The sequence below is a fragment of the Strix aluco genome, chromosome 6, assembly GCF_031877795.1.
Source record: "Strix aluco isolate bStrAlu1 chromosome 6, bStrAlu1.hap1, whole genome shotgun sequence".
Classification (NCBI taxonomy): Eukaryota; Metazoa; Chordata; class Aves; order Strigiformes; family Strigidae; genus Strix; species Strix aluco.
The window spans coordinates 27,666,273-27,954,630 of NC_133936.1; the positions used below are offsets into that span (position 1 = coordinate 27,666,273).

At 39.7% G+C, this 288,358-nt stretch overlaps 4 protein-coding genes across 6 annotated transcripts in view; 2 read left to right on the top strand and 2 right to left on the bottom strand.

The window, feature by feature from the left end:
* Nucleotides 1-65,063: 65,063 nt before the first annotated feature.
* On the top strand, nt 65,064-103,827 carry ITGA4 (integrin subunit alpha 4). Of its 2 annotated transcripts, XM_074829272.1 has the most exons (28): nt 65,064-65,312; nt 65,420-65,541; nt 72,574-72,680; nt 72,779-72,908; nt 74,248-74,315; nt 75,017-75,146; nt 78,185-78,270; nt 78,605-78,664; nt 78,757-78,894; nt 79,888-79,999; nt 82,997-83,091; nt 83,466-83,556; nt 84,883-84,928; nt 85,306-85,460; nt 86,961-87,115; nt 90,327-90,476; nt 91,742-91,818; nt 94,539-94,689; nt 95,401-95,499; nt 95,931-96,010; nt 96,357-96,443; nt 96,991-97,081; nt 97,780-97,887; nt 98,161-98,280; nt 99,692-99,811; nt 100,315-100,413; nt 100,630-100,749; nt 101,586-103,827. In XM_074829272.1, exons 1-28 carry the CDS (start codon nt 65,122-65,124, stop codon nt 101,676-101,678), a joined length of 3,081 nt encoding a protein of 1,026 aa, XP_074685373.1. In that variant the 5' UTR covers nt 65,064-65,121; the 3' UTR covers nt 101,679-103,827. The 2 variants fall into 2 exon arrangements, with proteins under 2 accessions (XP_074685373.1, XP_074685374.1); XM_074829273.1 differs by lacking the exons at nt 91,742-91,818; nt 94,539-94,689; nt 95,401-95,499; ... (7 more) ...; nt 100,630-100,749; nt 101,586-103,827 and having other exon boundaries at nt 90,310-90,469.
* A 1,137-nt stretch (nt 103,828-104,964) lies between these two features.
* Nucleotides 104,965-163,751, bottom strand: CERKL (CERK like autophagy regulator). Its single transcript, XM_074829274.1, has 13 exons — nt 163,457-163,751; nt 138,183-138,425; nt 130,375-130,506; nt 124,237-124,300; nt 119,770-119,912; nt 113,589-113,663; nt 111,958-112,135; nt 111,612-111,680; nt 111,252-111,280; nt 111,059-111,167; nt 107,946-108,042; nt 106,549-106,724; nt 104,965-105,752 (listed from the first exon to the last, which is right to left on the bottom strand). Exons 1-13 carry the CDS (start codon nt 163,749-163,751, stop codon nt 105,671-105,673), a joined length of 1,692 nt encoding a protein of 563 aa, XP_074685375.1. The 3' UTR covers nt 104,965-105,670.
* Nucleotides 163,752-174,077: 10,326 nt separating this feature from the next.
* NEUROD1 (neuronal differentiation 1) lies at nt 174,078-176,674 on the bottom strand. Its single transcript, XM_074829275.1, has 2 exons — nt 176,537-176,674; nt 174,078-175,302 (listed from the first exon to the last, which is right to left on the bottom strand). The coding sequence occupies exon 2, from the start codon at nt 175,291-175,293 to the stop codon at nt 174,202-174,204; it is 1,092 nt and encodes a 363-aa protein (XP_074685376.1). The 5' UTR covers nt 175,294-175,302; nt 176,537-176,674; the 3' UTR covers nt 174,078-174,201.
* Nucleotides 176,675-252,257: 75,583 nt separating this feature from the next.
* Nucleotides 252,258-288,358, top strand: part of ITPRID2 (ITPR interacting domain containing 2) — a 42,309-nt gene continuing 6,208 nt past the window's right edge. The window contains exons 1-17 of one of the 2 annotated variants that reach the window (XM_074829277.1): nt 252,258-252,354; nt 252,666-252,947; nt 253,093-253,141; nt 258,539-258,588; nt 259,408-259,464; nt 262,200-262,236; nt 263,511-263,609; nt 264,131-264,339; nt 265,241-265,935; nt 269,524-269,596; nt 276,129-276,220; nt 279,318-280,538; nt 283,022-283,102; nt 283,504-283,631; nt 284,675-284,825; nt 285,965-286,030; nt 286,710-287,123. In XM_074829277.1, the coding sequence (XP_074685378.1) occupies nt 252,725-252,947; nt 253,093-253,141; nt 258,539-258,588; nt 259,408-259,464; nt 262,200-262,236; nt 263,511-263,609; nt 264,131-264,339; nt 265,241-265,935; nt 269,524-269,596; nt 276,129-276,220; nt 279,318-280,538; nt 283,022-283,102; nt 283,504-283,631; nt 284,675-284,825; nt 285,965-286,030; nt 286,710-287,123 (3,645 nt within the window). In that variant the 5' untranslated portion in view covers nt 252,258-252,354; nt 252,666-252,724. Of the gene's footprint in view, nt 252,355-252,488; nt 252,948-253,092; nt 253,142-258,538; nt 258,589-259,407; nt 259,465-262,199; nt 262,237-263,510; nt 263,610-264,130; nt 264,340-265,240; nt 265,936-269,523; nt 269,597-276,128; nt 276,221-279,317; nt 280,539-283,021; nt 283,103-283,503; nt 283,632-284,674; nt 284,826-285,964; nt 286,031-286,709; nt 287,124-288,358 lie in introns of those variants that run through there. The other variant, XM_074829276.1, reaches the window with a different exon arrangement.

The following is a 288,358-nucleotide window of genomic DNA, read 5'->3' on the forward strand; positions in this document are numbered from 1 at the left end:
TTGAAAGGGCAGCTTCAGCTAGAGTATTATTGTGCCTATACATGCAAGCATAATCAACGTTTCTTCTGGTGACTTAGTAATATATTGCTTTTCTAAATGTCTTTTAAAATGGTTGATGAAATCATCTTAATTAGATGATTTGCTTTAGCATCTGCTGCTGTTGTCATTTCATTTTCAGTGTTTTCATTTGGTGAAAAGATTTTTCTTTTCCATCTTGCAAAACAACATAATATCTGTGTGCACATATGTAACTGTAGAGTGTATACATGTATTTTTAGTACACTCTGTTCCTTCAGCTGTGCTTGGGTAACCTGGTAAGCTTCAGTTCCTTGTGTCTGCATGATCATGATGCACAGCATAGGGGGACTTTCATAATGTGATAAAAGAGCTGTGAAATCTCGCATTTGCTGTTGAAATAGAAAAAAAAAATCTGTCTCAACACCAGCAAAGATTTTTTTTGTAGGCCACAAAAATTCTTTAAAATAAACACTAAGTGGGGAACAGAACCACAGTCTACTGTAAGTGTAAGGAGAGTTATTGTAAGCTTTGAGTAGATCAATGTTTAGAACTTTAAAACTGCTTCCTGTTATTCTCCTGGCTTATTTTCAACCATGTTTAGACTCAGTCAGCTGCTGAGATGTTTCCTTTGTGTGAGACTTTAGGTTTTCATTAAGAGCTTCTCACAGTCCAGCAGCATTCATTGGAAACAAGTCTAGGAGCTGAACGCCAGGGGAACAGATAGGCTGGAAGTCAAGAGGCTGAGACTTTTCTGTAAACTCAGAAAGAGCTAACCACTTTCTTCTGGGAGTAAACAGAAAATCTATGAACAAATCTATCATATATACTCTAATGAGGATCTGGATCTCACTTTCTTTACAGTAAGTGTTTGCTTCACTCCTCACCCCAATCTTCTGAGTCAATGAATAAATTAAAAACATAACAACTTACTGTATCCTGACTTGCAGAGACTATACAGAAACAAGGGGAAAACCCCCACATGATAGCATATGAATTATTCCACTTCATGTATTAGAAAACTCTACATGATGCTTCTTTACGAAAGGGAATTTTGTGTTATCTTTTTTTAATTAGAGTCTGCAGAGTATAAATTGAGTAGACCGTAACAGCGGAAACTTTACTCTTCCACTGGCTTCCTTTCAAATGTTAAACTAGATGATATATAGAGTCACTGTTAGGTGCGAATGGTAATCCTTTTAAGGGCAAAAGTTCTTCACTGACTTCAATGGCACCAGAGTCTGACTAGTGATGAAATACTCACTGGTTTCAGTAGTTACAGAGCTGCACTGGAAGACCAGTCGTGCTCAGGCAGAAATGGTATGAAGACAAATCAACTAAATCCCAAACAAAATCTTTTTAACACATTTAGACTGAGGTTCTGAGATATTACAAAATGAAAACTGCGTCTTCTTGGATGCTGCTGCTGTTTTCAAGTGAATGTGGCAGTTTGCTTCAGCTGCAGTGGCCCGTGCAAGCTTTGTGCCCAGTAATATCTCCTGTGGGGCTCCACCAGGGTGGTGGGCAGAGGGACAGCTGCTCCCATAGTCTGACCAGATGTAGGTGCAGGAGAGACTCCAGGGGAAGATGGCAGCACTTTGGGCATCTTCAGAGGCACAAGTGTCTACTGAGAACTTACTGGGGAGAAACATAAGACCTTGTGGACTTGAGTCATGTGGACTTGAGTCATAACTGGTGTGGTAGAGTGGCAGGAGCCCAATTCCTATCTTTGGTTAAAGATATTTCAGTTCTTTGCAGTTTACACTGATTTGGAGAGAACCTGTCAATACGCTTGAGGACAGAGCTGCCGTTCAGAGGGACCCAGAGAGACTAAAGGGCCAACAGCGATCTTGTGAAGTTCAAGGATAGCACAAAGTCATGCACTAGAGAAGGATGAGCCCCTTGCAACGATATGGGCTGGGGACTGGCTGGCTAGGGTGGACCTCTGCGGAAAAGGCCCTGTGAATCACAACTTTGATTGTAAACTATGCTTTAAGTAATGAAGGATAAAATTCAGCCCTTAGGAAAAATGCCTGCTCAGGAACATAGTGCAATCAATTCACCTAATATCAACCACTGCACACTGTATAATTAAAAGACAGCTATATGATCCTACTTCTACTATTTCAATAAAAGGAGAATTACATTTTCCCTGTGGGGAATGCAGAGCTTTACTCTGTTTCCGGGGAGAACTCAGACTTTCTGAAAGGAATATGCTATATTACAGGCTTGCCATTCACACTGTTTGTACCAGCAAATCTATAAAGCAGCTCAGAATCAGAGAATCACAGAATCATTCAGGTTGGAAAAGACCCTTGGGATCATCGAGTCCAACCATCAGCCCTACTCTACAAAGTTCTCCCCTACACCATATTCCCCAGCATCTCATCTAAACGACCCTTAAACACATCCAGGGATGGTGACTCTACCACTTCCCTGGGCAGCCTATTCCACTGTCTGACCACTCTTTCTGTGAAAAATTTTTTCCTAATGTCCAGTCTGAACCTCCCCTGTTGCAGTTTAAAGCCATTCCCTCTTGTTCTGTCACTCATTACCTGTGAGAAGAGACCAACACCAACCTCTCTACAATGCCCTTTCAGGTAGTTGTAGAGAGTGATGAGGTCTCCCCTTAGCATTCTCTTCCTCAAACTGAACAGTCCCAGCTCCTTCAATTGCTCCTCATAGGATTTGTTCTCCAGGCCCTTCACCAGCTTCGCTGCCCTGCTCTGCACTCATTCCAGCCCAAAACTGGACACAATACTCAAGGTGTGGCCTCACCAGTGCAGAGTACAGGGGGACTATCACCTCCCTACTTCTGCTGGTCACACTATTTCTAATACAAGCCAGGATGCCGTTGGCTTTCTTGGCCACCTGGGCACACTGCTGGCTCATGCTCAGCTGCTTGTCAGTTAGAACCCCCAGATCCTTTTCTTCCAGACAGCTCTCCAGCCACACCTCCCCAAGCCTGTAGCGATGCATGGGGTTGTTGTGGCCCAAGTGCAGGACCTGGCACTTGGCCTTGTTGAAGCTCATCCCGTTAATGTTGGCCCACTGATCCAATCTGTCCAAGTCTCTCTGTAGAGCCTCCCTATCTTCATGCAGATCGACACTCCCGCTTAACTTGGTGTCATCTGAGAACATACTGATGATACACTCAACTATGATAGAGCTCAACTATGATGATACTCAAATACTGATGATACAGCTCGACTATGAATGTTATCCCTTCCCCCTTCAACATAACTTCAAGGCAGCTCAGTATCTGTTTTCATCTTATCTGCATATAGTAGTGACTTGTAACAATGTTTAGTAGCTATGTACTAAACAAAACAAGTTTACAAACCAAAAACATTGGTTTTGTTATCTTCTCCACAGACATGTATATTACAGTGATAGATGGGGTTTTGGGTGGAGTTCAGTTTGGTTTGTTATTGCCTATGGATCACACAGATCGTAGATGAGTATGGCACTGAGTATATGACACTAATTTCCACAGAAGACTAGAGCTCCAGGTGGCTGACATAGGTGTTTCTATCTTATCATTAAACAAGCTTGCTCTATCACTGACTTAAGAGCAGTGTGGGGATCATCACAGGCAATGAAAGTCTTTTCAAGACTTTGAACACTTTCATGTTACTAAGCATGAACTTAGGAAATTTGTCCCTACTGAGCTCTGTGCTGCTCTGAATGCTGCTAGCTGCTGATCTAAATACAGCGGATCTATGTAAGCAGCAGTGCCTGGAGACACTGGACAAATAGATTGAAAGAATCCATCTTTTTTTTCACCATTTGTTTCTGCTTTTAAAAACATGCTCAGTTTCTCCAGGACCCCTCACACAACACCCTCTCTTCCCCTCTTGCAGGAAAACAACGAGGCCCTGAATATCCACTCACAGAACGGTCACAGATCTCAATCTTCCTTACTGACTAGAGATCACCATCATGATTGCCATTGCCACCTGGCGCCTGTGAAAACTTTAGCCTAAAAGTCCAGGTTGGGAGTCAGTAAAGAAGGAAAATGAGAAAACAGTCCATGCCATCTTTTGCTGTACATAACCCCCACCTCAACTGAAAAAAAGCAGAGGCAGATGTCCATCCAGTGGAAGTACATTGGGAGAGATGGAAAAGGAGAAAGACATCAGAGAAGCTCTGTGCAGCACACAGAGCTCCGCAGTACATTTCCTTTTGTATCACACATACATACATCCTACCCTTCTGCGGAGTCACAGGGTTGTGGGCCTTGGTTTGGGTTTTTTTGGGGGGGCGTGGGGGTTAGTAAACTGAATAGGTGTGGAAACATGGTTCTTTTCTGTGAAGGACTAGTTCAAATTCTTGAAACATTCAAAATATTACATTATTACTGCAAGGTTTCACAGATGAGAAAGTTGAGATTTAAGGCAAAGTATGTTTTCTTCCATCTTGGTTTGCTGAACTGACCATAAATGTGACTCCAAGCCTAATCCAAAAATTTGAGGATTTCAGGTGGTGATTGATAGATCTCCAAACTATGGTCAATCTTTAATAGAAGAAAAGGTAATCATCACATAAGTGGAGATCTTGTGAGAAAAGGAAAAAGATGCATGGGTTTAAGCAGGCTGCGAGATAGTAACAGCAAAGTGCTTTAACCAGAATGTTTAGATTAACATTCTTAGTGGGGCAGTTTCTCATTGGCTTCTCTATCAATACACAGTGTTTTGAGTAGTACTTCTACACAAGGTAGAATTACTTCTGTAATGAACAATTCCATTCCTTTATAAATGTGTGACTGAATTCTGTAACACTTGTCACTCAGTTTGTGTACAGCCTGTGTACAGGTATTGTATAATCTACTTTCACAGTCTTTTGCAAGTGAGTGTCATCCCACTGACAGTAGTTTCTTCACACTCTTTCATATAAAGACTTTCTTGATCCCTGGAGCTGTCACTGAATTGTGCCACATTACTACCAGGGAGCCACAGGAACAATAAATTAATTAGTCCCTAACATTAGACACAAAGAAAATGTTATCTGGTTTGGTATATTTCTTTATGTCAAAATCACAATGCTATGCTAGTAAAACAAACTGATCACAATAAAACATGAATCTTAATGCATTTTTTTTATGCTGGCATTTTTATTGATCATTTCAAACATTTTTTATCTGGTCTTCTTTTATAGCCCAAAGACACCTGAAGTGAAATTTTAAAATAAGTAAAATACCTAGTACCCAAAGTCAGTAACAGTCTTTCAAGCAGTAAAATGATTGTATTTTGCACTGTAGTGATTTCCTTAGAGAACATTTTGACACCTAAGTGTTAGGACCAGTAATTTGTCATGGGGGGTTTAAACTGGCATGCTAATCCTTAGCTTTGTTCTTTTGCTGTTTCCAGTCTTCACCACATAATCTCTCTCTAAACAATCTCAATTTGCCCCTATTCTGCCTATGTGTGCTGAAGAAGATTTAAACTGTGACTTAAGTTTTTAAGCATAGAAAAGCTTGTTTCTAACATGAAGGTGAAGGAAAGGTGAGCAGAGAAGTCGGATGGCTGATGTGATCTGACAGTTTGAGTAGGCATAGGGAAAGGAAAACTGTCACAGTCACAATTTAAAGAGAAGAATTAGTAGGAGGTGAGACTCAAATATGACTTTGGACAATAAGTGAGTGGCTGTGTTGGATGTGATGCCTTCTCATTTCTTAATGACAGCAGTGGACTGAGAAGTCTCTTTGAGAAGTCTGAAGCAGCGAGCACTTACTGGAACAGACAATCTGCCTCTGCTTTGCTGCAACATCAGCCCCACGCTCAGTAGTAGAAAAGTAATGAGGATAAAATGCACTGCTGCAAGTGTCACAAAGTAAGACCTTAAGCTGATGATAACACAGTCTACAGATGTAGATAGACTTTGAACTGGACCCAAAACATGTCATCTGTAAGACTTTTGAAGATGAAATCTGCTGATCATGATGCAAAAGAGAAACAAGGAAAGTATCAGTATTGTGCCAGAGTCTCTAGTGGCTAAGGGTAATGAGAAAATGGTTTTGTGGAATGCGATGGAGAAACCTTTGCTGATGAAACAAGAATGAAAATCCTTGTTTACCTAAATATTTCAGTGTTTATTGCTGGTGGTATTGGTTTTGACAGCTTGCTACAGGCAGGTAGCAGTCCTGGTTTCATCTGTGTGATCGAAAACCTGTACTCGACAATAACCACAGACTTGTCAGCACCGTGTACCTTTTACCCCCTGGCTCCACGCAACATTTTTCATTTTGCAGACAAACTATAACTCTTCTTTTCTAAAGCCTTTTAGGAAAGACAAGAGAAGTTCAGTAGTTAGGTGAAGATTTTGACTTGCCCAAGGCAGAAGAAGGGTCAGGTAGTGTTTCTGCTACTTCAGAAATGAGACAGTCATCTGCCTATTGCCTAACCATACTTCCTGTAAGGTAGCTGATGAAAGCCTGTTGTAAAGGCTTTCATGTCTAAAGCAGGTTACTAATCTTGCAAGTTATCAGAAGCCCAACCACGAAACTGAAATGGTGATGAACAGGCCAATTACATGTCCAATCACATAAGGGATAAACTGCTATGGGGGAATTGTATAGGACTATCCCTACATGTGTTTGGTACTCTAAGAAAGAAAAAATAGATTTATGGTGGTAGGTTAGTGCCTCCTCATAGGGGAATGTGATACTGACTTGCTCTACCTGATGGATAGTGGGTAAGAAGCACCACCTGCATGTACAGCAAACACCATGTTACCGGTGGTGCTGCTGTTGAGGGACCATGCAGGGTCATATGCTCAGATCATGAAGCCTGGAAAGGCCTGTGGATGGGTTCTTACCAACTATTAAGACTACTTTGAATTAATTCTTCAGACCACCTAATACCTTAAACACTATAGGATTGCTAAATAAATGTTCTACATTACTACAGGTTTGAACTTCTAATTACAAAATGAAAGGAGAAAAAAAACCCAATGCAACATATGATAATGCATCAACAAATGTAATCTAGTATTTGAGGACTCTTAGTGGCAATTGCAAATGAAATGGTCATCTCATTACTGCTGTGTATGTTTAGCTTAATACTTTACCTCAGTGGTATGAATGTTATATTTGACATCTTAAATAAAAATATAAAACACTCAACATCTTCCTTAGGAGAAATTTTTTGGCCTGAAAGTGCTTTTCCAGTGTCACTAACACAGTTCTAGTACACAGGGCACAGATTCAGCCAGTGAAAACTAGCTGGAACAAACATTGCAATTTCTATGAATTTCTCATTTTTACATCTGAATGTGATTTATATATCTCCAAGCACTGACTACACAACCTTGTGTCAAGAGATGAATCAAATGAAAAAAAAAAAGAAAAAAAAAAACTCAAATAAATTATTTTTGCTTACAAAAAGCCTGTACATTTATAAACCTAGTGCAAGAAATTCCTGTATAACTGAATGGAGCTTGTGCTAAAAAAGAGCTCCACACATCAGTGCAGTGCCACCAGGACTCCCCTGACATTTTACATGTAATTTAGCAATGTGCTTCAGTTGTACAGGGAAAGTCTTTCCAAAATGAAAAGTTTACCAAGTGGGAGAAACACGGTAGTAAGGCGAGTCCTTGCACATACAACACCCTTAATTATTCTCATGAGACATTTGGCTGATTAGTCTGATCAGTTCATACTCCACCAAATATGTGGTTAAAATATTTGGTTAGAGTCCCTTACTGTATGTTTTGTAGGTCAGTGTTTGCTGTTAGGAAGGCAAAATGAAAGCTTTCTCTGGGCTGAAAATACTGCTGCTTTTCAGGAAATACGTTGCTTTTCAGGAAATACGTTGCTACTTCTTTCTAACTCATTTCACATGTTCAACACTTCTATTATGTATGGGTGATACAGATGGATGAAAATCTATGTAACTGAGAAGATGGTGGTACTGTGGCTGCTAACAGGTCAAAAGAAAATTTCAGTGCTGTAAAAGTTTTTCCTGATGATGCCCACTTTCCACAGTAATAGGTGTAGGATTAGAAATTAGGTGTGTAATAGGATGATGTCTCAGATCTGATTGAGAGAAGTAACTTAAAAAATCTGAGCAATTTTGTAATAACTCAGAACTATAGTCCCCAAGAGAATATGAGACAATGTATGTGAAAAATTCACACAGATAATTTAGAGATGTAGAAAAGGGTGATGGGACAAACATTTTTTAAATAAATGGTTTAACGAGAATAGGGGAAATAAAACTATTATTTCACATGCTAAAGAAAAAGATGAAGGAAAGAGCTGGGATAAGACAAGCAAGGAAGCAAGGGAGAAAATTGGAAAAATTAGACAGAAAGAGAAGAACTTGCAAGAACCAATGATAAAGTAAAAGCAAGTAAAGCTTGTATAGGGAGCAAGCAGAGTAATAATTAAAGGAGAGAGGTAGAAGTCAAGACAGAAGGCTTGTCTTTTCAAAGATTTTGCCAGGACTTCTGAAAAATTAGGGAAAATTACAAAATGAGCGAGAATACAGAACCTGCTAAAGTAACAGAGGTTAAAAGGCTAACCTCTTACCATATCCTAACTCTCCTTAGAGTTTTCCGATTGCAAATCATGAGTTTGCCACAAATATTTCAGCAATCTGTATCATGCATCTTTGGGAGCAAATGTAAACAATGAAACCTTCAAACAAACACCATGAAAAACACTGTTTTCCATGTATTTGGAGATAATTTTCAGTTCTCCTCACAGAAATCTCTAAACAGAGATTGTCTATAGTCATCCTTTCTGAAAACACAACATTCAGGCTCTCAAACTAACCAAGCAACATTAACTCCTAAAATTCTGTTCTTTCCTTATTTTGAAAAATAGCCAACAGACCATATGCCCATGACAACACTGACTACTGTGCTAACTCTAAACTGTAAACCAAAATAACTTGTTGTTTCATGTTATTGATCATTTTCTGACTAAGTGGTTAATGAGATTCCTGCCATTAACACATCTGCATGCCCACTGCATCAGCTGTGCTTCTTCACCTGTTTGTGAACTCTCTTCTTTAAAGGGGAACTGTAAAATTATCAGGTTATAGCAAGTCACTTCCTTAATCAACATTTGAAAAAAAAAAACCTTTTCATAAGCTTGGGTGGCCACTTGAGCTCTGCTTGGGAAATGGGAACTTGCCCTGTTGAAGGATTTGCAATGCAAGAATGCAGCCTGGGATTCCTGAAAGGGCTGAGACTCCCTTTCAGTTCTTGCTGTCTGTGTATGCAACAGGGGCTCTGGATCCAGGTCTTAGATCCCCCACAGACTTTGTAGATTTCCTGCAAAGCATTTATTTGCTTAGTTGGATTTCTTGCTAAGTAAGTGTTCAGTAATTAGGGGATTCTAGGTACTGGATGTAAATGATGTAAATCATCCACAACTTTAAAAGATCATAATGTACATTTATCAATTTCTGTGGTGGTGATCTGCAGACCCAGCAGCATCACAACACATGTTTCAAAAACAAGTTAAGCTTGTGACAGTAAAGACAACTATCATTTACTATGACAGAAGATAGTTGTTGTGTTCTCTAGTTCAAAAGAAAATACTGTCCAGGGGAGGGGAGTCTAACCTCCAGGATCTTTGTCTCCAGACACTTCACTTAAGCAAATCTCCAACCATCCTCCCCTCAGAAAAAAAGTCCCATTACATTTGCTTGCAACTACAATAAATGACTTGGCTTAAGTATTTTTTTCTTCTTTCTTGACAGAGAGTCTCAGCATGAAGGATGACAAATCATCTCAAATAATACTTAATCTTTAGAAATTATTTACAACAAGTCAATGCCCCCAAGAATAAAAGAAAGCATTTAATGTGGCAGACCACGATGTAGGGGAAGCAATAAAAGGGAAACGCAGCTTGAACTGTAATATTGCTGGGTAACGTACATCTCCCTGCTGAAGGCAGCAGAGTTGCAGTTACCGAACGGCTAATCTGTTCTACTGTTTTTTAATCAGATGTTGGCATTATCTGCCACTAATTGCTTTTTCATTTCCACTTGTAATTATTCCATTGCATGTTTGTGGTGAGAAGCTGAAAATGAAGCAGATCACCAAGAAAGAATTAATTGTTAATGAATAATCATCAGTAGGAAGCCAATTTCATTATCTTCAAAGAGGTAGCCAGAGATTAACTACTAACTGGGGTTCTACTTTCAGTGCATGACTGTAAAGTAATCACAAATAATCACACCCTCCAACTTCATCAATTATTTTCTATTACGTGAATTGATACCCATTTTTGGTTTTGTTGTTTAATGTTAATGGTAGTATTCAAGCTGGGGAGTGCTAATTGGAAGGCGTTGTATTCAGTGAGCTTCAGCCCTAATTATTAGATCATCTTTTTCATTAGCATATGATTCTAGGAGGGATACATGGTGGTAGTTACTAAATTTACCATGTTATAAATGAATTATCTTTATCAATAAATTTTAGACAGTCGCTTAAAATAGAATGATATATGCAAAGCTACTTTCTCAGCAATGCACACCAGTAGGTCTGTTTTTAAAATGTGTCATCATTAACAGTTTATTGGGAAATTCTCAAATCAACATGTCAAGAACAAAGGCTGCTTGGGATTTAAGCAATGGGTATAATAGTGTCAAGGTCTGAAAGAAATCAAATAGAGTAAAAAACCTGTTATATACTAAGCAGAAGTTTGAAAAATATCCCATCTGCCTCATCATTATTGCATAGATTGATGGTCCAGTGAGAATTGTTGACTCTCAATTTTCCATTCTGCCTTGCTACTCGTTTTTTGTTCAGTCCTCTGTGATACCAAAAGCAACTGTAAAGAAGAGCTCTCCTAATGTTTTTAGAAGAATTCTGTAGTACAATTTTATAATTTTTATTGAACTGCTATAAAAGAAATAATGCCACCTATAGAATAGATTCAATCTCTGTGTACTACTGCACTCACTGAAGCCTCTAGTCTTCTCCATGTGTGGCTATCTGATAACAGTGGAAATACTGCCTGTATTTTTTCCAGCTTTGTACCTGTGTATGTGAAACTCCCTGAACTTTCACCAAGGGAACAGTTGTCACCTGTTAGTTGTCTTCTATTATAACTGATTTAAGACAAGCCAGCTTTTAGACACAATTTTATTTTTCCCTGGAGCAGGGGACATAAGGCAACCCCATCACCCGCATCTGAAGGAACAAATACATTAAAAGTAGTTTTGTTCATGACACTCCTCAGCAGCCTCTTTAATCCTTTAACTGGGAAGGATGACAATATACCATTGTTCTGGAAACCTAAAGAAATAGCACTGAGGAAGATGAGCTCTTTATGAATTCCAGCTTTTCTGCAAAGAGTGGAACTTTACAACAATCTTTGGCACTCCTAACAGGCTGTATCTCAGAGACACCACCAGACATGGTCAGTCATAAACAGTTTCTGAAAACCATTATAATTAATATAGAAATTTGACCTTTGCCGAGAAGTAAAATTTGGCCTAAATGGAGATTACCTACCCAACGTGACCAGCAATTTAGGAAACTGGGAAGTTCCATTCAGCTACATGCAACTTCTTTAAAAAAAGCAGGTAATAGTCACATCAAACCCCATAAAACATTGCAGAGCAGTTACAGTGATCTGTGTCAATCATATAACTAACCTGTGCCACCTCTGAAAAGTAACAATATGTTCCTTTCTCTTTGAAGATTGTATTCAATGTGTTGTGACAGAGCTTGGATCGCTGAAGTAATTTTCAGTCAAAACAGCCAAAAGCAGCAAAGATAATTTTCTCTTTAAGGCAAGATATTTTTCTCATCTATCACGACAAAGCATGATGTGCTGATGTCACTGCTGCCACAAAACATTCTTCAAATTCTGCATGTTTGCATTCAGAGTAGGGTGGCTTCTGTTATATTTCTTTTTTGGCACAGAATCTGACAATCTATTAAATAAATATTAATCCCTTGATGCCTTCAAAGCTGTCTCTGCCATATTAGGATTTTAAATATCTTCATTAATTGCTTAACTACCTTTTCCTAAATTCCCCATGGGGTCTTTTGATACTAGTCACTCTAATGTGTTATCATGTGATTCATGGCTTCACTCTGCTGTAACACAAAACGTATTTTTAGCCAATTTTGTTTTACAGATGTCTTTGGGAAAATGAAAATTCAACTTTTTCAGACACAAAAGTAAGGAGACCTAGAAAGAGCCATTATAGTACTACATTTTTGAAAAGATGGAAGAACAGTTCTGTCTCAGTTAATGATTGTGGAAAATGTTTGTGATCAAAACCATTCCATGGGTAAATACCTACAGTTTCTAAGCCACACAGAACACATTAGTATGAAACTGGCAAAAGAAGCAATAGGAAAGGTTGATTATTGAAATATCCATGATAAAATTATTGTATGAAGTGATAATTCACATGAAAACATTCTTGCTTAAAGTGAAGCTGCAATAGGATAAAAAAGGATCATAAAGAAATGTTAGATCTAAGCAATTGCTTACACCTGGTGCAGAGGATCATTTGAAGCTGAGATTTTAAATATAGTCCAAGATTTCAGTTGCCCTGCTACAAAAACTAGTAGACAACTGCTTGTATTTGTTTTCCAGTCACTGCATGTCACAAATTGAAAAGATTGATTAAAAGACAGTAACAATACACAACTTCTATGTATGTTCAGAGTGTGATGATGTTCTCTATATAGAAAAGCTCTCAAACTTAATCTAGCCACATGCCCAAGAGAATGGAGGTGAAATGTGAAAAAGTAAAATGGCAACCGGGAAAAAACAGCTGTACATTGTGATAGTCCTGGAAAGATCACAGGAGAACAGGAGAAACTTACTTTCAGTAAGATAATTTTGGCAGCTGCAAACACAGTCACAAGTACCAAAAATGTTAATTTTATGCTTTCATATTTTTGATGCAAAGGTCTGATACACTGCCCATTCATGTATCCTCCAAAACTGAATTTGCCTACCTCCTCCAGCCCCGGGTAGAGATCAAGTCATACACATTTTCCCATAGGATACTTCATGTTGAAATGACCACAATATTTTATAACTGAAGGTTGCATTACTTATTTTGTCATTGTCTCTTCTGTTTAATCATCTTGTTTAGGGGGAACAAAAGATCTGATGAAGCATCTCCTGGCTCCCCTAATTAGAGATTTGGGTTCAGTGATGAGAATACTGATCTAATTAGCTATGCATATTCTTTTGTAATTGGCCAGGACAAACTGATCTTCAAGAATATTTTAGACTTTTTTTGCTGTGTATTATTCTGTGGTATTTTTGTCATGCTACCGACTCTGAAGAGAGTGTAAGAAATAGCACTTGATTTTTCTCTAAGAAGCAGAAGTTGGGTAAGTGTTCATCTGTTGTTGGGCCTCCTCCTCTGAACTTCCCAGCTTTCGTTCCTGACCTTTCTTGCATTAAAGGAGGCATTTTAATTTTTGTTGCTAACAGCTAGCTGTCACACTTAGCCTGATGTATCATAGACACAGATAATACTGCAGGCTTGGGGTTCCCTTGTGTTTAGCCTAAATTGAAGTTTATATGAGAACACTTTGACTATAGCTCACTTTGAAATGTAGGTGATGCCTTTATACTGAGACAAGTGCTTTGAGAAAGCGACACTGGTGGCACAGTGGCAGATAATAGGTATGCCATCTTTTTGTTACAAAGATTCATAGACAAAGAGTCTTCAAGACTGGTTGTTTATATTGTTTCCAGCGAGGAAATGCTGATCACAAGATAAAGAATTCAGAGGCAGGTCCATAGTCCAATGCTAGCTAGAAGTTTTGCTGTAAGAAAATGCAGCCTTTCTTTTGGATCTGGCTCTCCACCAAACTGTGTTACTCCTTTGTCATAACCAGATTGGATTATTGCAGTGAGCCTCTACATAGCAACACACCTAACTATTCATCTCAAAATTTCAGGGAGCAGAGCATAAAGTTGTCTGCCTAGCTGGCTTATTTTTTGTAAGTGACATTTGACAGCTACTCAGAAAAATGCATTAGTATCCATTTTATCTCTGGAAATAAAAGAACATCTTAGTATAAATCACTAAGCACTGCAGAGTTTATGCCCTATTTCCAAGATGTGAAATTAAGTGGGGTACTTGAATGGTAAGCCTCCAATCTATACATCTTCTGAAAGACCCTGTAGATTTGTAACTTGAGTCAATTTTTAGGCAAATTGTAGCTGATTCCTTCATGTATGTATTAGAAGGAAGGAAACTTTTCAAATTTGGTGCATGATGTAGAGGAGGGATCTGTAGTCTGCCTATAGAATTCAATGGTAGAACACTCTTATTAAATCAATCAACTTGAAAAAACTGTGGAGCTGGAACACAAAGCATCTTTGTCTTTGCTGTTACCACCAAATAAAGGGAAAGTGCTTCCTTAAAAAGGTAAACAAAGGAGAATAAGGCTTCCATAGGAGTAATTCAGGTTTCCAAGAGCAGAGAAAGATGTCTCCTCCAACGCCTACTATAAAGAGGAATTTATGACACTTTTACTATTTCATCTTATTGTCTATTTAGCTATAAAGCTATAATATAAACATGTGAACTATTGAATCTATACACAATTAGACACCTCTTGGATCTATCATATAAATAATCATGGGTAATGTTCTAAAAGCCCATTTACCTTTGGCTTTAAGGAGAGTATTAGGCATTGAAAGTTAAGCAAAAGAGTTCATGATTTATGTGGCACATGAGGAAAACCAGTACCAACTAGTATACCATTTCTGATCAAGTATCAAGATTCTATAATCTCTGCTTTCCTTAGCTGGATTCTTCACACCACAATCAAAATGTCACCAGAACCAAGACAGAGAATTTTTACATTTATTCAGGCACACCCCAGCTCATAGATTGACACGATGGACTGTGACAGCTCTTTCAGAGGCATTCCAGTCCATCATGTCCTGTGTGGCTGTTGTTCGTGTACACAGGTCTGTGCACTAAAACTCCTTATGAAATATTTATCCCCAGAAAGGTAATGTGCATTACCAGTAACAACTTCCCCAAACAAAAATAAGTTAGTCATTTGCCATTTCCCCCCAAAGCACTAAGTGTGCATCACAGATTAATGTCTTCAAATCTTTAGATGAAAGAAAAAAAAAATATTTATAACTGCCTGAATAAACTAGGTGAAAATTTTATGCCTTTAGAACACTTTAAAAGGGCCAAACAACCAGCTGCGAAGTGGAATTTACAATTGGAAGCAGCGACACACTATACCCTACAGCACCATCAAGAGTACTTTTATATACTGTCACCTGAATACAGCATAATTTCATTTGGCAACAAAGTCCTTCTATCAGCCACTCCTGAAACACACTCAATTCAATAATGTAAAATACACAGTCATATTTTTGCATTTATTTATAGGTTTTCTTTTTTATTTCAAAACAAAATTTCAACATAGCATACATAATCCTGTCTGGTTTTAGGGGGTTTTCATTAAACTATAAGTGAATTGCCCTTCTGGCTGAAAATCTGTTTTCTTTTGCATTCCCATCCCTCCTATGTGCTACATTCCCTCTTAAATTCCACATGGATTCTATAGATTTTATTTAAGCAGGGCCAAGCTGCATGAACAGATCTGCCCTAGAGAAGTTTGCCTCTTTTAGCATGCAACCCACCACTAATGCTCCTTTTTCATTTAGGTTTTCAATTTGGATGAATTCCAAATTACCATTTATTCCAATAGAAATGCAACTAATTACACAAAGCGTCTTAATAAAGAATGGAAACAAGATTAAAAGCCCTCCTCCTTCTGGTGTTTCAATGTGTGGAATTTATAAAATGCAGAAAGGTGCTTTAATTTCAGTTGTAGTTAGGCCTTTTAAACAATCTTTTATCCAGTGTTTTAGTACTAGCCAAATAGAACGGTATTCAAGTCGAAGGCAAATTATAGTCTCTTTATATGCATTTATTACACGGGGTTTGCCTTACTCACCATGTTTTCTCATGTTTTGCAAAAAATAACAGACAAGCTCTTCACATATGATGTGTTCAGAGCACCTATTCTGCCCTGGATAATTCCCTGCCCTAAGAAAGATGTTTCTGTCTTCAAGAGCTTTTCACACTATGGAGAAATAAACAAGTATGTACTGGGAGAAAGAACAACAATAGATATTTTACAGGTCAGCTTGATTCACTGCAATCAAAATACAAATTCATACAGCCTCTGAGAGCACTGTCTAGTTGGATAAGATAGGTTTCAAACAAGGTCTTAACGGTTATACAGGTATAATTGTCCTAAGCAGAAAGAAGAACGAGGCTGGAAATCATCAAATTAGACAAGAATGATGAGAGATGGAGAAGAGTAGGGAACGTAGGTATATTTAAAGAAGATAAGTATTATGTGAGTAGCACTGATACCACTAGAGATGTGAAGATAGTGACTGAAGTCCCTGCAAGTGGGCAAGTCTGATGACAAGTTTGTAGACTTGAAATTACCCAGCAGAAAGAATGAATATACGAAGAAGGCCGAAGAATACATTTTTCCCATGTAACTATTTCCCACAGTCAAGCTATATATAATTACAGATCTGTGCTGGCAAGAACAGATTGTGAGAGTACAAAGGAAAGGAGTATTTCCTTCTGCTGCCTCCTCTGCGCCACAAAGACGCTCTGGCAGAATCCAGTCAAAACAGCCACTGTACAGTACAGTATATCACTTAAACAATGCTGAACAGTCAAGACTCCATCCCTGCATGAGGAATCTCTCTTACACCCATGATGTGATCTGTTGAACAAAATACTGTATTGGTGGTCAAGCAAACGGAAAAAAATCTGGTACAGAACTAAATGAGAGAGCTGGAACTCAGTGGAAACTTGTGGGAATACTGGAGAAAGTTAAAGCTGAAGATTAAACTGAAGAATGTACTTTAAATCAGTCAATACCTCACTCTGAACCTTAATGTTTTTAAGAATTTCCCATTGACTTGGAGGTTACTTGTGAATGGGTGTTACAGAAATTTACAGAATAGGACAGGAAAATTATCTGGCCACCCAGCAGGGCCACTGCTGCTGCTAGTCCTCCTCCTGGAATCAATGTCTGTATGTCCTCCCCAAAAAGCATGGCACACTGTTTGTTTCTTCCCTTGTCAATTATTCAGCTCATGGTTACATGCAGCTTGGTCAAAAATAGCATCTCCTGGTGCTACAGCAAGTTAGCATGTAGGAATGATTAAGAGGTCAAAAATGGGATGTTGCCAGGATTGCTTGCTTCATCCTGTGTTTAGTTTTCAAAGGGGTCACCATGGGAAACTAATGACTACACAGAAGAGATTTCCATACCTCACTGACGGAGTTAGTGAGATTGAACGGGGCCTTATACGTACATATGTACATACACACCAATAAGATTCATTATGCTGCCTGGTATACATTCACTTTAAAGCAGCAAGTATCAGAAATACCTAAGAGCTCAGGAGTACATAAGAGAAAAACAAAGCCTTCCCAATTATTTTAGTCAATCTATTGCTTTTAAACCCTTAAAGTTTCATTTACATTGTCAATACATAGGGGGAACATAGTGCAAAACAGAATTCAATTATTCTAGGGGAATTTGTCCTTCGCTCTCAGCACAAATGAAAGGATAGCACAAACCAGTGAAAAGGGTCTCTTTATCTATAGAAGGTAATAATTATTTATATCTTATCCTTCGCAAGCATCACTTCCTCAAAATTAGGGCACTGCCAGTTAGTAAACAGCTATTTACAAAACCAGTTCACTGTACTTTCTGCTACTAAATATCTGACTGGTCTTTGCAGTGCTGTTAAAGATAGGATGACTAGGAAATCCCACGATCTAACAGCATAAAGGTCAATAGCTGGGAGTGAAACACAGCAGAAATATGCCAGAGGCTACAGCCAAATGGTCAACTCATTACAGAGCCTCGGCTGTAACCTTTCAGTTCCCTCTCCCCAGCAGCTTACAGAAAGGATGGCTTTTGTTTCCACAACAGCTTCCTTGAAACCTCAGTGTGCCCACTCTCACCCCCTCTGGTGTTATCACAGTAGACAGGATATAGCTACTAATAACAACATTACATAATTTACAAAAGTGGAGAAATTTTTGTTGTAGCGTAGATTATGCTCATTGATACCAATTAATTATCTCAATATTCAGTGCTAACACAGTGCTCAGTAGTCTCACTTACGGACAATAAGGAAACACCCTAAATGCTGTGCACATCTGCTGCTGAGTACCTATTTAAGAATAGCAGTGTTATACTCACCTATATTTTTATAGTGTATAAAAGCTGTCTTCATAAAATTGGTTTGGGTTTTTTTGTAAGATCTAGGAAAATTGATTAACACCGCATCCCTCTGCTCCCCTTGGGCAGCTCTATATACCATTATATATTTTAAAGTTCTAGCCAGAATGTATAACTGAAACCTTCACCAGCCCAGTTCTGCAAGCCTTTTTGAAGTAAACTCTCACCAAGAATCTGCAGAACCAAGCACCTCCAGAGCAGGGTGCGTATTCGGACCATCAGTCTCTTACTGCAGGTTTTCATGTCAGTGGCTGTTGCAAAAGTAGCCGTTCTCCATTCTCTGCAGGATAATCAAGCTCCCAAGACACTGAGAACTGACAATAAAGTTTCAGTAGAGACATGTAAGCTGGAAATAATAAATGCTATGAAATAAGGGCAAAAGATTAACATCACTATTCTTGGATTTTGAGACATAGCAGTTTATTTTAATTTCCCAGTTATTTTCAATATTGTATCAATTGGCTACTTCTTTCATCTAGAGAGACTTTAGAAAATAGAAATTGTCGCAAGTGCTTCTGGAATTATCTAGTGTTTGATTCATATAAAGGACAATTGAACAAGAACTGACTAGTGCTAATACATTATTTTTCTATAGCAATTTCTGAGCTATTAATTTTTTTACATGAACTAATGAATGTTTCCATGATCTAATTGCATGGTAGTTCCTTATGTCCAAAAATTATTTTTAAGAAATATTTTGTCTATGTGGGAAGAAGAATCACATCTATCAACAATTACAGAAGTATGAAATTCACATCCATTTTTACTCTATTCTTGAGCAAACATCAAAACCTCATCACTTGATCCAATGTTGCAGTAGTATTTTAATGATAAATCTGCATTTTACATTGAACTTGGAATAGATTCTATTACTTTTTCAAAGCACTCGAATTTTACTTTGGTAGAACAAAAATTAAAGCGTCACATATCAAGAATATCTCTACTGAGTTCTAGCTAGTTATATAGATAAAGACTGAGTTAACTGCACGAGTTCATAAAAGCAGCCAAGATAAAAAGAAGTATAAGTATTTTGTGAGGGTAATGTTTTATGGATGATCAATACAAGTAGGAAGGTAGGAAAGTAAGACTGGGTTTTCATGCAATGTGTGTGGCAAAATTATATGATCAACAGTCACTACCTAGTTAATGAGATTTCAAAAAACAAAGAAGAAAGAAGATCCTTGGTTATTAATTATAGAAAGAGTATCTCAAGTTTGCACAGTACACCAAAGGCTTCCCAGCTGTTTTACGAACCAAGACATCTGTGAATGTGTTCAACTGTCCAAAGACAGTTCACTTATGCAGTGTTAATGTAGCAAAACCCTTATACTTGCTCTGCTTATTGCCCAAGTAGTGAGTGGAAATCCCACCTGAAGAGTTATATCAAAACAGAGAGAAAACTGCACTAAATTCTGATTTGACAATCAGGTAAATGACTTGATTAGCTTGGCAATTTTAAGAAAAATACCAATTAATACTGTCAGAAAGATTCCGAGAGCCACTGTCAGCCCTTTCCATACTGAGTGAGGGAGATGGCACATCCCTGCCTGTGGACTGGCTGACTGAGTGTCCAAAAGCTGTCAGGAAGTAAGAAGCTGGGAAAGGCACAAAGACCAAGAAGCTATGAGCCAGCATGTGTAAACTGCCTGTGTAAAGTAGCATGGATTATTTCCAGTGAACTGCTAGTTCCTGGCAGTGGGATCACAAAGAAGAAGATTATCAAAATCGTTTAAAATCTGTGAATGTAACTAGACTGCAGCTGAAGCAGTGGGCCAGGCCTGGGGGAGACAGCATGCCTCTATGTGCTCTGAGGGAAGATAAGAACACCAGCAGCATCCCAAATATTTTTGGGACATCACTGCATGGCACAGCTCCCTGAGAAGGATGCTCAGAGGAAATATGAGTAGTGGAGCTGGCAATTAAAGGTACAAATATTATAGAAAGAAGAGGAAAAGGCAGCAACAAGGAAGCACGGTCACTCCTCAGAAGTGACCATTTTATGACCTAACAACTGTATCTCTAGTTGTTTCTGTTCACTCTGTCACCTATGCATGAGTAATGTAAAATAACATTGGGTTATTAAAGTTTCTTCCCCTACTAACTTTGTACTAAGAGGTAACTCCTGTTCTTCACTTGCTCACATGAAGAAGAGCCGAAATGTCCTCTCTTCCCATATCGATTGGGGATACCTTGAAGACTGGGATCACTGGTCAACATGACGAACAGCCTGATGGAAGGGGTTGAGGAAGCGAGAGCCTTCCCCTCATCCCCTCTGAAATGAAACTGTTAATGCAGAGGTCCTTTGGAGATGTCAGACCTAATCTTCTTTTCCCTAGCCACTGGGCCTCCAGGTAAAAGTGGAAAAAAACTAACCACAAAAGCTGCTGTTGATATCAGCTAATGACCATACAGCAGGAGCAGAGGATGAACAGCTGCAGCAGGTACCTTCTCCAGTTGTTGCCAAGAAGAATGACTTTTGCATGCTTGTCAAGTAGCTGTGCTCAGTGCTTTTCCAAACCCTTCGATACCACCACTTTATTCTGCCTTCACCTTCCTGTTCATGTCCCCTTTCTCTTGTTTCCCCTCTCTGTATCCCTTTGTCTCCCCAAAAAACCCCATCTCTTTGAACTTTATAAAGGTACAAATGGAAGTTATTATGTGACACCTCAAAATGTCACTATTTTGTCTTCTTTATCCCTTCCTGCCCAAATCCTCTCTCTGCCTTGCCTGTTCAAATGTAAGTTCTCCCAGATGGGAAGTCCCTATATCTTGTCTGTCACAGAGTAGTGTCATTCTCAGCTGAAATCCCTAAGCACCACTATAAATATTAATGTTAATAAAATTATTATCTTGGACTTCGCTGAGTGTAAATGTGAATAAGAACATAACAGCAATCAACTCTTTTAATAACAAAGTTTGTCACTCCCTCTCCTTTTTTCCTTCCTGCTCATTACTTAAAAATATTCTATCAAAAATAGCCAATTAAGTTATTTGTCTCCAAATACTGAAGAGTCTGGAGATGTAACTTTCTGCAGGACTTTCTTTCATCTTTTTCTATATGTCTTCATCCTAAGTTTTTGCCTGCCTTTAATGCATATATAACTTACTTTCTCAGATGGAAGCTGCTGTCACGTGCATTTCAAAGCACTTGACTGAGTCCTGGAGAATTCACACATAGCTATGATCCACAATACTTCCTCACCAGTGACTGATGGCAGAATAATAAATGTAAGAGATGCCAGAGGAGAGTCACTGGCACTGAGGAAGGACCCAAGCTCTGTCTAAGGATTTCCAGCCTTCTGAGCTTGCAAGCAATGCACCTAAAAGGTGCCACAGTGAATTTATCAGTCACATCACTGACTTATTGCCTCTCGTCTCCCATCAGAGGACCAAGACTCTGCCAGAGCGTTGCCAAGCAACCCTGTCTTGGGCTAAACACAAAAATAGGTGCTACGAAGGCTTTATGATTGACTGAAGTCCCTTTTCTTCCCACTGGCAATCCTGCCTTCAGTTACCATGCAGCTCTCTGTGGCCTCAAAAACTTTGCTGCCACTAAGCTCTGAATGGGACGTATAGGGGCAGATCACTGGCTGCAGTGAGCTGCAACTAACTGCTGCAGTGGTATAAACAAAAGGTCTTTACCTAGCCGTTCTCCTTCAGCACGAATGCTAAACCCAGAGAATGTTCTTGATGCTGCTGCCATTTGCTAAGCATACAACCAGCAGAAGATCATCACTAGTCTTTTGGCTCCCATGCTGCATATAATAAGATTGTAGTAAGATCCATCATCTAAGAGTCACGGACTCAGTCTATGCCACACAGCAGCAATGCTAAATAGGCGTTTGCATTCATTTGTTTATTTGCAGCTGTCTGATAAAACCAGTTCCTTTCCAATGCCAGTCCTTAAGCACTGTTTTGAAAACACCGTAAATGAAAATTAAAGTCTATATTTTGTAAGGCAGAGGTTAATAAAATATTCAGCTTTTATATCCCTATTTATTACTTAGAGCTTAGGTAATTCTATTTATTTAAGTGATACTGCTCTTGGTAGTACTTCATTTTTTAATGTTACTGACTGGTTGTCCATTTTTAACCAAAGTATTCACAAGGGTGTTTTGTTTAAAAATGCACAAAGGTATCTTATTAAATAATGTCACAAACATGAAGTTCATTATTATGCAAATGCCATCCTCAGAACAGATTTGTTAATTGCAACTCATTTGCATAATTAATGAACTCTCAAATGAATAATGCCTTTGCAGATTTGTGCAGCATTGTTTTAAAATAAATTATAAAATACATGTCAAATGAAGAGTGCTTCTTAGATTCCCATAGCATTGTTTGAAAATTAATTACCAAACGCTTGTCAAATTAAAATGAGTTTATAGTTTTTACAATGTTATTTTAAAATTAATCACAAAATAAAATGTCACTATACTAAAGTAAATAACTTGTTCTTTTTTTCAAAAAAGAAATGCAGAAAAATATGTTTAAACTTCAGTTACATTGTTATACTGATCCTGAGTTTTAGTCATTTTGTCATAGCATTACTATTTAACAAACTAGTGTTTTAGTAAATTGAGATTAATTTAATTATATTGTGGTGGATCTCTAATAGTACTAATGATTAATGATAGTGCATGTGAAAATGTTGTGTGGGCAAGGTCATGATATATTAGTAATAAAAAAGCTTGGACTTCCAATGACTGTAGATTCATGCCTGCTTTCCTAAAGGGTTATGTATCTTTAAAACTCATCGGGTTTCTGGATTTTTTTCAACAGTGCCTTGAACCAGGACTCTTCTTTCTTGACATATAACTTATATTTCCATTTTTCACAGAGAAAAACAACCTAAAAGTTCAGGAAAGTCAAAACTCTCCTGCATTCATAACCACACAGCCTAAATGAAGTCTCAGGAATTCAGCACTACAGCTTGATATCCCTTAACTGTCTGATATTTTAAAACCCAGATTATGGACAATCTTCCACTCTGAGACACAAAACCTTAGACAGATTCTCTGCTTTCTGTAAATTAGTGTTCACTGGCTCTGCAGGAGGAAAAACCCTTTATGTCCTGAGTACCTGAGCATCTCTGTAAATGATGGAGGATTCAAATACCCTGTTAGATGCAGAAAAAAAGGAGGCACTTTACCAATTCTTTGAAGATTAGCCTTGCTAGGTAAAGAGAGAGCTTCCAACCATTCCACAATCCTCTGAGTTATGTTAAGATTCATCCCACACAATTAATAAGGTCAATAGCCTTTTTTTAAGCATCCTGGAGGAAGAACAGTTCCTTCGTTCACTTTTACATTGCCCATAGCTCTTAAGAACAGTTCTATCTTGTAGACACTCTTATTTATGGTTTTACTCAGTCCCAAGCAGTGTCTTGGCAATGCATACATAGATATATATATGTGTGTGTGTGTGCCTGTGCATGTATATTTGTGTGTGTGTGAAGAAGCATCATTTGAACTCCAGAAGTTAAGTATTAAGGGAAATTTCATATATAAAAAAGAGAAAAAAATTTTTTAAAAATTCCAGTTCCTGGAATTTACTCTGGGATACTTAAGGTTGTTGATGACTGTGGAGCGAAGAGAGAAAACATAAACATGCAAACCAGATTGACCTATTTCAGAGACTTCTTCAAACTGACGATCCCACAGACTATATCCTTGGGGTATAGTAATAGGCTAAATAGAGATCAGGTATGTGACGTGTTCAGAGGGAATCATCTTTTCTGCCCTTCCAATGCAGCAGCTTTGGGATTCACGCTTCTAAGAAGCAATAGGGATTACCAATAAAATAGGACAAGCCTTCTCTTGGGTTACGTTGGTATAAAGTTGAGGCAATGAGATTTGTTTTCATATTCTGTAAAACAGACTAAAAGCACACAAAGTACACAAGAGATTTTAATAAATTATATCAAATGAAGGAACACCTTGTCAGAGACATATTAAATATTAAATATTGTAAGATATAATGGAGGGCACATGATAACCAAGTAAGTGGTACAGTAATACCCATACACATTTGGTCATGCAGATAGTAGGATTTTGTTCTGTGCCTTCAGCTGACCATGGATGCCACAGAGATACTGCTACTAAGGGAGAACAACCTGTAAAACACCACAAAACTAGTGTTGCTGCAGAATATGCTTCTCCAGACATTTTGCAGGGGGGGTGTGTGGTTTCTGGCCATGGCTGACCAATGGCATTTACTGGGGACAGTGATCAGAGTTGACATAACTCTGGGGTGATACAGATTACAGTCAAGAAATCATTAAGTCCTTGAATTTAGGTGTCATTAAGTCAGTTGCAGGTGTGAGTGAGAGCTTCTAATGGAGAAGACTATAGTTACTGTCATTTAAAAGTTTATTTCACTTGATTACTCAGGGGCTAAGTAGTTGTGTATGAATCATCCATCACCATGACTGTTGCCCTGGAGATTTAAAATGCTTAATGTGGTGTTGCTGTATTGTGTTGCTGAGCTTACTGATGTAGTGAGGAAGTTAAGTTCTGTCTCTGCACAGAGAGAGTCCATGTAGAGAACACTGGTGAGATTAAATTCCTATTGCTTGCCCTTCAGACTAGTCCCAGCACCTTAACACCAGGAGGAAATATTTCCTCTGATGATACAAAGCCTGTTTGATTACTGTGGAAGACTGTTCTGCATTAAGCAGCCTGGAAAGAAACATTGGTTTTAGAAACTTCACTAGATTAGACAAGGAAATGTTTCCTCTTCAGAATGTCATGGATAATAGTGGACTCAGGATTACTTTTTATTAGAAGATGAGTTTACATTCTACATTCCTTGTTTATAAAATCTTTGCTTAGACAAAAGAAAGAAGCAATTTAACTTAACTTTACATCAGTGTCTTCTTTCTTCCTCTGTGCATCTGTGAAAAAGCTACAGAATTTCTGGAGCACAGGGTGTAAAGTTTCTGGACATCCAGAAGGATATATTCTACAAATTCTCCAAATGATTGAGAAAACAAATGTTTAAGCTAACATATGCTGGTGCAGGTCAAATTGTATTACTATTAATGCATACTGCCAACAATGTTATGTTGAAATGTATGCTGTCCAGATCATAGGCAATACCCTATGTGGATTAAAATCTTTCATAAGAAAACCACCTCTTTTGCAAAAATACCATATATTGAAACAGAAATGAAAAGTAAGAGAGATTAATATAATACACTTTATATGTACACACATATACTGATTAATCACAAAATAGCCTGCAAAAATAATGAAGCACTGTAATCTTAATTATTAGTTAGAGAAACTAGAGAATAAAATAGTCAAGGATCTTACATGGAATATTACAGATGATTAAAGAAATAAGAATAGAATCAAGATCTTAATCTACATCATGCATGTTTTGTTGTGATTCTACATAACTACAATGAGAAGAATTTTAACAAAGTTTCTTCTCAGTTGTAATTTTCTAAATTCACCATTGTTTCTATGTGCATTATTATGAGACGTAGACATTTTTGTCTAGTAATTATGTTGCTGACTTTTCTGTTAGTGCAACAATTTTCATTAATCTATACAAATTTTTTTAATACACAATTATAGTTAAAAGAGTTTTGGCGGTTAATCACTCTGACTTTAGCTTCAATGCAATCAGTACTCACCTGTTAAGAATGAGATCTGGCCCTGCTGTACTGGTGTTTTACAAAGACTCCTATTACTCTTTCTTAACTTCTTTAAGGAACGCCAGTTTTTATTGCATTACTGAAAGCTTCTCTTCATCCAATAAAATTCAATGAGAATACCATTAATAAATCAATGATTTATTTTTTCTGAATTCTATAAGAGTGAAAGACCAGATTTACTGCCATCCAGCAGGCTGGAGAACAAGTCTGTGGAAAAGGCCCTGGGACCTGGGGGCAGCAAGCTAAGCACGGGCCAGCAGTGTGTCCTGACAGCAAACACAGCCAACAGCATCCCATCCAACCCACCCAACCTGGTGGGGATTTTTTTTGAATGACTATTGAAAATCAAAGCTAGACATGCAAAAGATTTAATTCTAATAACTTATTCTTTTAACTTGCTTAGGAAAAGAAATGCAGGGAAAAGAAATTTCTTTGTTTTTAAAAATAAAAAAGTACTCAACCCTCTTAATAATAATCAAGGTACAGATTTCTCTCTGAGTTATACACAAAGCGGAAAAGGATTTTTTAAATCCTATAAAAACTGCAGTGAACTAGTTATATAAGACAGTCCAATGCTCTGGAAAATACAAGTCACTGAATGAATTAAATTCTAATAGACCTGCCTTTAGAAAGTCACACATCCAATGTCAACTATAGAAGGATTACAGAGGACTTATTCTGTAGTAATCTTCAATTTATAATCACTTAGCTTCTTTTGGATTAGATCCAGTCCATTTCATTAACCTGTAGTAAGGTTTTTCCTTTCTTGCATTTTAATCCACTCTAGCCTGATTTACAAAGATTAACTTCAGATTGAAGTTCTTGAGATCCACATCCCCAAATCAGAATATTTGACTTGGAAACACATATATCATAAAATCTGTCTCAAACAATGACCCTTTTCAATTTTACTCATTAAAAATATACCAGTCTGAAAATGATTGATCAACAAGTTTGTAGGGACACCAACCTTCTCAGACATTTCAAAACCTACTGTTGAACCAAAAACAAACACCAAATTTAAATATGCCTTTAGTGACCTTGAGGATAAAAATTATCCATTCTGATCTAATGAAATAAATAAAATGAAGAAAGCTATATCAGAAATAAATGGGAATTAGAAAGAGAGATGAAGAGCAAGAAAGACAGTTCCTGTTCAGTAATAAAGCCTGAAAGAGAACTTAGTTTGCTTTGCTTACCATTCATGAGTTTGAGGAAGAAGTATATAACTGTGTATTGAGACAATCTAATTCAATTACCATGGTGTAAATTCAGTCAAACATTACAGAATCGCAGTAGATTGAAGCTGAATACTTGAGAGTACCTGATCTCATATATTTTAAATATTAAAATATACCTGAAAAGAGGATGTGGATAGCTGTATTTTGAAAAAGTAAAAAGAGTTCTGATACTTATTATAGGTGTATATAATTATTCCTACAGATGGTGACTATGAATCAATCAATATACCAGTTCCAGATGTTATAATACATCTTCATTTGTGAAATAAGAAAATCAAAAGGTTAGGATGCTGTTGTGTTAAAACACTGCACATTCATTATAACTGGGCTGTATACAACGTAACCTTGATATTTCAGCTTTTCTGTTTTGTTTTCAATGATGGATACTTCCTGCCAAATTATTTCCATTTCACAGTAGTATTTGGATTTCTAAGTATTTTCATACAAAATAATAAAGAAATCATAAGCCTTTAAGCCTTCTCCAAATATGATTGACATTTTTTCAATCCAACCTGCATTTTTATTCTGAAAGTCCTGTACTAGAATTTAAATAGATTACCAGTTTACTCAATGTATTTTGTTAACTGAGATCATTAAGAGTTACAAAAAGCTGAACTCATGAATTGTCAGTCTACACTGTTGACAGAGACAATCATTTTAGGGTTCAGTGCGTATTTTTCTCTGAATCATTCATATCTTTATCTAGAATGACGTGAAATACAGCAGGATTGCATTACAGAGCAGGGACATGAGTTTAAAATCACATAAATAAAAAATAAGAAAAGGACTTGAAGCAGAAAAAGTCCTTGATATTTCTCATTTTAGACTTGATTTTGGTTCTGCCCTCATCTGTCTCCAAAGAGGATGATCCCCTCTATGTGGCCACAGAAATATCATGATCCACTCTCCAATGCCAGGGGTTGCTGTGGGTAGCCCTTGCTCAGTTGTTGCTCTCAGTTTCTTTCACATCCAACCATCATCCTCTCACTTTGGAGGCAGGTGTCAAAGAAATGCCTGAGTCCTAGGAAGGCTGTAGAGAATCAGCTGACCTACTTATTAATGGGGGATCTGTGAGTGCCCTTCAGTCAGCTCTTTGCCCAGGGGATGAATATCACACAGCCCTGCTAACGGTCAAGATCCCCTTCACCTCTTCTCTCTGAATCAGACAACAGAATAGCCTGAAACACAGTGGTCCCTTTTCGGACCTCTCTGCTCAAGGGATTCTTCTTATTTTTCCTCCATCATATGCTGTAAGTCCTTTGACTATTTACTGAATTTAGTAGACATGCTGCCTATGGTTATCCTGGGGTGGGGGTCTCCATCCCTGCGGAGAGTGACCCATCATGCACTGAACTCTGTCACACAACCTCCCAGCAAGTGTTTGCTGAATCCAGCCACGGCATGTACATCAATACCATTAGGATTGTACAGGTCATATTCTGACTGCTTTAGCAACAGCTTGATGCAAGGTGCATGGGGATGTGCATTAGCTTACAGTTCATATTGTAAGATCTGGAAAGATAAGGCTGATGTAATTGATCAAACAAAATAAGAGTTTAACATCACCATGGATGAATTGTATGAGGTTTGTATCTATGAGGTTTTTGTATGAGTCTGCATCAGTCCAACAGCCTCTGTGTGAAAAGTGGCTCATATTAACATTAATGTATGGTCAGTTGAGTCCAGGCCATGCCGTTTAAACTAATTTTAAGCAAGTAACATTCTATTTAAAAGTATTTCTTCAATTAAATATTAAGTCTTTTTTTCAAAATATTACAGTTATGGCATATTTCATTCTTCTTTATATGGAGAGACATTATAGCAAATGATATAAATATGAATCTGTCATTACACATGGAAAAACATAATTAAAACACATGTCTACCAAGAGTTGAATTCAATTCAAAATATTTTTCTGAAAATTGCTACAAACTTTCTTTCACTCATTATTTTTCCAGAGAAGTAGCTTTATATCCAAACTCTATACTACCAGTAATAATAGCTTTTTCAAAGCTGGGATAAACTGTATTTTTCATTTGGGGATAAAAGGTGTAAACTAAAAATACTGATTTTTCAAGCAAGAATGAAAATAAAATATTCAGAAAAGCCTCAAAACCAAAATGTTGTGTTCAGTTTATATTTTTCATGCGAATTAACCAAATAATTCTCTTCTAATTTTCCTCTACAAGATTAAAGTCAAATAAAAAAACTTTAAGAACAAGGGCTCAATATTTTTTATTCTAAAGGAACATCAAATGCTTCACAGTATTTTTTTCTAAAATAGTACTATCAAAGTTGCTATATTTTTGCACATTTTGACTTCGACAAATTCATGTTCAAGGTAATTTACTTACAAAAGAAAAAACTGTTGTCTGAGAAAACTCCTGACCCACCTGAACTCCTGTGAGCTCTGGGATCAGATGTTACTTTGTCAAATGTCTTAACCACTACTCTAGTGTAGGTTGAGTTGCTTGGGGGTTGGGGTTGTTTTGTGGGAGTTTTTTTGAACTTCTGGAATCATATCCTGTAAATTACCAGGGTATCTTTGACAAAACACTTTTTCCATAGTGAAGATATTTCAGTATTGGAATTTCCTCAGCTTCAGGGTAAGTTTTATTGCTAACGTAAGAAAGAAAACAATCTGGAGAGCCAGGATTCCTGATATATTGGATTCCCAAACTCATCAGTAATATGACAGGCCTTACTTGCTTAGAGAAGATAGAGATTTCAACATGAGCCCCTACATCCTAGATGAACATATTGGCCACTTGGCTATTTGGATAGTACTCACATTGTTTAATTTTTAAAATTTGAAAGCTCAAGGTTGTGGGTTGTTTTCTTTTTTCCCAATGTAGAACGAAGGCCAAATGCTTGAAATCATTTGCAAAACAGAATTCTTGTTTTACAGCCAATCTCACAGCTGACTTCACTGGAGCTATTTACGTGAATAAGGGAAGCAGATTTTGACCACAGTAGCTTGTGTCTAGACTAGTAGATTTAAGAGTGCCAGGGAAGCGCTTCCAGGCACTGGAATTTGATTGCCTACACTGTTAAATTGTTAAAAGAGTCCCTGGCACACTCCTGCTTTTCCCAGCTAGAGCAGTTCCAAACAATTCACAAGGACCTTTCCCTATAGGTAGCATGAACACAAACACCCTTTGGACAGTGAGACAGTTTCATAGCATGGATGTGGGCCAGTCTGCACCACATGCCAGAGAACAGACACGAAGAAGTTTAATTTACTGGTATAGAAATAATCAGTGTGGATCAAAAAAGTAAATCAAAATCTTGACTTTCTCTTCATGGAAGGGAATAAAGGTGGGGAGAAAGGGGAAGGGGGGAAAACAACAATTATCTAATTTTAACAATCAGATTTTTTAAAATGGAATATCCCCTTCTTTCATCTTCTAGATGCTAGGAAAACCTGATATTCCTTCTGTCTGTGTCCATACTGGTTTATTTTAATTGCACTTCTCCATGGTAGTAACATATCAATAAACTGACAAAGAAAAAACACATGGGTTTAACTTATCAGTAAATTTCACAACAAAAAGTGTACCTATATTAATTCTGAGCAGGCCTTTGTCCAACCTAAGTATTCTACTGAAGTTTCTGTTCTGAAGAGCAAAAAGGGCGCTGTTCAAATCCTTCTCCTCTGAAAAAAGTACAGTCAAAAGAAAAGATGCTTTTGAATAACAAGGATCAGCTCAGTTGGGGAACTAAAAGCTAAATTGTGTTTGTGTCTTTGCAGAGATACAAGGGCAGAAGGGCACCTTCTTCAGGCATTCAGTCTCTGCACAGGGTCCAGCACAATGGCAGTAATTGTACTCATGGAATGACAGGACTCTGCAGGGCTAAAGCCCCTAGAAATTATGTGTGAGAAAGGGTTTGCCCTCTCACCCGCTTTGCTGCACCACGGATATGGCTAGAATTGGGAAGCAGAGTCTTCTGGCTCCTATGTACTCGTTTTGCCTCTACTGATTATGTTCACCTTTAGGACTCCTAGGGCTGCGTTGACTGAGGCACTGTGGAATGTCTGTGAACTCTCCACTGCTGCTGCTGTGGTTCAGGTTCTTGTCAAGGACCCTTCCGGAAATGGCACTGTGTGCTATCCTGTTAGAAACTGATTCATTGAGGTGGGAAGGTCTGCTAAATTCAGTTTGAAGTGGTTCACAGAATCAAGATCAAGGACCTGTTTTATTTTTCTTCTAATTGGAATGAGGCAGCACCCCAAGTAAAAGCCCATTGCTAGTTCCCCCTCTATGCACTGCTATTCATCCCACAGAACTGATTTCTGCCGTAGTTTGGAGATGAAAAATAATAGACTGGTTAGTATCTATCTTTTTTGAGAGTACAGTACTGTACAGTCTAAGTATAAAGGCTGTCTTAAAGAAAGAAAGGTAACATCAGTTAGTTGATTTGAGGACTTCTCTAGCATTTCAGAGGGAATTTATTTCAAACCATGTATATTAATAAAGCAAAGCCCATGGTGTTTCTAAGCATGCTTGGTGACATGTGCAGAACTGCCAAATGGTCCATTATTTCTAAAAATTATGTGTCCCAAGGCAGTAGCAAACTTGTTTTCCAGACTGTGGGCATCAGTTTATGTGATACATTTAGCATGTCCCTTTTTCTTGTGTTTTCCAAGATGTTTGTTTTTAAAAAAACTATTCTTAGGTTAACATTTCTTTTTTTCAGAATACATCCTAAAATGCTTGCTTATTCTGTGTTGTCCACTAAGCTTTAGCACTGTTCAAGACAGAAAATGAAAAAAGAAAAGTATGAAAATTAAAGATCTGGAATGTAATGGCTGTGTTATAGCAGCACATAAGGTCTATATAGTAGTCAAAAATAAGATATTGCTGCACTTTTATATGCCCTCTCTATTTTATCATGTTAATTATCTGTTCATTAATACTGGTGAGAGCACTTATTTTCTTCAGGGGTATAGTATTCTGTATAAATCATGACGCCTGAGGATTTTGAGAGGTTTGGTTTTGGTTTTGGCATCTACTGGATTATTTCATACTGTAGTGACAATAAGAAATTCAGAGATAATATTTCAGACCATCTACTTATAGGAAAACAGAATTTGTTTGCATAAGAAAAAGCTTTTAAGGAAGAACATAGTATTTAATTCAGTGAAAGCTTCTGGTAATGGTATCCTGCTAAAGATTAAAATATAGTTTATTTTTATTTATACATGCTCATCCGGATTTTAGATTGTATACAAAAGGAGGAAAAAAACAAGCACTGTAATGCAACAGGGCAAATTCACTCTTCTTTACAGATCCAGGGGCTACCTCTGAGCATGTCACTCATGTTAGGTACCTAATTCAGCAACTAAAATATATGCATTTTCAATTTTAATAGGCCTGCACTTTGGTCCAGCAGACCTCTACCAGGTCAGCCCAATTATTAAGCATTTTCCCCAAAGACATAGTGTCACTGAGAATTTTGGATTCACGAGGAATCATGAAACAGATCTCAGCTGTCCCCTTAGCCTATAAAAGAGAATTCAGGGGAAGGGTGATTTTGGAGACGTGAGAGAATTGATCAAATAGCTACATTGTTCTTGGCACAGTGTGATCCTTCCAGCTTTTAAATAGGTGAGTGTACAGTCTTACAGAGCACTGCCTGGCGTAGCAAAGATATCCCTGGTTTAATATCTGACTTCAGGGATTCAGCCTCTCTTGTGTTGTCATGGACATGAACACATAGACATAGTCTCTGCCTCAGTTTCTCCACTTTATAGACACTTTAATAGTCTATAAGTCTATCTTTACAGATAATGCTAATAAACTCTGCAAAGTTCTTTGAAAACTGCTGATGTGAAAGAGTATGTATAAGTAAAGTGCTACTCATACAACTGACACCCCTTTTCCCTTTCCTGAGATTCAAGTGCCTTAGAAAGTAAAGAAAAATAAAACTTTTATATTCATAAAACAATCAGTCTGTAGTAGAAGGATGAATGTTTGATCAGTTCTGCCCTCACCAGCAGAGCTGATAATAATCAGTCACTTATGTGCTATTTCACAGCTGATACCTCCTCCAAAAAAAAAAAATTAATTGCAAAAGTTTCACAGATGTCTGCAGCAGTTGACCAGAGCTCTTGGGTTATTGCTTGTCAGACTATTAATGGGTTTGGCTAACCATGACAGTCATTACTTTCCCCCTCCTGTGAGCTACTTTCTGTGTAATTTATGCATAGGTTTTGCCAAGATTTGACAACTTTCAGGATATTAACATAAAATTAGACTGCAGAGCTGAACAATGGGTGGCATTAAAATTAGCAGCAGTGGAAACCAATCAAAGAGAATTGGTTTCTCTCCTGCTTTGCTTTTAAGTTAATATTTTTTATTTATTTTATCTTATTTCATTATCATTATAGAAGAAGGGGTAAAAGAGTAAATGATAAATACAGTTTTGTTTTGCTGGGTACCTTAGGAACCTTCAGAATGGTGAAGAAATTTCAATTAGACAAAATGCCTGACAGCATCTTAAACAACAGCTATCCTGAAATCAATCACAGAGGAAGAAAAGTTAGAAGTGGGTTTTTTTGATAAAGGGACTTTAAACAGAGCAGGGTCTGCTCCACACAGATTGTTTAGTGAATGCCATTACAGAATGCGATGTGTGTGTTAATAAGTAAGGACATCTGGTAACCAGCTTTTTTCTGATTCATTAACTGACTCTGCTTCTGTGGCCACAGGGCTTGATAGGGAAGGCTGCAAGACTTTTGCTCCCAGAAAATGGGACTTTGATGTATGCTTCATTTCTTTGACCCAACCATATCCTTTAAATTTCCTCTTACGACTCCATTATAAATATTTAAGTTTGAAATCTTGCTGGAAACACTTCAAAGCTTAGAAGAATACATCCTCCTATTTAATTGTACGTAGCAAGAAGTCATATTTAAGATTCCTTCATTGATCTTCCTCAATAATTCACCTCATCAACACACATCAGTAAGTGATGTTCTCTACTTGCTAGCATTTACCATGGCTACATTTAAATATTAAGTTTTTCTCCTGTTTCTCAATGTTTACACTCTTTCAAACATGATTCATGACAATGGATGGACTGTTTCTGAAAAAGGATTTCGAACTGATTCCTTTTTTGGAAAACTACAAGTTGTGCCAAACCAGTAGGATTTTTTTTTTTAAACCCTCCATGAGATTAATGAGCTTGGACAAAGTAAAAGCATCACACTGCTCATATCAAGTGCTGTTTTTCTTCATATAATACAAGTGAAACAGCTCCAAATGCTCTAGAGAGAATGATTGAGCAAAAGATATCTAACTTGATAGTACATGTTGAGGGATGAAATGGACAATGAAGTTTCCATATGTTGTTTTTACGCAGTAATTAGAAACTGTCACACACCGTTTCATTTTTTAGTTTCCTTGGGCTTATTTGCATGTATGAGGCTTTCCTTAGAGCAGAATTGCAAGCATCAAACTGGCAGCCAGTTGAAATTCAAGGCAGTGACACGTGGGCTTCTTCCACCTCATGGACAAGAAGCCAGCGGCAGGTACTGTGACGGCCCAGAGCACAGCTCAGCAGCAGCCAGCTGCAGCCTCGCTTAACTCTCTGCCTCTGCTGAATTTTGTTTTCCAGGTTGAAGCAGTGGCTACTCCTGTGGTGTCAGTCTGTCCATTCTTGGGTATGTGGACTAGCTTTTGTTTCCAACAGCTGCAAGGAATTTAACATAATAACCTGCATGTACATTCCATGGGAGTTTGGCTCCTCATTCCCTTAGGTTCCTTTGAAAATCCTTGCACAGTTTCTCAGGGGCAAGACAGGCAAACATTGCTCCGGTTCTCAGTTTTTCTCATGGATACAGAAAATTGCCCACATGATTTTGAAAAATTTTCCAGTTCTTTGCTACTGATTCCTTTCTATACCCTGATAAACAGCTGGTTCACTTAAAACATCTGAATTTGGCCTTCAGAATTGCACCAGAGCAGAATGACCAATAAAACTATTTGGCTTTTATCTTTATTATCCTGATGGTAATGATGACTGAGGACTTGGTCATATTGACCTTTTTTTTTCTAAAATAAGGGACTTATTGTCAGCTAAGAAACTAAGTCAGTGTGTGTGTGTTGTGTAACTGCGTTGATGTTTTCTGTCTCTCAACTGTTTTCCAAGCCTTTGTAAAATACCAGAAAGCTGGATGCATATCTCTCTTGACCATGCAAGATAGATTAGCTCTCTGGATTGCTGTTAAATCCCAACTCTTAAAAGACCTATAATCCCAACAAGCAGGCCTCTGAAAAACATCAAAGGATATTGATTACATTCACAGTTACATCTGAGAGGCAGAATTCAAAGATCTACAATTAAACTACTATTTTTCTAAACACTAGGCCAGATCGTTGATGTTACTGATACTCTTTTGTTCATTCCTGACTAAGACAACATTGGGTTTGTTTAAAAAAGGCCTGAATAAACTTTTACTGTAATCAGTAATTATTTGTACTGTAATAGCACTGAAACGCTCCCCTCTGCCAGCTACTATACAGCTTCCCAGGCATCCTCATCTTCACACTCGATCCAGAGATGGCTCTAACATAAACCTAATTCATCCATGCCAATGAACCTCTGAGAACAGGTTGTGCTTACTCAATAGTCACTGAAAATACATAACATAGATCTTTGCTTTTATGTGTACTTTACTAAATATTTTTAGTTGTTATTTATAATATATCAAACTATAATTAGAACTTTTTTTCTTAACATGGAGGCAAACCCTCAGGAAGCTATGAAGATAAGCTGTTGAGTTAAACCAGCAAAAAATGTGGATATTATACTTTACAGAAACTTTTGAAGGCACTTACAGTATCTTGCTTTATTTTTACAATTGGAAATATAATGAAAAAATGAAGAAAGGAAAATGCTCATATGGAAAATGACGTAAAGCTAGTGAGAGATAGTGGAGTTATTGGTCAACACAGTGGAAGGCATGTCACTGGTTATAGCACAGCTGCTGGAGGTGACTGTGTTGGTATCTGTAGCATGTTGATGTGTGAAGTGCAAAAATGAATCTTATTCCTCAGGAGAGTCCTGCATATGTCACGTATATTGTCTCATTAAGCCAATCCATTTATCAACCCACTGAATGCCAATTAAATTGCACAGGATGGTGCAGGTATATGGTGGGCTGATGGTGCCAAACTTTATTACAGCTGAGCTTTTCTGGCTCAGTACATTCCTGCATAGCAAAATGGCAGACATATCAAAGCCAAATTAAATGTTCTTGAAATAATGCCTTTAAGGAGGAAGAAATGCCACAGTCTGGCACAAAAGAGTATGAAATGTAATGTCACTTCTTAGTGTACTTTTAGTTCCAATGAAGATGTCACGGCTCAGATACAGCCAGTGCCAAATGTCTTCACAGCGTGCAAATTAGATCAGTGTAATTTCATCAGGATGATGATCAGACTCTATTGTAGTTATATGGCTTCATACACAGCTTCTGCTGACTGCTGCAGTCAGACTGGCACAGCTGAGCTAATGCTGCCATCCTCAGAAAGAGACAGAAGTTGATTTTATAGCATTCTCCTGATGCCAGAATCCAAAGGATATTCCTACATCCTGGGAATATGTTGATTTAGTATTTACTCTGAGTGTCAACTCAAAGAACTCCCCTTTTTATCTCCAACAGTTCCCTTTTTATCTCCAACAGTAACACAAACAGCTTTATTCAATATATTCTTGTTACACATTATCAGATGATCTGATTTTGAGTGAAGGTTTTTCAACTGTTAAAATGTGAGCAACAATAACCTAGCAAAGAAATCCATTCTGCCCCTCTCCTCCAAGAAACTGACTGGTATCAGACAGCAGAAGAGACCTACTGCCTTGGCTAGTTTGGTCTAAAGCCTATCATATGAACACAAACTTATCCTCTTTGGCAGTATTCATTAAGGGTACTGACAGATGTACTCTGTTGGATTTAGTATCAGTCACTTAAACATTATTGCTCCGGCTGTCCACCTCACTCCTTTGCTGGAGGTTACGGCCTGCATAGCAGGGCTGGGAGAAGTGAATGTTTCCCAGCTCCTCCAGTTCACAATTCACAATTCACCACATTAGTTTGACTCACTACTGCTCAACTCAGTGTATCTGATCTGCTGGATTTTAGGATATCAAACCCTCTCCTAGAGTGGTTGGTGCATGAGCACACATTTTGTTCTGCTGATGGAGTGTGGGGCTGGTCGCCCCCAGCACCAGGGAAAGAGAGGGGTGGGAAAAGTATTGCCTTAAAAAGGCTCAGCCTGCCTGCTGCCTATGCCAAGTCTGCAGGTACGCAAGATGGGCCTGATTCTTCTCAGAAATACCGCTGTTGTATGGCAAGAATAAATCCACTAAGGCAATGATTTGCTGATAAATGCTTTCAGAAGCAGAAACACGATACTTGGTGCTAGATAACAGTACCAGGGCCAAGGCATACCTTACATATATTGAAGGTTTGGTTTCGCTTTAGCTTTTTGCATTGAGGATTTTATATGTTAAATTGTTAGATTTGGTGATTTTTTTTCTCCCTAAAGCATTCGGTAAAGAGCAATTACTTACACATATAACAGCTAAAATCCCCAAACACCATGGCACACAGCCATTTGAGGCAAGTTGCCAAGTCTGTAGCTTCAATTAACCTTCATATATACCCCCCAAACTTGGAACACTATCAGAAGGCTATTATGTTCAAGCCTTACTCATGTGGTGAGCACTTAGACACTGAAGTTGAAATCAATAGCACTGGTGGATATATGATTGCTCATGTATTCAGGTTTGCACAAGCAGACTCAAATCTGTGGCAATTTCATTCAGACTGAAGTAGGGAGATGCAGAAGCTTGCAGACACGCTGCCATTTCAAGATTTTGTCACAGGGAGCAAGCCCATTGGCCCTTGTATAGCATCTGTCCATCACTGAACCTATTTGGGCTCAGATAGTAGCTTCTGAAGGTGGGCTGGAGTTAAGCGGAAAGGAGCACAGCAAGATTCGGACATCCATTAAGCCTGCGAAGTAGCCACTGCTTCCAGTAATAGCTATATGTTCATCAGAGGTACCATGCAAATGGGTTGCTCTACCTGGAGACTGAAACAGAGACTATATGCCTCTCAGACAGCAGTTTATTCACCCTTCCCTGTATACATTTAATTCTCAAGATGCATGGAGATGGAGCAGAAATGGGAAATGAAATAAAAAGTTTTGGCTCTAAAATGAAAATGTTACTTATGATCACATGGAAAATGTAAAGCTTCAATAAAAGCAGATAAACACAGTTTTTATGTGGGGGCAGACAAAGGGCTAGATGCCCAGCTGGTATAAACTGGCATAGCTTCACACTGAAGTTGATTAAGCATAGTGCAGTTTGTGCCAGCTGAAGATCTGGCTTACAGTTACTGCTCAGTATCCCTATTGTGTGCGTGAAATCCTATCTGTCTAGGACAGAATATGGCATCCAGTGATGGATATCTCAAGTGCAAAGGCTACAGGAATCTCATAAGATTCAGTCTGAAAACTTCCACAGTTTTTAAACCTTGTGAATGCCACTACAAATTACTAGAAATTGAGAAAAAGTACTACACAGAGCCTGAAAGCCGGGGGGGGGGGGGGGGGGGAGGGGAAAAAAAAAAAAAAAGTGCTTCTATCAATAGAAGAAAAGGAAACTATATTTAATAGATGTACACAATTTTTATATTTAGTGAGAAATATTTACTCTGTGATGCTTTTACTCAAACATTTCACATTTACAGTCTAAGGATCTGCAGTCGGAAGAAAATTAGATCTTTCAGCTGAGACAAGAAGCAATTCACCCGGCCTTTCTGTTTGTGCACCTACCCCAATGAGGGGGGTGGCACCCCCGGCCGTTCCCGGGGCATGCCAGGACCCAGATGCCAAGCTTGGGAAGGCTCTAGCAGCAACATCTGGCTGCGCGGTGAGGTCTAAAGGCAGTTGTGCTAACAGATCTGGAATAGCCTCTGGGTCTGGGCTCGCTCGCGCTCTCCTAGGACACATTTTCCTTCTGCTCACCTTTGTTTTGTCAAATGTGTGGGGTTTTCATTTATTACACACTAGAATAATATGGAAAGTCTTTCTATCTGATCAGCAAGGATGTTTCCTATACAGTACCTTTATTCTCCTGCAAATCTTTGCCTCAGTAACCGCAGCCTATACAAGTTCATGCCACTTGATTTTTGTCTCCTTCATTTTATCATGAAACTGTGTAAGATCTAATTGCTGACTGGAAACTCATGACATGAATTTGTCATCTCGTTTCTAAACAAAAAAACGTGTTTTAAATCAGCTTGTTAAATCTGAAAAATATCAGACATACCAGTATCTTTTGATTACACTTACATTTTTGTACAGTTAGAGGTAGAATTAAGCAAGACTGATTGAAATTGCTCTCAAATTTGCTCAAGTTGCTTCTGGTAATACAAAAATACCAAAAAAGGACATGAAGCTATGAAAGTCACTACCGCATTTAAGAAGTACACCCTTTCATACTAGTCTTAAGTCTTTAAGCCTTTGCTGTGTATTGTATATGCAATGAAAAACTTATGACAAGAGAGATCCTTGCATCATTAATGCTGAATGAAAAAGTTAAGGACTTCTGAATTTATGGTAAACATTGTTCCTGTAATTGCTTGAAATGTGCACATATGACCTATTGAAAAATTGTTCAAAGACCGTGAATTCTGTTGCACCAACACCTGCATGCTTCCAAAAATTGAGAGGTTTCTATGTCCCTTATTTTAAAACAAAAATTGCATAAACATGGCAAAACATTTTAAAATAATATCAATTTCGCTTAAATGGATCATGGCTTAGGAACTCACTAGGTAAGCTAAATAGTGTCTTGCAAATAGGACACTAGATTTTGGCCCTGAGCTAGCAAGAAATATGTCACTGCACATCTAACATTCACTAACATTTAATAAATGGATGTTTACAGTATGCAATTTTTTCCATGAACAGAGTACAAAAAGAAATACTACAGGATGGGATGTGCTAGTTGTAATGTTCTGTGCACTGCTAAAGGTGTTCAACAAATTTTAATACAAACTGAAATTTGGTTTTATAATTCTCTACATAGCAAATAAAGAAATATATGGTAGAAAAATAATGTTCCAAGCATTCCAGGTGTCCAATGGCAAAAATGTATTTTTTCCTTTAGCTTTGTGGGAAATAACTAAGACAGTTATAATTTTGTGAAACTAAGGAGAATCGTATTCTTCAGGGATTAAAAAACCCCCAACATTCAAGAAAGGATAAATCCAGAAAACATAATCCAAGAGAATCAAAAAGGACATGTGGATTAATATGGAGAAAAATTAATTGGAGCATTAAATGTTAAAGAAAGCATGAACTGAATAAATGAGAGATCTCTAATTTATGATGTTGCATAGGGATTTATGTGCAGCTCTGCTTAACTACAGGCCAATTCATGGGTTTAGGCTTGTTTTTTCTTGAGTTTAGAGTTAATCTTATGGTACATTTAAGAATCCATACTAGGGTTACAGCAAATGTGTCAGAGAGCTGGGTGAAACAGTACATTTAAAGAAGTGTGGAGTTGGGAATAGCGATGGTGTGGTGGTAGCCATTGCCATGATATTAGACTGTATTTGAAACTGTCTCATGGAAACTGAGTTGACCATGACAAGCTCACTTATACAGATTTGTGATTGAGATAATTAATAATCATAAATTATCACTAAAACTAACTCGAGAAAGAGTGTAAAAGAGTTGCTGATAGTCTGTAAACTATATTTACACACATGAATTGGAATCTTGGGAAGGTATGTACAAATAACCCAGTTAGTACAGACCCCCAACTATTGTTCCCTTGCATCACAAGAAGGAATGTAGCCTGCTGTTCACAATCTCCTAGTACATCATATACTAAGCTCTTCTGGTTTTTGCATGCATCTGTGGGTGGGTAGATGACTGAGAGAAGCCATTCCTTCTAAATTAATTCAAAATGACTGAAGTTAACTTCATAGGGAAATGAACTGTGGAAAAGAATTTTGGCACCAAAAAAATGGTAAAATATGTGCGACAGATTTTTCTTTAATGTCCAAGCACAGCTGAACTATAATAGGGTGAGCGATTAACTATAATTAAGAGGTGATGTCAATTTTTTTAGCATATAGGAAAAAACACATTTACCCAATGTAAAGGAATTTATAATTGACTGATTGTTAGAGTCTTGCCTGTCCTCTGCTGCACAAAAAACATTGAAATAACTCCAGAAGAGGAAGAATAATGATCAACGCTTTACCCTGAAGGAGATTTCACACCATTTTCCCTTGACGACAGGACGGAAAGCTTACCCTCATCATGTAACTTGCTTCTCTTCCAGAAAAAACAATGAAAGCCATTAGCCTAATGTCCTTTCTGTGACATACTGGAGAAGCAGGGCACTATCCCCAGAGGGCATGGGGGCCAGTCCTAGGGAGACAAGAAGAGGCAGCTGCATGCCCTTATGGATCAGCTAAGAGTGGTTAAATCTGCCTCTTGACATCAGTGGCATCATCTAGATGATAATGTATTTCCTAATCCTTGTCTAGGTTTATTTATAGTTGTTCTGCTCGTCTCACCCCTCTTCTCCCATTACTCCAAACAGCAGAATGCAGCCTGGTTTTTTTAAGTTAAAAGAGTTTCAGCAGATCACAACACTATTGAAGACATGAACAAAGCCTGTCCAACTTTGCAAGCATGGATACAACATTTCTAGCCTAGGCACACCTCAGATTTACATGGCTGGAGCTAGGAGTATGCCATTCAGGCCTCTGATGTGACTGCTCAGGGTGTCAACTGAGAGCACAATCCAGACAACTTTCACAGAATCTTTCTTCTTTCCTGGCCACACATTTTCCTGAAAGTTACAGGGTTCTCAGGTTTTGTGATTTCTATTCTTCTAACAAATAAAATAGTTAAGCTTCTCCTAAAACAGCAGGCTATAACATTTGCAGTAGAGCTTTCTTCTTTCTAATTAATGCATATGACAAATTAATATGGTCCATTGACTGACATGCACCTTCAGATAACAAATCCCTTATTTACAGTGTTGCATCTGCTAACAAGAGTGGCCTCATCAATGCATCTGGCTCTTTATTATTGTTTTGTTACATGAATACTATTCAAACTGCAAATTACTATGGAATGTTACATCATGGTCATCTTTTCTAAATTAACATCCTTCAGTATGCCTCTTTGGTTAATGCAAGGAAGGCACGGATTACAGTCTTTCCCATTGGGTATAACAAGGGGAATTCTCTGTCATAAAATACCAGTCTGGAATGTATTTGGCAGATTTATGGCAATGACTTTGGAAAATGCTGGTTTAGAAAAGTAATTTCTAGCATTCTTTTCAATTCAAGCAACTTGGCAGCTCTTGGGAATTTCCTCTTGTAAGTACCAATCTTGACTATAGTAACTAACGGGAATTCAGAGCAAATACTTGGATGTGCAAAAATAAGCTTTCACAAAGGCCATATAGAACAAGCCATTGCCACTTTATGATTGTAAGTAACAGCATCAGATTTGATATTTATTAAATATGCTAGATCCAGGGGAACTTTACGTAAAACATCCCTGTGGAGGGATAAGAGCTATGGGATGGCTCTGCTCTGTCACGACCCTGAGGTTGATTTACACAGGCTCTGTCCATGCCGCAATTTATCTAACTTGATGGTGAAGATCAGTACTGAGACAGCAATAACATAGCTATCATTGCTAAATGCTTTTTTTCCTTGGGCACTCCAGCCTGGGTGGTTGAGGAAACTTGACAAGAAATGATGACTTCTTGACTTTCCAGTTTCTTGGGTCCAGGTCGGGAAGGGAAACAGAGCAGGAACAACAAAAATAGTGTATCAGTGATCCTCTTAAGCAGAAAAGCCATTTAAGCCCACCCTGGGGCTGGCCTGCAGAACCAAAAGAAGCTGAATGTGCTGGAATACTGAAGAGGATTCAAGCTTATCTTTAAATGTATGATTGATACCTGAAATTGTTGAATCGTGCAAACCAAAACTATGCCATGGCTCTAACACTGCTGGAAACTGAACCCTGCCCTTGTTTGGAATTATTTAAATTACCCAAGTTGTTTCTTTAAATACATATATGTCATTTACAGAGACTTGACTGTCATATTAGGTTACTCTAAGGTTTGAGGACAACATGCAGATGCTTACCACTGTAGTTCTGTCTGGGGTTAACAGGAGTCTGCATGGTTAAATATCACTCATTGCTTTGACAGTATATAATGCCCTTAATTCTTCACACACAGATCAGATGTTGGTAGTGGAAAACATCTGTTTCTGCTCATATATTATAGAAAAAACTCCAAAGATTAGAAATTGGTAGCAGAGTTGCAAAATTCTGGTTCAGAACTTACGCAATCATAATGTTAGGAGTTCCTTCTTTCCCAGGTTGCCTGGGCCTTATATTTTTTTAATATTTTAATAGTGATCTATTGTTTCATTCTCTTTTTAAATTAAGCAGCAACAGATATTCTTGCTAATATTGAATAAATATATTTTTTAGTTGAATTGTTTGAAACTTTGAACAGGAAAATAAGGTATTTGAAGGTTCATTCAGTTCAATTTAGGAGTATCAGCTTATTTCAGTCTGTCATGGGGCATTAAGAGAGCAGCAGGAACTGAACCACATCATTCAGTGGCACAAAATTTCTAATTTCCCTACTACATAGAATGGATATTGCAGGGAGATGGCGATTTCTGTTATAAGATTTCTGTTCCACAACACGCACACACTCTGTGTGGACACACCACAGCCAAGGCCCCAGCCCACTCAAGAGAGCATGATGCTTGCTTCAGCACACAACACATCCACATCCACACTCACCCAGACTTCCGGGCATAGTACTCCCACCTCTTGCTCAGCCTTCTGCATGGGATTGGACCTCTGAAGAGGTGTGCCCCCGGTGAACCTTTTGTCTGTGATTTATTGATTTCTAAGTTGTATGGTCAAGAAAAGTCACCAATGGCCTTATTAAACCATTTGACTTCCAGGAATCCATAGAGCAAGGGCCTAAGTACAAGGTGACCCCACTGAGTGGGCCTTTGACTGTCTCAGCAGGCCACCCAGCCCTGTAGGCCTCCAGCCCTCCCACTCAGAAAGGCAGCAGCTCTGCAGTGACCAAAGTCCCCAGGACACAGGGGGACGAGCCTCCCTCAGGGCCGAGGTCCTTGTCCTTGAGGCAGCCCTGGCTCTACAGTGGCTCCTCTGCATGACCAGGCAAGGATTTACAAGTCCAAGGAATTGCATCTTTCTTTTTTATTTCCCTGGCGAAAATAATCATGAACACTAAAAATTTCAGTCTGTTTGACAGAACTAAAACTGCACTTCTCAGCAGAAAAGGATTCTGATGGAAAATTTCTGGACAGATCGACTAACTTCTACTTGTGAATGAGGGTTTTTCTTTCTAGCTTTTCCATGTGATTTCTGAATTCCTTTTTGTTATTAAGTTCTCCCTTGTATCACAGTAAAATTGCTCTCACAACACTAGTAATAGTTTCATATTACATTCTTTTCCACATGTATGTCACGGATACTTATTTACTAAATTAAGGTTTTTCAGCAGTAGCCTAGTCTCTTTTGAAACCAATGGAAAAGCTCCAGCATCTCACCTCCATCATTTATCTGGATGTTTAAACAATTTAAAATCCCATTATTACATAATATATGTTCTATTTATCACAGATGGTGGTATTTTAATTTAATACAGTAGCTACCCAGTTTGTATATTTTTATAAATATTTAACAAAGTAACTTTACAAAAATGTTCATACTGTTTGCTCTCATTAATGTCTCATTTTTACAAAACTGATAATTAACATAATAAAACAATTGTTACAGCAAGCAAGAAATTAAACATTTTATTAGAGATATCTTCTGTGAGCAAGTAAGCCAGGTATTACCTCCTAGATAATAATTTATTTGCAGTTGAAATATCTTCCTGTGTGTCCTTCATTCCTTTTCCCACCTAATATTACTGTATTGTACTTATGGGAAGAAAAAATTGCTACAGATAACTGAGGAAATACTGGATCAGCCTCAAACATTTTCTGTCATTTTTTTTCTGTATCTGATTCCTATTCAGTACTAGAGTCATATTTACAGCAGATGTCATCTGGAAATTTTTCATGTAGGATATATAGAAGGTTATCATTTAGATAACCCCAACTAGATATAATAATGCACATAACTCAAATTATTGCTTATATAACGTCTTGTCTTCAGAGAGGAAATGGATCGGTGTAGGTAACTGGGAACATCTCTTGGATAAATAAGCTGCATTCTTTTATTCTAGTTCAAAACCAAAATGGCTTGCATAGTTTTAGAATTATTTTATATACTCGGACAAGTTGATATCTCCCTACATTTTAGGGGGGCTGCTGGTACTGAAGCCATTACCTCAGACTACTTCCACCCAGTTCCATTTCTAACTCAGAGGTATGTGACATGCCCAGACCTTTGGGTTAGAAAATTGTTCCTGTTTTTTCAGATCATGTGACTTCATCCTAGTTTCTGTTGATAGCAACCATAATCATATCTAACAACAACTCTGACACAACCTCTGAACACACCAGAAAAAATACTATATACCAGAAATCCTGATCTTCTTCCTCTACCCAATTCTCCCATCCATTTTTTATTGTGTCCTTCAGAAATCAGTCCGCTTCACCACTTAGGTACAATAGTCTCTTTGTTCTTCACTGACTTCACATACAACTTTCATTTATAAGCACTTTCTCTGCTCAGTACTATCTAAAGGATTTGAAGCCTTCTTTTCCCCATAGTCAGCAGGAAATAAATTTGGTACTGATTAAGAAATATTCTCAGTATTTTTATGTTCTTACCCAAGACCAGTAAAAAGAGTATTGGTTACATTTTCTTTCCTTGCTCTGTGATAAGAGAATAATCCTTCAGATATGCTTGGTAAAACTTTCAAAAATTGTGTGTTTGCGAGCTATAAAAAAGTTTTGCTAGCAAGTACGTTACACTAGAGACATAGAAAAGAGTATATTAAATTAACCACAAGATTTTCAAAAGCACTCAAGGGATATTAGGCTGAATCTCTAAAAAGCTCACAGGAGCTAAAGATGTGGTCAAAAACAAGTCAGAAAATTTCACTTTAAATATTTAGCTAGAAAGTAATTTTTCTTATGAGTTGGAATAGAACATAGGAGAGTCTTCCGGTCATACAAAGTAAATAAATATTAGTAATAAACCATAACTTTTTTTCTGAAATGCCCTAACCCTTTCCAAAAGCCTTCCTTTCTCTGCCAGGATCCAACCAGGCATGTAAAAGGAGTCCCTTGCAAAGCTCTTTCCCATTTGGGCTTTGTTTACATCAAGCTTCCTGTTACGAGAATCTCTACGGAAAGGTCTTGTGCAAAGTATTGCTGCTGAATTGTGAAAGAGAGCTCTGCAACTGCATTAAACTGATACTGAAAACAAATATAGTGAAACAAATAAAGAGGAAAGAAGTATATCTTGAGTTTATCTACTTACATGAACTAGATCTTGTAATGAAAACATTCTTGTGATTTCAGTAAGTCTACTAAAATAAGATATGCAACTAGATTTTGTACATTTTTCAGCTCCTAGGCTCATTTGAGTTTATGTTCCTGAGAGTATCAAATTAAAACTAAAATCTAGTAAAACTATTTATTCTCTAACAAACCATCCAGATGTATTGTGGTTGCATGCAACTAAAGTCTCTCAGTTACGTCCAGGCTCCTTCAAGAAATTTTATCCCACTCCCAAGGTGTATAGGAATGAAAATGCCAGCAATCTCGGTCCTCCAAATCCTCCAGGCTTTGTGAAAAAGTGGAATGACATCTTTTCACTGGATCTTTTCAAGAAGTACTCAGCTATGCACACTATGGGGCATCACAGTTTAGAGTCTCTCAGGGCATAGTTTAAGTCAGAAAACAGTAGGAACAAAGAATTGCTAATAAGAAAGGGGAAGCATTGGTAAAACTAATCTGAAAAAAAAAGTACATTCCATCCCTTCTACTCCTTTCCCTTAGAAAATGTCACCAAAACTGGAAATAGAAATTTTTTTTCTGTTTAAATTAAAACTTTCTAAAGAAGATAGACAATTATGTTGTATTGTTTGAAACCAGCAATTCCTGTTGCATAAACATTGCTATACTCAAATAGGAGTTTTAAGTTTGGATGCTTCACAATTTCCCTTGCTTTATACAGGCTGAACAGCTGATTTGCCTGCACCTTCCTTAGTGCCTTTTATATCGTTTAGTGTCCTCTCACCTTGAAAGAAGGTGTTTGCAAGACTGGAGCCTTTGTTCTAGCACATCACTGGAAACATAAGCTAGCTAGTTTCTATGCTTATTCAAGCATGTGGGGCTTGAGGAAGTCAAATCACATCTTTTGAGAAGGCCAGAACGATCTGTCCAAATCAAAACAGTTCATTTCAGCTGCTGCGAATGCGTTTGTCCTCTCATTTCCCTCTGAGATGGTTTAAGTTCTGGCAAATTCATTTTACAAAAAGTCTAGTGAAGAAGAAATTATCTCCAGAATCTCAAATCTTTACAGCGAGCAAGCTTCATTTTTCCACAAGCCCCACAGAAAAATTGCTCTTGCTTTAAACATTTTCAGGAAGACCAAAAGAAGCATGAATATTTGGGCATTATTTCCTCCAGATGGATCTGTTTTCGCTAAACTTTACAAATAGGACTTACTAAGTGCCTAGCTTTGGTTCTGTTGCTTTAAATATACTCTGCATAATAGAAGATGAAAAAAGTATTTTAACATACCAAACAGAAGATACAAGCTCATCTTCCCTTATTCTGAGCCATCAAACTTCTGCAGTTTCTATTGTACATTGTACTTTCAGATCAAGAACTTCTTAATCTGCATTGAAAGATCATCACAAAACTGAGGACTGTTTTAGTATAAATGAATGACTGGGTAAAAAACACTTACTAGCAGAAGTTTTGCTTTTTCTTTCAGAGGAATTTTGCCAAATTCATTTGTCTTAAAATTAGTGTCTGGGTAAAATTTGCACTCGGGTATAAAAATCAGTAAAAATTCCATCATATTCTATCCCAATCACTGAGACACAACAGTGTATAGCACCCCTCCTTCACTGGAGGATAGCAGAAATCCCGTTTCTATGGGGTTGCAGTTGATGCTTCTAGAGTTGAAAGCTGTGCCTATATGCAGAAAACCTGATTCTTCATGGATATCAGAGCACACTTAACCTTGGCAGGTCATCCAGGAACAGGGTCCACAAAAGGAGCAGATAAATACCCCTACTGTCTGCTATTCCTCTAATGCAGGATGATAAAAAGGATTAAGCAAAGGTTTGTCATGCAACCAACCTTCAAAGATGGCTGAAGAAGAGCTGTGTGCTATTCAAAAGATGAAAGGGCAGACTTGTGTAATATGGAAAAAAGACAAACAACATTACTAGCTATTGGCTGAATGGTGTATTCAGTATCCATAATAATTAAACATTAACAAATAATTTATGCTACTGTACACCTCTCAGATTCTAAGACTTCCATTCTAAATTTCTGAAATCTCAGAAAGACACTACTTAAAGGATGTGAGATAATTTGGAGTGCTCTCCAGTGTACCTTGCTCGTGAAAACAAAAACCTTTAGGAGATGAAAACTGGAACCATGTGAAACTGACAGGAAAATCAAACATGAAAATATTATACATCTGGCTTTTCTGGATTAATGCTGTCACCAAAGAATGTTTTATTGTACACACAGCTAGAGTTGCTCATGTTGTAAAGGAGCACATTCCTGACTTGCTATCTATTAGTTATTTGCAGTACATAAATGAATTGCTGAAAATTAGAATAGAAACCTTGTCATCTTTTCCCCAAGAAGCCTTTTAGTAGAATTGGATGAACTGTTCAAAATTAACACTGTTTGCTACATGTCATTTTCCCTGTTAGAACTGAACCACAAACCAGTAATGATCTTGCAGAATTTGCTTGTTATTCATCACTGTTCACTGACATTTGTCCAAACAAATTACTGCCTCTGGATTATCTGAAATGTAAGGCTATTATTTGCACATAATTATATGTGATAGATCACGAAAGTCACATGTTATTTAGCTGTTAATTAGATGATCTCTGTTTCATAAAATTGAGCATACCTGAAAATCATTTACCTTTAGAATCTCTAAGTGATTAGACAGATATCTAATTCCAGGAATAATTTTGTGTGTGTGTTGCAGGGGAAATCTGACTAACTAGAGACATCTTTGCTGGTAATATATGAAGACCTCAGATTTCAAAGCTCGTTCTGGTTTGAGTGAGCCACCTAACAAAATTTTCATTTCCTTTTTCCTTGACATACAAGTCTCAAGTAATAGGGGAGACATGTGCTTGATTCTGTTCATATACACTGTCTACAGAGCCTGGTCTCACTTTGATTGCTTATATGTGTATGCAGGAATTACTATATCCTTCCTCAATAGCACACTATTTCAGACACCTGTTTCATGTTTGGCCTGAAGCCTTTGTATTAACTTGAAGAGTCATACCTAATGTTGTTCTTAATTTTGTTCATTTTCCATCTCACTACACATGCCCTGCATAAAAAAACTATACTTAGTGGTTACTGTACTAGTGGTTACTAGTTCCAATGGCTGTAGCCCAGAGTCCTGCTGGAGACCTGGGAAACCCAGACAACAGTCATACTTCTCTCTTCCCATCAGTCTTCAGGACAGAAAAAAGGGAAAACCTAGAAAAATGTTAGCTTTAAGATTCTGTCTACAACAAAATAAGATCCCAAAACATGGTTTTACTGATGAATGGCTGAAGACTTTTCAGTGCCTATGTATTTCTTCTTTTCAGCACCTAATTATTTCTACTTTTCAGCAATCACCTTGAGGATAGGATTTAACTTTGGATCTGCTGCATGGATCTGACAGGGTTACACAAGATTTGTACTTGGAGTTCCTTACACTTGGGGGACATTATATTTATTTTAAAGTTACTGTGAGCAGTCTCTTTCATCAGGCATGTCATCCTGCTTTCTCTGACCTTTGTCTATTCAGGCAAAACATTCACTTCAGTCAATGATACTTTTGTGGAAGAACTAGAAGTATGAACCCAACATGTGGCTTGATGAAGTTAGACTTCCTTACAGTATGTTACAATGTGTATCTATACTGCAGATGTAAACAAAACAGTTTTCTTTCTTTTTGATATGAAGAAAGTAGAAGCAATTTTGTAAATTCCTTCACATAAAATAATGCAGGCCAAATCCTAGCAATTGTTTAAGTGAATATGTCATTTACATCTTTCATATGGAGGGTTGATCTGATATTCCAAATCTTTCTAACATGATTTAAGTTAAAACTATTCTGATGCAAAGATTTCAATATATTTCTTTAAGTATTCTCTATGTTTAATATTTCTTCTTTGTTAAATACAAGATTCAGTAGCTACAGGCTATTGGCATTTTCTCTGATTTTTCAGAGCCATTTCCAATGCTATATGATTATTATATTTGTATGGGATAGTGATTATAGCATAAGAGATTACTGAAATACAATTATTTTTAGACTTCAGGGAGTTGTACATTGTTCCTGACTGCATCTGTTAAGATCCTGTAAAAACTGAGCCAGATGCTGCGTGGTATGCAAACACTCTGAGTTGCAGAGATCATATGTGCAAAGACTACAAAAATACTCTCTAAAAAGTAACTGTGATTATGATCAACATGACAGGCAGCTAAGATTGAATTCTGTCCATTTAAATTGCATAATCCACACAAGTTTATGGGAAAACTTCAGCTGTCACTGAAACTGGCCCTACTTGTGGCAAAATTGCTCTCAAATATTTAATGTCAGCAACCACTGCTAAACAGAGGCAAGTGGAGAGGAAAATATTTTAGAAAGACAAAAATATATATCTACTACTTAAGGAGTGATTGGAAATAATTCACCATACCAGATTCTCAGCTAATGTAAATCAGTTTAACTCCACTGACCTCTCATACGCAACCATCCCTCAGGCTTATACTATTTAGCTTTGAGACACGGAATAAAAGTCTGCACTCTGCCTAAGAAACTGTACTGCTGCATCTTAAAGTTTTTTATATATGATCTGCATGATTTCCTATGGTGTATTTCTCCACAAGTCACAGCTCATTATAAGCTCTGCTGGCTGCTACAGCCTAAGATGGCAAACAGTTATGTACTCCTACATATGCATCTATTGGAGTCAGACCCTGTGCTCAACTGATTAGATCCAGAGCTGCAATTTTGATCCAAATACGGAACTATGCATGACACTTCCTTTGTGCTTATGAATCTGTCCTTCAGATACCACCCCAGACTTAAACAGGCCTTTCCCCACTCCTAAGTAGCAGAGTGCTTGCTGCATTCTCTCTTTTCAGTGACTAGAGGTCTTGTTGAAATACAGTTTGCCATGCTGTAGATTTTAACAGATGTAGGGACCAGTTTAAACCCTTTCAGAGAACAGTATTTTCACTTTCATGAATGGATGTGTGTGTTTATATCTGTATCTATAGCTACATCTGTATTCACGTTCTACATCTATCTTCCTGTATTAAAAGGACTCATTACAGTAACAGACCCCAAAAAATTAATGATTGTAAGTGAAATGGTTTTGTTCCCATATGACATTATTTTTTTTGCTCTGAAATTTTAACACCAACACTTCTTTTTGCTTTCTCTTTTGTACAAATGAAAATGAAGGAAAAGCAACATCCCTTGTGAGCAATTACCTATTGCTTATACTTAACAGTTAGCAGGCATAAACAATGATTAACAGAAAAAACTGAAAAGTTCATTTCAGAAAGCAGTTTCTAGAAGAGCAAACCAAAAAACAAGCTTCAGCAAACACTAACATTCGCACTGAGATTTCCATCAGCCAACTTGTTCATTTAAACATGGAGACATTTGAAAAGCTGCAATTTGAAAAGCTGCAATTCTTTTCCCTTGTGGAAAGCAGCCTTCTAGTACCATTAACTTTGGGGATTGTTCTATTCTTCTCTATTCATCTACAATAAGCCTGAAGTCCAACAGTCATCTAATGATTTCAGAAACACTAGATCGCCTTTTCTATGAAAAAGTCTCACTGAGATTTCTTTAAAAATATTTAGCATTTTATGGGTATATCAAACTTAGCGACCATGAACACTGGACCCAAGTATCTTTTTTGGAGCAGAATTGTACTACTGGACTGACATGTGGCTTTCCTAATTTCAAAACACGAGGCCCCCTGGAAATACATAAAACTAGAGCTATTTGATTTCACAGTCTTCTCAAACTGCATCTAATGACATTTTCAAGATCGAAACCATGAAAGATGAACAAGCAGACAACACAATGTGAATATTCAAAAAGCTTCTGAAAAAGGAGATGACACAAGTCTAAGTTTTGGATTTTTAATTTCAAAAGTAGACATTACTGGTCTTGAAAACTAGAAGCAAATAAAAGTCTGGATCTAGACAAGAAGAAAGATGGAAAAATAATGCAGACATCTAGACATCTCTGCATGTGTGATCCAGTTGGGTTCAGAAGGCTATAACTGTATTAATGCAGAGAGATAACCCAACTCATAAGCTTTCCAGCATATAAAAATTTGGTTGATTGTCAGGTTTGCTTATGTAAACCTTATTTACCATTTCAGATAAGCTATAAATTTAAAAATGGCTAAGTGGCAAAATGGTCAAAATGATCTGGAACAGATAAAATTACCACAAGCAAATGAATCCTTTATTTTTTTAAAACCGATTTTAAACTCTATAATTTCATACATTTTATGCTTGTAAAGACCTTTACTCTTGACTTTGAAAGTCTTGCTGTCAACACATGAATCACTGGGACATGAGGGGGCATGTTTAGTGACTCGTTCCTCATAGTAATTGCTATACATTTATAGCAGAAACAAAGTTTGTTCAGAAAGAGATGTATAATATTACACTTCATTCTACTTAACAAGAAGAAAATAATGTAACTTCTTTCTACAAAACAGAATGTTGATGATACTGATACGATATAGTTTCAAAACAGAAAGATCTTGGGAAAACTCATTTAACTATTTTTCATACATTGTGCCAAGTATTTATGTAATCATATTTTAAGTAAATATGTCAGAATTTTTGTGGGGGTTTTAAATAGAAGATCAATTTTCATTGGCCAGAAAACCAAGAAAAAAAAAATCACACTGCAAAGCACATTAATCTGACTCTATCTAATGATTATGCTTCAGTCTTCACACAGTCCCAGACAAATACACAGATGGGCAAAATTGTGGCCTAGTTGAAAACAATGTAAAAACTCCATTAGCTATCAAAAGAGCTAGAATTTCAAACTGAGTCTAACCTTAAATAATGAATAGTATGGGAAAATCTCTGCTTTATTAAGTGAAATGCCAAACTGATTTTATGACTACTGAGGGGTACAGAGACATGGCCCATTGCTGAAGATGTTCAGCATTTGTTAGCTCTACATCTGAATTTTTTTGAGAAACATACAATTTTGTCTTAGCTACACAAAATACATATTCAACATCTTATTTTTACCCATCTGTGATGACACAAATTCTGTTTCACTTTTCTCTGAACTGCCTTCTGTGATCTCAGTAAGCAGAAAAAGAATTTTTTAGATAAGCAACACTCATTTCTTAAAACAGATATTATGTCTTATTATCCCACAGGCCTGTATATGATGTAAACTGCATGCTCATTTATGGTCAGTTTGTGTACATGAAATAATCTTGACTGTGAGAATAAGAAGAAAACTGTGGTTCAGATATGTCACAAGACAGAATATGGCTCCATTATTTTTTTTCTCTTCTTATGTAGTAGGTTAATACCCATACCACTTTTTATAAAAAATTTTAAGTGCTATAATCACATATGGCTTATAATGATGCTTAAATATAGGTGTGGTTTATTAGTACATATTTTCACTTGCTCTAAAATGATGACAGACCATAAAAAGATAACTGTATTCTGCCTAAAATAACAAAATCCTGTGTTCTTAAAATTATGATGCATTTTCATATCTCTAATCATTATGTAATATCTATTATGCTGTAGATGCTTCACTCACCTTATCTAAAACTGATACAAATTCACATATTTAGGACAAGATCCTCAGCCCTTTTTGAACTCTTCAACCCTCTGTACAGCCCAGGGAGGATTCTCATGGGAAATACATGGTAGGGAAGGGTTATCAGAGGCGAGATCACAAGGTATAATACTGAGCTTGTAATAGCTGTAAACCCCAGGGAGATATTTGTGTAACCAAGACTTGGATCCTTTGCTTATATGTTGTATCAAAAAAATCCACATTAGTTTAAAGTCTGGAAAAATCAAATAATGTGTGCTTTCTTATCACTTAGTTATGAAGAACTAGCTTGACTCACCTGCAGGTACTAGATCTTGATGAAGACTTCTTTCCTTATGACTCTCATGGTAAGCTGCACCAAAAAAGTAAAAAAAAAAAAGCCAAATCAAGTTTTACGAAAGAGTTAAATAGAAAACATTTACATGATATTATATAAATCCATTCACTTACACCTTGAATATTATGCTGAACATTGATTATACCTTGAATTTTACAGCCCTAGTTCCTTTACACTGAAAGCAGTATTGTAGAATTGGGAAAGGTCTGGAACTTTGTGGTGGGTTGACTTTGTCAGGCTGCCAGACACCCATCCAGCTGTGCTCTCACTCCCCCTCCTCAAACAGGACAAGGGGAGAAAGTATGATGAAAAAGCTTGTAGGTCAAGATAAAGACAGGGACCTCACTTGTAAGTTACCATCATCAGGAAAAGAAGAATTGACTTGGGGAAAAATAATTTAATGCCATTTAAAGTAGATTTGGAGAGTGACAAATTAACAAGTAACAAAGACAAATTAAAACACCACCTTCCCCACCACCACAACATTTTTTCCCCAGCTCAATTTCACTCTTTAATTCCTGGGTCCTCTACATCCCCCACCCATGCCCAAGAGGTGCAAGGGGGATGGGGAATGGGGGATTACTGTGAGTACATAACAAACCCTCTCTGTCTCTTCTTCCTCCTCACCTTTTTTCCCAGCTCCAGTGTGGGTCCTCTCCATGGGCTGCAGTTCCTCCATGGGCCTCAATTCTTGTGAGAAGAACCTGCTCCAGTGTGGCCTCCCCAGGGCCACAGTTCCTGTCAGGAGAACATGCTACATACAGCATGGGTGTACCTGTCAGGACCACTTGCTACAGTGTAGGTTCTCCAGGGCCACAGTTCCTGCCAGGGGAATCAGCTCCAGCATCAGCTCTCTGTAGGCCACAGTTTCTGTTGGGATAACTGGTCACAGCATCAGCTCTCCCTAGGCCACAGTTACTGTCAGAAAAAACTTCTCCAGCATGCGCTATCCAGGACCACAGTTTTCATCAGGAGAACCTGCTCCAGCATGGGCTCTCCGAGGCCACAGTTCCTGTCAGAAAAACCTGCTCCAGTGTGGGCTCTCTAAGCCCACAGTTTCTGTCAGGAGAACCTATTCTAGCATGGGCGCAGTTCCTGTCAGAACATGCTCCAGTGGAGGATCTCCAGGGGCCACAGTTCCTGTCAGGAAATGGCCTCCCCAGAGTCAGAATTCCTGTCAGGAGAACCAGCTCCAGTGCAGGCTTCCAGGGACACAGTTGTTGTCAGGAAAATATGCTACAGTATGGGCTCTCCATGGGCTTCAGTTTCTGTCAGAAAAACCTGCTCCAGTGTAGGCTCTCTAAGCCCACAGTTTCTGTCAGGAGAACCTATTCTAGCATGGGTGCAGTTCCTGTCAGAACATGCTCCAGTGGGGGATCTCCAGGGGCTACAGTTCCTGTCAGGAAATGGCCTCCCCAGAGCCAGAATTCCTGTCAGGAGAACCAGCTCCAGTGTGGGCTTCCAGGGACACAGTTCTTGTCAGGAAAACATGCTACAGTATGGGCTCTCCACGGGCTTTAGTTCCTGTCAGGAGAACCTGCTCCAGCGTGGGCTCTCCAGGGCCACAGTTCCTGTCAGGAAAACATGCCCTAGTGCGGGCTCTCCACAGTCTGTAGTTCCTTCAGGGCATAGCCGCTGGCTCCAGGGCGGGGTCCTCCATGAGCTTCAGCCTGGATATCTGTTATGGCCTTTTCCTCTCCCCAGGCTGCAGGGGAGTTTCTGCTCCATCACCTAAGGCACCTCCTCCCCCTCCTCCTTCCCTAACCCTGGTGTTCACAGGGCTGTTTCTCACTCTTTTCCCCTGCACTCCCCACTGCCTATGCAGCATTTTGGCCTTTGTTAGATATTTTCAGAGGCACCACCAGCTTTGCTGACAGGCCCAGTCTGCAGGGAGGCCGCTGAGGAGCTGGCGGGAACCGGCTGTGCCAGGCACAGGGCAGCCCCAGGGCCTCCCCCCACAGAGACCATCCTGCAGCTGCCCTGCTGCCAGCACCTTGCCACAGACACCCAACCGATCTTTCAGTAAGTGCTCATTAAAGGCATAATGGCTTCCATGCAAGGAGTTACAAATTAGGCCAAGCCTCTTCAGCCTGAGGAAGAGATGGGGGAGCAAAGCGCAGGGAACATGCACAGGGCCTCACTACCCCTTGAGCCTTCTGGTGCAAGAGTTGGAGAAAACAAATATAGCTGGGGGAGCCAGCTTCAAAACAAAAGCTAGCAGCTGGTACAAATTCAGTCACTAAGTTTCTAATTAAGCTATTCGTGTATGAGCTGAACTTTAAGTTCACTAAAATACAGGCCTGTGCTACAGCCGAACACATGCTTGCACAGTCCTCCACGACATGAGTGATTTTCTGAATCATTTGAGCTATTGGTGTTATTAAATAATCAGGTTCAGTGTTCATTCTGCTCCTATATAAACATTTATGCATTTGGCATAAAATAACCTATACATGTGTCTTTACAGTTCTCCCCCACAAAGAAAAAGATTAGCGTGCTTAGTTGGAGGCAAACCACAACTATGTGGAAGACAGACATATGGCCTTTCCTTGACTTTTGGAAGTTCTGTCTCATTAAAAGGAAAAGACATGGTAGATCTTACTCCTTCCTTAGGAAATCACTGATATCTTAGGATTCTATAATAATGTTTTGATAAGAAGGCTCTTTTGCCAAAGCTTTTGTTTGTTAAAGCATCTTGCTTATTGTTTTGCTGTAACACACAATTGTTTTGCAAGTGATGTATTTTAGCAACAAAGAGCTGAATATCAATATTCTTTGATAACAGGAGGAGCAATGTAGTCAAGGTATTCTCTTCTCAGTACAGACTATACTGTGGGGCACCTGCTCAGGTATGGTAAGCACTCACTGAAGAAGGAGAGTAAATTTTTCCAGACCTGATTCCTACGTATAAAGCATGTGTAAATTTTTAGAACAAGTTAACGAAAGAGTACAAGACTATGCTATGAATGCTCCCGGTCCATTTTGCAACAGAAGACATACCCATGAGAATATAAGATTAAAATACATATGTACATAGCTCAAACATGTATATTGGGTGTTGAGTCTAGAGTTTACAGGCGCACAAAAGGCTACATACTTTTCAAACACATCCAGCTATGATTACAACATTTCAGAAAGAAACTGAGAATTAGTATGTGTCAAAATCAAAACCTAAAAAAGAAAATATTAAAGCTACTACATGTAGTACTCTAAAACAGAGCCAAGACAACTCAGAGAAACTTCTCTAAGTAGGACAGCAACTCATTGCTTCATTTCAAGTTTTATAGCAATAACTTGTAACATTGTTTATGGTGCCTATTATGTAGATCACTATACAGAAAAAAAACCCCAAAACAAACAGGTAAATAGACACAGCCTACTTCAGCAAAAAACTGGAACTGGGACAACTAAGTTTACCCATAAGTGTATGAACACTTAGTAGTATATTCTCTACAGACTTCGTTTTCTGCCTAGCCTCACTACTCCTGCATTTTCCTTGAATATGAGACTGTAACTTTAAAAAAAACCTCTTGCAGACTACGCAACAATGATATTTAGATTGGTCTTGTTTCTGCAAGCCAACAAAATTTCTTTACATTTAAAATGTGAGTGTCTAAACTTTTACTGGACCCGCTTACTATGAAATCATAGATACACAGCTAGAAAATAACTACTTATGAAGGTAATGCTACTACCAAGGACATTTTAAGTCACCATTTTAACAACTAGAGCTCTGATAGCTTTCCAGAAAGCTTTTGTTTTCCCTAATTTTTAAGGAGATTAATAAATCCATGAAGACACCTTATGGGGAATGGATGTTTTTGTAATCACACTAAGAGCATCCATGGAAGGAGTGCTAGAACAATATTAATATACATACATAACAAGCTAGAACAATCTCTTTGTTTTTCATCTCCTCCAAAAAATTCCAGAAGTCTCACATTGAATATAGCTATACAAAATTACTGCATTTTCACTGCCTTCTACCATATTTCTTTCTTATGGTATTTTCCTGATTTAGCTGTGGCTTATCTTAGAATTCTTTCTGCAACTCTGTTTACATCTCAGGGCTGCCTTCTGGTTAGAGATGCTTGCTTCCATCCTCACACAGATCTGGAGTTTGTGAAGTAATCATTTTTGTGCATATCTAGGATTCCATGCTAGCATCAAAGAAATGACCAATGGAAAAGAAATATTTGTAATATACGCTCTCAGGAAGCAGAATCAGACATAATGATTACCATGCTTCATAAAGGTGGCCTGGAGTCCATATTCAGAGGTATGATCTCATTGTGATGTTGTCTGATGAAGCACAGTATCACATCCTGGAAAATGTAAGTTATGGTATCCTGAAGACAAGATTGAAATTGGACTGGCATTTCCTCCAGATGTTTCCTTTCAACAGTTCTCTTCCAAAAACTGTTTTGGTTTGGGTTTTTGGTTTTTCTTCCAAGAAATAAAGGGGTCTTATGAGTTTGTTTCCTATCTGCAGCATAGCTGTTGTCACTGCTGAAAGAACATGCTCCATACAACCAAAACCTTCATAATTCGGAGCTGTTTTCACAGTGCTCACTTTTCATATGAAGCTAAAGGCTTTCAGCCTCATCATCATTTGACTCACAGATTCTAAACTATTAATTGTCCAACTTTCACCAATCATTTGTCATGCATATTTTTTGCCACAAATTATTTTTAAAAAAAAATAAAAAGAAAAGAAAGCACAAAGAGCACCCCCACTTCTCTCAAACATTCAGTCATCGAAGTATCCTTGACCTTTGGAAAATAATGACTATTAAGGCTAGTCCCGTGTAACATAACAGCCTCATTGCATTGACATATGTACATACTCAAAGGCTGATACAAATTGAAACTATCATATGTCCAAGTGATTTTGGTCTAGTGATGGTAAGTGCTGTATAAATTCATACCTGAGTACCAAACCAATGCTTCTTGTCAGCAAAAGTAATATCTACATTGGTCTACTTTGGTTAAATAACCAAAGCTTGTGCTTTCAGCTTGTCCTCTGATTTATCTTGCCTAGCAGAAGCAACAGACCAATGTTTAATTTAAAGTTGCTTTGCAGCTAAGAAAGAAATCTAGGTAAAGTTCTTATGGATTCTGTTCCATTCCCATTGCACCCAGTATCTTCAGCAGACATGTGGAACCTATAGAAGAATAGAAATATGAAAAAACTAGAAACTCGCAATATCAACAGATGGTCAGGAATTTTTCTGTGGAGAGATTAATATGTTGAAAGAGAAATTAATTGCAGGAAAGGGTCAATTTAAAGAAATTACTCATTTTGAAAAAAATGAAAACTAAATAATTTTTAATGTTGAAATTCTCTGAACATATATATTTGCTTTTCATGTCAAAATAACTGTATCAAACCTAAAATATTTGTTTTAAAAGGTGAAATAATGAAAAATGCTACAGCTGTGGTGATACAGAGTTTTGCAATGGAAGACACAGAGATAGCACATGAAAACACTCTTTGTTTGAATTTGAGATGGGAAAGTCTCAAAAGCTCAGCAACTCCTTTGGGATGGGAAAAGAGATTATTGCCCAGCTCCACTCAAAACTAATTATTTATGGTTGGATCTGATCTTGAGACTCAAAAATCTTAGAGAAAATTCTGAGAAAGAAAAAGAATATGCAATGCATTAACCACACATACACATATATTGATTAATTTCCAGTCTTACCTATCTGTAAATCAGAATGCAGTCATTAGTTAAGCTGCTGTTAACTATAATGAACTATTGTTTGCTTCTCATAGTCAGGTTGATATTGTCTGTATGACACTATTATAAGCTTAAATATCAGAAGGCTCTTTTGGAAAGCCTGTCTGTACTTCACCAACATAAGTGTTCAAGGGAAGAAAAAACTTTGAAGTATTTCCTAAAAAGACATCATGTGAGCGTGAAGACATTATTTGTTGATTAAATGAAAAGCCTCTTCCTCTTTAACTGGTTCTAAATGAAATTCAGATCTCTAAAGAGAACATAAGCAAAACAATAAAAATTAAGACCCTTGCTAATACTGCTTTTTGGTGCCTCAGACATCTGTGCTTAATTATACTTGTCAGTGGACAATATATCCTCTTCGTGCAAGCTCACATATATCTTACAGCAGAGGGAAGATGAAGTTTCTTGAAGAGAATCTTAGGGGTAAGTGTAACAGTATATTTGCTTTCTATAGTTTCTCAGATGACAGCATATGAATAACAGACTTTTTGGCCCACTGCCATTGTTGGGGGGAGGGGGGAAAAAAGTTACAGGAAAACAAGACATAGTTCTGGTCTGACCAAAACCCTAGATTTTCTATGTTTCAGTGAATTACAAAGGTTTAGAAAATTTCAATTTGAAATACCAGTATTTAAGTACTTAGACAATTTCAGAATGAAACTTTTTCTAATTAGGAACAGGAAATCAACTGCTGATCATTTTTATTTCTAATTGAGAGTAGATTTGGAGACGCTCTTCCATAAGCAGTGGTAGGCTTATATGACAGAAAGGAGACCAAGGACAGACACAGCTGAAAGCAGGCATATGCATGAAGATTTTTAGGAACATGTGCCTTCCCTTGTATTTGCAAAACAGTGAAAGCACTCTTGTGATCAGTTACCCAACATCAGCCCATACACAGGACTTCATTTAATACAACTGCTTTCCAAGTTAGGGAATCAGAAAGGAGTGCAGGTTAGGCAGGAGAAAGCTAATGACAGACATTCAGAATGAGTTCTTACCACAGTGATTTTCTTTCCTTTCTTCTCACCATCAGTGGGATGTATTAAAGGTAAGCAATGTTGAAAGAGTGATTAAAGACCCAGACCATTGCTTTTCCCAAACTGAACAGCTATGGGGTAGACAAGTGTTTTGTTGTTTTGTTTTTTTTTTTCCTGGTGACTTCCTTTCATACCCCTTCCAAATGCAAAAAGTAACACATGAAAATTTCAGCAGTAGTTACTACCTCATAATTGCATTTGAAATATTAAATCTTGAAGGACCATATATGATCCTATATAAAACTGCATGGTCACCTCGTTCGCATGATGTTGTATGTTGACATTTATGGCACCAGTAAATGTGGTTTACTCTAATACAGCTCTTTTTAAGCTGGACCCCTCAGGACATTGGCAGAAGAGTATTTGGACCAAGATCCCTGAACTCCAGCAGGAGATCAATGCTGAGGAAATGGATTTCTACTTCCATTTTAAGGTAGATGTGTAGGCTTTAACTTTGCAGACTCTTGCCACTTCTAGAAAGCTAAGGCTTTCTATTGCCTGAGAAAGCTCCTGAAGCTGCAGCAGTGGCTTAAACCACCCTACTATTACAACCGATACAACTAGCCAGCCACACAACCTATGTTGATCTAGGTTTCGGGGTTTTGCTGAGTTATTTTTAACACAGATCACTTCTCTGATCTGGTTCACTGCTCAGACACAGAACAGTACCAGTGTGACAGAGGCAGCAGTATGATTCAAGAATGAGCAGCAAGAGATGAGGACAGTCAGATGAAGTGCACGCATCTGCTATAAAAAATGCTTGCCAAACTGTGGACTAATATACTTTCTCACTTAACAAGCTATCCCAATTTCTCCTCTGAAATTGCCTTAGATGGTGAACCATTGTCAAGCAGAAGAGCAAGTCACTGTGATATTTTGCTTCTGGTATTAATAAGTCACAGAGGACTATGAGAGATGTATTGTCCAGATTGCATCGTGGCAAGATGTTTTGGGAAGAATTTCTTTTTATTATTTCAGGATGACTTTATAAATACATATGTTCCTTGTAAATACAGGTACTTGGCTTCCAGTGTTGGTTCCAACTTTTCTGCAAGTTCTCCTAATTCCTAATAAGACTCAAGTTCTCTATTACACCATTTTGTCAGCTTTGCATTGATTTTGCTCTCTGCTTGGTTCTGCACCTGATCAGTACTAAAAACCTCAAGTATTTCTCAAAATACATATTTCTCACCCTTCAGTAGATTTATGTTCTGCTGATTTCATTGATGTCTGGTGAATCATGACCACATATGCCCTAGAACAACCTAGGAGACTGTAATTTGTCTCTGGGTACCATAAGCAGCTTGCACACATTGCCCCTTGCATATACGACACTCATTGGTAAATTCCAATGCCAAGTATGAGGAACAAGTCATCTAATCAAGGGTTAGGGAGGGGTTTCTCCCAAATGGTTAGAAATACAGCTGCAAAGAGATTGCTTAGACATAGTCACATGGTTCCTGCATGAGCTATTTGCAAAATGATAAGAGGTCTTGAGAGAGCAGAAAGAACAGAGATGTTTGGAACATAAACTTGCAAGGGAAGTCTTGGAACCTGTTCCCTTCTCTGTCATTCAAGGGATAGAGCTTTGTGTCCATTTTTGTGAATAAGAAATGAACCCAGGAATTGTAATGATCTCTTGGAGAAAAGCCTGAAAGTACCCCAAAACTGGCTAAGTACTCAGGGTGGTGATGAAACGTGTTATGATTTCCCACCAACTAAACCACAATTTAGCATTTCAGTTTTGAATCATGCTTGTTTTGCTGCTTTCAGAATGACGGTGAAAATTTCTTGACTGGTAGAAATGCAGATTCACAGCTGCTGTTGATTGTTGTAACTCCTTTGATGTCAGTAGCTGGAAGGAAGATGAATAGCAGCTGAGGAGCTGTTAAACTCCTTTACACTAACCAGTCACTGCTCCACATCAGTGTGATCCAGGGAACCCCTCTGATGGTTCTACAGATGAAGATTTTAAAAAAGATACACTGCTGACTGACTGACAAACTGTCAGATCTTGCAATGTGCTGATCTCATTCCAGGAGCTATACATCTGCATGTGCTTAGGATGACAAGATGTATTGCTCCTCTGTTGCCTCAGTGTCCTGCTCTGGTGGTTGCTCAGCTTTTTGCAGAAGTGTTAAACTTTCCACATTTCCACCAACTGAATGGAAACAAAAGGGGGTTTTAACCCAAGAAGCTTGAAATGCTGTGTTCTGAATTTCCATTAGGGGATAGTACTCTAGTATCTCTCAGTAATTTCTAATGTGTATAATATTCGATAGTTGAAGTGATACTGGATTTGTCCTCCAGATACAGTAAGTAAGCTTTGTAACCAAACATTTCATTTTGAAGAAGTGCTTATATTCTTGTTCTTCTGGCTCAAAATACTGTTATATATACATTATCTGTATACACGGATTATTATAGCAGCAGGGAAGCGACGATATTCAAGGGACTCCAGGAAGGCAAGGTTTGTAGGTAGAAGTAACAGTCTTGATTTCAGTATACACACAGTTGAGCTGAAGCAAGTCAGTGACTTCTGAAAACACACACAGTAAAGCTCCTCACTAAGATCAAGGGAGCCTTTTCAAGGCCTGCTAAATATCAGATCTCTTGCATGATGCTCAGGTTTTTCTTTGTTCCCATGCTGTCTGGAGGAATGGCTGGTAATTTTGTCAGTGACTGAAGAACTGAACAGGAATGTGAAAAAGTTACTCTAAAATGTAAAAAAAGGGATGGGGGGATTGTTCTTATTCCATCTTATGCAGCAGCGAGCAGTCTTACACAGCGTGGGTAGGCCAGACTCAGGACTCTCTGGTGCTAGGGCACTGGTTCCAGGACTCAAATACCCTCCCAAGCAGGGGGGCGAGAAGGACCTCCTGAGCGCAATGGCAGTGTGGGATGGCTTACAGCACAGGGGTACTGGGATTTTTTTCTAAATCTAAAAGGAAAACGCAAGCCTCGAACCGTTTCCCTCCCAGAAGGGGAGCGCTGGAGCTCCCCGGCCGGTGCCCAGGGGAGACGGGCTCCGGGAGGAGGAAACTGAACTAAGTGGACCCGGGCGCTTCAGGGACAGCTGGGGGGGAGGGAGTCGGCGTCGAGTCTTTGGGAAAAGGCTGCTGGCTCTCCCTTCGCCCTCTGCTACAAACCCCTCGCCACCTCCCTCAGGCCGCCCGCCGGCTCGGCACACAGGCAGCGCACCCACGCCGCCCTCCGGGCAGGTGTACCGGGGAAGGGGGGGCCGGCCCCCTCGCTGTCCCGGCGGGGGTGGGGATGGCCGCGTCCTACAGGGCCGAGCCGTGCCCTGCCCTGCCCGGGAATATGGGGTCCCGGGGGCCGTGCCCCCCTTCCGCTGCACCCCCATGGGCGCGGACGGGGCGGGGAGAAACCCGACCCCCGCCGCCCGGGAGGGGAGAGGGGCTGCCGCTGCGCGGGAGGAGGCGGCGCGGCCGAGCGAGTCCCCCATCCGGAGGGGACACCCCCAGCCCGGGCTGCGGGGAGGCCGCCCGGCCCGGCCCGGCCCGCCGGTAGCAGAGGCTGCGCAGGGCGCGGGCCGCCGCCGTCCCGTCCCGGAGCAGGGCGGGGTGGGTGGGGGCGCGGTGCTGCCCTCTCGCCGGGCGGGGGAGCGGAGCGAGGCGGGAAGCCGGCGCCGGGCGCCCGTCTGCCTCCGGCCGGCCGGAGCCATGCGGAGCTGCGGGAGGGCTAGGGGCGCTGCGGGCTGGGCCGCCCCGCTGCTCCTGCTGCTGCTGTGGCAGTGCCTGCTGACGGCGCGGCCCTACAACCTGGACACTCAGCACCCGCTGATCTTCCGGGGGGGCAACGGGACCCTCTTCGGGTACTCGGTTCTCCTGCACGGCCACGGCGAGGAGAGATGGTGAGTCCCCCCCGGCCGGGCCGCCCCTGCGGGCGCCCGTTCCGCCCGTCGCGCTTCTCCCGGCTCCGCTGGCCGCGGCCCCTCACGCTGCCGTCTCTGCCCCGCAGGCTCGTGGCGGGCGCCCCCCGGGCCAGCTGGCCCGCCAACAGCTCGGTGGCCAACCCCGGGGCCATTTTCCGGTGCCGGATCGGGAGGAACCCCCGCGGGCGGTGCGAGCAGCTCCAGCTGGGTGAGTCGGCGGCGGGGGGCGGGCGGGGAGAGCCCGGCGCTGGGCCGCCGAGGGGCGGCGGTGGGGCCCGGGCGGCGGCGGGGTGTCGGGTGTCCCCCCTCCCGGCGCCGGGACGGTCCGTGCCCGCCTGCCGTGATCGCACCGCGGCTCCTCTGCCGCCGCCTTCAAGGCGACGGGCTGCGGGCGGTTTCTCCCGGGTCCTTTCCAGATCACAGTGGCGTTTACCTCGCACTAACCGGCGAGATCAGCGCTACTGCCGAAGGGCAGCAGCGGTGCCACTTTTTTTTTTTTTTTTTTATGCAGACAGAAAGAAATGCACCAAAACTTCATTTAGAGAAGTCGCGTGTGACAGCTCCCGTTCCCACAGTTTTCGTTCGCACCCTTCAGCACCCAGTTCAAAAGCCTCCTGAGAGTTTCGGTCTGTCTCTCGTACATCTCAGCAGAAAGCTAGGCCGGCTTTCAGAGCAGGGGGTGAATGAAATTAGCTCAGAGATGGGGGGTGGAAGTATGTGCCTGAAATGTCTTTTTTCCTGCAAAGCCTTCCCTTCGTAGAAGCCACCCTAAAGTAACTCTGAACCACAGTCGTCTTGCAGATGGGGTCTCCCTGCTTGCAGATTTGTTGAAAAATTGAGTTTCAGAGGAACAAAACTATTTTTGACGGAATCGATTTTTACAGCTCCGGCGTTTAACCTAACTCCTCCCTACCTCCCCAGTCCCCATGCTTGGGAGATGCAACTGGATGCACTTACCCAATTTCCAAGTGTTTGATACTTGTTAAAAAGGACAACACTTTGCAGTGGATTACCGTGAATACGTGTGAATTGCTTTGGGCTCTATTCTTGTCCCCCTTGCATACAGTGCCCCTCATTCTATTCCTAGGCTATGCATAGAAAGCTTCCTGAACTTTCTGTCCTGCTGTGACCAAGACCATCCGATCCGTTAAAACTATGAACTTGCCGCTCAGTAAGGATAAGAAGCGCGGGAAAGGGTTTTGAAAATATTTGAAACCAATGAGAGCGATAGCACACCATAAACCGATGGGCTTTCAGGGCAGAATGCAGCATTCTGTGACAAAAATGTTAAAACAGTTACTTCTCTACACATCTGTGCATAGCGCCTAGAACTGATGGGTTCTATCCATTTTTTTTCCTACGGATAGAAATAAGAACTATTTTTTTGTAACGAAGCTATGAAAACCTAAGATACTTCAGCGGTACTTTACTTGTAGCCACATAAGGAAAAGGCAAGCAGTTGCTTGTAGAAAGAACTGCAATTAAACTTCCAGCCCAAGTAGTTCTTTTTTTTTTTTTTTTTTTTTGAGTAATTTCATTCCAATATTAAACCTATTGAACAATTATATTCAACAAAGAGCTTTTTTTCTCCAACTGCTTGTTTGTAAGACGAGGCTTGCAAAAGTCAAAGAAGTCAACTACAGTGGTGATGAAATAGCATATGCTAAGAGGCAATAAACCCCTACTCCTGGATTGGAGGTAAAAAGTCCTTCACTGCATGGGGGAAGGAAAGGAGGGACAGGTAGAAAGTTTCAGGTTCTTTGAAAACTACATACATCTGCGATACTTCTTGACTGACTCATTTAGCTAGCGGAGAAGCAAAAACTCTGACGAAGTAACTTGATGGGCTTTTCCTCAGTAGCTTAGGGGATTCTAAACAGAATGATGCAATAGATGAATGAAAGTGTTTATGTGGTTCCAAATGCTTAATTTAACACAGCTTCTATTCCTGTCTTTAGAAGCCACAGGTTACACAGTGAGGTTTACTGTCCTGTCCTGCACTTTTAAAACCAGTGATGCCACAAGAGATTTTAGCAAAATGTTTCCCTTAGTGCTAGATGACATCTTTACATCACTAAGGTACATCTACGGTATTTCTGAAGTTAGATACTGAGAAGTGCTCTATTGTAAAACAGGTCAGTGAGGTCAATGAAGAAGGCAAAGGCAGTTGTGGTGCATGGGATGTAAATGAAGTAGGATAGTATCTGAGGTTTGTTAAGCCTCTGCCATCCTGCTGAGCAGTCACAGAAATACACAAGGGAACTTGACATTGCAAAGTTGAACTTAATTATCTCTTGTCTAACTCATTCAGGCTGTCAGCAACTTTTGGACTGAATGGTTTTATCAACACTGTGTCTTTCAGTCAGTGACCTCCTCATTCTTCTGCTTGGATTCTTGCCAGTGATGAGTTTGGGTTCTGATCTCATGGAATAGGGTAATTTCCTCTGAAAAATATGCATGGATATATTGTATTGCTGGGACAGGCAAATTGAGAAAAAGCTATTTCTATGTTTCTCTTAAATACTTTTAGTAAAAGACTCTTTGGTGTAGTAAGTTTCTAGTTACGAATCATAGAAATGTCGAAGTGACAACAGGCAATAGAAGTGAGTTTTTCAGATGTTGGGCCTCTAATAAATGGATATGAATTACTTAGAAAGATAAATATGTTAAAACACTTAGTTGCTATTTTTCACGAAAGTAGCCTTGAACCTGGCATAACTAATGAAAGATTCATGCACAATTAGGAAGCCTCTGATCACACAAAACTGCTGTTGTATTTTTTATGTCACACGTTCCTATCTGCTTCCTCAGTAGAGGAAGAGTTGCTGGGAGTAGTCGTGTGCTGCAGGCATCCCAGCGTCTGGAAATAACTCATCCAGGCATGCTTTAGAGAATTTTAATGTTGTTCAGGGTATTGCAGGGACCTGGGCTGGTTTAAGAGCCAAGAGAAGCCATGAGATACACTAGAAAATCTTTGTCTTCCGAGCCCCTCACTGGCACTTTTAAATCTCTCTCTGATTGCTGAATACAGGACTAATGTTTTGAGAGTTTCTTTTCTAGTTCTAGTACTTCTGCCAATGGTGTCAAATATTCTAGAGTGCTGATTTATTTGTATTTGGAGTAATTTTAAACAATGGCTTATGTTAGTTGCCAAGGCTTGTAATCAAGCTCTAGGCACAAATACAAAATAGAATGCTTCAGGTTTGTTATTTGGAGCACTAAGTGCCCGTCTTCTACCAGTGTTCTAGTTTTTTGAATTTCAAAACCTTGCCCACGTGAGTTTGGGGTACATAGATTATTGCAAAGGAACTTGCACGAAGTTCTTTAGATGTTTTGACCTATTACATTTTGGACTTGCAAAACATTACAGAAATTTTTCAACAAAATTGCTCCCAGATTTGAAACAGAGTGATTCACTGGCTAAAAATACAGGATGCAATTTACAAAATTTGCCATCCAGTCTTAAAAAAATAAATAAATAATTAACTATGGATGTACACAGTAAATTCAGTGCATGTTGTTTAACAGAAGTCCAAAAACCTCTGCCCTCTGTTTCAGCTTTCCACCCTTCAAGTCCCTGCTACAGTTAACCTATGAACAAATTGCCCTCTAGCTCCCCCAGCTGAATCATTACAGTGGAAAAGTGAACAGTTAATGGTTTTCCCCAAAAATCTGACCTGTGTTTGTTCAACTTTGATTTCAGTAAGTTTTGCCTGTGGTAGTTCAGCTTTTTGATCTCACTTGCATTACTCACACCCTGCCTGTGATCTCCTTTGAAATAGCCATACTATTCCAAGGAAGACAGGACCTTTCTGGACCTAGGTCTCTTACAGAGTTATGGAAACAGCCGGCACTTAACTAAGATGTTTTGGGTAGAAGTGGTTTGCAGGACATAAGAGGGATAAGACCTATCAAATTGTGAAAAGAGAAAAGATTGCCCTGGATGAAAAAAAAAAAAAAAGAGTCTGATAAGGCCCTGACATCTAGGAGTAGGATATCAGAAAGGTTGTCGTCTTTGCAGTAGACTTCATAGTTTTAAGCAATTAGCAATAGGACCAGAGGCGTTCTGGGATAAGAAGGATTGTGGCAGGCTGCTGGGCATGGAAAGCACTGGAGCAAGTTACATAAAACTGGTTTCTCAGATGACATTGCAAACATCTGTATTAGAGTCCTTGAGGCCAAAGCTAGAAGTGGCTTTATAAGTTGTGACCTTATTTATATGCGATTGTGCTGTTTCTATGGATGCATGCAGCGGGGATTATAGCAGAAGTGTATCTTCCAGCTGTGTAATGTACACAGACTGGGCAATTACTTATCTCTCAGTGACTTCATGACAGCGTGTGCTCCTTTTCCCTGAGGCAACCAAGCTGCCATGTACTCTTGAGCTTATGCAGTGCTGCTCTGTTGCTAATGCAGAATATAGCATTTTTTCTTCTCATTTGATAAAGCTCTTACAATGTCATACCCTGAGCAGGGGCTCATTGGTGTCTGGGATGTCAAGTTCACCCCTCTCTTGCCTACAAAGGCCTGTGATTTTTAAGGTGGTTGAATACTTACCAGTCAGAGAAAGAGAGAAGACATAAGACATAAGGTCAGCAGAGGGCCAAAGAGAACCTGAATCAAGAACATGTGCTGGAGCCAAGGAAAAGGGGAATACAGTCCACCAAATGTGAAGGAACCATGGTGCTTTTTCTGGTTATGAACCTCTGAAATAGTCACAGGAATGAAGCACTGAGATTAGCGAAACTTTCTCTTATGTCATCATTATCTGGTCTTGTTTGATTTACCAATAGAAAGTCTCAGAGCCTCTTGAGATCTAAATTTATGACATTGATCTTCTCCCATTCTTCCATTTCCTGCAAATCTGCATACACTATAAAGCAAGTCCCAGGTAAGTCATTGTCATAAGAGGATGGAAAGCATTGCTAGAAGGGAGTTACCAGAAGTGCCTTTTGTGATTTAAGGGAGGATTAATTCTTACACATGGGAGTGTAATGGAATTTTGTTTTCTGAGGAGATTTCAATCAGATTAACGTGCTCTATAATTCATGCAAATCATGGAAATGTCTCCCTTAGGAAGTGAGGAGTACTACGTGACAACTCCAAAATTAAATTTCAAAACTAAATTCCAGACTTGTGTCTGAAAATGGTATGTATTCAATATGTGGAAGTTCATGTCACTGACATTAGCCAAGTAGGAGAATTCGGAAGCTTACCGTTTAAACCTCAGTAACTGACCCTGCAGAAAAATCAACTTCTTTTTAGTAGATTTTTAAAGTAATGCATTTTACTTCATTCTTGTCTTGTAGTAGGAGCTCACGTGTTTCTAATTATGATTCCTCAGGTGACCTACAGGAATTATTAAATTACAGTAACATAAAATCTCTTGGCCCAAAGACAATTGAATGTGATTTTACTGTGTGTGCTGAGGTTGGTTCCTGTTTACTTGGATTTTGCATACTATTTGCCTGATGTCTTTGGGAAAGGCACATAGGGGAGGAACTGGTAAAGAAGAGATGAAGGAGAGTCAGATGCTGTGACTGTTGACCATGTGAAGGGTGTTATTTTTGAAAGAAGGTAGAGTACAGTTGTACTGTGAGCAGGATGTGGTGTTCCCTCTGCAGTATGGCAAGGGGTTCCAGACTGCACTCTGGTCTCTCCATCGGAGCAGGGAGAATGATGTTTGGGAAAAGAAGTGGAGAGATAGTACAGAAGTAGAAGAAATCGAGGCTCCAGCAGTTTCTTCAGACAAATGTCATTTGCTAGGCCTGTCACAAAACAGTAGGGAACAAGCTCTGAAATAAAGATGGTTGTTGGGTTTTATTCCTACAAATGCTTCTCCTGACCTTTTCTTACCACATGATAAAGAATTGTCTCGATTCCATTAATTTGGTATTTTCTCTCAAAAAGTCCATGACATTCTAGGTATAAAATAATTGAAATCAGTGTTGGTTGTGAGAATGTATGTAGCAAAGCCTGCAGTCATTCATCTTTCTCCTGGCTACTGAATAGACTAGGTGTATCCCTTTATTCCTTATGGAAACTTATGATTAAGTTTCCATACTTAATCAATATTGTGCAGTTGTATGTCCTGTAAAAGGAATTCAACAAGTCCACTAAATTAGGAGTGTATTTACTTAAACTGTCTAATGCATTGGACAGTAATAAATTTCAGCTCTGGTGTGAGCACAGTTTGGAGCAGGGGTTGATTTATGGCATTTTTCCTGTTGGACAATGTCCCTGTCAGCACTGGCACTCTGTGACCCAAATTGGCACCCTATTCTGTGAAACTAAACCCCTTAAACCTCAAAAGTTTTGGGTTCACCAGTAACCATGTTGAATCTGGGAAAGTCTTAAAAATTGTGCAAAAGAGCTTGTTCAAATGACGTGACGTGTTTCCTTACTTTATAAGAAGTATTTTCATAAACTGTGTGATGCTGATGCATATAAAATACTGGTTCAATAATTTGATTAATGCTTATTCATACAAACATCTTACAAATTAAAAGCTTGCTTTATGTAACTTAGAATACTTTTAAATGTGTAGCTTCTCCTTACTGTGGGTACCACTACTGCTTTCTAGAAGGAAGGAAATATTTGCTATCTTGGCAATACTGTAGCCTTTTGGGGGGGTTAGAATAAATTTCACTATGTTCTCTAAGGTTTTACAAATTAACTCTCCTTAAGAACAAAAACAAAGAGCTAGTGCTGAATAAATGCAACAGTGCAAGGAGTACACAGGCCATGCATACATAGTGATCTGACATCCCCAGTAGAGACTGTAGTTATGTACCCTTTATTTGACAGCCATTTGCAGCAGAGACCATTTTAAGGTCTGCTACCAATAGATATGTAGTTGGAGAGATGTTTGCTAGAGTTTAGGTAGCACTCATGGGTATTACTTGTGTTTCTTATGAACTTTTAGGCTGAAGAACACTTGCAAAGACAGCCCTTCATCAGATTGACTGTAATGTCACTTTTTATCTTAATTTCAATAACGATGGCAAAGCCAGTCCTCACTGCCAACCTATCATGTTCAGAACCAATATGCCCTCTTTGGCCACATGCAGTTGTACTTTTGTTGAAGCAGAAAGTGAAAAGACTACACGACCTGTGTAAGACAGAGACAGAGGTCAGATCCACCAAACCTGAGTTACTGTGGTCTCCCCGTAGAGTTCTTGGGGGTTCCTGTTACCCACCATGTGGCCCTTCAGCTTGTCCCCCTGTCTTTGTGTCCTAGGCAACCCCAGTGGAGAGCGCTGTGGGAAGACTTGTTTAGAAGAGCGTGATAATCAGTGGCTGGGTGTCAGCTTATCAAGGCAGCCAAAAGAAAATGGATCTATCGTTGTATGTATTAACCGCTGGAGCTGCGTGTCTGTCTGTCAGATTGCCTTCACCTTTCTTACGCTTCTGTGTCAAATACCATGTTTGGTTTTTATCCATAGGCTTGTGGACATAGATGGAAAAATATCTTTTATGTAAAAAACGAACACAAGCTCCCATATGGTATTTGTTTTGCCGTCTCTTCTGATTTTCGAACTGAACTGAGCAGAAGAATATGCCCATGCTATATAGGTAAGCAGAATGCTTGGGTCCTTTGTAGGAAAGGGTAAGGTGCATAATTGCGTGGTGCAGAGTTTGTGAAGAGCCTGTGTTGCTTTGAGCAGGCTTTCTGCAGCCAAAGGTTTGAAGATAGAGTGCTGATGATATGAGCCCAACTCATGATGTAAATTTGTTAGCAAGATGTTTATCACTACAAAGAAAAGCCTCTCTCAACAGGCAAAAAAAAAATAGTTTAAAAAGGGCATCAGAATACTTGCTTCTTGGACTAGATCACTGAAGGATGTGTGCTTCTCAAAAATAGACTAGTAGAGGACATCCTTCCTTCCTTCACTGTGTCATTTACTTGCTCTGCTCAGGAGAGTGCCTCACACCAGAGCAGCAGTAATACCTGCAAGTGATTGTTGCCATCTGCTCCTTACCCTTTAATACAAATCTGGTGAATCCTCGACACAGTGTGTTCCTTACTTGCCTCCTGCCAAGGCCATTGCTGTAGCACGAGACCTTCAGTGGTCTTTCCTCAGAGGACTTCAGGAGCAGAATAAGAGTCAAGACCTGAAGCTATCAAACTAGTCCATCCCTGCCTTCCCTTTCATACCTACCTCCCATCCAGGAGAACAAACTCATGACCCTGCCCCTTGCCAATGCAAGGAAGAGCTGACAATCTGGCCTTTCTGTGCAGACTGATAGAGTAATGCCATCAAACATCCTGGTGCTGGCTTTGGAGACTCTTCCGAGCATTGGTGAAATCATGCTTTTGTCTTCGGAGACTTTTTAAGTGAACAAATCTATGGATGAGATGAAGGGAAACCTGATGGGAGGCAGCTAGCAAAGAAAAGCAGGAAAACAGAGCTGGGAGAGTTGGATGTAAAGACAGCTGCTAAGGATGATAGATACCAATACATCTAAGAAAGCCGTAACAAAAGCCCTTCAAAGCACTAGTGGAGTATCAGGGCAACTCCTATCAAGATATGTAAACCTGTTAATCAGATTATGCCTCAGTTATACTGAGCGAAAGAGAAGAGTCAAGCTTACCTAGCTGTACTGCTCAAACAATTTGTGCTATTTCATTCATGGAACAATTTAAAAAGGAAAGTATGGCCTTTAAAGTCACAAGATTTCAAAGGCAGCTCTGATCAAGTGATACATAGTGCTTTGAGTTTGTTACAATACTATATTGAAGCTAAAGGCTATATAGTGGAACTAGTGTTTTTAGTTTTATTAACAGAATTGAAAACCAACGTTGGTTTGGTTTGTTTTTTTTTAACTTGACCCAATTTCTGTTGAAAACCTGGTAACAAATCCTGAAACTACATGCTTCTTACCCTTTTTAATATTTCTTGCCCATTTCCAGATCATGTGCGAAAGTTTGGAGAAAATCATGGGTCATGCCAGGCTGGAATGTCTAGTTTTTACATTGAGGTGTGTATTAAATAAACCAGACTTCTCTCTCTCTATATATATATATACTTCCTTATATGTATACATGCGTAATGGTGTGTATGTAAATGCAAACATTAACAGTGTCTTTTATTGTGGGAGAGAAACCCCAGACTTTTCTCATTTCTTTTTAAATTAATCTTGATAAGACTTGCATGATAATTCCCAACTAATACGTTTACTTTTTATTCCCAACAATACTTTTACACCTTACTAAATCCAAAGTTACTTTTTGTCTGGAAAAAGAGCATGAATATAACAGAGTATGAAGCTTTATTATTCTCTTCAAAGTAATCTGTTTGGTGTAACGTTAACACTAGTAATTCTTACCTTCTTGCTTTACAGAGTAATAGTCTGTATTATTTAATCTCCATTTCACCTGAAGGTTGTGATTTCTAAAAAAACTTCTGAGAAGAGAATATCCTGTTTGTCGTTCTCAAGTTGTTCACAGCTGAAAGTTTTTATTAACTCTATTTTCAGAAAGTCTGAAAACTGGTGTGTGTGTAGCGTGTACTGTGGTAATCCCCCAGTACTGAGCCAGATGCTTCTCTAGTAGCACTTCATTGAATTCACAGGAGATCTAAAGAAAAGCATTTGACTTGTTTTGCTTATTTTCATGAATATCATATATCGTACTCATATCATCATATGAATAACATGGCTTTGTTTTATTTTTCTTTTAGGACTTAATTATAATGGGAGCACCTGGATCATTTTATTGGACTGGTTCTGTTTTTGTATACAATACAACTGCAAATACAATCCATGCTTATACAGATTCAAATAACCAAGTGAAGTTTGGCAGTTATCTAGGTACTTAAAAATATTTAATACTTTAGCTAATTCTTTGGCTTATATTTTTGTAAATAGGTGATCGAGTGCACAGAGTTTATCAGTGCTTTCTTTATTAATCCCAGAGGCCACAGTTCTAAAGATGTGCTCTGATTTTGTTTAAATATTATTTAAGACCTTCCTCTCTGTTCTTTTTACATGGAAACTTCTCAAACATTGGATTTCTGTTTTTAGCATCTCTCCACTGAGTTTCTATCATTTCTTGATTTAGAAGGTAGAGATATGCTTCTGATTAACAGTGGTGTGCACTTCACTGTCAAGTCTGAAATGCTGCCAAGGGCTTTCATAGCAAAAGACATAATGATTTCACATATAACAGAAATATGAAAAGTTTGTTACAGCACAAGCTGCAAGGAAACAAGTCTTAATTGCATTGTCAATAAGGGGAAGTATGGTATGATTTAAGAGACAAACTTGTGTCCAATTATGATGATTTTTTCTTTTTATTCCAACCATATCTTGGTCTGGATACATGAGAAGGCGAACCTTATCTACAAATGTCTGCAAAGAAAACCATGAAGCTCCTACTCATGTACTTATATCCAAGTAATGAGGTGAACTTAGTGCTAGAATTTGTAGGGGTTTATGCCAGGAACTATCAGCAGCTTCAGTTTTCTCACTACATGTAAGAAAACCTCGTCTGTCCTTCCTGAACTCCTGAGCAAGAATATTTTTGCCTGTAACCACTGGTTTTTGCATTTTCCCATTCATAAGTCTGGTTCACATGAATAAACATTTCCTGTTTCTGATTTCACTCTTTTGACGATAGGAAGCAGGCATACATCATGAAATAACTATTACCAAATACAGAGTGGCCAACACATCAGAATTCAGTACTGAGCCTTGCTTGGGCTCTGCAGGAAAGTCAAGCAAAAGAGATGCTGGATGGTAAATGTGATCAGATACCCAGATCACTATGGTTAACCAGTAACATTTCTAACCTTTCATATGACGAATGAAAAACTGCAGAGCGAGTGCTTGCTCTAGCTTTTCAGTAGCAATCAACAGAAAAATTATTGCACTTGTCTGGGGCAAAAAGCTCATTCCAGATTTCTGCTCCTATAAGCATAAGAGTGAGAATTTCTGTAATGAATGAGTCAAATCATTGATAGCCAAAAGCCAGATACAGGCAAATGAGTGAAAGCTTGCATAAGGACTGTGCTGGGAAGCGTGCAGGAAAGGCCTCCCTGCATATATGTGGTCTCTCCTAGTTCCTTTGGCCATCCAGGACCTCAGATCAGCTGGAGTTTGCTTCACAAATACTTCTCCAGTGACCTGATGCAACTGAAACAGCCAGCACACTGGCTTGGCAGAGCCATGTGTCTTCTAAACTTGCCCTTTCTACAGGAAAGTGAAGAAAGGGGCCATGAGCGCGTCTGCGTGTCTCTACAGTAGCAACTGTGATAAACCTTAAAATTGGCATTGTTACTACTTAAACCTCCACTTTGTTCTCTCATAATAATACATAGTGTAGTTGAAAGAATGTAAAGGTACCTTCCTTCCCTTACTTCAGCTTCTGTTCTGTCCCATCTTTGGCCTTATAATAAGGCCAAAATCTGTTTAGGGTTAATTCTGTTACCAAAGATTTTTATTTTTTTTTTAAGTCTGAGTTTGCTTCTCCATTAAATAATGAACAAAAATATCTTTACTGAGTGGTGGAAGTATATTGTGGCCAGGGTGTAATTCAAGCACGTGACTAGATGTTACTTACACTATCTTTCTGGCAGCAACTGAGAAGTTGGCTTCTTTGTTTACATTTTTCATTAAGCTGTCAAAGAGTATTAATTAACAAATTAATTTTAACATTTTAATACCACAATAAAAATGAGGACTGTCTGATCACTGTACTTCTTTTTGGTGTGTTTGGCTTTTTGGGGTTTTTGGGTTTTTTTTTTTAAAAAGTTCATTAGAATTACCAATGTTTATACTTCAGCAAAATGAAAATAACTAGAAAATAAAGGTCAGAGGAGGTAAATGAAGGTTCATCTGCTTAAGCTTAATTTTTTGTTGAATAAGTAAAAACTAGGTGTTGACCTTTAAATGATAAATTGCCTTGTTCACCTCTTAGCTTAAAATAAAAGAAAAAGCTGGCTTAATAAGAATTTGAATTCTAGACAGTTATCTTCATAGATGAAAGATTTAAGGCTTCTTCTCATCTGATCCAAGATGATTTTTCCATTTTCTCTGCATGCTGTGAAAATCAACAGTCATTCAGTAAATGCAAGAGTAGCAGAATATGTTAACTGTCTTTCGTGTTTCAGCTTAGCTATAATGTATTCTGGAAAGAGTACGGATGACTTGTGTAGCTACAGATTAAGGCATTAGCTTTCAGTTTGCAATTCTGTGGCTGGATGTCTACACCAAAATATGGTCCTGTTTGTTAAGAGCTGTCTCCACATATAGCAATGCTTTGTTATGTATATGCATTTACAAAAGCTGATGCAGTGTTCTCTTATTACATAATCAAGCTTTTGCTCCGGTTTGTTCCTGACATTTTCATACACGTATATCTACAGTGCTCTCTGTGTGCGTATATATATGTGCACATGTGCATAAGTAGCACTGCATTTCATTTTTCTACAGTCTAGTTGCAACAATAGTGAAAGAGTAACAATTGAATCGAGTGTTTCCATATTGCACTGTATGGACTTTTGATCATTTTTATTTGTATTACAATATGGACTCACTGAACAATTACAGAGTATGCTTTAACAGGAGGTGTTTGCCATTTATTTTATTGGCTTTTAAAGTATGGCAGATAATTGCATTCCTGGGAAGAAATGAGTGTTTCTGATACTTGTTTCTGCTTGCTGGAACTACTGTTTGTATTGACCTTTTGCTTATATATCAAAAACTTTTGTTTCCATTGCTAACTTACGTGAGGTCTGAATGTCAGACTCTCAATAATTTGTGGTGTTGACAGCTTTTATACGTCATGATCCCATTTTTTTTCTTTGTATAGTATTTCCGGTATTGAATAGTGCATTGCTAATTTACAGGATACTCTGTTGGAGCTGGACATTTTCTGACGTCAGCCAGTACAGAAGTAATTGGAGGGGCTCCCCAACAGGAGCAGACTGGTAAAGTAAGAGATTGTCTATACTACTGGTCTGAAGAATATACCCCCACATACCTACCTGCGATTTTCCAATTTAGATTAACGTATTAAAGACAAGTATCAGATAGATATGATTTCTCACGGGGAGAAAAGTCAAAGAAGGAATGAGGGAAGATAATCTTAGATAATATTGCTGTGAACTATGGTGTTAAAAAAGGTATGGATAGGAAATAGGAAATAGCTGTTCCTTGTGGTGTCATGTGTTGCTTTGCTGATTCTCTAGCACATGCTGTAGAGAAAGCACAGCGAAGTATTTCAGATTACAGTTTGCTGAACTCCACTTATTTTCTTGTCATTTTAGGCATACATTTTTAGCATTGAGAAGCAACTAAATATTCTATTTGAACTAAGGGGTAAAAAGGTAAGTCTTTCATGTAACTTTTCTGCACCTTAGAACTTCTAGAACGTCTTCCTCAAAATTCAAAAATAATGTGATTTCTTGTTTGCACACAGCTTGGTTCTTACTTTGGAGCTGCAGTTTGCGCTGTGGACCTGAATTCAGATGGCCTCTCAGACTTGCTAGTTGGTGCTCCAATGCAAAGTACCATCAGAGAAGAAGGGAGAGTTTATGTCTATATCAATTCAGGTTCTGTAAGTATTTTCTCTTAACACATGGTAACGCAGTTGTTCTAGTATAACAAGCTAAGAAGAAGCGATGTCTTCTCTCATCATACAGTATTTCAGGATATAGGAAAAACAACTCTAGAACTGTGAGGACAATCATAGTGGGAATGTGTAGCACACCTGCCGAGACTAGCTGTATAAAGTGTAACACACTGGTATTTACACTAGTGTTAGAACTGAGGACAGACTGGTTTTATTTCTTCAGATGGTGACAGTCTGCCACTGCAGCCTCTTTACAAGCTCTCCTCCATTGCCATGCTTGCCACCGAGCTGGCATGTGAAGAGCAACTTATTTAGCACTCAGAAACAAACAAGGAATGAAAAATTTGCGTGGTTGGTGGTACCAGTCAGGAAAGAGACAGTCCTCAGTTTGACAAATAAAGTAACTGGACAGATCATGCTTTACAATTAGCTTCCTTTTATTCGTTTTAAGGATCAGAAGTGAAGGTATAATCACTATTTTGTGGCTTTTGAATTTGTCTGGCTTTGTAAATTTTGTCTTCGTGTTTTATTTCCCTTCCTTTCTCTCCACACTAATATATAATTCTCTTATGCTTGCAGTTAACATTTTTTTAACAGGTTTTCTTCACAGAGAGCTAAGTCATTCCAGGATACATACAACTAACTACGGCACACACAAAGCTCTGAAGCAGCTACTGTTTAATACTTTTCAGCAAACACAGTTTTCTCAGAGCAGTAGGCCCCTGTATTCTGACAGAAGCTTGCTGTTGTTTACAGGTCTTTGCTGTGGGAACACATTGCTGTTCTGTTTCTTAAAGAACAACTTTCTTACTCTTTATTATTCTTACACTAAATACTGTTAAATAATGCTCACTTCTGTACCAAGGTGTTCAGTAGGATTATATATTGGCTTCCAAGGCAGTTTTAACATTTTTAGTAATATTCCAGGTCACCTGGAAGATGCTCTGTTAATGTGCTGTTGACTCTGTTTTCCTTCAGGAGGCAAAGATGGTAGAACTGAACATAGAGCTCAGCGGGAGGGACTCATATGCAGCCAGGTTTGGAGAGTCCATAGCCAATCTAGGAGACATAGATAATGATGGTTTTGAAGGTAAGTATCTGAAGAAAACCCCTTGGGTTTGATTCTCTCAAAGCAGTGGACTGTCACGATAAATAGGAGGCTTATGGAAGTCTGAGAAAACTTTCAGCTGGCAACTTGACCTTTCTTTTCTAGGCCACTGATTTGAAATGCAGCTGCCTCACAGTCATTGGTATGTAATACCAAGAAATTAGGTTCTGTCGCTTTAATAAAGCATAAGGTGATAACATAGTCTGTAACTTTGGGTGATGGACCTCAAGTGGAATCCCTAATCCTGTTTTAGGCATCTTGAGACAACAGTTGGGGAACAATTTGGCGATTTTGCAACATTATAAAAATTACACATTGAGTCAAGATCTGCTTCTGTGTCACCAATGGAAGTGCTAAACACATGGGGATATCGAAAACAGCCTGCAAGTGGAGAAACTGTTGCGGGACTACTTCCCAGTCAGGCCCTCAGGTGACACACAAATTGCCTAGCAGGGTCTCCCAGTGGACGGAGAACACAGGGAAGGACTTTGATGGCCATGCCCCAGTAGTGAATTCAAAATGTTAATGGGGCTTTGAGGGAGCTTTTTCTTCCTATTGGCTATACAGGAGTAACTATTTCATGCATATAAAGTTGTATGCCTAAACAGAAGCTGAAAATATTCTCCATTCTTTCCCCACCACCCAGGCTGAAACACCCTCTCTAAGTATGATATGTGCTGAAATTTCTGTTGATGTTGTTTAGGTGGAACCTCTCAGAGGGCAGACAGTCAGTCTCCAGGCTTGTGTCTAACTTCAGTAATACACATGAAAGTAGTAGACATTGAAAAGAGAATGCCATGTGAAGGTTACAGATAAAAGGTATTTTAGTTACAAAAAAACAGATGGAAGGATATAAGGTGTCTTACAACATCTAGAATGACTCTCATGGCCTTCTATTTCCCTTCTGTGTCCAGTCAGCTGCCTAAAATGTATTTGCTACAGAAAGCCCCATGGTCAACTGCTCTCACCCTCTTTCCTTCTAAGACCATTCACTAGCTCTTTAGGTAGCCTGCAGAAGCACAGCTGACTGAGAGGTCTCCAGCTAGACTGAAGATAAGCAGAGGGGGCCTGGCCCAGCGGCTTCATTCGTCTTGTCATGGTTTCAAACAGAGAGGAATGGCCAGTATTCCTGTCTGAAAGACTGGCATGCGCTTCCCCTCCAGCAGAATGGCCAGCATAAAAGACTGTGTAGGGACAGGATAAAAATACAGCAGGCGTTTTATACTGTTCAAAAATTCGTAAACAGTTTCAGTTTTTCCATCATCAGAACTTGGACTGTATGCAGGGAGCTAATATCCTTTGTGCAAAAACTGTCAGCTTTTTCTGGGCTGTGTCCTTACCAAATCCACCTCTTTTCTTCACGCTTCTGAATTACCCTTTTTATTTGCAGTTATGGTCCAGGTTTCTTCTTTCACTCTTCTGTTTGTCTTGTGTTCTTGGTCCTTTTCCTTAAAGTAGTCTTTTTTTTCTTTTTTTCCCCCCTTCTTCGGTACCTGTTCCTTGAATTTTTGTTGAATTTGATTTCTCCTGTTTTACATTACCTTTACAATTTTATACACAAGTTTCAGTTTTTGCCCCAAAAAATTTGCAAACTGCAGAGAAAAATCGTATCCAAATGTAGGGCTGGGGAACAGAGAAGTAAAATCAAATTAATGGCAGCATAGCAAAGTAGATGTATGACACAGAATATAATGTAAAATGAGCTTCCTAAAACTGCAGAGGGAGGCAGAGCAAACAAGTGGATTAGCTTTGGAAGGGAGCAAAAACATTGAAAAGAAGAAGTGGAGACAATATTGAGAGTGGCAGTAGGAAAAGAAATTTTGCAAGAAAAACAGCTGGAAGCAAAATATAAAGAGAAATTGGGTGTTAGAAGCCATTTGTCTGTAGTAAGTAATAAAAAAGCACAGCAGAGCAAACTTCTTCAATGATCTAAACCATCAGTGTCAGCCCTGTGAAGATGATGGTGTGCGTGTTGGTGTAGAATCTGACCTCCTCAAGAACATATGTGTAATTTTAATTAGTACAGCTTGGCTGTCCTGTTTTCATCTCACCAGTAGGGAGACATAATACATTTTGTGTGTTTTAGCCACCAAAGTATGGATTCAATCAATATGGATTCAGTCAGAGAACTGTTCAGTAAAATCAAATCGTCAGAGCTTTGGTTTTGGTTGGGTGGGATGTACAGTATTCCTGATTTGCAGATAGTTCAGTTTTGCTTACTTGTGAATGAAAGTTCACAATTACTAATTTATATTAGTGACTTTCAAGATGATGTAATTCATCTCCCCCTCCGTCCCTCCACTTTTTGGTTAACAACCTCTGGCTATTTGAACCATGGGGCTTTTTGGTAAGGGCTGTTGAGGGTGGATGGGTGGGTTGGCTGTCTGGTTTATGTGTTGCCACACCCCTCTGGGATTAAATCATGTAGGCATAAATCATACCCTTTGTAAAAACCAGATACCTTAATTTCCTTGTTAAATGCCTGTTCAAGCCTGTTAGCAGCTGTTAAGGACATTTCCTAGAAGAATAAAGGCTTCATTTCAGGCAGTAAGAGTACTTCTTTTGTTTCAGTGATGTAATCCATGTGGGAACAGCAGAGTGCAGGAAAATAACCATAGTTCCATGAATACAAGGCTGCTTTTTTTTTTTTTTTTTTTTTAAAGACCATGATAATTTTGGCTACTCTCCATGGTAACCTCTTAACCATCACATTCAGTATTGGTAGGAACAGGCTTTCTCTTGACCAAAACGGCTGTATTTGGCCCTTGTTTTCCAGAAACGTAGTAGTTGAGGCAGAATCAGATTACTGAGCTGGTCTATATTGTTTCCATTTGCCTTATATCCAGCTTCATCACTTTTTTTGAATTCAGTCAAGTAAAATTGGTCTGGCATGGCATGCATCATGATTTGGATTTCTTTAACTCTTCCTTGTTCATGTTTCCTAGTCAAGTGATTATTGTTAAATTGTTTTTTTCACAGATGTAGCAATTGGGGCTCCACAAGAAGATAATCTAAAAGGGGTTATTTATATATACAATGGCAGGGAAGATGGAATAACGCCATCATTTTCACAGGTATGCTTTCTCAATGAAAAATAAATCAGTCAAGAAAAACCTTAAGTTTAAATTCAAGAGGGTTTTCCCTTCATTTAACACTCAGACCACCTGAGGTACTTTAAAAGACTTCAGAAATTTTTTACATAGTCTGTGATTTCCAGTCATAACATAACCTGTAACACAAAAATAAATTGTTTTGAAGGCCTCAGACAGGGTTTATGGGATATAACATTTGCAGTAATTGAGGAATATTACTTTCAGAGGTATAATTTCACAAGTAAGCATGAAACTGCCTTCAGCAGCAGGATGGTTTTGCTAACATTTTTCATTGGAGATTGTAACTCAGAGATTAGTTTTCCAAGAATAATTTTCTCTGCTGTTTTTTTCATCAGAGAATACAAGGACATCAAGTCAGTAACTCTTTAAGCATGTTTGGACAATCCATAGCAGGTGGCATTGATGCAGATAACAATGGTTATCAAGGTAAATTAAACAATTTTATTTGTTTTTAATTTTTAAAAAAGTAGAGGTTCATAGGGAACAACCCTACAATGCTACTTGTTACTTCTAACAGAAGCAAAATCTGTTACTAAGATGACATGTCACATCTTGCATTTTGGGAAGTAAAACAAAAGCTGAGGCCAAGCAGTCAGTTTTCACAGTCATCTGTTATTTAAGGACTGAGAATGATGTAATAGTAAGATCATAGTGCATAAGAGGAGGAGAAACATAATTTTTATTTTTATGGCAGCCATCTTACCTGCTAATGTCACAGTGAGCTGGTTTGGGCACTAGAAGCATGTTTGTTGTCCAGGCTAGTGAGCTCACCTAAAAATCTTACTGATCTTCGCATAGTCTGGATTTTGCCAGGCGCCACTATGCTCCTTGACTCTCAGTGTGTGTGAACAATACAGTAACCTGACTCAGGGCTCACAGCATTGGATTAAGACTGTTGTGGAGTTCTTGTGGACATGACAGAAAAGTGCTAATTTGGTGTAAAACAACTTATCTGGTTCTGAGTATATACTCATTGCTTTATACATATTGTCAAAATATTTTGACATTTTGCAGATAAGTGTTATGTCAGGTATTGCCTGTCCTGCCCCATGGGTGTGAAAGCATAAAGTTATCATGAACTGCATGTTGTATGCTCTGGCTATGTCAAGAGAAAAGTTATCCAGGTTAATTTGTAATGCTCGGCTAAGAGGTAGTGTACAAGTAGTCTGCTGTCAGGTCACCTGTTGTTTACTGGTTTGGCAGTCATGTACTCAGACCCTTTAGACTCATCTGATGATTCACTTTTGCTACGTCATTTGAGAGGTATATATAGTGTATACTTCTTTCCTTATTGCATGAATAGTTTTCAGTTAGTTTGGAATAGTGAAATATTTTTTTTCTATCTATATGTATAATTTCATACATACAGAACTGAATTGTTTATGTATATGTGTGTGTATATAGTAATATTGAATATTTGAATTAATAACAAGGCAAGCACCTCCTGTTTAGCTGAATTGTCCTTCAGTATCAGCCACTTAAATGTGGAATAGAAATCAAATCATCACGTTACCAATATCTGCAAGTCCAGGAAATTAACATGCAGCGTTAATGGACAGTGGACAAGTATTTGAGGAATCATCCTCTAGATGGAGAACACCACTTTTGAATATAATAATGACTTCCTTCTAATAAATAAAGGGCAAATGGTGTTTTAATGCTGACCAAAAGGTGAATATGCTACAAAATGCTTGTACCCGAGAAGTAATTCCTGTTGACAAATTATGCTTACTCATCTATTTTTTTGTACAGATGTAGCAGTTGGTGCATTTCTCTCTGATTCTGCTGTGGTGCTGAGGTGAGTTTGCTACATTTCAGTGCTTTTAAAGACCATACAATTTAACTGCATTTTTTAATGCAATGTAAAATAAAACTCAGTAGTCTACTTTAACCTCATGATATTCTTCTTGGTATCTTGAACTTCAGTTATTAGGCTCTAGAATTCTCTACAGCTGAAACATTTAAGTAAACACCTTGAAGAAACAAAGTATCATTCTGAAAATTCTTGAGGCAACAAATAATGTGCATACGACTATTTGGATTCCGAAAAATGCAGATAAAAAAATTATAATTATAAAATATAAAAATAGATTGTCAGATATTGTTATATTCTTCAGAGATTTTGTAAACTATTTCTGAAGTGTTTTGTGAACATTAACACTTTTCTATTCTTAGAACAAAACCAGTGATAATTGTTGAAGCTTCTTTAAAACATCTTAATTCAATAAATCGAACTAATTTAAACTGTATGGAAAATGACCAGCCTGCCATCTGTATGAATTTGAAGATATGCTTTTCCTATACAGGACGAGAGGTACCTGGTTATATTGGTAAGCTACTTGAAAAAAATTCCAGTATATGTATTCATTTTAAATGTACCTCTTTAGAGAATAATGCTATGGGTATTTAGTTTATTATGCTTCTGAACTACATTGTAATGATGCCATTTCAGATGGTCCCTTTCATAGCATCATAACTAGATCCGTCATTTTGATAGGTTTTTGAATGAGTTAGTATGCTGTTAGGGTTCAGAAAGAAATAGAGTGCACTTACTCTGTGAACACTTTTTTTACATAGTAGCCCAGGGACCATATTCTGGTTTGCACAGGGCCCAACAGGAGTGTCTGTCAAGTTTGTCTGAACTTTCCATATGCAAATGTCTGGGCTGTTGCTTTGCAATTAAGTGGAATTAATGGTGGGTGAATGTCTTTTCTTAATGTAGAATCAAATGGATTGTTCAGCATGATATTCAGATGTCCTCTAAAAGCAGTCCTCCCAGACATGGACCAAACCACACGAGACTGCTGTAGGATGCAGTCTTCCACTTAGCAGAGAGAAAAGGCATTCCCTCCGTAAAGCAGCTCAAGTGCCTGATCATACCGTTACGGAACGTTATGTGAAAGAGAGGGAGTCCCATCAAAATTACTGAAAACATATCTTGTATTTTGTTTTATGTAATGCTTATTTTGCATTTGGCAAAAACTGGTATTGCTTGAAGCAATATCTATTGGAGGGAATATTCATGGTGAACTTATTTAAAATGATGTACTGTCTAAATTTGACTGTATTGCCTGAGTGCTTTTAACCTGCTTGTCATGTGCTATTTGTAAACTGCAAACAGCCCTGCAAATGCATAGTATACAAAATTAAATTGCTTAAATCTTCTGTATGAGAATATTCAATATCCTTTAGGAACACATTACAGAGAACATACCCAACAATGAACTGTAAAGTTTCGAGTTCAGATCTTTTGAAATTCATATTTGTTGTGAAAAATGAGCAGTCAGACTGGATTATCTTTGCTGAATTTGGACATAAGACCTTTTAACTTAAATAGGAAATTCTAGAGGAAAATCTAGATATCCTAACTTGACTTTGGGCAGAGATTAAGAAGTAATAATTAGTAATGCTCTGAAACTTATTTGCAATTTGTTATCATAGCAATTCATGCTAACTTAAATAGAAAAAACTGTGACAATATTTGTGAGTCTGTTGACTTACCTGTTTGTTGAAATTTCATGTCAGTGCTGTAAGTAACTGAAGCAGGTTTTCTTTAAATAGATTCTGGTACAAAACTATAACTTGACAAAACTATCCCTGATATAAAAGTGTGTATGAGGAATCAGTCATGATGCAGTCAATTTTCAGAGGGCTAGAAGCTTTTGTTAGGTATGGATTTATGTCAGAGAATTTTTAAGTAGAGCATTTAAAAATGGATATTATAGAACATACTTAAGGAAGTGAGTCAGAAGATGTAATTTCTATCATAAGTTCGTTAAAATTATAACACTTAAAGTTTTTATAACTTTTCTCTTGGTTTTATTTTGCAGTACTGCTTTATAATCTGAGTGTTGATGTGAACAGAAAAGTGGATACACAAGCAAGATTTTATTTTTCCTCCAATGGAACATCTGATACAATCTCAGGAAATGTAAAGATTTACAGCAAGAATATTGCCTGCAAAGATCATCCAGCGTTTATGAGGGTAATGTAATTTTCAGTATGTATTGCCCTGTAAATCCTTTGTTTTCCTTTGAAAAGCACACCTGCTGCAAAAGAACCTATTTTGTTTACACTTGCATCACATCATTTTGGAAGTAAAATATTTGTGTTCATAACTTCCACAGTTCATATATTTTAATGCTGATGCTTTCTCAGTTTTCTGTGGGAAAGTCAGTGGGTCTGCCATCTCTTATGTCGGTGAGAGTGTGCATAAGAATAGTAATCAGAGTGATGAAGTAGGACATAAGCGTTCTTGACATTTTTTCATCCTCTTTTGTGGATGACAGATCATAGATTGAGGCTAGTTTGGAGCAACCAAGAAGATGCGGTATAACATACATCTTCTGCTGAACATTGCTGATGGAACTTTCCTATGTACTCTTTAATGCAAAATCTTTAAACTTGTAATTGCACAGAGAAAATGTTTATTATGTTTTGTCATTTGTAACTATTTCAAAGAATACGTGTATGGTGTTGCTCACCTTTTTACTGGGAGTAGATGAGGTAGACTCACCTGATAATAGAACCCATTCCTGATCCATAGGAAGTGAAATGATTGCTGGAAGACAGTCTGTAGTTCGAGGTTTATAGTGTGGTCTGTTTTGTGAATTTGTTGCAAGGAGCCAAAGGCTAGCAAGGCATGAAGAACACTTGTTTGGAGTTGTTTGATATTTTCCTGTAAGGGATGCAGCACTCACCAAGGAAATACTCAGAGAATCAAGAGGTGGAAACAGGGTAGGAAGAGCACTCACGAGAGTTTCATGAAAGAATTTAGAGCTGAGCAGTATGAAGAATGTGCACCGTGCTGAAAAAGTGATCTCTCTACGCCTCTGTTCACAAAAGTGAGGCCTGCACAGATACATCCTTCTCCTGGACATACCAACCCTGAATCCAGGACCAGATTAGTAGTGAACACGGTTAAAGTTCTCTGTCTGTGAAAGTGTATAGACAACTTTGTTGTAAAAGGAATCTGCTGCTAGGAGGGCTTCAAGGAAAAGCCACAGAGGTAGAAGTGCTGCCAGGGCAAGTAGGCATTCAGCAGAAGGCTGTTGGAGACCTAAAAGGTGTCAGCTAGCCAGGGAGGCCTGTACCAAGACCAATAATAGAGATGGTACCAGCTACTCAGCAGGGGGAAGTTGGCTGTTGGTTTCTCCAGAGGTAGAGTTTGATTCAACAGCAACCATCCTTTGAAACTGAGGATGGTACTGACTTGGAAATGAGTTAGTAAGAATCTCATCAGTAAGATCCTAACCTAAGACGGCAGTAGCCTCAAAGTCATTGTTGCCCTGGAGGAAATGAACCTTTATATTCATGCTTGATGTATCCTTCTGAAGGATGAATGAGAGACCTGTCCTGAAAGTAAAAACAACTGCAGTCGGGACAAGGTTATAATATTTTTAAGTTCATTCACTGGACGAGAAATAATAAAAGTGATTTGATCTGTCAGACATCTTAGACTCTTGCCTATTCCAACAAAAATTTTGGAGAATAAATGGGAAAAACTTTTAAGTCCTAAACCACAAACAAACAATAAAAACTAGTGGACACAGAGGAACCATGTTTTATTAAACTCAAAAACCCCCCAGTTTATCTCCTGTAAGACCTTATCTAAGGGGGAAAAGAATTCTTTAAAGAAATACTAAGGACAGGGAGTATTTGAGTGTTAGGGGAAACAAGGGTAATAAAATAATGGACTAGTTTGCCTAGCCTTTTCTTTAAATTTTCTTTAAAATTCTTAAGGTAGCAATTCTGTGACCTTTTGAAACAAACATCTATTAAGATGTTTGGTGCAGTTGGTCTTGCACAGAGTCTGGGAAATAGACCTGATTTTCTACAGCTACAAAAAAACCTGCAGGGAAAAAGTCTCTTCCTTCCTTTTACTTATTTTTTGCTTGTGAGACCATTAGAAGCCAATTCTCCACGATAAAGCTTTGGGGTAGAAAGGAAAGCTTATATTATCTACTGGAAAGTTGCCCAGATGCATCTTAACTGGTAGTTGCACCTAAGTGAATGTTACTTACAGGAGCAATGGCAAATTGCCACTAAGAGTTTTAAAAGTAAGCTAAGAGAGATCTGAGTGACAGCTGACCTTGTACAGATTGCTGTACCAGCATCAGCAGGTATTTGTGTAGGAGGAAGGATATGATTTGGCTCATCAGTTCCTATAGTTTATCATTAGTATTTTTTCCTCCATATAATTCAATTTTCTTTTTAATTCTTAATTAATAGCATTATAAGCATCTCCTTCCACCCACTGAGGTTTCTGTACTTATATGAAGCTTCTAAAGTTAAGTAAGTGTGAATGTCTGTCAAGTACAGTCCTTGCAAGAGACAGTGTACGTTTTATGTATTTTGAGTAAAGCCTAATTAATAGCTAATTAGTATAATGGAAGTAATATAAAGCAGATGCAGAGAAGACCTTGTGGAAAATTATTATGAATTAGATAATATGTGATTTGGCCAAAGCAAGCTTGCAGTTAAGAATTAAAGTAGTGGCCATGTGGAGGGACAATCAATGTCTGTCTATCTCCTACACTTAGGGAATAATTTAATCAGGTTTGCTATTGTTAGTACTTGGTGCTTCAAGCTGTTCAGTTTCCACGAGTGGGTAGTTTGGGCTCTGATATGCAACATTCCTACACAGTCAAGGGTTCATGTACAAAATGGGCATTTATTGAGGAGTTTAATCTTTTTAATACAGAGTAGGAAATAGGGAGAAAAATAAAATGCAGTCATGACCTGCTTTAGTGGTAGCATGGGAGAACTTTTGATTTCATACAGAAATATCCATGGGTTTTGTCTGACATTATCCCACTGGTTAACTTTCTCCATTTTAGCCAACCTTTGCCTATTTTTCTATTTGGGGAGTACAGCATTTCATAGGTGTGTAAGGCAGTATTATTGACAGAAAGAGGTTCACTATTCAATGACTTATTTTAATATAAGAATCTTACATTCTGAAATGCCTGATGCTGTCATTGAATGAGTTATGCTTATCTGTGTTTCTGATTACCTTTTTTGTCAACAAAGATGTGTGGAAAAGTATATGAGCCATATGGCTTATGAAATTATTTTACATGTCAAAAATAAATGTTCCTGTTTAAGTTGGTTCTAGGGAACCTTACAATCTTTAAAACATAAGCATACATGTCTTGTTTTATATGATTAACTCATTAGGTTTCCAATTTTCATAGAAAGATGTAAGGGATATCTTGACTCCTGTACATGTTGAAGCAAGTTATCATCTGGGGCATCATATTCTACAGAAAAGAAATGCTCAAGAATTTTCACCACTTCAACCCGTTCTTCAACAGAGGAAAGAAAAAGATGTTATAACAAGCAAGGTTAGTGTATGAGTTCTCTTTTTTCAAATGCAGTAAGTAAATATTCACATTTTGATCTTCAGTTAAAAAAAGCTTCACACATCCATAGTATGCGAAAGAATGCGTTTTTCAGACCAGTACCTAGTTCCTTGATCTTAATTAATAAACCAACATTCTAAAAAAAAAATGCCTAATTTTTTGCTAAAACAAACCTTTGCAGAGCTGGTATACAATCTGTATTATGATTTTAAAAAAAAAAACAACCTACCTGCAGAGAACTTGCAAGAATATATAATACTATATACCTCAAAACACACAGGTATGAAATTCAGTCTTTAAAATATTCATTCTTTTTCAGCTACACAGGATGAGTCACTTTCCAGTGTAAAATTGTTCTTTATAATTAATTCTGTGTTGGTATTAATCTTGGAGTATTTCAACGATGTTGCTGAAATATTAGTTCTATGAAGGTATTGCAGGTTTTCAGACACAAAGTCTGTGGGGAAAAAAGTGTATTCTGTATTCTTAAAAGAATATGAAATTAACTTTTTTCCAAAAAAAAACTTATTAAGAATTAATAGACTTTTACTCTGACTTAAGCAAAAGTCAGGATGCTCTGAGTTTTTAACTATTAAATGGTCATAAACATATTATTACTTTTCACAAACGGTAAGCTTCGTGTAATTCAGGTACAGCTGACTACCAGAATCTCTGAGATATATAAAAGCTCCTTTTAAATGGTATGCTTTTCCTTTTCATCTTCATTCAAAATTTTGTTTTAGAAACCGCAGTTAGAGAGAAAGAGGGTGTTGTTGAATATAGTGACATAAACATGCTCTATAGCATACTGGTAACCAAGGCACGGACACATGCATGGTGTCTCTGGTCTCATCAAACCTTACTAACAGTATGATAAGTAAAATTTTGTGTAATGAAACTTTCTTGCAAAAGTTAATTTGCTGTATCATAGGAGAGACTGCAGAGACCTCGTTTCTGGACCCTTTAAAACACTGCCCTTTTTACGTATTACTTTTTAAAAAATCAGCTGAGCATACACCCACTGGTTTAACTGTGAGAGACTGAGTCTGGAACGCCTCTCTGTTGTTCTGGGTGTGCAGAATGTGTTTGGAAAATGGCAAATCATAGCCTGATTGAATTGGTTTTAGGAGCAAGAGCTATTAGCCAATTCCAGATAACAATGTGATAGGTTTCTTTCTTTGGAAATACTTTTACTCACTATAATGCATAATACCCTAAAGTGCTTCTTTAAAATTTGTCTTTTATAGTTTGTTTTTGCAAGATTTTGCTCTGAAGAAAATTGTTCTGCTGACTTGAGCGTTTCTGGAAAAGTTGCTTTTCCAAAGTAAGTATAATATGGCTTTCAGTTTTTTGAAAGAGGTTCAGTAAGATTTTATCTAAATTATTCCTTAATCTTTTGTATGTAAAGAACATTAATTTGCAAAAGCAGACTATGGACTCCCTGAGAAAATATGAGGAGTAAAGCTGTGTTTAGTTGAAGAATATTTTAAAATCTTAAATCTTCCAGGAAATGCAGCAGAAATGTATATAACTGAAGAACTGTTCTTGCATAACTAGAAGACTTTACAGCTCGTAAAATATATCTTTATAGAAGATATATTTATAGGTAAACTTACAGAAAGGTAAACTTGTATTCTACACTTCATAAATAACTGGGGTAAGATACAGTGCACAATGCATGCTCAATATGTAGACATCATAACTGCTGTTATATTGACAAGCTATCAATTCTTTCTGCTGCTTTTATGGAGATACTGTACTTGCACTGTACAAAGAAGATACTTCGGTTTTGTACTAAGACATTGTTATATTGATTATTTCAATTATAAAACAAGTGGCTTTTTTTCCTCATTTACTTAAGAATATTACATGTTCAATTTTATACTGCCGATTGAGACACCAGATGGTTGAGTATTATGTGAGGTTTAGAGTTCTTTTCTCTATGTGGAATTAGCTTGTGTTTTCCAAAATTAATTTTGTTTTCTGATTTTTTTTATTTATGTCCCTAATTTTTTTTTATATACCCTTTAGTATGTTTCATTTTTTCCCATTCGTTCCAATTAGGTATCACATTTAAATCTGTTGTTATGCAAGATAATTAATGCATTTTCAAAGTATTTAAATACAATTATTATTGTCTCACAGAATGTGTATTACACCAAGCAATACTTTGTGAGATATATTTCTATTTAGCAGCATCTTTGGAAAGTTTTAAGCCATGTACCATTGTTTCTATTCAGAATGGATTTTAATTGTTTGATTTTTAAGTTGTATTTTATCATCACCACCCTTTTCTCTATTGAATATTATACTTCAAAGGAAGAAATACGGGTTGTTGTGTTCAAAAAGAGAAATTGTACCTGTTGTGAATCTCAGCTAGATAGGTATTTTGTGTAATTTCTTGTGTAATTTATCACTTTTAAAGTTGATTCAACTTTAATCGAGATGCTAGTTTGAACAACCTAAAATGACACCAAAAGATGATGACAGTCACATAATGCTGATAAACCACACCTGTGTGACCCTGAGCATAAGCTTTTTCATCTTCATAGATTTCAGAATAAGATTAGTATCTTTCTGCCTACTTTAACACATGGCCTGTAGCATGAGTCTTAAGACCTTTCATTTGCTTAGACTTGAAAGTTATTTTATTTGAACGATCATAAACTTTTTGGAAATAAAGATCGTGCAGCATTTCCATTCGTGACATTAGCAATGCAGTTTTGTAAGTACTTCAAAGCTCTAAGAAAGGAAAACAGATCACAACATACCTGCTTGGCATTAGGTTCCAGTAACAGATTTTCAGTGTAAATAAATAGGCTAAATATCTTGCTAAGGTGTGAAGTATCACCTTAAATTACATTGTATCCCTAGAATCTCGATTAAAAACTAGTTAGCTGTGAAGCGTTAATTTATGTTGTCTAGACAGAATGCATTCATTATCTTTGAACAGCAAAGCAAACACTTTTAGTCTTAAAAGAATGAAATGAAATAGGGGTGTCAACGTAATGCTTTACTTACTGAGTTACAAGTTTTCATGTATACACTATCATGTTTTGTTTAAATTGCTTCGATTTTGGCCTGCTCTGTAAATTTCTAGTCCGCATCATGCATTTTTTAATGAAGAATGAAATATGATTACCAGGGAAAAGCTCTAGTTCAGCTTTGTTGTAGTCCCAGATGTGCACCTGGTGCTTTTGTGTACTTGTGTGTTAAGCTGGGAGGCATCTTTGTGACAGCATCTTGTTAATGAGCTTGACTTTAATGCATATAAGAGGACTGAAAGGTAAGCATATAACTAGTAAAACAACTTTAAAATTTAACCTAAACTTAATCAAGCCACTGAAATGTTAACATTGTTTTTCTTTAATTCGCTTTTGTTTTGGAACCTATCTGCTTATGCAGTGCTTTTACCTTCTGTTGCTTTTCTAAGTGCCAGCTTCTTTCCCCAAGGTGTTCAGTGACTAATGCTTTGGTTTCGAGCCAGAATATCTGATAAATGTCTATTTCTAGGCAGCCTTTCCACAAGTCTTAATTAAACTTTAATGTCAAGCTGAAGTTTACATTTAGCCCCCCCATAGGTTGTCTGTACTTGTAACATGATTATAGAACATTACATAGATCATAAGACAGGCATGTTCACTTGCCCTCTTTGTGACCTGTTTCATATTCACTCCTATACTTTGAGTACAAAGAGTGAATTTTGAAATAATGTCTGAAAATACTGTAGCGGTAGCACACTGCTGTTCTCATCTGTAAAGGAAAGGACCTATCTTGTAAAAGCCAGAAGTACAACTGGTCTGATAACCATTCTCTTTCTCTCTCATTAATAACCTCAGGCCTTAAGTACAATACTGGAGTTGACCATCATATAACTTGTGTAGTACCTTCACTTACAGAACTGAGTAAAAACCTTCCTAATGATCTCCAGCTGAGCTTTGTCAGAACCAAATGAAATTAACTAAAAGAGCAATGAAGAAAAATTTTTGCCCCTTACAAGCTGTATATAGTATTACTTTTCACTTATGATAATTATTTTTATAGGCCTCATGATAAGAAAACGTATCTTGCTGTTGGAAGTATGAAGACTTTATTGTTGGACATTTCTCTGCTGAATGGTGGAGATGATGCATATGAAACTGTCCTCCACATTCAGATCCCTAAAGGTCTTTATTTCATCCGAGTTTTAGAATCGGTAAGAACAAAAAAATCTGTCAAACACTAATCCTTTGGTATTTTTTGTATTCAGCCAGATATTTTTCAAATTATGTTAATGAATTGTTGAGTTTCTTTGGATACTGACAACCAACACACACATACCCCCCAAAAAAGCTGACAAAACTCCAGTTCTGAAGTTCTCCAATTTAATTAATATAGGTGACTTAAATCATTTCAGTAACAGGATGTGATGGTAACAACTAAAATTAAAATGTGTCTAAATGTATTTCAGGATGTTACTGCTACTTTTTGTCAGATGATCATGTTCTCAGTGATCACAAAGATCTCATTGAACCTGCTCTTTTTAAGAGATACATAGTCTTACAAAGAAGTCACAAATAAAATTGGTCTCTCTTTCTGCCTTTTTAAAATAACTGCTCTCTGTGTAGAATCCCCCTGACACCTTTCAGAGGTTGGCTTTAAACTTGAGTGGGTCTGGGTCTGATGCATGCACCTTAGCTTCAGTCCAGGCAAACAGAAGATGAAGTAACAGGATACAGTAACCAATATAAGGTTATGTTAAAGTAGTCATGAATAATATGAATGTTCTCTATATTTGCATCAGTGAAATAACAAACACTTAGTTCACGGAAATATAAATCATCAGATTTCAGTGTGTGCGTGTAATTTGAAATGTCTGAAAAAAGCAGTTTTATTTTAATCATTAATAATTTGTCCTTTATTTTAGGAAGAAAAACAGATACATTGTGAAGTATTAGATAAAGAAATTCATGCAGTGAAACTTGAGTGCAGTGTTGGTTATTTATATGTAGATCAAAAATCAAAGGTAAGCTATGTATGAAGTTCCTAGCTTTAAAAACACCCTAAATATGTTATAAGGATTTTCAGGGAGAAAAAATCCTTGCTTTTCAGAATCTCTCCATTCCCAACTAATGTCTTTTATCATGTTGGTATCTGATTCTCTCTGCTGCTTTTAAAATTAGTTGCTTAAACACTCTCTGGAATAATTCATTAAGGGACAACATTGTGTTATGCATCAACTTACTGTGCTTGGCTTCCTAGACAAGTGAGCTGACTAAGGCTATGAACAAATGTGTTAGGTCAATAGAAAGGGAACAGAAGACACAAAAAGCAAGTATTTTCTTAGGAATTTTTTTAGAGCAGGAAATTCTAAATGAGTTTAATAAAATATTTTTATTTAAACTGTGTTAAGACACACTATCATTTGCTATAAATAAAATTTTATTTGTTTTACAGCTGGATTTTAGTTTCCTCTTGGATGCAAGCTCATTTACCAGAGCAGAAGATGACCTCAGCATCATCATTAATGCTACCTGGTAAAGTCTAATAAAAATTGCTCAGTGAAAAATATTACTATCTTTGGAAAACAGAATAGGGGACAGTGGAAAGACTTAGCAAAGCACAGTTGCAAGAAAGCAGATCAGTTGCAAATCTGTAAAGGCAGGGAAATTACAGAAAAACCCCAGAGAATAGATATTTAAATAACGAGCAGGTTTCTGCCTCTGTAAAATGTTCTTTTTTTTTACTGCCTGACATGTTGTTACTAATAAAATATTTTTCTTTTAATAAGCTGAAAAGTCTGTTTAATACTTGCTTATAGAAATATGCATAGCATACGATGACGTATTCCATATTCATTTTTCTCTCATTTTGTTTTTATAGTAAAAATGAAGATGGGAACATGTTGCTGGATAACGTGCTGACTTTAGCTGTACCTCTAAAATATGAGACTGAGTTAAATGCCCATGGGTAAGTCAGCTATTGCTATACCTGCATACCAGTAGAACTGTTGTCTTGTTACTACTCTAAATTCCCAAAGCTTTTAAGCAGAAGCATGATGTAGCTGAAGAATGCTGGGAATGAGATGGCACAGCTATCCTGGGTCAGACCCATACATTTCTAAGATTTTGTTTTCATTACTGTGATATGAGACCAGTGATACCTATGGTGCTTTGAACTTGTCTCTTAGCAGACTATTATTTTTTTATAAAGTGAGGTCTTTAATAAGAGCACAGCAGATCCTCAGATTCCTTGCTTAACATGAACCATGTTCTGGGTTTGTTGTGGGGCATTCATGGAGCATAGTTTTGGGTGAGGATTTATGGCTTTTTCTGATTCATCTGCCTTTTTAAGAGGAAAGAGTACAAAGATAGAGGTACTCAGTGTTCCTAGATTTACTTAAATGCAAACTTGGTTATTTTCTTAGAACCAATTGTACTGGAGATAGCATGGAGCAGAAAGTTATGCTAATGATATATAGCAATTCTATTAATTAACAACTTCTAAACCATTGTAGATTTGTATCACCAGCTTCGTTTGTTTATGGAACAAATGAGAAAGATTCACCAGTTATGTGTATGAAGGAAAATATCAACTTCACTTTCCATGTAAGAGTTTTTCTTTGTAAACCCTATTATCCTTGTTTTGAAGGTTAATGTTTAGGTTTCCAGTGTATCTAATGACAGCCTGCACAGTCAGTAAGGGAACTTTTTAAGAGTACAAGGGCATGGTGAGCAACTTCTGTGCATTAGTGATGGGAAGTGGCTGTTAATCCCTCTTTGAACACTGTGTTTGGCCTCTTCTACTGAATGGTTAGAGAAAAAGTACTTAGCACAAGCAGGATTGAAAGTGGTAGAGCAGTTCTGACTTGCCACTTCTTCCATTGAGAAACACTGCAAAAGGAATTATCTTACCCTAAGCAAAAGGAACTAGGAGCTCCATATAAGAGGATGTATAGGTATCAGATTTGTCTCCAATGGATTAAAAGCAGGAGTTAGACACTAATCTCTTCTAGTTCCTTTTGCATATTCTCCCAGAAGGCAGTCTGTATGACCTCAGGGTAGTCATTGCAGATTAGCACTACTTACTCATTGGGTTCAGAGAAGTGAAGGGTTCAGTAAACCTACAGAATGAATTAAGCAAAATGTTACAACTCCTCGCAGAATCCACTTTCATGACAGCGTAACAATGCAAGGTGCTGCCCCATTCTGTGAAGTTTTATGCATTTATACTTTATATATATTTTTGTTACTTGAATAGCCACCATGAAGTAAATTTTTAAACGTATAACATTCTTCCCCACAAGGTTATCAATGTAGGACCAAGCATGGCTCCAAATACAAACTTAGAGATAATGATACCTAATGCTTTTCCACCCAATGACTTCAAATTATTCAACACATTGGATATCAAGGTAAGCACAGGTTACTTAATGTATTTTTATTAGCTATATGAATTCTACGAAAAAGAGAAGCAGAGCGTAGCAGAACTAGTACCGAGTATGTGTTCAGTTTGTTAGCTATGGTGAAAGAGAGTGAACAAGAATAGGTTGATCTTCTGCCCCATGTGTTTTAGAATTCTGAAAGTAAAACTTGCATTCCTTTTGAGCTTCTTGCCTTTCAGAAATCTATATTCTGATTATTATCTGATGTTTAAATTCTAACAGAGATGTTATTTTTATTTCCAGGCAACAGTTGGACAGTGCTTCTATAATAAATATCCCAGAAACTGTAGTGCAGCAGAAAAAAATGAAAACATATTAAAGGACGTTGTCACTTTCTTTTCAAAACCTGCTAAGAGACAAATGGTAAGGTCTGTCTTTTGGCATCAGTGAGAAATAAATGACTCTATGAAGGAGCCTTAAGACAGTGGTATATCTTACATAATGAGGTCACCAGAGCAGACTTCCAAGGATTTGTGGTGGGACCTGTGCTAAGTTCAGCGTAGTCTTAAGTGACTTCAGTGAAAGAGGTGAGACCTGAGATGAGAAAGTTGATTAATGACATGTCACTGAAGTCAGTGTGGATGACAGTCACCTGTGAAGAACTGCCAAAGGGTTACCTAACTGAATGAGTGGGCAAACAGAATGGCAGATGAAATTCAGCAACAAATCAAACTTGATGCATGTGGGAAAAACAGTCTTAATTTTAATTACATGAAGTATGCAGATCAAATATTCATTGCCTTTTCCACATCAAAAAAGTGCCATCAAATGTAACTCATAGGAGCCAGGTTAAAAAAACAAAACAAAAGTATTACTCATGGTGGAACTTCTTACCGAAAGGTGTTGTGAATGCTATAAATAAGTGAATTCCAAGGGATGCTATACAAGTTAATGGGACTGGAAGTCATTAAAAATTTAAAAATACATGGAAATCACTTTTGGCTGGATATTTCTTATAAAAATATTTGGAAGACTGGGAGAATATTATACATGCCTGGCCCGTTGAAGCTTATCCCTTTGTACCTGTTACAGACCCTGCTAGAGATCAGATACTGGACTATGTAGTCCAAACCAGAATTGCTATTCTAGTGTTACATTTTTGAGGGTTGGTTCTCATAGAAATCTGTGTGCTGCAACTTGTGTTTGATAGAGTACAATTTTGTTTAATGCTTTCATCTTAAAAGAAGCTGAACATTTTTAAACATGTTAATTTGGGACGTTTAAGTAAGTATGTTACAGGAAACATCAACCAATGATTGAGAGACAGACTGCACTAGAATATCAAATCAGAACTTAGGCATTGCAGTCTTGGATAAAGAATATAATCATGCACAGGCTTGCTTTTTTGTCTCTCCAAAGCTGAGTGAAGTGGTGCTAGCTGCCAGTGTACAAGTTTAAGAATCAATCAATTACACTGTTTATACTGGATATCATATAGTAATTGTCATTTATCATTCTTGATAAAAGCTAATTTAAAATAACAGTGTAATAAAATCCCATACAACCAGATTATGACAATTGTTATTTTTCAGTTGAAAAAAATTTTAATTTTTAAGAAAAATGACCTGTTGTCTTCTAAAACAATTAGGTTGGTCCCTTGCACTCTTCCTTTAGCGCCTATGGATTGACAGTGATGGATGACAACCTGGAGTTACACCCTGACTTTTCAAGAACAAACATGGATCTTTTTGTTTTACTCGATTCCTGAGTGTCTTTAGTACTAAGATGATAAAGTTGATAAACTTAAGTTTTAATCTTTACCTCCCTTCTACAGTACTGCATGAAAAATGACAGCCTTTGCTTACAAATATATTGCAAGCTTGGAAACATGGAAAGTGGAAAAGAAGCAACTGTTCAGTTGCATCTGGAGGCTACTCCTTCACTTTTAGAAATGGTAACACATTAATTTTTCATACTTGGGGGGAATATTTCAAGGCATATTTGCAGTATTCTCTGCGTATAAATTCTAGGTATTAATATGTTTTTGCAAACAGTATGATTAAATCCAAATCTTCAGATGTTAAGCTGTTTTATGTTTTCAGTGCTAAATCTCAAGGTGGTATATGAAAAAAACACTGAAAAAATATGTATTTTAGATTATGACTTTGTTTTATAGTATGTATGGCTTTGCCTAGTCTGGCTGGGTTATGGAGGATTGGGTTTTAATTTCAACTCATAATTGTACTTTTCTAAGAAAAGCACGGGGACTTAAGTAAAATCCAACTGGGCTTCATTCCAGCTTCTGGTACTAATTTGTTTTGTGATCAGAAAAAGGCACATTGTGTGTTTGTGTGAGATTCTGTTTCTGTGAGCAGCTGTGTTACCATTTTTGCTGGGTAGAAATTAATGTGTCGAAGTTATTTTTTAAAAGATAGGTTTTATTTTTTTTTTAATCAGGATGATGCATCAGCATTGAAGTTTGAAGTGAGAGCAACAGCCTCACCAGAAAAAAGTGAAAAAGTTATTGAACTACACAAGGACAAGCAAGTTGCATATGTAAGAATTCTCTTAATGAATTTGTGATAAACTTGTTAAAGTAGAAAAATGAACAGCAATTAAAATTGTTGAATTCTATACATATCTATACCCAGACAATGACTGTAGTGTTAATTACTTAAGAATGTAATTAATTTTCCTAGTTTGTTGTATTAGTATCTTCTAGGGGGGAAAAAAAAAAATCAGTTAGCACTAAACTTACTTTCTGCTTTCCAGGTCTATTTGGAAGGAGTGCACCACCAAAAGCCAAAATACCGTGTCACTGTGCTGATTATTGGAATAGGCTTAATAGTTGGTGTTACCTTGTTCTTGCTTCTTTCATTTGTATTATGGAAGGTAGGTTTTCAGTATTTCACAGTTATTCTCAAGTCAGGAGTTCACACCATTGTGGATCTTTGGATCTGCTAATGCAGGTTAAAGGATAAATAGTATTTTATTATGATCTGTCCTTTCTAAAGAAATATAATTCCTCCTGTAACTTGTGATTTTTCAAAATACTTCTCCTTTTTCCTTCATTTTATCTTCTGTGTATTCTACGTCTTCTTTATTTAACGCCACAAACCCCTTCCCATGTTTTATATGGCATGTCATGTTTACAAATAATTTATATAATTTAATGATATCAAGTGGATCATTTTTGTGAAATGGTACTCCACGTTTAACGACACGATGACTCATAGTCTACAACAGTTTCATGCCAGAATAAAATGTTTCAGATTTTAAATGGCAACACAAAAATACTGTATGTAAGTAAAAAAGAAAACTAAAGGATGCTGCTTCTCTGACAAGCGATTAAGAGATTGTTAACTTCTTCACAAACATGCAGACTTGCTCCATCCATCATTTTTCCCAGGGAAGTGTAGAAATGAAAGAAAGGTTTATTACCATTTCACATTTAAAAAAATACTGGATTCTGTGAACTGTTAATAGTTCACAAGCCCACACGTCCTTACTCCTTGCAGGAGAGTATTAGCCTCCCAGAAAGTAAAAGAAAAAGCAAACCCACTTTTTTGATTGATGAGTAACACTTGATTATTTGGTATGACAAAGCAATGGCAAATACCATCTTTCATAAACTTCGTACATATGTATTTTATTTTAGTTCATCTTTTATGGTTTGGATGTGATAACAAAGATTTGCTGACAACAGATTCCAAAATTATGTATTTCAGATTGGCTTTTTCAAAAGGCAATACAAACCCGTCCCTCAAGACAAGAACAGAAGAGACAGCTGGAGTTTTACAAGTGGGAACAAAGATGACTAAGATGGCAAATAAATGTTTGATTTTAAAATGAAGAATTTAAGATTCAGGTTAATTCACAGGAGAAACATCAGAGACAAGAAAACTGGTCTTGAGCTCCTTTGCTCTTACAAAATACACTTTATTCCCTTGAACTGTATGGAGGACTACACCTTAAAGTACTGTCATTTTTCTAACACAAAAATGATAAAACCGTTTGGTTTGAAGTCTCACAGTAATATTTGAAATGCCACATACATATATATGTATCTGGTTTCAAACAGACAGAAGAACACTAAATATAAGAAGAATTACTTACTGGAAAGAAGAATTTCTAGAAAGTAATAATGTTTGGCCAATCCTGGAAAATAAGATCTCAGGCACATTAGCATGAGTTATTCTATTCATTCTCAAGTTTCAATAATCTTCTGATTAGACATTCAAGAAGAAATCTTCCCTCATATTGCTTTGGCAGTTTTACAAGCATAAGTTAGCTTAAACCAATAGAAGACACTGTAAGCAGAGCGCACAGATGTAGAAGACAGCTATCGGAAGCTCTTTTGGGCTTCTGAAGGTAACCTCGTAAGCTTTGGCTTCACAGGCACAGCCACAACACTGCAGAGACTTAGACACCCAGGCAAGCCAGAACCACGAAGGTCAGAGGTGGGTTCAGAGCAGGGAATTCTGTGGGGTAGCCTGGAGATGCAGAACAGAATCCTCTCTCAGCTGTGGAAAGAGTAATGTATTGGAGATCATCATTTGTAGCCATCTTTAACATGGTTCTTGCAAGCATGACAGAATTAGTTTTTCTCTCTCAAATATTGCTGCCATGATGTTCTGGACTTCTCCAATTATATATTGGGGGGGGGTGTTTAAAAGTATTTATTTTTATTTATTTGAATATTTTTCTATAGTACTCAGCACAGTAGTATTAGTACTGGCATTCTGCCAGAACCTAGAAAAAAAAAGAAGACTTCACATAATGACAAAACAGAGAAACACATACCCAACAGACCCCAAATGCCAAATTTTATCTTTAGATGTGCCATGCTTTACCTGAAAGGACTTAATAAGGAAGTCATTTGGAGAGCTAGCTTGGGTTCTTGTGAAGTTTTCAGAAAAATACCATCCAAACAGGCATGCTCAGAAGCCACTCAGCGGAAAGACAAATGACTGAATAGAAACATGGTTCAAACCACTGCTCTGCTACTACAGGAAGTTTCTTCAGCTAGATAAGTTTGCACTGCCACCTAGCTTTGGTGAAATAGTACAATCCAGGGAAAAAAAAAAAAAAAGTTACTTTGCTCCCCAGTACAACTGGAGAATGTACAGCTTCTTCCATAACTGTATTGCAACAGCAGTATGCAATATGGCCTTTCTTGCCATGCCTTTGATGTCTTTCTGAACTGCAAGGAGAAATGAACGTAGTATGTACGTACGTGTTGAAGCTGCACCATCATACGGGAATTATCCTGAGACTCAAAAGCAGTACAGAGTGCCTTCAACAAGCACCTTTGCTAATAAAGTTTGGTGCCATAAAAGCCACATTGTCCACAGATTCTAAAGGTATTGGGGACCATTTTGTAATTTCACTTGATTTCATGCCAAAGATGTGGATTACTCTAAAAGTAAATTTTCTCTCTAAAAATCTTCTGCAGTGTAAGGACAAATGAATGTGCATATATTTTTTTAAAAAAACGTATGTGAAGAATTAAATATTTTCTTACAAGTCTATGAAAACGTACGCAAATGCTTATCTTCCAAATGGCTTTAGTGAATTTTTGCACTTTAACCAAAATATCTTTGAACAGAAATTAGTTTGATATTACAGCATATTGTGAAAAATATACCTCACATACTGGAAGAAGCTTTAACGTTCTTTTTAGTACAAACAATGCTAAAAGTGAAACTAAAGCATTTTATTTATCTTTGAAATACTTTACATAAGTCAGTACATGTGATAATGTTGTCTTGGAAATCATGTACTTCCTATTCAGATTTTATTATTAGCATGTAAATGTTGGCTGCCTGTTCTTAGGATATGAAGCAAAATTCAGTTAGCTTTTATAAACCAGGTTGACAAAAAAATGAATGTGCAATGTCCCAGTGGTGGCAAGGTTATAAAGTATCACTCGATTTTATTTCATTAAAAAGAACCCCAAGAAGTTAAACACATGAATGCTGTTTCTTCTGCAAGTTCAATTACTTTTTTAATTTTCAGTTAGTTATGTAATAAAAACAGTCAAATCTAGTAAATGTAGCTGGAATCTCCTTCTTAGACAACTTTAGGAAGTTTAGTTTGAATTGTCTTAACGTTATAAATATTTGATGTGATACAGTACCAATTACAGTAGTTTTAACTGGAGACTACTCACTGCGACTCAAACAAAGGGTGTAAACTGAAACGAGAGGTTCCAACTGGACATGAGGAAAAACATTTTCCTTAGGAGGACAGCCAGGCATCAGAACAGGGGTGCGGAGAGGTTGCACCATCTCCATCCTTGGAGGTTTCAAGGCTGGACAGGATGAAGCCCTGAGCAACCAGATTGATCTCAGCTGGACCCGCTCGGAGCAAGAGACTGGGCTAGAGGCCTGCAGGGGCCCTGTCCAGTCCAGAGGATGCTGTGACCCTGGTCCTACTCTGCAGCCACTGACTCAGTACAACGAGCAGAACTAGCTATAAGATTCCTATAATAATTGCCTGTGAAGCAGGCATTTGATTGTCTATGACTTTGGCCTTTACTACTGGCCAGGTTTGTCTGCAGAAACTGCATGAGATTTCCAACAAGTAACAGCTTGTTCTTAGGATACAAATAATCTGCTACAGTATTTCAGGTGCAGTACTTATTTGTCTTGTATTTTTATCACAGGTAGGAATTTTTCACAAGTATCTAAAAATCAAATCAAATATAGTAGCTATAGATGCCATGTAAAGGCTTAGGTCCTTGCTTTAACAAAATCATAAAAGGATTGGATTTCACATTATTTTGGACTGCTTACTGAAGAAAGAACTTAACTCATTCTAGCCACAAGACAATGCAGCTTTCACACCATTATATGCCATTCACCTTCTCAAAGATTCATAGAAAGTGACCAAGAAAATGTTCATTATCCCTGTGGTCCTGCAGACGGACAAACTTGTTGGTCTGCCACTCTTCATCATCCCAGAGAAAGCCAGTTCCCCAAAAGAATGTAGTCTTAATTTGCTGTCATCTCAAATAATTGTATTAAATATGTAATCAGTGAGGAAAAAAGACACTCATAAAAATTATGTTTCCTATAAGGAAGTGATAAAAATTTAAGTCAACTCTAAGTTATTTATCATAACTTTATTCTCAGCAATAACAAAAACTATGCTGAATATAATTTCAGTTCTAGGATAGATAAAATGTTTCAAATACTTATTTTGTACAAAGAGTAGTCCTTAAAATACATTTCAACAAAGAAAAGCCATTTAAGACATCAGCATATTTTGTATTAGTTTGACTAGAAACTATTTGAAAGCAAATACATTAAGGCAACATTAAAAATTATGACTAGAAGTGGAAGTACTTCATTTAAAAAAAATAATTATATGTTGCCACCATTCTTCAGCATGAGGTGGTACCCTACCTCCACTCACCAGCTCTGTTTGAACTGATGTACCTGACAACATTGATAAGCAGCAGCAGACTTAAGTATCTCATATTATATTTATTACAAAAGCTAGAATAGTTTTAAAGGGAAAAAAATATTTTATTCTATTCTCATAGACACTTCCTGAACCCCAAATTTATGAGATCAATATAATCAGTTTTCATTTTTTCTTGATCAGCCTAATAGTTTCTTTACAGTTAAATACAACCTGATAAAAATATATAACTTGATAAAAATTGAAAACCAGAAATATTACAAACATCCCCGTTAAGCTTCTGCTACAACAACTGAATTCAGTGAGTGAAAGACTGGGACCTCGGAAAGCTCTGCATAGAGGTGAGAAAAGGATTCTTCGACGCAGAACTTGTAGTGCGTCCCTTCTATATGCAATTGCATGTTGCTTGGGAAGTCTCCAGGTCATCAGTGTTCACACCATAGAGATTTATCAGTTGAGGATGCACCCTGTGAAGTGAGGAAGTCAAACTATCAGTTTCATTAACTCTTGCAATGGGTGTGCCACTTTTTGAGGTTCAGGGGGAAGAACAAATATGTATGAATTGCTGTATGGAATAAAATCAGGTGAATTACATTTTGACAGTTCCTATACGGTCATCTTCAGAAGTATGTATTACATATCCTGTAATATGATCTGCCTTTTATTTTACATACCAGACTGTTACTCCAACTCTGCGCTTTCAGCTCATCCTGTGTGTGTTGCAGAAGAATGAGCCACCGCCCATTTAATTCCCTGATAACCCTCCTATTTCCCTGTGCATTTATAGTCTCTTTCTTTCCTAGAGATGGAAACTGTTCCCAAGCAGCACTAAGTTTCCCACAATTGAACAACTACATGTTTTTATTACAGCTTACACACACTGCTTTCCAAGCAGGAATCCTCATCCCAAAAGAAGCTCCTCCCGGGAGTCACAGACTTTTATATACATCTGTTCTCCTCTAAGAAACAAAAGGGTGAAGTAACAGGTAGAAAGAAGTGGAGCCGGAAGCTGATGAAGCACTAGAAAGGAAAAGCCATGTGGGTCATAACAAACCTTTCCAAAGATGGGCACAAGGCAACAGGGCAGAGGCCCAAACAATGGCAAAAGGGCCAGGCTTTGCACTGCACAATGGCACTATTCTTACAGCATTTACAACACCCAATTTTGGTGTCATCTGTATTATATACAGATGTAATACATCTAAGATTGCAGTACTAATCTGTTACAGGTATACAGTCCATAAACATAACGCTTAGCCTTACCGAACATGAACTTCTGATGCTTCTTTCATTAAGTCTCCATCTATATTCCAAGGGTGATTTCCTTCTGCAGAAGCAGCATTCAAATACGTATCTTCATTGGCATCAAGCCCACTTTTAAGCCTTGGTTGTACTTTTACTTCTTGAACTGTATAGGTCTCAACAAAGGGAAAATTGAACTAAACCAAACACAAGACAGATATTAAATGAAGATGAAAGATATAGGTGGTAGCTTAGCAACAAACTGGATTACTTGAAATTAAAAAGCTTGCTTTTTTTTTCTGTCTTAAGTAAATGGGAACACTTAACTCGAGCTTTGACCACATGAGGCATTATATATTCTGGCTAGCATTTATAGATTAACATGCTGCTTTTATCCTAAATAGTGCCTCATCAAAAATGGTAGTGTTCCAGTTGCATTCCCATATCAGACTTGCTTAGTCTACAGGTGAGGGCGTATCTTGCACACACCAAAATGGCACGTGCTTTCAGAATATGTGCAAGTCTAAGCAGCTTTTTTCGTGTGCTCTGTTCATCATTACCAGTAATCCTGTCGTAAACAAGTCTAGTTAGGATTCTAGTAAATTGTCATCTTAAGTTTAAAGGAGGGTCCACATCTCCTTGTCTAATTTCTAATTACAAAGGCAGAGAGAAAAGCAAAGCCTTCTTCCAAAAGCATAACTGGAAAGCATAAACTATTTCCTAAATGCAGCCTTAGTGCTGTCACATGGAATTATCATCCACCTCTCCCCCAGACTCTGACTGTTGACCAATTCAAACCTAAACCTCCTTGTAAAAGTGATTTCACATAATCTTGACACATGTAAATGAGCACCAGTTTGCTGAGGCTATGCATCGGATATATAGGACAGCAATAAGGCACTGTGTCTGGATGCTTCATTTTTCTCTTTAGAGACAGAATAATGACCACAATCTTGAAATGCAGTTGTGCAAGCGTTCATTACTAGATGGAATGCATACCTGCTAAAAATCAGTGGTAATAATACCAGCACAGCATGCAGTGGTCTGCTGAAATTATGGACTTTACCTGTTTCTGACAAAGAGCTGCATGATGCCCCCCCCCCAGTCTGCATTCTTCATCTCTGTACTACACAAAAGTTAAACACAGCATGCATTGCCTTTATTGTGGTGAAAGGGCTTTACACCCATAAAACTATGGTACCGCACAAATACAATTTAAACCACAACAGATGGGCTGAAATAGGCTAATCGGTATTAGTCTAGTGATTTAAGAAAAAAAACTCAGAATAAAAGGGGGCTAATGTATTCTGACAAGAAGCTAAGTCTTCTTACAAGGATGCTAACATTAACTCTTGCAGCATGTCTACCTTTACGATTAAATGTTCTTTTTATAATCACCAGAAACAAATTAACAGTACCTGGTTTTTCATGCTGGCATATCTTTTCAGATGTTTTATAAACTCTGTTCGAGAAGTATTTTGTACAGCAATAAGAGCCATGCTTCCATTATTCAACCTGAAAAGCAGACCAATTTAGTTCCCAAAGGAAAATTCATTAATTTGGAAGTTTCATAGGCTCTTCAATAGTCTAGATTTTTTAAAAAAAAGCTAACAAGAGTACATTAACAGAATAGTCTCAATGTTGTTTTAAATCTTTTTGCCACCACCTTCCCCTAGATCAATATAAACTATGCAATTGAGGTCATTTAGTATCGATATATTTATAACATACACTGTAATAATAAAATTGTACTCCCTTATCAATATCCATAATGTATTGAACATAATACATATAATTTAAAAAAATAGCTTTTCTACTTAACAGATGGTTTTTAAACATTGGGGATCATAAATTTATCTTTTCACTTTTCTCTCTAGCAAAGTATAATGATTACCATAAATGCCATGAGGCAGAGCTTTACCAAGAAACCATTTCCATGATTTATGTAAGCACATCCCCATCACATAACCCAGTGCAGGTGGGTCATTCACCTCCACCATTAACACTCATGCTGCCCTAACAAAGATCCTGATCTTCAACGCTACCGCTATTCAAACTCTCTTAGCAGTTCTCACTGCAGTTCTACTTACATATTTCACAAAGCACATAAAAGTTAAAAAGCAATGGAATTTTGTACAAAACAGTCATATACCAGAGATTAATCAAGAAGAGACCCTACAGTGCAGATATTCAATGCTCCTAGGTATCCAGTCACCACTGATATTTTAGCATCTTTGAGAATTTGGGTCTGACAATGAGCAAGTATCAGTTCACAGATTCCTTTACGCAACTGAACCTTGCCGCAGAAGCTAACAACCTGAATCTCAATGCAGTCATGCCTAAGTCCATTAAAGTTATAGAGTATATAGAGTCTATAAAGTTATAGAAGCAAATCAATGTTCAACAAGAATATCTGATGAACATGACAATCACTGCTGAGATTGTATTCTATATAGAGATGATGTACTTCATATATCTTCTGAATATATATGTGTACATATATATGTACATGTATATTTATTTATTCAGCATGTATGCTTGGAAAATATGTTAAGAATGTTAAAAAAAAAATACTTCCAGCCTACCACCACGGATCTCTCCCCACTCATAGTTCTCTGGCTACTGAACAACTGCATCAGGAATGTTCTCAGACTACAATACAGCACAGTCTAGGAAGATAATTTTTACATAACCATTAAACAAGGCACCTGACATAGCACTACTCTGCTGATTTAGAAAACAGTGATGGTGTAATTGAAAAAGTTGCCTCCTTATCACATTTGCTGCAACAAAAGAGCACAGCAGGCTACTGGACAATGCATTTGGCACTGTGGCCTTTTATCTTCAGAGATGACTAAGAATTCTCAATAATTCTCTTGAAAGTCCCATCTGCACCAAAGCACAACACCTATGCTGTGAGAAACAAATGTCCCAAATGGCTCACACAGCGTAGACAGTTAAACATATCTTGACATGTTTCTGCAAATTTAGACTAGTATAACTAGAGTTACAGGCAGCAGTCAAACCTTTCATTCCACTTCAAATGTCTTTACATGGCAAAAACCTCTTGGGGAAAATAGGACAGAGTGAAGAAACCTAGCTGAGTTTAGCTGATGCTTCCATAATGGGTCTAGAGTCTGTAACAATTAGTGCAACATTTGTTTCCTGTATTGAAAAGCCTTACAGTTGAGAAGCTACCTGTCTGAAGAGTTTACTCTTCCTACCCTACTAGCTGATTGTACTCCTAAGATTATTTTTAAAGAGATGAAAAAAAGGATGCCCTTGTATGAAAGGATAGAGGGATCCACTGAGCAACTACACTGTGGCAGAAACAGGCTCATTCAAACCTGCAATAATTGCATGGAGTTGTCATAAAGTTCTCTGTCACTGAGAAACAGGTGCCAGAACAGATGGAAAGAGAAAGCAAATCTGAAAAAGAATAATTTTGTCATTTCTTGTCAGAGTTTTGCTACTGACTGGTATAATAACACACTAAATGCTGAACAGAGTAAGTTCCTAAGAGGAGACAGCATCAGGGCACTATCTTGAGGTATATGAATCTTAGCACGACCCCTGTAGCAAAGAAAACTTCTCAATAAGTTTCATCAAAAACATTTGTTTCTACATTGTTACCAAGAAGTCAAATTCCACCAAATCAGCCAGTGATTTTGAAGAAAAATACCTGATCAATTCTAAGGCACATCTATCTTCACCTAATGATAATCAAATGAAATAAAACAGACTCATTCCATAAACTTCCCTCAGTGCTGTTTGTTGCTTTTTTAAACAGATATACATACACACACACACATATATATATGAGTTTCTGAACTCTTTGTTGAGGGAGTGTGTTGTATTTCATGTACAAAGTTTGTACTTGCTATTCTGCTTAATTGTCAACGGGATACATCAAGTACAAATATTTATCACCTGATAACTGTTTTGATCACCACAAAGCATGCTATGACAATAAGCTAAAGGCAAAATGAGTTAATGTCATCAACCAACATACTCATTTGTTTCCCAAAATCCTACATGTAGAAGCTGCATTTCCTAAATTCAGGGGGGAAAAAGAAAGAAAAAAAAAAAAGGCAGAAGACAAGTGTGAATTTCAGTTCTTCTTAACAGAAGAAAGATTCATACTTCATTTTTGCTGGCTGTAAAGCAGAAGATGAGGGGCACCTTTATATTTGAAAAAACAAAATAAAATCCAAGAATGAAGTTTCTACATATAGCCAAATCCTATGACAGATGACTGCTCCATGACTACTACTTAATTCAGACTTGCCAACTAATTTAATCACAGCAATTATCCTCTCATTATTCTAGTTAGACTGCTTGACCTTATTTGCCTGATCTAAAACTGATTACAATTCCTGGGATTATCTAGTCTACTGCAGTCCATGCTCCCTCCCCCATTCCAGAGGGTCTAGACTACCTAAACACGGGCTCGTATTCTCAGAAAAGCCAAGGTCTTAAGGTAAGATGTCAGAATTTATAGACATGACTAATTCTCTAAACCCCTACTGACCTCGTATTAGGTGCCAAGCCTCTTGGTGCCATTGAACACAGACAAGGGATTGCCATAATGCTCACATTCAGGAAGTGACCCTGAATTTTGTGCCATTGATCCTTGCTACCTAAATATAATAGAGTAATTCTGTATTACTCCAGTTTAACCAGCCACAGTTCACTTTTAAACAATCATAAAAGCAAACACTCACCCTTTTTTTTAGTTTTCTCTTTCTTCTTTCTAAAAGGGTAGAAACATGTAGGTAAAATAATTTAAAGTAATTTTAGCACATTCAAACAACATCTACCTTAGAAAAATAAGTAAGATATCAATGGAACTGAACAAACCAATAACATTGAGTGGAAGACTGCTTTGTAACAAATCCTCTGTAGTCTACGGGGAACGTTATACAAAGTAGACAAGTTTGCAGTTGTCAAAATAAGTTTTTTAGGTTTTTTAAGACTGTTTTACCTGATGATCAAATTTGAACAAAATTAAGAATTTGTACAATTTTATCTTCAAAGACGCATATTTTTGTGGCTTTGGAATTGTTTGACTCAATTTTACTTACCTGTCATTCTCATGAGAGTCTTCCTGTGGAATTTGTAGAGGCAGAAATGATAATTCACATTCCTCTGGCCTAGAAAAGTATTGATATTTACTATCATGTAAACCAATATTCTGACTGCTAGACAGACTTTCATCTAAGTTAAGATGATTTTAATGAGATGCTGAATATACAGAATTTATCTCCTCTTTAACTTGTAAGAGGGCTATATATCACATCTGAGTTAAATCTGTCTGCAATTAAGTAGCCAAGACAGCTAAACTACTGTCTATATTTTTACTACATTAATTATTGCATTTTCTTCAAGAAAATGAGAAATACTAGAAAAATATAACAGCTCATGGCATACTTAAGTTCTGCCAGTGTTTTGATAAAAGCAAAATCCTTCCGCTGATTGGAGGGCATCCAACGGTGTTTTTCAGCCAAAGCTAGAGTCCTTGCACCAAAACCAAACATAGCTGAGAACCCAAACCTCAACAGCTTGCTTGGAGAACTGAAAGTACAGACATCTACCGGTTGAATATGTCCTAAAATTTCAAAGTTAAAGACCAGAAATTACAAATAACATCTGTATTTCAAACGGAGTACAATTTACCATTTCTTTTTCACCTAATTTAGCTGTGGGGAAAAAACTCCAGACTCTTCCCTAACTTTATGAAGTCAAGTTTTACTAATGGAAACCAGAATCAATCCAAATATAATTAGGACTTTATAAAATAGTCATTTTGGAGAACAAAGTTCATATGCTTCCAAATGTTAAAAAACTTATGGCAAAAATTCAGCTACTTCATCAGGCTGCAAAGGGTCTGACTTAATTCTAAGCAAATTTTCAACAACTACTATCAAAGAAAATGTAATATTGCTACATAAATATTTGCAACCATTTCACCAAATATTTGTAATGACTGAACATTGTACCAGAGGAGATATGGGAACTCTGAAATATCAGTTTTAAATATATTTATGTTTACAGTTATAGAATTTAGACATCTAATTTTGTTCAAGATAGGGTATATAATTTTTTTTCTGTAATAGAACCCAGGTGGTTTCCATTAGATTGAGTTTCTCTGATTAAAAAGATAGTTTTAGATTTTACCTGTAAAGGCTGGTGTATTACTATTTAAGAAATAGAGCAAAGGCTCTTCCACTGCTGACTGCAAGGTCTAGAAAATCGATACTCAAAGTGGACCTTCTCCATTATTCTCTTTTTTCATTTGGAAAAAAAAAAAATAGGGTCCTAAAGAAAAATTGCTTTGGGAGGAATACTAAAATTGCTCAACTAAGTATTTGCTATTTCCTAAGACCTGAAAATAAGGTTTGCACTAGCAACTGAGTTCTTCCTTTTAGCATAAATACATTTTCACATGCAAAAACCTATTTACTGTGCAGACCAAATGGCAAGTGATACAGTTTTTTCTACCAACAAAGCTTTCTTTTAGTATTTAAAAGAAATGCACATGGAGCTAAAAAGATGACTGACACATTCTCAGAAATACAACAATACTTTCCTGAAAAATCCAATCCTAACCACTTCCTCAGACTGAAAGTATTGTATATTTCCTATTGTCTTCAGCAGGCACATTAAAATAATCAAGTGATTAGGCAGCCAATCATGACATAATAACACACACACACACACAGAGTAACACTATTCATACAATCAAGTCTGGAAAAGGTTACTTTTTGTGTTAAAATAACATCAGCAATAGGGCATGAATGCCAAAATCAGACATTATTCCATGGCAGATTTTAGTTATCAGGAGATGAGGTCCACAACCTTTGCTACTGAACTATACTCAAAGAATCATAACCTTTCCAGTATGCTATAAATCAGGAAAAAATCATTTGGGTTTAAAAGTCTTACGACGTAGCTTACAGTAATAGAGCATAATACTATGCCTTTATTAAACAAGTGGTTATGGCAAACTCTAAATGCTGCTTTAGTATTCAAAATCTGTTAATGGATATAAAAATATTTACCCATTACAATGTGCAACGTTGCAGTCACTGCATGCTTAATACCATAGAGAGTATGGGCCAAAATATTTGTAGTACCTGTAAAGGTGAACATAAATGGTTGTAAAAATAAGAGATACAGAATAACAAGAAAAAATATATATAACATTTTCTGAATGAAGACACTGAGACATTTATTGAATTCTCAAAAAAAAGAAAGCCTCCCCACAAATTACTTACTCTTGGTAACAGCAGAAATGCTGAATAGTACAAATTCAAACCATTAAAACTTCCAGAAGTCTATAAACTCTTCTCTACAAATTCATTCATAAGTGCCGTAAAAACCAAAAGGGAGGAAAAAAAAAAAAAGCTTCACAAAAATTGCCCTTTTTTTTAAACCATCTCCTTAAAAATTCACTTCCACACCTAAGTGCTGTACTGAGGAACTGTACTAGAAGGCAGATTATCTAATAAGATATATTGGGGGAATATTTTTAAGTTGGGAAAATAATAAAATACCCAGTCAGTGTAAAACTATACATTTCCCAGACAAAATTCTACTAGATCTAGTCTAAGCTACTGTGACTCTTCAAGGCTAAATTTTAAATTCTTAGAAGCAATAGTGAGTAAAATTAAATACTGCATGTTAGCTTTAAATATAAGAACACATTAATGACTGAAAACCAGAGATAATGTAGAATTTGATGTGCATCTGACAAATTGCCGATTTGCATTCAGTGTGTTAAAATTGACCCATTTAACTTCTCTTTGTCATTTCCTGGACATTGGCAGTTGTATCACTAGCCACTGGACAGAAGAGATTAATTTATTTTGAAACAAGGCAATGAGTAGTAAATCAGCTGGTAAATACAAAACAAACAAAAAAAAAAGTGAAGAACTGCAATGTCAGCATGGAGTTGGAAGAGAGAGTGGAAAACTAGCTGTCAGTTTATTAAAGAAAGAAGTATGGTTTTGGAGGCCCATGTTTGGCAGCGATTGATATGTTGAGTCACTTTACCTGTGTAAGAAACATGGATATACATAAATTTTGCCTTTCTGCTTTAATGTATAGGACATAAAATACTGTGTATCAGCCGACTTTTAAACATCAATTTATTTTTAAAATCCTGAACAAGGAATGGTTGTGTCTTTACTAAATGGGTATTTAACAGAATTTCAAGTTGATTTTTCCCATTGATCACATCTCTGGCATTTCTTAGTCAAGCAGCAGAGGCACAGAATTCATTTCTGCAAAAATAAAGTACCAGGGTCTGTCACCAACTAGGCAGAATATTGAGCTTCTTCATATCACTGATTAAGGGATGAATAATTCGATAACAGATTAATTAAAATAACAAGAATTACAAAAGAACAATTTAGACTCTAACATTCCATAAAGGAATGAGTTCACTTAGATTTTCAAATAATTTTCTTGTTGCCTGAATTATTTAATATTTTGCAGCAGCAATAGACAATCCTGGATGCTAAATTTGCCTTAAGTTTTATGGAAGCATTTAAATTTGTCTTTCAAAAGTGGAGGAGAGAAAAGAGGAAAGGGAAAGACTAACACATTTCAAACAAGAGGGGCTCAATATTTAAATAAGCACTTTAAAACACCATGTACCAGACAGAAAAATTATGTTCATCCCAAAACTCTGCAATCTTTGATGTCACATTAGTGGTAGAAAAAAATACTATATTTGGAAAGACTGATGTAGATAACTACAAAACTCTAACGGCATCTTATTCAGGAGTATATGCTGAATCATAATCATTCTTATTCAGGAGTATATGCTTCAACTTTTTTCAGTAATTTCTCTGAATAAGAATTTGTAAAATAACTGAATTGTATTAGTATCTCACATACCACCTGTTACATCCTTAGAGCACCTTAGTCTCTGAAAGTAATTCAGAATATTCAGAACCTCATGGAAAGCCTTCATAATGCCAGAGGGAAAAGCTCTGAGTAAAGCTCTCAGGGTTCCTACTAAGTGAAGGAAATAAGTGAGGTACATCTAATAAAATAATAGATATAAAACATTCTTTGAAGTTTACATCTCCAGTGGTACATGGAAGAAACAAGGTTGTGTACAGTTTTATTCTTTGAACAATTCAAGAAGAAATGTAATTTCATTCACATTTTTCTCAGAATTTTATAGGTGACTATACTATTATTTTCTTTCTCCTTTTTCTAAAAAAAAGTAATGTTTAAATAAATCCATCAAACTGGGATTCTCAAGTACTTTGAAAGAAGAATAAACTGACTACTTCAAAAGCTAAATGTAAGTTTTTGCTTTTTTCTTCTAAAAGAGTCTCTAGATACACTAAGAGGAAGTCCAGTTTATTAAAAATATTGCCATTTCAATAATTTATATCCAATAATTCATATCTAACAACCAAAAGTAATTTGAACTTTCCTTTCTGTACAATACCCATAAAAAAGAAAAGACAAAATTGTAGCTCTAGAAAAACTCACTATTTTTCATACTAAGTGGTATCAATTCAGTGAACACAAAATACAGTTCTAAGGAAAATCTGGGGACAAAAAATTTAGGTTTGACCTAAAAAGCAGTTCTTCACAGGATAACAGAAGTATATGCCCAAGACCATTTTATGTTTGAGTGCCTTATGAGGTTTAACCCCTAGATCCAACTAATTCTGCTTAACCAGAGAAGCTAGCTAAACAAGTGGCTCAAAAATACTCAAATATTTCCTTCAATCAAATCTCTGCAACTCTTATCAACTTTTATGGGTTCTAGAACAAAGGAAATCACACACACAAGCAGCAGATCATTACAAGTCACGCAAATCATGTTTATTTCCTGTAAATTGACAACAGGGAAGTTGTTATCCTGAAAAAAGTATTCTTCCTTGTCACTGAAGATCAAGCTATTAAAAGAGCACAAAGGTGGAATATACTTCTGAAGATGAGGCTTGGTGTGTCTTAAAACTGAGATTCCTCAGTTAAGTAAGAGTAATTTATCAATACAGATGGCAGCAAGATAATAAATGACCGTGGTTGAAGTCAATACCAATCTTCATACTGACTTTAATGAGAGTTAAATCTCATTCCTACTAAACAGGATAGGCACAAGTAATTGCATCTTTCTCATTAACATTTGCAGAAGTAAACAAGGCAAAACTCCACCCTTTCATGACTCCTGGGAAAATAAAACAAGTTCTGTCTGTGTTCAAAAACATTAAGTACAACATCCACCCTTCCACAAGTTGAAGATCTAGAACAAGTGCAGTTTTGGAGTAGCAAGTGCCATCACCTCTAAAAAAACCTTTAATACATGCCTAACAGCATTGTGATCCCAATAATGACTGATTAATGTGTCTCATTACACAAGTCCTATACAAGCAAGATGCCACAAAAAAAAAAAAAAAAAAAAAGCTTATAAACAGAGCAAAAAATATGAAAGCTATTGTACAAAAAACTTTATAATACAAGCTTTGCTGATTTTAGCGGCAATTCAATAATGGGTTTAATGCCATTATTCATCTTCTCAAGTCATCTTTTTCTCCCCTATGTAAGCTCAGAATATTATTTACCAATAACAAGATGGTTTCCCTGAACACTATCATATTACTTCAGAGACTAACAACCTTCTTTGATGCTCATATATGGGCTTGCAACCCTCACAGGTTATTAACAGTCACATTTTCAGATCTTGCTCCAGCTACTCAATTTAATGTAAAAAGGTTTCATCCATACAACCTCAGCATCTCCATCACCAGCATTTTTTTAGACAGAAAGAAAAATGATTTTATTATTCCAAAAATATAATTCTGTTCAAAATATTAACCTATTTTCCTGACATTACAACCAACTTCCTACAACCTCCTTCCTATGCAATGTGCAAAAGCATCACAGTAAGGACAAAGTATCTACAGATCATGTAAAGCATGACTGATGAAGGCACCAAACAGAAATTGTAGAGAAAAAAAATTGTCCTTGGAAGTGCAAGCACTTCTGCAGCACAATTAACTTAATTAACCAGACAACATGAATATTCATAAGGCTGTTAATGTCTCCCCCATCCAAACAGATAAATGTGATGTAATGACTTCCTAGTCAAGCATAGCTAAAATTCTGATGAAAACTGCACCAACATTTTGGTTCTTTGCCTGAAATATCACAGAAATTAACAGTCCCTCAGTAATATTTTATTTTCTGAATTAATTGGAAATTATGAATTTATTTAAATGAACCATTGAGGACCAAAAGGTTTACAGCCATCAGATATAGATTGTCTCTTGTTCTGTAACAACTGGATAGCTTTTTTAATGTCCTTCCAGTTCCCCCTCCCCTTTCTCTCATTCCCCCTCCGTACAGTTTCTTAGCAGTAGTTCCCATAGCAACAAACACTCTTGCTAATGGCCAGCAGTACAACTGCAGGCTTCCCCACATCTCATCCATTTGATTTGGACCAGAATAAGGCAGCTCAGTAGAGTATTTAGTGAAAACACACTCCCCTCTGGACCTTTCTCTTCAGGAGGTAAACTGCTTCAAGAGCAGCTCCTTCCCATCAAGTTGGCTGAAACTTCAAAACGCTGTCTTAACTACTTGTAATAGAGGCTAAAACCAGATTTTTGAGCCACTCAGATAATGCTATCCTGTAATACAGTTTCTATTTTTACTCAGCTGGAGAATCCTAATAATTTGGTACAATGGATTTCGGGGGGGGGGGGGGGGGGGGGGGAAATTACATTGACCCTTGAGTTCCACCTTCTTCATGTAGTATCATACTTACCTATTTCCTAACCGACTGCTTTTTGAAGTATCAATAATATGGAAATAAAATAAGCTAAAGATTATTTATAAGAACCTATTGAGGAGTTTCTCACACTATCATTCTATAAATTGTTCTCACCCTCTTTCAGAGTCTATGGCATTCTGTCTAACAAGCCATACAGGATTCTTTTGGGTTTACAAATCCCTTTTGATCGTGACGTATTTGTCTTAAACTGAAGAGAGCAAGCACTAATGATGAGGCACAGTGACCTAAGCATGCCCAGATAGCATGGAGTCAAGTGCTGCAGCAAGTCCCTCTCAACACCATCAAGATATTCACAGCAACTGGACTGATAAGTGATGGTCCAACTGCTGTACTAAAATTCATTTGTTTCATCTCTTTGAGATTATTGCATCTTTTAACAAAAGGTTTTTTTAACTTGAAAAAAAGCTAGTGTGATCTTGCATTTTTACAAGCAACTAGTCCCTGTCTTGATGCTACTTTTAGAAGTGCAAAGCAAGTCAGTAAAACCTGCTTGCTCAGTTTGGCAGCGACTTGCTCCTTTTTTTGTAGAAAACCGAAAACAACGATTTGCTCTTCACCTAGCTGCAGGAGTTTCTTACTTACTAGTTAAAAACATCTGAGAAACTACATCAGGTAGTCATATCCACAATAGAGGGTAGTGTCAATGCAAAAATATCCCTCTTTTAAAGAGAAGTGATTAATATACCAGTCCAGAATCAACCATGCTGTACTAATTCTAGCTAAGCCTCCCTGCCTGGCCCAAGCTATTCTTTGAGAAAGGCAAATACAAAAACTGGGAGGAGAGGAACACACACACTCCCCAAAGTAAACAAACAAAACACACCACAAGATGCAACTACAAGTTAATAAAAGAGTAAGAGGATTTTTCAAGACAGACACCTACATTTTCAGGTCTGTAGAAGTAAAGGAGAGAGAAAGGAGTTTTGTGTGCAGAGTATTTTAATTTTTTTAATATAATCCACAAAATGTTTTCCTGGGACACCATTTAAAAATAGACCTTAAGCATGAATCCAACTGAGAATCCTGCCAAGAAAGCTAGAGAGAGAGAAGCAAAACAGCATGGCTTATATTACGGAAATTCTAGAAAACAGTTTTCATTTGGTATCATTTGTGGCAGCAAATAAGGACAAGCCTTCTTTTTTCATGGATTAGTTGAAAATTATTTTAGTTTTCTTCTTCCTGAGCATCTTCCTTTAGGCAAAGAGCTCATCTGTGCCATTACTATAAATTACCATAATGATTTAAAATCCAGTCATTTGTAATCAATCTAAATCACTAATTTAGGACATTTATTCAATAGCTCCCTTAAGTAACTGAACCTTTAGCAGCAAGAACTACCTTTAGTAGCTAAAACTGTAAAACGTGCCAGAGGGACTTAAAACAGATGACTTACAAAATGTAACAGTACCTTTTAGTCTCACCTGCTGGTATTACTCCAAGAGGAACCGGTGCTCTGACAGGCGTTGGTATATAGTCTGTGTCTTTTCCAGCATCCATCTGGGCTTTAAGTAGTAGACCATGAGCAACTTCGCTGACAGATCCATCTCCACCGACACAAACTACCCTATTACAAAACAAAAATGCTAAACAGTTCAGATTAAACTCTTCCATAGCTGAGCAAACTAGTGGAAGGCAGCTACCACACACCATATACATAATGATACTTCAAATAACTAATCTCCATTCTTTAAGAACAAGCTAGGGCTTCACTGTCAGATCAGTGAAAGTTAACAAGATACAAGCATCCTTATTTCTGCTTTCTTCTATCTGAGTAGAAGTAAATATATTTATCAACTTACAAAGTACTTCTTACCTTATCACACATTATACACGTGAACTGATCAGATGGAAGAGTTAAGCACATGCTCAAGTGCCTCAGTGAAAAAGTTCTTTAAATCTTTCAATGCTGACCCACACAAGCATTCGAATGCTTTTTAATTGCCCTTATAACAACAACTCATCAAATATTACAATAAAAATACTTGAAAACAGCTAATTCCACACACTGTGCAGGCAGTTGAGGGATTTAGCAAGGTATAAAACCGTAGTGCCAGCAATCCTTTGCATGAAGGTACTTAATCACTGCTTCTGGAGCATGTAATTAAACTCCCACCTGCTGTGGCTATAGAGAGGAATGCATTTGTTTGTAAAAGCTCTGTTACAGCAACGATTTTTTTTCTCTGTTTTTGTTTATTTAAGTAACTATTAAAGTGATTCTCCAAATTACTAATGTTTGAAAGTTAAATGTTTTTAAGATAGACACGTTTTAATGATAAAAATAGTAATAGTACACTCCAAGCATTTACAATATTAATGTCAGATTTACTTTAGGAGGCACTTAAAATATTTTTTCATGTATCTATATAAATGCAGTTGTGAAACTATGTTCAGTAATTCAACCAGATAAAACTGTTAAGTTCTTTATAAGAAAATACTTTTTGTTATTAAATATTTAAATTAAATTATCTCAGCTCCTTTATCAGTTTTGTTTAGTTCCTATTATTATTTCCTAGCTATTTTTAATTTCTACATTTTTAGGAATGTTTCCTCTATCTAGCTAAACACTGCCCACAAAAAAAAGGGGTATATAGCAAAACTTTGAAGCACATTTTCTTCCATATCATGATCAGGGGTCATCTCCTGTATTTTATCTCATTTTTGGTTTAGATTGCTTCATTTCTAGGCTTAAAAGTTTCTGCCACAGCAGCAAAAACAGTTAATCTTCGTAGTCTGATAAATTGTACACCTGGAAGGACTTATGTGGATTGCCTTCTGGTTATGAAAACTTTTGAAAACAGATATATTTTCTTCTGATTTTGGGGGGCTGTGTTTGTTGTTATTGGAAATAGATTAAGAGTCCAAGGAATAACATAAAAATGCTGCTAACTTTAATTTTTATTAATTTAGCATTAATCATCTAGAGTTGCCTTTTTGGCTGGTAATAGAGATACTGTCAGGGTTCAGGGATTCCAAATCAGCAAGAACCTGCTACACATAAGGAGTAGAAAGTCTTGAGCAAACAGATTTGACTAAGACCTTGAAGAAGGTTTCTTAGAGGAAGAAACTTCTGTCTAACCATCAGACACAAGTTTCTTAAACAACAGTTCACTAAAGTCTGACTAACCTGGGCTACTCTAAACAATATCCATAATACCTTAGGCTCCTGATTAGGGAAGAAATACATGCATGTATGTTATGTATTTCTGTCACTGTGCAAAAAAGAAAATGCAGCTGAGATAGCAGCATCACAAATGCACTCTATTTGTCACCAAGACTTGGCCCCAAGGTGGGGAAGAAAAAGCACACTGCCTAGTTGGCAAAGTACCTAAATTTCCAGTGTCAGTAAGGAAAACAATAAAGTGGACAGCAAAAAAGGTGGAGTATATGAGATACGTGACATATGCCTAAGATTTTGCAAAACAGAGTGGAAACTGGAGAAATCAGACAAAAGAAATTATATATAGAAACAAACAGCTTTGATGAAGAATTAAAACATAGCAGTATTGCTTACAGAAAGCACTGAGATACAAACTTCCAATTTACTACTGCAAATCATAAGCCTCAATTTACTTCATATGCTGCTTAACATGTAGGGAACCATAACTCTCTTAGAGAGAAATTAAAGATCAGAAATTGTATGTTGCTATACTGCTTACCTACTGTAAAGAATAAAAACCTGTTGTGTCTTGCCCTTTATACAGTTTTACTTGAATTAAGCTTTCAGTCAATCTGAAATAGGCAACACTTGAAAAGCACGAGCTGAGTTAGGGTAGCAGACTAATGCATGCAGGCATGGCTTTCAGTCCACACCTAACTCATCTCCAGTTGCTTCCAAGCTTGCGCAAGGCAGGTCAGGTCTACATGAACTCTGCCATGTAGAAATAGCACAAAAACAACCTTACCTCTTACCACCACATACAGTGCCTTCCACATCTAAAAGGAGGTAGAGAAGTGCTATTCTATTTTCTAAACAGGGAGCTAAGCGACAAATACAGTATCTGACTTGAACAAAACTGGACAGGAAGCCAGAGCAAAACAGGAAAGAACTGAAGTCTGCCAAGTCACAAGAAATGCTGCTCAATAAACAAGTAAAACTTCTCAAGACTGAAAAAAAAGATGTTATGTCAGGTGGCTGCTAGAATTGCTAAAAGCGTGGGTTTTCATCAGTAGGACAATTTCACTGTTGCAGAGTTAATTATCAATTCAAACCAGATTCCATATGTTTTCTGGTTTAATTTTCAAGAAACCAAAATTGTCATTAAAATTTTATTTGGGAAACACTGAGGTGGTTTTGGGGGCCTATAAGATATTTATATCTATAGCAAAAATTCTTAGGCTAGACAGCAATGGGGAAGTCACAAATGACTTCACAGGAACATCATCAAAAGCATACCGTAAACCTTTAAACAATTTGAAAAAGAAAATCACAATTTCAAATATTCTCTTCCTGATCTTAAGAACAACTCTAAAGATAATGGAGAAGAGAGAGACAACTGATGTTTTGTAGCTTTCTCTTTCAAAGAATCAGTCCTTCAGCATAATATGAATGCTGACCTCATCCTAACAGTCTCTGTAGATTTTACTTGAAAATAGCAGTTAAAAATATCTCTAGGAACGTCAGTGTAAAGAGTTACCCTTGCAACTCACCTTCCCTATGATCTCGTATCAAAAAGTATCCCAGGTTAGCTCTTTAATAGGATGTTTTCTGTATTGCGCTTTATTGAATGAGTACATAGATGGAGGCCAGGCTATTTGAGAAGTTATAAAACTCATTCTTCAAACGCTTCAGAAATTTCATGTTTGCTCATAACCTCTGATAATAAAAGCTACTTAATTTCCACATGAGGAAAAAAACCCCAACACTTAAACAGCTAACTTGGAAAGGACACAGATCCTCTCACCTCAGAAATCCTAACATCATATTGACTTAAGGGTTATTTTCTTCCAGCTTCTTCTGTTCCTATTTGTCCTTAGTTCTGGCTACTGGAGAGAAGACTTACAGGGGAAGTACTACAGTGACTCTACCCAATGATCAAAGATGAAACCACTCAAATATGACTGAGTAGAAGGGGTTTGTGCAAGAAGATACAACCCAGGCTTTTTCTTCTCTGTCTTCATATCTGCTTCCCAGGACAAACGGTTCCCCAGCTAGAACCTTAAGAGGCATGTCTTAATTGGAAATAAATTTTTCTCACAACCTGGAACACATACATACATTTTCAGATATATTTTCTTACATAACTCTGTGAGTTTCTAGAACTAATAGAAATTGATTAGACTACAAAACATTATTTCAGCCTTCTTGTATGGCTTACTGCATATCCCAATAAGAGTTGTTAAGATTTTCACATTATACAAGACTATTCTTATATATTATTGAACCTTGTTACTGAATGATTAATGTAAAAATGCCAAAGATTGCAGGATTAATCCACATAGCAAGGTCTTTAAGAATGACTGAACAAGCATTTTCATTCTTGACTTGAAGTAAGTTTGAATGATTTTTTTTTTTTTTTTTCCTAATGGAAAAACATTCAAGTTACTTTTAGATAAAACGTTCTCCTTCAGATTCATTTGAATGAACACAGTGAAAGAGTGAAATACAAGGCACTTGTGCCACCCTTGCAAATACAGAGACTAAAGCTTTCATGAAGCATATTTGGGAAAGTTTTATGTTTATTTACCATTATTTATGAATCTAAAATACATACCTATTGCCAGCAAGTAATAAAAAACAAAGCATCAAATGAGAACTGATTTTCTCAGGCTTAATATATATGTGAAACAGAGTAACTCATGAAATACCTACTAGCAGAGTTCTGGATGGAATACAAATAAAAACTAATGTGATGAGGTTTACTAACATTCATTGTCACTAACCAACTTACCCATCAAATGCCTGGAGTTCACATTCTTTAAGTACTGAGAGAGCATGTCCTTCATATTCAGTTACTGTGAAAAATAACATTATTTAATTATCAGAAGATTAGATAATTTAATTTACTTATCAGAAGATTAGATAATTTAAAGGGGTTTTAATTTTTTGCCCTTCTAACATAAGGAACATATAGTAACTCTGTACAGGTTTTTTTTTTTAAATCATTAAATGCATTAAAAATATGAGAAGATATGTTTTACAGTTATGCTAGCTGAAAAGGCAAGACATTAAAACTCGGCTGCCGTCAGACACACGGCTATTTAGTGCATTAAATTCAGAGAATTAGAGAAGATGTTTGTGGCATCAAAATAGAAGTTTTAGCATTGACACAGTTGGTAAACTTCAGGAAAATGTAAGCATGTCCTCAGTTAAGACTGAATTATTTCAGTATCAGTCAAATTTAATTGCCTTTGTGTTAGGATATGCAAATTGCTAAATCAAAAATATGAGGAGTTAAACACTGAAGTATGAAATCAAGCCAAATACCAGTGACAACAGAATATAACACACAGAGGAAGGTGGCACAAGTATACACCAGAGTTCATAGCCTCTGGAGGAAACGAATCTGTCACTCTACATTGATGTCTCTGTGTTTGCTGATACCCTATATAGTACTGTAAATGCCAGTGAAGACAGGATAAACTGGCATACTACAGATGGCACAAAGCATCATAACTACATTTAGCATTTTCTAGGCCAGCTTTGCCAGAAGAGACAGCCCAGCTGCAGCCACCCATCAAAGATTTTTGCTGACTGACATGACACTTGCAGATGGATTTTTTGTGTAAGAATGTGCATCATTATATGCAAAATTACATTAATCTTTCATGCTTGTCTGTCCCTGGTGCTAGCATAGTTCAAGGCTTTTCTCCAGTGTTTCTAAACACTGTTAAAATTATTAGTCTTGGTGTCTAAAACAATCATTCCGTATCTGTACCTGTTATAACAGATTTCTACAGACTATTCAAATACTGCTTACAAGAACTGCAAATGCCTCTCTCTCTCTTCCTATATATATATGCACGCATAAGAATGTGTGTATATATAACTTTTTAAAAACAAAATAAAATCAAAATAAAAAAGTACATTGCACACTAAACAACTGTATATCAGCATAAAGCTTCAAAATCTCCCAACCAGTATTAGCAAAGTTCGAGCTCTTGGTATTTTGGAAATTCTTAATGAAAAACTAGAGTTATTTTGATTATATCAAAGGCAGAGAATTATAATCTTGCTACAGAAATACCTAACACTGTAATAGCTTTCGGGAATTATTTACAGAATTTACTTTCATGCAGGACCTCTTCTGGAAGATCAAAGCACAATATTTAAGCCATCGTACTCAATTTTGCTTTTACCAATGGGAACTATCATTTTATCATTATTTGTAGATTGTGAAAAAAGTGACTAATAAAACCGCATCATACAAAAATGCAAAGGTTCAAATATCTTACCATTGTTTAACTGTGAAAGAAACTCTTCCCATGAAAACATACAGTTTGTTACCAGGTTACATGCCTTTTTAAATGACATTTAGAAAGTTATGAGTACAGTCTAATTAAAAGGGTACAGTAAGTAAGATTTCTATTTTGTGAAAGAAAACATGCTCAGTGGTTTCTTAATGTGATGTATGTAAGTTATGTTTACTATTACAAAATTAATTCACTCAAAGAACAAGGACATGAAAATAAAGAGGACTCATGTCTAAAGAGAAATCAATAAAGGCAGTAAAAATTACTAGTGCCAGCCAGATTGATGAGGACTCCATCTTCTTTGCATCTAATAGGTTAAGTTTAGAAATTATATAGGAAGACTACTGCAAGGTTTAACACTGGGGATAATTCCAAGAAATTTAAAATTTAATGAGAGAATGACAGAGGTACACAGCATTTATTTTGAAACACTGTGACAAAAAAGTAATGAAAAAAAGGAGTTTCCAGGAAAAACTTCTTGAGAACTTACAGAAAAATCACCCAAGTAGAAAAAAAATGAAAAAATTCAACATAGACATAAAAAGACCATGTCTAAAAAGTTTTCAGCAGGCTTAACCTCCAGAGGGACACGTAAGAGTCATTCTGATAGCTGAAAAAGAGCTAGATGTTTGATTATTTCGTCCTGTACCAATTCAGAGGGAAAAAAAACACAAGAAAATCAAACACAAAACCAAAAAACCCAAGCAATAAATTTGATTAAGAGAAAGTGAGCTTCTTTCACTGCTTGAGAAGGAGTCAGATTACATATTTGACAAAAATACTATCACAAAAATATTATTTAATGCTTTTTTCAATCATTTCTAATGCTTTTTTCAACCATTTCTGATGCATAATTGAAAAGATTTTCCTTTTTCAAGGACTTTTTGTTCCCAACTTGTAAATTCCAGTACACATTAAGTTTCAAGTAACACTATTCTGAAAGAAGAGCACTGTCAGTGTACCTCATTTGAAGAGTCACACGTACTCCAAAACACACTTTAACACCCTATCTCACCTTGCCAACAAGAAACTAAGGGTTCAGCCCCTACATATAGGAAAAGCAACATATAATTAGTTCAACACTGCAAAACATGGGACCCTTCCATATGACACGTATAAATACTGGCACTTGTGTCACAGACTAATGTCAGTAGGATTAAAACTGCTAATGATAACAACAGATTAACTAGTGTTGACACTGGATAAAAAAAAAAAAATAGTGTTATTTACTGTATAGTAAGTTTAAACCAATGTTATTTGTCCAATTCTCAATCACTCTCTTTTCCTTTGTGATCCTGCCCTAAAAATGGGGGTGTGGGGAAGGCTGTTGTTTTTGCCTAAACTTCCAGCTTGTAATGATGCATAAATGGAAGCAGAAGAGTCAAAACTAGGAAGATAAGTGAGACAGAGCTAGGAGTCTGTTGGGGTTACCTTTATTTATTTTTCTTTAGTATGTGTAAGATTTTGCAAGATACTAATAAATTTCTAAAATACTAGCCCAAATTGTCAGTATTTGCCAGTACTTGTAAGTATCCCAAATATGGAGCTAGCTTATGTTGAACTGGATTTTTGGAAGAGTCACTGTTGTTCTCCTAATAGCCATATCCCAGCTGCAGCACTCAAGATTGCAAAACTCTTAAAAAGACAGGATAAAGACCAGTTTTTAGCTTAGCTACAGTTAAAGTACTGTTTCAGTTTAAATTTGCCAATTCCCACTTTCTAATGCACTAAGCACTTCAGAGATTTGTTTATTTCATGTAACAAAAATTAACCCAAAAAACCCAATAAAAGACAATCCACTCTTTAAGACCTTTGGTTAATTTCACTAAAATTAATACATCTGTCATGTACAAAGTAATTTGGCAAAAGATAATTGGAGAAAGTAAATGCTATTTCAGAACTCCCTCATTTACATACATGCCTTTTGACTGCTGTATATCCTTAAGTAGGAGAGAATACCTCCACTACAAATTCTAAATGAAAAAAAAAAAGTTTATTCCAACAGAAGAATAAGATCTGGCAAGCTTGATCATGTAGGAAGCAACAGTCAGCTACCAAAATACAAGACTGGATGAAGAGAGCTCTGTCTTTCAGCACTCCACTGTCAATGTTTGTTGGTGGTTTGTTTTTTTTTTTTTAAAGTAACCTGCAAGTCTTGTACTGTGTATGAGCTGGAAGTCACTTCAGAGGTTCAAATTCGCTTTAAGATTTTTGTGTACAGCAAATTTTAAGCTTTAAACATGTGTATGTGAAAAGACTAAAAGTAAACTATCTTCAGTGTAAAAATTGTACAAAAGCCTTCAGCTTTTTCTACCTAATACACCTTTGTACACCACTCTGTATGTAAATATTGGCCATGTTTCAAAAAAGCAGTAACAGCAAGACGCATGCTTCTACTTCACAAAATCCAAAACAATTACGGGAGATAAAAAACCTGTTCAATTTACTTGAAGTGAGTCAGTTTTATGAGAAGATGGTACCAGTAGACAGGACTTTCACTCAGCATCCACTACCATGACCACACACCCCCCCCTTTTTTTTTTTAAATGCATAGTTCTTAATTATTGATTTCCCTACTAGAATTTAAAACTCTAATGTAGTTTTCTCATTTTGCCTGTAGGAGGAGTGTCAGGCAGCTAATAAGCACAATAGCATTTGGACATTGCCAAAATAACCTTTTTTAAGGATAAGACATTAAACATTTACCTGGCTAAAACCAGAAGTTTCTTTTCAAATTTTAAAAGAAAAATAAGTAAAAAAAATAAACTTTAAACTGTTTTTATTCAATTATGAAAAACGTTTTTAAAATCACTACAAATTATAGTCATAGCTTATATTAAATTCTATAATCTAAAAACTACTGATACAGATATGGTTTATTAGTTCAGCTTTAGGATTCCAGATGACATTACGTAGCTAAAAATGTAAATCTTACACAGGTTCATGATAATACTGCCTTTAAGAGAGTCTAATAAACAAGGTCATGTTCACAGTAAGGATGAAAGAAACACTAACCAGTACTAAGGAATAAAATTCTAAAACGGTAACTTGCTTTAAATAGTTGTTTAAAGTAATAACTAATTTAACATTATGACACAGTCAGTTATCTCTAGCTAAGGTTTGCATGACAAAAAAACCCTCTATTTTTAAAAAATTGTGACTAAACAAGGCTAAATTCAATTTCTAAGACGACAGCATTATTATTAAACTGTTCACACTATCATCTACACCTTGAAGGTGAAAAATATGCCTGTGAGAATCAAAACTTATATAAAGCTGCTGGCATTCCCTTATCAATTAAGAGAAATTGAGAAATTATCACTACAGAATTCTAACACAGACAATCTTTTTCACACTTGTTCTCATGTGTCTTTAATCTTCAATTGACTTTAAATTGTGGGATAAGTAATTAGAAAAAACATAGATACAGGTAATAAAATTAGTAAGATAATTCTCATATACAAACACTTACTGCATTATTATATCCTCATGCCTCAATCAGATTTACTCAGAATGCTTTTTGTCCTGCAACCTGAACTAGTCATGGTTTCACAAGAAGTTTAAGAGACAACTGTAGGATGAGTCCTCTGTCTTGTAATTTGTTTAAGCTGGAACTGATTATTTTGCAAGCCAATTACAACCGACATAGAAAAAAGACTTTTTGGTGTTAAAATGTCTTGCACCCGAGTTTACACTTCACGCGGATATGAAATGCAGAGTCAAAAATTAGCAATGTATTGAAGGGAATTGTAATACTATGGATAAACCATTACTTAGAATGGGAAATACTAATAACATTTCTCTGTAAACTTGGGTGGGTTTTGGGACCAAATTTGATGCAGCATAAGTTTCAGTCTCTTCACAGAAGGGGACAGAAGTAATGATCAGATTATTAATATTTTACTTCTTTAAAATTCATTGTTTCCCTATTCAATTTCTTACAAAAAGCCAATCAAATGAAACAGCCAAAGGGTAAATTTGGGACATAAAGCAGAACTCTGGCAGAAATTGGGGCGTTAAATCCAACACTGCTATCAGGAACCCATTGCTGAGCAGAGGCAACACCTCTACATTAAAGTTGTACCTTCACGTTCTCCAGACACCAAGTCATGCCCATGTGCCTTGTGAGAACTGCCTTTGTCATCACAGACCTTAATCACTTAGGCTTCCAGGTCATCCCTGAAAGTGAGTCAGAAACCAGAAATAATGTGTCCTTCAGATAAGCCCCTCTTATGATGTCAAGCCAATAGGTGTTCACAGAAAAGAAGTAATATTTAAGGACATGTGTTTGTCAGAATGCAGGAACAACTCTTAGCAAGAATATATGAGAGTGTCAGACATTAAATGCTTGTTTATTTTTATAGCATGCTTGCTTTAAAAAAACCCAAAAAATATATTGCTAGTATTGACAGCTACAGGGGAAAACTATTCAATCAATAACAGAAATACTAAAACATATTTTCACAAAATAAAAATATATTGCATTGTATTAACTACAGTTCCAAATGCACTACTTGCAGGCAAAGCCAATAAGGACTAGCAGTAAATTCAAATTGTCTTGCATGCTTAAGTACTAGTTTCACACAGGATTAAACTGTGCTTTTGTGGCAACTTACCTGTGACATCAGTTTTGATGTCAGCAAGCTTAAAAAGAGGTGCAACTTGGTCATAATAAACACGAGTGGCTTCTCTTCTGTGGCTGCTTGGATTAACAAACACTTTTAAGGATTTTGGTCTATTTTGAAAGCCTAAAAAGAAAACACAAAACATTTAAGATTACACACTGCCCAGCTATTTTTAGAGCTTAAATGAATTTTTAATATCAGAACCATTACAGTACATTAACAGGGTAAGTAAATTACAGTCTAAAAAAAGTCTCAATTTCTTCTTGGATGTGCACTATTTATCTTAAAATTACAGTACTGATTACTTTTGTGTGTACAGCTAATAAACAGTAGAAATGAATCACACACTAACCAAAATATTGTAGGAACCAGGAAAAAAAAAGTATATGTCATAACCTAGTTAAAACCTGATATAGGAGCAAGGTGAATGTGAAGAAGTTATACGATTGGGCAACAAAAAAACCCCACCAAACACTAAAACATATCTTTGTTGGAATTTAATATGAAACACTCCCAGCAGGCATATGACAATAACACCCAAGAAAACTGATACTACAATCCAATACTTTGTTTTCTGAGACTGCAAATCAAACAGTGCAAAGGAAATTCCTTCATCTTGAAAGGGGTCCGAAGAAGTACAAAGAAATAGAAAACTTGGTAATATCATTCAGAAATCTGATACCTATTGTTCATTTTATTTTTTTAAAGACTTAGGTCTTCGAAGTAACGAACTCTGAGCAAACAGCACTGACAAATACTGCTATGCAAACAGTACCTTCTCTTGCACATTGATCCCATGAAATAATTTTATTATTTGGAATAAGGCATTTTGTTGAATAGTAAATAATTAATACTAGAACAGTAACATCACTTTTCAAGCTCTCTATTCTAGGATTCCTACAATTGCCATGATTGCCAGTGAGGTTGGTTTGCTACAAAAAGCAAGCGGTGGCATGCAATACTGCTGTTTCTTTGGTAGTTATTTAAAATACACTGATTTGAACAATTTTGTATTCAATTCATTCATTTATAAATTCTAATTTTTCTTTTAGTATCAGGTTAGATATCACTTTCTTATCCAAATGAAAGCTAGAATATCTGGCAAGTATACTGCTTTCAACACTCAAGAATAAAATTAGTAGTAGGCCACAACTCCAAAACAAACCAAGAGTGAAAGCTCGTTTTCCTGCCCCATGTAGAGTATTACTTCAATTTTTACAGCCACACGTACCTTCAGTGTCAGTTGGGACTTCCTGAAGCTCTTCCCACTTACTCTATCTCAACAACTGAACAGGAACAATCCTCAGAGAAATTATAGCTAAATACTATTTCAGCATCAAAAGGGAAAGTATTCCTTAAGATCAAAACATAACAATTATAAAAGTCCCATAGATTATTTTTTCACTTATTTAAACACATCAAAGAATCTGGAAATTAAAACTAGCACTTTATGAATTCTGTGTTAGTAAATCTTAGAAGATTTCTTAAAGATATTGAAGGAAATTACTGGATCGGTTTGCTGCTATAACCTGAAAGCATACATAAAAACCAAGATTTCTGATTTATTGTAAAGTGTTACATACAGTGCCATGTCATTGCACAGCAAATTAATCCTGATGAACCCTTAATGCCTGATGAATTCTGAATGTCTTCAGTAATATGCCTTGGTACCTATATTTAAAAGTATCTCCTTTAAAAAGATGACAAAAAGAAAATAGGGAACTTAGTGAGGACAGCGGATGTGCTGGAGGACAAGGCTGCCATTCACGAGGACCCTGATTAGCTACAAGAAAGGTTTGACAAAAGCCTCAAGATGTTCGATAAAGACAAACACAAAGTTCAGCACCTGGCCCAGCAAAACCCTAACAGTGTAGGCTGGGGATTGACCAACCATGCAGCACCTCTTTAGAGAGTATCTGAAGTTCCTGACGGACAAGGAGGTGCACATGAGTAAACAGTGTACCACTAATGCCCTGCAGGCCAAGTGCTCACTGGAGTACAGTAACAAGAGGACAACCAGCAGTTCAAAGGATATCACTATGCTCTTGTATTCAACATCTTTTGAGCCTGAATCTCAAAAACTGCATCCATTTTTAGGCCCCCCAGCATAAGACTGATAAAGTGAAGTGAGTCCAAGAGAGAACTGTGACTAAGAGGGGCTGGAACAGGCCACATACAAGAGGCAGAGGTAGATGGCTTTGTATAGCCTTGAGAAGAGAATCTACCAAAACGCTGCCCTTAAGTATCTACTGTGGGAGTAACAAAGACCACGAAGCCAGACTTTTTGCAGGTGCAAGGACAAAAAGGCAATGGACACAAGTTACAGCAAGGAATATTCCAATCTGAAATAAAGAAAAACACTCTTCAGAATGAGAGTGGTTAAGCCATGGATCACATAGCCCAGAGAGGCTATGAAATGTAGAGATTTTCAAAATTTATCTGGACATGGCTCTTAGCAAACTGATCTTTAGAAGCTCACCTGCTCTGAGCAGGAAGCTGGAACAGATATCTCCAGAGGTCCATTCCAACCTCAATTACTCTTGATTCTCTGGAAACAGTAACAAGCACTGCAGGAATGTACTGTAGTGTAATTTCTAAAGCTAGGAATTACAACACAAACAAGGAAGACTACACAAAAGTTCCTAAAGACTATTAAAACACATAAATCATCACCATAAAGATATTATAATAATTGTTATTCAAGACACTTAATAGAAATCTGCTATCTGGTATTGTTGCGGTCTTTTAGATGTCATAAAAATATTAAGAAAAACAATTATTTGATATTTTGCCTAAAGTGTCAATAGAAATTAAATTGAAGACTACAAGAATAAGGACTCCTGATTTAAAAGAGAAAAAAATCTAGCCACATTCATAGATGTGCTGTCATGTTTCTTATCTTCTTTACAGGAACTCGTCCTACCTGCGATCATCTGGCCCTAAATACTCAACCCCCACCAACAGCCAGAGCCACAAAACTGTAAAAGCTGACTACAGAGTCTTTGATCTGTAAGTAAAGCATACCTTTAAACTTAAGTATATATACATATATTAAACATGCTTATAATACACAAAGCAGAGGGAAAAAATAGGAAAGTACAGTTTGTAAAACTACAGAAAGGTGATGACGTGTCATAAATTGTTACCCAGACAGTGTGAGTTACAATACTGCTAAACCACCATTAGGACAAAACTGAAGGAAAAAAAGCAAACATTGTTATCTCACATAACTGGTTTTGAGTTTTAGGTGTAATAATTTAAGCCTGAGATGGCAATATAAAGTTTCAAAAGAAAGCACAAGCAGGCAAAAGAACACAGACTTTTCACTTGGTGTGAAAAAAATTCCAAGATTTTTAAAGAAACAGTTGAATTTTTGTTGTGTGGGTTTTTTTTTAAAACCAAAAATTTATTCATTAAATGATTCTAACCCAGGAACTGTATTTATGATTATATATAATCATAATCAGGCTATAGCTGAAAAGTAGATCAGAGTTAATACATAAATCCTAGTGAAATTTTCAAGAATCAAATGAATTCACAGGATAAAAGTGTTAGAATATTCTCTTTATGACTACTTGAATGTCAATTTACTTTTTTAGAGAGGTAAACTTTTTTATCTCTAGAAATAGGTATCACAAACAAGGCATTTGAGCAGAGATATAGTACATTACTGATGTGGTTTTGTTTGTGCCAAATGATTGCCAACTGACATGAAAGGATGATCACAACAAAAATTATTATTTATCATTCCCAGCATTCAATAGTCATGTTGTAATGCACCAAACAACTGAGTTTATTGAAAGAATATCCAATAACAGTCAAAAATTAAACTTTCACACAATTATATAGTGAAACTTCTTCAAAAGTATTTTTAAATAATAATAATTTTTAAATTTTCTTTAAACACATCTATATGAATGAACCAATGTTATTTACTGGAGTCTGCAACTGATTTCAGTCTGCCAGCCTTTTGGTGTTCTCCTAACTGGTATTCTGTTATTGTTTTCTGTGGCTGCTCCATTTGAAATGAACCAGCAGCCTAAAGCAGGAAGGCCAACTGTTCCTCTAGTACTAACAAATGTGCTAATATGCACTAGTTTAAACTTGATCTATCAAGTGAATCAGTGAACCATGAAGGGTGGTGGGTCAATCAGGGTGTTCTGAAAACAAAGGCTCATAGGGCAGCAGAGACGCTATGCTCAGACATACATCTGTGCTGCTTTCAGTTCTTAGCTTTATGAAAATGGGTTTATGTTACAAAAGTTAAGAGCTTGGAATCATGTCATTACTGCATACATTTATAAATACTTTATACAACAGTAAGAATATTATACATGAGGAAAACTAATAATATGAGACAGATTTGTTAATGTAACTATGGAGACACCGCTGTTAATATTAACTAACCAAAGTTAATGTTTAACATTAATGGTTTAATTAAAACTTCATGCATGAAGTTTCAGACATTCATATCAAATCCCAGTGTGAGAGATACTACAGAATAGTAGAGAAAAATAAAATGCACTTCATGCATTTTTTGCTACTTTATCATTTATTCTTAACCATATTTACTGCCTTCTGTTAGTTTACAGAGTTTAAGTAAAACTTCTTCAAATCAACTGTTAAAAACAGTGTTATCTTGCTAAAAAAATTTCAAAAAAAAAAAAATGGATAAGCATTGATAATAATGCATTTTCTTATTTCTGGGCCTGCCCTAACCCTTTAAGAAACACTGGGCATTTGCATGCACAGAGGAATTTAAATTAAACAGTGAATTCCACTGACACAGTATGTCCCCACTATATATGCCCCTAAATCCAGTACAAAAAGAAGTGATGTATAAATGGAAATCACAGAGTCAGGTGCACAACAGATCTGATGTGACACCAACAGCATACTAGAATCCGTCTGAACTGCCATGTGGGGCTTTCCAGGAGGCAGTCCAGAACCAAGGCTCCATCGGTGCATGCCTTAAGATGGCAGTGGTTATTTTATATCAGTTTAACAAATACAAGATATATAGAAGATCAGTTTTCCTGAACACTGTATCACTGAGCAAGCTCTTCATATCTAGCTGGCATGCATCTGAACAGCAGCAACAGCAGAAATTATGAGGAAAACAAGAACTTATTTAAAAGATGGTAGTACATGTGTTTTGTTGCCCTGTCACACACACATAAAAACCCATAATAGCAGACACTGTAACTAAATTCTAAACAACTATATCTGTGTGCTCACTTATATGACAGGCTTCATAAAAAATTATAGCCTAGTTAGACTTTGAATTGAAGTACTCTGAACACAAATTCAAAGCAACAGAGGATACTCACTAGGACGAGAGTAAGAATGAAGAGAAAAAACATGGAAAAAATGTTTGTGTCAGACAGAAAATACTCAGTAAAAGGGAAACTGTGTACATGGTATTTCAGAAAAAAATGAAATCTTCATTAGATTAAATCTCCAGGTAAAACTCTAGCTTGTATCATTACTGATAAACTTGCTGTTGTTGTTCCTTAGTTAATATATGTGCATAAAAATCTAAAAACTTGTCAAAGAGTAAGGTAAACAAACAGAAATTGCATTTATTTGGAAAGGAGATACACCTTTTAGTAATATTTAGCCATTCTGACAAATGAAAGTACATGTTTACTGACAGCCATACCCAAACATATATACACACACTACTTTAGTAAATCACTTACTTTTAATTTGCTCCAGCCTAGAAGCAATAAAAAACCTTCAAGTAAATAATGCAGCAGCTAATGAAAATTTACTTTGTGATCAGATAGATTAGAAAAAAAACATGGATCCTTAAATTTTGACTATTTTAGAAGGATGAAATTTTAACTTTATCCTGCAGTTTCTAAGGAAACCAAAAAGGAGCCATTTTGAGTTCATTAAAAAAGATGTCACCATCACTATTATGAAAACAAGCTGGGCAAAAACTACAAAAATGCATCACTGTTTCAAGCAGAGATATCTCAATGTGCCTTTTGAGATTTCAGTTACTGAGGAATCAACAGATTTTCTGGATAGAAAGACAGCTTGTATATCTACTCAGACTTCAAAATGTAACAGTGTGAAAACTACTTTTATTGTAATTACAGAATTTAAACCAATATACACATTAGTAAATTATATTTTGGGGGTATATACACATTAGTAAATTATATTTTGGGGGTTGTGTTTGGTTATTTTTTTCCCCTCTGAGTGCTGATTTCTCCTGAAGTAGAAGGAAAGGAGGAAAATGTACTGATTAGAGATCAAGAAAAATCTGCTTAAGGTTTGAGCTTCCGGAGAAAGACTGAAGCTGAAGGAAGAACTAGAAACAGCAACATTGCACAGAATGCTTTTTTTTTAGGTGGCTTCCAATTACAAAGCCATAAAACAGAGACTGCACCTCGAAGTCAAGGCAACCTGAGCAAGAGATACTGCAGCTTTTTTTTCTGTGAACATATGGTATCACTGCTCCTGATGGATGGAGGGTAATCTGGGAACAAAACAGACATTTGCTCCTTATGCAAATGTCCTTGCCTTTATGGGTAGCTGGAGATCTGCAAGAATCCTGGCATTTCTACAGATTTAGATATTTCATGATAAAGTCTTCCAAAAAGGGGCAAGGGAAGGCACTTTTCAATAAACATTTTTATTTCAAAAATTCAAAGCATATTGTAAGCAAACAATGTAAGAACGTACTGTTAATGACACGTTATTTTACTTTCTCTAATACCTGCTTTTGACAAAGTCACTTCACTAGAAGTACACTATAAATTGCTATTGAAAGTGTTACAAACACTACAGATGTGTAAGATTTGAGTTCTGTAATCTGGCTCAGAATTAACAATTCAGCTGGAGTTTTAATGGTCTATTACAAGATGGATTGTTTTTCTTCCATAATAAACAAACTCGTTTGCTATACTCTGTAAACAGAGACGCATATTGGAGCTAAATCAGAGAGGTTGGGGGGGCGGGGGGGGGCAGGGCAGGGGGGTGTTGTTTTGTTTTTTTAAAATCACAAGTGTGCTACATTCTATGTCTTTCCAATATTGATAGTATTAAATTACAGTGAAAGGCTTTGATTTGTTGTGGGGTTTTTTTCCCGTGAAAGGTGCATACTTTTTTTCTTAAATTTGATACAGCTCCATGAAAAAAATGCAGCTGTCATGGGTTAAACAAAGCATCCTGAAACTGGCATTAGCCCAGGCAAACAAAGAAAGGCATTTTTAAAATAAAGAATTGCCTCTCATCACTAGCTAGTGTCAATACATTTTGTATCAAATTATACAATAGGAGTCCTACAGAACCTTAAGAGCACTTCCACCTGTGAGTATATGAAGAGGAGGAAAACCTCTCTCATTAGTCTTAGAGAATCTGCAGGTCTCAAGCAGGAGCTCCTAAACACACATCAGGAAGTCCCTGATGAGTTCCCAGGACAGAAACAACTGTAGTACCATCAGATGTGGTGCAATTCCAAGTGAAAACATCAACCAAATATTTTATTTCTTTAAGAAACAAATTTTCCAGAAGACTCTTCGGTCAGAATACAGTAAGCTACTTATCTTCAGCACCTTCCAAAAAATAACATTAACTTGTCTAACTTTTGCAATTATTGTCACTTTTCTAAATTTTTACACTTCACCATGTAAAACTTCAGTAGTAAGCATTTTCCAGCAATAATATTCATATCTGTGTGTCTTAATTTCCCCAGGCAAAATATTTTTCTAAGCTTCACTCAGCCTTATGTATTGCCAATAGAAACAAGTCTGAAATAATAATATCAACCCCAATTAAATGCTTACCATTCAAAATTTCCTTCAGATGTCGAAACCATAGATGACAATGATCTTCACTTAAGTTATTTAAATGGACAGCATAGTCTGTTAGTTTATTCTCTTTTTTATTCAAGCATTTAAAAACTGTGATACCCAATAAAGTACCACCTTTTTTCTGCCCTACAAAACGACGACGTTTCAGTTTTACTGAAAATACATCTTTCATTTCAATAGTTTCCTCTTGAGCCTGTGAAACCACACTGGAATCACCTGTAGGAAAAAAGAAAAAAAAAGAAATATTATCAATATGATTAGGAGTAATATCAAAAATAAGTATTGTTATGGCTTCATCTCTAGCTTCACTTGTTGCATCTGCTTTTGCCTATATTGAAACTTAATGCATATCACTTGCCTCAATCACTGTCTTATATTTTACCAACTTACTGTTATTTAGGTTAGGTATCCAGTTACAAAAATAACATGATTTCAAAGAGGTTATTTAATCCCTTTTCTGATATTCAAAAAAATGAATAAAATTGCAGACTCTAAGAACACTGAACCACTTTTTTTTTTTTTTGGAGTTGCAATCAAAAAGCAAATTCTTCATTGTATTATCCTAAATCATAGCAATCATAGCACTTGTATTCTCCTAAATCATAGATCAGAAAGTATGCTATGACCCAAGCTGACTATGCTCAATGTATTTTTTCATTTGATACAATTGCTGCCTTTTGAGTTTAGACTAGAGACATATCAGAAAATAGTTAAGCAAAAACAGAAAATTAAGCCAAAAGCATAACACCTGTCTTATCTTTCATTTTCGAGTTATGAATTTACTTTAGAAGACAAGTAAAAGAAAACCAGTTTCCAATATACTTGTGACAGTTCAAGACCCTCACCTCAGGGGAGATTTGTGTTCAGCTGGAACACTAAGTGAAGGTTTTCTTATCTCAGGGCTGTTATACACATGGACCCTGTGGCTGCTGACACTATCACTTCAGTGACAGCAGTTCCAAAAGCCTTTTGGAGATGTATCAACTAAACCACTGTAGTACACGCTGCTTCTTTTTCTGCTCTCTTGAGCTGTAAAACACCTGATTTCTCAAAAACAAAGTCAAATACATAGACTGAAGGAAAAATATCACCGTTCCTGTAGGTGTCAGATACTCTGGACAGGAAAATAAAAGTTTCCCTGCTTTCTTTGTAATTATAGCAGATTCAATACACTAGATGAATAAAGGTCACTTTACAGCCCAAGGCATGAAAACCTAGAAACCAGAAATCTTTTCCAAATCTAGCAACAGCTCAGTCAAGTGGTTTCTCAATAGCAAAAGCCCTAACAGATTCTGTTTGATGAATATTTGCTGCACTCTGTACTGAAGTGCCAGGGAGAAGATGCAAAAGTCTATTTTAACTGTCTTCCTGGGAAAGATGGATAGCACTGCAGGTGAGACTGCAAAATCAAGTATCACCTACTTCATTACACCACAGGAAGCTGAGGGCTTCAGAAAGTCATACTTTTTCTGAGCAGGAAAAAGAAGCCTGCGTCAATTCTCGTAACAGTTTGACACTGGCATTTCTCAACATCATTTCTTGAACCAGACTATATGCAGTGATTATCTTTCTATCCAGATAATCCTGGAGGACTGCACCTCAGCAATGCTAACACAGCTAAAGCTCAAGTCAGTATTACCTCTCCTGACAATTCTCAACCAACCCATTTTTTCCTGTTCCATACCAAGTGACCTACTGCAGATAGAAGCATGACCTTATTATACTTCCCACATATTTTTCCAACTTGTTACATTTTACCATCTTAATTTCTCCATATGTCAGCTACTAAGGTGTAAAACTGGACTAAAATCATTCTATGCTTAGCAGAAATACTGTGACAAGTATACGTTTATGTGCAGTGAGAAGTACACAGCAAATTTTCTGTAGTGTAGATTTTCAGAAGTACGTGGTAAATAAACAGGAAGAAACTCACCAAACAACAGAACACAAAACACAAATTAAAGTACTGTAATGATTGCTGTAAAAGTATTTTTTATAAAATATATTGAATGAAACCAGTGGACTGAGGGGAAAAAAATAAAAATTGTATTATTTCATTTGAACTATGATTTTGCATAGGCTCAAAGGGTGAGTGGACATCGTACAAGCAACCTTAATACTGACATTACAAAATCAGAGATCTTGATGTTTTTTCAAACATTGTATTGCTCTTCGAAAACATTTGGGGGTAAATAGTCTTTGTACACCTTAAATTAAACACCCGTGATATCCTGAATCACTTACCTAGAACTACATAGTTTAACACCTTTATTTAAGACTTGTTTTAATTTTAAAACAAGCATTTTCGAGGGGGCCTGCTTATCTTTTTGTAGAAAGTCTCGCTGTTAGACACACAGAACACTGAAAATTCCAGCACACAAACTCAATGTTTTAGGAAAATGGGTAAACATAAAGACATGTGAAATGTAACAACAACTGTTCTGCAGCAACAACCAAGCTGCAGCATTTATTCCCGCAGACCAAATATGCTAAATGGGTTTGCTTTTTAAATTTAAGAAGAAATTACATTTTGGATTAAACTATTGGTTTTGCTGAGAATGTAATAAATTCTGTTATGCTAATGTTATGCTTATACATCATAAATAAATTACAAACATTAGCCTATTTGTCCTGCACAAATGAAGTAAAATGAAGGCCTGTTAAAATAGTTTTTATTCCCCCACTATCTTTCACAGAATGACACTTAGTCATAAGCCAGATAAGGCTTGTCTTTTCTTTTCATGCTACTATTTCAGACAGATTTTTATTTGCTTTTACCTCTTCCTCTTACTCCGTATTTATCAAATTCTTGTGTTGCTCAGACGCACATTAAAACTTAAGTTAAAGTTAAAATAATATATTCTTACTAGGCAACACTACACTTTCAAAAATAGTATTTGATTGTAGTCGTTCTACTGGAATACATTTCCAGATACACCTTGGAGAAGCATATAAACTGTAGGAATACTGAATCATACAAAAGCATCATCCTCAAGTTTAAAACTGTAGAGGAAATATTGAACTAGCTAGTAGGATTAGGACAGCCAAATTTTACTAAAGTTGAAAAGAAATCTGCATAAAAGTCCCTAGGCATATTCTATAATTTTCATCTTCTATTTTTACAGAAAATAAGATCATTGCAAATTCAGTAAAATTTTATAAAACAATTCAGATCAAGAAAATGTGAGTCATGAGCTACATTTATAAAAAAAATTCTAGTGTGTGGTAACAACCAAGTTTACTTTAAAACTAAAGTATATATTGGATTAGACACTTTTATAAACTTCAAAAAAGCTATTGGTTCGTTAGTATCATATTGGTTATTGCTAGCTGTTTCAGGACATTAACTGTCCTCTCACATTACTTAGAAAGATATTGGGTACCATCTGTTCTTGCAAGAGATTTAAGTATACATCTATTAGATATCATGCTATTTATTTAATTCAGTACCAACTTCCCATTGTTGTATCTTCTGAAAAAAAAAGTCAATTTAATTACAAGGAATAAAGATAATCTCTTCTACCAGGATGCCCTGTCATCATGAGAGCAGAGAGGGAACCTGTATAAACTAGGTTACAGGCAATAGGAAAGAGTAAAACTAACAGCACTTAACATTTAACAAAGATCTAACAAAAACAGAATATATGGCACTTAAAAAAAAAATTACTATAAGCCAAGGGCTTGTCTAAATCAATCTCAGCACATCTGTCTGATGTAGAGCGTAAACAGGATTAGAGCTGGATTTATCTGCTTGACGCTAATTGTACTCACAGTTTCTGCACATGTCCACTTTTTTTTTTCCCCAAATACAGCATGGAAAAAAAGCCTGCCTAGATATATGAATTTCTAGGAAGTTTTATGCCCCTATTTATCTGCTCACTGATTTCAAGCAATGAGACTATCCTACATTTTTCCTATTTATGGCAGTCTAATCTCTTATTTAATAAAAAAATACATCTAAATATACCACCCTGAGATAAACCAAAGGGTGAGCAACTAATACACTCAAATACAGTTTAATTGTAAATAGCAAACCAAATTTTAATTGTTTAAGAGTGTTAAAATGGGCTTTAAACAAACAGGTTATCTCATGTTTACAGCAAAATTGATGAAAACCTACACAAAGCAAAAAAACAGTACTACTGAAAAATAGAACAGTTTGTAAAGAGAGGTGTGTTATTAAAACATAAACATCAACACTTCAACAACAAAACACTTATTGGACTGTTTTCCTACCATAGGGGTCCAACATCTAGAATTGTATTTGAGGATTTAATTTCCATAGTATATATCTGGAATACATGGAAAACAGTAGAAAATACACATGAAATGTGACTGTATAATTCAAGGATGAGAATTGGAGACAAAGGAAAATGTGTTATACTCCCTTGGTCATAAATTCTTCCTATGACCTTTGGCAAGACACCTAGCCTTGCTTAACTCCATTTAATAGATAAATCTCTTATGTATTTTAGGCTGTTCCATTACACTCTCAAAGTTTACTTCATTAATAGTTGATTGCTATAGCTGAGTGCAATGTAACATAACAGAAATAATCAGAAATAAAAACCAAAGAAAATACAGTGATCAACAGCAGTTATTATAGAACTGATTACAGATCATCCTACACTGTATGAACACTATTTTCAAAATAACCATTCAGGATATACAATAAAATATAACTGTATTAATATAAAACCAAAAAGTAAATAGAGTAAAAAATTAGTTAGTTTTGACAATATGTCCACAAATTTAGGCTTAGGAATATTTAAAATTAGTATGATCATGTCTAATGCATATGAAACAGCAACTATTAACTCATTAAGTCCATTTTTACCTTTCTGTAGTCTGCAAAGCACAATAAGTAGCATGTAACTGATTCATAAAACCTTTACAGTTTTCAGCTACAACTTTGATTAAGAAGGACTGGCAATGAGAAATACAAAGGAGCAAGTATGATCATTCTTGTCAGAACTGCTGAGAATCACTGTATAGGTCATCAGGCTATTTAACATTAATTTAAAGACTCTAAACATGAGACAGAAAAGCTATTTTCAGAACATCTGAATTTTCAAGGTTTTTTTATTTCAAAAAGACAATGCAACACCTTTGGTAAAATTTGACGCTATGCCTTTTACTCTCTTTGGCAAGCAGAGAAAGCAAAATTACACTTTCTGCTTGCCAAGAGTATCAAACAGTAAGCTGAGGAGAAAGTGCTACAGCAAGGGCCAGGTTGGGGAGGGGCTGGTTTTTCTTTGAAGATTACCTTTATGCTACTCCAGTCCTTTTAAACGGTGTTGTAAGAGAAGCATAAGAGAACCTAGTCTAGAAAAATGTTTCTCGCACTGTGTGTCGTGACCTCCTTAGGAACAGCAGGGAGTTCAGAAAGTACTACAAAGTACTGAAAAGATGTATCTCAATTTCTCCAGAGCTGGAGAGTAAAAGCAGGGTGTAACCACTAACTTCATCTTTTAATAGCAGCTATTCACTTGCAGCAACACCTGTATTCCTTCAGGGCAGAAAATCGAGCTTAAAAACATCTGACAGGAATACAACCAATTTTCGTTCTCCTTCTCTAGAGGATCTGAGGGTGAAGTGATGTATTTTGCCACGTCAATGCAATACCTTGCCACTAATCTCTCTTCCAATACAGTCACCTACCCTCACTCACCTTCTGGACTGTATAACCCAGGCCTTTTCCATATATTTGGTACTTGGCAAAACCAAGCTGAGTCAATTCAACTTCCTAAAGTAACAAAGACTGTCCACTTTTTTTTTTTTTTTTTTTGCTGGCTTAGTCTTACGACAAGTTATAATATAATCAGTCCAACACAAGTCCTACAAAACTTGAGATGCTTCAAAGTGGTAAGAAAATACACAGCAAGGAAGAAGGAAGGACTGGGATTGTCTCCTTTCATCAGCAGGAAGTCAACATGGTTTGAGCCAATCTGCTGTGCATTTTCACTTCCAATTGCTAACTCCCCAAAGATCACACAAACACAGATCAACAGGAGTCAGCAAGAACTGGGAAAGATGCACAATGGTTTCTCTTAATTTTTTTAGAAATCTATTTACATCTTGTCAATTAAAAAATTATAAGTCTCAGAATAAAACCACTTTACAAACCTATAATGGCACATTAAGTTAGTTTCGCTGGATAGAAAGTTACACAATATTTTAACACAGCAGTAAAAAGCACTATTCACTATTCTGGCTTAGAGAAGTCATCTTATTTTAAACTACTATCATAGATAGCTATCTCTAAAAATAAGATTATTATGAAGATTATAATTGATATACTAAAAAAATAATATTCTTGAACAAATCTGTAGGCTCCAATTTTTCAACTCAATCCCAGCCAAAAAAAAAAAAAAAAAACCACACAGAAGAAAACAACTAAAAAAACCCCCAGTAATTTTCCAATGCAAATCCCAGATCATGGGATAAATGCTTATATTAGATAACAGAAATTATTTTATTTCTCTGTTTAGTAATCCTTACAAATATTTAAAAAAGACAAAATGTGACAAATATAACAATAAAAAACTGGCTTTGGTGGTGTTGTGCAAGTTTCAATACATTCTACAAAAAGTGAATTTATTTCATTCTTTGCTCAATTGTCAGTTTCTTGACAATTTTACTATATTCACAGCATGGGTAAACACATCTAAAATGGCAATCTCCTACCTTTCATCCTCCCCTCTTGTCTCTCTCCATGTTTCAAATGGCTCTTTCCCCCAAGACCCCTTGACCAGCTGATTCCAATGCCTGTTCTCCACCATATCTTTTAGAAACTAATCTTGATTCTTCTGAACATCCTCATTAAACCAAGAGGGTTGTTGCATACACATGCTGCTGTGCCCAGTATGATACCATCACAGCAACTGCAGGAAGAGCAACTTCAGGGGACATTTCATGTAGTCCTTAAAGTCCTGAGTTGGATGATACTCAAAGACTTAAAATTTGGTTAAGTTTCAATACACCTTTAAAAGATGGCAATAGGCAAATTTCTGACAAAAAATAACCACTGCCAAACTGCCTCATTCTGGCAGAACCAAACTGAAAATGATGTTGGTTAACTGGCAGAGCAAATGTGGGAACTGTTCAATTAATCCCATATCATAAGGGAAGACTTTAGTACAGTTCAGAGGTCATCTTTGCTGTAGCTGACTCCCCCTGGAGGGGAGCCAGACCTGGGGACTTCCCCTCTGAGTGCAACCAGATCTCAGGAATGACGCTTGCACCCAGCATCCGGGGTCTCTGTGATGCCCAGCAGGCCATGGATAAGGCCCTTCTTGTAATGAGGCTCATTAGACACCTATCATAAAATTTTCATTAGTATCTTGTTTTAGAGCAGTGAAGTACCTTACTTATTAACTACAAGCTAACAACAGAACTTTGTCAGAAAAACATACCAAAACTGGCATTTTGAAAAGACGACCAATAGCTTCTTGAATAAATACCTCCATGGAAAAGTGTGATTAAAGCTTAGCACAAGGCCTAACACTGTTCCAGGCAAGAAGCTTCACCTTAATCATTCTTCACCCCATCATTCTCCAACAAAGAATTTGAGGGAGATGATGAAATGAAAAATAACACCCCTAACAAGAAGATCTACTGGGAACAGTGCTTTACAGAACAACAGTGCTAGCTGAAAGGAAGCAAGGCAGACACTGTCTGAACCTGGAGCATCTGAGAGAATGCACGCAGCAAAGACTGCTTTCTAATAGTTACATTTTCTCATTAACACCACACCAAAAAACAAGTCACTGAAAAGAAATTTTCTATAGAAAGTTCTACGTTTTATGTTAAGAATCTGGCCCACATACTGCCTAATTTCATAATATGACTGGAAAAGCAGCAGCAAACCTTTTATTACGTGCCTGAAACTTTGGGGCTTTTCATATAATAAGTGAATGGAGTTATGTAACAGAGTAACATCAGGGTAACAAACACCAACAATTTCCATCATTTTGTAAAACCTCTGCAAATACAAGCATCAGATGAAATGACTAGTCTTACACTGACCAACAATACAACCATCATATAGTAGAATTCATTTAAAGAATTCTGAATTCTGAAATAAAACAGAAGACTGGAATCTAATGGCTTACATGATTTAATACAATGGGCTAGCAGAGCTGAAAGATACTAAAGAATCCCCAAAGAGGAAACACAAGCTTAATTTTACATTCCTTTGAAAAAATCTCACACATACACAGTTTTGTACCTACTAATTTATGTCATAATCGTGGCAATTACTTCTGTCATTTCAGAAAATAAGGGGAAGTGGGGAATCTAATAGCCTCTTACGGCCACATGACATCACTGAGTTTGATTAACTACAGGTTAATAATTAGTTCTACTTTGACTCTTACTGGCTCAGGATTTGCTTCAGCCTCAAATACAGATTTACAAACCATTCATACTGCTAAATATCAGTGTCTCGGGGAACTCAACATGCCTCAAATATCTGAATTTTGGTCTTTTCTGGAAAAGACTTTAAAACAAACATTTTCTTCAGGAAAAAAGAACAGACACATCCCATTCTAAACACAGGTCAATTTCCTTCCATAAACTGTTGGTAATTCATGTATATTAGCAATTCATGCTTTTAGCATAGCTATCAGCTGCTAGACAAGATCACCCATGAACTTCTCACTGATTAACAGCTACATGTTTGGCTTTATCCTCGTTGATCTTTGGTTTGGATTTTTTTGGAGCTTTCTTCATAAACTCAGACATCCTTTGTATCATTCTATCTGCACCTTCTACATTAGCCCAAGGGTAAGAGATTGCAACAGCACCACCAGAGTCCTCTCACAAGCATAAAACCCTTCCCTCACCCCAACGCTCTTCAGCTCAGTTGCCACATAGGAACAGGATGTAAACTGCACCACTTTGCCTGCAGGGATGAATGAATCCTGTTTTGTTCATGTACACCACACTTGTAACAGACTTAAAGGAAAAGCAACAAAAAAACCCACAGAATTTTGTTAGATTTTCTTTACAATATACATGGGGTTTTTCCCTTCATCTTAGGGGAACTGTTCATATTTCTCTAACTTTGTAAAATACTCCAGCGTATTAAAAATATATTTTATACTACATGATTTAAAAATTCCTTAGAACACAACGCAAAATTTAAGGTATACTTAGTCAATTGTGCAGTATACAAGTTATCCTTTCATATAAAGAGAAAGCTTACAAAATGCAATACTCCAGAAGCTTTCTGATATTACAATTACTGTTATTATATGTAATTGACTACATTTGCAGTGATGCATAATCCTGTGGCTGAGGAAATTACATTCTCAGACTTCCATCAATTTTAAAATTTTGTTTGTAGCTTAACACTATGACAAAGCTCTCACAAAAGATTTGATACCAATACGATGTGACACAACTGAACCAAACCTTAATTTCACTCACAGTAAGAAATCACAGGATTAAGTAACACTGTGCAGTCTTTTAGAAAAGTTTATTGCTTCCAGATGGATGCAAGTTTCCTTTCACCGCTGATTGTATCTTCTGTACACAGGGTGCCAATGTTACTATAAATATAGACAAAAGCAGTTATAAAGATAAATTATTACAATATTGACATAAACAGGCTCATACAATACTGCCTCTCTCCACAAAGGACAACTACATTAGAGTGATATGGGTATCACGAAAGTTAATATAAAAACACGTACACCCTTTTTAGAAATTACAGCCCATATATGAACAAGCACAAATTTACAAGGTATCCATAAAATGACTTCTAATTCAAACTGCGTGCTCTTTGCCCCATGTCGTGTAGTGCCATGTGTTTCACTGCATGGTGCATGCTTCCAAGATGTCCACCTGTGCCCATGTATCTGCGCAGCAAGCTAAGTATATGCTTACTTCATTTAGCAGCAGAACTGTTGAATACACACTGCAGTATGTTTACATTGAAATAAAACTAAATTTGTAAATAATAAATACCTTTAAGGCAATTTAAATTTCAAACCATGTACATAAGACACTGATAAAGTGTATCAACAGCTCTACAAAATGTTTTCCAGAAAAAAATAACTCTGGGAAATATCTTATTAGACTGTAAGAAAATTATATACAATGCTATTTCAAAAATCAAAATATACTCAAAAATTATCAGCTAAAGCCAGTACTTTGAGTTGTTTTAATATTTTATGTTGTTATACAGCTCAGGAATTTTAAGAATAAAAGGTAATGAGTCATTTAAACACATTATTTGAAATTTTCATGAGATTCTTAAAAATTGAAAGATCACCATCTTGGTTTTGATTTATGTAATAACCAGTGCATAAAGTAGAATAAGTTAATGCATTTTAAAGAACATGCAGAATCCACAAAATGCTTTGTGAATTAAATTTCAGCATTAAGTACCATGAAATTCAAAATTAATTATCAGCATAGAAATAACTTTTACATCAAACCACATTAGTATACTAAGATACATACAGAAACCTACTTATTTTCTGACAAGCATATCAACTGCTTCAAAACAGAACCACCAGTCAAAAAAACACCAAGAAAAAACCCACCCAACAATTTTCCATGACGTATGCTTTGCATCCTTGCGTGCAGCAATAGCCTCAGACAAAGAGTCTCCTATCTATTTTAAGCAAATTCCTTGACATCTCCCATCTACTCCTCTAAACTCCAGTATGGTAACTGTAGCTACACACCATATTTACATACCTATTCCTAATCGCAGTCTATACCTAATCCTATACTAAGAAGCACCAAAATCAAACAGAAAAAATACTGATTGACATATCAAAAAAAGCAGTTGCAGATGAGTTTTCATTGTTGGAGAAATGCATGTCAGGTGACAAAGATACAATTCAAACCTCTCATAATACATATGAGTTTTTACTCCCCCAAACTTTTAAATGCTAGCATTACACCAGACAGACACATATGTACAGGGATTATCACTATAGGATTCAAGTAAATATCTTACTTGCAGATCTTAAGAATTTTACTCACAGCATAAAGATCCTGAATACGGTTGCAGGATCAGAGAGCGATTTATATTCAAAGCACCCATCAGCAACTAACAGAGATGCATCTTCAGACTCTCCAACAGGCACATGCACACTATGTGTATTATTGTTACTGTTCTACCTAAATTTTCCTCTATCACAATATTAAACTTACCTTGCTCATTTAGAAGTAAATTTAACAAATTTGAGTTTCTACACATACGCAGCCACACATTACAAATCAGACAATAATCTTTGACTTCGGCTCAAAGTGAACCAGTGCAAGAAAATTATCATCACCTGTGTTCAAGAATTAATTACCATAGATACCTTGGCACACATCTTTAAACTGGTGACATAACAAATGGGTGTTTTACACTGGGGGTCATCTTCTACCCTGTGAACATCAGAAACCTTCTGAAAGAGATTTATGGAAAAATACCAGGTAAGCATATTGAAGCTGCACTTTTTCCTAAACTTGAGGTTGATGAAACTCATTACTCCTCTGGAATGGTTTGTAACAGTTTCAGCCTCATATCCTGTACAAGTTTTGCTATGGTATTTAGAATTTAACTTCCCTTCTCCACAATAAAAATAAAAAACCCCAAGAGTATAGTAATTATAAACATATGTATCAACAACATTTTCAAGGTACTTATGGCTAAGAAATACAGGTTTCCTATACAGTCTGCTACTGTATTGTAAATCCTATACAGTCTGCTACTGTATTATCATTCTTAACAATGTTTAATAAAATTAACCTCTTGATATTTTGTCAGACAAAGAACACACATTCTTTAAACTATATCAATCCACCCATAAAAACAAGTACCTTGCAAATGGAAGGCTAGGCATACTGAAGTTCAAATTCTACCAAGAAAGCTTGCTTAGTAGTGCAAATACAGATGGAGTTACAGACTAGTGATGTGTGTGCTTTTACATAAAACATAATTTAACCAGTTTCTGGTATGTAAGACCAGCAATACCTGGTCAGAGCAAAAGTCCATCTGTCCCAGTATCTTATGTCAAACCACAGCCATAAGCAGATGCTAAAAGAAGAGAAGGAATAAAGGAAGCATTTATTCTCTTTTCCACTAACACTTTTCCACTCCCCACCTGTTTTTGTTTGGGACATCCCGAACTGACTGCAGTTTCTACACATTTAACAGCACTCAAATGAGGCCTTTCATCTCCAGCTGAATCCATAAAATCTTTCAGCATTAACAATACCCTTCGGCAGTAAGTTTTGCAGTTCTCTTACTTGCTGCATCTTCCTTTTGTTTGGAGACTGGTCCTTCTTAGCCTTATTAGATGCACCATATTTCTTATGTTGGAAGATAGAAAGCCATTGACATCTACTCTCTCCAGGCCACATCTCAGCTGCTTCCCTTTCAGACCAAAAGCTGCCAGCCTAGTCCGTCACTCTCATCCAGGAGCCATTCCTTTCCTTTAATCATTGTGACCCCTGAACCTTCTCCAAACCCACATCATCTTTGTTGAGAACACCAGAACTGCACACAGTATTCAAGATGTGGTTAAAAGAACCGTTGGTTTATAGAGCATACAAAACACCTGGTTTAGTCTCTATTTACGTTCTAATGATCCTTAATATAATAATCCTAACAACTGTTTAAGTGGCAGATGACATTTTCCACATAATAAACCTATGATCATATACGTTAGGAAAGGTCTATCTACAGCTCCTGATCTTGATCCCAAGCTGATGGCCTTCAAATAAGAGATCAATACATTACACTATGCTTAATTGTATCAACTCTTGGACTCGCTGTCCCATTGCCTAGTCAAATCTGTAAAACGGCCATGTCTCTGAACCTGTGCTGTAGGACATAACTGACAATCTCAAAATGTTCTTCCACTTTCATTTTAACAGTCCCCAGACAAACTTAGCATTTCTGCTTTTCTGTGTTTATTCCATGCCATTTTTCCTCTTTCACACTCCTTCCAGACCACATTGTTAATATACCAAAGGCACTATGAACTTTTCAGGCAGCCTTTACTCCATGAATTAGACAAAGAAAACAAACGTTAGAAACATAAAACAAAGAGAAACATATTTAAGAACAGCTTTCTTTTTACTGTAAGTTCATTTTATTGGTATGCTCCTGCATACAAACTAATATCGCTAAACTGTTAAATTTGCAAATGTAAAAAGCAGTAGCTGCTTTAAGCAAGACAAACAAGCATAAATGTATAAATTACATTGGAAGTTCAGTACTGAATTTCTGGTTGTACGTTCCACAAATGGTTTCCATAAAACAAGTGAGACCTAGGGACAAAATTTCAAAAACACCACCTGCTTGTTTCCATCATATTTTAAATAATTAACTCTTCAACAAATGTAAGTGAAAAAAAGAAGCCTTTTCATTTAATTTTTGTTTGTACTACAGTAAAAAAAAAACAAAACCAAACATTTATCAACTACTCTTTTCTTCTGCTAAGCATTGTTTGCTAAAGCAATGACAGTTATTACTACTCCTCCATCACAAAAGATCTATGGAACAGAAAAGGATCTGGAGGATATTCTTAGTTTAATCACAGCCTTGTTTAATGAGCGTGTTGCAGTCAAGTGACCAAGAAACATTACATTTCACATGAAATATTCAGAAGCATTCTTTTTCCTTTAATAAAAATAGTACCAAGTTAAAAATAGACATCTATATACAATCTTCTCCTGATTATTGTAACATATCAATATATTTAGGTTTACCCTGGAATGCGTCAACTGCAGAATCTACTAAATGAAACCATAAATCTGTTCAAAGTTTGACATGGACATGAGTCACCACTATCTATAGCCATCTAACTGCTAGTGGTATGATGCTATGATAATTTTGATCCCTAACTAATTACCTCACCCCAAGGTACACTACATAGATGTGACAGAGCAGGCCTCTGGGAAGCCCAAAACCATCCAAGTATGAAATCATTCAGTACCTTTCTTGACAGAGCTGTTTGACCAGTCTCCAAAAGGCCCTGCAACAAACAGTGTACCAGGGAGAGGACCTGGACAGGAGCAATCTCATTTTGAACCATCTTCAGAACAGTCAAGAGAGCAGCCAGCCAAAGATGTGCTGTTTTCACACAGAAAGCCAGCAAGTTATCTTGAAATTTTTTCTATTTACTTTTAGCAATTTATTTACAAGAATTTTCACTTGTTAGAATAACATAGGCTGTTTTTAAAAGCCATTTTCTTACAACCTTATTTTTAAGTGAGAATACGTATTCTGTACTGTACTAAAACAATACAGAAAAAATATAAATATGATTTTTAAACATCTGTCAAATAGAGGGTTTTAGTAGAATGATGAGTATTTAATTGCTGAAACTCAGAACAGTATCTGTAAAACAGCATTATATTTAGTCATAAGTATTTATTGTTGTTACCCTTAACTTGCTCATTTGTATGTCAAATTTTGTTTTTCCAAGACTGTCTGCACTGTGTAAAGATCTGTTTCCAGGAAACGTCTAATTGTGCAGTACATAACATCTGTTGCTTTGCATTTTCTGAGCTTCGCAAAGCATACTTTCCTATATTCACTTAAGTGTATGGACTGACAGAAGAGATATATTGTCACAGTTAAATAAACCGACAACTACTCCGTACTGAAAAGCATCTAAGTAACTACCATCTTACATAGCTTAAATAGACAAAATCCAGGAAATCCAGAGTTTGGCATTGAATTCTGTTCATGAACTGACCATTTGTTTAAAACTGCAACACACAGGCAAGAAACAGCCACGTGCTAGATTAAAGAACTGTGAGGTAAACCAAGTTATTGTACTTTTTTTTTTTTGTCAGAGATTTAATATATTCCTACATCTATAACTAAATAAGAAGCCAGGGGAAGTTGCACCAGATCTAAAACAGAAGAAGAATTTTTTTTCATCAAATCTCTTACAGAAAGGCTGCCATATATCAAGGGTCACATGAAAATTCAGGCCTACAATTTTTATTTAAAACACCGTTTCTATTCTTTTTTTTAAGCAAATATATTTATCTGTGTCTGTTACCACTGACAGACCATAAGAGAAAATAGCAGCTTCCGTATTACTAGTACAGAAAAATAATCGTTCCTTGTAAAATAAAGCCAATGGTGGGCCTGGAAAACAATTTCTAATTCTTATACAAGATATCCTGGGATAATTTGAATAATTTGTGATCTACTCTGGTTTCTGAGCATCAATTTTACAAAAATCAAGCACTGTGGCTTACAGTCATTCTACACGCTCTGGCTTACAATCATATTACAAACCCTCCAAATTAAGTGTGGTCTGAAGCATTTTCTTGGTTTTGCAATTTAAGGGTTTATGTATATATTGCATGAAAGATCCTAAGAGCTATGTTGTTATTGATAGATACACAATAAAGAGCTCGACATGAGTTCTGTGCTGTGTTTTTGTTTTATTTATTATCTCTAACATTCATAAAATAACATCCAATATTTGGCATTTACAATAGACACTATGCTGAAATATTTTACAATATTCAGCTAGAACTACAAACGTAAATCACACGAAAAATAAATTCTTTTAATCAAATATCCATCCACTGAAGAATAAACTGAGGATATTCTTCAGTCTTAAAAAGAAACAAACTAGGAAAATTTGGGGAAGGAATAAAATCAGAAGCACCCTCTCAATCACTACATAAGCTTTTTTAAACACTCACGTTTACGAGCATGATAAATATAAAATACAGCTCAAGGCTTCAAACAAATGCACTCATCTCCAAGCACCAAACTCATTCCCAAAAGATAAACTCAGCTAATACTGTTCTACACCATAAACAAGCCACTTCTGATAATGGTACCTAAATAATGGGAATTGGGATGTTGTGTGAAACACAGGTGACCGATTCTTCTCCACAGAAGAGCTGGTAATATTGGCAATTCTGGTATCATAAAACTTACAGGTTTGTGGGATATTTCTTGTTGTTCTGCTGAACTTACCTGGCGGGGGGAGGGAGGGGGTGGGGGGCAGCGAGAGGGAGGAAGGATGGGTTATGGCTCCATAAGGAAACAGAATAGGAAAACAGCTACCTTGAGACCTTACAGGAAGCAAAATGTTCTCATTCCAAAGTGCATTTTTAATCTGCACACTTTGATAATAACAAAACACATGTTCATGTGACAAGAAAGTCACAAAAGCATTTTAAATGAATGAACTGTTTTTTTCCTGTAGCGGCATTGTCACTGAAAAATATGAAGTCAATTACTTTTAACTTCAAAATCACCTTTGGAATTAATACAGTTTGGAGTAAAATGGTAGAACTGGTTGAGAACACTTATCAAGAAATTAAGCTAAAGAAATACTGGAAGCCTAATTATTTTTCAAAATATTAAGTCTCATGCATGCTTAAATACACATTAAACTTTTAAAACCATGAACACTATTATGTGAAAGTAACCACTATTTCTGTACAAGTATACATCTTATGTTGGAAACAAAATAATTAGCCACTTTCCAAATTACAAAAAATCAACACACCATGTTTTCCTGCAGAAGGCCACAGCAAAACATTTTCATCGTAAAATCTGAAGTCCTACAAAAACGATTTCTATGCTCAGCCAGAGTGCAGAAATAGGAAATAGAGATGTCTTCAACTCTTCATCGTAACTACATAAAATCCAGTTACCCAGACAACATCTACATGTGAAAGAGATTATAATACATCTTGGTAATTCATCCAAGAAGTTCCCAACATGCTAAGAGCCCTTTTTTTTGGTTGCATTTACAGAGTCATGACTTCCCTGCCAGTTGCACTCCCACATACACAACTGAATTTCAATTGTGCATGCATTTTCACTTATTCAGCTACACTTAAAGATGTGATTCTAAACTGGTATCACTGTTCAAAGGATACTATCTGCACTCCAAATAAAGGGGAAAGGGTTCCTAAACAGCAAGAAGGGAGATCCAAAACTTCTTCCCTAATGAAATAGTTTGAGAAATACCATCCTCACACTTAGTCTGCAGATGCAAGTATTTTTGAGACCATCTAAACAGTTGGAAGGAGGAAGTTCTAGTTGTTTATTTCAAGTTAGCAGTTTAAAAAAAAAAAATCATTAAATGGTATTTTAAAAGGTTAATATATTAACTTTACAGTTGCACTCAACTCTGTAGTATGTCAGAGAACGGTGAAACACAAGTAACTCAAAAAATTGCCAATTAATGTCTATGAGACAGGAATCAACTTAGAAAAGGATCTTAGTATAATGCAATTCTATAGCAGTCCCAGTAGTAAATGACAAAAAGGTCAAATTTTGAAAGGAAACCGCAGATACCACCACAAAACTAGCAGATGTTCCTAAAGGATCATCTGTACAAAAACATAAGCATATGTGAGAGAAATCCAACACTATCACAAAATCAGTTGGTGTCTAACATAATAGCAGTTCCTTATGGCAATATGGTAATACGTGTATCAGATACTCAACACATTATGGTTTTTTGTCTGCACATACTGTCACAACATAAGTCATAAAACCCAGGACCACTGATTTCCTTCAAAGGAAAACATTATTTCCACGCCCCACTAATGGTCACAAAGACTTCTCAATTCTTCAGGTTTCTGTTCTCAAATTTTCAGCCATTTAGGCTTTTTCATAAATGGCCTAAGAAGGATAAAAATATTTTTAGAGTACTATGTGTATGGAAGTAAAAACTTCCATCTAAAGGCAATGCATAATATAGTTGGATATACCCAAATGAAAAAGCAAACAAAAAGGGGTTCCTTCTATCCAATACCCGATTTGTTTGGGTTTTGCATAATTGTAACATCTATTATTTACCTGCTGCTTTTATAACATACATAGTTAACAAATAAGATATCTACAATGAAAGAAAAATTGTTTATCTAAGTTTTGTTTATTTTGATTCCAACCAGAGCAGATGACAGACTTTCCTACTTTATTTTTATTTTGTAACTGTAAAATAAAGATAGAAATGCCTTAATCTGAGTATGTGTTTTGTCAAGATACAAAATAAGAAAATGCAAAAGAACATCATATTCTGAATTCTAACCCATTTATTACCATGAACAGTTACAACTATGGAAACAAGCTTGTATGGATTTACCATAGCAGAAGACTGCATTAGGCACCACGATCCCCACAACTATCCCCCACAAGGTGCTACAGAACCACATCCTACACATAGTCCAAGGAGAGAAACAGCTGCGGACAAAGAACGTAGGCAGTAGTGTCAGACTCTGAATGGCCAAGCTACTCATCAGATTTTGCATTTGTTTCCTTTAGTCATTAAAAAAAAAAAAAAAATTTCAGGAATGATGTAGTTTCTTGGCTTTCTAAACATAAGCAATTGCTTGAAAGAAACCACACATTTTCCAATAAACTACACTCAAAAATCAAGGTAAATTGACAACATTAGACACAACAGAAAAGACGTAAAGGTGCATAGTGGAGGGATACAGATTCAGGGATGATATGGTAAAATGACAACCAAGAAAAGATTACAGCAGCATCTAGAATGTGAAAGAGGGATAAAAAAAACCCAATAGTTTCTCAAAGGATGAAGAACAGGACGATTCAGAAACTGAGATACAAGATTTATACTTAGATAAGTGACTTGACTGCATACTCAATGATTAAAAAAGAACATTAATCTACACTGAGGAAGGGACTCAGCTCTATAACATTATCACAGACATGAAAATAGCACTAGCACGGACATCAAAGACTGATTAGCATATCAAATTTTTTTAGTATACACATTTGGATTCTTTCCATCATGCTATATAAGCAAGACCATTAATTTACTCTTGCACACCTTTGCACAGAAAGCATAGTCAAAAGAGTTGGCAATTTTTCTATGAACAGGAAAATTATGGCAGTTGAGTAACTTTAACAAACTTGCATACTACCTCTCTTTACCTCACCACCTTATGTCTCCCCTGACTTTCCAGTAACTTCCTTACCCTGTATCACGCATACCTCACACGCTACAGCCACCACCCTGCATGTCTATCTGCCCAGCAACAGCTTCAGTTTCCCCTCCGTTCACTAATACCCCTCTCCACAGTACCCACAAATCCCTCCCATGCCCATATGGTACTTCACCAAAACCCTTACATTCCCTTCATATATCAGCTCACCCCCACCACAGTATTCTTGATTGCTCCTTGATTCCAACTTATCTTTCTTCAATTGGCCTGCTCAGCAGCCAAAAAACAGCACCAGCTATGTCTGGCTTGTTACTGGTGTGCCAACTGCCTGATGATGCGTAACACGCCAAGCACCCAGCCAGCCACTGTCCCTCACACGCCAGGCAGGCAGAGGAGATGAATAAAGCAGAACATCACCTTATCTATAATAACAGTACATGGCAAAGCCTAGTTATTACATAGCGCAACAGGAGAAACAAAGGGAAAAAAAACCCCAAACAACCACAAAAACAAAACCCATCACCTTTAGGCAAGTCTAAATCTTGCTGGTTTATGGCCTACAACAGCTTTAAGATAACACAAACCACAACATCAATAGAAACAGTTTTGCATCAAAAAGAAAAGGCCATGAAGAACACTTCGTGTGAAAGCTAAATAAATACTGTTATTTCAAATTCATGTATCTTCAGAATCCAGCTAACGCATGCGCAGCTTAACATGTATGCAAACCCAAACACACTAAAATACAATTTGCAAGATCTAGCATAGAAACTTATTTTCTGGAACAAAGATTTAAATATCTGATCTCTCTCTTTGGAGGTAGAGCATTAAAGCGCATAAAAAAGCCACTATCAGACACCCAGGATACGTTAATCCCTTTCAACACAAGCAGAGAGGTGCATAAACATGTGAAATACAAGAAAAACACCAGAAAGCATGAAACAACGTAAACTGTTCCACAAACAATTAGTCAGGAACTTATCTGCTGATAAAAGGTAAAAGCCACCCAGAGAATCAAGACATTATGTCTAGAAGTCATCTGAAATAAAGAACAAATTTTAAGAGATCTTTAAATAGTATAGTGCATTTCCTTAAATATTTTTAATTTTTCACACGAAGTTGTAAAATAATAAATTCTTTCACAGTTTCATGCAGCATTTATCTAAAAGACATTAATTTTATGGACTTCCTTGAAAAAGATTTAAGAGTCTTTCAAGTTCAGACACCAAGGGATAGTTTAAAACTGCATGCTTTCTTCCTTCAGTTTACATCTTAAAGCCATATATTGATGTGATACATATACATCTCACTCTCCGTTACACTTCATATTATTTATTTTTACGTCTCTTCCTTAAAAATAGTTTTCCTATTTGGACAATAGATAAGCTACATAGACGAATTATGTTCTCTACACATCAGAAGTGGAATCAGAAGCTTTGAATTTGACCAACGTGGAACTTCAGTAACACAGATTTTGTAACAGCCAGTTCCCATTTTCATTATTCCTGACTGACCGATAGACTGACAGATGTCTTACTTTAGAGATCCCAAACAGACTATTGGTATCTATTTCAGCCACATCTGTTGCTAAATAGCCTTGGCAGCAGGCCACTATGCACTTGGAATTAATTTTAAGTCCTTTATTGCTAACTCTTTCACTGTTGAAATACATCAGTGTATTGCTGCACTTATGTAGAATATTTATAAATCTATATTTTAGATTAATATCAACAGGAACTATAGTATACTGTATAAGAATAGTATACTTAAACAACACATTGATCTTTTTTACTTCATTATGAAAATATATATTCATATATATTCAAATATACATTAACCTCTGGATTGCTCCAGAGATCTTACTTTCTTATTGGTCAATTAACTTAGAATATTATGTTCAATTACTTACATTAAAAAAGCAAGTTTTATCCAAATTATTATTATTGCTATCCAAATACCCAGTTCAGCCTACATGCTGTCAGTCTGAGAACACTTCATATATCCTTCAGTCAGGTACATTACACACACAAGAAACTACACTTACAAAGTTTTTGATAATGATCAAAAACCTCCGGATTTCACATACCAGTAAAATACTAAGCGAGTGCCAGTCTTGTTCCATTTCCTGACAGAAATATGCTGAAAAACTGCAATTATTGTAAATTGGGAAATTCTGTGGCAATCTTTAAAAAGATGCTGAAGGCTTTAAAGAAATACCAGGATTAAAGTTCTCATTCAACAGCAAAAAACAAGCCATACTGGAAGAACAGCATAAAGAAGACTGAATTAACACTATTTGTACTGAAACTGTTCTAAAATACAAGTGATTCCTACAGCCACTGCTGCTAATCCCCTATACTTCATTAGTTTTTAAACTTTAGCTGCACCAGAAAAAATCCAAATCCACTCTGAGCATTTGTACTTAAATGTAAATCATTATTTTTTTCCATCATTCAGTCATGCTTATTGTCCTCTGGGAACTTCTAAACATCACATAAAATATTCAGATCTGTACTTAAGATAGTGTTCTCTGCTATGGTTTTGAAGCAGCATCCAAAATTAGAAGCTCTACGGGTTGGGGTTGGATTATTAAGAGAGAGAAGTCCTGGTTTTTTTCTTAATTTCAGTGATTATATTTATAGCATAGGAAAGCCACATAGAAAGAAGCTAGGAACAAAACCTAGTAACTACTGACTGTGAGCTCTATTTCTTATTGTAACGCCCACCGCATTGTTAAAAGGAAGCAACCAGGTATGGGTCAGAGGGTATCTGGCTCCATCCGGTGAGAAGAAAAAGCTCAGCAGCGCTGCACACCCAGGTTGTAATCGCAGCGTTTCGGAGGGGGCAGCCGAGCCACACCTCACACTGCCTGTGTTCCCACTTGACACATTCATTCCTTCAGGCTCCATGTACAGTTGCTTGCCCAGGCCTTACTTCTGCCCAAAGCTTTGTTATAATAGAGAACAAAATTCATAATGGGTCATGCTTGTTTGAGAGGGAAGAGGTTGCTAGGGAGCTTACTATAAGGTCTGGAGAGCGAACAACAAAGGAAGACATCAAAAATCCTCAGCGAGCACAGGTAGCCAGAAACCTCTAGAAGACAGAAGCTGCAGAAATCAAAGAGAGAGTAAAGAAGGAAGTCTGCCTGATAACCACACTGCCAAGAGCTCCACAGAACCACTGCAGTGGGGCAGAACTACGCATACATGAGTGTGACATGATCAAGCCCAGGCACAGCAGATGTTACCTGCTTGGGAACTTAAAGTTGGAGCTTTGAGTTCTATTTAGAAGCTGAAGGAGCCAAGGCTGCACGAGCTACCACATGTAAGAACGTATGATGGGAACCGCAGAACTGAGTATGACAAACAACTTCAGCAAGGCAGGAATACGTTGGGGGAACTACTGGGGATGGGAGGTTTGGGGAAAGGGGAGAAAGCGACCACCTGGTAGATCTCTGACTTAACAGCAGGAGTGACTGACATAGAAGAAAGGTCTTTTCCTAAAACAGGGAGAATTACTACATATGAGTCCAAGCAGAAGACATTTAGCATCACTGGCATAGCATAAAGACCTGACCTAAGACAAATTATGTTATGAAGCTTTTGGTTTGAAGAAAGTATGCTTAAGCCAAATGCCAGTGGAAAAGACTTGCCCAGACAGACATTGGCCATCCACTGTACCTACTGACAGCTCCACCCGAGCACTGCACTGCTGTACCTCTGTTACACTGAATCAGACTGTGCAACACCCCAGGGTAGTTGCTACTGGGATCCGAGAATGTAGGAGAGAAAAAGCATTCAAGCTGTAAAATCCGTATTTGACCTCTGCAACTGCAGAGGTAAAACCATCCTGACCTACTGTATCCGAGACGGAAGGAAAAATAGACAAGACTTTTGTTGGATTCATCCCTGAGAGGGCAACAAGCCCTACACAGTGCAATTTTCAGCTCCTACTCAGCTGATCTGCAGGCACAGGCAGGCACACATACAGCCACGCTGGCCTGAAGGAAGGAGTCGCAAGTATTCTTGTGAACACTGCTCAGGTAGACTGTTGTGTTCCCATCACAATGTAGCCAGAAGGATAGAAGGGTCTCAGAAACAACCTAATAGTTTTCCTTTTAAGATTATTTCATTCTCAAAGAGAGCCTGGAACAGCCACAGGTGCAGAGGTAGCATCTATACCAACAGTGGAACTGAAAATCCCTTTATCTTCAATGTCAGTACTCAACATTTCAGAATTTGGAAATCCTATAGTAAAAACTCATAGCCTACCACTGACTTCAAGAAAAACACAGCATTTGGAAGACACCACTGCCCTTTCTACTGAAGCTAGTAAAGAAGTAGGACATTAAAAGCTTCTCAGAAACCAAAATATTCAGCAGTTCAATGCTACATAGTACAAAACCAAATTGTCAGAGACAAAGAAGTATCGGCATACATTTAATACATGTGCAGTAAACACCTGAATCCTAATATAATTGATGCCAACTTGTCAGTGCTCCTTTCCACAAGACTCCTGAAGTTCTGCCATCTGCAATATGACTGACTTTAAGCACTGAATACTTTATTACCTCGCAGGAACTAAGACAGAAAAGCCCCTGATGTCTGTATGAGTCATTTAAGGATGACAAGATCTTATACAAAGTAGCAACTTAGGGGGTGGATTTTTCCTAGGGGGAAAAAACCCCCAAACCAACAGACCAATCAAACCCAGAATATATTCCCATCCCTGGAAGCATGGAGCAATAGATACCGAAATTCATTCTTCCTGTCTGTGCCTTCAAATCTTTCACTGGTGACAATTAAAAGACAATCATGGTCCCTAGTTCCTGATATATGGCAATTCAAGCTACATTAAAAGTAGCCAGAACATAAAGTGGCAATCAAATTAGAGCATTGCACACAGAACTAACTAATTAATAAACCACACTTCAGATCACACATAGAGAGGCCTGTAGTTAATCCCAAAGGGGACAGAAGAGAGGCTACAGCGTTGCATAACAGCATTACTAAGGCACCCAGACTGGCTCCCCAAGAGAAAGGACTGTACGCACATGAGCGCGGCCGTCATCAGAACTCAACAGTTCTGCTGAAAAGCAGGTATCTAAGTCTGAGCAGAACACTGCGTTAACACGGTTACACTATTTGGAGGATAAGAGTCAGTAGTTGTGCCTGGCACCACATCAGTTTGATTTCAGTAGCTCTGGTATCCCAACATGGTTATATGAAATGAGGCATAACGACTTCAGCTGTGAGCATCTGAGCATTCCTCTGCAGCAGCACCACTGGAATCACAGGCTTCCTCAAGCCTCTGCAGCATACAGACTGCCTTGAAGATGAACAGATTATCATAACAGAGAAAAACTGATATGTGGAAGAAACACTGTTTCTCTGTGTGCTGGGTTTACGGCTGTTGGATCGTACCCATACAAAGGTGTAAATTTTAGGCCTGGACAAGCTAACCGTGCCGTACCAGAAGGCAGCAATGCCGCCTGGAAACTCTGCGTTCCTGAACGCAACTTCAATTTCTCCTTCACATAAGTACGGGGAGGTCACTGCAGTAAATAAGCACTTTTAAGAGCGCATATGCAGTTTTGAAAGTAAGCTTATGTTTTCACAGTTTCTAGGAAAAAAAAGGACTAGGTAAGTTTAAGGAGCATTCCTTTTCTTCCAAAACTTCTACGTATGATTTGTTTCACTTGATCAAACCCTTTTGCAACAGCACTTTCTCACAGCGTGTTGCGTTATCGGAAAAGCACAGAGCAAGGACAACCTGCCACAGCCTCATCACAAAACTCATGCACATCTCACAAAACCATACCCACCTACACGCAGTTTATGTGCCTGTCAAAGAGAGTAAGCTGAGAAAAGTTGATGCAGCAGAAACAAAATCAAATCCTCTTACTGTTCTTTCTGCCTGGGGCTAAGAGGCCACAAAAAACACCATCTCTTACATCTCAACCTTTTCGTATCACCTGCCAAGAAGTAAAGGCTCTTGCCAGGGAAGAGTTGGTTCAGGTACAAGCCACTCCTTGCCCTTATGAAGAACTTGTTCTACTTTTTTTAATCACCAGCGCAACCTTGACGGACAGAGACATGTCTGTCAGCACCGACTTTAACTAGTTTGTGGTAATTCCGCTGTAAGGCGACTCCCCAGCGCCCTGCCCGGCGAGGCCCCAGCCGTAACTGACCTTCCCTCGCAGCGCCGCGGGAAGGCCGGCCCGCCCCGAGCGGCCCCGCCGCCTGCTCCTGGAGGCGGCCCGGGCTGAGCCCGGCCCCGCGGCGGACACCCCCCGCCCTGCCCCGCCCCGCCCCGTCCCGTCCCACCTGTGGGGCTCTCGGGCAGGATGGGGCTCCAGCGGAGCCGCCGGGCGCTCAGCACCACGTCGCAGCTCCTCTTGCTGATCTCGAAGATGCCCCTGAGGAGCGGCTCCTCTCCCTCCTCGGCCGCCGCCAGCGGGGCCACCCGTCGCCGCCGCTCCGCGGGCGCCGCCGCTGAGGAGCGAGCGCGAGCGGCTGCCGCCTGCGCGCGCTGCTCCGACGGGGGGGGGCGGCCGCCGGCCGGGCGCTCGGGCCAGGCCCGTCGCTGCGGGCGCAGGAAGGGGGCCGCGGCGCCCGGCATGGCGGCGGCACCGCCGCCCCGCGCCACCGGCCGCTGGCGGCGTCCCGGCTGCTGCCAAGGCAGCGCCCGCCCCGCCCCGCGGGAGGGGCCGCACCCGCCCAGGGGCCGGCGAGAGGGCGCCCGGGCCGGGCCGGGAGCCACGGCCTCGCCCGGCAGCGGCGGGCGGGCAGCGGCCAGGCCTGAGCCCCTCCTGGGGGAAACGTCCCTCCCGCCGCCGAGGGGGAGCCCTTCGCTGCCATCAGCCGGGCAGGGCCCCGCGGGCCGCTGGCATCGGGCCGAGCACCGCGGCACTGCTGGCGCTGCCGTTGCCCCCGGCCTGCGGCGGGTACCGGCGCAAACCCGGGGCCCCGAATGAGGTACCGTGCTTCGTAGGGTGGCGGCGAGAACGTCAAAAGGCACCCGGGCTTCTTACGGTTTTGCTCGTCTAAGTTTCTTCCCCAGGGACAGCAATGAAGGAATATTCGCTCTACCTCCAGAAATTCGTTTTCTTTGTCGGAGTCCCCATGTCTTCTGCTTTTCTATTATCCCTAACAACATTACTGTTACTTAGCTTTAGAGAGCTATGACACGAAGTTGCAATAGCCCTTTCATACTAAAAAGGTCAAGTCTTTCACAGGTTGTGTCTATGGCTTAGCCTCAAGATAAATACCATGTTGACGTTCATGTTGCAAAACAGAATGTTATCACCAGGTGGAGGTACCACAGTTACACATAACCCTTCATAACAACTGAGGAACACAGTGACTCAGAATTTGATATAAACTTGTACAACATTAGATTCTGTATCAAGTGGGCCAATGCAGAAAGTGCACACAGAAGGCTGCGCAGTCATCTCTCACCCTCAAAGCTTAAATGCAAAGGAGGGAGACTGCCTCTTTATTCCCGCCTCAGTAAATGACAGATTTTACAGTTCGGAGGTATGATGGCTTTACTCACAGGTGCTGTAAGATTCACTGATGACAATCACATCAGATGTGCAGCATCAACTCCAATTTATAAGGTGCTCCTGAGCCTGTAAGGGCTTAACTTGAAGGAAAACGGCAAGGGTTTTTTTAAGTTCTGAGTTCTATAATGTCATGGTGGCTTATTAGTGCATGAAAAGGACATTTTTAAATGAGCAGTTTAGTAATTTTATCTTTAGTTTTTGTAATAAGACAAATATACAACATCCCTCTGAGAAATAAAGCAATAAATTAAAAATACTGCCTTTTGCAAGGTGATACAAATTACAGTTCAAACCACAACTGAAAATATCCAAGGCTCTTCCTATGATGTTTGTCTCTCCAGAAGAGAAATGGTGTTACGGGTAAGGAAATCTGATAGTCTGCAATCAAACCAGCCGAGAGTCCATGAGATGATACATGATTTCATTACTATTAAGCTTCCTTCCTTAGTAGTTCCATAACCTGTACCAAGATGCTAATTATGTAGCTGAGAAGAAAGTCTTAAGACACATTTTAAAAGTCACTATGGTACAGCTTTTTGATACTTACTTCCATCTATTTGCCACGTTTAAAGTATGCTCTGAATATTTGTTAAATATACAACTTGTAAGTGCTTTTCAATTTGCATGGAACCATTGATACAGCTTTCACTGAAATATAGCCATCACCAATTTGCCTTTCTGAATTATAACACGACCACGTAAAGTTTCTGCTTGCTTAAAGCTGCTAGCATCAATAGTCTTATTCTGACTTTGTGTTGATATTTTTTGTCCCTTAGATCTTCTTTGTTGGGATATAGGTATCTTGACTCCAGAGTAATCAGATAAAGTGTAAAGAATTGAAATTATGTGTAAACAGTGGAAGTTTTGTACAAAACACGTCTTTTTGCCTAAAGATAACTAAGTGACAAAGCAGGAAAAACTGCAAGCCAAACAAACAAGCCTGCCTTACCAATTTATCATTCTGGTACAACATTAGATGAACCAATTAAACTTGAGTCTGTTATTTGGCATCGGTGATCTTTAATGTGTTTGCATTGATGTCATTCAAAAGGAAAGCTAAATCATTAACTAGAAGCTAAAGCACAACATGAAACTGGATATAGTTGAATCAATTTTGAGGCTGTATGCCCTTTATAATCCTCTGCAGTCATTTGTATTTGTTTCTGGGACCATTTATTAGCCTATCCCATCTATGTATATTATGTGTTGTCATCAGATAATTTCTCATAAGGTGCAGGAAAGGATAAGCTGATAACTGTCTTAGAACCATAAAATGATACTACTTTCAGTACCATCAGTGGAAGACTATTACAGTTCCTAAGAGACTTGTAATACCCTTCAACTGTTGTCATTAAAACTTCTAACACCCTTTTCCTGATGTTACTTGAGAGGTGTATTAATTCAGTAACTGTTAAGATACTAAAATGGAGTAGATAAAATAGTAAGAGAACTGTATATAGTAACAAAAACCACAGGAGGAACATACAAGTCTGTTCACTCTTGGTTTGCTACTGTTCACAAATCCTCAATCCCCACAGTCCCTTGTAAGTCTGAGACAGACACTTTTTCCTGGGGGAAAAAAATTATTCTAAGCAAGTCTACTCTAATAGACTTTTTTTTTTTTTTTTTTTTAAAAATATCACAATTTTCAGATTTGCACACTGAATTTGGAAAAACATGGAATAGTCCAGCAATATAAGTTTATCCATTTTCTAGACTATGTCTGGAACTCTCACACATAGCACTTCCTTGTCCTTTCTTGTAAGAAGGGTTGTGTGTATTGATGATCTCATGTAGTATGCTGTGTGATGTTCCCGTATTAGAGAAAAAAAGAGAGACAAGGCAAACAGTAAATGTTTAGCAGTAATTGTATAGTAGGCAGCTTAATAGTACAGAGCACTGAACCTACATGTAACAGCCTTGATTTCTTCTGCACCTTTGATCATAGCCAGAGTTTGGAACTGGAGCACACAGGTACTTGTGATGGCAGAATGATCAAGGGACATCTAGAAATACAGTATGCTGCACGAGGAATAGGGATGATATAGAAAGCATTGCGAGTCACCCAGAGCAGCTAAAATGTGTTTTACTTTCCTGTTTTCTCATGTGCATTTTGATTCAATGGCAATAGACACATGAACATAGAGAAGCCCTATTCACCTCTTAATAATGAGTAAGTTGAAGGACGTTTTTTATAAATATCCTTCAAATTAAATTTTGCAGCTCTTCAGATAGCCTCCAGAAGTATTCTTCAAATATTTAGAATTATTTGGTGTTTTCCACGCATAAAGTAACTTTGTCTTTGAATTTAATGTACCTCCTTCAATTTACAGGTGACTAAATATGCAGTGCACAAGGACATCTAGTTCATCAGTAGTTCTCTACGAGACATAGCTCTTCTCTTTTGCTAGTGATAAGTATGAAAAGTATACATTCTTCAGTATACCAGGAATAAAAAAGTTCCTAGAACTGAGTCAACAGAAGAGTTCTCTGATGTGTTTTATAGTCTGAATCCCAGGTGACTCTGTTACTCCATTTTATTTACTTAGAGAGCCTGTGGAGTTGCCTTAGAAATTGTCTTAATGTATTTTACTTTGTTTGCTTTTTTAAACAAATAGCTCAAGTAAAGTAGAAAGGGCAGAAAGAGGTGGGGGGCACACCAGGAGGGGAAGCAAAGGCATTGTCAGGGCACAGCAAGGGCCAGCTACTCCCCAAGAGCCAGGGAGCCAAGGGAAACCCCAAGGCTAGCAAGGCAGAGGCCTTTCTGGTCAGGACCCACGTGGTGGTAGCTGAGCAAGGCAGCCCGGGGGACGGTGCTAGGATCCCCCAAGAATCCAAATCTAAGAAGTAGGACTGAGGCCAGGACATCAGTTTGCAGATCTGGATCAGCAGGGCTCATAGCCAGATCAGGGCTGTGGCTGAACTGGAGACCAGCATCCTACAGTATGTCTAAAGGAAAGACTGGTAGCCCCAGGCTGAGCTTAAATGGAGCTCCAGGCCCTTGGGCAGGGCTGGTGGGGGGGTGGTTCAGGTGGGGCTGGTCAGGGTTTTTAGGGCTCGGTAGTGCGCTCAGGACCCTAGCAGCCAGAAACACAAGAGGAAGAATGTCAAGGAGCAGTAAGGGCAGGCTGCTTTATAAAGGGAGTGGACCTGAGAATGACCTTAAGTCAGGTAGGGTCTTGCATACCTGACCAAAGTGAGCAGGGCTGTGTGTAGCCTAGTTCAGCTAAGACTCTAAATCGCTAGACAAACCCCTTGTTATGAGGTAGCTTCAACATCAAGCTGAATAACAGAGTCAGCAGGTCAGGGTCAGGTCTGATGACAGTAACCGGTGTCAGTGCTAGCCCAGCAGCCACCAGGGAAGTCTATATTGTCAAGGCAAGTCCAAGATTAAGCAAGGATATCAAGTCTGTGCGTCAGAGTCTGGATATGGCCAGGCACAGACATGGCTGTAATATCATGAAGGCAGATACCAAGGGTGAGAACCTCTTCTTAAACACAATTCTTGTGTAAGGGAGAGGAGATCACCTTGTGGTTTCTTAAAGCTTGTTCTCAGCAGTCTGGACCCAGAGGAGATGTTTTTTTTGTGCCAGGGTGCTGGCCTTGAGCACAAGCAGATGAACTAGGAGAGGGGAGAATCCTCTGGGCCTGGACAAGAGGTAGTAGGAAACAAGGAGATGAGCTAAATTCAACTAACATTGCTTCTCTCTGGATGAAGGAAATAATCTCTTGCTATCTAGATACTAAGAAGTAGAGGGAGTCTCGGTAGTCTTTTCCAGAAGAAGCTTGTGAAGTGAAGAACGAGAAGAAGTAGGACAACCTCTGGCCGAAATAGCAAGTGAGGGAAGTACAGGTAGTGTTTACTGAAGGAGAGCAAGCAGGTAAAGCATGCTACTGGAAAATAAATCCTCTCACCTCAAGAAAAATGCATAGAAAAATGCAATGAGGTGAATAGGCAAGAAATGGGAAGGCCAGTTTTTCATTCATGGATAATGTGATGCTGAAGTTAAGAAACAGGCATTAAGACAAGAAGAGATGAGGGAATGCTATGAGGAAAATACCTTATGCCTACTCTGGAGGATTCCACTGGACATTTCTGGTAGCTGGCTTGTTTCAGTGGCTAATAGAGATTTGCTTCTGGAGAAACCTGAATTTTGAAATTGGCAGCATACCCTTGGCTTGTATGTTTTTCTGGCTACAGTGTCTGTTTATACAATGAAGGTTTAGCGTGTAGTCAGTTACACTTCAGCTGTTCATTCCCAAATATTAGCTCTCCTATGTTCCCTTCTTACATCGCTACTCTAGAAAAGAATCTTTTATAGCTCTCAATATCAATTCAGCTCTATTGTGTTGGTTTTCCTTGACTTTGAAGAAGAGACATTAAGCTGAACACCAAACTTTTTACACAATAAGCAAAGTCATAGATGATTCTGAAGAAAAATGGCACCAATAGTCTGTAGAAGAGAGCATTACTATTACTATACATCTTTCTATATGTCTGGAAAAAAAGGAAAGCATAACAAGAGGGAGAAAGAAGGTAAGGAAAAGAAAATCTGAAATTGTGGAGATGGACAAATCTCTGCAAAAAGGAGAACAAAAATGAGTGAAATTATTACACAGGAATAAGAAGCTGCAAGAATGGAGTCTGAAGTTGAAGTCATTCCTGAGATCACCATGAGTTGAAACTGATCTTAATCAGAACAATAGAGGAAAATGTGGTAATGGGAAGGAATGTAAAATGAGAACGTGTTGATCAGAGGACATTTTATTTTTTCTTTGCATTAAAGTTGATATGCTATCTTTTTAAGGTAATAAAGTTTTACTCTTGTTTTCTATTGCTCTGTCATCAAAATGTTGGCAATAATGTAAATCTTAGTTGCTTCTATTTTATGTCATACAAAATGCAGTTAGCTTTCTGCTGCAAACTACTACAAGCTAGGAAACTGAAAGCCAGGGCTGATATTCTGTGTTTTACATACCCTGTAGGCAACCTAAATACTTAAGTGAATGCTTTGAGAGCATTGTCAGTTTTAATTTTGTATTGCATAGCTTCTGACAGTTTGTTAAATACATATATGAATTATTTAAAAAACATTTATGTACATATTTAAATAACAGTCTATTTGTAGATCTTCAGCTCACTGTTTCAACACATATTCATGTACTATGGTTTTTGAGGTTTTCTGTAATATGGGATTTTCGGCTAAGGAAAGAGTATAGACCATTTACAATTTCTGAAAGAATAACCATACAACCCATCTTGGTCAATAAAAGCAAAGGCCAATTTCTGCATATTTTCCCTGACACAGCACCAGGCAGAACTCCAAGTTTCATTTCTTGGAGTTTTTCCTCAATAGGAATGAGTGAGAACTGAGTGGGGTTTGTTTGGTTTTTTATCTTTAGATACTTTATATATAAACAAGAGAATGGAATTTAATTTCTAAAACCATTTGACAAGATGGTTCTTGTTGCTTTTTTTAAAAACAAGGAGACTCATTATATTTTTCATAAGTCAAAAGCAATTGTTAAGGTCATGGTGGATCCAGTTTTGTTCATTTACAATACTGAAATAATTGCAAGAATTTTTACTGTTACAGATGACAGAAAATATTTGTTTATTAACTTGCTCTCAAGACTTAGAATTATTTCTATTAATTCCTATTACCTCTGGAATTGTATGTTGCTTTTTAATATTAGTTTATTAAAATTATGGAACAGTATCTTCTGGAGAAAGTGACACTCTGTTGTCTTCTGGTGAATTCAGGAATCTTGGTTCTCCATGAATCTACTTCCCTTCCCTTGGGGAGTCCTCCTGGAGGCACTGGACCAAAGTCTGATGACGTTCAGGCACATTTTTCATTCGGGCCAGGTAAAACCTGAGGCTTTCAGTCTCTCAGACATCTTGTGGATATAACCTGGAATTCCACCATTTCAGATCCCTCTGCCATAGCTGGGGCCTCAGCTGCATCACAGACAGCAATGGGTCTGCAACCTCCAGGCCCTCTTCTGTTGCTTCAGAACACCAAGAAGGGGAAAGGTGCAAGTTGTGACTGCTACTCATGTGCTGTACCTGCAGAGGAGATTTCACCAGGGTCTTCTCGAGCGTGCATTGGTGCTAGAACAATCCCTACTGTCAGAAGTATGGCATAAAGAAGAAGGTCCCAACAAGCCATAAAAATAGAGTTCCTAGGCCTGTGCTGGGTGACCCAGTATGTGAGTGGGTATGACTCAACCCTGGAGTTTCCTCCGCATGCGGAAGTTAGATAATCCCACTGTAGCCTTAGTTAATTAGCGATGTGCTCATAAGAGAGGAACAGCATGAGTAATTCTTTCCTTCGAAAGAGACCTTGATAGACCTTCCTGTGGGAGTCATGAGCAGAGATTTCAAGATTTGATATTAACAGTACAAAAAAATAAATATCATGGAGGCATCAGAAGCAGCAGCAAAGGGGGTGTGTGGGGGAGATCTCCAATATTTTATACGGGTGGGGGGAAAAAAACCCCAACTCTAAACTAATTGAAATAACAGAACTCACAGGTGATTCGTAAAATGGAGCCTCTAGTTACCAAAATGCCTAATTAATTTTTCTTATTAGGTTGCTCATAACATTAAAATATTGTTTTTCTCTAAAGTATCACAGTAGCGAACGTTCAGATAGCCTAGGCAGATCTTTTAAGTAAATTGCATTGGCTAGAGGAGTTGAATTTTGTTATCAACCGTGGAAAAAGAAAAGGTAATTGAAAAGGTTTCTTGTGGTTTGGAAATGCCTTCCAAATATTCATTAAACATTTAAGCGACTAAATTTGCAGAATATGTTCCCGACATTGGCACTGGTTCTGTGGTATTTCTCTCATCAGATGGAAGTACTGTGTGTTATGCAGAGTGCATTCATGCATAAACAATATCATTTTCATAAATTAAAACCTCCCCTGCAGAAGGAACATCTGTGCCTGCCTTTGAATAAAAGATGGTGGCATGTGAGTTGCCCCTTGACTGACTAGAAGAATCCTTATGTTTAAGAAGAAGGTGCATAACCAAAAGGCGAGCAAGCCTGGGTCAGCTTTTTCAATTTTATCTGAAAAATTGTCATTCATTTCCCCCCCTCGGGTTATCTAGGGTATATTTAACTCTGTTACCACTGACTGGGAAAGGTTAATCGGGTACTTGAAAAGTTCCCTTTTGCTTTCTTCCTTTTCAGATGCAGCAACAGTTTGGAGTGCGGAGCCGCAGGCTCGGGCAAAATTCAGCGAGATGCTGCAAAATGCATCAGCCGGCGTCGCAATTAATTTTCAGCGTGTTTTTAGCACGAAAGACCGGCCGTGAGGGTGCGGCAGTACTAACGCAGGTTTGCAACGCTTACGCGTTGGATTTCCGTAGCTATGAAAACCTTTTAAAATAGACGCCAGTAGCTTGTTTTCTCGTGAAAAAATGCCCTCATCCACAGGAGAGCCTGTTCCCTTTCTACTGGACTTCAGTGAAATATTTATGAAATACCTCTGCTTTGTGACGGGTTCATCTAAGGGATTTCAGGGAACGTCTCAAATCTGTCTCTGAGGGTCGGAGGCAAAGACCTGTTGCTAAATGTTCCCGGCCATCAGGGGAATTGCCCTCCCGCAGGTGGTGTCTCCCGGTTCCTTAAGCCCCAGACTCAGCAGTGACGGTTAAATCACGCACGCTTCGCGGCTGGCAGGCGGGGGCCCGGCGAATCGATAGCGCCGGGTCCAGGGCCGGCTTGCGGAGGAAGGAGCAGCTGCTGCCGGCGGGGCCGAGCCGGGGCCGAAACGGCATTTCCCCGGTGTGCCGGTCCCGAGATGCCGGGACGAGGCGGGGGGGGCATGCTCCCCCCGTGGGCTGGGAGGGGAGCCCCGCGGGTGGGTGGCCGAGCCGAGGCGGGTGCGGGGGGCTCGGCGCTGCCCACACGGGTCGCCGCAGGTCCCAGGCGAGCCGCGGTTCTGCCCCCGCTCCCCTCATTCAACAAATCAGCATTGCAAATGGCCGGGCGCGCTGTAAACAAACGAACGAAATGCCCCCCCCTCCCCCCGGAACCCCTCAAGGTAACTCCAGAATCCGTGTCCTTTTTTTTTTTTTTCTCCAATTTTATTCTACAAATAATAAGTGTTGCACCTTTCATGAGCTATCCGAATAAAACAATAATCCCATAGGAATTACTTACACTAAGAAAAAAAAAAAATCACATTTAAGGAGAAATGCAACATTCGACCAAATGTTCAATACTATGTTGTTGCCAAAGGATGGATGTTTTTCTAAAATCCCAGTGTGCATTACACCATAATATACAGGATTACAAACAAAATTACAGTACAGATTGATTCCAGTTGAACCAGCGTTACATTTCAAACAGCACTTATTCTGGACTGCATTGTACATGCAATAGCTATTGTTCTAATTACGGATTAAATGGTTTGAATTTGTTTCAAGCTACCGTACTAATCGACTACAATAGGTATATAGCCCGACTTTTACAACCTGATTAGTTTTAGGTTCCGATTTATAAGATGAGCATATGACAACCACGGATCGTGTGAACATGTATAAAATCATGCATTTATATCGCCTGGAAACATTAACATCTTCAAGTTCTCTTCAAAAAAACCACGGAATGCCAAGGGGTTCAAAGACTAAAAAGAAACAGTGCAAATTGTATGTGATAGTCAAGCAGCTTTCGATTTAAAAAGGGTGTTGGCATTTGCTTATAATCTTTATATACAAGTTTGTGCAAGTAATGTGTTGAATTGATATGTTTTAATAGAAAATAAGTCTCTCGTTCTTATATCTTCTCAAGACCTAGGGGATCTGGTTCTTGTTGTAGGGGGGAAAGGAAAAAGAAAAGAAAAAGAAAAGAAAAAAAAAGGGAAAAAAAAAAAAGAGACTTTAATGGGAAAGAAATTGCCCGGATCGTGCATTTTTTTTTTCTTCTTCAACTATTTGAAAGGAAAGAAGTGCTAAGGCAACATAACTTCTCTAAGCACTTTTCTGCTGGTTTAAATTAGTTAAATTATTTTGTATAAATTAGATATAATTCTACCTTTCCAATATGTATAAAAATTGATGAAGCTGCATGGTTTAAAATAGGAAATTCACGTTATAAAAAGTCATTAAAAATTCTGTACAAAATCACAACAAAATAATTCAGCATGGGAAAGGTAACAAGTAGTAAAACGTTGGTTGAAAAATAGAGATTTCATATATATTTTGCAATTGGCCCATCGCTAGTTTAAAAATTGCATAGATCCTAATTATTGCTTGTGATTTTGTTATCCCGATCAGGTGATTGACGCGATCCCGGTGCCCCTGCCACGGCTTCCCCGCGTGGCTGCGGGGCGCGGAAGCCGGGCGGCGGGGGAGCGGGGCGGCGGCGGAGCGGGGCGGCGGAGCGGGGCGGCGGCGGCGGCGGGCCCCGCCGGGCTGCCCCCTGTAAACAAGGCGGTGGCGCCCGGGCGGGGCCGGGCTCGCCCCCTCGCCCTCCCGCGGCGGGGGGCGGCTCAGTCGTGGAAGATGGCGTTGAGCTGGGCGCTGAGGACCCGCTCGTGGTGGGGGTGGCCCTCGTAGGGCGCCAGGCCGTCGACCGGGAGCTCGCAGCGGGAGGCGGCGGCCGGGAAGATGGCGGCGTGGGCGGGCGCGGCGGCCAGCGCGGCGGCGGCGGCGGCGGGGTAGTGCATGGTGAAGGCGTAGCTCTTGTCGAAGTCGGCGGCCGGCTCGTGCTTGAAGGAGAAGTTGCCGTTGACGCTGAGGGGCGGGCTGAGCGGCCCGTCGAAGGCGGGGCTGGCGCCCTCCGCCAGGCCGCTCTCGAAGAAGGGCTCGAGCGCGGCGCCGTAGGCGTGCGGCGGCTTGAGGTGGAAGAGGTGGGAGCTGTCCATGGTGCCGTAGGGCGGGCTGGGCAGCCCCGGCGACTGGTAGGGGTAGGGGGCGGCCGGGAAGGGCCCGCCCGCCGCCGCCGCCGCCGCCACGTGGGGCGGCACCTCCTGGCTCTGCTCCGGCAGGAAAGTCCGCGGGTTGAGCTGCAGGCAGCCGGCCACCAGGTTGGTGGTGGGCTGCGACAGGCCCTTGCAGAGGGTCTGCACGAAGGAGACCAGGTCGGGGCTCTTGCCCGAGCGCAGGATCTCGGAGAGCGCCCAGATGTAGTTCTTGGCCAGGCGCAGGGTCTCGATCTTGGAGAGCTTCTGCGTCTTGGAGTAGCAGGGCACCACCTTCCGCAGGTTGTCCAGGGCCGCGTTCAGGCCGTGCATGCGGTTGCGCTCCCGGGCGTTGGCCTTCATGCGCCGCAGCTTGAACCGCTCCATGCGCGCCTTGGTCATCTTCTTCTTCTTGGGCCCCCGCCTCTTGGGCTTCTGGTCGTCGTCCTCCTCCTCCTCCTCTTCCTCCTCCTCTTCGTCCAGGTCGTCCTCCTCGTCCTCCTCCTCGCCGTTCCGCAGCGAGTCCTCCTCGGCCTCGGCGTGCAGACCCTCCAGGTCCTCCTCCTTCTTGTCCGCCTCGTGCTCCTCGTCCTGGGAGCTGAGGCACTCGTCCGCCCAGCTCGGGGGGCCCTGCGGCTGGGGCTCGCCCATCAGCCCGCTCTCGCTGTACGACTTGGTCATGGTGAGCCTCTGCGTCGCGGAGGAGACAGAAAAGAGCCGTATCAGCACCCGGACCGGCGGCCGCGGCCCCGCGCAGCCACCCGCGGGGAGAAGCCGCCCGCGCCCCCCCCCTGCTGCCCCCGTCCCCTCCCGAGGGAAGCCCCGGCTTCCCCACGGGTGCCAGCTCAAACTTTTAATTGTCTCCGCGGTCCTGCCTTATAATTAAATTGACATATGTTCAAATGCCGTTATGTAACTCGCTCATGTTAGCGGGGAATATAAGCAGATTATGTGTGCGGGAGGCAGCCCGAGCGGCACGGCGCGGGCAGACCGAGCGTTTTTTTTTTTAAAAAAAAACCAAAACAAACACACACACTTGCTGAATCGGTGAGGGGGAAAGGCGGGGGGGGGGCACACGACACAGAGGATACCCACAGGGACGTCCAGCCGGCCGCCCGTGACACCTGTCCCCCCCGCTCTCCGCGGCTCCCCCTCGCCGCCGCCTTGTGCGGGGCTCCCGCACCGCCCCGACGGGCGCCGGACACCTGCTCCCCCGAGCGACGCTGCTCAGCCTCTCCCGGCGAGATCCCCCCCCGGTCCCGCCTCCGTCCCCAGGACTGTCGCCGGGTGCCGGCGGCGGGGTGGCGAGCGGCGGTGCCGCGCGGCCCCCGCCCGCCCTAACAGGTGCGGACCGGCCGCGGCTTTCCGTCTCCGTCGGCCCCTCCGCCGCAGACGGGCATCGTCCCTCCGCTTCCCGCGGGGGCTTTTCGTTAGGGGTTGCGACCGTCCCCCGGTCGCAGCGGGCACACCGGGGAGGAACAATGCCGCCCGCCCGCCCGCCCGGCCGCAGCCTGCGGTGGGACCGCGGCGGCCGCCCTCCGCGGAGGAGAGGGAGCTGGAAGTTAGGAAGCGCGTAGGTGCAAGCGCGTATATAATAGGTGTGTGCGTAGATGGACGCGCATACACGTATTTAAATGTGTGTACGGACGCACATATACCTTTACATATATATAATGTAAGCACACATACATGCGTATGGATGGATACAGGTGTGCACGCACCCAGCCGCCTGCGCACACCGGCAGGACCGACCGCCGGTTCCCACGACCGCAAGCGGCACTACAAACCGAAGCCGCTCCGGCAGCGGCAGGTCCCGCCCGCCCCGACCCCGCAGGCTCCTCTCCCATCCCGGTAGCCGCCGCCAACCCCTTTCCCGCGGAAGGAGGGAGGGTGCGTGTGGGGTGAAAACCCGGTTTCCCGTTACCTCCGTTGCTCAGCCTCTCCTGCGCGGTGACGGTCTCATAACCCCGGTGCAGCTCTCTCCCGTCCGAGGGCGCCGCGCGTGTTGGTTGTGGGGTTTGGTTGGTTGGGTGTTTTTTTTCCTTTTTTTTTTCTTTTTTTCCTTTTTTTTTTTTTTTTTTTTTCCTCCCCGAGGTTACGCAGCGCCGGGCTCCCCCGTTATATAGCGGGACCGAGGATGCGCGGCGGGGGAGGGAACGGGGAGGGGAGGGGGGGCCGGCACCGGGACTTGGGTACCGCGCGCTCCAGCGCCACCGCCCAACGCGCCTGCGCCCCGCCCCGCGCCCCGCCCCGCCCGGCGGCACGCGCCATATGGCCGCCCACGTCAGGCTCTTCTTCTCCCCCCCCATTTCCCCCCCTCCCCGCCACGTGACACCCCTTATTTGTATGCGGCCGCTCGCCCGCCCGTTGAGCCGCCACGCCCTTTGTGCCCCGCCGGGCGCCGCCATCTGTCACCGGGACCCCCCCCACACACACACACTCCTCCCCCCACCCTCAACATTCCCGGGGGGCGGCGGGGCGGGCGCGGTGCAGAGCGGAGCTACGCTCCGCACCGCGCCCGACCCGCCGCCACCCGGGGTGAAAAGGGGGGGTGCGCGCCTGCCCCGACCCGCGGAGCCGCATTGTTCCCATTGTTCCGGGGTGCACCCTCCGCCGGTCCCCGCCGCCCCCCTGTACAGCTCCCGGAGACTCCCTGTCCCCCTCTTTGCCGCCCCCCCCGCCGCCGCAGACCCCCGTGCCTTTCTCCGGTGCTTGGGGCGGGGGTGTGTGTGTGTGTGTGTGTGTGTGTGTGTGGAGCGGCGTCCCGGGGCTTCTGTGCCCCTCGGTCTGTCCTGCCGCCTGGAGTAAACGTTGTTTGGCTTTGCCCGGGTTTTGGATGGAAATCCGGTCGGTTTAACGGGGAGTTTGAAAGAAAGAGGCTGAGCGGTGGCTTTGAAAGTCTTTAAACGCCTCGGCGGAGTTCGCGGACACCGCGGAATTTCAGAGATGCGCTTTAACGAGGGAGGTACCCCCCCTCGCATGGTAACACGGGGGGAGCTTTGCTACCGGCACGCGTTATCCGGAGATTTAATCAATAAAAAAGAAAACAAAAAATCATTTATTTTCGCCTCATGCGGCTTTAAACCTGAAACCAGTAATTCCGCCTTGCGGAGACAGACTCGAAAGATATTTTTCCAGGCCGGGTTATTTTTAAAATGTTTCTCTCCCGTTCGTGACCTACATAGCCCTGGGGCTGGCGGGCTGTTTGCCTTCTCGGTAATCAAATCCGAAGGGCAAACGGCTGCGTTTTGTTATTTCCAAGCTGGCCGGTTCTCGGTGTGAAGCGAGGGGCGGCAGCACGGCGTGTTCCGCCGGCTCGGATGAGCCGGGCTGGAGCGGGGCACGCTCGGGTCACCGGCGGCTGCGGCCCTTCCCTAGGACACGGCCGGGAGGGCGGTGTCGGTGCCTGCCCACTGAACAGCAGCCCCTGCCCGTGGCGAGCCCCTCTCTGCCCGCAGAGCTGCCCCCGGGGCAGGGGCCGGGAGGGTTGCCCGTGCCCCGGGCGGCTGGGCCGGGCGCCCCGCCGGACCGGCCGCCCCCCAGGGAGCGCGACCCCGTTAACGGAGCGCTGCTGGGGCCGCCGCGCCGCGGGCGGGAAGCGGTGAGGTTTGAACAGGTTTTGAGCGCGCGGGACAGGGATGGGGCTGCTGGAAAATGTCACCCGCGGGACTGGCTGGAACACACCCGGGAGCGTGGGGCTGGGCGGGGGGGGAACACCAGGCAAAAACACCAGGGCAGAAAACTTGCATCCCGGGGAGCGGTGAGAGCTTTGGGATGCGCGTGTGCCTCTGAGCGAGTTCAGTACAGTCAGCTTCCCCGAGACCAAAATAAAGTCAACAAATTGTCGGTAGACAGATCAGCAGATACACAAATAAAGAGGCAGGCAGTCAGACAGGGGGGCTTAAAGCCCGCCGAGCCCGGCGCGGGGGGCTGGTTCCACCCCAGGCGGCGGTGGGCGAGGGGCCACGCGTGGCCGTGGAGGAGCCGGGCCGGCAGGTGCGGGGAACTGCTCGGTGCAGCGCGTCGGGGCCGCGGACGGGCGCTGCGCTCCGGGTGCGGGGGGCTCTGCCGCGCCGGCTTCGTCCTTCCCGCTCCTCTCGCTGCTCCGGCCCCGCTTCCCCCCCCGATCCCCCAGGCAGCCGGCTCTGCCTTCCCCGCTCGGGCCGTCCCCTGCCTCCGTGGCGCCGGTTTCCCACCTTCTCTGCCTCTCCTCTTCCCCCAGACCCTTGATTTTATCGCTCCAAGAGTCTCTTCCCCCCCGCCCCAAGCCCCGACCTACAGACTCCTCCTTCTCCATCTGGCTTCTAATTCGGCTTCTGTTTATTTTCCTCCCGAATCCCTTTTCCTTTTTTCTTTTTCTTTCATTTTTCTTTTTGTTTTTCATTTTTCCCTTCTTTTTTCCTTGCTTTTTTCCTTTTCCTCTCTCTCCCCTCCCCGTCCCCCGCAGCGCGGCACGCGAACCGCACGCGTCCCAGCAAAGCTCCGGTCCCGGCCTGGCCGTCCCCCGCCCCGCCAGCTCCCGCCTCGTCCGCGGCCACCGGCCCTGGCCGGAGGGGAAGCCCCGGGGCCGGTGCGGTGGCGGGGAACGCAGCCCCTCCGCGGGGCGCCGCCGGGGCTGAGCCGTGACCCGGTCGGGCGGCAGCGGGGTTTTGTTGGGGGCGGAGGCGGGGGAGCGGCGCTGTGGAAACGCCTTCCAGTTGTCCGGAGCGCGAAATCCGCTCCCGAGGAAGTCTCTTGGGTTTGCGGCATTATCTTAATTAAGATAATTGATTCATATTGCACCTGCGAGAGTGCGGAGAAAGGATGCCTCCCCAAATAGCTTAAAGCTATTGGAGAGAGGAAGCCGCGCTTAGAATTTAGCGAGTGATTTACTGCCCGGGCTGTTCGGGCTCTCTCCTGTCGCTGTTACGTTTCCCGCTCCCTCCCTCTCCAGCGGGACACCGCACAAAGCCCGAGGGTTATCCTAAAAAGAACCCCAAACGATAAGGAAAAGTGTCCCAACCCGCTCCCCCTGTCCCCCCCGGCCCCGCCCATCCCATCCCATCCCATCCCATCCCATCCCATCCCATCCCATCCCATCCCATCCCATCCCATCCCTCCGCACCGCCAGACCCCGTGTTGGGGTTCCCCGGTCGCCCCTCTCCCAGCGCTGCGGCGAGAGGCGTGGAGAGGAGCGGAGAGCAGCGGGCGGCCGCCCCGCACGCTGCCCGGAGCGCTCGGGTGCCGCGCTCGGACCTCGCCGGGGGGGACAACGCTTTGAAATACCGCTCTGGTACCGGTCTGGTGCTGGGGTGCGTCTGTATCGCCCTTGCTAGCCTCTCTGTAAGATACGTCTACAGCAGGGCTCGAAATTGGCACAAATGGTTAAGGTGCCTTTCCTGCTCTTTTTTCCCTTAAGACTCAGTGTATTAATTTTATTGAGCCTTTCCCCGTTAGATAAATGCCGTTGTTGTTTTAATTCTATAAATGTAAACTTCTATTTAGTTAATGGAAAATACATCACCACCAAGGTTTAATTATCAGCTTTTTAAATGACTCTTTTAGTCAAGTGCACACAATTATGAAATCACAATAGATTTAAAATATAATTCAAATTGATTAAAAAAAACCCCAAACAAATCAGAGAAGTACGTACTATTAAAGCAATGTCTAAATTGTATTGGTAGGCCAGCTACTGCCTGAGCTAGAGTTTAAGTAACATCAGCAGTCTTTGCTATCGGTGTCAAACCACCTCTGTTATTAGGAAAAAGGATTCTTATCAGACGGGATTTAGATGCTGTTATAACTGCAAAATCTAATTATTTTTGATCCAGGCATTTACCCCCAGAGTCCCACCTTGTTTAAATAAAGTGTTTTCTTTCCTCTTGAACAAATGCATTTCCATTTGAATTAAATATTGATAATTTGACCTTTTAGTTCCTTTAACTAATCAAAAGGAAAAAAAAATCCAAATGTAGATCCTAGTGCCTTGCCCTAGTGGGTCTTTCCGCTTGAATAGACACTGAGATTAAATGAGTCAAACTTCCTCTTTCATTGCACTCTCTTTGCACTAATTGCTTATGCAAAAATGCAGATTTGTATTAATTAGTAACTCCACTGATTAGTTCGGTGGTATTTTCATGTAATAAATCATGCTGCAGACACAATTTTTGGCACGTCCCCAGTAGTGGCTCAGGATGCAATAAGTTTTCCATATTAAATAAAATCTTAGCCTAAATCTACCTTTTCGTTGCAGGTACACTGTGTACCACCTGCTGTATGCACCTGCTACGGGAAATTACCTTCTGTCCCTGGCAAGCCTCTTTCCTTTCCTTGATAATGCACTGCTCTTCACAGGGTGTAGACTTTAAAATGGGAAGCATGAATCACAGAATCAGAGAAGGAGAGAAAACTGATGTTATTTTTAACCTTTTCAAATGAATAATGCTCATTTTTAGGGGATGAAAGCTATGTAAGATGCATCAGAGGTAGATTTTCTTTTCTTTCCTATGCCCAGCCATGTGATCTCCTTTTACAGCACCATTCACTGCATGCCCAAATTATCATGCATAAAACCAATTTTTTAACATTTCTTTCTCTTTCCTCAAGCTGCAGAGACTGAACTCTTACAAACATGACCCTTGTTAACTGGATCATACCTTAGTCAGGTACAGAGGCCTCATCAGCAGCAAGACTCCAGAGGATCCATAATGGTATCTACATATTACTGAAAATGCCCTCACTTGCTCATATCGTGAAACCACTATAAAAATCTCTCTAGAGCACACACAGGCTCACATGTCCAGTAGCTCAGATCTATATCTGAAAAACCTTTCCTAATTCTTTCAAAAATCATCCCAGATAATACCTTTCTACCTGTTTCCCTCAGAGAAGTCTTTGCTTCGCACCTTTTCCTCAAGCAAGTCAGAATAATGTATCAGTGTGATATGTACCACAACAAATAATGTCGACTAGTGCAGTACTTGGATAAAAGAATAAGAAGCTCCAGTGGAATATAAAAGACAATGACACTGGTGTCATTTCCTCACAGGTGATACTTTTAGGGGCAGAAAAACCTTTGCCTCTCTCCTGCCAAGACTCTCACTCAGATAAGCAGGACTGCTGCCACAAACCAACTTGCAGGATTCAGCTTTTGGCCCTCAGTCTAAGCAGTGCGATGGGGTGGAAGAGCAGCAAACACAGGTGCCAGCAGATTATCCAAAGCTTTGCTGAGATTAAAATCTTGTCTCAATATGAGTTATTGCATATTCTCTAAATAGAAATGTCCTTAGTGGTGGCTTTAAAAGGTCTGCCTTTGTTTTCCTCTGAGAGAAAATAATGGTTGAACCCCAGGCTATGCACATAATAGCTTACGCATTTGTTCCCTATGGCCCTGCAATCTGAACATTTTGCAAACACTTTGCAGTTCCTAGCAAAAATGTTGGTTCTGCTAGTATTCCTTTCTTGAAGAGAGAAAGCAAAAATCAAAACACTCTTACAGGGTTATACAAAAAATGGTCCTGATTAATTTCAGAACATGGTTACTTGTTTTAGCAATATCCTGAGAACAGAACAAGGAAGGTTAAATCAATGATCCACAGGGATGGAAAAAGAGATTCAAATAATCATTAAATCTTATTACATAATGCGGCTTTGTTTTTACCTCTCAGAGTGAGTTCACACCTGGGTCTGCGCTTTAAGTGCTCCACAGTATGTTGGGCATGATGGAGAATCATTTTCCCATCATAGTACAGTGTAACCTCTGCATCTGTAGAACAAAACTAGTCAACTGAAACTCTTGCTGAGCATTTTAACTGTATCTGGGGATATTCTTCATTATATACAGCACCACATTTTGAGTACTTGCCTTCCTTTGCCAGTCCTGTTATCACCCCTAATTTGCCCAAGAATGTGTGTTGTCACATGGGACTGCTTTTCAAAGGTGCTCCTGGCACGTTAACCATCCCAGCTGTGAGTGTGTTTTCCCCAGCACTCCACTGACACGTGATGTGCTCTTCCTCCATGTCTCAAGGTGGTGTCTCAACTTCTTATCCACAAAGGACAGAATGAACATCAGACAACACACTTCGTTTGCTGCCTTTCACTCCAGAGATGCAGTGAAGAGATGGCATTTTGTCATCCAAGAAGCAACTTTGCTTTGCTCTCAGTTCCTGCAGAGAGTGTGGTTCGGTTGCCCTCCATTGGCTGCGGCAATCTTAACATCTACTTCAATAAGTTATGGATGTATTAAGGCCCTAACACTGAGACCAAGCACAACATAAATACAACATAAATAGCCTGCAATCACATTCCAAGGACTCTCAAAGGCAAGTGTACATTAGAATAAAAATGATGACTGAAATACAAAATGTTTTATTGTAAGTTCTTGTGCAAAATTAACTTTCTGTGATCTTTCAGTAGGGAAGATGCAAGGGTCCAAGCACCTGAGACTTGCAAGCCTTGTTCAGGTACTCAGTGTAGGGGAAATGACCATTGACTTGAAGTGATTGTGGGAGAAGAGTGGACAAGCTGGAAGTAAACAGTAGATAAGGAACGATCAACACACTGTAGCCTGCCAGGTGCCCTTTGGGGGAAGTCTGGCCTTAGTGGAGTCATGGCATGAGCAGAGACACAACAGCTAAGGATGTTCTGCCTGGAGTCATCTTTCAGGGAGAGGTCCTGAATGCAGAGCTTTAGCCCAAGGCTCTAGGAAGGAAGATTTCTGCTGACGGGATGAAGTGTGTATGCCACGACGCACATTACACTTCTCTTGTGTGCCCAGATAGACCTTTCCCGTACCTTTCATCTGTGGCGACTCTTGCCCAGGAAAGCATTGCTCTTCGATAGTCATCTTCTGAGCCCAGAGAAAAGTACGTCCTGAAAACCTGTAGTGTTCTCGTCTGGCTTAGTCCTTCCATCAGAATTTTTTTCTTACTGCTGAACCTTTGCTTGGTTTATGTGGATTCCCAAGAGAGGAGGAACATGCTGGTAAATCACTGTTCCCTGCACAGCTGAGCTCCAGTTACATGCCACTATGATAATATAAATATTTACTCATTTTGTCCCTCTTCACCCTAGTAAGAGGATAAGAGCATCTGGCCCTTTGTTGGTAGTCTACTGTCAGTTTGCTAGAGCATGCACCTTGTTTATGTTCACTTGTACAAGAACACATAAATAACTCTCCTCTCCACTGTTTTGCAGAGCGCAGTCACTGTTAAGAGTAGGTGTTAAACCTACCCTCCTGAGGGGAGTGGAGACTTCTCACCTGATCACTCTTCAGATGGCTTGCAGAGCCGTATTGTACAATATGAAATACAAAGCAGTGGAGAACAAATCTATGACTTTTGCATTTCTGTACATTTATCCTGGCACTTCATGCTGTGGTATTTGGCAGAATCTTGTTGGCAACACAGAAAACCTCACAACCAACAGCAGAGCAATGGAGAATGAGACATAGCATCTTTTAAAATTGGCTGGAAGTGTTAGTGGAAGCAGAAATATAGAGCATATCTTTAAGATGTATTTTTAAAAGATCTATTTCAAACGATCATCTGTAGTTCTTCTGTATCCATGTCATCTTTATGTAGACTGGTGCTCTGCAAAGCTATCACTAAGTAGAAGGACTACATATTCCTTCCAAAATTAATGTAAAGCTTAAAGTTGTCCTTGCTGATGTTGATTTAGAGGGAGAAATCTCATTTTAAAAAAAAAAATCCCTTCAGAATTGAAAAGCAACTGTCAGCTCTTTTTTTTTGTTTTTTAACTGCAAGAGGGTTTAAGGTTCACAACAGCAAGAATCTCTGTCTCTGAAAAATTTGTATTTCTAGAATAAATTATGCTCAAAAGGGTACAATAAAGATGTAGTTATAGACCCTTGGCAATTTCAGTTTGTGTAAGGCATATAATCAAGTTCATAGGTAATTTAAAGTCTATTTCTTCTACTGTATATCCACAAATAGTTATAAATTTCTTGGATTGCCTTGATTTCTAGTTATCGGTTGAAATTTTGTGGCAGGTCATTCAATAGTTGATGTGAGCGAATGCGTGTAAGAACTGTGAACTGGAAACAGCAGTGCTGCAGAGCTGGTCTGGCCATCCGTTGGCAGCACTGTTGTATTCCCACACTTTGATTAAGGGCTTTGTTCTGAGAAAATTAGTCTGAATGTGACACTGTAGGTGCACGCTTCATGTCAAGTATGTGAGGGATCTCATCAGAACTAGTGTGATTACTTGCACATCTTCTAGCTCACAAGTCTACAGAGTGAGAAGCAGGGCATTATCTCACCGAGCTTTTGAAATAGATAAACACTTCATTTTCGCTGCCTTTTCATGTGCAGTCAGATAAATGTAACAGCTTGCCGCTGCTCAAGGTGGGAGGGCTCGCTCTCTCTGCCTCCTTTTCTATTTCTCTCTTCCGTTTGTTCTTGTTGGTGTAATCTGCTCCATCTCCTGAACCAGATCTGGTGCCTGTGAGGCTCGGTTTAGAAAACTCCTTGTCACTGAACAAGTTACACTGGCTCATGAAACACCTGACAAACACCTCCACAAGTGCAGGATAAGAGGCAGAAATGCACAGCCAGGAGCCAAATAAAGACGGGGGAGAAGGGAAAAGGGAGTGGGAGGAGATCCTTGCTTTTTCTGCTGCAGTAAGGTACTGCACTGAGCCATCGTGTCTGGTGGAACTGCACCATTTTCTCCTTCTTGCTAAAGCATCCAGGATGGATCTGCTGAAAACATGATTAGCAGGCCAGACAAACCTTTGATCTGGTGCAGTATGAGAACACTGTGTTTATATTATTCTGCCCTTCTTGTTTTTAGCGTTGTAGGAATCAGCCAGTGGCAGAAGGGAATTCCTGCCTGTCCTAGTTTGGATCTCTGAACAACTGATCCCTGAGATGTCTTCAGCAAAGCTGAAGTCCCCTGGATAGCTTACACCCATGTTATCCTACCCCCTGCACACCTGCCATGTGTTTCCTTCTCACTCCACTCTCACGTGTCACCTGTGCAAGTTCAGTCTGAAGAGCAGATAGCACAGGGCTGCTTAGATCTACATTTTCAGTTTGAAGAGATGGTAGCTTTCATTCATCTGGGCAACAGCATTGTTTTAGTCAGAAACCAACTAACAAGCTCCATGGGGAAGAAAATATCCAGCAAGATGGACTTTCACACCAGGTTGGAGGGGATTCTGTAAAAGGATTCACTAAGCAATATTTAGGAAGAAACATGTAAGAGTCAGTATCAGACTCAGAGGTGGTGTTCAGGATCCATCACCAATGACACAGGATTTCTTGCATCTCTGCAGTGAACTCCTCCTTCCAAGGTGCAGCAAATGACCAATATACAATCACTTTCAACTGTCAGAGCCTTGTTTCTAATAACCGTAATGCTAGCATTTATCTGATTACAAAATGTAGTATTTTCTATGAATCCTTTCTATAAACAGAAGAAAGCCTCTTTTCTTTAAATGCCTGGAATTGTTAAGTAAACCTTAAGTTAAACACAATGAACTTAAGCAAGGCTTTTTCTGTTTTGTTTCTAGTTAACTGCAAGAGAACACTACTTTATTTCTTTGCATTACGGTACAAACTGGAGCTAATATTCTTGACCAGTCTGAGATTGTTTACAAGGGACTGAAAAGAAGCCTTCAATGAAATATAGGTATAAGAATATGAAATGAAGTGAAAAAACAATTTGATCAAATATTTTGCTTCATACAGGTAGTAGAAAAGAAATGGAGCACCTGTACAGAAGTTCACTTAGGAGTGTTACTGCTGTGGTGGAGAGATGAATGGCGATGAGGGCAGTGCTGGGCAGATGAGTGGGAGGAGCGGGGGAGGCAATGAAACAAGGTAACTTAAAGCTGTTTCTGTGCTCATTTAACTACTGTATTCCCAATCAACTTTCCAAATAAATTAGAGAAGTTGAAGTATGTCTTCAATTTACACCAGCTGCTGGTTGCCTTGCACAATTAAAGTGTGTGGAGTGGTACCACTGTGCTCTACAATCTGCAGGGACCATCAAGGCTCACAGCAGTAGCATCAGTGTCTCCTGAATGGTCTCTTGTGTTTGTCATCCAGGACCATGCTATCCATACATGGGAGGAGGATTCTGTCTATGGATGGTTGGTTCTGCTCTGGATCTGCAGTAATATCTGAGCACAAGTTTCTCTCCATTTCCGTCCTCAGTTCATCTCAACACATACATCCTTGAAGATGGTACAGAGAGGTTGTTATAAGGTCAGCAAATAAAGTGATGATAAATGCCGTCTTTACAAAAATTGTCCGTTTTCTCTGGCAGAGAAGATGGGAATGTCCTTTTATTGTGTACTAAATTGAGCAAATATTTATTAGACGGTGAAAATAAGCAAGCTAACTGCCCTTAAAAATCTATTTTCACGTTTGCATTTGTTTGAATGAAAATGTTTCTCACATATTCTAGATGTGAAATAGCAATGCTCCATGTGCTCCATTTCTTTGTTTATAAGTTAAATTGTATATGTGTATGTATTGAAGGATAACAATGCATGGTACAAACAATATAAATCATATACAGGAAAAAAAAATCTGCCACTAGATTGTGTCATTCTGTTTTATAATTTGCCAGAAATAAATATCTGTGTTGACATTTCACCTTCTCGCCCCTACATCAGCTTCAGTGCCATGGTCTTCTTGATGATCATGCCTACCAGAAGTTGGCACTGAAAGAACCTGTCCTACAGAAATATGTCCCTAGAAAGTGGAAAACTCAGATTCACAAACAGGCTTTGAGTTGGTGAACATAAAAGAATTCAAAAGGTACCTCTCCTCGATAACATTTGCTTTTTTTTTTTTTTTCCCCCATTTTATTCTCAACCACAATGATTTAGAGGCTAAAAGTCAACCAACCATCGTACCTACTGAATGCTGTCCTAATTTGCCTATTACCTACATGCACGTTGCCATTTTCTCATGTAAGTCCTCTATCAAACTACAACACTATTGAGCTTTCAAATACAAGACCTTATAACCTGGGAATTATTATTTATAATTGCTGTTTTCTGATTGGACAGTCAAGTCACTTTGAATAGAGCTGTACTTCTGGCTGAAAAAAGGCAATTCTGCAACTTCATGTGGAAAGACATTTTTAAAATTTTTGTAGAAAATACAAAGGATTTTTTAGTGACATGAACATTTTCACATTTTAAAGTTGTATCTGGTAAATATTAAAGATTTATTTGGCTTCATGCTGATTTTCAGTAAAAGCAGATTCCTGTCTTAAAATGCAAAGCAGTGATTTCAGATAGGTTCCTACTATTGAGTGACAGCTGAAGGGGTGTGAACCCGTCAGAGTCTGTAGCAATTAGAGACAGACAAGAAGAAATTAACCATATATAATATTTTAGTGGAAAAGGGAAATTATTACAGAAAATTTAGAGATTACAAGATGGAAAATTGTTCATATCTCTTTCTCTCCAATAGCTGTAGCTTCTCATGAAGACTGATGAAAATGTCTTCAACATGATCCAAACGGCACTTAAAGCCTCAGGGTTCACTTCATGTCTTTTGATGCATCCCCGATCAGGCTTTGTTTTGGGATGTGTGATGGTATAGGACCATTAACCACTATCAGTAAGTGCTAATGTTAATTACATTAAGCACAATCCTCCAGTCGGTCCAGCTGTTATTCATTTCTTATAGGTTACCTAGTCTTGTTTGGGGTTTTATCTGTGCTCCAGAAAGACATCTTCGAGTTTTCTTCCGGCTTTATTTAAATTATGTTAATTCACGTATGCCTCAGTGAAATACTTTTATACTTTTAAAAGTTTATCTTTCATTTTTCAAGTGATTTTTTAATATTATTTTTGCATGTGATTTTAATGTTTAGTTATGGTGTTGCCCCTGAATGTTTAGCATAGTAAACGACTTCAACATCTTGTATTTCATATAGTGTGCCTCTTGAAAAAATAAATCTCAATATATTTTTGGATGGGTTTGGGCTGTTTTCCTCACATTTGAATATCACATTTTGTTTCTTTGCTGTCATCACGCGAGAACGGCATTGGTATCCGTTTCCCTTACTAAATTCCCCTTTGTTTTTCAGATCATTATCAACTGCAAATGATATTTTGAGTGTTATTCACCTGCTGCTTTACGTCAGGTGGGAGCCCAGCCCTGCTGCTGCCTGGAAGGGGGGGGCACGGGCAGCTGTGGACCTACAGCTATCAGCCCCTAGCGCTCCGCGCACCGCAGCTAAGGGCTGCAAAGCCCTAAACGGACAGAAAGCGGTCTATTAGTGTTTAGAGACCTGCAGCATGGCTCAAGTGGGGCTCCTGGCTGCTGGCGAGGGCGCCTGCGGGAGCGGGCGGCGGGGAGCGCCGGCCTTAGCCGGGCGCGCAGCTCCATCTCCCGGGCAGCGCGGGGACCCGCCGGCACTCCCGGGGCAGCCGTCGGGTTCGAAAGGCGCCCGGGCACTTCCGAGCCGCTTTCCCTCTGCCCGGGGAGTGTCGCAGCCCTTCCCTGGCGGGGCAGCGCACGACGGCGCGGCTGAAGAACGGCGCTGAAAATGCGAGTGTCTGGCTTCGGGACGGGTTCAAGGCTGGAACGCTGAGCAGAAGCTTGGTGGGGAAGGTCTGGGGGCAGGGGCATGTGTTCCTCCTGCGTTTAGCCAGTTTTTCAGAGGTAAGCAGCGAACTGGCCCTGAGAAACGCTTTATTTGTAAAACTTGAGGTTTCATAATTCTAGAGGAGGAGTTGAGGTTAAGGTTACATTTAGGATCCAGGAAAACAAGAGTCGCAGAAGCAGGTTTTCTGCTATATTTTGCAAAGCCATGAGATTGGTACAGTCATATGCGAATGCCTCGCTCTTAAACTTGGAGGAGCCATAACTGTTTAAGCTCTTGTAAGTTGACAACTCAGTTAAGGGTTTGGAAAAGATACTTCGGAGGCATCTCTCCCGTTGCATGTGGTAAGGCTCCCTGGGGTAAAGGGAAGGTAGGTCTGAAGATATTTAATAGTCTCATTCCAAGTACCTGAGCAACAGAGCAGTTCAGGTCAAGTTTAGAAAAATCAGATCCCAGCAGCAGTTTCCTGAGGTGGCTTGAGAAGTCCTCCAAGAAAGTCACATAGGAAGGATTTTAATGCCTTTAGTCTTAATTTCCAGGCATGTCTTGTGTTCCCTCCTATGGGGTTAAAGTTACAGGTAGGATTAGGGGGACATGAAATACTGACAAGCACATTTCCCTCTCTGGTGCGTAGGACACTCTGAGGTAAGTTGAAGGCTGAATTTGAATGTCTTATTCTTACTCTGCAGGAATTGTAGGTGGTCTTGCGCTTTCCTGAAGAATAAAAGTAAGCATAACACAAATAGTTAGGAAGGTAAGGTTTACAGAGGTATCTTTCCTGCTGTGTTTCACAAAATCCTATGAGATCATTTCAGGACTGGTCTTATGAACCTGAATGCCTTATTCTTAATTTTGGAGCAGGAATAGTGCTGCTATGCTTTTGTGAAGACTATAAGAGAGCACGAGAGAGTAAAGACTGCAGGACCATTGTGTTCTTGCAAGGTCTTCTCAGGTTGTTTCAGACTTTCAGCAGGTTATTTGATGAAGCCTGATGCAGTTAGCTTGGGGTTGGTAGTTATGGATTTAAAGAGCTTAATTTTTTTGGGCAGCAGGTGGTGCTTGGTCTACATGATCGTTTTAGTAGCCGTTCGCCATTGAACGGCTTGCTATGACATAGCATTCGGTAGTGGCTGCTACACGCTGCCCGTTTTTCACTGAGGGCTTTTGGCAGGACCAGTGATGTGACTATAGGTGTTTGCTATGGGACTGTTTGTGCAAATCACAGGAAGAACCAGGATTAATCAGAGGAGGGAGCATGTATGTGGTTATTGCATTTAAGCAAATCATGATCAAGACAATTACGATCAGAAATAAAGAGAGAGAGAACTCTTCCCCCTACTTCATGCAGTCATGAAGCCAGCTGACACATCTGTGCCTAAACCTGTCTCTGAAAATCAGGAAGGGGAATCCATATCCAGAAAACACACACACACAGATCAGCAGGTGCTGGTGATTTCCAGGCTCCTGTGGACATCCATGAGCTGGAGGCCCTAAGGAAAGTGTCAGGTACAGTGGTCTGCAGCTCATCTCACCTGGTCACAGCACACTGAGATGGGGTGTTGTTCTCAGCTCTCTCCTTTCCACAACTGTGACCTCTGCTTTGCACATGAGCTATGATAATGTTTTCAGATTTTCACAAGTGACTTGGGAGCTTACGTCCCATTTCCTAACGTGACATAAAGGATTAGAAGGTCAAGGATGTGCTCCTGCGGCAGCCTGCTGCAGGGGCAAGGCAGCTGGAGCAGCCCCAAGATGAGTGTGGGGCCAGGAAGCCATGGTAGCACAGCACTCCTCCCAGCCCTGCCAGGGAAGAGATGCTCAGCAGGGACGTGCACAGCTACTGGCACAAACAGCAGAGTGCAACTGCTTCTTGACAAGACCGATTCGGATGTGAAAATCATAAAAAAAATAGCTGGTATTATACTGTCAAAACGTGCCATGGAAATACACAGGTTATGAGGGTTTCTTTGTTTTACCTGGAAGTGCCATGTCTCTTCATTCCTGTGGAAGATTTTGATCTTGGGTCAGCCAGCACAGCCAGCTCTGAGAAGCAGAAGGACACTTCTTTGACTTGTCTTGTGTAGCATGTAAAGACAGCTGTAGATAAATGCTAACAGTAAGGGACTGAGAATCTCATATTGCTTGGAAATCAAAAAAGCCATTGATCCTTGGTTTTGTTTACTATACCCTGAAAAATAAAGGTGGTGTTGTCATAGATATGTAGTGACAGCTGTTGGCAAGGCAAAAGCATGTCCCTAGCTCTGTTGGGGCCTCTGGCAATGCCCCATCTCCTCTGATTCATGAGCTCTGAGGGGATGTCAGCGTGTGGCCAGAGGATGTGACTCTTGAGACCCAGGTGCAAGCGAGTCCTCTAATACAAGAATGGAGCTATGTCTACAAGGCTCTGACACACGTACAATCATATAACACACTTGCAAGAGAGAAAGATTTTCTCTGAAATAGCATCCATCAGTGGTTGCCATGTGCTGCACCCATCCCTGTTAGGTGAAGCAAATCCCCACCTGAAAGCTGTGACTCTTGCAAACATCGCAGTGTATGGCAGCTGCCGACTAGCTGTGTGTATGCTTCTGCATATGTAGCTAACAAATATGAACCCATTCAAAATATTAAGAAGTTTTAAATCTAAATTCCTATTTAAAGTATTCCCTTATTGATTGGAAGTATACTTTATTTTCTGAAAGGGCTAATATTACCTTGACACAACATAATGTACCTTGACACTTGGAAAAAAGCTTACAGGTTCCAGACATTGACACAGCTTTTCAAAAACTTTTAAAATTAAAGTTTTCATTTAAATGTCAACAAGTTTTTTTAAATGTTCGCTCTTGCAGTTCCTGTAGAAATTTGATATTTTCCAGATATGTGGTATTTTCAATGCTGACACGTGGTGGTGCTGCAGTTAATAGGTTCATATTTTTTCTGCAGCCGTTTCTCTGCTGTGGCTGGTTTGTTCCTCTTCTTCATTTGCAGATGCTGCTTGGGCTGTTGAAGCCCCTGAGAAAATCATTATCTACTTTCCTGAGGAACCATGATCTATCTTTTAGCAGTTCTTAAGTTAATAATAATAACTGGGGTAATAATAATAATACAACTGCCTTTATGGTGCACATTCTTTACAAAATGTGTAAGCATCATTCTAGTGAAACAGTGCAAATACAGGCATGGTCCAGTAATTAAAAGCTTCAGCACAGTGGGGAAGCTCTGAAAGGGATCTTGAGACGTCATGGAGTCCATCTTCTTCATGCAGGAGCAAGGATAGCTGGAGATCTACCCAGCCTCTTCTTGAATACCTGTTTAGGCTTTATAGGAATACCTCAGATGCTTTATGCATTTTTTCATATTTGTCTCCCACATGGGATCTTTGCCTAAGTAAAGATGAGAGACGAGGCACATGGGGTTTGGGTGTTCCAGTCTCACAGGCAAGAAATGGTCGGATCTGCCAGTGGGTAGTGGAACAGAGATCCTTGCTTGTCACAACATTTCTGTGGGGCTCATGTGTAAATTCAGAGGTACTGGAGGAACCACAAGAGACAAGAGGAGCTGCGCGGACATCCTGCTCCGCTGCTTTGCTCTGAGAGTCTCCAGGTTTTCCTCCTGCCACCCCAGAAACTTGGTATGCCCACTGGCTTTCCCCCCACAAGAGCCCTTAGAGATGCTCATAGCATTAAAGCAGGCATTGCAGGTGATCCTGGAGCGATCAGCAGCAAGGTTTTGCTGTTGCGAAGGTGGTGCATTCCTGCGTGGGAGGCGGGCAATGCTCTGAGAAGCTTTCTCTCTGTTTCCACTCTCACTGGCTCAGCCCTCCACCTTCACACAGTAACAGCCTCAGTCTCAAGCAGGAAATAACCTGTAGGGACAAATGATCTTAATTATTAGGACAAAGATTACTTGTTTAAGTGTGGATTCTTAGTACTAATACAAAAAATAATCAAGATATGTCATTGTAATTAAATCAAATCTGTTCTTTCCTCCCCAGAGATTTCCCTTTAAATCTAATTTATTATTTGGTTGGTTAATTAGTATTAAAGACCCAAAGAAGTGGCAGTTCACACATGATAAGCATGAGCTAGAGCATGACTATATTACAGGCTTCCTGGAAAGCAATCAAATTACAGGCTCTGAAAAACAACGCTCTAGCTGACAAAATCAGTGAACATACACACATTGAAGAAATAAGGTTAAGAAGCACAACGAATGTGCTCCTGCTGAAACAACGGAGGCACTAAGCTGATGTGGAAAAACTGCCTTCCTAGTCAGGAAAATATGTTCTTACTTGGTGGTACTGTGTGGTGAAAGCCTCAAAACATATGGTAGGATCAATTTTGGTTTTGGACACATGTTTTAATGCTTTTTAACATGCAAGCTTCATATTTCATTGGTCTTGGTAGATAAAAGTGAGCTGCTTGTCACATCCTGCTGTTTCGCAGAGGCTGACTTTGTATGTGTGGACGTTGGAGTTGGGACAGATAGAGGGAATTATGTGCTGACAGGAAAAAAGGTGATGCCCATCATCAGATTGTGAATGGGAGAAATTAGAACATATACCACATACGCAAGCTCTTTAAAAAATAAAATTAAAAAAAAAGGAAAAAAAGGCTGGAAGCCTTCTGAAAAGCCCTTCATTATTTGAACTGAATATTATTTTTTTCCAGAAGAAAACCATGTTTATTTGTTTTTTCTTGGCTTATTTTTATTAGAGCTGTAATTCCTTCTTTCTGTTAGTATCTGAAGATGTGATATGTTTTCTAATAGAATAATTTTTATTTAACCTTTGCCTGTGGAATAAAGTCTGTTTTCCTTTGCACCCTGAGGTCTGTCTTTTTTACCAAAGGATTATATTACATGTGATTTTCTTCTGGAAATTAGAGAACAACCCTGCCTCTTCTGGGAAGTGAGAGCTTAAAACAGTCTGTCTGACATATTGAAAAGGTTTTGCTGAACTCTTCTTCAGAGTTGTGCTCTGATTTATTTTAAATCAGCTCTAATGTCAATGTCAAACATTGCCTGAACTCTCTTGTTTCAGTCTACAATGTACCTAGTAACTTGTAAGTCATTAATTTACAGATGCATATTTACAGATGTACTTGTATATCCTGTTACTCCTGCTGAAACTCAATTACCATGGCATGGGAAAACAGGAGGATTTTGTCACCATTCTTTAAGAACCTGTTTCCAGAACTAATTCTAGTACTCTTGTCAGGAAGAGGTGCTTTTTTAAAATGTACTTTTTCCTTTCATTCACAGAGAGATACATACCTGTTAAGCCCAGGCACATAGACATTTCTTTCTTCTTTTCATGAGTGTCCCATTTATTCTTGTCAGAAAATTTGATTTAGACACTCCCTGTTTTCAGGGTGGTTTTTGTCTCCCAGGGTTGGGTGCAAGCTGGACCTTGCAAAGGGGAATGAAGCCACAAATCTCATGAAGATGAGCAATAGTTTTTTGTACACCACATACCCTGTGCATACCTATTTTATCCCAAAACAAGCAACTCAACAGACAATAAAAGGGAATGTTGTCAGGATCTTGCTCAGTCAGAGCCCTGAGATGGCCAAGATGTTTCTGCATCTTCCTGGTGCTGGTACTTGCTGGCAGACCCTCTATCTCTGTCAGGGATGCTCTGGAGAGAGCTTGCATCTTCACCTAGGTTTGGGTACAGGTAGATTGTGTGTTTATCTTGTTTTGTGTACATTACTACTCATGTCACTGAATTTGTAATTAAAAATCTTTGGTAAGAAAGTGAAAATTGCATGGCTTTAGATTTGAGAAGGTGAAAACTGTATTAAAAATACAATTTAATTAGAAAAAAGATTTTAGATAGCAAAAGCAAAGTGATTCATTCCCTTTTGAATGAGACTTTCATGACAAAAGGTATGTTTCATCACAAATGAAGAAAAACTTGCCTTAAACTGCCACTATTAAGAGTATAAAACATATACACTCAGGCTTAAATGAAGATGAACAAGAGAGAGTCTGAGAAGGACCTCAGACTGAATCTTGGTGTAAGACTATATATACAAATAATTTTAGTATTATTATGGTGCAAGTCTTGCTGCAGGATTACAAGAAAACTGGTGTTAGTACTCAGCTAATTCACAAAGCAGAAACCGACAGTGAAGAACTAAGCCTCCTTCCAATATTTAAAGGGGGCTTATGAGAAAGATGGGGATGAACTCTTTAGTAGGGCCTGTTGCAGTAGGACAAGGGGCAATGGTTTTAAACTAAAAGAGGGTAGATTTAGACCAGATATAAGGAAGAGATTTTTTACAATGAGGGTGGTGAAACACTGGAACAGGTTGCCCAGAGAGGTGATAGATGCCCCATCCCTGAAAACATTGAAAGCCAGGTCGGACGGGGCTCTGAGCAGCCTGACGTAGTTGAAGAAGTTCCTGCTCATTGCAGGGGGGTTGGACCAGATGACCTTTAAAGGTCCCTTCCAGCCCAAACCATTCTGACTCTTCCAGGACAGATGATCTATTATATAGACTGTATATAGGATACAGTGAGAAGTGGATAATGCCATTCACAGTCAAAATGAACACTCCCCAAGGAAGCTTTTCTGGCTGGCAGACAATGGATATAGCGGCATGATCCTCTCAGGAAGAGCAGCTATATCCAAACACCCCTTCTCAGACCTCCTGCATGATTGGGCACTGTGGCCCAAACCCAGCACCTATGTCTCTTTAGTCCGGGCTTCACCTGCCAGAGCACAACCTTTAGGATTCCACTTCATTCAAAGCTTTCCACGAAAGAGGTAAGAAAGCACTCTAGTAGACACTGTCTTTCTGGACATGTAAGAAATACCTTGTCTTGCTGGAACAGCTCTGGCAGCTGGTGACTGCAGTGGGAGCAGCTGCCAGGCATTCCCACAGTGGCCCGAGCTGTGATTGCAGGTCTTGCCTCTACTGCTGCAAAAAGAATAGTTGTGGGATATAATGCCTTTTTTCCTTGTTGCTGTTGTTTATTTTTTTTAGAGGTGTAAGGTATTTTTAATGTAATTTCTGGCCTAGCCCCCTGACTCATACAAACGGTTCTGAACAGCCTTGGTGCACACCAGTGACAAAATTGGTTTTCAGAAATTACTGCACATAAATATATATAAATGCCTTTTTAAAATGTCCTGGTCCTCAAGACTTGACTCTTATTGCTTCATACCGAATACAATGCTCCTAACCAGGGCTGGAAATAAAGTAATTGACTGAAGCAGTGTGGCTCAGCTTATGATGTTTTCCTTCTCCGGACTGTGGTGAGGTACTGCAAAGGCAGATGAGTGAATCCCCACAGTGGATTAGTCTTTTAACTGCAGCACCACTATTTTTCCCACTTAAACTTTTTTTTTAAGAGCTTCTGCTGTTGCCTTACCTGGGTACCTGTAACTTAAAATCCAACTTCCCAAGGCAGGTGATTTTATAGCTTCAATGACTGGCAGCCTTCTCGACACAGAGTTCCCATCAAACAGCAAAAGAGCGTCAGGGACAAGAAGATTTCTGGAGGGCATGGAAACTTCCCCCTCATTTATTTAAATGCAAAAAGTGTATGTGATGAGCTGTCAAGACCATGACAGAGGGACCTATTTGTATATCTCCTTTTGCTTCATGTTCCCAGGAAGAGCTTTGGTGGGTCTGGGTGGCCACAGACAGGCAGGTGCATCTCATGCTAAGAGCTCTTCAGCCTTTCAGAAAGAGTAACTTTTATTAAAGCATAGTCTGGGTGTTGCTGATGAGCAGTCAGGAGGTTTTGACAGAAAACTTTCCTTCTGGAAGTTGTTTTGTTTGATTATTTCTGGTTTAGATCTCATTTGCAGGCTGCTGAAGTGCATGAAGGAATTGTGGCCAGATGCTTTCTCTGTGCTTTGTGCTCTGGCTGAACCTTGTAAACAAGCTATAACCCTTGAAGTAAATTTTGGTTTGCTTATCCTGGGCCTCCTTTATATTTTCCCCCTCCAGCTGCTCAGGACTTGAGGTTTTTCCTGTTATTTTTCTTTCACTTTTTAGGAGAAAAAACTTGCAATTACTTTCTAGTTTAAATTTTGTTTGCTTGTTTGTTTTTTAATATGTAGATTGCGAAAACAATTCTGCAAATGCCCAAACCTTTTAAGGTATGCACCCTTTTCTACAGCAAAGCATGATGACTGGGCTGGTTCAGAGCCTGTTGCTTCCATGTAAGGGTACCTGATCCCTCATCTTGTACTGGCTCCCCACTGTCCATTGCAGTGTCTTTGTGAAAAGCCACTCCAGGGAAGAGAGAGCCTAGAAGGAGCTTCCTCAGCTGCAGGAGGTGTATGCTTTCTCTGCTTTAAAACCATATGCTGTGAGAGTAGATGCTACTTTGATGGGTTTTGTCCTCTAAAAATTTAGTTTATTATGTTTTAAAAATAAAAGTTTCAACCCTGTACCTGTGGTATGCTTGAAGCATATATAATATTTCTCCCAGGCAAAATGAGACAGCAGTGAGCCATGGATGAAGGAACAGCATATAAGAAGAAAATACATTTTGATCAAAACGTCCTTACATCTGCAAGTGAATTACAGCTGCTGCTGGGACATGCTCAGGAACAGCTGAGGCTGCCTTACATCCTGTGAACAGCCACATGGTGCAGGGACACCCAGGGTGTTTCATGTAGGGGATAACCTGGGTCTCAGAAGCACTTTGTGCACCACCTTGGGGTCACCTTCCAGGTGACCTGCTCATTGGGTCAACTCCTGGCCCAGAGTGGGGGGACCGCTGCTGGTGCTGGCCTGTGCATCTCTCCTCACCGCAGCTGCTCCATTCTCCCCTGGACAGCATGGCTGGCGGTGGGTTTAGCTTTCTCCTCCAAAAGAAATATGTGCTCATTGCCCAGGAGCTGGGCTGGCGAAGCTGCCAGATCCCTGGCGACAGCGTCAGGCTGCCAGGCACCAGTGGATGTCCATGGCTTCCCTGTGCTGAATGGGAGGAAGAGGTGGTGTGTGGGGAACACCCTGTGCTGCTGGCGTGGAGAGGCCAAGGCAGCAGGCCACCCGCTGCACGCACTGTTTCATCCAGCTCAGCAATTGGGAGGCTGCTCTCAGAAATGCTCACCAAAGTGAATCGACAGCCCTTGCTTTCTCTGATGCCCCTTGCGTGACAAAAGCCACAGTGGTGGGCGTTGGATGAATCACAGGTCTGGAACTGCTTTGGGGTGTATACGTTGCGTGCCTGCTTTTAGCTCCTCTGGCTGTTAACCCGTGATCTTACAGCCTGGGCTTTCCACTGCCTCATGCAGCTGTAGAAAACAGAAGCCTTTCTTCCTGAGAACTGTGGTTTTCTGTCATCCAAAACCACACATCTCATCATGCATCACTTGTACCACTATTGCTGCTGCCCATCCAGGCCCTTCTAGAGACACTCTGCTTGCCCCATCCCTTCTTGATATTCTTAGCTGGAGAGAGTTGCAGAAAACAGGCAGTCCTGCAAGCAGTTTCTTATGGACTTGCTAGGACACATTTGTTTCTGCTAAGTTGCAAGTTCCATTTAAAGCAATTTTCCATGAACAGGGCATTCAGAGCACCCCTCTCCGGAGCAGACTCCCTGGTGTCTAGCAAGGGGTGGGCTCTCACGCTGGCCTGTCTCTCACTGGGGTCATTAATAGGCCTCTCCCCCTTCCCAGCTGCATTCATGTGAAGTGTGTGGAAACTTAATTTTCTGCCCTCTCTTCTAAATGGGGCAGAAATAGGCCAGTGGCTCAACAGCAGCTCAGGAAGGAGGAAAACAAGGTGATGGTGAGCACAGACCCCAGTTTCCTTAGGAAACCAGCCCAGAAACAGGAGGGATGCATATATAGAAAGAGGCTTATAGAAAGAGTTTTATCTGTGTTATGATAAAGCAGTGCCGTGGAAAGCAGCCGGGTACAGGGAAAGAGGCTTTTCAGGACGTTAAGTTTCCTGCAGTGTTCAAGCAGGGACAATACGTTTCTTAGCTGGGTAAATGGGCTATTTCAAAAGGCCTTTCCTCCCCCTGCAAAACCTCACAGCCCCTCCTATGTTTCTGAGATTGCCTCTGGAAGGAAACAAAAGATGCAAACACCAGACCCACTATGTTAACTAAAAAAGATATTTTTTCAGTCAAGCAGATGGCGAATAGAAACCGACTATAGAAACCAGCTTACGCAACTCTTTTCACAACAAGTGTGTGCCTGGTAAATACAAACCAACAGATAGAACAGTGAGATAGAGCTAGGCAAAACAGCTTGTGCTATTAAAATAGTGAAGTAAGGAGCATACAGTAATTTATAATGAACTTGTGAAGGAAATCTAAAAATACAAAGGTGGTGATGTAATCCAAGTGTTGCTTCAAAACCCTACAGTTAGGATTTCTGTTTACTTGTATGGCCCACCAAACCCTACAAATCAACAAGAGCGATAGGAAAAAACCCTCAGTGGAAGCAGGAGTCAGCCAGAGGTAAAGACGCGTGGCGGCCGCTGGAAGCTGTGCAGGCTGTGGCTCGGCCAGAGGCACAGGAGGTCAGAGCAAGCCAGCCACAGCCCAGCTCTGCTCTGCTCCGAGGCAGAGGAAGAAGCTGCAGGAGAAAAGAGGAAGTGAAGCTATGAGGAAAGAAAAAGAAAGCGATGTTGCAGGGAGCACTAGGCAAACGCTCACTGTGCAGACGTGGCTGCTCTGAGCTGGGTGCCGCAGCGCCGTGCGGGGATCCATCCCCAGAGGGGGTTCTGGAGCAGGCTGGGCACGAGGTCCCAGAGTGGACATCAGATGGCACTGAAACCCAGCACCACGGCACAGCCACCGTGGCTTGTCCTGACTCTTTCCAGCTGGATGGTCAGGAGATAAGCGAGGATGAGGGCAGCTGAATGAGAAGAGGCAGCTGAGAGATTGTACATCTTGTATGTTATGACACCTTAGAAGTTAATTACATGGATTAAAAGTTTACCAAGAAGACCTGAGTTGTAAGACAGGATTTAATGTTTGATGGCAGACAAGTTTAGCCAGGATATTCTGTGCGGTACATTAGCCACCCTCTATCCATTCAGGCTTCACCTAATGACTGTGGGTTTTTCAGATGGTAAATGTGTTCAAAACAGCCTGTTTTATCTCCCCTGGATCAGCATTCTCAGTTATTACGGGTAGGAAAATATATACAAAGTTTGAATTTTCCTGAAGTGTTTAGAGGGCATTTTCTATTGCTAGGATAACAGGATCCAGTCTGGCAAAGACTGGCATTTGAGCTTTACATACTCTGAACAAATTTGCTGATTTTACTGCTGGTTTCCTAACTCTCATTTTTTTTTCCCTAGATTTAAAAACTTTTATTTAAAACAGTCACTTGAGTCTCTCACATGGGTTGCATATACAGACAGCAGCTCTCCTGTGTCTACGTCTTTCCATATAGAATCATATTTTTGATTGACTTTCATGCAGAAGAAGCTCCCAAAGGAACTCATTGAACCATATGGGTCCTATCTTTTGACATAACAATTATTGCCTGATAATAACACAATAGCAATAGCAGCATGTTTGGGAATCAACAGTGAAATACTAATGAATGTTAATGCATTGTTTTAATTTACTACATTTGTTTTGTTGATGTACTTATTAACCTTCTGGTCTGTGGTTAATAAGACATTCTATTTTAAGATATTATTATCTGGGGGAAGAAGAGAAAAACAATACTGATGAAGTTAGGCAATTTGTTCTTCATTTCATTCACATTTTGCTTGGTACTTGACAGCACATTTTAACCACTAACCCATAGACTGGAGGGATGTTGAATGTTATTTTAATAACACGATGACAGAGGGATGCTTTTAAAAAGAGAACACACAGCTTATTTTAGCTGTACAAAAGGACATTATGGCCAGGAAATGCCATGCATTGCACAAGGCAACCCAAGGGGCTATACTGGTCACACAAGCTCCACGCTGTGTTGAATGCACACCCAGCAAAGCCAGTTGCCAGGATGGCCCGACATGGATGAAAACCAATGACAAGTGGAGCACAAGGCTGTTTGTAGAGTGCACAGATGATCACTTCCCATGGAGGAATGTTTCTTCCTCCCTGCTTTAAATTACTCCATCTCTATTCTTCTGCCCTTTTCTTGTCATGCTTTCTGGCTCCTATGGTTGTGCTGATGTGTGTTCCATTGGTGTCTGCTTGGCTTGGTTCAAGCCATTTAACTGTGGCTTGTCATGGGATTTGGGGGTGCTGGGGAGAAGACAGAGGGATTTCATTAGGAAAAGGAATAACCTTAAGTATCCCTCCTCTCGGTGCCCTTTCTAGAAATCTTTTGCACTCTGGATGAGATTTATGGGTGTATCTAAGAGATATATTTAAGAGTACAACTTTCACTGACAAGTAGTGAGATTCATGTGTCTAAAACCTTCTGGCCTATTTGAAAATTTCCCTCTTAGTGACTTTTATTGCTATGATATAGAAAGCAGCATCCCTCATCTACATTAGCAAGGAAAATACTCTCAAAAACTGGAAAGATGGAGACTGGCAGTGTAATTTTCCACATTTAGACAGCGTGTATCTGCTAAACCCTCTACTCCACCTTAACAACCTTGATCAGCCCCACCTGTGACCCCACACGACCCTGCCCAAGGCCCTATTTAAGCACAGCCAAGGGTTATTACTCCCTTCCTTGGTGATGCTGTAGGGTGCTGTTCTGTAGCCCTGATGGTTTTCTGCTTTTGCACTAGCCAAGACCTTTTCTGGGGGAGAAGTTGTACCCCTTCAGTGCTTTAGGAAGAAAATGTAAGGTAGGGAAGTGTTTTATAATTTGGTTTCCTAAATTAATCTGCTTGCTTTATGGGTATGAAGTGTGCATTTTAGGCCTTGAATTGCATGCTTGTGTTAGGGTTTTTTGGAAGAGCTAAAGTGTATTTGAATCGTATTGTAATTTGGGGGTCTAATGCTCTTGAATTAATTTGGAGACCTTTCTTCTAAGCTTTCATTGTAATTCCATCAATAGGATACTTAGTATTTGGTGGTTGGATCTCAGATGTAAGTAGTCTCTGTTGTTTGCAAAAGAACATTATGTTCTTATTTCTCAGTTAAGATTTCTTTTAAAAGTTTTCGTATTAAAGAGTTTCATATTAAAGAAAGGAAAAAGGGGTGAGGGACCTTGATTTTATGTTACAGTTTATAAAAACATGGATGTATACAAAGCAGAATGTGCTATTTCCAGCAGCTTCCTGTTGTACTAGAGCAGCTGAAGGAAGGGGAAGAAAATACGCAGTAAAGGTAGGAGGGCATTTAGTTTAATTTAATCTCTAAACTGTTTCCGCCATACTTTCAGGTGCTAAATATTTTCTTGCCTGAACTGGGAAAAGTATATTCCTGGTAAATCAGGTTGCTTTGAAAGAAGGTGTTTCCCATTTTCTGGGGTCTATATTGGGGTGTTTTTCTTTAGTGACTGTGACTGCACACCCCTACTCAAGCAACTCTCTGTATGTGATCTGTGTCCCTGTGTTAAGTTTGGGAATGCCCAGAAAAGGTTGTGTTAGAGTAATATTTCCAGATTTTACATCAAGACTGTGAAGTTCTGGGACAGCAATATGTATTCAATATTCATATTACATGAGCTAGATACGTGTGCCTTGGAAATACTAGAGCTCATCAGTGTTTTAGTGACTGGATGCATACTGAGGCTGTTGTTTTTGTTACTTTGTTCTGTTCACAAATGCCAGCAAGAGAATGAACAGGCTAAACCAGAACCACTTTATTCATTACACTGGATGCTCCTTTCATTATTATCCCTTCTCACTTCTCTTCCTTCTGAAGCAGCTGTTTATTAAATACCCTGCTGGTGCAATTAATGAGGAAAAACAAGGTCCACTTGTGCTAACTAATGCAGAAACCCCACAACTTTCCAACAGCCACAGTGGGAAGGGAAGATATCTCTGTGTTTTGTCTCTTGGAACAGTGATAGCCGCAGCCTGAAAGTGTTGGCATTTGGCTCAGGAAGTCCATCTCTAATCTACATGGGTTGCCTAGAAAAAGTAGTTGTACTGTCAAGTTACTGCTCTTACTACAAATACAACCACTCTCCAAAACACTCCAGACCTAACATGTAATAAAACATAGCTCTAAAATATTTAAGAACCTATTTTGCACCATAAAGAAATCTGTCTAAAAGAAAGCATACAAATATTTGTTTTGAAGTTTTTTCTTTTGAGCCACTTAGGTTTTATATGGCTACCACCTGACTTTTTTTTCAGAGGTATGCACACAGTGTGTTGCTTTTTCTTCAAAACCTTTGATTTCTTGGAAGCTGTATTGATCCATGATAGAAAAACATGTACAGTTCAGTATGGTTTTCTTGTAATTCCTTATTTATTTCTACCCAGATTCCAGTGCCTGTCTCCTACAAAGAAAGCTTGGTACAGCACATCGAGGACAGGCTGATAGAACATTCTTTTATCGCTGTTCAAAGTATCCTCCAGGATTTTGAAGATCTGACCTGAATCAAACAGTTTCAGTGCAGTGGTATTATTATTGATTTGCTCTATGATATGCCAGGTTGAGTAGGGAAACATTCTAAGGGTCACTTCAAAGAAACCAAAATGTACTCTTGAAATTATACTCCATAGGAAGGATGCTGAAGACAGCAGTTCTGGCTACTGTGAACCTGAAATTCAAGTGAAATCTCATAGGGCATGAAGTCATGTGAATAAGAACCAAAAGGAGCTGGTGCAAAGTCCTGTGAATAGAAAGACTAAAGCTAACATGTTAGAAACATGACTAATGAGTGGATAGTGGGACTGTTTATGAAGTGGGAAGGAAGGTGAAAGAACTGACTTTGTCCTGTCTTTAAGATAAGACTAGATTATATATTTCACATTGTTATGTCTCTTAACAGTGCTTAGAAAATAGACAAATGTATCCATAGACCTCAGATAACACTAGAAATGTAGCCTCATGTCTATTTTTTGAGCTTTTAGTTTTTCCTGTCATCAGGACTGGAATGCATAGGTTCCTTAACTGCTTTTTTTGTGCACAGACTCGTTTGTTTTCCGTTTAAATGTCTGATAAAGTTATTAGTCCAAATTCATTCTTGGTTAACTTTGAATACAATGAGGTTGATGTGTCATTTAGGGTTCATCCCTCTGCATGGGAAAGGCATCTTTGCTAAGATCAAAGCTTAATTTTCTTCCATTGACTTTGAAGTCTGTAAGAAAGTGAGTGGCCTGGAGATTGAGACAGAGGTCTGCTCTCCAGAAGCTCCTCTGAGTGTTCATGTTGCTCAGCAGTCTGACTCCCTATACCCTTTCTTCCAGTGAGAAAGTGGTGCCGGGAAGGGTTGATAACTTGTTTTGTCCTGCTGTGTGACAGTTCACAAGCCACTTGACTCTTTCTTACTTTTCTCACTTGGAGGAAAAAGTTTTTCTGATCTGAGTGCAGCTCTAAGTATGAGACAACAGATGTCTGTGAAATATAAGCAAAAGGGTTTATAATTCCACTAACTGAAATGGATTTGTGCAGATTTAAACTTCCAATAATATTGGTCTGGTGATCATATTGAGCTTGGGAGGTAACCAAGTGTTATAAAACACAAACCAATACAACCATCATGATGTATTTTAGGCTGGAGTCATTAGAAGGAAAAAAAGTCTAGTCAAAACAACTTCAGGAGTGTTATTACCAAGCAGACTGATAAGGCTCTCTTCCATCAGAAAGGGATGTGACAGCATGCAGAAGTATTTTGTCATTCACATCTAGAAAAAGAAAATGTGGTGTTTCAGTCCTGTGAAAACTCTTCATCGTTGATATATATTAAGAACAAATGTCAACATTTTCACAGCTTTCTCCAGAACAGACAAATAAACTGAGTTTATTTATAGTCTCTTGTATACAGACAGTGGTATTTAAAGTGCAGTTGGTGATTCATGGAAAACTGATAAACATTAATTTCAAAAACAATGGTACTGAGCGCTTGCATTGTGCTCCCTATAGCTGTTGTTTCTTGTATCTTACCAATTAGTCATACATCCTGAAACACCCAGGGATCTTCCCTGTGGTACAGATCTATTTGTGTCATGAATATCACTGTACTTTTTAGATTACTTGTGTTTTCAATATTGTACTAAATATGCCTGTGAAATAATCCTTCTGTCTCTAAAAGATGAATTTGTGATTGTCTCCACTGAGATGCTAGTAGACCAACACCACCACAGAAATTGCTACTATCATAAATGACACCTACTTTGGCAGTTTTACAGAGCTGTAGGAACTTTAGGCATGAAAATAATTTTAACCCTAGGCTGGTCCTTCAGTATTACAGCTCAGATTTTTTTACTTTTTTGCCTGTGCCATGTCTGTCCTGAATAAACATAAGATGTCAGAACAGACAAACCAGAATCTGTCCTAGGCATTTAGTGCTGTGGAAAAGGTGATTATTTTCACTTGAACTCATTTCCAGAACATTATATAACTTTGTTGAGCAAAGATAAGAGGCTAAATGCAGTTGGTATTAATCTCTCCTTTAAATTAAAACAATGCGGAGCTAGGCTCTACGATAGAAAAGGGGGAAGTTACAAACTGTAATTCTTCAATTTGATCATAATTTCATCCTCTGAGTTTCCAGAGAGTTGTCGCTAGTGTACTCCTCTGAATAAGTGATTATAGGTGAAGAAACAGGGATTTAGAAAAGGGCATGGGAGGATGTTTTTTGTTGCTGTTTCAAAAAATGAAAATAATTGAGAAGGGTTTGATCTGATTCATCTGGAACAAGAAATGGCCTTTGTGTGCACCCTGCACAGGAACCTGGGTCCCCGGTTCATGTATGAAAGCGTCCCCAGGGGAGCACATGCAGATGGAGGGAATAGGCTTTTGGTACCTTTTGGTAGCATATTCTCCCTGGTGGTGCAACGTCTCCTTTCTGAATCTGGAAGAAGAGTTTTTGGACTCTGGATTTTCTGTGTACTGAGTACCCTCACTGCTGAATGAGAGGCTACCAAGGGCCTCTCTTCTGTGGTTAATACATAAAGTCTCTTTTGTGTCTAACCTGTTGGTTCCCAGTGCTCTCAGCTTCATGACACAATGCCTGTAAACAAAAGGTATACTATGACCTAGCACGATTTTTTTAATTTACTGAATGTTATTAATGTTTCTCTTGGGTCAGCCCCAAGAAATTCTTTTCCCAGAACAATTTTCATCTGTTCCCTGTTCGAAATAGGTTATACATAGCTAGTATAATCATATCTAGACTTGATACATCGATATGTCATTGAACATGGCTTCACTAAGGGCAAATTTTACCTGACAAATTTGGTGGCCTTCTACAACAGGGTTACAGTGTTGGTGGATAAAAGAGCAACAGATGTCATCCACCTGGACTTGTGCAAAGCATTTGACACTGTCCTGCATGACATGATTATCTCTAAATTGGAGACACATGGATCTGATGGATGGACCACTTGGTGGATAAGGAATTGGCTGGGTGGTTGTCCTCAAAGAGTTGTAGTCAATGGCTCAGTGTCCAAGGGGAGAGCAGTGACAAGTGGTGATCCTCAGGGGTCTGTGTTTGGACTGGTGCTGTTTAACATCTTTGTTGATGACATGGTCAGTGGGATTGAGTTAAACTCTCAGCAAGTTTGGCGATGACACCAAGCTGTGTGGTGCGGTCGACACGCTGGAGGGAAGGGATGTGCCATCCAGAGGTACCTGGACAGGCTGGAGAGGTGGGACTGTGCAAGCCTAATGAAATTCAACGAGGCCAAGTGCAAGGTCCTGCATGTGGGTTGGGGCAATCTTGAGCACAAATACAGGCTGGGTGAAGAGTAGATAGAGAACCACCCTACTGAGAATGACTTGGGAGTAGTAGAGGATGGAAAAGTGACTATGAGCCAGCAATGTGTGCTTGCAGCCCAGAAAGCCAACTGTATCCTGGGCTGCATCAAGAGAAGTGTGGCCAGTGGGTTGAGGGAGGGGATTCTCCCCCTCTACTCGTTCTTGTTAGACCCCACTTGCAGTGCTGTGTCCAGCTCTGGGGCCCCCAATAGAAGGACATGGACCTGTTGGAGCAGGGCCAGAGAAGGGCCACAGAGATGGTCAGGGGCTGAAGAACCTCCCTTATGAGGACAGGCTGAGAGAGTCGGGGTTGTTCAGCCTGGAGAAGAGAAGGCTCTTAGGAGGCCTTATAGGGGCCTTCCAGTACTTAAAGGGGACCTACAGGAAAGATGGGGAGGGACTCTTTATAGGGGAGTGTAGCAATAGGATGAGGGGTAACAGTTTTAAACTGAAAGAGGGTAGATTTAAATTAGATAAGGAAGAAATTCTTTACTGTGAGGTTGGTGAGATGCTGGCACAAGTTGACCAGAGAAGCTGTGGCTGCCCCCTCCCTGGAAGTGTTCAAGGCCAGGTTGGATGGGGCTTTGAGCAATCTGGTCTAGTGGAAGGTGTCCCTGCCCATGGCAGGGGGGTTGGAACTAGATGATCTTTAAGGTCCCTTCCAACCTAAACCATTCTATGATTATTGATATGGTTATACCAATTAAGGATGTGGTTTCTCCCCACTACGTATACCAAGCCAGAGTAACTTTCTGATAAAACATTTAAAGAGAGATTAGCTGGGGATGGTTCCCTGAGAACCATACTCAGAAGATGCCAGAAAAATTGTTAATAGGAAAGCATAGCAGCATTTATTGGTCTTGGAACTGAATTTGGCTTCACAACACCAGTTGTTGGAGATGTACATAAGTCCTAGGTGTTGTTGTATTTGCATGAGAGGAGACTAGATGGTGGCTCTTTGTCCAGTGCAAAGCTGGAGTTGAGAAGGTGAGGAGGGAGCTTCTTTATTGTCTATAAAACCCACAGCTTTCTTTCAGTGTGGTGTTATGATCCCAGTAAACAGGAGCTGGTGGATCATGTCTGCTGAGGCATGAGACTGGTTCACACCACTGGACTCAGTCAGGATTTAATGAGTAACTTCACAAATGTTAATGAATGTAGAAATGCAAGTCTTCCTCTGGGTAATGCTGTGGACTGCATTTGGCTGCTTGCTGTATCTGAAAATGTACCTATAGAGGGTTAAAGCAGTTCTAGCAGTGAGCTGTGCCTGTTAATTGCAACCCTTTGCCCTCCTGAGTCTGTGCTGCTTCCTGAACTTGGATCGGAAATGACAATGAGGTGACTGTTTAAGTGAAAGCTAATTACATTATTATTGTATATTCACTGGTCAATAATATGTACTGCTTGTCATAAATAATAGTGTTAGAAAGGAATGCCTGGATCAATTCAATTTACCCTCAACATCAAACAACCTACTTTTCATTTTTGCTGTGTGTACACACAAAGCAGTAAGCACATTCCTTCAGCTCTGTCATCTCCCTCTGTGTCAATGTGTAGAGGGACAGCAAGACCTGCTCAAATATGTGCAAGTTGGTTTGGAAGGAGGAGCAAGAATCATGCTGCACTTGAGTGTGAATTGTGAAAGGAGTTATTTTTATCACAAAGAGCTTGCATAAAATTGTATTTGTAAACATCTCTAGTGCTTGTGCACAATAGAATGCAGTGAATAATGGAGGGAAAATGATGAACAAATGGGTGTAGGTCTTATTTCTGCTCAAATCTTGTTTTCTTTTAAGATTTAAAACTTGCATATCACAGCAGAAGAATGTTTATTTTGTTAGGACTTACCTTCCCACACAAATTAAGAATCTGTGTCAGATCCTATTGTGATAATTACTATAGTTTTAATAATGCCAATGGCTTATGGACTTTGGCCACAAAAGAGGATTTCTGATGTCTTAGTGCAAAAGATATGGGAATTTAAAGGGTGCCAGTTACACATCAGTAGTGTGCAATGATTTTAAGTGTTGCTCATTGGCACTGGGCAAGTCTCTTGACACCCAAATACTTTGCCAACTTGGAAGAGATCCTAGTTAGCATGACAATCCTGTGAAATTTCTGAAGCATATGAGGTAAACACCATCTTGAGAAAATGCTAGCCACAGCCTGAAAAATCACTTTGGGTATGTAAAAGTATAAACTAAGGTATTTTCTATACCACTTGTACATTTTCCTGCAGGGAAGGGGAAAAAGAGCTGAGGAAAAACATATATCTGACTTTTTTAATGTAACTCCTTCACCCATACATGGATTGCTTTCCCCCTGTGCTGAAGGGATGCCAAAGGCCAGGCTGAGAGGGCACAGATGTTCTGGGATAAAGAAACCTTCCTCTTCTACAAAAGCAATTCCTTTCTCTACATGTGGTGTAGGGAACTCTTCTCATCTTTTCCAAGCACTATTTAAGTACTTCACATTAGTTATATGTTGGGTAAAATGTGCAGTACTCTGATAAGAAGGCATGAGGTGTGTTTCCCAAGGGGTAACTCTGAGAAGACTTTCAGTTTTGGGGTGTGCTCAATAGTTGAGTGCAAGTATTCAGTAGGAGCTTTGGTCTCAAAAGCCTACAGCCACTGAGGTGGCCCTGGGGCTCTAAGAACTGAAATCTTTTCTTAGGCGGAAGTATGAGAATCTCAAATGCGCAAGAAGAATCACATTGACTTTTGTTGGTGTTGTTTCTTAGCTCATCCTTGCATTCACTGTCATTAGGGAAATTCAGTTTTGGGATAGCCTTCAGTTTTGGCATTTTTCCCTTTCACTGTAATTTTTCCTTCTCTACTTCTGGCTCTTTTCCCTATTCTTGAATAGTCTTTCATTCATTTTTTTTCCATCATTTCCCCCACTCCCTGTATCAAAAACTAACACTAGAATTGGCATTGTTAGGCTTTAACAGCCCAACTAGATTAACACTATGTCATTATTTTCAGATTAAATGCTGATGTATACAATGATGATAATGTGCTTACCATATATTAGTTCCCAGTGCATTACTTTCATAAAGAGAAGTGCCAGTATCTTGTTGAGTTTCTGTTTTCATCCTGTTTGTATAATGAAAGGTTAGGCTCCAAATAAGCCTTGTGGAGTTAAGTGGAACTACTAAAGTAGGCCAGATACCCGATATCACTGCGCTACGTTTACAGGTGCCTGTGTGAAATCAGATATGCTGGTCTCGAGCAGACTTTTGCAACTTGCATTGAATATTAGGAAAGCAGAGTTGGATGAAGCAGGCCAAACTGGAAAGAGCTTGTTAGTTTTTGGAAGTAATGTTATATTTCTTCTGGTCACTCTTGTGTTGCTTTCACATCCTATTTCAGTCTATGAATAGCTTCCAAATGAATCTGAAAGCTGTTTGTACACTGAGACCACATGGTTCCTCTACTCAGTCTTCCTCAATCAAACCATAAAGGTCATACCTCCTGCTGGTAGACATTGCTGGTTTCAGCAAAGATAGACTGTTGCTCTCCTTTACTCTTGCCATTTATTAATCTCTCTTCCATTTCCCGTGGGAGTATTTCCCAGGAACATATAAAGTACATAAATTATTGCTAGGAAGCGTCAGAATTCTGGTATTGTTACCTGCCTGAAAGAAGCCCTAGTTGATACCTCTTCAGTAGAAAACCATTTTGATTTTTGTCTTCAGGTATGTTACACTGAAAATGTTAATCAAGTCACATATATAATTTTCAGAGAATCCACTGTAGTGACTCTAATATGTACTTGCTGGCAAGATGTTTAACACTGTTAAGCATTCATTTAAATTGCAGTTCACTGTAAGCTGGTGAAAGAAATGAGTATTTTCACTGGAACCTGGCTATGGGCTTAGATTTGGAAATGTCCATTTCCCAATGGATGCCATAGCCAAATGACTATGGGGACCTCAAGGGATTGTTTTACATGCTGTTTGCTGCCTTGCATCAATTTCCTATGGGGAGTTACTTGAAGTATTTCAGACAACTAAATTTGGAAATGGACCGCAGAAGAACGAGATTTCTGCTTGCAATAATTTGAGTGATTGCAGCCCCAGACCTGTAATAGCAGATCCTGCTCTGTTTGTTTATTCTTGAAGTTCAGCTAGACCAGCCTGAGATACCTGCTAATGTTATGAGAGGATACAAAGGTGGTGCAATGTTCTCATTGCTCCCACACTACTGGCAGTAAGGAAAGCAGGTGCATTTTGAATGCCTGTGGGAGAGGTTCATGCTAGGAACATTGTCCTCCTGGATAAGAAACAAGTTAGCAAACTAAAAGCTTGTCTGCCTGGGAAAACCAGTTGTACAATGTACGTGTTTTCATGTTGCTTAAATAATTCCCATCAGAAGTTAATTTTGACTAATACAAATACAAGTGGCCTGTCTTTGGTTTGCAAGTGAATTCAGCTAAAATAGTAACTTACATTCTAAGTGAATTTGTCTGGAAAGGCAGTGAAGTGGTTTAATGGAGCCATTTCTAATGAGCTAAAGGTGTGAACTGCTGTTGTTTCTACCCTCTATAAGAACGTTGCATATAGACTTTCTTTATTAAATCCAAAGAAAAGTAAAAACATTGGAAGCTTCTAGCATGCCATCAGTAGGTCTGACCCTTATCCCTCCTGTAGCCTTGACTTCACTTGATGTGAAAACCAAGGGCTTTGTCTCCACTTCTTTACAGGAGAGCTAGAGGTTTAACACCAACTTTATTCTCCCTATGGTGAAACATGTGCTTTTGTCAATGAAAATAAAGCCTAAAAGTATTGCAAATGTACTTTTGTCTGGATGGTCCCACATACATTTTACCTTGAGTAAACACTGAGGGCTAAATTATTGGATGGACTGTGGACTGACAATGCTAAGGATGCTTGTGATTATTTTTTTTACTGGATCAGCATTAGTGTTAGTGGATTTCTTTTCTAAAGTATAGCTTAGTGATGGTGCTATGTATGTAGTAATATAAGGAAGGGATCAGACAAATAATCACTTGATAGTTGACCCACATTGCTGATTATGTGCATGTTCTCTCTACATCAGCCACAAATCAGTGAGGTCTAAACATAAGAGGGAAGCTACATTTTTCTTGCTTTGATTAAAGCAGACTAAGAAACATGTACATGAACTTTTAGGATCTGATGCATGGTAAATTGTTGGAGTTGTTTGTGTGCAGAGCTGAGCAAACTGGTTTTTTACTTAAATTTGCTGACCAGACTTGGGGGAGGGGAAAGGACATCTCTGGTTAGCTGAAACATTTTGCTTTGTTTTTTTAAAGTGTGTAGCCATTTTAAAAAAGTAGCCAAATTTAAAAGTGAAAACATTTAGAATTGAAAAAGTAGTGAATGTGCTCTGTAGTGCTATGTTTTTTAGTAATTTATTTAAAAATAAACTATTTGAAAGATGTGTAAGAAGAGTAGTACTGAAGCTATTTTCCACTCAGTCAAGTTTAAAAATTAAGGTTAAAATTTTTGCTAAGTTATAGCACATCAGGATTTCATTTTCTCAACACTCATTCAAGCAAATGTTAAAAAACCCCTGTTACAACTGATATTTTAATTGCCATTTCATGTGCTTTGGCAGGTTTCTTTACTTTATCCCCATTAAGGAGTATTAAAACTAATTTCCTTGAAATAATTTCTTTAACAATAGTTACACTCTGAAAGGAAACATAGCAACTAATTGTACTTTTTACAGATAACTTTTTCTGTTTTCTTTATGCTGTCATACTTATGCTTTAAGACTTTAGTGAATTTAGGGCTTAATCAAGAAATGGCCTAATTTGACATACTGTGGGAAGAAGGGATAGCAGAGAAGTCCTGGAGTGAGAAAATAATTAAAATGCTAATGAATCTGGCCCAAGCAAAGGTGTTTACCAAACAGACATGAAAAAAAAGGAGTGTAGCTTGGAATTGCAGTAAGAGATCAAAAGATGTCTGAAATATGATTGCAAAAGGAAATTAAAATATATATATTAAAGCATAATTAATTTAATTAGAGGTTTTGTAAAACAGATACAGAAGTAGGCACAGAAATCGCTGATGCAGATGAATGTTTGAGATGAGCAGCTGATGTAATGTTTAAACATGTTAATAAAAATATGGGAGCTTTTCTCTGCCAAGAATGAGGGGATTTTTTTCTACATAAATACGAAGTGCTGATTTGTGGAGACAGAGAAGGACTAGGCAGACACACATGGATTCTTGAGAGGTGGATTTGACAGTTTCCCCTCATTACTGGTGTGTCTCAACTGAGATGAGACAAACTCTTGTTTATCAAAAGACACTTATGTCTGGATCTCCTGGTGCTAAGCTCCTTAATGTCTGAGACCTAAAGAGTGGCTTGGCTTTGCTAGAAGTAATGCACCGGGATAAACAGGTTGGCTTACTGATGTCAGGACTGGAATTGGTACTATTTAACTTCGGCTCACCTGGCTATGGGAAGCAAAAGGTGACCCAGCAGGTGACAATGCCTTTCTTGGTCATCACTGAAAAAAGGTGACCAATTGCTCTAGATGTGGTTGTAACCACAATCATAAATAGTGGTACCTTCTGTGCATAAAATAGAGACAGTTAAGAGTGTTGAATACATCCTGCCTGTATCCTCAGGGCTTAAGTGGGTATTTTGTGGCTCAGTCACTTTAGTGCAGCTGTGCCCCAGGACCAGGAGGTTCTGCTTCTGCTGTGTAAAGACTCCAGTACAAGAAAGTCTTGGGTCATCCTCTGCTGTTTTCATCTCAGCTGCTATTTTCAGACCAAAAATGATGTGTATAAATTGTTTTACCCTCAAAGCACGAAGAGGTGGTTTTGCCAATATCAACAGTGAGTTTCAAAGCCTTCCAGGTTCCCTAGAACACAAAGGCTGACTCAGAGCTGTGACTCACCATCAGGAAGCAGCAAGCCAGGGACCTCCTTATCTGCTTTCATATCTGGGGTGTGGGAACCAATGTCGGGGTGGGGTGGGGCGGGGTGCATATTGGTGGAAGAGTAGAGGAAAGGTTAAATATTATGGCAGCTTCTTTGGAAAAGGACTGGAAAACAGTCATCCTTTCTTGTGTCCTTCCTTACTGGCAACTGGAATTGTTTTAATAGGGGAAGCATATGAGCACTATAGACCTTGTACAGTAAATCAGTGCCTGGGTGAATTATTTATGTGCAAAGCAGTAGATCAATTTTTAAATTTTTACAAGTGAGGAGAGTAACTCCAGGCATGCAAGGAATTGTCACTGCTAACTTTGTAATGACTCTGGGCTCTGTCAGTCTACTCTGCCTGGCTTTTTGCTGTCACTGCATCTTCCTCCCTATGTGCAGCCCTGCCAGCACAGCAGGTGACTTGTGGGTGAGATTGTGCAGGGCTTTTGCACCTGACTTCTAAAGGACAACTTTTGTGCCTGGACAGCAAAATTGGAACTTTCACTGGGGCTTTTTAAAAGCAAAAAGGTGTGTCAGGGCCTGGGATATTACCAGTGAATAATGAGGCACACCATCTCTCTTGGCAAAAGGTGCTGAAGGATGCAGAGAACTTCCTGCCTTTAGGCCTGTCTGCACTATGTTCCTTTCAATTCTTCCCTGCTTTGAGAGTAAACAGTTACTTTAAGCTTCAGAAGATGCTTAATGTTTTTTCCTTTAACTTCTAAGGCTAGGCAATATTACCCAATTATTTCATTGCTATCATTGTTATTGGCTTCCTGACAAATGGGCTGGTGACTGGTCAGACCTCTGCCCAGCAGCAGATATTCTTGCATTGCTCTTTAGTGGTTTGTGCATCTCCTCCCTCCTATCTCTACAAAACAAGGGTTTTCCTGACCTTGTTGCTTATGGCCCAGGAGGAATGACCCTAATTCTTTCAGCATGCCCTGGATTAGCTCTGAGGGCTCAAAGATTTCTGTATGGCCTGTCTTGTGTTTCACTTGCTGGGAGCTTCCCATGCACCTGCCTCTTCTCAGATCCTTTTGCTAATTGGGTCATGCCTCAGACCTGTTGCTAGTCTCTGTGCAGGCTGGGCTTTCTCTTTCTTACTTTCTCTGTCTCATGTAGAAGCATGTGTCTGGGGTAAGTGAGGGTGGTGATTAAAAAAAAAACAGAAAGCAACATTTCTTCCTTTGGCTAGGACCCAAGGAGACAGATGTTCCTGGGAAATGGCTACTGTAGGGCAATCCAAAGGAGTAACTGCAGCTCGTGCAGACACACCTAAACTGGCTCAAAATGAATTTGCCTGAGTAGCAATCAAGCCCTGGCCCTGTATGTTTGGCTCAGGCTCTCACACATACTCTGCTGGGGTTGGGGTTAGCTCTCCTGAAATGGCCCCTGGTGTGTTCCTTGGCCAGGCTGTGATGGAGATGGGCCCTTGGACACCTTCTGGGGCAGCTGCTCTCTTGGCTCCCCCTGCTGATTAATCCTGCCAACAAAAATGGAAGGGAAAAACAGGAGAGGAAATACCTGCCTTTTATACAGGGCTTAGTTCAGCACTGTGTGGTGCTTCATGCAGTTATTTACACTGGGACAAGCAGCAAAGGATTTATTGCTATTGTATTAGTAGGGCTTGATCACATTTGGGAGTGGTGCAAATGGCCTCATGGGTGAAAGGGAATGGTGACTTGGCTCACAGCAAAGTAGACTTTAAAAGGTATCATCTGTGCTTTCCCTCAAACATCAGTTTTGGCTTGACAACACTAGAATTAACTGCTCATCTTCGTTTAGTGCACATAAGTGTATGTGAGAATTTTAAATTTACTTGTACATATGTGCCTGAAATCCCATCTATATAGCAGTATTTGTAGAATAAAAGTACATGCTTTCTAGTGTAAACTTAATTTTGTGAGCTGCAAGGCACCCCATCATGCCCTGTCCCAAGTGTCAGCAATCCCAACTATTTGATTCCATTATACCTGCAGCAAAAAATAATGTACAGTCCTCTGTCTTTTTCCATCTTTGAAATCAAAGTTTTACCAAAAAGATATAGTGTTCATAGTAGTCCTGTTGGGAACAAGAAGAAATATATGTTTTAAGAAAATTAGTAACTTTCTACGTTTTTTGCAGCTATTCCAGGCATTTCTCCAAGTCCTATTTCTTCCTTTTCTTGATCCTTTGTTGAAGGTTATAATCCTGTATTTATATCTCTGTCTGTTGCCATAGAAATAACTGATGTTGCTAACTAAGCTTGAAACTTCCTTAAAGGATAAAGGAAAGGGCTATTCTTTGTAATTGTTTCATCTATGTGAAAATAACAAGTCTCCAGATAGATTTATCTTCAAAGGTTATGAATTTTAACTTCTCTACCATAATACGAAAGCAGTGAGGTCCTTTCAGTGGCATTACACTTAGCTTTCTCCAAACAGCAGGTCTAACAGTGGGCTTCTGCATCCTGCCTTCTTAACCTGCTTCAGCTGTGCCTCAAAGGGACCAAAGGATGGGTCAAGCTTTCTGCTCATCAAAGATTTGCTTTCACTATTGATACTGCAAACACTTGTCTCTTAGCAATCTGCCTAAAAATCTCAATACTCCTTTGAGAAGGAGTTTATATGGTCAATGCAATGTCAAATTGCTGGCTCAGGATTTGAATTGGGGGCCTGCCAGCAAATGTGAGGTGTGACCACATTGTCCCTGAGGCCCTTGTGCTTGTTTGCTTCTGAAGGTCCTTGTTTCTGTATACTGCTGTGCCATTGTCTTGTCCACACCTTTTGAAGTCAAAAACTAAAGCTAGTATCTTTAGTTTGCCTTTGTTCTCTTTGAGATACTTTACTGCAAACAACCTCATAATTTACATAAAAAAACCAGCTATAGGAGGGAAACTACAATGGCACTTATATTTAACACCTCATAATGTCATATCTCACTTGCCTTTTCTCCTGAAGTAGTGAAATGGTATAACTTTTTTCTGCATTTAGCTTATTGAAGATGTTAGTTTTATTTGGGGGTGGGGAGTGGTTTAACTCTTTTCTATTATGGGGAGAAACAAAGCAAGGTATCATACAAAACAATGCAAATTTAAGAGAAAGTTTCAGGCCCTTGGGAAGGCTGCTTTACATCCAGTCAGTGTGTGCAGTGTAAAAACCACAGTCACCTTTGGGTAGAACAGTCTCTAATTCAACAGCTACTTAATGAAAAGCAGTTGTAGCTGAGTTTGCAGTCTCTGCTCTGCTAATTTGGGATAATCCCTGAAAAATAAACCAAGCCCCATCCTGGTGGGCATGTGCAGTTGTGAGTAACCCTTTATCTTGTTGGTCTTTGAAGCACCAATTCATTCTTCTTCCCTCTTCCTCGCTGATCTTCCTTGAGTTCTGCTTTGTATCCTCTCCCTATCTGTTAAACAAAGCCCTACCAACTTTTTTCTACAGTCCACCTGTTCCCTCCTTATGATACCTCAGTTTTTATTTACCATTTTTTTCTTAAAACACTGCAGGATCAGTGATGTGGGTTCAAAATGTCAAGAGTTCAACTGCACAGCTCAAGATTTATTAAAAAAAAATTATCGGATATAAACTTTATAGCTGTTTCAGGGGGATGTAAATATCCTGCATATGGGTAAACTGATATATAGAACATTTTTTTCAAGGTCATAAAGAATTCAAAGGGAAAACAAGCAAAAAAAAAAAAAATCCAGCAGTAAGCTGAAATTTTCCCTATATTAGCCCCAGGTTTAACTTTCATTTTAAAGTTGTCTGCATTGTAGCAACATGATGTTCATGATGTAGAAAGAATAAGGGAAACAAGCAATGTGATCTTAGAAAATTATTAAATAAAAAAGCAATGTTGCACTTTAGTTGTGATAATCTCTTTGGATATTCCTTTTTTGCTTTTATCTTTATTGCATTGTACAATTCCATCAATCTTTAAAACCAAATAGTGGATATATTTAAGTCAATGTCCCCACAACCTTTTGGCCAAGCTCCTATGATTGGTGCTACTTTCTTGGGTCTGGGATGGAAAAGCACCTGGATGTACAGTAGGTCATGGATAGGGTGTTGCCCCAAATTTGCAAGTATTTTGTTGTTCCAGGCACACTCATGCTCATTTTTTTTTCTATAACTCCTGGGATTCCTGCTTGTAAAAACTTATCTCTGGTTGTGGCATCAAATATTTGGGTAATGACAACCTTGAAAGGTTGAACAGTTTCAAAATTTTCACCACAGCCAGAAGAGCCCATTTTTCTCTTAGTCTTTGCATCTAATTTGTGCCTCGATTAGGAAGAGGGACTGAAATGGTGGGAAAGGAAGGATGGCAGGAAGGTGGAAGCAACAGCATTAGTGGGAGAAATGTGTAGTGCTTCTGGTCCAGTTGTTTCAGGTTGTGCCCAGAGAGGCCCGTCCTTCTGCAGAGCTGGACACTGTTTTGCTGTAGCATTTGTATCCACAACCATACTGACCTTGAAATATCCAGATGTCTCCATATTTCATGTGTTGATCTCATAAAAACAAATCAATGGTGTTGGAAAACACTTATTTTAGCACATGCTAGGGAGTAGCAGTTGTTTTCCATAACTTTAAGCAATTGCAGAGCTCTTTGTGGTGTGTGTGTGTGCTCAGGTTTTTTAATTTTTAGAGTACTGACATCTTCAGAAGTAGCAGGATGTTGGTATCCACACTGATTCCTAATTTGACTATCAGCCACCAATTTTTTTTTCAGGAAGTTTTTGCCAACTATGTCAGAGAAATCTGCTCTGACTTGATAAAAAAATTAGCCTGAACAGCAGCGAGTGTAAATGATGAGAAGCAGAGCCGGCTCGTCTCCAGCTCGCCTTCCTGTTTTCCTCATTAATGCTGATTTTTGGGTAATGTCTGACTCCAAAGCAACTTGAAACATCAGTGGTGAAAAAGTCCAAGACCAGGTTTGAATCTAGTCCTGTATCTAGGGAGGGACAGATCTGTCCTTTCAAAACCTGAGGTAAGTGCAGAATGAGGCTGACTCAGCCTGTCTATTCTTAATGATCTTCTGTAAAGAAAATAGATGTTGAATACAGATTTTCTTGGAAGCATAATATAGCAGTAATTTAACATGCTGGAATTTGGTTATGCTGACCTTTAGCAGTCCTCTCAATTTCTTGTAACCTTCTGGTTAAAAACTTGCTTGGAAAAAAACTCAAACTCTTTCATCCCTAATTTTGAACTGAATACCTTTAAATGAATGCAAAAATAAGGTTTTCTGGATTTTTCCCTTTTTAGGTTCAGTTTTCTAAGTAGCTACAAGAAAATCAGAAGCAAATATTCCCTGGGATAATTAAAGACAGTATTTAAATAGGTAAGGGCAGAAGTCCTATAAAAATATGCAGTTGGAAGCAAAAACAGAGAGGGAAAACATATATGTTACAGACTGTAAAATGAAATAGCTATCTCAGCTTGGAAAGCTCTGGGAGCATGGTGCGTCTTTCAAGGAGAGATGGGAGGAATCCTGCCTTCTGCTTCCTGGCCTGATTTAACATTTTCTTCTTGTGGAGCACAGTCCTGCCCCCATGGTCCCTCATCTGACACCAAGGTTTCTGCCTTGTTCTTTGATAGTTGGCTTTTCACATTTAGCACTTGGGGCCTTCTTCCTCTGTTCGAGGAGTTCTGTAATGTAGGAGGAAGTTTGAAGCTGTACAGACAAAAATTGCATTTCAGCAGGCAGTGGAGGGTGACTTTTTCCTGTGACTTTGGATGTTACCAAGGTGCTGCTTGAACTCAATCTGTTACACTTGGAGCTGGGATTGAAACACTGGCAGTGACCAGCGTGTGTTGTCCCACAGTGCTGGCCCTAAACACAATTTGTTCTCTTCCAGAATTTGCTAGTACACATTTTAACTATTTTTCATTTCCAGTATGGCTAAATATTTAATATAGGGTAAATATTTTAAAATGCTTTTCACATGGATCAAAATTACTATGAAATACTTTAATCATCTGGGTTTTCACACTGAATCAATGCAGGACAATGCTGTGTACTGGCTGCCCAGCTTTCAATTTTAAATTCCCCTGGGAGCTTTAATGTTGTTCTAAGCGGGGAGGTGAGCATTGAAAATACATTTCTTAATCCTTCTCCCCTTCAAGTCAATGGAAAACCTTTGTTTAATTTCAGTGGATAAGATGCACCATGCTGTTTTTAAAAACACATGCTTTCAGTGGGCACCAGAGGAGGACTTGGCCCCTATGACAGCTGGACTCTCTTATTACCAGGGGCACAACTTGTGCTTCTACAAATGGGCATGGCTAGTTACAGACTCAGCAGTGCCAGCTGAGGACAGGGTAAGGGCAGTAATTCATTATTTTGTAAATTGTTTTGTGATGGGGCTATAAAAGGTGCTCCATTCTTCAAGCCTAGGTCAGTTTATTACAGAAGTACCCTGAGGTGACAGGAGGCTGAAAAAGGTGATTTCTAACTTCCTGTGACTTCCAACCCCAACTTACAAAGCATAGAAGAAAAGAATCCGAGGAATGTACTCAGTGGCTTATTGAGCAAAACCCAGCTCCTTTCAATGAAAGCAACCAAGTATCACTGAAACCCTTAACTTTACCCTTCCCTGCCAGTGCAGGTGGATGGGAAAGAGTTGTCTGAATAGGTGTTCTCCCTCCTGGGGACCGCCTTCATTGGCACAGGTCTTCAGCAGTGCTGTAAGAATACAAGTATACATTCCACTTTAAAGAGGAGGTAATAATTTTCCTAAAGTTTGAAATGTCTTGAAGCACTAACCGCCATTTTGCATTCATTTTGTGTTGCCACTGAAATTTTTGTCCATGCAGAAGTAATAACTAATGTTGTACAGAAATGTAGAGTTAGCTGAGAGCTCTTGCAAGAGGAGATGCTGCATGTGCCATTTCAGGGAGAGGAGCCTGAAATAGCAAGGCCACTGCTGTGCTGGCATAACTAGCTTGCACAGCTATGTGTGATGTGACCTTGAGATACTTCTGAGAGCATAGCTACCTTCTCAAGCCCAGCCTATCAGGCACCTGGTCATGTAGCACCAGAACATTTACTCTCTTTTGGGAAAATAAGCAGAAAGTCCTGTACTCGGCAGTGTTTCATCTTTGCCATGATTTCAGCTATGAAAACCTTCAGAGTGTGAGGCTTGGTAGCATGTGAACACAAGAATGGCTGTTCTGAAAGATGGCAAAGCTCCAGGGTCCTGTCTATACCTGTGACAGTACCAAAGGCTTGAGGAAGTTTGGCACAGGATGTGCAGTGTCCCACTCTTCCTGCTCTGTCCCAGCATCTGTTGGGACCAAAGAGACTTCCTAGGCACCTGGCTGCATCCTTGTGCTCTCTTGCTTCTGCTTGACCTGGTGTTTGCTCTGAGGGTCAGTCTGCCCATTTGTGGGCAAACAAAACCCCCAAAGCCCTAAGAACTTAGAGGAAGTTGTGATAAAATCCTCTTCCTTTGATGCCTCTCTTCTGCCTCTCTGCACCCAGCAGGTCAAGGGATGTGATTATTTTACTCTTCTTGGCACTTCTTTCCAGTTATTGTCCCTTAGACTCAGAAAAATATGAGAGTCTCCAGTGGAGGGCTACCAAGATGGTCAGACTTGACATGAAGAAAGATTTTTGCAGCCCAGGAAAAAGAAGGCTCAGGGTGATCTAACCATAGGACTCCCAATACTTCAAAGGTAGTAATTGAGAAGATGGGGACAACACTTTCATGGATGTCATGTGCCCATTGCCTCTTGTCCTGTTACTGTGCATCCTGAATGCACAAGTTGCTTCATAGGAAATTCTGTCTGGATATCAGAATAGTATTCTTTGCCAGCCAGATTTTGGAACAGGTTGCTCAGAAGCGGTGGACTCTCTCACAGGAAATATTCAGGCTTCAGCTTCACAGGGCCCTGGATAATTTAATTGAAGGTCCTGTTTCCCTAGGTGTTTCTATAATCCTCCTCCACAATACTCTGTAAGTCATGGTATTCCTGAAATATATTTCACAGACTTATTTTGTACAGCAGTCAGAAACCTGTCACTGGAAAAATGCTGAGGTTCCATTAGTACTCTGAAAATCTGGAATATTGACCATTTTTGGTGTATGACTGTCACCGGTTTCTCCCAGACCATAAACTGAAAAAAAGCCCCCAAACCTTTTTCAAATCAAATGGCTTTCCTGGGTTTCAGTAATTTTTCAGCTCATGCTATACAGTGGATGAAGATTTGCCATAGGATAAGCAGCACCTCTTCTCTAAAAAGAGTTCACTGTGTGGTGTGTACATCCCTCCTTACTTTTATTTTGAACTTTAGTTTTTGAGGTTGTTTACCTTCATGGTTTTGAAACAGAAACCAAAGGTACCAAAACCTACTCCAGTTTTAGGCATGCAGTGCGAGATGAACAAATTACTTGTGCTCTCTAATTACAATAGGACAAGGGGCAATGGTTTTAAACTGAAAGAGTAAATTTAGGCTAAATAAGAAGAAAGAAATTTTTTGCAATGAGGGTGGTGAAACAGTGGAACAGGTTGTTCAGAGAGGCAGTAGATGCCCCATCCCGGGAAACATTCAAGGCCAGGTTGGACGGGGCTCTGAGCTACCTATCAAGTTGAAGATGTCCTTGTCCATTGCAGGGGGTTGGACTAGATGACCTTTAAAGGTCCCTTTCAACCCAAACTATTCTATGATTCTAGGGAACGCTGGGGGTTGCCTGCAGTGAAGAATGGCCTGTAATAACATGGGAGTTTATATTTATTTAAGAAGATTTAGGCACTTCATTTTTATATCTTAAGATGTAGAAAAAATAGAAGAACATATGAAAAGCAAACACTTCAGTAGCTCAAGTTTGATTGACATGCTGCTGGAAATACTTAGCAGGGGTGGGAATGCTGCACAGTATCAGGGAGTGATTTTGTGTTGGCAGCATGGCCAACCTTGTATGAACTTTGCTGTGTGCAAGGGTGGTAAGCTAGAAAATGGGGGACAATTCATCCTGTGTAAGTAAGTGGGATTTCTAATATCACTGGAACTGAATGTAGTTCATTGAAAATATTTATTCTAGTGGACCTGGGAACATATTAGGCTGATGTGAGAAATTTTATTTATGTATAGAATAACAGCATGCGAGATACACTAAGTAAACTTGCTTGAATTGGAGGATTTGTTATAAACAGCCATACATACTGTACCTATAGCTATTCTTTTACAAAGCTACTACTTCTTTGGTCTCAGTCTGAGCTTAGCAAGATTTTCACTGCTCAGAAAGGAAATCTGGTTTCATAGAGAAATTAGCCTGAGTTAAAAAGCTTACATCATAATCAGGTCTTGGACTGAGTTGTTACTATTCAACTACTTGTGAAACTGCTCTCTCTAACCTGTAACATTAGGCAGAGAAATCTAAAGAAAATGGGGTAAACTTGTTTAATTATCTTGGCATGTTCCCTCTCTCTTGCAGGGATCCAAGTCCCTTTGAATTATTTGCACTGCATATATATATTGGTTTACAACACAGATGTGCTCTGGAGTAAATTACCCAGACCTCTGTGTGGACAGGGAGCAGGTTTTTCTGCTCTGCTTCCAAGTGTGGACAGTAGGATAATGTGCACCAGAAACCAGGACCCACAAGAAATGCAGCTGTGAGCCAGTCTGCACCAACTATTCCATGGATCAAGAGGGGCCATACAGCACAAATAGCAAAGTCAATGTAAAATTACCCCCCTGTCTGGGGGTGTCTGTGTGCAAAAGCTTTAGCTGGTGCACAGTGATTGTACCAGAATGCCGCAGAAATTCAAAATACCTTTCCTAACAGAGTGACTGCGAGTTAGCTTTTCACTGCATCTGTAGCACTGACATGGCAGTGACTGGGAGGCTGCCTTCATCAGTGGCTACATTATTACCTTACATAAACTTAACTAGAAACTCCAGTGTCACAAAAAACAAAGCAAAGTTCATCTGGATCTCTCCCACTAATGTCCTTTACAGCTGCGTGTAAACTGTGAATCACAACGGAGGAAAACTACAGAGTTAAGCAGAGAGAGCGAGCTCTCTTTCAGAGGTGCCTGCTGATAGCATGGTACCGGCTTCGGTGCTGCTGCACCGCTGGCCGCTGCGCTATGGCCTCTCTGCTGCAGCTGGCTCTTGACCACTATGAGCGACCAGACTGTTGTGACTCGGAGTGAAGCAAAGGTCTGAAAATACCATCAAGTATGTGGTATCCATTTCAAAGGTGGCAGTGCTTTCTGGTGAGAGTCAGGAATCATGCCAGAGCCATAGTCTGGGCTGCATTTGTTCTTACCTTTCTCTAGAGTTGAAGAAATGCCAGAATAATATTACATATTTCTTGTTTGTACAAATCAGGAATGGTATAAAAGGTTGAGAAGATGAGTAAATGTTTTTCATTGAAATATTTGTAAAGGAAATAAAAATATTTTTACTGGAGGGCCTGAGAGGTCCCCACTTGAAAGCTCTCCCTATCCTTTGCCATGTGCCTTAAAACTAGAATAAGAGTAATAGATCAAAGCAATTGTGAGGAAGTAAAGTAATACTGATCGGAATGACTGTCAGCAGTCTCATGCCAGTGGCCTGTCTTCAAGTTTGTACTGCAGAGAAGAATTGGGAGGACAGCTATCAGGCAGCTTTGTAGATGCTTGTAGATACTTCCTCCCAAACTCAGACAGCACAGGGAAAACAGTTTTTGGGCAGTCATGAGCTGAGTGAAGGATGGAGCTGACAGTAAAAGAGAATGAGGAAAAGGTAGGTAAGTTGGAGATGAATCTAGAAAGTAAACAGAAGGTGTGATAGAAGAGACATCCTGGAGAAATACAGGTAATGGATAGCTTGGTCAGCAGGCTATAGGAAATTAAACTTCTACACGGCTGTAATGGATTATGATGAAATTTTTCAAGATGAAGACATGCTACTGTAAATAAAACAGAGCTGATGACAGCCTTTATCCTTGTACTTTATCTGTAGTGCTGAAAGGTTAGAGACAGCTAAACCTTAGTAGTTTGTAAGTATAGTCAATAGGATGTAGCTCACATGTGAAGGCTTAGAAAGACATTCAAAAGAAGAGATATGGATTCCATACCCATCAGAAAGACTGCTTCTGCAATTTGCTGTTAAGGCATGGGATAGTATCAAACCTTTCCTAATGAGGATTTGTCAGACTCACCTTGAACTGATGTCCAGACTTCTATTGAGATATCAAAGCAAGGGAGAGACTAGCTTGGACAGAAGGAATGTCTGAATAAAGTAACTGAAAGACTAGCTCAGAATTACCAGTGAATTGGATGAAAAGATGGGAATGAGGGAACAGGTCTTTAGAGGGATGAGTATAGGAATGATGAATATCCTCAGCATGTGAAAATAAAGAAGGTTTTGCTGAGAGAAAAAACAGAAGAGAGATAGAAGGCAAGGAAAAAAATTTCTGGTCTGTATGAGAGCTGACAGAGATAATGGCTGATGAGTAAAGAAGGATAAGGCTGGAATCTGAATTTCATGATTTTGCTAAGGCCAACAGAAGCTTTGTTAAAATAAATTGCAGAGGATACAGGATGAAAGCTGGATTGGAAAAAAGGTTCAGAGTATAAGTGAACAAGAGAAACCCCATTCAGGAGCGGGTAGCTATTGGTGCTAGTCTATTTAATGAGTTTAAAGATAAAGGAAGGTGATAGTATTGACTGGAGACTCAATACTCCAGACTGGAGACAAATCTATGGGAACATCTGGGCAAAATGACATCACAGGAGAGCAGGAGCAGGCAGGGTTGTGTATGGATACAGGATTTGTGCTGTTAGGAGGTTGAAGAGGGAGGAGACTATGTAGCTGGGACCTTCAAGAAGCAGATGGTGAAAATCTTCATGACAGAGTGACAGAAGTAGTACAGGAGGCAGCAAGGAATTAAAGCAAGTACTCAGAGATGACTGACTTGCCCAGCTTCTGTTTTAAACCCAACAGATTTACCTTTTGAAACCTGTCCCACCTGACAGGTTAAAGCTTCAGTGCTTTGTTCACCTCTGGACAGTGAAGATTTGCAAGAAGACTGAGCCAGACTTAACCCAGCAGTGATTACGCTGTCCTTTCATAGGGGAGGTTAGATGCATGTCCTGTTGCACAGAGGGAAAGTTCTTTTAACTAATGAAAGTTAGTGGATGGGACTCTGAGGAGATAATTAGATGATTTCTAAATTGTATCTAACAAATATATACCATGTGAAAAGGCATTTGGTTTCCCATGAAATTTGTGAACACTCCCTAGGTGGTTGCATGAAATCAGGCCTGTACTGCTGGGCTTCTGGCTAGAGAGATTGCTCCAGGTGACCCTGCTGGTACTATGGAAAGAACAACCTTTGAAAGGGAAACATGGTAGAAGCTTAAAAAAAGGTGGTGCAGCAGAGTTAAGCATTGGTGGCCAAATTCCACTGCTGAAACAATAACAAGTGAAAGGATAGAAAGATCTAATCTAATAGAGGAAGACAATGTAATAATAAAACCACCTTTTAACAGACCTTTATTAAAAGTGTGTGTGGTGGGGAATGCTTTTGGTTAGTCCTATTGCCTGTCTTTCCTCTAGTGTCTGCTCATGTTTCTTCTTGCTGCTTTGGTGTTTTGAGCGTTAGAATTACTGTCACATTCTAGAAGCTTGAAAGTAAATGGGAAATCACCAGGCCCAGCCCTAACCTTATTTCCTGTGCTACAATGGAGAGACAACTCAAGGGACCTTTAAGGTCAGTAAGAAAGACATTCCCTATCCTTCTATTTAGAGTTTTTTTTTACTTTCCTTACTTGCTCAGCCTCAATGTTGGCAGCTAGCACTGTATATATTTTATGATCTTTATCTCTGGCCTTATACTCTGTGAATGGTCAGCTCCATATCTCCTGTTCTCATCCTGTGCACTGAGGTCTGTAGTTGAAGGCAACCTAGCTGTTAAAAAACAATTTAAAAAAAATCTTGCCTAGAGTAACAAACGCATTGGTGTTTCTACAGGAGTGCTCAGGTATAACAGCAGGAGAAACTGCTGAATGGCCTCCTTTCTCCCTCCCTGTCCCATCTTGCTCTCCTGAGCCAAATAAATCCATGCATCACCCGCTTGTGCTGGTGATGCTGGCAAAGCCTGACTCAGGACCTTGTGTTTCTCTGGCCCCATGGCTGGCTACACAGCATCTATCTGCACACAGAAGGTATGATGCAGGTGGTAACCCCTGTCCTGATGGAAGATGTCCACTGGGAAGAGCACAAAAGGGAGAAGTTGTCTTTTCTGCTATGGCCAAAATGTTTAAAGGAGCCAGAGTGAGATGGATATTGAGAGGTTTTGGAGTTTTTAAATAAACAGAAATCCTTATCTATGTTTCTGCTGGAAAGAAAAATGTGACAGGAAGAGGTCTTTGATTCTGTACAACAGCCACTCTAGAACAGTATGCAGCTGATGCATTTAATCCTAGTAAAACTGATGGATGAGTTAGGAAGATGTTATTGCTATATGCTTTTGTACTGGACTTTAGACTTAGGCCAGAATTCTCCAAAGCTGATGGAACAGTGACTCTTGGTTTAATTGAATAAGCTCTCTGTTTTCCTCACTGGTACTATTTTGTGCTCTGTTTAGGCAGAAGAGATCTTCAGCACGTATTATCTTCGTGGTTTGCACATTTATGATCAAGTCTCTTGAATTCAAACTCTCTGCTTGGTTGTAGTTAAGTGAAACTCTGTAAAACCAGATGAGGGAGCTACCCCAAACTTTCCTATAGAAACTTTTAACTGTTGCAAATGTACATTATATTGTTTTATTCAGAAAATTATATACTTTTACCAAGTGTCCTGCTATCTAATTGATTTCCTATAAGACTTTCTCTGCAAGTCCTCCGAAGCTACTTGTGCAAACTTGTTAACCAGATTTTAAATGTTGCACTGACTTTGTTGAATTATTATTTGTAGTTTAGATAATTATCTGAAATGTAATCTATCTGAAGTGAATAAACAGGATTAGTAATTTGATAAAGATTGTATGGCTGTTTTGAAATGGTAATTCTTTACTGTTACTTTTAAAGTATCTCTGGTAACAGTCAAACAAATACACAATTTGAGGCCACTTCTTAAAGCTATGTTAATCTACTGGCCAGCTTCAGATTTTAGTTACAAATGTCTGGTAACACTGGAAAAACATACCTATTTGGCAAACTGTCAACTCTCTTCTGAGTTAATGCTCATAAAAATATTTATTTATGAAGATCAAACAATAACAGCTTGTTTTCCATTTAGTATCATAAAACAATCATGACACGAACTCTGGTACATTCTGCTAAGAAATATAGGCCCAATTAATTTTTTTTATCAACTCTTTGTCCAGGTCTGCAGTTACAGCCTTTGACAGTTCCAGATTTATTTTCATTAATTCAATTTTAGGTCTGAAGGCTGGAACAACCTAGTGTACAACCTATCACTCCAGTAATATTTTTTCAAAGATGAAGTAAGACCAAGTAATCTGTTGCATTAGATATTTGTTTCCTTTTAAAGAAATGGCAATTATATATTGCTTGAATTTGACTTATTGACTATTTCTAGATTGTTACGTTTCTGGACTGAACAAATAGTTCTGCACTGTGGATTCTCAGCTGAACACTGTTTTCCTGTAACAACTGATGTTTTAAGCAAGTAGAGCCTCAACGTGATGTTAACCAGAATATTATCTGTTTGGGTTACAGGATTTTCTTACATAATACTCTTTGCTGTTACTTCCAGAGTTCGGCAGCTGTTAAACAAATATTGTTCCAGAGTGTTTGCAGACTTCGGTGTTTAATTTCCCCTGAGCTATTGTTTGTCATTCAGCAAAATCTAAGTATGTAAGGTTGATCAATAGGAAAAGAAAGTAGGTTGATTAAACAGTGTCCTGGAAAAAGCTATGCATTTGTAACTGATGTTTAGCTTTTGCTCCAAAAGAGGCAATGTAGGAAGCAATAGATATTTTTAAGGTATAAATTCCTTTTTTACTTGATGGCATACTAAAAATATCAGGAGGTTCATGTATAGGCCAACTTGGTAATAGTGTCTGTGCTGCTCTGTGAGGAGCCCAGAATAGACTCTTGGTGATGGTTTTTTTCCTAGTGGAAATTTAGAGTTCCTGCGCCTAAGGTATGATTATTTTTTTTTCCTTAATACTATTTACTTAATATTGTTTCCTAGTTAAGTAATGACCTTTGTGTGAATCATATCTACTTTGTCTCAAAATAATAGTGACCGCTTTGCAGTAAGAGTTTTAAAAATTAAATTAGCCTATGAAAACTGTCTCAGGCAAAGAAGCTATAGAGTACAGATGAGCCATTAGGTAGACTGAGGAGAGCGAATCCCTCGTTGCTAAAAAAATCTCTGATAATTTCTTTCAGTTGGAGAAATGTGTTTACAAGCTCTTCAGGGGTGTTTGCCAACTTCTGAACTTCACTTAAAGGCAAGACTCCCACTGCCTTTGGGATCTAAACCTTAAACATGCAAATGGAGACCTGCCTGTGAATGGTAAGGCAGGTGTCTGACAGTAAGTGTTAGTGTTTCATGTGTGTGTGTGGGGAAAGCACAAGGAACAGAAATGTAGAGTAATACTCCCTGTTGGGAAAAAACAAACAAACAAAAAATAGAGCCCCTGAAGATGAAACACAGTGCTTTGGCCAGAACAAGGCTTGAACACAAGATTGTCTAGTAGTGTTCCTAACCCTACTGCTGCGCATGACTTTTACTAAACACATAAAAAATGGGTATATCTCAATAGAAGTTCTAACACAAACTCTGCCTTGCATTAATTGAAAATTTTTTCCAAGTATTTTTCTTTCTTTTTCATAATTCCATAACAAGAGATCTTATGTAAGAGAGAAGAAATGAAATTATTGAATCAAGGGTTTTAGAGTATATAAATGTGCAGGCTACTAAACTGTTTTCCAAATGAACAGTCTAATCTCTTGTCTGTGTAATTTCATTATCAGCAATTTGAAAGGGCTCAAATATTTTTCCTCTAATGTTTTAACAGCAGATGTGGACTAGACTAAGTGTGTTAATTGAGAGAGAGTGTTTTTCCAGTTGCCAGGAAACAGACAGTTTTCTTTGAGAATGCAGTGTTGTGTTTATGGCCTCAGTGTCCCCCCTGTTCTCCTGCAGGGTTTAGGAAGCTGGTGTTCTGGTAGCTAAGTTACCCCTGACAGCAGTGGCATGAGCTCAGATCCACTAATGGATTGGGAGAGTACCAGTAGGCAATAGCTGGTGTTCAAACATGTTGAATATTAAAAGAGAAGCTTTTTTGTTCTGCCAATGACTTTATACCTTCAGGAAAGAGAATTAGATTTTCATGATGAAAAGAAGATATATATTTAAATGATGATTGCTGTTAAAAAAGAAAGGCTTAATAGACTAATAATAAACCTATTCCAAGCTGGCTGCCAGCTACTTGAACAATTATTTGCTCATGTTGTGAGAGTGTTGTGGTTGCACTATGTAAGTTTGCTCCCTGATTACAGTGATCCTGCTGTATTGTTGCTGTCCTATTACTGACATCAGAAATTGGGCCAGGAAATCCTGAATCTTTACTTCATAAAACTGAGCCAAGAATTATGATTAGCTTTATGAGTTAAGAACATTTAATGGAATAGATGATGGATGTTTGATAACCTTTTCTGATGTGGTGTGCTTTTTTTATGCTATTTTATTTTTTCTAATTATAATTATTCTACTTTTTAACTGAGGTTTTTTGTGTCTTAAATTGCAGTCATCATTTTTGTCAATCATTCATGCCTCCTTGTATTCCCAGCTGCTTGTTTCCATCCCAGCCTTCCTACCTTTTCATTTCTGGTCTCACCATCTTGCTGCTTATGGTACTCCTGCTCTGTAAGTCTCTTCTGTGTTCTCTCTACCATGGCTTTGAGGGCTGAACAGGGGAACATATCTTCCTGAGGTGCCCGTTTCTCAGCTTAATGTGAACCCTCTGTTCCCCCAAACAGTCTTGGTGTCAGCTGGTGCTAAGGAATGAGACACCTGCTTGTGTGTGCTGAGCAAGCAGCCTTTTCCCCTCTCTTCTTCCTCAGCTCAGACTTGCCTCAACCCCATGGAGGTGCCTGATGCCCTGGGCTGGGAGCTGCCCTGGGGCTGACCTGCTCAGCCACAGCACGACAGGCCCTGCCAGCCATGTTACCACTCCCAGGGGAGCAGCTGGCCCCTTGCAGCAGCTGGTGCCCCCCAGGCTGCATGCCTGGAGAATGGGAGAGGCTTGACCTGCCTGCTGGCTTGTGGCATGTCTCTGGGCTCTGTTGCTACTTGGATTTCAGCACTGATGGCAAGAGAAGTTTCCATTGGAATTGTTTAGTTTGAAAAGGTTTACAATCTGCTTTAGCAATCTGTTCTAGTTGGCCTAGTGGAAAACATGCCAACCTCTGCCTCTCCGTGTCCCTTCATGCCTTTCAGAGAGGCTAGGCTTCATGATTGAATGGTTATCTGTTTCTTTTTGATGTACACAGTCATCTATAGAAATTACCCTTAGAACAAGATGATTTGACTTTCAGCAGACTTTATCCTGAATGGTCTGGGGAATCAGTACAACAGAAGTTGTATTAGAGATTAGTGGATCAGATTCACAAAAGGATCTATATGGCTAAAGTGCAAATTAAAGGAGAGCATATCCATCTACACCTGACAGCAGCCTTCAAGAGCTCTGCTTGACCACTTACCCAGACATCCATATGTGTCCATGTTTTCTGCCAGACAAGCTATGTAAGCTTCTGGAGTTGTGCTCAGTCTCGTCAGAGTCACTGCAATTGTGGATAAGCATCTCTGCACCTTGTCCCCTCATAAAGCCACCTGGGCTTTCTTATGCAGACCCAATCTGTGGGGCTGATTTGTGAAGTGATATGTGCATGAGTAAGATGCAGTGATTTAAAGGAGATCAGCAAAAAGCACAGAACTTGCAGCCACGGTCATTGAAAATTACAGTAGCTTGCAGGAGGGAGCGTGGAGGCCCTTGCCGGGAGGTGAGAAATGAGCTCAATACTATCTGCAGCTAAAAGGAACTGGAAGTCACATTTACCTCTGAACAAGTAACCTTATACTCTGCTGCTCTTATGCTGAGGGGACCCTTTCACCCTTCTATGTGCCAACAAGATATGCATGGGTCCAGGAGAACCTGGCACTGTGATCTCACCATAAGAGGTATTTCCTCCAGGGGGCACATGAAGATCTGGTTTCTGGCTGCTCACGCAGAAGCTGCTTCTATGTTTTGTGTGAATGCTGGGAAAGTGGGGGTCCATCCCAGTGTTCGCACAAAGCAGTCCCAGAGTGCGTATGATGTGCTCTCTGTCACCGTTGTGGTATCAGGTGTAAGATTGTTCTTCCCTGAGGAATGATGTAGACATTTCACTCCAAATCGGATTTGAACTATAGATCTGGTCTATAATTTGGTCTTTGGACAGTGCTAAAATCTGGAGAAGGTTTTCAGGCATTCTTCCATGTGGATGTTATGAATGGTAACCACAGGCATCGAAGACTTTCACTGCACAGGCTTGTGCACTCAGTTCAGGCTTGCGAATTCCATTCCTGTAGCTGAGCATCACCTGTACAATCAAATGGAGCAACCATCCTATGAGCCTCGGCATAATCTAACTGGGGCTGTCAGCATAATACTAAAATAAACCATGAGATGAGTTAGGACTGAACACAGTAGACTCTTTATAGAGTATAACCTATATGAGTATAGACTCATATAGGTTGGAAAAAACCTTTAAGACCAAGTCCAACCCTTTAACACTGCAAAGTCCACCACTTAACTATGTTCCTAAGCACCACATCTACATGTCTTTTAAGTACCTCCAGGGATGGTGACTCCACCACTTCCCTGGGCAGCCTGTTCCAATGCTTGACAATCCTTTCAGTGAAGAAATTTCTCCTAATATACAAACTCTATACAAACTAAATATACAAACTAAACCTCTCCTGACACAACCTGAGACTATGTCCCCTTGTCCTATCACTTCTTACTTGGGAGAAGAGACCAACACCCGTCTCACTACAACCTCCTTTCAGGTAGTTGTAGAGAGCAATAATGTCTCCCCTCAGTCTCCTTTTCTCCAGACTAAACAACCCCATTTTCCTCACCTGCTCCTCATAAGATTTGTGCCATAGACCTTTCACCAGCTTCATTGTTCTTTGGACATGATCCAGCAGCACAATGTCTGTCTTGTAGTGAGGGGCCCAAAACTGAACACAGTGTTTGAGATGCGGCCTCACCGGGGCCGAGTACAGGGGTAAGATCACTTCCCTAGTCGTGCTGGCCGTGCTATTTCTGATACAAGCCAGGATGCCACTGGCTGTCTTGGTCACCTGGGCACACTGATAGCTTGTATTCAGTTGGCTGTTGACAAACACCCCCAGGTCCTTTTCCTCTGGGCAGCTTTCCAGCCACTTTTCCCCAAATCCTGTAGCGTTGTGTGGGGTGGTTGTGACTCAAGTGCAGAACCCAGTACTGAGCCTTGTTGAGCCTCATACAATTGGACTCGGCCCATCAATCAGCCTGTCCAGATCCCTCTGTAAAGCCTTCCTACCCTCAAGAAGTTTGCAAATGACACCAAGTTGCCCAACCTGGTGTCATTTGCAAACTTACTGAGGGTATACTCAATCCCCTCATCCAGATCATTGATAAAGATATTAAACAGAACTGGCCCCAATACTGAGCCCTGGGGAACATAACTTGTGACCAGAATAATGTAGTCACTCATTAGACAGTGGAAGACCATTCCTGGCATTTTGTAGAGATAAAGATTGCAACTTGGCATTTCTCTGTGAGCAATGAATTTGTGCCTGTAAATGTCATTACACCTCCTTTTTACTGATACTTCATTGCCATTTGGGGCTGTCTACAAGCTGTATCTCTTCTTTCAATTAGAAGCTACTGGACAATTCAGCTGAAATTCCATTCCTTTCTCTATCACTCTTTAAAAATCAAATATTTTTCATATTCTGGTTGAACTACAGGGTTGAATTCTCATGTTTTCTATCCCTCTGACAATCTGATAGTCAGAAGAGGTGATGAGAGAAATATGCTCTTTGTGTTAGTAACAGTGTTTTCTAGTTTTCTGCTGAACCAAAGTAATTTTTAAGCAGCCTTCTGTGGGTCTGGATTCAAAGTATCTATTATTGAGAATCAGAAGTAATTGACTCGAACCTACAGTAGCTAAATATAAAATGTGTAATATTTTCTGCTCCTTCACAACACTGGGAAGAACTCCAAAGGCCTGGGTTGAAGAAGAGAAATGTAATGTCCATACATGGGGGTAAAAACAGCATGAGAGACTGATTGGAAATAATACATTCAGCCTACAGCCATTAAAGGGAAACAGTAAGTTGAAGCAAATGTCTTTTGATGCTTTGTGTGTGAGACTTCTCAGAAGTGCTTGTTCTTACTATGTCACTCACTACCTCTCTTGAAGCTGAGGTTATTCTCCCAGGCAAGGGAGCAGTACTCAATGCATCCCTGGCCTTTTTCTTAGTGTCTGCCAACGCTTGCGTTGAGTACCCAAAACTGTAGCTTGCTTAGCAAAGAACTGTTTACCAAATCAAAGTATCTCAAAGACCCATCTTGCTTCTATCAGCTACATAGTATGAAGTTGCACTTTGTTACAACAAAAAAATTACATCCGTCCTACCATTCCTGTACATATCTCTTCTGCGACTGTTGCTTTCTCTCCCCGGCTGACACTTGGCTCTAACAGTTCACTGCTGACTCCTGTGCATCATGTATACAGTTGTTCTCATCCTTCAGCTACAGCAAAGTCCTTCAGAGGCTGCATTTTGGTCTTCTGAGAAAATGTTTTTTTTTATTACTGTCATTTCCCTGGCATTTCTCCCTTTACCATGCTTAAGTAAAATTGCATTTTCTTCAAGTTCTAACACATCCATAATATGTGAAAATACCACGCTCTGAAACCATGAAAGATATCCTGCTGTTCACTTGCTTTGTGGGATTTTTTTTTAAGGCCATCATGTCTCAGTTACTACTTTTCATGCAGTCACCCCTCCTCCAAGGTGTGTTACATGCAGCTGTAATATGTCTGCGGCAACAGTCTTCTCTGCAACCAGCACACACAGAGCAAGCTGATTTTTCTGGTGGTGGGATACAGCTGCAGAGTACACCCAGCAAGGTAATACGAAGGAAACTTTTCACCCGTTTCACAACAATGCCTGGAATTACAGGATCCTGATCCTTTACAAACTTTAAACAAATGACCTTGAGCTTCTTAAAAAGGAATTTTTGGGTTTCATTATTTTAAGTTATATCTGAAGGGAACCACATGCTGCAATCTCAAGCCTAAATTAACAAGCTGTAAAAAAAGTTTGCTCAACTGTGTGTGGATAAACAGCTGTTAAAGCCACCCAACCAACAGAGCCAAATCTGATAGAAATAAACCAGCAGAAACTGTGTTCATACTTACTCAAACTTCAAAAAGGCATGGGATTCTTTCCCTTGTTACCCCCCTCCCATCCTAAGTTTAATTGATTCAGATGCTTTCTTGGAGGGGGCAGAGAGTCCTGAGAAGAGCCTGGTTTATGCAGAGGTAAGAGCTCTCTTAAAAAAAAGAAAAGCCAGGCTGGTGCTATTCTGTTCAAGATCTATTTGCAACTGTGTCTTCGTGTGTAAGTGTGTGTGTGTACCTTTGAAGATTGTGGCTATTTCACATCTTTGCTTTTCCTGAGACAGTGATTATTCAGAAACAAGTGTGGGACACTGAGCCTGTCAATGAATTCACTGTATTCCACCATTCGAAGGCTAATACTGGCCTCACACAGGATGCGTTTGGTATACAATGTGCCTGCCTTAGAGTCAAGCTCATCATGATATTGGATGAGTATTCTGTGACATCAATTTTAGCTGCCCTTTTCTGAAATGCCCTGACTTGCTTTGCAGAGATAAATAGTGAAAGGAATATTGTCCTTTTGTGAGCAAAAAGAGGTTGACGAAACAATGAGGCCTTGAATTTGTTAGCATTACAATTGCCTGTGACTGCAAGGCACAGAGCCGCACTGTTCCCTACGGTGCTCTGCACATTTGCTAGCTCAGAGCACAGTAGCTAGAGTTTGGATCCACTTCCATCCACGATGTACTTCTATTAACCAAAACCACATGTGTGACTATGCCTGCACTTTCTGTGCCTGTGGTACCTCCTCAGTTGTTTTACTGAAGTAATATGGGAAAAGAATTGAAAGCACATCTCCTGAAGCTGGACTGCAGCCTGAAGAATCATTTCACTTGTGCTCTCACTACTTTTCTACTAACCCATCTTTCTCAAAATCAGAAGACACTGATCTTCGAGCTTTCACAAGCATTTCTGGAAAGTCTGCCTTGGTTTGCCCATACACACCGCTTTTTGCAGAAACAGGAAACCAGTTCCTGGTATTTTAATCCTGGTGCCTTCATATAAATATGTACCATTATTTATAATATCTCTGGGGAAGGAAAAAAAGTGTCTACAAGCACCAAAAATTGTGTCTCCAGAATAAAGTATTAATCTGAAAAATAGTGATAGAAACTTGACACAGGCTCATAGACACTGTAAGGCAGTGCCACTGATGTTCATGTGGCTTCCATTGATGCTGATTTTTATTTCTTCTTCCATGTGTGCAAAATATAAAGGAGATACCTAGGCTATCTTTTCATGGCTATTACTTAGTCATCCTTCTAGGTATAGCTGAGTTGGATAATTAAAGGGCTGAATAGCACCATTCTTCATGCCTTGCATCCTTCACACTCTGATATAAAGCACAGACACAATCATGGCAGGAACTTTGTTGAGAAGAAATTAAAGTGGGAGGGTAGCATAGCTGGAATTTCTTCATCAAGTCTCCCACTACTTTAAATCTTATTCCATCCAAATGCTTACTTCAAGTAACCACAGTATGTTTCAATAAAAATTTTACTGGACACATTAACTGTACATTAATGGTTCTTTCATAGCTGATGTATTTGTAGCTCTAGGGGAAGGGAAAGCAAGGCCACTTTGATATCAGTTTATGTAACACAAAATTTGTTTCTTGGAAGGTTCAAGGCCATTAAGAGTAGAAACAATATTGGAATATGTTCCATATGGCAGTTTCTCAGGTGCTGTGATAGCTAATCCAAGTTAATAATTAAAATAAATTTCTATCACTCTTGCCTTCTGGATGCAAGAAAGGGCTGGAGTTTTCCTTTTAATACCATGTCATCTTTTTCTGAGTATGATGCTGTCGTCATTACCACAGCATACTTAATTTTTTGTGTAATATTTCATCTGGGCAAACAATCAAAGGGGAGGAAGGTTGCTTTGTTCTTTAAGATATTTTTGTATAAAATGAGCCCACAGTGATATTAGTAATTGATAGAGCACTAATAGCACTGACAGCTTAAAGACTTCTTTTCAGAGTAATACTGGAAAATGTCCTTCGCTCCCTTCCACCTAGCCACACGTTTTGATGCGCTATGATCTTGGTTTGCGCAGCCGCAGAGTGTGCTGTCCTTATGCTCAGCAGCCGCTGCACTCAGCAGTAGCTATTTTGGGGTTTGTCTGTGTCAGAGGGACTTTCAGAGGTTGAAGGTATAAGAGTAGCATGATAGGGAGATTAAGCTCAAAACTCTGGTTTCATGATCCTAATTTCTTGGGGATATTTCACCATTTTTTTTTTTTTTTCAGTTATAAAACATGAGGTTTTTATCTGCCTGCCTGCCAGGATGCTGTGATCTCATGATCACTGGATGGTGCATCCCCTATATTAAGCCCATAAAAGAACTGTCACCATTGCAAATACAGGAACTAGGTGTAAATACTCAGAAATCTGAATGTTAAAAAGTAATGTACTTCAGGTTGGTTTGTGCGGTTTTTTTCCCTCCAAAACAGTTCTGCTGGGGAAAGAAGTCCATGCATAAAATAAAAAATATTCCAGTGTCCTTCCTCAGTATAGGGGGATAAGACTTCGGTGTTCTGTCACTAAACCAAAGGAAAATGTCTGGGCTGAGTTACATAAAATGTGAAAGAAAATGAGTGCAACTCTCCCACTTGGCAGGGCAGCTCTCCAGCCTCTCCTTGTAGGGTCAGATAGAGCTGTGGAGCTTTGTTCATGACAGAGCTACAATTTAGTGATTCCTGGATGTGACCACTAGCTGATGTTCACAGAGGCCCCACAATCTCAACTGTTTGCATTTGGTCTCCAAATGCCAAATTAACTTTTTTTTAAAAACCTAAATTCCAAAGAGCTGTTGCAGGAGCAGCTGGAGTTTCAGGAATATCTCTGTTTTCAGATGCTTTCACACACTGTCAAGAGTGGTGTCCAACCTGCTCTCTGGCACGTGGGCTGATTGACTTGCTCTGTGCCAAAGATTTTTGTGTTCTGTGCTTTTTCCACTGCACGACTGTCAGAGAGCTTTAGAGTTCATGGTGGGAGCATTCAGACCTAGTACAGCTGTGCCTGCTGCTCTGACAGCTACTCTACATCCCAGGCAGGTCACAACACAGGACAAAAAGCAGCTGTGCTGCCAGTCTGTGAGTCAGGAAGCATCTTCCACCTGGGAAGAAAATGGTTATACCAATAGATTACATACCTTAATTCTCCAAAGTTACTAGGAAGATTCTGATCAGTTAATTTCTACTTAGTATTGTAAACTGTGTGACTAGAGCTACCTCATAATGTTTTAAAATGGGCAATACTTTTGAATTAATAGCTTTTATTTCTGTATTATTCACTTTTTTTACTAACATGAGAATAAGGTGCTAAGTTAAACATCTTTGCTAATGAGCGTGCATCTGACTTCACAGTTTCAGCAATTTATTACTTCAGCAATTTCTTACTGAAGCTTTGCCAATGACAACTTAATGAAAATAACTAATTAGGAAAACCTGAAAGTTAATGTTTTTCTCAAATAGTACTAGTTGATGACAGTATTTCAGCTTGTGATAAAAGGAAACAAAGTGTCAAATTCTAAACATTCTCTTCTGGCACAATTTTTCAGGTATTTAAAAACAACTGCTTTCTCCCTTCAAAGCCTCAAGTGTATCTGGTCAGAAAACCCAGGTTTGCTGGCATCTGGGACCAGAGCTACTTCTTGGGGATGAGGGGTGGACAGCCAGTGCCAGCACCCCTGCCTGAGCCACAGTGCCACAGGTATAAATCAAGAAAAGGGGTTTGAGATTTATGTAGAGCCTGGGAGATCTGCCAGATTGCTGCCCATATGCAGTGCCTCTTTGAGGGGGTGAATGCTGCATCATTCTTAAAAGGACTTAATTTGTTGAATTTCTTCCTTCCTCTTGGATAAATGCTTTATTGGAAAATAGATGCAGAATCTGTATAACCGACAGGTTTGGTTGTCCTCATTGAATAGCTTAAAATTCAGCAGAAGAAAGCACACATGCCATTTTCTCTGGGGAACAAAGGTATCTGCAGGAATCTGGCTCATTGCATTTATTTAGCAGATCTGGAAGAAAGAATTTATATTTGATTTTTTAATATCTTTAGTTTTCATATTTCTTAGAGAAAAGAAATAGCAGAAATCAAGTTACTTGGAACACTTTACATCTGCTAAAAGTACTTAATGGGGTGCCTTATCCTCTCAGGTATGGCAGCTTGCCACTTCTAGTCAGGAACAGCACTGCCGCTCCAGTAGCAGTTCACCATTTTTGTGATGCTTGGACTTCTGATAGTTTTGTTATCTGTTGTTGGGAGACAGTACAAATGTATCTACTTCCTGAAGACACCGTGACACTATAACTCCCCCAGGATTCCTATGGATTTTTTGTAAGCTCTGTGTTGTGGGATCGTCTGAATGACTTCAGTGTTTTTTCTCTGAAGCTGCCTTATCACGCAGTGAGGAGTGTGCCCAGAGCTCTGAGATGTCTTTTTGCCCCTGCTCATTGTAAGAGTGAAGCTCACCTGTGCCCAAGGACAAGCACCCCTTACCAAAATCCTTCTGGAGCACCAGCATGCATAATGTCCCTTGGAAACTGGTAGGGACAGTCCCTGCAGCCCCCAGTACACTGCAGAATGCTCTCTCCAGAGCTAACTGTTCGGAAGTGTTGAATTACTTAAAAGCCCATACATATAGCAAACTCATACAGTCAAGGAAGAGTAGGAGAGTCGAGAACCTACAGGTCTTTAAGATATTCTTGCAAAAATTATTTGATAATATCTTATTTTTGTGATGTTTAGTAGAGGGGCATGCTGTCATTCACCTCCCTGCTCTAATCCATTTCCTATGTGTTAGCAACGGGTAAATACTTGAGTATTGCACTACAGCCATGGTGACTTTATATGAAGACAAATTCCTGAGGCTGGAATATTGTGACTGGTCTGAAAAAATGTTGTGCATTCTTCTTCCTTCGTTTAAATAGAAGCAGCATGGAAACTTTACAAAGGACGGGGGTGGAAGAAATGTTTGCTGTTGTTCAAAAGTGGGTGAGAGGTTGGAATACAATTGAAATTAGACTGTTCAGATGGTCCTTGATGGTACAGATGAAGTCTGTTTAGATGGAGTTTTTAACTACTTTATTTCAATTGTCTTAATCATAGTTTTTGAAACCTTATACAGTCTGCTTAGGGGTGAATAGAAGCTCAGCTGGAAGTCCACACTGTAAAAAGTTTAGTATTTAATTTTCCAGCAAGCAGTAAGATCAGTTGGTGCATGTGTTCACAGTGTAACTGCTATCAAAGCATTGGTTTTCAATAACCAATATATTAGGATATGCATTAATGCACAAAAGACTTTAAGTGGCTGAAGTTTGGATGTTGTGGAAAAAAGTAATCTGTATTTAGAGCAATTTATTTCCTTTTCTAATTGACTTCTGAAGTGGTAATACTTTACCAGTACTTTGCTACCAAGAGCACTAGGACCTTTTGTGAAGCAAATCAGCTCTCATCTGGCAGGAGAGGATGAGGAGGGTGGTTGGGACTCTGGTGCTGCGGCTGTGATGGGCACAGGTACTCAGCACTGGACTGACTCTGCTCCCTTTGAAGTGAAACAGAAAACAGAAGCTGATTCAAAGAGGTTTTTTTGGAATCATCACCTTTGTCAGAGAGTGCTGATTCCCTAAACACCATCAGTGTGTTAGAAATAAACATAAACCCCTCCACTCTGCTTTTAATTGCTAATGTGCTTTGTGAAAACCAGCTAAAGGGTGTTACCAGCTTAAAACTTTGCCAAGGCAGTAAGGTGGAGTTGCATGTGGGAATGAAGCCTTGTTTAATCAGGTTTTATAATTACTTTGATACAATTTTAGCTGAAGCATGTTGGGTCAAGCAGTTTCTGGTTTAATACACTTACTGTTTAGTCTTAAGTTGGAGATTTAAGAATTTATCAAATACCTCTTCAGTAATAATTTTTTACTGTTGTGCATTAATCACCTACAAATACGCATATAGTAATGGTATGTTGTCTTTTTATTTGTTTATTTGTTTTTACTTAAGTTTTAGATGTCAAATCTTCCCTGCAGTTTTCTAAATATTTGGGTATGTTTTAAAGACGAGAGAAATCAAACCTCAGCTTGAACTCATAATAAAGGCAGGTGAGCACAGCAGTGGCAGAGCTTTTCCCTCTTGTGTCACAGGTGTGGCTTAGTTTTACAGTTTTTTCTTGACTGCCCCATTAGATCCAGAAGAGAAGAATATCCTCCATGGTGAGGTGTAGCCTAGGAGATAGGGCTGGTTTGATGCAGAAGCACCTAAAGAGTGCTCATGGGTGAGCTCTCTGGGGTAGGGAGGAGTGGGTATAACTGCGCAGCAGTCTGGAAACTTCACAGCAGCGATAACCCGCTATCAGGGCGCACCACACCTACCTGGGAACACATACAGAAGCTATAGAGAGTTCATGCTTTGTGTTTGCAACTGTAGGTGAGCAAATAAACTGCAAAATTGTATATTCCTTTATCCTCTTAATTCAGTTGTTAAAGCACCAGGTTTCTTCCCCAAGAACCATACCTGTTTCTTTTGATTTCTTGGTTTAACATCTCTAACCAAGGCATCTGACAGTTACTCCAAAAGAGAGTTGAGAGCTACTTTTTGGTTTTGTTATGCTTTTTTTTTCTTTAATAACTCTGAGGTGTTTCTGAGGAAAAATAATTCTTAGGAAAGAACATCTTAAAATTAAGAATAACGAGAAATTCAGGTTTGTAACAAGTGAATTGCAGCCTAAAAATTGGCTTGAACTTTTTCATCTGAAAGCTGCTTTGGAAGCTTAACATAAGATTAATATTTGAAGTATGCCTGGACTATCAGGAAGTTAATCGATGGAGTGTGAGGTATACCCACTTAAAAAGCACAGACATGGAAATCAGTGTGTTCTCCACAAGAGGCTCTTAATGATTTCCTTTCAGAGGCTGTGCATGCTATCTTAATTATACAGGAGCCTACGTAAAGGTACCATTGGATTGGATCCAACGAAAGCTAAAGCAAACAATATGACAACGAAAAGGGCACTTGCGTCATTTCACTTTAGCGTTTATAATACAAACAATAACTGGCAAATAAAAAGCTCCTGGCCTATGGTGTGCTCAGTAGTGCCAGGATAATTATTCCTTCACATATAATCATTAAAACAAAGAATGCCATAACTGAAAATACTGGGGACAGTCTGTCTTCCTTCATGATTTGCCTGCATGAAAGCAAGACCACCTTTCAGCAAAAAGGGATGCTTCCTGTGGTGCTCTGCTGGCTTCATGAGATTAATCACCTCTGCGTTTCACAGAAAAGTCTTTCTGTGTGATCTGTGCATGTGAGTGCACACATTCACTAAAAAAAATGCATCAGAAAGGATGAGTGATAAAGCTGACAGATTAGGTGCTGGAGCTTGCTCTCATGAGAGATGCCTCCGGTTTCTGTAAAGGATAGATTTGGAGATGCCCAGTAATGGTTATTAAAATGATGAGTTTTCCTGCATGGTGAGCCCTGGCACTCTGATCAAAATTCACCTTGTGAAACTAAAGCTTCTGGATCCATGACATCCCAAGCTATTGTTCTGGACACCTCTACTTTAACATGTGATTTTTGGCTGTGGTAGTGCACTTTTAACATGCTTTCTCTAATGGCTGAGGGGAAAAATGTCTAGTTCTTTGCATGTTATTCTCTAAAAGGATACTGATGTGTCTTCAAATGTCAGGCCACTCTGACATTTCTCTGCATCTTTGATTGCCTTAGGTATATTTCAGTGACAGGTAACACCCTTCAAACGTTTTTCAATATTGTTACAAAAAAGTTATCACAATGTTACTTAGCACCATGGCATTGCCAAGGCATCTGGATGGTGTTGGGGGACTCTAGAGGATGGTAGGTAGAGGAAGGGGTTCTCCCTCATCCCTTATCAGCCTGCCTTTCTTTCCTCTGACTGCTCTGGGGGTGGTTCCTATTGCTTGGAAACTTCAGCCCTTCATGGAGGCTGCAGAGTACTGTGGTGGGCTCCAGAGCCTCCTCCTTCCACTTCTGGGGAAGAAGATCCCAGTGCAGCCTCCTATGCTCCCTTCAAGGGACACCCAAAGCTAGACCTGTTGCACGTATGGCACTTTGCTGTGTCCCAGTGTGTTTTGAGAATTCAAGAGCACCATTTTCTGTAGGAAGATGGAAGGATGCGTGGCCTTCCTCAAGCTTTGCATGAGTGCAAAGCTCTGAAAGGGGTGTGCACATGGCAGGACAGGCACAGATGAGTTCACAGGAGTGATAGCTGTCAGAACGACAGCAGTGACACTCAATACATGTTAGATTAACATACAACACCTCTGGTCCCAACAGCCACAAGAGTATGGGTCAGAGGAAGGGAGGCTCACAAATGCAATGTTTCTAAGTATTAACTACTGCCCCAATTCATGGAAGGATCAAAATAGTTTTAAACATTAATAATGCATTTTTTAACATAACTCATGCTTTCCAATGCTAGTAAAGCCTAGCTGATTTATGAGCAGTGTTTGATATCCAAATTCTTGCTGCCATCAGAAAGTCCTGATTCAAGTGACCCATCCCTTCCCATGGTGAGGTTAGAAGCCTGTTGAAAAGAGGGACATGCACCAAATACACCATCACAGTCCAGTGCATCCTGCTCTAACAGCAATGACAAGAGCCTTGGTAAAAGCATGTCATGTTCTTTTCCTTAGGTGGTGTGTTCTGTAGTATCTCCCTTAATCAAATTAACTCCTAACTTATTTACACAAAAAGCAGAGTCCTTATCTTTAGCAGGGCAGTGTTTTCTCACCCTTTGTATCTACCACCCCCAATTTTCTACCTGTGATAATTGAACCATTCCCGTAGGAAGGGATTGTGTACTAGGAGAGAGGCACAAGTACCAGGGTAGATATAAGAGTGCTGGTTAAATGCAGGGAACTGGGAAATAGTGCAGAAAGATTGTGGGTTTAACCAGCCTTGTAGGGAACATGCAGACATTGACTCTTCCCAGTGTACAGCAAAGAAGGAAAGTTTTCCTCTGGCTGACAGCTAATTTTAAAGAGATGAGGGGTTTTTTGGACACTGCACTTGGACTTCCAGTTAATATTTTAATCTATTAAATGGAGGGGAAAAATTGATGGTAGAGTTCAGGGCTTGGAACCACATGAGTTTGAATTAATGCTCTCAAAGGCAGTATTAATTTAGCATCTAAAGGGGGCTGAACAGATAAAGCCCTCTGATAATTTAGCACCAGAAGGCTTGAACTTCCATGTGAAGGAGTAATTTCTCTGGGCAGCACAAGTTCTGTTTCTGTTCATTTTTGGTGTCACATTTACCACCACCAGTCCCTGCTATGCTCTTTAAGGAGCTAGTTTAAAGTTAATGGGGCTTCTGTGCACAAATGATTTGCCAGCCAGGACTGTAGACAGCAATGAGGTACCTGATTAGTACAAAATGTGATGCTGTTGTGACTTGGCCTTCTGCCCAGTGGGAGCTACTTCTGTTGAGCACATCAAATGAATTCACATAAGTTACTGAAGAATTGCAGGCCAGAAATGGCTGTTGGTAGCTACTGGATCAGACCAGCTTCTGACCAGTCAGCTAGAGAAATATCCTGTACTCCAAACACTGGAGTATCCATTTATAAACATTTAAAAATACATATGACAAGATGGAGGTGTTAGACTGGAAAATCCTCTTTACCATGATACCATCTGACCATTAAATGTCTATGGAAAATGGTTGAAATAGCATAGTGAGTCATTGAGGAATTATTGAACTGTGTAAATAAATCTATCTTTAGAATTTATTGATCTGTGTGGAAGAGCTCATGAAGTCAGATATGTCTTTTTGTCTTTAAGCAGCTTCATGCAGGAAGTCTGGCCTTTACACAAGTGTCTGACTACTCTGAAGTTCAGAAGTAGGTACCTTATGTATACTGCAAAAGAAAAAAGGTGATTTTCTTCCCTTTATTCCAGCTTCATTTTAATGGGATTATAAACTGACTTTTTAAACACAGAAAAAAATTCCTTCTGTTTCCTGCTGCAATAGTCTTTAATTGACAGCCTGTTGTTGGCCAAGTGTTAACTCAAAGGAGCTGCAATGTCTGGATTCCCTCCCTCCCTCCCTCCCTCCCTCCCTCCCTCCCACTTCCTGTGCTCCGGGATCCAGTGGATACCAATGCCCTTCTGAGCTGTATTGTTTGAACTGATGTCTCAGCACTGAGTGAGTGAGATTTATAGCAAATAACATGAATACACGAAGACTCTCTAGGCCATCTTAGCTGTGGTTTTGCTTGGGAACTCTTAACTGGTTTCCGTTTAGAATTTTCTCCTCATGGTTTTTGTCCTACTGCTTGTCACTGATATAGGATAGCTTGGTCAACGCCTTAAAGTCAATACTATTATCAGTTTGGAATTTCTTGTACTTCCCAAGGAAAGGAAATGCATTAATTTTAGAGCTGAGTTAAGCCTACAAATGAATTGTCATGTTAGGTAAATATCTGACAGCACATTTTTATAAGTAACTAGTCACGCACACCGAGCTATTCAGTGTTCAGTTCCAGATGACAAGTGAAGGACAAGTCCTCTGGGCTTGCTTATGCACAGCCTTTGTGTGGACTTTGTGATGAGAAATGATTCTCAAGCTCATACTTCATCTGGGGTTTTTTTAAATGTTAATTTCCTAAAAAAAATGGAGATTATACAGGTTATTTTCCTCTCTTCTTCTTGTCATAATTTCTGAATTCACTAGCCAATTTCAGCTCAATTCTAGAGAGGGAAGAAGACTCGATGTTCAGTTTTCAGTACATTTCATGAAATAGATAGTTGGACAGCTGAGTGGCAAAGGCTGCACCATGAAATTGCTCATTGTCCGACAATAGGCAATATACAGAATAGAGACGTGTTACAAATGCTCCAATGATGGAAGACTTAGTGGAAGCAAAAATATTCAACCACAAAACCTAAATCCATAGAGAATTTGATTGCCTTCATTCTGCAGCTGATGAAACTTTATTTTACTGATCCATTGCAAAAAAAAAAAAAAAAAAAAATCCATCCAGTGAGTTTTCTATATGGATTTGGAAGGAAATGAATAGTACATTGGTCAGACCGGGATGTGCTGAGTTCCTTTGTTTTGTCTTCCTGCAGATCCCTGTTTGACAGGGGACAGTGTAACAGCTACTCCATACCTCAACGCATGTTAAAAAGCTTAATTATTCTAAATATGCACAGTGTTATCTGTGATCCCAATGAGAGCAGGAACAGGACTCATAATATTAGCAGAGTGCTTTTGAATATGAAGGATAAAATAAAGATCTTTTAAGTGCAGGTACATATCTTTATTTTTCATGGGTAGTTCCTTTATTAGCCATTTGGAACACTCAGCAATTAAAACTTATGAGGAGGAACAGTATTAATAAATGAAATAGCTGTCTTAAAGTTCTTCAGTTGTAAAAGTAGAGCACAGAATCCTGTAGTATAGGATACAGATGCATAAATGGACATGGTCTGAATGCCATAATCTTATAAGAGTGGTATTCAGAAAGGGAATGAACACAGCTGCTAAATTTAAAGAAAGACAGCATTGAATGAGAAAATTCACAGAATCAGCTTTAAAATTAAAATGAACCACAACCTCAATTTTCTGCATCTGTGGATTTATTTCCTTAGCCTGTTCTCTTGGCAAAGATATTAATGTCTTCAAAAATTATAACTACCCACTGACACAATGAAGTGCATTTACATCTTAAAAGATTTAAACCCACTTTTACTCTTCCTTCTTCTACATGGTGTTTGCTTTTGTACATTTATGTATACTTGGCCTCAGTTCCCTCCATCTGATTTGGTGGTGCAGCTGTAATCCACTACAGTACAGATATCCGGCTCTTCCTTTAGAAACTTCCTCTTGCTATGCTATAGCTCTTGTAAATGCCCTGACGGAAGCAGGTTTTTTCCTCCTTCTTACTGCTGCAAGAGGTCCCAGAAATACAAGTTACTTTATAAAACAGAGAACATTTGGTTTGAAAAGAGCCTAAAAAGTGCCTGTAGTTTTGCATTAACTGTAATGCTTTTGTTTCTTACCTTATAGAAGTATCATGCATATCACTCATGCATAAACAAAATGACTGGCAAAGCCACAGAGACTGTCCTAATATTTTAATTTATTAGAGTAAAACTGCCAGGTTATTTTCTATCCTTTCTACTCCATATATTTGAGAGAGAACATCTGTCTGGTAACAGTGATGGTTCCAAATCAAGTATATGATTTTCTTCTTTATGGAGAAAGATACTTGAATGACACTCCAGATGTAATTATCTTTAACTTGCAGTATTTCACTTTATGCAATTTTAAAAATTCAATTTTAGAAAAAATATGAAATGCATAATATTTTTTCATGGCATCATTTTCATTATTTATTATCTTATGGCATTACATTTCATAGGATACAGGGAGACACTCTGTTCTGCCTTAGCAATATAGTATTCCAGTTACTCAGTTTGGTTTTTGCAAGCCAGGATGATATGAAACAAGTGAGGTTTCCACTTTTTAAATACGTTAAAATCCTCAAAGGCCTAAAATGGCAGATGCTATTGGCATGCTTGGTGTCAGCACTGAGAGAGACACAAATCTTGCAAAAGTGTTAAACAATAGATAATGGCCTGTGAGACAAATTAAAAAAAAAACCAAACCAAAAAAAAACCCAAAAAAACCAACAAAAAAAACCCAACAAAAAAACCCAAACAAAAAACCAAAAAAACAAGAGGCATTTTCCACTGGCAGAGACAAGCAGCCTACAGATGCTCTGTAGGAGAGAGAGAGGGTGTGGTGGGTCTCCTGCCACCACTAGAACAGGAGGACCAGGGAGGTAAGATACACTTGAAGAAGGTGGGAAGTTGCCAAAGCAACTTGAAGAAAGCCAGCAGCACCTTCCCAACCACCATTGCCTTAGAGGAGCTCTGAAAAGACTGACTCTAGCCTTTTGCTTTTGCCTGCAGATGCAGGATGTGTGATGGAAAAGTCAGAAGACCAAACTGCCCATGCTTGCAGTGGGCCATCTGAACTAAAATACTGCAAAAGGCAATGGCCGGCCCTTCCTCTTGATGTGGAATAGATACTACCTGTGTCTGGCCACACTGTGTTTTTAATTTATAGTGTAACAGAGGCCTCAGTAAACTTTCTTTTTTTCAAATAATCTTGGCTCAGAAAGAAATTTCTTAATTTAACAAAGAGCATTTGCTAAAATGGAGCTGTGGAAACTTTAAAGATGTACATGACACTGGGTTGTGTGTTTCTTCATGCATTCTCCTGCTCTTAAACACAGACCCTGCCAAAGCAAATAACTGCACATTATTTATCATAGTTTTGTTTATTATGTAGGAATATTTTTTTGTTACAATGCTTGCTAAGGTGAACTATCTATTAGCTCCTCCTCTCTTCTGTCTGGAAATAGCCAGTAACATGGAAATCCAATTGTGGTCATGAAACATCACTGACTTGGAGCTGTCTGTCTCAGGATCAGGACATTAGGGAGCAGCATGGAGTTTCTCCTCTTGTCAAGAACTGGTTCTCACTGCCATGTGAAACTCCAACAGAAGGTTTTTGTCATATTGCACAATTTCTCTAAATGCTACAGCCTTTAAAACTACACCTCTTTCTTCTGTCAAAGGAAGGCACTAGGCACATAGTGGTTTACTTTTTTATTTTGGGCTGTAAACTTATTCCTAATTACCCTGTTCAGTACCTTCTGTATGTGTTATCCACTTGCGTCGTCATAGTGTCCCCTCCGTGGTGAGATCTGTGCAGTGGGGCTTTGGGGGCTGTTGACAGCACATTGTCCTGCTGCAGATGGTTGTCCTGATGGGGTGGGCTTCGCCCTCTGCTGAGCTGGAAAACAGAGGAAATAGCTTCCACATCCGGCCAGTCCAGACCTTACCAGCACCTCTTGTTCTCATTTACTCCCATCCTCCTCCAGCACTAGATGTCTGTAGTTCCTGGGGAGGCAGCAGAGGAAGAAGCGCAGGCTCTGAATATGCTACCAAGGACCCAGCTACGTAGCCTGTAAATATTTCTTTGCTTTCCAGAGGCTTACCCTTAACCTTCCATACTATATGGAGGGATATAGACAAATTGTGTAATCCTTCCTGAATAGTGAAGTATCTCTTGATGTACAGAGCCAGTGGGGGAAACGATCTGCTCAAAAGCATGGGGAGGCCTAGACCTACTATAGCGGGAAAGCACTACCTGCAATGCACTCAGACATGGGAACAAGTACCCAAGGGAATCACTGGAAGCACCTCATTTAAGTGTTTCTGAGTTATGCAGGAATGCACTTTTTTGGACAATCCTGTATCTGAAAGAATCCTCTGCAGGCAAAAATTGAATTAAGTCCTCTTCAAATGTTTTTGTTCTTTTAAGAACAAAGGACAGTGACTTAGTGGCATTCTTTGGGTTAAATTGTATCTCTGTGTGTGTATTTATATGCATATTTATATATTCAGGGCCAATGTCCAGATGACAAATATGAGAGTTCTTTTATTATGTTCTTAGAGTGTGTGTGTGTGTTACTGTGATGCCTGGTAGTACTGCTAATGGTGCTGTGGTTATAAATCTTCCTTTAGGAATTTATAATGTAGTGTAAACCACAATTTCTCCCTTATCTAATTATTGCCTATGTGTTTTTTCATTTGAATAGTTTCAAAAATAATTTGGGGAAGAAGTTGGTCTGATTTAAGTGACAAGATGACCTGACAGCAATTTTTTCCCCAATCATTTATTTTTTTGAAGTACAAGTAACAAATTACATTCTGAAGCAAGATAAGCTTTTATTGCAGAACGAAACCACTTTTTGGTTACAAGTACTAAAAGAAATAACAAGCCAGATATTTTCCTTAGGAAAAAAGTTCTACTTAAAATAGGGTTTGAGTGTGCAATCCTTACTCATATAGAGTTAAAAGGGAAGTTGTCAGGATTGGTTTGAAGGTGCAAGTGAGCCCAGTGCAGTACTGGCAGAACTTCATTGCAAAAAGCTGCTGGCTGCTGTTTACATTTCAAACATTCTCTGAATAAGTGTTGTCACAACAGACAAGCAATTATAGACAATAATGTCAGTAATTTGTGGATTAAGAACTCCTTAAGGATGTATTGGCACGGCAGACAGTAGCTGCTTTTAGCTTGCAACTGTTCACCCTTAGCTGTGCCAGCGAAACTGTTACTTCCCAGAAGCTATTGTGTTTCCTCCTGGGCAGCAACACAATGGCAGGGGTTAAACTTCTCCTGGTCCTCCCTCCCGCCCCCAGGTCTCCCGAACAGCTCTCCCCCAGACAGCTTAACCTCAAAGACTCATTTCTAATAGATACATCCATTTAGGCATATGCATAAAATAGAAATACTTGTCATTATGCCGAAGTAATGCTGGGCTAGGCTCTTGCTGACAGACCCAGAAAAATCTGATTTTAAGATTCCAGTACTATAAATGCACCTGGGAGGAATTTCAGGCAAAGGCCAAGCTCGGGCAGGCTGGTGTTGGTGCTGACCCTCTGACTCATCACTCAGCTCGGTATTAGCTTATGCAAAAACATGTAGTGTGTGAAACAAGCCCTGCTGAGAAAATCTTGACCATTCATTTTGAGGATCAACAAAACAGATTCAAGTGTAGTTTGCTCTTTTTTAAAAAAATACTGGCATTTAGATATACAATTCCAAAATATGTATGGCAATGAACATTTTCAGGGATGAATTAAATACATTTTCTTTGTGCCACTGTTTTCTGTTTTAATTTCAATACAATGCATCCAGAAAACTAGAGTGTGTTTAGGAAAATAGCTCATGTGATGAGGAGAAATTAATCTCAGGAAGGCTATATATATGTAAAGTAGTGGATGGGTTGGATGGGTTAGGGAAAAGAAAAAATGTTTTGTTCTCATTAAGTCCATTTTTTTTTCCTAGGGGAAAAATGTCACAAATTCCTTGAAAGGTTTTAACTATAAAGCTGGAAAATGAAAGGATATTTACTGAGCACCATTAACTAGTTCTTCCATAGGCAAATCTGCCTTTAAACAAAAGGTATCTCATGTGCCTGCCTGTCAATGCCAGCTAAACCCCTGTAGGACTCCGGTCGTTTTTACTGTTTGTGTTTAGTAATTCAGTGTCTTTCCTGAAGATACTGTAAAAGACATTTTTTAAAAGCTTATTTCTCCTAGGTGCCACAGCTGCAGGCGAGCTTGTTGGGCATGCAGGGTTCATCCAGCGGTTGCAGGGAGGTGACAGCCTGAGCCCCCGGGGAAGCGGTGGGGTCCCGCTCCCCAGGGCAGGCAGGGACAGGCCAGTCACACACGCAGGGGCTGACTCTGCGGCTGTGGGGTCCGGTGCAGCCAAGGCAGGTGCCTGGCACAGCGCTCCTGCTGCAGAGGCCTTGGCCAGCATGTCAATGGGCAACCAGGAGACAGTGGTTGAGAAACAGCTCTCGGTCCCTGACAGTAAAAGTGGCCTTTTGTGTGACACCTCCCTCCTGGACGCGGGACTTGTCTTTTGCTGGGTTTTCAGTTGATTCTGATTGCTTGAGTGCGCCCTGAAGCAGATGATAAAGGCTTCAACTGCATTTAGATTTTAACAGGCCTTGTTTGGTACTGCCGGTGCCCCTGCGGACGTCTGCCTGTGCCTGAGCAGCAGCTTATCTGATTTCGATAATCTGAAAATGAAGAGTTGTGTGCGCCTGGCCAAGCTATTTGTCGTCTTGTGCCTTCTCTCCCGCTCGCACTCCAGTTTCCCGAGGTAAAACAAGTCATAAATACCCTTCTGCCTGCTCTGCCTGTGTTTTGATTTGGAAACATCCTTTGCGCTCCCGCAGCCGGGCCCGGGCCCGGGAGCACCGCTCAGCCCAGCCGGGCCCAGCCTTTGCCCCGGCCAGCCCGCAACCCCGACCCGCCGGGCGGGCGGCCCCGGCCGGAGGCGAGCTGCCGCCGGCCCCGCTGCCGTCACGTGGCCGCCGAGTTTTCGCCCCGCAGCGGTATGAGGAAGTCAGAGCCGCCGCCGTCCGCAGCCGGGGCGGGCGGAGCCTCCGCCGCCGCCTCCCCGCGGCGCGATATGTGAGTACCCGCGGACGGGGCGCCGGGACGGGCCGACCCCCGGCCAGCCCCCTGCCCTCCCGCGGCGTCCCGGGCGGGCCCCGTCGGCGGCCGGGGCTGGCACCTGCGGGGCCGGGGGTGGCCGGCGGGGGGGGCGGGGGGCAGCGGTGAGTGGGTCTGGGGGCGGGCCGGGGTGTGATCGCGGGTGGGTGTGGGCGCGGGGCGGGACGGCGGCGCTCCCGCGGGGCTGCGCGGACGGCGGCCCCGCGCCCCCCAGCGGCCCGCCCCCGGCCCGCCGGCACGGCTCCCCTCCCCTCCCCTTCCCCCGGCAGGCTCTCTCTCTCCGGCGCTCGCCTCCCGGCGTGAGGCCCCCGCCGGCGCCGCCGTCCCGATGGAGGAGCCTCCGGCGACGGAGGAGTGGCAGGGGGCGACCCAGAAGAGGAAGGCCTGGGCCAAGAGCCGGGACTCCTGGCAGGCGTCGGAAGCGGAGGATTTCTCGGCGGCAGCGGCGGCGGCGCTGGCCCGCGGCGAGGAAGAGGAGGAGGAGGAGGAAGAGGAGGAGGAGGAGGAGGAGGATCTCGCCGGCGGAGAGCTGCCGCTGGCCGCAGAAGCAGGTCAGTGCAGGGGGCGGCAGCCCGCGGGCCCCTGGGACCGCCGGGACCCCCGCGGGGGCGGCTCGAGGGGCCGCGCTGGGCCGTCCCTGGCGGGCGGGCGGGCTCTTGCTGACTGTCGGCTTTTCTCTCCTGCTCTGCCCTCAAGGCCACAGCGTTCCCAACGAGAAGATCGCGATATGGCTGAAGGACTGCAGGTGGGTGCTCCCGCCGCCCCGCCCCGGCTCCCGCTGCCGCCGGCGGGTCGCTGCAGATGCGGGGCCGGAACCCGCGGTCCCCCAGGCGGGCCGGGCAGCGCCCGCGCCGCGGGGAGGAGGAGGGAATCTCGGCGGCGTCCTCTCCCGTGGGTTAGCGAGGGCATCTCCGCGCTCCAGAGCGGAGTGGCGGCGGCGCTGTCACGAGCCCTCGTGGGGCGTGAGCGCCCTTCGGCGCCGCGGGGCGGAACCTCCCGCTGGTGGGTTACGCGGGGCGCCGCGGCGCACCACGGGCGGCCGAGAAGAGCTGGCTGGTGGCTCCTTTTCTCTCGTGGGAGCCTCACGAACGAGGCTGGCGGCTTTCAGCCCCTGAGGGAGGAACTCGGTTGAGGGTAAGGCACGGTAAAGAAGTTATTTTGGAAGCTGCTCTGTTTCTCACCGAGGGGCTCCGGTTTAAAGCCTCCGCTGTTGCCTTGCCTGGTTCTTGCTGCAGATTTCAAGAAACAGTGTTTACACGGCCATGGCCCCTATGCTTAGGGATCTTCAGGAGTGATGGCACAATTCAGACTCACTTGATTTATCCAGGTCTCACTCAGTGTCCTGCCATCCTTAACCTGAGATGTGATATACACACTCTGTGTTTCTGTTACAAAATGCTTCCTTGGTGTTTGGAACAGGCTGACGGCATTACTTTTTCTTCATCCTTAGTCACATAAAAGCACAAATGCTACATCCAGTAGCAGTTGCTTTTGTCCCGTCTTTTCCTCCATTCAATCTTAGCAGCCCTTGGAGCCAGAGTTGATGGGAAGAAGCTGACAGTTAGCTTTCCAGTAGTTAACCGTGACATTTCAAGACCTCCCCTACTTGATATTTCTGGTTTCCTTCTCCTTTTGAGAGCAGCTACATTAAGGTGAAAATTTACCTCTGAGATTAGCTGTGCCTTTGAGATCTTTTGACCCACTAAGTGGCTGATAGAGCTTACTCCCATAACTGAAGTGTGGGTTGCTTTATAGCTAGAGACTTCTCGATGTAGTTTCCTTCAGATCTTTATAGGCTGTCCCTTGGAGGGGGTGTTGGCAGCTAGAGGCTTGAAATCACACTGTACCCCAAAAATACAATGTTCAGACCTGATAGGCTGTTCTTCCAGCATGCCAGAAAGGGACAAGATTTTTCTGGTTACCTGAAATCTGGTGTCCTGTTGATCTAGCAAAGTATATCCTTAAAAATAAGTGTTATGAATTCAGTACTTTATTAGAAGTATTTTTTGAGTGGGGAGGGCAAAAAATGGAGGAGTGAAGGGGGAAGAGGCCCCTGAGGGAGAAATTCTTCTTAATACGGCAGTGCTACTTCTTTCTGTGTCTGTAAGATTTCTGCCTAGAACCTTCTCTGGCCCTGTGATCCTTACCATTTCCATACAGAATTTAAGGCATAGCACAAAACTGCAAACTGACAATGTGAACATCTAATAGATGGTTATAAAGCTTGAGGTTTTATTCCTGTGCTCTGGTAACTATCTGTTGTTAAAACTGACACCAAAGACTTCTGTGGAATGTATTTGCATCTCTGGCAGTTGATTCCCAAAATACAGGAATCTTATTTTACACTATTTCCATATTTTATACATAAGTAAATAAAGCACGAGTTTACCCTTTTGCTAATACGGAGATGCAAATTTAGTTAATGCAAGTTTGTGAAAACCATTGTGACCCTTCCACAGAAGTCTAATTTTAAAGTATAGCTATTTACTGTTGTAAATCTTTTCAGAAGAATCTTGTGTTCTCCTCAGAAAGATAAAATTTACATTTTTAAACATAAACTACCTCAGACTGGAGGTAGCCTCTGACTCTCTAATGTGCAGAGTGCATACATTTACAGTTCATATCTGGGAGGTGTGATCCCAGCTGCCTGAAGTGGTGCACAGCCCCTTGTGTTTTAAAACTGCAGAATGGTTTCATTTTTTTTGTATCTAATATACATGTGAGCAGTAGCTAGTATGTGCAGTAAAATGATTATTCAACTTGCACTGGTATAGAAACCCTGAACTGATTGTCTCTTTATAACAATGTATATAGGAAAAGAGGACAGGGTTAACACATGACAGAATAGCCCTACAGATGCTATAGTGTGGTGTTTAAAAAGGAACACTTAAAAACAACAGTTGTGAAATTTACGATTGTTGCTCTCCCTGAAAATTCTTATTTGTTTAATAACACTGTTTTTGCTGTGGAGCTTTGATTGCTACATAGTGTGGGCAACATATACAGACTGAGCTTCTATTTCTGATCTATCGCACAACCTCATTCTCACAAGTTAGCTCTGTTTCAAAAATATAACCGTTTCTACAAGTGAACATTCAGTTACTAAAATAAAGTATTTTCTCTTTATATATTTTCTAAAAGCAGCCCTTCCCATTTTGTCTGAGTCTCTATAAGCTTTTGTGAAATGTACATCAGAAGAAAATTGGCACTTGTGAAATCTTATTTTCTGGTGGAGTTGGCAGCAGCACACAAAAATTTAATATCGACCCACTGCATAAATAGATCTGCTTATAAGATTTATTCCTTTGTTTGTTTCCAAAAGCATCAACAGTGTTATAATATGGATAAAAAGAATTACTAGTTGTCCCTTGATACTCATGTTAGAGGTTTGGAGCTCTTATTACTTGGCATCTCTGCTGCACATCTGCTTTGGAGGAGAGAGGAGGGTTCCTAATATCCCATGCTATTGAACTTGGTAGACACATGTGTTTTGTGGTTTGTTTTTTTTTTTTTTTTTAAAAAAAAAACAACCAACAGTAAAGCAAAACAAAAAAGCAAGTATGTATCACACTGTGATAAGAATTATGGAGGCTTAAGAAATGTTAGATGTTACCCAAAGTTTCTGGTTCATTCATTTTTTGGGAATCATATGGCTTTGAGAAAGGCATCCTTTGCTCTCTCCCTGGTACTTTGAAAAACCATTTTGAAGCAATAAGAAAGCTTGCAAAGGTTTTTCATTTTAACTCTTGTAAAGGTAAGAGAGGAAACACAAGTGTTTATATCATACTGATAGAAGAAATTTTTGTCAACTCTATGGTGACATGTATTATTTTGATTGAGTATATTTAAACTCTGCCAGTAATACAGGGGACGCAGGAGGTATTTAGGAGCCATCTCCTGTAGATATGCAGGATGTGAGTTCTTGAAATGACTCAGAAAGAAGAGATTTTTTGCTTCGAGTTTAAAATAAACAAGTCTTTAAAAGGTAAAATTTCACAGCACGGTACAAAACCCTTGTCCCATTCCTGAAGACCACCCTACCGCAACTGGTAGCTGATCAAACAAACCTCTGGGATGAGAGGAAGCCTTGAGGCTGCATATAGTCCTCTTACCTGCTCAGTACCTGTGTCCCATTGCAATGTGGGCATTGAAAGTTCACTCAGTTCTTTTGTTGACTGATACTGAGAGAAGTTATTGCCATATATGTTAAAATACAATAATAAATGAGTGAATGAGAATGGCAAACGATAGGATCCCTTGGTCCAGGCACACACCCGCTTACTTGCTCTTTGCTCTGGCTGCCTTCCGGTTGGTGTTGGCCTCCCCAGCTGCCATGCAAAGGCTGCCAGGATGTGCCTCTGGCGGGAACACCTCATCCTGATGCCCAGCAAGTGGAAGGGTCCCCCAGCCCTAACCTTTCCGAGTGTACATGGCTACTCTGAGACAGAGACAGCCAAACTGACTTATGGGCTTTGCTTGGGTGAAAAACAGCCTGGCACAGAAAGGCAGAGCTGTCCGTGCTGTTGTCCAAGAGGATTTTTGTGTGGATATTTGTCTCTTGTTTAAACTTGTCTTGTGTCTAGTTCACAAATGCAAGTTTTTCAAAGGCATGGGGTATGAGGCAGCTGTGCGTGCCTGCAGCAGTGCAAGCAGGGCGGCAGATGGGTGGTTGACAGGATTGCTTTTCTGGTAGCTTCTAACATGCTGTAGAGGTGACGGACTTAATTTCTGAAAGAAAATGCCAGCTTCGGTGGTTGCTTTTACTGTTTTCTGCCAGCTGGTGTGTGCAGCACTGACCTTGGCTGTCACAGTCACTGCCAGCATCAAAATGTAGATGTGGAAGTAGCCACCATGGAAGGAGAGGTAAAAGGATGGGAGCACACCCATCAAAGTCAGAGAGTAAACAACCAACATAGTTATTACCTCAGAACATAAGACTGTTGTAGCGTGACAGGTTTAGACAATATGCCCTATGTTTTTTCAAACCCTGACATGACAGACATGCAGAAACTCGGGAGATCTGAGTGTTGTCAGTCTCTCCTGTCACCCGAAACACACTTGTGCACCTGGATGCTCTGGCTGTTTGCCTTGGTGTCTCACCGTGGTGGGGCAGGTCAAAGTGAGCTTGCTCTCTATCAGCAGACCACATGTGGAAAGAGTGAACTCTTTTCAGAAGGGAAAGAAAAATAAGGTTGTGAAGTGTAAAGTCTGTTAGAAAGCAGATGCAAACTTTCCTTGCTTAATTTGGCCATGGCACCAAAACAAATAAGGTATCAGAGTACTGTTTACTTTCAGGTCTTTGGGCGGGTTTATGTGTTTGGGTAATTAAAAACCCAAATGAAACATACATAAAATAGGCACATAAATAATCTGCTTTCCCCTTCTTTATGAGTATTATATTTCTGAATTTGTTTTGGGCTTTGAGAGTTAATGTGCACTACTTAATAGCGGCAGGCCTTTGGTTAAATGTCTCAGAGACAAGATGTGGAAACATCCAGTTAGTGTCAACAAGTGTAGCGTGAACCCAGAGAGGGATTGGACCTGTCATTTCTGCAGTTTCTGATGCCCATTTCAGGCACCATGAGGTTCAGCAAAGAGCCCTGCTTTTCAGGGAGCAGCAATAGGAGGGATCATCCAAATAGGAGCCAATATACAGTATCAGAACTGGCAAGTGACAGCTAACATAGCTGTCAAGATTTTCATCTTGTTCCTGATCACCAGATAAAGCTTTTCACCCCTCTCTCCAAGAAGTTTTAAATGTGTAGAAAAATGGCAACAATTTTTGTCATATAAATGAGATTGAAATAGTCCATTCAGAAAACCCATACTCATTTTTTCTGGGTGTTTTGCTGAGAAGTCCATGATTTTCCTCGACAGAGGGCTGCTGACCCCGAAGCTTTGCTACTGCCTGGTGTTTGAGCGTCACAATTATAATTAACCCGTTTTGTTGTTTTCCCCTACAAGGCATATTTGTTCAGAGGGCTGGGGATTGTTTAGGAAGTTAGTGCCAGTCCTCAGATGTTTGTGCTTTCTGGGGGCGGAGGGAGGGACAACTGCTGCTATCACAAGCTTGTTACCACTGTAAGGAAGGACATGAAGCAGCAAGTTTTTAAAGTAGTATTAATCTCTTCTGTGGTTTCAGAACGCCTCTGGGAGCCTCCCTGGATGAGCAAAGCAATCCTCTGTTGAAGGGTAAGGAAAGGCTTTACCTACTGAAATCTTTTGCTGGGAACTGTGCTTTCGTGGATGTTCACCTGAGACCTCAGCTCTTTAGCAGCGGCACAAACCGCAGCCTAGTCGGTGTGGCTGTTATTCTCACTATGAGTCAGTTGTGCCTGAGAAACTGGAGAAGGGGGAAAAGATCCTGAATAAGTCTTTCTGGAGAGTTTACTAAGTCTTAAAACTCCCCCTGAAACGTGCAGAATGGGGAGGTTGTAATTTCCTCTGAGCTGGCGAGCATTAGGTAGTCTTTGCCTCTAATAACTCTGGTTGCCACACCTGAAAATTTTACTATCTGAGCAGGTCCGAATACTAAGTTCAAAGTACAGCGAGAATGTGCAGGTAGTGACAGGGTGCAGAGGAATTACTTGCTGTGCCTGGAGTCTTCGCTTCAACTCTTAATCTGGTACAGGGAGAGAGAGGGGAATGCCTAAGCTGGACTCAGACTCTGGATCCCCCTGGTAAGATGTCTGGAGGATAGATAACGTAGCAGTAGAAGGCACAGATGTGTTGGGCAGTACCTCCAGATTCCCACTTGCAATTAATTTGCTTGCAGGTTGACTTGGGGATGTTTCTGAGCACAAAACTAAAGCGGTGTTGTAGTTCTCTTTCAAAATAATTTTTCTATGTTCTCAAATGTAACTTCTTAGTGTGTGACGCAGGGATTGTAAATATAGTCTGGTTATATCCTGCTGTATCAACTGAAGCATCTTGCTAATATCTTCAGTTAAGCTGTTGGAAAGAAAACACTGCAGCATTCTAGTTGTTGAACTGCTAACTGTACATTTTCAGGCATGCTGGTGAGAAATGGAGGAAGTTTTGAAGATGACTTATCCCTGGGAGCCGAAGGTGGGTGTGGCAGGATTATGACTTTTTCTAACCAAAAAAAAAAAATGTTTAGTCATCTGATTTTTATTTTGAAAGATACTGCTTCCCTTTTGTTCAAAGGCAGTTGGCAGAGCTGGCTAAAAAACCAGCATGAACCACATAGAAAAATGCAGGAAGATTTGCTTTTTGTTTTTTAGACTATTGCTGGTGTTAAACATTCTGGTCTAACTGGAAGGTCAGAGGCAGCCCTAAATTTGCTTCTGCCTTCTCATTTTAATGCCCACAGCAGCAGCACAGCCTGGAGCACTCACTGAGGCTGTGAGAAAGTGGTTTCTCCTACTTGCTCTTCTTGTCCATGGGTTACTCTTGGCAGCTGTGCATGCCCCACTTCCACTGAATCCCTTGGGAGTGGCATGTGCACGCTTTTGAAAGGATGAATGAAGTTCTGTCAGCCAAGAGGCAAACCCATTAAGGGCTAAGTGCTTTTAAAAATGTAAAGCACCAAAGCTGAGTAAGTATTTTGGATCCGCCATGATATACAGCCACAATATACACTTTGCTGTTGCTAGCTGCTTGCCTTTTCTTTCTCTTCCCTTTTTTAAGGGGAAGGAGATGTGGCTCTTCATGATGGACGACTTTGCAGAAAAAGGCTTTTAGCCTCTCTGTTGGTCATGGGTTAGAGATGTCCATAAACAAACAAAACCACTATGGATCCTTTTCTAACAGCAGCATCTTGAAATAAAATAGCGAAAAAGGGTCTCAGAAACCAGGTCCTGGGGTTATCTGCAGGATAGATGGTACAAGGTAATATTTGTTTTCAGTGAAAAAAAAAAAGGAAACCACTCCCCCCGTTTATCTTTTAATGTTTTCTGCAAAGTGTCAGAACTTGCATAGCAGAAAGCCCTTTTTTCCACAGCAGTCTTGCCAGTGGTACTGAAGTAGTGGGACAGGGCCTGGAGGGAGGAAATATCTTTAATTTTTAAAGATTCAAGACTTCTAAAGAAAACAGTTGATCTGATAATGACCTTGATCTGATAATGATGGAGAAGCAGTAAATGAGTCCCTTACTACAATAGATTAAATAGGATTAAATTTTTTTTCTGACAGTCTTTTCCTCTTGTTAGATTGCCTGCAGCACAAAGATTTCATAGGAAAAGTTTCTTTGTAATGATAATCCAAGCTCTGAGCATATGACCAAGAATACAAGAGTCAGTACATTTTAAAATGTCATGTTGCTTTTTCTTTTCAATTTTTTTCCCCCTATCATTCCCAGGGATTCTTATTTTTTATGAACCTTAGCATGATTTAGGCAGAAGGTCGTTTCCCTCCTTTTCAGATGACAAAGGTCCCAATACTAGAATTACTGGTTGATTTTCCTGGGTAAGGATGTGGGTGTTTTTGCTGGGCTTTGCTTTCCATCTGATAACAAGGGGACAACAGAGCTGCTTGGAGCAGTGCTACATGCCCAGCCAGCCCCTTGGAGGCTGGTGTGAATGGCCTGCCCTCGTGCATCTGTGACTGCCTGAATCCAGATACGAGCCAGAGCCCTGTGTGAATGGTACAGAGGGCATTGGGCAGGGTCCTGTAACCGCAGCCCCTAAATGAGCTGTTAAAACCCATGGTTTAGCTGTTCAAACGAGTTACCAGCTAATCCATATAGATAGGTTTACCTTCATATTATAGGCCATAATATTAAAAAAAAAAAAAAAAGAAATATGGCATCTGCATTTTGTATACATATAAGTTTCTTTGTGACACCTCTGAAAAGAAGAGAGAGGTTGTGAGATTTCCATGTTTTGCTCGAAGTTGCTGACTGTACCCTGCTGGCACAGCGAGTTGAGATGCAGAATTTTCCTGGCAGTGCATTTGACATTACTTTGCTCTTTTGTAGCTGATTCTGAGGGCCGCTATAACATATGCATGCTCCTCGCCTGTCTCCTGGGGCGAGTTTGTTAATGTTGAGTCGCCTCTTTGGGGAACCAATAATTTAAGTCTGGGGCTCAATCCCTGGCTTGACAGGGTATTGATTTTCTGAAAGAACAATGCTGCCTGGGATGTTCCTGTGTGGAGCTGGGCTGACCCAGCTGCAGAAGGTGCTGACTTCCCCGTCAGCAGCCTCTGACCAGGTGCTGGGTACCTGGTGGCCAGCCTCCCTCTGGAGCCCTCTGGACTCCAAGTGCGGCCACTGGTCCCGTCAGCACCGCAGACTTCACCTGGCTGTCGTCAGTGTATTGCATGGCTCGGGCAGCCAGGGCCGTGCTCCGCTTCGAGAGTGGTCTGTGCCAATGAGAAGACTAACGAATATAGTCTCAGTACCTGGCCATGGGGCCAGCCGCCTTTCTTACGTCGTTTACTTTCTCTACTGGAGCAATCCTCTTGTGTCCGCTTCTCCTCCTCCCCTTCCCGCCCAGGAACAGCCCTGCAGCTGGTAATTGTGTCTTCAGCTGCAAAGCAATAAATGGTTTATATAACAATTACTAGCTTACTGCATGTTAAATTTCTGAGTTAATATGATTAATGACAGTATGTAAACATGTGTCCATGTGAGATTTTATTTTAAACGGAGCCTGAATAAACCAGATCATCTTTATATCAGCCGTATACTAGAAACCCTTGACAATCACATTTATACGGGAAGAGAAAAATCTCGCTTATGCAGGAGTATTGGTAAACGTGCTCGCTGCCTGCTTCTTCATACCACTTGTTGGAACTGTAATTCTAAAGAGGTCTGTGTGTAACTTCTTGTTTCCTTACAGCTAATCATCTACGGTGTGATACCCAAATGGAAACATGGTAAACATCTTATTTTTTTGTTTGTTTACTTCAGGGAAATGTTTATACTGGAGGGCAGGAGGGAGAGGGGGCAGTGGAAATCATGGAGGCTACCTCAGAACTAAAGCTCTGCTGCTCAAGTGTGTTTACATGAGAGGGAAGAAGAAGATACAGATAACACAGAAACAGTCATTAGGAGATGCAGAAAAAAATGCAGATTTTTATTTTTTCAGCAGACTTGATGTAGATTTTGGGGTGTCAGGAGGAAAACAGAAATCACAAATCTAAGTAACTTAGTATGATTTACCTTCTTTGACTCGCTGATCCCTCACCATTTCAGAAATTTCAAGGGAAAATTAGTTTTACCTTTTAAAGCAGATGTCCTTTGGGAGTGGGGCAAAAAAAGACTGAGAGAGAAGAGGCTCCTGCTTTATAGGGAGAGCTTCTGAATGAAATGTGCTGAAACGAAAATCCCATTGAGACTTCAGCAAATACTGGCACAGCCTGTGTGGGCAGCGTCCTTGCTGCTCCTCCTGAGCTGGGCTCCATAAATGTGCTTTTAGGTGAATCCTCTGTTTTCTCAGTGGTTGTTCTGGTGTGTGTGTGTGTGTGTTAGGATTTGTACGGCAAAATCCACCCTGGGAAAGTTTGTCTCCCAGAGAGATTGGCAGTAACAGTATGTTTGAGCCCAGGGTACCCCCTAATGCTGAGGATTCTTCTCCAGGTACAGGGAGGAAATAGTTTGGGATTGGGAAAGAAACTGGCTGGCAGTCTGGGTTGAAGTACGTCTTGCACCATTTCCTCCAGCCTGGAGCCTCTTCAGCTTCCCTGGCCACCTCCAGGCTAGCTCTCAGCCTGGCACTGCTGGTGGGTGGCAGCTGGGGGTGATGAGGAGCTGGGTACCCGAGGCATGGAGAGGTGGTTCTGTTGAAGGAGGCAGCAGCATGGGGAAGGCAGGGGAAAGCAGGGCAGTGTGGCTTACCCGAGGCCAGGCTTCCTCGCTGGAGGAGGGTGGGATCGGGGAGGGTGGGGCAGCAAGGGGAGATCAGGGATTTGTTTTCTCAGCTTGTATTTGCCTTCAAATTCTTACCGTCTATGTACATTTGTACTGAGGCGTCCCAGGGTTCGCTTTTGTTATTGTATTTCAATAAATGACATGGCTAATATAAACCAGATAACACTGAAGGGGAAAAGAGAAATTCAGCAGCACTGGAGGCTTAGCTCTCCTCTGAGACGGAGAACTGAGTCCCCGAATGAAAGGGGTTTATCGCAGGGGTCTTTGTTTGTGTTGACAGCAATGGTGTGCTGGCGAAGGAGAGGAGGCTGCAGTTCCACCAGAAGGGGAGAAGTATGAACTCCACGGGGTCTGGAAAAAGCAGTGCGACTGTTTCAAGGTAAAAGAGTACTATGCTTTGAAGGTCATGGCACAGTTCAGTGGAATTTGGCTGGGTCTTGCTGGCAAAACTTACTACTTCTGTTCCTCAGTTAAATGGACTTGGCTTGATTTATGTGCATTGTTGCATTTAGTAGCCGAGACAGGAATTTTCATTTGGTTGCTTGAAAAACTGCTATTTGTTTTCAGTTGTGGTTTGCAGTAAATACTAACAAATGGGCCTAAACATTATAAACATCTGAAATTTTAATGACATTTTAAAATCGGAGCTCTGCAGAATAAGGACTGACTTTATAAATTACAGGATTGGATCCGAGATGTGTCTGAGCCGATGGCTCTGGTGATGGGAATCAAAACTTCAAATTCAGAGATTTCCACAATTATTTCCTAAAGTAGGCTGAGCTGTAGGAGTCAAAAGTTCAATAGACCAAGCTGGCTACTGGGCTGAATTAGCAGTTGGACAAAGGGGACTGGGTCTTAAAAGGAGACAAGTAGATAATAAACATCTTTTCATTTGTCTAGTGTTTCTGAATTACTGGAACTTTATGAGGAAGATCCTGAAGAAGTGCTCTATAACCTTGGGTTTGGAAGAGATGAACCAGATATTGCTTCAAAAATTCCAGCAAGATTTTTTAATTCATCATCATTTGCCAGAGGGATAGATATCAAAGTGTTTTTGAATGCCCAGATACAACGCATGGAAGTGGAAAATCCAAATTTTGCTTTAACAAGTATGTATGTTTTTGAAGCAAAGTATATTTTAAAGTTTTTTAATTATGTGAACAACCCCAAAAGAAGGGCAAGCCCCCTTTACAGCCTGAAGACCAAATTCCATTCAGAATCCATAATAAAATCCTTGCTTGGTCTTAAATATAGTAGGAGGTGATCATCAGTGTTGTACACCTTGGGGTGAGGGAAAGGAGTTTATAGTGGTGGAGGGAAAGGAAGAGCATCCTCTAAGATATACTGCCTTGTGGTTTGTATCATTCCTGCCTCTTGCTCCTGAGCTTGTCTTCTGCTGTAGCTTTAGAGCACTGAAACAAATAGCAATATCCATCTATTTCTTCTGTTCTTCATTATCCGGGTGGGACTTTTGAAAGCTGTCAGCAGCGACCTACTTCTGTTGTTGCTGAAATCTGGGCCAGTATTTCTATTGACTTGGACAGGAGCTTTGTTAGGTCAGTAATGAGCGCTGCTGAAATGAGGGCATAGCTGAAATGTCCTCTTGTAGATGGAGAGAGCAATGCGAGTAACCCCTTTCTTCCTAGCACTTTGTAAATTAACTTGCACTTGCGTACCCATTTCCCTTTTTTACTTTGGGAAAACTTTCCATATTGTTCCTGTGCATTTAGTAAGGACTCTTGCAAATGTTTTTCCATTTTTTCATACTCTGTGGTATCACTTTCATATTACAGGACTATGCAGCGTTCAGTCAACCTTTGGGGCCCTTGTATAAGTAGGAGATTTGAGGGGGGGGGGTGGGCAGAGGTTATGATGAAAATTCGCTCTTCAGATATGAAGAAAGAGCTGTCTCTGAGAATTCAAACCATCGTGTAGAGATGGATCGACAGGTCTGGGATATGATGACAGCAAAAGCCCTCATAAACCGCCTTATGTTTCGTTCTTGCGCAGGTCGTTTTCGTCAGATTGAAGTGCTTACTACTGTGGCCAATGCTTTTTCTTCTTTGTATTCTCAAGTCTCTGGGACTCCTTTGCAGAAAATTGGTAGTATGAATTCAGTGTCTTCCAGCAAAGAGGCATCCAGCCCTCCCCCTTTAAATCGCAGCAATACAGCCAGTCGGTTAATGAAAACCTTGTCAAAGCTCAATCTGTGTGGCACACAGCAAGCCGATGGTAGTGGCTGTTCAACTCCTTCACCTGTTGAAAAAGGGAAAAGTTCAGCTGAACCAGGGAGTGAGGAAAATGATGTTAAAAGTGAATCTAAATTACCAAAATACTCTAAAAAGAAAGACTCTCCCTCTTTTTTGGCTACTGTAAAGGAGGAGATAGCCAGTAGTCAGACGAATGCTGTGGACACACATAAACCTGCAAACCTTCCTGCTGGGACTGATGATAAGCGAGAGGATACTGTGCCTCCAGCAGATGTGCAAAGCAGCAGGTTGGCAAGTGCCCAGGACAGACCATGTGAAGAATCTGGTCTTTTGGACTTGCCAAGCCCCAGCAGCAGTTCCAGCGCATCCAACAGCAGCGCCCCGACGCAAAGGCTGCCCGCGGCATTGTCAGGTAGAGACCCCTGCGCTCCCCTCGCAAACCCGTCCATAGTGAATCTAATGCTGCAGCAGAAGGACTCCTTTGAGATGGAAGAGGTAGGTGGAGATACATGACTTTGTTTTTGCATACAGTTTACATAACTTTCTGGCTGCCAGCAGAGGAATGTTCCCTCCTGTGTAGTTGACAGTTTTCTCCAGGAATACTTTAAATTCTCCAAGTGATAAGACAGTTACTGCTTGCTCTCTGTAAGCTGCTCTAATTGATCCTCTTAATGAAATAACTTGTTGCTGCTGCTGTTGTTGTTCCTGAGTCAGCAGGAAAGTTCTCATTCATCAGCAAGCTCAGGTAATCGTAATTACTGGCATAACTGTGAGGAACTTTTCCTGTGGAGGTAGATCTAGATTAGGCTTTGCATATATAAAGGCCTTTGATTTTAAATTTTAACTTTGCTTAAATTGCTAACTTCAAGTCGTCATTTTTGTTGCCTAAAAGTAAATTCAGTTTATTAATTGATATTGATTAAGGATAAATTTGTGGATGGAGCCAAGAGTGTTGTTGCATGAACGGGAAAGGGACTATTGTGTAGGGTGAAGTGCTCATCTTGTGCAACTTTTGGTTTTGATGACAATCTACAGTACGTTGATTTGTTTGTTGTCTGGAAATTAGCACACTGAAATTTGCTGTTTAATATGCCTTTGGCGATGGCTTAGTTACAAATTCAGTGCTAGCTGCCTTTTAATATCTTCATAAATGCATGTATCCATTTTTTGATTGATAATTGTCCCAAAGGGATTTTAATTCCTACGTTCTTGGAAGTGCTTTGTTTATTAGGCTAGTAAACAGCCTACAAATTAAAGAATGCAATTTTTTGCATAGACTCACACCTTGAAAGATCTGTCTTAATTTAAATTAGTAGGTGTTTTTATGAACAGATTTTGAAATGGCTCTTGTTAACAGTTCAGCAGTTAACTTTTTTGTCTATCTGAAATAGATATGTAAAATGAAGGATTGTGATTTCATTGGTGAAATGAGTGAAGAAAGCAAGTGAATAGAAAACCCTCAGATTTACAGCAAATGATGAAGTGATGATTCAGTAGATACTGTGTCTAGTGTCATATTGTCATTACAAGCTCTTTAGATCAACTAATGTTGTAGCTGAAGGCACTCATTAAGTAGAAGAAGGTAATCCAGCCTCTCGTAGTTCCTGCCACTTTCTTGTGCATGTCCTCACTTACATGTTGTGTCACCATCTGCTGAACCAGAACAAAGGACTCGTCCGGTTGAGAGGGGGGAAAAAAAAAACCTAGTGTATTTTGATTTATTTATTTTTTGTGCCTTAGTTTTCAGCTGGATAATTTTCTTGATCCAGTGGTTGTGTAGCTGCACAGATGTTTGAGTTGGCACAATGGGAGGGGGCTGAGTGGCAATGCATTTTGCTACACATCCCAGCGGAGAAATCTGTTTTCTGATGCTCTTGGGCAAAGTTAAAACAGCCTATATATATATATAAGGAATGGAATTTTCCTTCAAAGTAAGTTGAACTGTAAAGGGTTATAACATGAAGAAGACTCGCTGAATTCTGCACAAGCCAAATGTGATGTGTTTGTGAAGTTTCGGTTGACACACTTTGCAATGATGCCAGGGCATAAACACAGCTGTTTTGGCAAGACAACATGCGATGTGGGATGGGTTTGTGGTGAATTTTTGTTTACCCAATATAATATATACATATCAACTGCCTACAGATCCCTGGGAGGGAGGGATTTGCTTTTGTTGAAGAAACTTCAGAACAATACCTGGCAGCATGATTCTGTTTTGGTGCGTCTCTAAGCAGGGTATAATGAACAATAAACCGTATTAGAAACAGTGACAATAACTCCTTCCCCCGTTTTCCCAACTTGGCTTGGAGTGCATTCATACACATAAGAAAGATGACAGATATATCAAGGAAGCTTTTTCCATGCTTACTAATGTCTTGGAGGTTTGAGTGCCCTTCGGAAGTCTGTGGCTGTGAAGATAGCTAGTGCAGGCATGAGTCAGGGCAGGATTTCCCCCAAACACCCACTTCTGAGGTGGCCAGTTACAGTTGTGAAGGCCATTTACCAGCTGAAGGGATGGAGAAGGAGAGGGGAGTGCTTCTGCACGCTTGTGGAGCTGTGCTGTGCTGTGGGCACAGCCAGGATGCTGTCTCTGTGCCAAGGACAGGAGGTAGAGCGTATTGTGATGAGAAGAGGCTTAGCTGCTAGGAGGCTGCAAATTTAGCCATCAGAAACTGGGGGGGGGGGGGTGAGCAGATCAAGACACCTTTCCTGGAAGGCCAGTCTGATCAAAGGGCCTGTAAGATTACTTGCTGTTACTTTTTTTTTTTTTTAATTTTGTAAAATTTTCCCTAAACTTAAATGGTGAGCCACTTCTATGCTCCCCTGCATTTAGACAAAATAAGGATATACCCCTTTGGTACAACCTTCATCTCCTAAAGGAACAGAAGCCTCTTGATTTATTGTGCAAGAGTAATGCTGCTCGCTTATTAATGGTGAAAAGTTCAGGCTAAGTACTTCTTAAAACCCTTGTAACTGAGAAAATGCACCCGTGTGGCTGCTATACACATGATATCTATGCAAATATAGCTGCTTCATTAGCCAAATACTAATTTGGGCTTAAAACCATCCGTATCCTGATTTTGCATTTTTAAATTGATCAGAACCGGAGGTGAAAATTTCATTGCTTGGTAATTTTGAAATTAGGCAGACAGCCTGTTCAAAGGAAGAGTTTGGGGGTGGTTGGATTGGGGATTTTGTGTGTGTAGACTTGCATGTGAACCATTAGGATTTTTTCTGGAGCACATAAAAGAGAAAACATATTCTAGGTTTCGAACTAAACAAAGGCCTCCCTGTTGAGATTTTAGGCATATTCTTTTCATTGTCTGAACGGTTGTCTGAGAACTGCTTTCTTAATAAGGCTGTGTTTCACAAAGTGATTAAGTAATAGGATTAATTTTCATGTAGTTTTAAGTTTCCCAGTTGAAATCTGCATGGCTCTGAATACATTATGTTCCTTTCTTGTACTGGTAGACAGAAGAAGTATTTCCATGAATAGTGGTGTGGTGAAGTCTAGAGTAGGGTCTGGCAGGGTCTGGGTCCTTCTGGAGGATTGGTGGCTTGTGGGAAATAGTTGATAGGGCAGCAGATGACAATCCTTAGGTGCTGACCTCTTGGTGCATTTTTCTAAATGCATTTTGCTTGCTCTTTATATTCAAATGAGGGGCCGAGAGCGCAGAACAGAAAAGACAGTATTGTAAAGGTGGTCAAAGGTGTTTTCACACAGTTGATTCAGTCTTTTTATCAAAGAGGAACTGAGAACTCTGTGTTGTCACAGGATGTGATTTCCAGGTCTTCTTGCATGATGAATGTAATCAGAGGGGAGCCCTGTGCTATGAGTGGGAAGTGCTGTCCTAAGGATCGCTGTTCTCCTACTGGAGCGTTGCCGAGTACCTGATGAAATAATATGTTGGTTCGAGGAGATATGATTTGCTCCCTCAATCAGTATAGGCTGTTGGACTGGAGAAAAAAACCCACAACCCGCCCCCCACTCTTCCATGCGCAGCGTATATAGCTTGACCATTCTTAAGCACAGGAACATATTCCAGTTGGCCTGACAAAATATTCATCTCCTCTTCCCGATAGATCCAGAGTACGGAGGGGGATCTACCACATGTTCCAGCTTCTCACCAGCTGGCAGTGATCAAGTCAAGGAAAGGTGAGTAGACTTCAACTCCTGGGAGACAGCTGACTGCTGAGTGTCCTTCCCTCCCTGAAATGCTGATTCAGATATTTAAAACATCTAAAGTTTCTTTTCTCTTTAGAAATAAAAAAGATCTGGGTTTCTTTTTCAGCTAAATCACAGAACATTACTGCAAAGTGGCAACAAAATTACAGGCACGACAACAGCCCTATAACCTCACTGGCTGTTTTCACTTTTGTACAATTGATGATAGCTCAGAGGGACTGAAATGTTAATTCAGATTGTGTGGGATTTTTTTTCCCTGACAGATCCTGTAATTTAAGATACCCATTTAAACTAAAATCATATTATTTTAAACCTAAATTGCATGATACATCCAGCTTTTTCCTATGCGCTATTGCTCCATCTGCAAGCTGGCTGCACAGAAGACTAATGTCTCTGCACCCACATGGAAATTGTAGCCCTTCACATAGGAACCTGTGCACTGGCTCTTGTGGCTCACATAGTTTGTGCTTTCATCTCAAATTCTTATTAATGTATTTTATGGCTTGGGAGAGGGACAAAGTCGATCTTTAAGTTGACTTTGTGATTGTTACTTTGCCCAACGTTGGCAAGTAAAATCCATTCTCTAGCTGTTACATGTAATTAGAGAAGAAATAGAGCTTGTTGTGTTTAGTGAGATGTTTAGCTGCAATCAATTTCTTGGTGAAACATGACTAGCATCTCTAGATGCTAAAGAGAGGCAGAAAAATCAGTTTTAAACAGAGATCATCTTACTTGCCTTTGCAGGAATGAACTGACAGTCTTGTGAACTGTCAGCTGAATTGCATTAACATGGTTGAGAATGCTCTGGACTAAGCACTGAAGGTTAATGCCTGGTTATTAGGGATGGCTTGTGCTACTAGTTCAGCAGCATTTTGCACCACGCAGCATTGCACTTGCTAGTCTTACTGTTACAAGCATAGGCCACCCAGAAGGACCACTAGAAACGGCATCTCTAACTGTTCCCAGCATTTCTCCCTTGGCTGTATTTTAAAGTTCATGATTACATGCTTCACGTGATTACATATAAAAAGATGCACTCTTTACAGGTCAGGTCTCTTGTTGCCTGGACTTGGCGGTTTCAGAAAGAGCTTTTCAGAGAAAGGCAACTTAAGGAACTTGGAGCTGCAGTCAGGGAGGAGAAAAATACATTTTTTCATCTTCTGAAATGCTAATTTTGTGTTTTCTGTTCCCAGTAGCTACCTTACTCTCTTCTTCCTGCATGCAAGGAAAAAAAAAAAGTCAGGTGGTCCTACGTGTACCTGCTGAAAGATACCAGCAGTTCTAGCAATGGGTCTTCAGTATGGCAGAAGCAGGGCATGCTGGCTCATGTTTCCAATGTAGTATATTCCACCCATTTCTGAATACACTTGGCACAGATTAGCGATGACACTTTGTTATCATGCAAGTATTGCCTAGAGTTTTCTATGACTTATCTAACAAGGATGTCGATGCTGATGTGCTAAAAGTTAGTCTGAGACCAACATTTTATTTCACCTGGAAGATGTGGAAAGCTTAGGGCTTTGTTTTATGTGGGTTTCAGTAAAACTGCCAAGAGGGAGAACATTTGGTGGAGAACATATCCAAAACATTGAAAAACAGTAGAATTTTTTTTACAAGTTGTACAACATGAGACAATGTAGTGGCCTGTTTTCTCAGAGAGCGCGTGCTCACCAAGTTTGAAGGCATCCAAAGTTGATGGTCACTTATGAAAAATGCTGGCCATTGTGTCTGAATGTGAAATGCTACTCTCACTAGCAATCTCTTGAGGTGGGATCATCATGAAATTCAAGCACCAGACTTCTGTTGCAATGTGATTTCAGTTGATGATCCTCATACGTCTAGACCCACCTCTTTTAGTGGTGTTGGCTCTACTGTACATAAGCACCTATAAACAAAAAGTTTGTTCCAGATGAATGCTTCCCCTGAAGGAATACATTTGTACTCCTTTTTTTTCCACGTAGGGGTACTTCTGTGTCAATCAGCAGGGTTAGTGCTGTTCGGTACAGACTGTTATAAACCTTGCAGTGTTGTTTTATATCTACACAGAGGTCTGTGGATGCTTTCTCTGACATTTACAACAGTTTGTAAGGCATTTTAAGAGGGCCTAATAATAAGATGGGAAGTATTGGAATAAAAAAAAAAGATTCTCTTCCTACTGAAATAGTCTGGAGACTTAAGATATGCTTGAACAATACTGAGTTTACTGGTGCTTAGACTCCCCGTTAAAGCATGTTTGTCATTTCAAATTAGCTTTGTTTATAAGTGGTAAGCTTAGATTTTCAAGTGGCTTGCAAATGATTGCTTTGCTGTGGTACTGTCTTTGTTAAACACTTTACAGAGGATACAAAGAATTCTGTATGGTATTGACTGCCTTGATGTACTTTTTAGGTTATGTCTTCCAAATGGTACTGAACTGGTTTATCCATTATGCCCAAAACGAGCATTCTGTTCTTTGTTGTTGCAAACCTCAAATGTATGGATTTTTGTGCGTATTTTTTTTAGGAGTGCAGTACAGAAGAATGAAAAGCTTCAGTTGCTTTGCACTGTAAACATACAGTGCTGCTAAATGTCCACTATAAAAAAAACTTATTGCAAAGTTATCTGGAAGGAAGGTTTGTTAGTTGAAAAACAAAATTCTTCCTGACATGTTTATACAGCAGCACCATCCATTCCAAAAATGCCCAACAAACAAGACAAATATAGGTATAACACTAGAGAACAAAATTCTTGAGTCATTGTAACTTGTGTTTGGTTGCTGACATCAGTGGCTCTGTGAAATTTTGAATAGCTTCAAACCTGTTTCTTTTTAGTCGTCTGACATTGATAGTCAAAAGCAGTGATGAATTTTGAAAATTCAGTTCTTGAAAGTGAAGCAAACACATCATCAGCACTTCCTGTTCTTAATGTATTATTGTATTTATAGCTCTCTGTGGGTGTGGCTCCACAGGAGTTTGGAGATGGGGGGGTGAGAAGAAAACATTTAGAACAGATTTAGTATTTGTTGGGAGTCTGTGCTTATCTGTCCAGAAGCTAGGAAATCCCGAGCGACGCTGAAGAGTTTCTGCAGGAGGGCTCCCTCCTGGTCTAGTTGTGACAGTGCTGGGGTGCAGAGTGCGATCAACGTGGGGAAAAAAAGGGCAGCAAATATGTAATCCCGTAATAGAATACTTTATAGCTAAGTTGGGAACGTCAATTTTATTAATAATCTTGTGAAATACGAAGTGCATTAGAGCTTTGTCAACACCGCAGATACAAGAAACGTAGATGTTACTATGGACAGTTTTCCATGTATTTCTCCTCCTTTCTGTGTGAGCAGTCAAGTAATGCAGAAAGTGTAAGACAAGCACCTGATGGGACTGTTTGGATTGGTGAGACTGACAGTTCATTGGTAGCTGAATATTATTTTACAATAGAATAATCTCTTATTTGATAGTGATTCTCTGATAAATCTGTGCTCTTATGTTTTGTAAAGTGCAGACTTGTTTCTTCATCATCTGTTCTTGTCTAGAACTTTGTCAGCTTATTTGATATATTTCTGAATACCCACATCTCTCTGGCATGTATTTGGTGCCTAAACACATTTTGATTTTTATTTTTTTTTAATACAATTTAAAACAATAATCCAAGAGGCATTTTCATTTGTGCTCTTTTTAACTGGGATGTGAGTTTGGTTGCTCCTTCTGGTTTTGTTCATCTTGGCTGGTTCCTTTTCCCACACTTCCCTCATTATGCTGCTGCTGGCCTTCTCCCGTTCAGATTTCCTCTATATAGTGTTGATAATAGCTTTGGGCTGCAGGGTTAGCATCATGCGGTGACCTTTTTGTGGAAGGTACAGTTGCCTTAGTGGGGGTACGCAGAGTGAAGGGACAATCCAAGGTTAGCCTGTACAACTCAACCTTTGGTGCTGAGTTTTCTGCATTTGAGGTGAAGAGAGGGGAGCCATATCTCATCACAACTTCCTTCTCTTAAGACTCTCCATTGCCAGGAGGCATTTTAATCAAGATCTGAATGTAACTCTAGTTCTTTAAAAAAATGTTTTCATGCTTTCCCCTTGTCTGCTTGAATCTGAGAGATATCCAGGTGCCATAGAGCAGATTGTACATCTGGATCAGTAGTTGACAAGGAGGGTGGATACCATTATGTATCAGTATCAATGTACTAGTTGGTATTTCCAGTCTTTACAGAGCCAAACCTTGTCATTTCACTAGTGACATTCCTGTTCTTTAAAAGTTTTTACTGCATTTACCTGATACTGGTATAGTGAAGAACTCTGAGAACTTGCAAGAAACAAGCGTAAAGTGTGGCAGAAGAAGCCTGCACATGCTTACAAAAAATGTCTTCTCTGATTTGCTTTAAAACATTAAAACAAAATCCTAGCAGCTCTGCAACACAGAAAGCAAGGGATGACTGTATTAAGGGGATGTCTCCTTAAGTGGAACCAAGGCAGTTTGAATCTGTTCTTGCTGTGCTAGTCTTTTGCCATGGATAAAGATGATGAGGCAGATATGAGTGCCTCTGCTTTAGACTGTCCACTTGACTGGCAGTATCAGTCATGTAAGGCTGTCAAAGCATGTGTGTAAATAACGAATGCTATAGAAAATGTCCTAAACCACTGATTTTTACTTTAGTACTGTATCTCTGGGGAGACCAAGAATTGGTTTGAGGAGATATATATATATATGTATATATATGTAATTTATTTTTCTTTTATAGCTGAAAAGGAAATATTGACTGAGAAGGAAATAGAAAAGCAGATGGCTATTTTTCTTGAGCAGTAAAACTTCATGTGTGTGAAACCAGGTGCCAGCACACGCACTGGTGAATTGCTTTATCTGAACTAGTTGGAATCTCTCACCTGTGGCTAAGGCTTTCACCAGTAGTGCTTTTTCCTTTTAAATTAAAACTCACCAAATATGAAGAGAGACAGAGAGGAGGCCAAAGTAGGTGACTATTCACCTTGGAGGAGGTGGCAGCTTCCCACCAGCCTCAGCTGTAGTAGCAGCCTGTTCATGGCATGCTCTTTCAGGCATATTAATTGTATTGGGCAGTTAATAAGAGCTAGTCCAGTTCTCAGGGAAGTAATTTCTATTGTCTTTACTGGGAGCTGGGTGGGGATGTCTGTCTTGAGGTAGAAAAGTTGTTTATCTTCACAGGATATTGTGGCTACCATGATAACAGAACAGCAGCACAATTTGAAAGGCACTCCCTAAAAGCTGTGTGGAATCACTGATACAGAAGTTTAACAGGCAGTTTGCCTCTCCTGGTGTTCACAAACTTCGGGGCCTGTGCAGACTTTTATTTCTGCATTAGTGAAATTTTCATCAAAATTCATACTAAAAAAAATTAGTTCTGAATATCCAGCAGTTTCAAAACAGTTTTCATAATACATTCCAATGCATTGAGCTGTGAACTGGGATTAATTATATGATGACAGTTAAGTGGTTGAAGGAATGTGGGGTAAAATTCTGCATTGAGCCTCAGAAAATAGCAGCGAGCTCTTGTCCCAGGAGGAGGAGGAGTCATTGTCGGGGATCTGGGAGCTACAGGCCACTGTGGTCTCATCCCATCTCCAAGCTTTTACACTTCTGCTGAGAACTAGAGGTGAGATACGGTTATTGCCCATGCTGCCATCTGGCTAGGCAAAATGTTTATGGTGCTGTAAGGTAAACCCTGTGGTGGGTGCTTCCTGTGTCTAGTTGGGAACAATATACATGCAATACTGTACCGCAGAGCTTACTGAGATCTCCTTGAAAAGCAGCTCTGTGGGTATAGTGCTTGTACCAGAGGAAACCACTCCTGAGTAGCACTGAGGATTTTAGAGCCTCTTCAGGCTATTTTAACACTTACCTCATGTAAGTAGAAAGGAACAAGCAGAAAGGATCTTATCTTTCGTGTATAAAATGAGCTCTGGTAATGTGCTTTGGCAGATTGCCTACTGATGTGTCACAGATGTTTTGTATTTGTCCGCTAAACCATCCGAGGACCATCTCTAGCAGTTTCCAGAGATGCGCATCGCCCTCTCTGCTCATGTGATGCTGTTCCTCTAGGTGTATGGGGTGGTGTAGGCTGGCAGGAGACTAGTCATCTCCTTTATCTCCATGATCAGGAGGGGTGACGAATCTGTACATGTCCATACAAAAGCAACTCTTCAACCTCCTGCATGTGAATTAACCAGTGATTCAGTTTTGTGGAAGGAAAACTCCAGCAATGGTAACGTCTGCGGAGTCGTTTTTTTCCACCACACAGGAAAGAAAAATGTAAAAGATGGTTCCGCTTCCACTGCTGCTTGAAGTTTCATAAGTAGGGCTTTGCATGAGAAGAGGTTTTGATTGAAACAAACAAGTTGTTTCTGTGTATTGTTCAAAGTGGAACTTGAAAAGGAATTGTGTTATCCACTTAATGTTACTTTGATGTAAAAGGAAAGCGTGTATTGAATGTGGTTGGGCTTGAAAGGTGGTGATTTGTAAAGTAGTTACAGTTGGGTTTTGCTTGTTTTACACAGATCAGCTGTTACGAACCGCAAGTCAACACTCTGACAGCAGTGGCTTCGCTGAGGACTCATCCACAGATTGTTCTCCATTTAATCAGCTTCAGGTAAGGTTCTCATACTGTGATTGAAATATTACCACTTGTGGAACAGTAGGGACCTGGGGAGAGCAGGAGGGACATTGATGTTTGACTGCTGTCATGACCATCAGTCTAGATCCTATAAAACATCTCATTTTCAGACCTGGACCTGCTGAGACCCTTACAGAACTGTGTTAAAATTTGAGAGCCTTTCTGGTAGGATAATCTGGGTATGCTTGGGCCTGGAATAAGCTCTAAATTCAGTATGTCCTGTTTGCTGTTTCTAGTGTATCTTTTCTCACTGATGGAGGCTCCAGAATTGTAGTCTATTCCTCTCATGACTGCAGTGGGTAGAGATTAAGATTATGAAAGATTATAGCTTTTCTGATGATCATTTAATTTCTTGTATCATTTTTGTCTTCCCACTTTTTTTGCATATTTTTCTATTTTTTTAAGTTAGCAGCTGACATAAGGTGAAAACAATTTCATACTAACTTTACTGTGAAGGTATACTAATGTTTAGTCAGTCTTGAGCTCCTGCACTTTCTTGTTCCATTTCCTTTGATCTCAGTCCCAGAACTTGCCATGATACTGACCAGAGACAACATGTCTTAGGGGAGGCTTTGTTCCAGTGTGGTGCTTAGGTGTCTGCTCAATACACACGTTTGCGCAGTGTTGTACCTGATACTTTGGAGAGGTGTTTTCTTGTTCTCCTAATTCGCACAGTAATAACCATGACTTGGTTAGCCTGTTAATCAGCCAGAGAAAAGTCTTGAGTTGGATCTTGGCCTCAAGGCCATCGGTTAGCTGTCTGGGACCTAAACCACAGTCTGGAGGAATACAAAGATGGGATTCTGGATACCACCAGTAATTTAATTTCTATGGCTTGCAGCTGCTGAACTTTTTTTTATGCGACTGTATGTCTTTTTCCTTGTGGCATACCAAACATTTTAAAAGCTGTTTGGCACTTCCTAGGAAGAGATTCCCACCCTCCCCATCCATCAGCATTGCTTTTCTGTTTTGGTACTAGTATTCGGTGCTTTCCAGTTTAGTGGTTTTTCAACTGAGTATCAGAATGAAAGCTAAGACGGTTCTAGTCTTTGTGTCTCCCTTAAACATCAGCTTACACTTTCCAAGATCAAGAGAGTGAGTAAAGGAAATCATGAGCCTGAGTCACTGTAATGAGCATAATACTCTGAGATACTGCTTCTGCTCTACTAAACTGGGACTGCACTGAAGTTGACAAGCATATTAGAAGGTGACTCATATTAGACTTGCTCGCTCCTGATCTTTATATTGGTTGCAACCTGATTAAGAGTCCATTAAAAGCATGATGCAAGTAAGTACCCCTTCACTGGAAGACTGGTGGAGTTTGTGTTGGCTGTGAAGAGATGAGATTCTTCTGCTTTCTATTATGCTATTTTGAAAAGATGTATTGAGACTGCATGAGGTTTGTGCCATGGAGTTGCTAGGCTCTCTTCTGCCACCTTCACTGCTTTATTCAGACCAAGTGCTGAGCTGAATTCGGAAAATACGGGTGAATGATGAGACTAGGGGAAATGAGAACTTGGCAGCTAGTGAAGAGATCCTGTGAAAAGATGAAGGGGATACAGAGGGGTGTATATTGTTTCTTAAAAGTATGGTAAGTTAGTGCCATCTACTGTTAAATAATTGACTCTAGCAGCCATAACATTCCTCTGAAACTCAGGAGAAAACCCAAAAACTGGAATCGTGTTGCCTTTTATCACTGGCATCCAAATTAAAGATTTCTAAGGGAGATTTTTGCCTTTGAGATTGGGTATTCTGCAGCAGAGTTGCATGTTACCAAAGAAGGTAGGATTCTCCATGCAAGTTCTTGAAGTTTTGCTTGCCTGACTTGTTACTGAACAATGTGATGGAGGATTAGAGACACAGATATGCACACACGTAGCACACCTCATTTCACCTAGACATTACAATCATTTGTTCTTTTAATACCTTCGACTTGAACATTACCTGAACCTGCACAATCTTCAATACTAATTTGTGGCTGTGCCAGTGAGTGCAGTGTTAAGTACATACTTATGAAGATGACCTTCACAACTGAAATCTTCTTCTACATGGTTGGAGAAGGAACTATTGCCTGACACACACCATAAGTAATCTCTCTAGAATGAACTAATAGTTGATATCCTAACGGCAGTGAGATTTGCAGAAATTAGAGATGGAAAAAGCTTCACTAAATTGCTAGTTCACACATCAACTGTGGTAAACTTCCAAGACTGTACTTAATACCACATATTCTTATGAAAATGTTTTGTCCACTTGTAAATATACTAGTCAATCAGGCCAGCCAGCCTAAAGAATATGCTTTGCAATCCATAGATCTCTTTTTTCCCTTTCTCATAGATGCTTTTCCTGACATTTGTTACCTGTTAAATTAGCAGCTCCCTCATACCTGTTCTGTTTTAAACTGATTTAGAATGAAAAGGGAAAGAAGTATTAGGAGGACGGAAGGAAGGAACGATGGGTGTGATAGTACTGGATGCATTCTTTAATAGGGATTAGCAGCCTAATGTGAGATTCTTCAAAGAATTCTGTGACTTAAAACAGGACAAATATATAGGCAAACTGATTTTCCCATTCTTAGTGTTGTCCTATGATGCTAGTTTCACTACAGTCTGCAGTTCATCTCACTTCTCTGTATGCATTCCGTAATACCACCCTTCGTTTCAGCACTGACTCTGAACCTTTCTTTATAAATGGGAGATGCCGTGTATTGCTACCCCTTTGCCATCGCTACCTAAAATACTAGCATTTTACTCTTTCGCTCTGCTGCCACTTCTATTCTTCTGGCAATAAAGAATATTGTCAAATCAAAAAAATGTGTAAATAGTTTGCTCCTTTTTTAAGAAAAAAAAAAATCTCCTTTTTGTGCCATACTTCAATATGCTTCTAACCTATCTGTTACTATGGTTTCTTTGTTTTCCCTCACTGTTTTTCTTGCACACTAACTGCATTATTCTTTCTGCTCCCCACCATAATGCCCAGTGAATATGGACTTGGACTCTTAGCCGGACTCCTGAGAAGGCAGTAATTGAGTCTCCAGTATGTTTACCTCTTTGCTGGCTTGTATCTTTCCTAGGCTCAGGAGTCTTTGCAGGGCATGGGAAGCAGTGCTGACAGCTGTGACAGTGAGACAACCGTGACGTCGCATAGTGAAGAACAGAAGACACCAATAGCCAAGGAACTGCCCTCTTTCAATAAGTTTGAGGAGGAAGAGGATGATGATGATGAGGATGATGACGATGATGAAGAGGATATTATCTCTCAAGTAGAGAGACGAAAGATAGGGGCACCTTCTGAGAACAGAAGGAGTGAAGATAGAAAAATTATTGACTATGAAACTGAACAAAATCAAGGAGGAGAAAGCAAGTCATCTCATATATCAGAGACAGTCCAAGGAGAGGTCAGCTCTAAAGAGGAAGACGTTTCCAGTGAGCGAAAAGAATTGGACCTGCTGGAGGCAGGCAGTGTGTTTGAGTTTCCTCAATACCACACGCACCATATCCTCAAGTCGACGGAGTCTCTGGAAGGTGACGGTGCCTCCCCATCGTCTGTGGACAGGGTTCACATTGCCTTGCAAAGAGCCGAGATGAGGATCGTTAGCACATCAGATTCCAGGGCTGGACGCACTCTGCTTAAGTCAAAAGATCTCCTGAGGAAGCAGAGACTCTGGTTTGCTGAATCGGGCTATCCTCTAAGGCGATCTCAGTCTCTCCCAACTGCCTTGCTGAATCCCGTGAAAGTGGTGTCCTCTGTGAATGTCCAATTAACACCAGGAAAAGAGACTCTGTGCAGTCCTCCTTCTTTCACCTATAAGTACACACATGTGGAGGAAGATGAGAAAGCGATGTCTGAAAATGACAAGAGTGAGGGTGAGGCAGCTGCCAGCCAGCCGGTATGCAAATCCACACTGTTCATTGCACCTTCATCCTCCAAAAAAGAAGGGCCCCAGACTGGGCAAAACAGGCTGTCCCAGGAGTCCAGTCCCACCAGGGTACAGAGCTGCCCGCTGCACACACCGGCACACATGTCCCAGTCAACGTGCTCCCTCCACTCCCTCCCTGCCGAGTGGCAGGACAGACCGCTCTGCGAGCACGTGAGGACGCTGAGCACCCACAGCATCCCAAGCATCTCCGGGTCTTCCTTCAGCGCCTTGCTTTCCCCCTTCAGCTGTCCCTTCTCTCCAAGGCATGCAGGATTTCCTCATCGACCTCATGGTATCAACTCGCCCTCCACCGTGGAGATGCAGCTGCGCAGGGTCCTACACGACATCAGAAACTCTCTGCAGAACCTCTCACAGGTAAGAGGAAGCCAAATTTTGCCCCTGGGCAAAGAGGCTTCTTATTTTATCCTTACAAAATGCACATGTTAACCTGAATATTCCTTTGCGTAGTGCAAAGGTTGGAAATATTCACAAATATTTTGTGTAGTGCAAAAGATCAGGAAAAAATAACATCTTGTGCAAGTTTGATTTGCCACTGTTTTAGGAGCTTCTGTTTAGAATGGCAAATGATCATCTTTCCAGCGGTCCACTATTTTTGCATTTAATTTTTTCTTGTTGCAGTTGACCCAGGTTTTTTTGTGTGATTTTTTTGTTTGTTTGTTTTTTACTTTTATGGTTATTCTTGGGTGGGAGGGAGGAACAGTATACTCTTTATCAGCTATTATTTTAAGGTAATAGTCATTAGCTTTAGATTTGAAAATACATGTTGACAGTTCTTTGACCTCTCTCTTCTTCTCTTTGACATGCTTCCCATCCAACTGATAAAAATGTGGGTTTTTTCATTGCAAGTTGCATGGCTTCACTAATGATGTCAATGACGATTGATCCCTATAAGTTTCTCTGCTGTTTCATGCCAGTCTTTTGCACTTTCAACTCTGGAGCTAGTCAACATGTTCCTGACATCATCAGTCGTTTATTAAGAATCAGTTTTGTCAGAGCATGTGAAATTTTGTCCATCTCATCACTCAGAGAAGAAATGCTTTAAAATGCAAGCACTTTTTTTTTTACCAGTTTCTGCCACACCTTCTGCTCTTTTCCTCCTGATTGCCAGCTCTCTCTCCTCTGTCATCCCTGTACTGCTGTTCTCTTAGGTGGTGATCCAACTTAGGAGCCTGCAAGCTGCTGCAGGAGGCTATGTGGGCAGAGCAGTTGCAGACTCACTTGTGTGTGTATGAATACACAAAGACTATTCAGTTGTACAGCTTCAGTGATTTCTGTGGGTTTTACCCAAGAGCAAACATGTGCCTGCCTGCACCATAGTGCAGGTGGTAGGCTGTAGTGGGCTTTTTTAGACTCCTGTTATTTTGTTTATTTTACCATTTGTCAAAAGTTAGAGGCTAGTCCAGCCTGACTTTGGTTATATCCGCTGGCCCTGCTTCTCAGAGCAAACTTTGGTATTGTGACCAGCTCTGCGGTGGAAAGCTGCAGTCAACTGTTTTAAGTCAGCCATTGCTCAGGGTAGTAGATGGTGTGCCTGGGAGTAACCATTTGCAGAATTGAACCTTCTTTGTAAAATTCCCTTGTATGTACCAATTGCAGCCTTGATTTGTGTAAGGTTACAGTGTGCTACAGTACTTCTACAGCATATATCACGCTAACTAAACCTACTGAAGAAGAAACTTCTGTGTTACATCCAGAACTCATGCTCAAGCTGGTTCAATTAAAAAAAAAATAGTATTGGAGAGGATAGTAACATCTGCTAAGCCACTTGTTCTGCTTCCAGCGTATTTTGTCTAGACTAGTTCCATTTTGGGGGCTTCGTCCTTCTCATTGCAAAGGTTTGTATGAAAATGTATTCCCTGGTGCTGTTTTTTCCTACAGCCAAGATCAAGTTTAGCACACAGAATACTCGGCGGCTAAAGAACAAGTTGAGATGTTTCAAATATATGATTCTGATTTTTAGGAAGGAATACAGAGGAGTAGATAAATTCCTGATAGAACAGGGAACAGAGAAAACTGGGAGAGGAAAAACAAAACATCCCCTTGATGTGATCATGTTTGAGCAAAACTCCTCTGGATGAATGGACACGCTTCAAATTTTCCATGGCGTGTCAATAGTCCTTTGAATTCTTTCAAAATTATATTGGACTAGCTGTCTTTTTCAAGTTTGAAAAGGTAAATGTTTTTGCTGTTTCCACTGTTCTTTGTTGTGCCATGTCTCTACATGTAACAACCCCTGAATTTTATCTGGTTGCTTCATATATTGATGCAACATGCAAATAGAAATTCTTCAACAATCTTGTTGTCATGAGAGATCATTAGCATGCAGGGGTCTTTGGATGTAGGCAATGTAGTGAGATTAAAAAATAAAGTCAACAAAAAAACCCCAAACTATCTGAGCAAAAGCCCATAACAAATGTGACTGTAATTGTGACTTGAAAATGGGACACAGTTTAATTTGCTCAGTTCTGGTTTTGGAGTTTTTAACATTAGCTAAGACAGTCCAGACTACTGAGTTTTCAGGCATAAAATACCTGGAGCAGAAAAACTTAGCTTTTATTTCTACTTACTGGGTTCAGGACAGGATTAATTTGTTTTTTCACCTGCAGCACAAATGTGTTACAGACCTTTGGTGCACATGGTTCAGGTAAGAGCTGGTGCTGCCGTTTTGTAAGGTTTCCTTTTCCTGATACAATATTTACATAGGTAGCAGACATCACAGTGACAGAAAGGTTGTGTTTTAACAATGTCTGCTTTTGGAGTATCTGCACATTTGAGAAGATGAGTTTATAAAGGAGATTGCTGGCTTTCCCATTTCAAATTGTTTGTTTCTTTCCTAGTACCCGGTGATGAGGGGTCAGGATCTTTCAGCTGCCACCAGTTACACTACTCAGAGATCATCCATTCTACCTCTCTATGAAGTAAGTGACCCTGTTCATGTAGTGGTACTTAGTCAAAATAAAATACAAAGAAACATTGTAAATGCACCACAGATTGTGCTAGCTTTGGGCAGTTCCCTGTCTTTACTCTCAAGAGACAACAGATGACTCCATCCTGCAAATAACATTAAAAAGGAATTATTTTAAAAACATGGAAATCCTTGAATGTGTTTTCTTGTATGATACGTCTAAAGATGTTGTTTTCTTGAGTTATTGCAAGTTCACAACATGCAGCCTCTGTAGTATACAGAAGTTGCTGAGGTTCTGATTGGCTCAAAGGGCACATCTGGGCAAATGTGGTTATGGGACCCAGACTTTTTAAATTCAATTTTTCCATGTAATGCATTATTATATTTTTAGGTGGTTTTTCTTTCCCCCCACAGAATACTTTCCAGGAGCTACAAGTGGTAAGGCGAAATCTAAACTTGTTCAGAACCCAGATGATGGATTTGGAATTGACTATGTTACGTCAACAGACAACAGTTTATCAGCACATGACAGAAGAGGAAAGGTAAAATGATCTTTAAAAAAAAAATGAGAAAATACTCTGGCATTTCAGGAAATGTGTTGCTGCTCCTGAAATCAGAGCAAGAAATCTGTTAGTTTCAATTTGAACAGGGTTGGAGCTGAGTTCTTACCAGAAACTTGTTTACTCTCTTCTCTATACTTCTTCATTCCAGAGTTTTATCCTCTTTTTCTTATAATCCCTATTTCTCATTAATTGATTATTTTTTTCTTCATCCCCTCTCTAAAGTGATTTTACAGCTGTAGATTTTAAGGACTTTTATCATAGAATGCTTGAACAGAGGATACTGGAGGGGAAAAAGCCTTAAAGATTTTCACCTTAGATTTCTCTCCCTTTCTGCCCCTCCCATCTTTTTAGATGTAAATAAAGAATGAACATTGTAGCATTCAGATGCTTTTCAGCTTACAGTGGCCACTCAGCAGGCTACATATGGCATTCATATTCTGTCTCTATGTGCTTGTACTCACCATGAACTGCAACGGCAGCTGATCTGGAACAATTTTCAAGATTGCTTATATATTTACTTTAGTTGAATCAGCTCCTGACTAATCACATTAGAAGTAAACATGTTTGAAATCAGTTGGCTTTCTTGGACAGTGGTGTCCTGGCCAAAATGTCACTGCGACTGCTTGGGAATCTAGAACCGCACAGGAGAAGTAATATGTAACTACTCTGTTGCTCTGTGATTTTTCTTGTTACTGGCTTTAAATTGGATTTGGTTGGATATATGTATAAATGCCAATTTCTTCTGCTTGCATATATTTAAGCATTTAAAGCTAACATTTTTGGAGAATGTTCTGTGGTACTCTGTTATTTAGTTTTCTCCATGAAGCAATATATATTTTCTATAAATGGAGAAAGACTTTTTTCCATCTAGGTGTTCAGCTAATTTTTCCATGAAAGAGGAATTTTCTGTGTTCCACTTTGAATTCCCTTGTATGAAGTCCTTTACTCATAGGACTGTCCTGCTCAGTTTCCCCCTGTGTGCAGTGAATGCCCTTGTTCTTTTTGTGATGGACTTGGTATAGATACGAAGCTGATCAGCTACAGAGCTTGAGAAAGTCTGTCCGCATGGAGCTACAGGAGTTAGAGATGCAGTTAGAAGAACGTCTGCTTGCTTTGGAAGACCAGCTGAGAAGTCTGCACATGTCTTCACCTTACAGACCTCAGACACACATAGTAAGTATTACTTTTACAACAAGATTATATGTTTTCTCAGTGTAATGTTAATAACTCATAGCTGTTAAAACTATTACAGTAGGATGGTATCTGGGGGATCTAATGCTCTGTGTGTTATCAGGGGTCATATTTTATTATTTTCAGTCAGTGTTTCATCTTGGGGAAAAGGTGTGTGACTAGAGGGACTTTCTTGGTATTAACATGTATCAGTACATATCTTCTGGGGTTTTAGGTCTGAGATTTCAGACCTCTTCTGGCAATGCTTTCTTTTTCCTCATCATGACCCTGAATTCTCACAGTTTTGATAGGTAGTGCTTGTGTCTAAAATCCTTGGGGGATGGTGATGGTCTTTCTGGAGTTTCCCTACAGTGATTTTTTTACTTATGAAATGAGAGCAGAGAGATGAGAAATGCACAGTGTTTCTTTCCCAAGAAATGGGGTATGCTTCCCCACTAGCTCTGCCAATCCATGGAATAAAAAACTAGGAAAATCTTGTCATCTCCAGTTTTTTTCCTCCATTGCCTTTTGTAGCTCCTTTGGATGAATGGGTGGCTCCCTGCCAAACAGTGGGAGAAGCTTTGCTCCCACAAACACTCCCCAGAAACACAGGAGGGGGGATAAGAGACACTTGCATATGTTTATTGGTGGCATGGTGATATGCTTTTATTTCTTTTTCACTCAGTGGAAGACTGTTCCTATTTTTTCTGCTGCAATTTTGTCATCAGCCAAACAAAAGAAGCACAGATGAAAAGTATCATATGTTCTTCCTAGATTTCATTCCTCTTTCTTAGCCAGTCCTCTTCTGCAGAAGCAGCACAAGCATAGGCCACATCTTCCTCTTCAGTATTTTGTCATGGGAAAAAAATTGAAACCCAAGAAGAAGAAAATATATTACTGTGATCTGAAGCCAAACTTGCATTCTTTGAGCCATATAAATATTTTTTATTTGTAAATCCTTTTATAGAAGAGGACCAGCTTTAAAAATGACTGAAATAAACTTTCTCCAACCAGCTTTGCTTCCTGTCTCCAAGTTTCTGCTTTTACAGAAGGTTGTCTGAGACACGACATATTTATGTATTAGCTTCTGACAGCTCAAAAAAAAAAAATCCGTAATACATTAACTTGACTTAATTTTTCAGGGTATGTATGGAAGCAGAAGTGCTGATAATCTGTCATGCCCTTCTCCATTGAATGTCATTGAACCAGTAAGTAATTGTTGTGTGCTGTATGTTTTACTAAGAACCACCACCAGGAAGGGATTTCTTAAAAAAGATTGCAGGAGATTCATTTGACACATAATCTTGGAAATACTTTACTCACTTGAGTAGTTCTTTTGAGAACAGCTGCATTTTCCCTTAAGCAAAGTTAACCATAGGTGTAAGTAGCTGTGAAGTCTTGTTTGTTTTTAAGAGGAATTTGTAGAAGTGAGATGTTTGAATTTAGTTGATACAATCACCGCATGGTGAGTTTTCTAGGGAAAATTATTTCTCATTGTTCTGTGCATTTTATGCTACTGAAAACAAGTACTTCAAAGGCTGAAGAAAGGAAAGAACAAATTTGAATTGTTTTAGCAAAGAAAAACAAAATCAAGCCTTTACGTGTGTCTCTGTCAATGGGTCTGCCAGGATGCATCCGTATTGCAAAAGTCAGTGGCTTGGGGAACTGCCACAATTTGTATTTATGTTGGCTTTCAAAAAAGCCCATTCCTTTTTATGGTCCTCTTTGTTGCAGTCATAAAGGCAAAGCATGTATTTATTTTACAGCTGTATTTGTTGCACGGAGGGAATGAGTAAGTGATTGAATAAATATCAAGAAAGCATAGTTGTGTCTGTATGTAACTTTTGAATATGCTTATTTGGGACTGTTTCTTTTCTGAATCCTTAGGTCTCCGAACTTATTCGAGAGCAGTCATTTCTGAAGTCTGAACTGGGTTTAGGACTGGGAGATCTTGGACTGGAAACTCTCCCAGCAGAGGGTACAGAGTCTGTATTCTCCCATGGAAACTCTGATTCCTCTTCAGTGTGCTCCGGTCACACAGGTAGAAAAGCTGGTGTTGGATCCTCTGAACTAACAGGAAGGTCTAAGAGTCAAAGCAAGAAGTTATACCGAGCCTCCATTGCCTTAACACCAACTCCCCCTGTGAGAGCAGGTGCTGGACAGCAGGTGGAAAGCTCTGAGGAGTTTGCAGACTCCAAGCCAGAGGTGGAGTACAAACTTGAAAAAGTCCCTCTCATGCCTTCGGTTGATGAAATCCACAAAACTGTGGAGCAGGAGGAGCTGCAGCAAGTCATACGGGAGGTGAGGTGGGAAGGGCTGAGATCTAGGATGTTTGAACAGTGTTTACTGAAACCTAAAGGCAGGCTATCTGTAACTCTTGGCCACTGGGGTTTTCTCTTCCCTCTCAAGCCAAGGCTCCATATTGTTACTGTACTATTTCTGAAGGCTCAGAGCTTGCACTAGATGTTCAAGCCACAGTTATATTCTTGTGCAAAGCAGCAGATGTTTTTTCAGTGATAGTGGTTAGCACATAAACTAATAGCTAGTTGCTGCTACAAGTCTGAGTGAGAATTAATTTGCCATCTCTACTACATTACTACTGAAACGCAGTATTTCAGATTCCCAAGCGAAAATTTCTGTCATGTTTGCTTGCTAAAATGCCAGGTTGGAGTTAATTTGATTGATGAAATACTGTTTCTGAAACAACTCTGTAGTAAATGTTAAAAATACTTTCCTAGTCACTCTACCCCAAACCACTAAGGACTGTAGGAGTGTGTGAAGCAAGCTGAAGTCAGATGAGAAGTTATTTCAGACTTTAAGACTGATGTTGGACCAGTGCTTTTGGACTAGTTCTATTGGCAGTCAATGAAAGTGGAGGGTGCTTGGTTATTTTTCCTGTGTGCCAGATTAAAAAACAGGACTAGAACTGCATGTTTTGTTTGTCAGTGGCATGACAGAAAGCCTTATGGCAAGTAGTATAAATGGGAAAAGGAAGCAAAATAAAGTTGTTGTTTCTCAAGAGCAGTGCCTGGGACAAAGTGCAGTGAGCTCTCTGCTGTAAATACAGAAATGGGGATTGAAGACCTGTGGGGTTTATTCTCTCCTGAATCCTTAGCCTTTAGCTCGTCCCTTGAAGCTTTTGTGTGGTGCTGCCGTAAACCACTCGAAAGGCCAGGAGTGGTGTTATGCTCAGGAACGTACAACAGGCCAGACTGTAATGCTGTGGTACCATCCAGGTCTGCTTGCGTTGAGGCTGTGAATAACTGGAACCAGCTTTGCCTTAGCTGTGTCTTTAAAACAGATGAGAGGCAGGCCGCTCATCTCATGATAAAACAGGAGCTGTGATCTCAGAGGAATCTTTTGCCACACCTTCATCCTTCTTTTCTCAGTACAGAAAGAGGCCCAGTGTACTGGACCATAAGGTATACTTTTACTCATTGTCTGACCGCAAGACTCTGCTGTGTCTGTCTCTGCGAAGTGGAGATATTTTCTTGGCTGACTCACTGTGGGCTTTGCTATGCAGTGGGCACTTTACA

Excerpts from the sequence above, each read along its gene's own strand:
- ITGA4 (XM_074829272.1), top strand. The coding sequence starts at position 65,122 with ATGCGGAGCTGCGGGAGGGCTAGGGGCGCTGCGGGCTGGGCCGCCCCG. Across the intron at positions 96,011-96,356 it reads ATCATCATTAATGCTACCTG|TAAAAATGAAGATGGGAACA; the intron begins GTAAAGTCTAAT and ends TTGTTTTTATAG. Across the intron at positions 99,812-100,314 it reads CTCCTTCACTTTTAGAAATG|GATGATGCATCAGCATTGAA; the intron begins GTAACACATTAA and ends TTTTTTAATCAG.
- CERKL (XM_074829274.1), bottom strand. The coding sequence starts at position 163,751 with ATGCCGGGCGCCGCGGCCCCCTTCCTGCGCCCGCAGCGACGGGCCTGG. Across the intron at positions 111,281-111,611 it reads GACTCTCATGAGAATGACAG|AAAGAAGAAAGAGAAAACTA; the intron begins GTAAGTAAAATT and ends CTACCCTTTTAG. Across the intron at positions 111,168-111,251 it reads AGAGAAAACTAAAAAAAAGG|GTAGCAAGGATCAATGGCAC; the intron begins GTGAGTGTTTGC and ends TATTATATTTAG.
- NEUROD1 (XM_074829275.1), bottom strand. The coding sequence starts at position 175,293 with ATGACCAAGTCGTACAGCGAGAGCGGGCTGATGGGCGAGCCCCAGCCG.